This window comes from Macaca mulatta, chromosome 1 (assembly GCF_049350105.2).
Source record: "Macaca mulatta isolate MMU2019108-1 chromosome 1, T2T-MMU8v2.0, whole genome shotgun sequence".
NCBI classification, from domain to species: domain Eukaryota; kingdom Metazoa; phylum Chordata; class Mammalia; order Primates; family Cercopithecidae; genus Macaca; species Macaca mulatta.
This window is the reverse complement of record NC_133406.1, coordinates 83,451,476-83,734,060: the sequence shown is the minus strand read 5'-3', so window position 1 is coordinate 83,734,060 and position 282,585 is coordinate 83,451,476. Positions and strand designations below refer to the sequence as shown.

Below are 282,585 nucleotides of genomic sequence, written 5' to 3'. Positions count from 1 at the left end.
AGCTACTTGGGAGACTAAGGCAGGAGGATTGCTTGAGGCTAGGAGTTTGAGGCTGAGTGAACCTTTGAGTGGGCCACTGCCCACTCCAGCCTGGGTGGCATAGTGAGACCCTCTTTTCCTTTTCCTTTTTTCCTTCCTTCCTTCCTTCCTTCCTTCCTTCCTTCCTTCCTTACTTCCCTCCGTCTTTCTTTCCCTCTTTCCCCACTCCCCTCCCCTTCCCTCCCCTCCCCTCTCCTCTCCTCTCCTTTCCTTTCATTCTTTGACAGAGTCTGCCTCCATCACCCACACTGGAATGCGGTAGTGTGATCGCAGCTTACTGCAACCTCAGCCTTAGACTCTCCTGCCTCAGGTTCCCAAGTAACTGGGACTACAGATGTGCACCACCATGCCCGGCTATTTTTTGTATTTTTATTAGAGATGGGGCTTAGCTATGTTGTCCAGGCTGGTTGTGAACTCCTGACCTCAAGTGATCCACTCACCTTGGTCTCCCAATGTGCTGGGATTACAGACATGAGTGACCATGCCTGGCCAAAACCCTGTTTCAAAAAAACAAAAATGTATTCCAGATAGGTGAGTTAACCAGAATGCTGGGTTATTCAAATAAATTTGGTAAACTTATTCAAAGCTGAATCCTAATTCAATTGCCCAATGACCCCTGACCTTTTATATTATCTTATTTTTAAATTTTTTTTCAGAAACAGTGTTTTGCTATTTTGCTCAGGCTAGACTTGAACTCCTGGGCTCAAGTGATCCTCCTACTTCAGCTTCAACCCCCAACTTTTTATTTTAATTTATTTTTTTCTTTTTCTTTTTCTTTCTTTCTTTCTTGCTGTGTCACCAGGCTGGAGTACAGTGGCGCGATCTTGGCTCAATGCAACCTCCCCCTGCTGGGTTCAAGTGAGTCTCCTGCCTCAGCCTCCCGAGTAGCTGGGACCACAGGTGCGTGCCACTACGCCCAGCTAATTTTTGTATTTTCAGTAAAGGCGGGGTTTCACCATGTTGGCCAGGATGGTCTCAATCTCTTGACCTCCTGATCCGCCTGCCTCGACCTCCCAAAGTGCTGGGATTACAGGCGCGAGCCACCGTGCCTGGCATTTTTGTTCCTTTGAGATGGAGTTTTGCTCTTATTGCCCAGGCTGGAGTGCAATGGTGTGATCTTGGCTCACTGCAACCTCCACCTCCCGGGTTCAAGCGATTCTCCTGCCACAGCCTCCCAAGTAACTGGGATTACAGGCGTGCACCACCATACCCGGCTAATTTTGTATTTTTAGTAGAGATAGGGTTTCACCATGTTGGCCAGGCTGGTCTCGAACTACTGACCTCAAGTGATCCGCCTGCCTCGGCCTCCCAAAGTGCTGGGATTACAGGCGTGAGCCACGGTGCCCGGCCAGCCCCTGACTTTTTAATTGATAGAGCACAACACCTTCTATCTTAGAAATCTCAAAGAAGGCTGAGCACGGTGGCTCACGCCTGTAATCCCAGCACTTTGGGAGGCCGAGGCAGGTGGATTGTCTGAGGTCGGGAGTTCGAGACCAGCCTGGCCAACATGGTAAACCCCATCTTTACTGAAAATACAAAAATTAGCCAGGTGTGGTGGCACACGTCTGTAATCCCAGCTATTTGGGAGACTAAGGCAGGAGAATCACTTGACCTCGGAAGGCTGAGCTTGTGGTAAGTCGTGATAGCACCACTGCACTCCAGCCTGGGTGACAGAGCTAGACTCTATCTCAAAAAGAAAAGAAAAGAAAAGAAATCTCAAAGGATTCACAGTTTGGAAGTCTGGCCACATCCTGTGGTAGATAGGTAAATTCTACCAATAGTCATAGTCATAACTCTTCTTCAACCATTCAGAAACAAATGTGTAAAATAGTCAGATGAGCTTCCTGAGTTCACACAGCAAAACATCTGGGGAATAAGAGGCATTTGATTTTTAGTCAGTCCCTCTCTATTTTCAAAATAACATTTCCTCTTTGGTTGCACAGCTAAATTTAAATAAAATAATGAAAGGTATTTATTTATTTGAGACACAGTCTCGTTCTGTTGCCCAGGCTAGAGTGCAGTGGTGCAATCTCGGCTCACTGCAACCTCTGCCTCCCGGGTTCAAGCGATTCTTGTGCCTCAACCTCCTGAGTAGCTGGGACTACAGGCATGCACCTCCATGCCTGGCTAATTTTTGTACTTTTAGTAGAGGGGGTTTCGCCATGTTGGCCAGGCTCGAACTCTTGACCTCAAGTGATCTGCCCACCTCAGCCTCCCAAAGTGCTGGGATTACAGATGTGAGCCACCGTGCCCAGCCAAAAGTTATTTATTTATCAAATATACTCAGTTAGTGGATATGATGATTAATTTTACGTCAACTTGCTTGGGCCATCAGGTGCCCAGATGTTTGGTCTAACATGATTCTGGGTGTTCCTGTGGGGTGTTTTTGGATGAGGTTAACATTTGAATCAGTAGACTGAGTAAGGCAGGTTGCTTCCCCTAATGTAGGTGGACCTCATCCAATCAGTCGAAGGCCTGAATAGAACAAAATGGTTGACACTTCCCCCAGTAAAGAACTCCTCCTACCTGACTCCTTTTGAACTGAGACATCAGCTTTTTCCTGCCTTTGGACTTGAGGACTTGAACTAAAACATAGACTCTTTCTTAGTTTTCCAGTCTGCTGGCCTTCTTGTGGGAACTACACCATTAGCTCTCCTGGGTCTCCAACTTGCCAACTCACCCCGCAGATCTCGGGACTTGTCAGCCTCCATAATCATGTGAGCCAATTCCTTATTATCTATCTATGTATTTATTGATCTATCTGTCTGTTCATCCATCCATTCATCCTATTGGTTCTGTTTCTCTGGAAAACCCTAATAGACTGACATTACACTAATGTCAACTAATTAAACTACCCCCAAAGGCTTCTCCAGCAAGAAAATCCCCTTTTGAAATGCTTGGCTATACAGAATTCAAACAGGATCATGGATTTTGTTGACCAGAGAGAAATCAAGTTCAATGTTGAAAAAAATTCTAGTACTGAAATACTAAATTTCTGGAAGATAGGCACTACGCTAGTTTTGCTTTATAGTTTTAGTACAGTGAATAATATAGAAATTTTTTTTTAATGAAACAACATTGTTTGATGGTGATGATAAGAGTAATGATAACCAGTAGGACTTCATAAGCTAGTGTTGTCATGATGATGCAAGCAAGGTAATATCTAGAGCAACTGGGAGTGATAGAATTTATTGGTGGAAGTCCACTCTGAAGGACGGTCCTTTTGTCTTGCTGATACTACAAAGAGGTGGGCTTCTATACTCAGCACTGACTGTGAGGCCAGCTTTTTATCTCTGCTCTGCACCTCTACCCTAGTGTTCTTTTCTGCCCTCTCATGCTCCTTTCCAGTGTCAGTGCTGAACACAACCCTTCTCTGCCTCTCAACTCCACCTCACCATTGTCCTGTTTTCTTCCAGCCAATAAGGAAGGAGGGCGGAGCTGTGCCTTCCCTGGCAGCCAGCATCTTGGGGCTTGCTTCAGGCTCCACCTCCCACACTATCCACCACCTGCTGTGGACTACACAGCTCTCATCCAGATGCTGTTTTTCCATCCTAGGAGCTGACCTCATTGTCCCTGGGGCTGGAGCCATCTATAAGACGACACTTGCCAATTTGGGAGTTTATGGCAGTTTTGTGTTTCTGGCACAGGAGTCAGCCTGTCCCATTATCTTTTGTCATAAATAAGGTATTAGCAACCACCTTTCCTCTGCACACAAACATGGCTGAAAACACAGAAGTGTGACTTGTATGTCACACATGGATATAGATTCACTAGTTTAGGAGTGTGGCTGCTGTTTATGGAAATTGCCAGCATACAGTTCTGCTTCCTGTTCTTGCAGACCAGCACGACATTTGGCTCAACTGAGCCCCTGTCATGGGTTGCCACACAAACATTGTCTGTCTGATGCCGTCATTTCCTGGCAGTGAACAATTATTCCACATTGCCTCAAGATGCCCTCACAGTGTCCCTCTCACAGCAGCAGAACCAGTCCTCAAAAGGCAAATGTGTGGCCAGAGCATTCTTCTGGAGAACATAGGCAGGAACAAAGCCAGTGTGGTTTACTGGAAAGCACACCAAATATAGTCCTAGGAGCATGGCCACACTATGTAGACAATAGAGGAACTGGCCCCTCCGCCACTCACCATTTAGTTGTTACAACCATACACGTGCCTTCCTGTGCCTTCCCTACCTGACATCACAAGGTGGGAAAGGTAGCAGCAGTTGGCTCTTTTCCATAATCACTGACCAGCCCCGCCACATAGCACTGTCAACTGGACGCTACCACACACCCTTAGCAACCCAGCTAATAGCTGTCTTTCCAGATTTTGTTTCTTCACTGATGTGCACTGTGTTCTTGGCCACAGTCCTAACTTTACATGCTTCAATTTCCCCATTCTTTAAAGGAATTTAATAGCAATCCAAGTTAAATTCTGCATCCTTAGAACAGATTGTGCCACATTAGTGCAAAATATACTTCATCATATGTACATTGAGGATAATTAACTTACTACCTTAGTAATCCATCAAGTATCCAACTAATATTTACTTAATGTCTACTCTGTACATGTCATGGTACTACAGGCCCATTTTGAAGTTTTAAGAACAAATTATATATTGCTTGGAAATTTGTGTCTTTAAAAGGCTAATATCAATAGTTATTTCATATTTTAAATGACAAATACCTATTCAATACTTGGGACTCTTTAACATACATTTAAATGCAACAGAGGGATAAAAAGTGAAAAATTCCATTCAGACATCAGGTTTTATGAGGACTATATATAATGTTAGTAATAAATGATGTGGAGTTTCCTTACTGGAAAGTACTACTTATGCCAGGCGCAGCAGGCCACGCCTGTAATCCCAGCACTTTGGGAGGGTGAGGCGGGAGGATCTCTTGAGCCCAAGAGTTCGAGACCAGCCTGGGCAACTTAGTGAAAAACCCATCTCTACAAAAAATTTAAAAATTAGTCAGGTGTGGTGTCATGCACCTATAGTTCCAACTACTCTGGAGGCTGTGGCGGATCACTTGAGCCCAGGAGTTCAAGGCTGTGTGTGCTATGATTGCGCCACTATACTCCAGCCCAGGTGGCAGAGCAAGGGTCTCAAAAGAGAAAGAAAGAGAAAAAAGACTAATCATAATCATTCCTTACAAGATACAAAGCATTATCCTGATACAGAAATGTTATGGAAACCCAAACTGATCTTTACACAGTTACTTGTAGGATCTCAGACCTTTGAAATAGTCATTTAAAAAATTATTTATTTATTTGAAATAGTCATTTTTGATCCCCAGAAGGAAGAAATCACAAATAAAAAAAAAAAAGAAGCAGCTTAAGGCTCAGATCTGTAGATTGCTTTTTCAGGAACCCGGAGGACAGACAGCTGGGGAGGAAACTGCAGAGGAACTTGAGGTTTCTGGAGTGTGGATGGCTTACAAGTACCTGGCAACACCTTCACGCCCCAGGGTTGCCATGGCACCACCTTTCCAAAATACTGCTTCCTAGGTACAATATATATATTTTTTGTGTGTGTGAAACAAGTCTTGCTCTGTCGCCCAGGCTGGAGTGCAGTGGCGCGATCTCAGCTCACTGCAACCTCTGCCTCCCGGGTTCAAGCGATTCCCCTGCCTCAGCCTCCTGAACAGCTGGGATTACAGGCACGCGCCACCACACCCGGTTAATTATTGTATTTTTAGTAGAGATGGGGTGTCAACATATTGGTCAGGCTGGTCTCGAACTCCTGACCAAGAGATCTGCCCGCCTCAGGCTCCCAAAGTGCTGGATTACAGGCATGAGCCACCACGCCTGGCCGGTACAATCTATCTTTATTTTTATTTTTTTTGTAATTTTTCTTTATCTACTGGCATCCCCATGGAGGCCCTTTCTCTCCCCAACTTTCCCTCGTGTGTGAAATAAAGACCACTGAATCTATTAACTTCCCAGGCCTTGAAATTCCATTTTCGCACATACTGCCACCTCTAAACGATTTCTGAATTTTTTCTTGTTACCCACTCAGCTAGGAGTTTCATTTGCCAAGCATTTTAACAGCAGAGAAGGCAATTCTGTGGGCCGATGCATTTGCGTTTAGGAGGCACAGATATCTCCTAATAACCTTCCTATCTTCACACTGGTGGCTTTTGAATTGTTCAGGGTTTTAGAAATACCATAATCTCAGCCTATTAAATATTAAGGGACTCCTTCAGATTCCCTGAGCCTTAAAGTTACGTTATGCAAATCTGTCCGAGTGTGTTTCCATGGTGCAGAATAAAAGTTATGGTAGGGTTTTTTGAAGCAGCATGACTATAAACGTCACTCCTGTCACTGCCTTTCACAAGAGCCCACTTGCTGTGAAATATTTTGAAAACAGAGCTTAAGTGGAGATAACGCAGAGCACAAACAGGCGGAAATAAGAATAAACCGTGCGTGGCAGGCAGAAACCCGGAGGTTGGCTGTTTCTGGAGGGGAAGAGAACGCTCTGTAAACCTGGAGGAGAAACCACGCGGGCCACTGTTTGGGGGCCTCCTGGGGGTCGTTTCCCTGGTCCCCTCGGGTTGGGGGGCTCCTCCAGGCCAAGGAAGCGGCCCCCTAAAACCGCTTCCGGGACTGCAGCTTCTCTCCCCACACTCCCAAGGAGCAGAGCTTTCTTGGGCCACAATTCTCCGCGACCCAAAAATAACTACACAGATGTGAGGAAAAGGGCCAAAGCCTACGGCACAGGGCGGTGCTTAGTTACAGCCTTATCGCTTATGGCCAGGAAGCTCGAAATCTAACCCAGCACGAACCTTTTATAGCCGGTCCCTCGAGCCCCGCCCTAGCAACTTCTCCTGGCAACACCTCGCCCAGTGCTCTGCTGCCTTATCGGCCTCCGCCAGGCCTTTCCTGTTCCCCTCCCCCAGCCCGCGCCGCCCGGCCGCCCGGCTCACTTGACCAGCCCCAGGGGAGGGGAGGAGCGAATGGAAGCGTGAGGGGCGGGGCGCTGGGAGACGCTCGCGTCATCAAGATGCGCCGGGCGAGTTGCGGCGCCTGGTGTCTCAGGGAGGCTAGAGGTTCGGGGAGTTGGTGATATGGCGGAAGGCGCTGGGCTGGTGTGGATTCGCGGCCCCGGCTTCGGGTGCAAGGCGGTGCGGTGTGCCTCGGCTCGGTGCACCGTCCGTGATTTTATCCACCGGCACTGCCAAGATCAGGTGAGGATTTCGGTTCCTGTTAGGAAGGAGAAAGAGGCAGACAGGTGGCAGCGCTGGGTGCGAAGTAGGTCTGTCCGGAGGAGGAGGGGCGGGTACCTCTATTCTCTGGGGTTTTCCCTTGTTGAGGCTGAGAGTTCCTCAGTGTTAAGGTGCTTCGAACTGTTACTGAGAGCTTCCTTTTCTTTTGTGATGGTGGTTTGCCTCCCCACCAAGAGGGAGAAAAAAGCTGTTAGAGGCACTTAGTCCGGCTCACAGTTACAAATACTTTGTTTCTCTTTCTTTATCCGTAAATATAACGGTCTTCTGGCAGTTGGGCAGGCTGATGTTTAAGGCTACAGTCTTCACCTTCTTACTGTGGTTATGTGACGTGTATTTTTTTCAGTTATCACACAGCCTTGTTAAGCCCCAGCCTGGAGAAGTATGTCATATCCGAACCCAGGCCAAAGGATGATTGGGGAGGAAAATTGATTCTTCTGGTCACTCGTTGTGACCAAGCATTCACACGTGTGTCCTGTTGAGAGCCTGGGTTCTTAGGGCCTGTTATGTAGAAGTGTTCACTAATCATTTGATGGTCTTATTTGTCCATGCACATTTGCGGAAACCTACCAGGGACTTCCCAAGTTACACGTGAGCTTTTACTTAACTCTCAATTAAGTAAGCTTTTACCAGCAATAAGATATTAAACCTATTCAGTTGTCAAAAGAATTTAGTGGTTTCCCTGAATCTAATTTTAATGTTGGCACTTGATCTAGAACTCTGTTCTTCTTTCCGCACCTCATCCGTGCTTTCCTCGGCTATTTCCTCTGCTTACTATTTATAAGCTTAACAAATGTTAACGCTGCAGTCTAAACCAGATTTTTAAGAGACTTGGATCGATTCCGTGAAGAAGCTATGTGTTTGCAAATAATACGGTATTTCACTTTCCATGTTTTCCTTCCTGCTCTGTAATCCAGTCTAAAAACTGTAAGCACAACTGTTTTTGACCATGAAAATAATTGCATTCTAATTCTTTTGAAAATAATTCTTTTCTCATGAGTACAGTTTTCTTTTCTCCTCTCTCTGCCCCCCGCCCACTGGCGGATTTTCACTCCTGTTGCCCAAGCTGGAGTGCAATGGCGCCATCTCGGCCACTGCAACCTCCGCCTCCTGAGTTCAAGCGATTCTCCTGCCTTGGCCTCCCAAGTAGCTGGGATTACAGGCGCCCGCCACCATGCCTGGCTAATTTTTGTATTTTTAGTAGGAACGGAGTTTCACCACGTTGGCCAGGTCTTGAACTCCTGACCTCGGGTGATCCTCCCACCTTAGCCTCCCAAAGTGCTGGGAGTACAGGCTTGAGCCACTCTTTCGGGCCTATGAGTACAGTTTTCAAACTTGCTGACAATTGATCCAAAGTGAAACCAGAAAAAATAGGATCTTAATCATGAGGTATGTTGGAAATAATTATTTTTAAATCGGAAGCAAGAAATCATAGGCCAGGTGCGGTGGCTCACGCCTGTAATCCCAACACTTAGGGAGGTCGAGGCGGGCAGATCACCTGAGGTCAGAAGTTCGAGACCAGCTTGGCCAACATGGTGAAACCCCATCTCTCCTAAAAATACACAAAAATTGGCTAGGCGTGGCGGCAGGCGCCTGTAATCCCAGCTACTGGGGAGGCTGAAGCAGGAGAATCATTTGAACCTGAGAGGTGGAGGTTGCAGTGAGCCGAGATTGAGCCATTGCACTCCAAACTGGGTGACAAAGATAGACTCAGTCTCAAAAAAAAAAAGAAATATAAATGAGTGGATTCAGTCAGAAACTTAAGAAACATGACCATAGCAAATATGAATAGAAACACAAAAGAGTATTTGATGAGATACTGGAACAAATAAGAATAGCTCAAGTTCACACCTATGTTTTTAAAAACAAAACTGTTCTGACACATGATGAAGTTAGTGTTAACTCCCACTGAGAAAATAAAAATCTGCCCTGCTTTTCATCAGGCTGGGATAACAGACACAAATAAAGCCAGCTGCAAAATTTATGTTTGTTTTTGTGACCCCCACACTACACCGATGTACAGCTACAGAGTTAACAGGAAATGGTGATATGTCATAATGTCATAATGACCCCCATGAAGGTCTGCTACTTTCTTATTCACTGAGAAGCCTCGGTCTCAAAAACCAAATAATATCTAAGGAATTTTGCTGTTTGAAGTTCTCTCGATAAGAGTGAACCCTCCCACTCTTGCCCTGTAGAGAAGCATTCTTGATTTCCAACCCAGGACAGAGCTTCCCATTAAGGGTTTCTGGACACAACTTTCCACATTTATCTTAAATTTGTAGTTTCCAAGGAAAGAGGAGCCTTCACAATCCAGAGCTGATGTTGATGTTTTTATATACAGTCCTGTTTTATTTTGAACGTGTTTAAACACTGCTTGATGTAAATTTCACCTCAACCCCACCCTAGCCCCAAATCTTGTAATGACACTCCTTTCTTTGTGTTGGTGAGATACCCATGACTCCTGGTGTGCAGTTACCCTCGCTGCAGTGAATAAGTTTGACAGGTTTATCTCTGATAGCCGTAGGCTGATTGTGCTAAAACACACATGGTAATTTGTGTTTGAAGCACTTTACAATGCACAAATGGTTAAAAACAGTTAAATTGAGTCTAAATGTTGTATCCTTTTTTCTGCTCGTGACGTCATTGACAAGAATCTTACGTAGAAAATGCAATTTTGTTGATCAGTTGTTTTGTTTAATAAGCCATTCTGTTTGAAAATGAAGTGTACATAATTTCCTTGGTGTATACTTTCTGCCTTCATATTAATATCTTTTAAAATTATTTAGAAATACCCTACCCATTAGACATACAGAAGGCTTCTAATGTGTAAACATTAAATAGATACAAAATGTATTACATATCTCATTTAATGTTTACAACAGTTAAGGTATACAGTATTTTAAAGACAAGAATAGTAGTTCATGTTACCTCATTGCAAATAGCCTGAGCTGAGCTCCCGTGCTCTTCTCTCCAGCCGTTACATTTGCCTAGGAAAACCCCAGATAACATAAATCCAACTCTCCACCTGTTCTGCCCTGGCTGGGCAGTGACTGTAGTAGAGAACTATAATCACATAGCTCAGTCTCCATACATCCAGCAGCCTGGTACTGGTTGGTAATTCTGTATTTTCTTGGTCCAGAGTGGGCTTTTACTGGGTTACAGGACTGCTGAGAGTATTGATTCATGTAGGCTTTGGGGCAGCTCCACAGAATCTGGGGCTGCCCAGCATCTTCAACAACTTTGCACATTTTTGCTCATTTTTCATGTTTTTATGTCTCCCATGGTGTATTTATATTGGTTTATTAAAAACCATACTCTTGACTCCTTCCTTCTCTACTTCTTATTCCTACCTGTACTTTTTAGGATTGAGGACTACTTTTGATGTTCAATTTAGTTTTACCTGTTTAAGAAAGTCAGAAAATGGGACCTCCACAGTTATTTAATCTGAGTCCTGCATAGTCTTCTACCTTGACTTAGATTACCTATCAAAGAAGAAGCAGTTTTTGTTTTCACCGAAAAGACTGAAGTTTCTTCTATGTGTGATAATTAGGTAATATTGGGAAAAATTTATACCCAAAATGCATCATGTGAAATGACTTTTTTTCTCCTAGTAGTTTACATTTCCAATTCAACAAATATTAATTGAACACCCACTGTTGTAACCAGAGTAATAAAAAGACAGCTAGGTCCCGCCTTGTAACAAACTTAGATTATTATCTCATAGAAGGCATTAAAAAACCAAATTTGTCTCTAGGATGTTCCAGTGGAAAACTTCTTTGTGAAATGCAATGGCGCACTCATTAACAGCAGTGACACAGTGCAGCATGGAGCTGTTTATAGTTTGGAACCCAGACTTTGTGGTGGAAAAGGAGGTAGGATGTGAACATTGACTACTTAGTTGTAGCACATTTGTAGTCTTTATTTATTTTTATTTATTTATTTTTATATTCTGCTGCTGACATTTGCTGTCTTTAGCCATGGTATTAAATTAACAAACTTCCTAGTCTCTTTAGTATGCCAATATTGTTTTGCCTTATGAATTCTTTTATTTACTTAACCTGATTTTGGACATTTTCTCTTTTATTCTTTTGTTTTCTTTCTCTCTCTCTCTCTCTCTTTCTTTTTCTTTTTTTTTTTTTTTTTTTTTTTTTTGAGATACCATCTCATTCTGTCACCCAGGCTGGAGTACAGTGGTGTGATCATGGCTCACTGAAGCCTTGACCTCCTGAACTCAAGCAATACTCCCACCTCAGTTTCCCTGGTAGCTGCGACTACAGGCACACGCCACCATGCCTAGCTAAGTTTTGTATTTTTTATAGAGATGGGGTTTCGCCATGTTGCTCAGGCTGTCTTTTATTTTTGTTCAGGAAGAAATATTGTATGATACTATTCCCACTTTCTTCAGCTGGATAGCTCTTAGGGAACCTAGGCTCTAAAACTTGGGGGAAAATTAAATGAAGAGAGATGGCCATTATTCTGTTCAATTTGCTGAATAAATAGTTTTTGTTTTTCTAAATCTCCTTCCACGTTAATCAGAATTTTCTCTCATTATTATAGTTCTAAAGGAAGTCTAGTTACCTTAGGAAACACAATTGTTTACAAGTTGAGGCAGATTAAGGTTTTGTTTGTATTAACACAACTACTAAGAAAGAAAATGAGAAAGCAAAAACAATATAAACAGTTGTTGGTATTTCTCCTAATGTAGTGACATGTGATCCCTAAGCATTCTCAAAATCTACAGTGATTTGGTTTGGTTTTCAGAGAGCTGACATCTCAGACTATATCCAGCTGTTTAAAATCGTGTCATTAAGAATGAAGCGGCCGGGCGCGGTGGCTCAAGCCTGTAATCCCAGCACTTTGGGAGGCCGAGACGGGCGGATCACGAGGTCAGGAGATCGAGACCATCCTGGCGAACACGGTGAAACCCTGTCTCTACTAAAAAATACAAAAAACTAGCCGGGCGAGGCGGCGGGCGCCTGTAGTCCTAGCTACTCGGGAGGCTGAGGCAGGAGAATGGCGTAAACCCCGGGGGCGGAGCTTGCAGTGAGCTGAGATCCGGCCACTGCACTCTAGCCCGGGTGACAGAGCCAGACTCCGTCTCAAAAAAAAAAAAAAAAAAAGAATGAAGCATGGGCTGGGCATGGCGGCTCACGCCTGTAATCTCAGCACTTTGGGAGGCCAAGGTGGGTGGATCACCTGGGTCAGGAGTTCGAGACAGGGCTGGCCAACATGGCGAAACCCCGTCTCTACTAGAGATATAAAGATTAGCCAGGTGTGGTGTTACCCGCCTGTAATCTCAGCTACTTGGGAGGCTGAGGCACAAGAATCACTTGAACCTGGGAGGTGGAGGCTGCAGTGAGCCAAGATTATGCCACTGCACTGCAGCCTGGGTCGACACAGTGAGACTCTGTCTCAAAAAAAAAGAATGAAGCATGTGGCCAGGTGTGGTGGCTCACAACTATAATCCTAACACTTTGAGAGTCCAAGGTGGGAGGACTGTTTGAACCCAGGAGTTTGAGACTAGCCTGGGTAAGATGGTGAGACCGTGGTCTCTACAAAAAAAAAAAAAAAGCTAGCTGCGTTGGCACACGCTTGTAATCCTAGCAAGTTGGGAGGCTGTGGTAAGAAGATCCATTGAGCCCAGGAGTTCAAGGCTGCGGTGAGCTTTGATTGCATCAAGCCATTGCACCCTAGCTTGGGTGACAGAGCAAGGCCCCATCTCTTAGGGGGAAAAAAAAATGAGTGAATGAAGCATGTCGTATCAGCCAGTGAGAGCTTAAAATTGCCTTTCCTTCTAAACTCATTGAAAAATCTCACTATATACTTTTTAAGTCCTTAATCTGAGAATCTTGGTATATCTGTCATTGGGTAAAGCTTTTTAAGTATTCTAGCTGTACAGGTATTATACCTGTGTGCAAATAACTAACACGAGGATAAATAATTAGATTTGGGAAGGCTAGGTATTTTATCTCAGAACTATAAAATGAAAGGTGAAAGGCATGAGGTTCTTTTACTTTCGCTGCCTGAATTAGAACCTTGATGTTCATCTTTTCTGAAAGAAAAAAAAAAAAAAGTAGAGATCATTGTTAATCTTGTGATATAGATTGTTTTCACAAATTCTGCTTTTATTCATCCTTGAACACATTTTAACCTGCTTTCTCCAAATACATCTGTTCAGGTTTTGGATCTATGCTCCGAGCACTTGGTGCTCAAATTGAGAAGACAACCAATCGAGAAGCTTGTCGGGATCTCAGTGGAAGGAGACTACGTGATGTCAATCATGAAAAAGCGTAGGATGCCCACCTTTGTTTTTTTTGATACTTTCCTATCAGTAGTGATTATACATATGCCATGTATATTGGAAATGGAAACTTGAAATATTTACACGTGAATTTATTATCAGATTTAACCTTTTTGATAATTTAATAATTATCTTTGGGATTTAGTTAAGATCAGTATCATATGCTAGTAGTAAACATGGCGCACCTTTCTAAGACAATTATCACAGTATGAGCAAGTGCATTAATTCATCAGGGACATTTTATATATAAAAGTGTATATGTAATATATCCATTCAGTTACATCTCTTCCTCCCTCATCCCCAGAATGGCTGAATGGGTAAAACAACAAGCCGAGCGAGAGGCTGAAAAGGAGCAGAAGCGGCTGGAGCGACTGCAGCGGAAGCTTGTAGAACCCAAGCACTGCTTCACCAGCCCCGACTACCAGCAGCAGTGCCATGAGATGGCTGAGCGTCTGGAGGATTCTGTCCTCAAAGGTGAGAATGAGGATTCCTTAGTGTGTTCAGCTGGCACCCCTGAAGCCAGCTGTTCAGACTGCTCTACACTACACACAAAGAGCAGTTCTTAAGCTTTTTTTAGGTTACAGATGTCTGAGAATCTGATGAAAACCTTGGAACCTTTATCCTCAAAAATGAACACAGTATATTTTTTAAAAAAGAACACATACACAACATTTGGCATTTTTTTTCCCCCAAGATGGAGTCTTGCTCTGTCACCCAGAGCTGTAGTGCAATGGCACGATCTCGGCTCACTGCAACATCCGGCTCCCATGTTCAAGCAATTCTCCTGCATCAGCCTCCGGAGTAGCTGGGATTACAGGCGTGTGCCACCACGCCTGGTTAATTTTCATATTTTTAGTACAGACAGGGTTTCACCATGTTGGCCAGGCTGGTCTCAAACTCCTGACCTTGTGATCTGCCCGCCTTGGCCTCCCAAAGTGTTGGGATTACAGGCGTGAGCTACCATGCCCAGCAAACATTTGGCATATTTAACCCCTGAATTCCATTGGGTCATGGGCCCCAGGTAAGAACATTTTTGTTTGTATTTAGAGATGAGCTAAGTCTTCAGAAGATGTCTAGACCTCAAAGAATTTCCTGCCGGTTTTAGGTCAGTTTTTAATGTGAATGATTATCATTAACTTTTGTTTTTAGCATCCAAAACATATGGCAGGCTTAGCATGGGAACAATTGAATAAGAAATAATCTTTTTCCATCAAAAAGGTTATGACATAACAGGAAAAAGACAAGTGTATGCAAATAACTAACACAGGATTAAATAATTAGGTTTGGCGAAGGCTAAGTATGAACTTGTCAGTCTCAAAAGTTATGAATTGTGCAATGGTGCCTTAAAAATTTGCTTCTAGACTAGAATGTTTATTATTTTAAATCTGTGTAAATTTGGGATTAACTGTATAAAATGTTGATATCTTAAGAAATTTAAATCTAGAACTGTAGATTGCAGCTCTTTTTGCAATCCATGTTATTTATAATTTCTTTAAACTCAGTCCCTATAGTAGAAACTGAGTTGTTTAAATTTCTGGTTAGGTATGCAGGCTGCCTCCAGCAAGATGGTTTCAGCAGAAATCAGTGAGAATCGGAAACGACAATGGCCTGCCAAATCTAAAACAGACAGAGGAGCCAGTGCGGGAAAGAGGAGGTGCTTCTGGTAAGTGTTTCACTTTCATTCCCAACGGATCTTTGAGGACTGATAGGAGACATTTTCTCTTGTTTATCTGGCACAAACACATTTTTGTGTAACGTTTGATGGGAGCTCAGAAAATTTCCAGAGTGCTTCAGGCTTTAGGTTTCAGTGATTGTCACATTGTACATACTGCAGTAATGGTTTCTGCTGTGAATGCCATTAATTGAATGTAAAGGATGAATTTTTTCCTTACACTGAAACATAAAAATAGCTTTATATTTGAATTACTTTTTTGGTGTTGAAGGGGTTTAACTTTTAGAAATTCTAGGTGGAAATCAAGCTGTACTTCCAGTTGGTTGTTTTCTGTGGTTTTTTGCGGTCATTGAGGTCTGGTCACTTTGCCAGACTTCTCTTCACCACTTTCGCACTTGAGGGTAAAAAGCACAGTAGTACTTTTTCTTGTTCATTTTTCTGATAGTTCTCTTGTCCCTCTAGTTGGTCCTCTTTGTTGCCAGTGACTTCCCTTAGGCCAAGTTCTTAAAAATAAGTTTATCCCCTTTGGGGATAAACAGATAATTATTAATCAAAGATCATATAACACTGTGAGTTCAGCATACAATGTTTGTTCTTTTTGAAATGGGAATTAAATGTTCCTGAGAGAAAGGGTGGTGACACTACCTGTGGTTTGTATTTTTTTTGATGAGGTTTACTGAGGTATAATTTATATATAGCAAAATTCACCCTTTTTGGTTGATTGGTTCTATGACTTTTGAAAAATGTATGCTATGTGGTCATGTAACCACCACCATAATCTAGATAGTATTTTAATGACCTGAAATAGTTCCCACGTGCCCTTTTGTAGTTAAGTCCCTTTTCCCACCTCCAGACCCTGGCAACCATTGGTCACCAGTGTGATATTTGTTACTATGGTTTAGTCTTTCCTAGGATGTCATATAGCCTTTAGTGTCTGGCTTCCCTCACTTAATATAAAGCTTTTGAGATTCATCCATGGTAGTGTATGTATCAGTAGTTCATTCTTTTTTATTACTCAGTATCATTTCATGGTATGAACGTACCACAGTTTGTTTATCCAGTCTCCATTTGGTAGACATTTGGGTAATTTCTGGGTTTGAGTAATTATTAATAAAGCATTGGGTTTTTTTTTTTTTTTTTTTTTTGAGATAGGTTCTCACTCTATTGCTGAGGTTGGAGTGCAGTGGCACGATCTCGGCTCACTGAAGCCTTGACCTCCCGGGCTTAAGCTATCCTCCCATGTCAGCCTCCTGAGTAACTGGGGCTAGGGCGAATACCACCACGCCTAGCTGATGTTTTTGTATTTTTCTGTGAAGACAGGGTTTTGGCATGTTGCCCAGGCTGGTCTCAAACTCCTGACTTCAGGTGATCCTCCCACCTCAGCCTCGCAGAGTGCTGGGATTATAGGCGTGAGCCACCGCTTCCAGCCCACGCATAGGATTTATAAATGTGTGTGTGTGTGTGTGTGTGTGTGTGTGTGTGTGTGTATTTTAATATTTATTATTGGGCAACACCTCTGTAAAACAGAATAATTGTTCCTAGGATTTTCTTTATTTTTTTCACCAATCAAGTCAAGGAGCAGCACTGAATAATTTTCTTCTTTTCCTTCTTTTTTTTTTTGAGACAGAATCTTGCTCTGTCACCCAGGCTGGAGTGCAGTGGCATGATCTCGGCTTACTGCAACCTCCACCTCCCAGGTTCAAGCAATTCTCCTGCCTCAGTCTCCTGAGTAGCTGGGACTACAGCCATGCGCCACCACACCTGGCTAATTTTGTATTTTTAGTAGAGACGGTGTTTCACCATGTTGGCCAGGCTAGCCTTGAACTCCTAACCTCAAGTGATCCACCCACCTCAGCCTCCCAAAGTGCTGGGATTACAGGCGTGAGCCACCACGCCCAGCTGGATTTTCTTTATAACTATCATTATTATTATTATTATTATTATTAATTATTTTGAGACAGAGTCTCACTGTGTGGCCCAGGCTGGAGTGCAGTGGCGTAATCACGGCTCACTGCAACCTCTGCCTCCTGGGTTTAAGTGATTCTCCTGCCTCAGCCTCCCGAGTAACTAGTATTACAGGCACCGCCACCAGGCCCAGCTAATTTTTATATTTTTAGCAGAGACGAGATTTCACCATATTGGCCAGGCTGGTCTTGAACTCCTGACCTTGTGATCCACCCACCTTGGCCTCCCAAAGTGCTGGGATTACAGGCGTGAGCCACCACGCCTGGCCAACTATTATTTTATCTAATTTCCAACTGTTGAAGTTAATGTAATATGGCGAAAAAAAACTAAGCAAAATCAATTTTGCTTTTAGAGATTCAGAACTTTAGAAAGGAGATCCTCTTGGATCTTTGGGACAGTTGGTTCCAGTCTCATTGAAATTTTTTCCTTCTGTTTATAAGCTCTGGAATATCTTTTTCCTAAATGTACCTGTTCTTCATCTCAAGCTAGCATAAACAGATTCTGTTTCCTGAACAAACTGTAACTCTTTGCTTTATTTATTTATTTTTGAGACGGAGTCTCACTCTGTCACCCAGTGGGGAGTGCACTGGCGCGATCTCAGCTCACTGCAACCTGTGCCTCCCGGGTTCAGGTGATTCTCCCACCTCAGCCTCCTGAATAGCTGGGATTATAGGTGCGTGCCACCACACCCAGCTAATTTTTGTATTTTTAGTAGAGATGGGGTTTCACTATGTTGGCTAGTCTGGTCTCAAACTCCTGACCTTGTGATCTGCCTGCCTTGGTCTCCCAAAGTCCTGGAATTACAGGCCTGAGCCACCGTGCCCAGCCAACTCTTTACATAGAAGCTACAAATGCTGTTAAATATTTCTGTTGCTTCTGACAGGTTGGGCATGGAGGGACTAGAGACTGCAGAAGGGTCCAGCTCTGAGAGCTCAGATGATGACAATGAAGAAGCACCAAGCACTTCAGGAATGGGTTTCCATGCTCCAAAAATTGGCAGCGATGGTGTCGAGATGGCAGCCAAATTTCCCAGTAGTTCTCAGAGGGCGAGAGTAGTGAATACAGACCGTGGACCACCGGAACAACTGCAGATCCCGGTAACTGACTCTGGGAGGCATATTTCAGAAGACTTATGTGCTGGGCTGGGGGAGTCCAAAGAGCATATGGAAAGCAGGATAGTTACAGAAACAGAAGAGACCCAGGAGAAGAAGGCAGAGAGTAAAGAACTCATAGAAGAGGAACCCACTGGGGCTGGACTGAGTAAGGATAAAGAGACAAAAGAAAGGACTGATGGGGAAAGAGTTGCCGAGGTAGCACCTGAAGAAAGGGAAAACGTTGCCGTTGTCAAACTGCAGGAAAGCCAGCTAGGAAACACAGTAAGTATGTTTTGGGGTTGATATCTAGAGCTAAATCAATTTAATCTCCACAATAAGTCATTAAAATGAAAATATGCTTTTCCTCCTCAGCTGCTTAGTGAAAGGCTTGTTTGATTTTAAGAAGTACGGATTATGGTGAAGCTTGCCTTGTTCCCCAAAAGACTCTTTTTAAGCTCTGGCATTTATAGTATGTTGCCACTAGGTGGTGTCCTTGATTCCATATTGTATCAATTGTAAGATGCATGTTTTCTACATTTTAGCATGTCTAAGATGTGTATAACATATTATAACTTAATTGGTATTGTTTATTCTTAGTAATACATGAACAAGAGTATATTACGATCGATGGCATTTTAGATTTGATGAAATGTGCTCATTTTTCCTGTCACTAAATTGCTACTCAGCTTTTTCTAATGTGAGGATAGTTTGAACAATAGTTTCAGCTGAATGTGAAGACCTCTTCTATAGAAGAGGAACCTCTCCTTTTAAATGTATCATTAAATCTTAAGTACCCACAGTCAGCCTTTTAAAAAAGTCATCTTCAGCCAGGTGCAGTGGCTCATGTCTGTAATCCCAGCACTTTGGGAGGCCGAGGCGGGCAGATCACTTGAGGTCAGGAGCTCGAGACCTGCCTGGCCAGCATGGTGAAACCCTGCCTCTATTAAAAATACAACAACAACAAAAAGTAGCCAGGCATGGTGGTGCATGCCTGTAATCCCAGCTACTCAGGAGGCTGAGGCACGAGAATTGCTTGTGCCCTGGGAGGCAGAAGTTGCAGCGAGATAATGAGATTGTACCACTGCACTCCAGCCTGGCCGACAGAGTGAGACTCCATCTCAAAAAATAATAATAAAATAAAAAGGCATTTTTATTTCATTCTCTCAAAAAGTTGGTTTTTCACTGTCTACAATGGACTGGCTTCCAGCAAAAATCTCTGATGTTCTTTGATCTAATGGTTTGCTTTTTAGAATAGGTGAAACCTAAACTACTTAATTTCCTTCGATAAACACAAAACCTACCATTCGTTTAGCCAGCACCTTCCCCTACCCCCAGTAAATAAAAATGCATAAATTGCCCTTTCTGGTGAGAATATTGGAATTTTTTTATGCTAAGGGCTTTACAGTCTCTGGAGTTGTAAGCATGTAATTTTTATGTTACGTGTATGCATTAGATAAGAGCTTTATCCGGACTGAAGTCTTAGAAAAATAAAAAAGGAATCATAGGATAAAACCTGATATTTTTCAATGTTAGCCATGGAGTTTTGTTCTTGATGTTGTAGTAATAGCTGCTGTATTCCTAACAACCAGGTGTGATTATTTAAACACACATAAGTGGTATTTTAGAATTTGGTCACAAATAAGCCAAGGTTAACTCCCAGAAATCTAACAAAATAGCTTTTTTAAGAAAACAAAGATCAACTAGAAAGATAGAGTGTGTCTCCAGAGCTCTTTAGTATTTTAAAACTGTAAGAGAAAGTTATTCTTTGAATATAGTTTTTAAAAATCATCCAAAGATGAACATTTTCATTCTTTTCAAGGTATCATTAGCAGTATTTAATTTTGTCTTTTTTTTTTTTTTTTTTTTTTTTAACACAGAGTCTTACTCTGTTGCTCAGGCTGGAGTGCAGTGGTGTGATTTCTGCTCCACCTCCCAGGTTCAAGTGATTCTCCTGTCTCAGTCTCCGGAGTAGCTGAGACTACAGGCACGTGCCACCACACCTGGCTAATTTTTGCATTTTTAGTAGAGATGGGGTTTTACCATGTTGACCAAGCTGGTTTCGGATTCCTAACTTCAAGTGTTCCACCTGCCTCCACTTCCCAAAGGGCTGGGATTACAGGCTAATTTTGTCTTAAAGTCTATAAAGGCACTTGGTGGGTAGAACAGTTGCGAGTCTATTGAACAGCATTTGAGTTTGTTATATAAGGGGGAGCTCTGACAGTTAGTCTTAATTACTCAATTAGAATGGAAAGCATTAAGATTATGGAATTAATAGATTCAGAAGCGTGGGATTCTCATTAAGCTTTTAGGAGTGCCTACTCTTTTCTGTGGGAATAGTGTGGGGATAGGCTGGCTATATTTTACTGTTTAGATTTTTACTAGAAAAATCAGAAAAGAGAGCAATATTAAAAATCTGTTTGGGAATGCTATACTTCTGTTACTGTTCTGAATGCTTTTTTTCTAAATGTATAGATGAAAAATTAGTTTTTATGTATATTGAGAATACTTACGGAATAACATGTGGATGGATGATTAAAATTCAGTTGCAGGATATGGCAAATTAAATGAAAAATTCTCAAGAAATAAAAGGTACTCGACAGTTAAAGAGTCTTTATTCAGAGGAAGAAGCCTGTTTTAAACACTTTCTTATTTTTTTCCCCCAGGTTATTGATAAGGAAACTATAGATTTATTGGCATTCAGCTCTGTTGCAGAACTGGAGTTGCTGGGTTTGGAGAAGCTCAAATGTGAACTGATAGCCCTTGGACTGAAATGTGGGGGCACTCTGCAGGAGCGGGCAGCAAGACTCTTCTCTGTCAGAGGACTAGCAAAGGAGCAAATTGACCCGGCTTTATTTGCCAAGCCTTTGAAAGGGAAGAAAAAATGAGTGTCATCAGAGCTGATTCCTATTGCTTTATAGTGTCTACCATTTATAACCTGCATAATGTGGACTCTTGACCAGTATTCCTGTTGATATTAAAAGCTAACTTTTTAGTAACCCAATTCTAACTATCCCTTTTCCTTGTTAGGTCTGTAGAGTTAACGTCTGAAACCATCTGGGCCTTAAATTTTCTTTGTCTAGTTTTCTATAATGTACTTAATAAATATAGGGCTATTCACATTTTTTGGTTTGATCTCATGTCATTTAGGTAATGAATCTATCCAAGGAATCTATCCTTTTGACCCAGGTTATCAAATTTGTAGACAAGTTTATTTATAATGGTCCCTTCTTACCCATTTAATGTCTATAGGGGCTGTGTTGATAATTTCCTTTTCATTATGATACTGGTAATTTCCTAATCAGGTTGGGTAGGGGTTTATCAGTTTTATTAATCTGACTTGTTTTTTATGTTTTATTATTTTTTATTTTTTTGAGACAGAGTCTTGTTCTGTTGTCCAGGCTGGAGTGCCATCTTGGCTCACTGCAAGCTCCGCCTCCTGGGTTCACGCCATTCTCCTGCCTCAGCCTCCCAAGTAGCTGGGTCCACAGGTGCCCACCACCATGCTCAGCTAATTTTTTGTATTTTTAGTAGAGACGGGTTTCACTGTATTAGACAGCATGGTCTCGATTTCCTGACCTCATGATCCACACCTGCCTAACTTTTAAAGAACCAACCTTTGGTTTTATTTTTCTCAATTGTTTATATAATTGATTTCTTTTATTTTCTTTCTTCTACTTAGCTTGAGTTTCCTTTGATCTTTTTAGTTCCTTAAGATAAGCCTTAGGTCATTGATCTTAGACGTTACTTAAAATACATATTTAAAGCTATACATTTTCCTTTAAACATTACTTTAGTTGTGACTTTACAATTTTATTATGTTGTATTTTTATTATTCCGTTCTAATTTTCCTTTTTATGTTGTATTTTTATTATTCAGTTCTAATTTTCCTTTTTTTTTTTTTTGAGATGGAATTTCACTTTTGTCACCCAGGCTGGAGTGCAGTGGTGCAATCTCAGCTCACTGTAACCTCTGCCTCCCGGGTTCAAGTGATTCTCCTGCCTCAGCCTCCTGAGTAGCTGGGATTACAGGTTCCAGCCACCATGCCTAGCTAATTTTTGTATTTTTAGTAGAGATGAAGTTTCACCACAGTGGCCAGGCTGGTCTTGAACTCCTGACCTCAGGTGATCCACTCACCTCGGCCTCCCAAAGTGCTGGGATTACAGGTGTGAGCCACCACACCCAGCCTCATTATTTTCTGATTTCCTCCCTGAATTCTTCTTTGACCCATGGATTATCAAAAGTGGGTTGTCTGATTAGCAAACATTTGTTGCTGATTTCTACTTTTAATTCCATTGAGGTCAGAAAATATCCTCTTTATGATTTCAATCCTCTTAGTTTTATTGAGACTTGTTTTATGACCCAATATATTGTCTGTTATGGTGAATGTACCACATACAGTTTAAAAGAATGCATATTTTAGGCCAGGTGTGGTGGCTCATGCCTGTTAATCCCAGCACTTTGGGAGGCTGAGGTGGGAGGATCATTTTGAGACCAGCCTGGGCAACGTATAGCGAGACCATGTCTCTAAAAAAAAGAATATATAATTTGAATTGTTGGGTTAATATGTTCTGTAATATTGATTAGATTAAGTGGTTGATAATACTGTTCAGATCTTCTATGTCTTTACTGATTTTTTTGTTTATTTCTATCAGGTGCTGAGAAAGGATGTTAAAATCTTCAATTACGATTGTGGAATTGTCCATTTCTTTCTTAAATGCTACCAGTCTTTGCTTCATATTTTGAAACTCTAATAGCTTAGGTTGTGTTATGTCTTCCTAATGTATTGACTATTTTATCATTATGAAATTTCCTGGGCCGGGCGCGGTGGCTCATGCCTGTAATCCCAGCACTTTGGGAGGCCGAGACGGGCGGATCACGAGGTCAGGAGATCGAGACCCTCCTGGCTAACACGGTGAAACCCCGTCTCTACTAAAAAATACAAAAAACTAGCCGGGCGAGGTGGCGGGCGCCTATAGTCCCAGCTACTCGGGAGGCTGAGGCAGGAGAATAGCGTGAACCCGGGAGGCGGAGCTTGCAGTGAGCTGAGATCCGGCCACTGCACTCCAGCCTGGGTGACAAAGAGACTCCGTCTCAAAAAAAAAAAAAAAAAAAAAAAGAAATTTCCCTCTGTCTATGGTAATTTGGGTTAGAAATCTACTTTATCTTATGTGAATATAGCCACTACAGCCTTCTTAAGCTTAGTGTTTGTACAGTATACCTCTTTCTATTAATTTACTTTGTACTTCTGTGCCTATTTAAAGTAGTTTATTTAGGCCGGGCGCGGTGGCTCAAGCCTGTAATCCCAGCACTTTGGGAGGCCGAGACGGGTGGATCACGAGGTCAGGAGATCGAGACCATCCTGGCTAACATGGTGAAACCCCGTGTCTACTAAAAAAAAATACAAAAAACTAGCCGGGCGAGGTGGCGGGCGCCTGTAGTCCCAGCTACTCGGGAGGCTGAGGCAGGAGAATGGCGTAAACCCAGGAGGCGGAGCTTGCAGTGAGCTGAGATCTGGCCACTGTACTCCAGCCTGGGCGACAGAGCGAGACTCTGCCTCAAAAAAAAAAAAAAAAGTAGTTTATTTAAACATTTACTTGAGTCTTGCATTTTTATATATTGTATCTGTACCTTTTAATAAGTTTATTAACATTAAATGTAATTATTAATAGGTTTCTAATATTTTACATGTTTCCTGTTAAGATTATTTTATAATTGTATTTTAATTTATTGACTCTTTATACTGTTTTAATAATGTTTTTGAGTTGGGTGTTCTAGTGATTACAATATACATTCTTAATTTTTCAGTCTACCTAGAGTTGATGTGCCGCGTCACATAAAATGTAGAAATCTTTTAAGTGTGTACATCCATTTATCATACCTGTCTTTTATGCTGTAGTTGTCACACATACTAAATCTACATATATTGTAAGTCTTGTCATAAGTTACAATTTCTGCTTTAAATAATGATATGTATTTTAAAGAAATTAAGGGGAAAAAATAAAATCTTTTCTATTTATTCACATATTTACCATTTCTAATATTCTTCATTTCTTCTTGAACATCTAATAGCCTTTCCCTTAAGCCTGAAGAACTTTCTGTAGCATTTTTTGTGTCTCCTGGCAACAAATTAGTTTTCTCTCTTTTTTTTTTTTTTTTTTTTTTGAGACAGAGTTTCGCTCTTGTTGCCCAGGCTGGAGTGCAATGGCACGATCTCAGCTCACTGCATCCTCCACTTCTGGGTTCAAGCAGTTCTCCTGCCTCAGCCTCCTGAGTGACTGGGATTGGGCATGTGCCACCACACCCGGCTGATTTTGTATTTTTAGTAGAGACAAGGTTTCTCCATGTGGTCAGGCTGGTGTCAAATCCTGACCTTGTGATCCACCCACCTCGGCTTCCGAACGTGCTGAGATTACCACTGCGCCTGGCCAGTTTTCTTTTTTTTTTTTTTTGAGATGGAGTCTCGCTCTGTCGCCCAGGCTGAAGTGCAGTGGCCAGATCTCAGCTCACTGCAAGCTCCACCTCCCGGGTTTACACCATTCTCCTGCTTCAGCCTCCCGAGTAGCTGGGACTACAGGCGCCTGCCACCACGCCCAGCTAGTTTTTTTGTATTTTTTTAGTAGAGACGGGGTTTCACTGTGTTAGCCAGGATGGTCTCTATCTCCTGACCTCGTGATCCGCCTGTCTCGGCCTCCCAAAGTGCTGGGATTACAGGCTTGAGCCACTGCGCCCGGCCAGTTTTCTCTTTTTTAAAAAGAATTCCTTGGCTGAGTGCAGTGGCTCAGGCCTGTAATCCCAGCACTTTCGGAAGGCTGGGTGGGTGGATCATTTTAGGTCAGGAGTTCAAGACCCACCTGGCCAACATGATGAAACCCCGTCTCTACTAAAAATACAAAAAAGTAGCCAGGTGTGGTGGCACGTGCCTGTAATCCCAGCTACTTGAGAGGCTTAGGCATGAGAATTGCTGGAACCCAGGAGGCGGAGGTTGCAATGAGCCAAGATTGTGCCACTGCACTCCAGCTTGGGTGACAGTGAGACCCTGTCTCAAAAAAAAAAAAAATCTCTTCACAGATCTTGTTCCACTGTCTTCTGGCCACCTTTGTTTCTGATGACAAGTCAGTGGATATTCGAATAGTTGTTCCCTTTATAGAATGTGTCTTTCTCTTTGGCAGCTTTCAGGTGTGGTGTTCTATGTATTTATCCTGGAGTTTGATGAACTTCTTGGCTCTAAATTTATGCTGTTTAATCAAATATAGGAAAGTGTGAGCCATTATTTCCTCAGGTCTTTTTCCTGACCCGTGTTTCTCTCCTGGGACTTCAGTTACAAATATACTAAGCCTCAGTCTCAATCTCGAGTCTCTCTTCCCCCGCTCCCCGCCACCAAACGGTTCTCTGTGTTCTTCAGATGATTTCTGTAATACAGCTAAGTTGATGGAGAGTCTTCAAACCAAAGTTGCCTTTTGGAGGAGCTGGCATCTTGCCGGAATGGGCCTGCCTTAGTGTCTGCACTGTGCTCATTGGCTATAGAGTCCCCAGAAAGTGTGGCCTAAGTGTGAACCTGGTGGCCCCCCCACAGCAGGAGATCTGAGAGGTGTGTTTTTGTGGCTACCACAGTATGTTCTGTTGCTTAGGGAGGATTATTTTTCCAGTCTGGGTAGTTGGAAACAGTTTTCTTCAAATTATGTGGATGCCTGTTCAGATCTTTTTTTTTTTTTTTTTTTTTTTTTTGAGATGGAGTCTCGCTCTGTCGCCCAGGCTGGAGTGCAGTGGCCGGATCTCAGCTCACTGCAAGCTCTGCCTCCCGGGTTCACGCCATTCTCCTGCCTCAGCCTCCCGAGTAGCTGGGACTACAGGCGCCCGCCACCTCGCCGGGCTAGCTTTTTGTATTTTTTTAGTAGACATGGGGTTTCACCGTGTTAGCCAGGATGGTCTCGATCTCCTGACCTTGTGATCCACCCGTCTCGGCCTCCTAAAGTGCTGGGATTACAGGCTTGAGCCACCGCGCCCGGCGCCTGTTCAGATCTTAAAAAGCACACTCACTCCGTCTCAAAAAAAAAAAAAAAAAGCAGCACACTCAAAGGGAGAAGGGAAACATTTAGATTAAGTGAAGGTTAACTTTTTTTTTTTTTTTTTTTAGACGGAGTCTCTGTCGCCCCGGCTGGAGTGCAGTAGCACAGTCTCAGGTTCTTGCCATTCTCCTGCCTCAGCCTCCCAAGTAGCTGGGACTACAGGCACGTGCCACCACACCCGGCTAATTTTTTTGTATTTTTAGTAGAGACGGGGTTTCACCTTGTTAGCCGGGATGGTGTCGATCTCCTGACCTTGGGATCCACCCGCCTCGGCCTCCTAAAGTGCTGGGATTACAGGTGTGAGCCACTGCGCCCGGCCTAGTGAAGGTTTACTTTATAAGATTAGAGGTTCGTCTTTGGGAGACTCAGGCAGCCATGCCCAAATAATTTTTCTTTTGTGGCAGCATGAAGCTGGCTGGGCCGGTGCCCCTTTCCTAATTGGCCTGGTTATCCTCTTCAGGTTGCCAGAGCTCTAGCTGGGCCCTGCTTTATTTAGCATGGGAGTGTGAGCAGCTGTTGCCCTGCTCCCCGCAGGCAAATGGACCTTGACTGGCAAAATGAAAAGACGAGTTTTGTAATTGCCCCCTCTCTTGTAGCATTAAAGGCTAGAAGTAAGGAGGCCGCTGATGGGCAGAAACTGACCATCTTGTCACTCTCATAGGTGGCTGTAGTTCTTCCAGCCCTCACTGATCTGTGCATAGGAATGTTAATGGGCTTTTGCTGTGGGTCCATTTCACTCACCCACACATTTTGATTTGGAGATAGCTACCTCCCTCCTTCCTCTTCTAGTGCTCATACCGCAAGCTTCCTCATTATATTCCTTTTGTGAGTTCAAATAGGACTTTGCAAGAGGGAATTAAATATGCTCAGATTACCTTATTGAGCCAGCACCTGTTGGTGATTTTCAAGGTGAAAAGTGCCCCCCCCCACCCCTGAGAAAGTCTAAGAACACCAGGTGTTAATTCTAGGCTGGTTCTCATCAAAATCATAAAAGCATTGCCTTAAACTTTATGGCCTTATTTGTGTGCCTGAACTAGAATACAAGAAAGGATTATAGACTCCAGGCGGCCCTGTGCCAGCCACACTGTTGCTGCAAGCCACCTGCCTATTGGCCTGTTTCTGGGAGGAATCTCTAGATTCAGTCAGTGCTAGTCTCATCCTTGGTGTGTTTGGTATTACTTTTTCTTTGCATTCACCTTCATGAGATTTCCTTTGAGAAAAACTAAATTAATGATGCTCTGTAAAGTAAGCCTACACTCAAACCATTCATAGGTCATTGATTCAGGGTGGCCCCCACATAATACTGATGAGCTGAAGGAAAGAGTGTGCATGGTCATACTTTGGTTTTCCCTGGAATACAAGCCATGTGGTGTGGTGAGCCTTAGGGCAAGGGTTTTAGAGTTTCTGATCTGGGTCTAAATCTCGATTTTCTTCCTTTCTAATAGTGTTTCATCAGACAAGCTCCATAGCCTTTCTGAGCATCAGTCCCCTACTCCTGCTATTAAATGGGGTTGTAGCTACTTTTAGGGATGTTAGGATTAAATAAAGTAGTATGTAAGATTCCTAGCACAGTGCTTAGCAAATTTGTAGTTGCTCAGTAAATGGAAGCTGTTGGAATACTCTACAGCACCATTGTCCAATAGAAATGTAATATGAGCCAGATAATGTAATTTTACTTTTTTTTTTCAGTCATTAAAAAGTACAAAGAATTAGCCAGGTGTGGTGGTACATGCCTGCAGTTCTAGCTACATGGGAGGCTGAGGTGGGAGGATTGCTTGAGCCCAGGAGTTGAAGGCTGCAGTGAATTTTTTCTTTTTTTTCTTTTTTTTTTTTTGAGATGGAGTCTCACTCTGCTGCCCAGGCTGGAGTGCAGTGGCACAATCTTGGCTCATTGCAACCTCTGCCTCTTGAGTTCAAGTGATTCTCCTGCCTCAGCCTCCCGAGTAACTGGGATTACAGGCATGCGCCACAACGCCCAGCAAATTTTTGTATTTTTTGTAGAGATGGAGTTTCACCATGTTGGCCAGGCTGGTATTGAACTCCTGACCTCAAGTGATCTGCACGCCTCAGCCTCCCAAAGTGCTGGGATTATAGGCGTGAGCCACCATGCCCGGCCAATGATGCAGTGAACTTTGAAGGCGTCACTGCAACTCCAGCCTGGGCGACAGAGTGAGACCTCATCTCAAAAAAAAAAAAAAAAAAAAAAAAATTACAAAGAAGCAAGTGAAATTAATTTTAGCAATATATTTTATTTAACCCCAAAATATTCAAAATATTTCAAAGTAATAGAAAATTATTAATGATATAGTTTACATTTGTGTGCTAAGTCTGAAATCCGGTGTGTATTTTACACTTACAGCACTTGTCAATTCACAGTGGCTACATTCCAGGTGCTTAATAGCCCTGTGTGACTTTCAGCTCCTGTATTAGGCAGTGCCCCTCTAGAACACATCTAAGGCAAGGCAGTGAGCACAGCAGAACTGTCCACCTTAATCCAAACACATGTGTACAGAGCTGAATCAAAACCAAATCAGGCTGGGAAGACCTGGGGCTTTTAGCACGCTCTGCCCTTCCCTGAGCCACCCTTGTGATCAAGTGGAACATATGTAAAATAAAAGCTTTATGAGCAGTCAGGTGTCTTTCCTGTGGGGACTCCTTACATGCCAGGCTTGCAGAGGTGCAGAAACAAGTGTGAAAGCTGTGGTCTGTGAATCCTAACCTTGGCTTTGCTGGTGCAGGGCTGGGTGACCTCATCTGGCAAACTGCGGTATCTGTTTACTTTTGTGAATTGAGCTGTGAGGCATAGCTGAAATTTGCATGGGGGTGACAAACAGACTTTAAAGCATCTTGCGAAAAAGTAAGGAATTAGGAGTTGTAGACAAATGCTCAATGAAAACAGAGTGTGATGTTGGGTATTGCACCAGACCCTAGTGCTGGATCCCTCAGTTTACCGAGTAGATCATTTGGTCCAATTACAGAGTAGCATAGGAATGGCGATTACCCTGGCATGTCCCATCTCTCCTTGTTGAAGTTCTGCTTTTTTTTTTTTCTTTTTTTTGAGATGAGGTCTTGCTATGTAGCTCATGCTAGAGTGCAGTGGCACAATCACAGCTCACTGCAGCCTCCACTGCTGGGGCTGGGACCACAGGCATGTGCCACCCTGTCCAGCTAATCTTTTAAAAATTATTTGCAGAGACGAGGTCTCACTGTGTTGCCAGGTTGGTACTTAATCTTTTTTTTTTTTTTTTTTTTTGAGGCGGAGTCTTCACTTTGTCGCCCAGGCTGGAGTGCAGTGGCACCATCTCGGCTCACTGCAAGCTCCGCCTCCCGGGTTCGCGCCATTCTCCTGCCTCAGCCTCCGGAGTAGCTGGGACTACAGGCGCCCGCCACCGCGCCTGGCTAATTTTTTGTATTTTAGTAGAGACGGGGTTTCACCGTGTTAGCCAGGATGGTCTCGATCTCCTGACCTCGTGATCCGCCCGCCTCAGCCTCCCAAAGTGCAGGGATTACAGGCGTGAGCCACCGCGCCCGGCCGGTACTTAATCTTTCAAGACAGCTCACAGGCTTCCTCTTCCAACTGTGAGCCTCAGTGAGGAAACAGTGGGCTTGTGGAGTTTATTCTGCAGCCCTCCAGTCTCCAAACATTAATTGTGCATGTCTGATCAGTAAAACATTTGGGGGTGCATCCCACATGATGTCACTCATCTGTCAGAGCCCTCCATCGGCCTCGGAGTACAAGCCCACACACTTACAATGACTGGCCATCCCCTCTTAGGCTGCACGCCTCTCCCCTCTCTGACCTCATCTACTCCTCACTCCACCGCAGTCCTTGCTGTTTCCAGAAGCAACCAAACACACTATGCTCCCCCAGCATGGCACTGACTGTCCCTCCTCCAGGAACAGTCTTTCCCAGACATCCCCAGGGAAGACTCTCTCACCTCTCACTCCATTTAAAATGGCAACCCGCGAGCCCCGTCACTTTCTTTCCTGACTGGTTGGTTGGTTGGTTGGTTGGTTGGTTGGTTGGTTGGTTTTTTTTGAGACGGAGTCTCGCTCTGTCGCCCAGGCTGGAGTGCAGGGGTGCAGTCTCAGCTTACTGCAATTTCTGCCTCCCGAGTTCAAGCAATTCTCCTGCCTCAGCCTCCCAAGTAACCCAGACTACAGGCTTCCACTACCATGCCCAGCTGTTCATTCATTCATTCATTCATTCATTCATTCATTCATTCATTCATTCATTGTATTTTTAGTAGAGACGGGGTTTTGCTGTGTTGGCCAGGCTGGTCTCAATCTCCTGACCTCAGTGATCCGCCCATCTTGGCCTCCCACCACGCCCAGCTGACAGTTTTATTTTTTTTGAGACGGAGTCTTGCTCTGTCGCCCAGGCTGGAGTGCAGTGGCGCGATCTTGGCTCACTGCAAGCTCCGCTTCCTGGCTTCAAGCAATTCTCCTGCCTCAGCCTCCTGAATAGCTGGGATTACAGGTGCGTGCCACCACGCCTGGCTAATTTTTGTATTTTTGGCAGAGACAGGGTTTCACCATGTTGGTCAGGTTGGTCTTGAACTCCTGACCTCGTGAACTGCCCACTGTGGCCTCCTAAAGTGCTGGGATTACAAGCGTGAGCCACCGCGCCGGGTCCTGACAGTTTTTTGTTTTTGTTTTTGTTTTTTTAATATTACCCCTTATCATACTTTTTTTTTTTTTAAATTAAATGTCCCTCTCTCCTCAGAAAATAAGCTCTGCCAGGGCAGAGAGTTGACCTGTTTTATCAGTGCCGGATACCTAAAATGTGCTCCATGAATATCTGTTGAATGAATCCAGTGTACTAATATGGTATTTGTAAAACAACAAATGGAATTCCAAGTAAATTCACCATCTCTCAACAGACCACGTGACATGTTCGCTGGGGTGTATGTACCTGCTTTGAAACATTTGCTTGTAGAAACGGGTGTCTTTGAAAGTGTTTGAGGAAAATGAGTGGGACTATTTTACCAAAATCTGAGAGCAACTGAAGTGAGCACATGATTGGCAATTCTATAGAAAGGGGTTCTGTTGAGTCACTCACCACCAGCCAACCATTAAAAAGGTTACCCGTTTCTGAGGAAGACTCTTCCTACAACCACTAGAGAGCGCTGTGCACTAGCAAATGCCAGCCAAAGCCGTCAGGGAGAGACTGCTGGGGAAGATGGGGAGGTGGTGGCTATGGCAGTGTTGCCTGGCAGTGGGGTAGCGGGTAGCAGTGGGGTAGCGGGTAGCTGAATGGCCAAATCCTGTGAGACCCACCTTTCCCCATCCTTATACTCCCCCACACACCATAAGTGGCAGACTGATGATTAGGTGCAGCTGGCCAGGGTTGGACTAGGCTCTGTTCTTTCTGATTCTTGAATTCTCAGATTTAGCTTTAGTTTTCACTGTACAGGTGGCGAATAAATCATTTACTGTCTTGCTGAATATCCCATAACGTTATTACTTCTGTCCTCAACAAACAACGTTATCTTAATCATTTGTTGTTTTCCACTAGAGGAATTTGAGTATCTGTGTATGCAACCATGTCTTTATTTTTGTGTTATCAAAAATAAACCTGGGGCCGGGTGCCGTGGCTCACACCTGTAATCCCAGCACTTTGGGAGGCCGGGGTGGGCGGATCACCTGAGGTCAGGAGTTTGAGACCAGCCTGGCCAACACGGTGAAACTCCATCTCTACTAAAAATACAAAAATTAGCCAGGCATGCTTGTGGGTGCCTGTAATCCCAGCTACTTGGGAGGCTGAGGCATGAGAATTGCTTGAACCCAGGAGACAGAGGTTGCAGTGAACCAAGATCACACCACTGCACTCCAGCCTGGGTGACGGGGCCAGACTCCACCTCAAAAATAAAAATAAAAATAAAAAAATAAATCTGGGGGCATATATAGCTGTGCTGTGTGTAGCTCTGACATATTTATTTGTGACTGGCTCCTGCATTTCTCCTTGGTGGGAAATGTACGTGTTGACATTAGGATTCAACTCGGTTATTACGCCCAACCTGAGCTGCTCTTAGACCAGGCAGGCAAAAGAGACCTCTGCCCAGAGTCTGCATCTAGAAAACACAGAAACACAAGGCTAGGGGAAGAGGAGGACAAAATCCCAGCCCTCACCCTGGAAATTCAGAGGAAAAGTGGCTGCTTTTGTTCTAGGTTCATCTCCCCAGATCATCCTTAGTGTTTAGGCAGATGGGGTCCAGGAGGCGTCCTTCCTCCCCAGCTCCATTCACGTAGGTGTAGTTAGCGGGGCTCCTAGAACTGCCTGGAAGTCCTGAGTGGGCACAGCAAGGTATGGGGAGGAGACTCATCCACCCAGCTTCCGAGGAGTTGACAGATCCTTCAGGCCAGCCCCTGTGCTGTGGCAGCACGATTTCGGGGGCCGTGTTTCTGTGGTTGCGCAGGAGGATGAGGCTATAAGGTGGGCCTCCGCGGCTCCATGCTCCAGTTTTGTCTTCGTGCGAAGAGACTCAGGGCACATACTGACCAACATGATCAAAGTGAGCATCAAACCTTAGACTCCCAAAGTATATTTATTTGAATAAAATATAACTGTTAGGCACTTTGGGAGGCTGAGGCAGGAGGATCTTTTGAGTCTCAAAGTTCGAGACCAGTCTGGGCAACATAGTGAGACCTCATCTCTATTAAAAATATGGATAGATAAATAGACAGATAATCACTGTTATATTTTTCTATATTGGAGTTCTGTGTAAGATTGTATTGACAAAAGCATTCACTGATGAAAGTTTGCAGGCATTAATTTTTATATCACTATATAGAAATAGGAATTTTGGAAAAATGGATAGCTCTTAACTGAGTCAAGTGGGAAAAAAGATGGAAATGATTCTGAGATACAAGAATGAAATATTGTACCTGTTGTCAGAAGAGGAAGGACATAAAATTTTTGTAGAGATTGTAAAATCATTAATGCAAAAACAAAGATTATGCCTAGGAAAAAATGACAAGAAGGAAAATACAGGTTAGTGTTTCCCAAAATTTTCCTCGGCAGTATGAAAGTGGATTGTTTTGCCCTCTTCCCAATCTTATATGTTATTCTAAGCTTTCTATGATCGCTCTGTCACCCAGGCTGGAGTGCAGTGGTGTGATCTCAGTCTCAGCTCACTGCAACCTCTGCTTCCTAGGTTCAAGCAATTCTCCTGCCTCAGCCTCCCAAGTAGCAGGAATTACAAGCATGCACCACCACGCCCAGCTAATTTTTGTATTTTTAGTAGAGATGGGGTTTCACCATGTTGGCCAGGCTGGTCTTGAACTCCTGACCTCAGGTGATCCACCTGCCTCGGCCTCCCAAAGTGCTGGGATTACAGGTGTGAGCCACCACCACACCTGGCCCGGATACACTTTTAGAATAGTAAAAAAAAGTTAGGGCTTTTTTGTTGGAATATGTATATCATGATGATTTACTTCAATTTTATTCAACAAGTGCCTGCGGAGCACCTGCTCTGTGCTCTGCTCTATACCAGCCCGGGATGCCTCCCTCACTGAGAGAATCTCCTAGCAAGAGCAGGTGGCGATGATGTGACTGCAGTTGTTGTACACACACAACGTGCAGTAATGAAGTGCAGTCATCAGGAGAGTGGATGGAGGTGTGGCATTCCATCTGGTGGAGGGAAGCGAGGTCACTGGGGAGGTGAATTGAGCCCTGGGTTTTAAAAGCTATCTCCCAACCCAGGCAAAACATGGAGGCCAAATGACAAGGTTCTTAAGAAGAAATAGCATTTCCATGCCACACAGCGATGTATAAATAAATCCTCTCCTACTTAGAGCCAGTGCCCAGGGCTGGCTGAGGTGGCGAAGTTTTGCTGCTGGGTTCCCCCCATAATCTCCCTCAGACTCTCCCAAGCCTCCTCCAACACACAATCTGAATAAAACACTGCTCAAATGCCTTATCTCATTTGCTTTGCATTGCAACCCTTCAACATAGATACTGTTATCATCCCCATTTTACAGGTGAGGAAACCAAAGCTGACAAATATTAAGTAAGCAGCCCAAGGGCACGCAGGTCAGAGAGGGCAGAGCCGGGGCGAGGCCGAGGCCTTCCAACTCTGAGTCCACAAGCTTCCGTTCTGCCTGCGGCCTCCTTGCCGCTGACCCTGCTCTGGTCCAAGCTGGCGTCAGTGGGGCTCCCCCTCTGAAGGGTGGTCCTAGAGTCCTACCGAGGCCAGCTTCCCTTTCCTGAGCTTCCTCCCACCCCTTGGGAACCAAGAGCTTCTCCCTACTGTGGACTGGTGGCTTTGTGTTCAGCCCACCTGCAATCAGAGTCCACCTTGTGCCTACCCCAGGGCACAGCAGCATGGGCTGACCACTGGGACCTAGCTACAGAGAGCAGAGGCTCACAGCCCATTCAACCTCTCCAAGTCTCAGCTCCCTTGTTTGCAATTTATAGGACACAGGTCCTGCCTCATATGATGGTTTCTGAAACTCTGCAGATGATTTCCCTAAAGCACACATCACGGTGCCTGGCGCCTTCCTGTGCTCAGGGACTGGAATGTCGCCCTCTACCATTAGACAACGCCCCCCGGGAGTCAGGAGGAAATGCAGCTCACTGAGCCAGGCTCCACTGGAAAGAGAGCTGAAGGGTCATGGGGTCTGAGGCCAGGCACCCTCAGACCCCATGACTGGACTTGGGGACTTGCAGTGGCCTTGCCTGTCGGTTTTTTTTTTTTTCGAGACAGAGTCTTGCTCTGTCATCCAGGCTGGAATGCAAAGGTGCCGTCATAGTTCCCTGCAACCTCAAACTCCTAGATTCAGGTGATCCTTTCACTTCAGCCTCCTGAGTAGCTGGGACTACAGATGTGCACCACCATACCTGGCTAATATTTATTTAGTTATTTATTTTTTGTAGAGACGGAGTCTTGATATGTTTCCTAGGACGGTCTTGAACTCCTGGCCTCAAATGATCCACCCACCTTGGCCTCCCAAAGCGCTGGGATTATAGGCATGAGCCACTGCACCCTGCCTTGTTGTCCTGTGGATTTTAAAATCTTGTTGTTGAAAAAAATGATGTATCTTTTGTTTTCTTTGAGACAGGTCTCACTCTGTTGCCCAGGCTGGAGCTCAGTGGCAGGATCTCAGCTCACTGCAAACTCTGCATCCCAGGTTCAAGTGATTCTCCTGCCTCAGCCTCCCGAGTAGCTGGTACTACAGGAGCACTACCACGCCCAGCTAATTTTTATATTTTTAGTAGAGATGGGGTTTCACCATCTTGGCCAGGCTGGTCTTGAACTCCTGACCTCATGATCCACCCACCTGGACCTCCCAAAGTGCTGGTATTACAGGCGTGAGCCACTGTGCCTGGCCTAATTTCTGTATTTTTAGTAGAGACGGGGTTTCACTATGTTGGCCAGGCTGGTCTCGAACTCCTGATCTTGTGATCCGCCTGCCTTGGCCTCCCAAAGTGCTGGGATTACAGGCGTGAGCCACCGCACCTGGCCAGGATTTCCTTTCTTTTTAAGGCTGAATAATATTCCATTGTATGAATAGACTACATTTTGTTTATCCATTTGATTTGTTTGTTTTGAGATGGATTCTCACTGTTGCCCAGGCTGGAGTGCAGTGGCCTGATCCCAGCTCACTGCAACCTCTGCCTCCAAGGTTCAAGCGATTTTCCTGCCTCAGACTCCCAAGTAGCTGAGATTACAGGTGCACACAACTATGCCTGGATAATTTTTGTATTTTTAGTAGAGGTGGGATTTCACCATGTTGACCAGGCTGGTCTCGAACCCCTGACCTCAAGTGATCCACCGGCCCTGGCCTCACAAAATGTTGAGATTACAGGTGTGAGCCACTGCGCCTGGTTTGATTGTTATTTTTAATGCAAATCAGACCTTGTCACTCTTTTGCTTGAAGCTCCTCAGTGGTTGCCTATGGCTGTCAAGGTCAGAGCCTCACCACGGCCTGGGTTTCCTCCTGTGGTCCCTGGCCCTCGCCTCCTGCTCTATCCTTATTGTGAACCACGCCAAGCCCTTTCTCAACCCCGCCCCTTGCTCCCTCTGTCTGGAACTACCTTCCCAGTCCTTTTTTGCACTGTTCATTCTCAAGTCACCTCCTCAGTGAGCCCTCCCTAGTTGCTCCCTTTCATCACCCTGTTTTCTTCCTCCCCATTATCTGGTTTCCCTGGAGGCTTTTGGAATGTGGGCTTCATGGCAAAGGCCTATTAGGGTCACTGCTGTGTTCAAGGCTCAGTAAGGATGCCTCGGTGCGCCTGACTGCGGAACGGGCCGGCTGGCTGGGGGTGTCACCTGGCGAGATTTGTTGTCACTTGCTCACTTGTCCTAGATGCTGTTTATAAAAATACTAACAGAACCAGGCACGGTGGCTTATGCCTGTAATCCTAGCATTTTGGAAGCCCGAGGCAGGCAAATCCCTTGAGCCCAGGTGTTTGAAACCAGCTTGGGCAACAGGGCAAAACCCTGTCTCTACTAAAAGAAACCAAAAAACAAAATTAGCCAGGCATGGTGGTGCGCATATAGTCCCAGCTACTTAGGAGGTTGAGTGGGAGGATCACCTGAGCCTGGGGAGGTTGAGGCCGCAGTGAGCTATAATTGCGTCACTGCGCTCCAGCCTGGGTAACAGAGTGAGACCCTGTCTCAAAAATAAATAAATAAATAATAAAGTAATAGTAGAAGGTGGTGTATGGCCTTGGAAAAGGCTGAGTTCGACGGCTAGGAAGGCTAGTTTTCCCCTCTCTTCCTCTTCCTCACATTCATACCCTCCAGATCATGGTGCTGAACTGAAGGTCTCAGTTTCTCCTTACGTCACATCAAGGAGGGTGATGCTGACAGCAGGCATCCTCTCCTGACTTCCCAGCAGTTTTGTGAAGATGTGGGGGAGAGGCCAGGCATGGTGACTCACACCTGTAATCCCAGCACTTTGGGAGACCGAGGTGGGTGGATCACCTGAGGTCAGGAGTTCAAGACCATCCTGGCCAACATGGTGAAACTCCATCTCTACCAAAAATACAAAAATTAGCTGGGTGTGGTGGCAAGTGCCTGTAACCCCAGCTACCGGGAGACTGAGACAGGAGAATCACTGAACCCAGGAGGCGGAGGTTACAGTGAGCTCAGATCACACCATTGCACTCCAGCCTGGGCGACAAAGCAAGACTCTCTGTCTCCAAAAAAAAAAAAAAAAAAAAAAAGGAAAGAAAGAGAGAGATGTAGGGGAGAGAGAAATGAAGAATATCGGGGGGAAATGAAGAGCTTAAAAAATATAACTACAAAATCTTTTAGCCACAGGGGGAAAAAAAGCAAGGGCAACATAAATAATTTGAGATTTTTCTCCAGAGAAATAGCAAAAGTTCCACTCATCTCCATTTAGAAGTTTGTAATGGGGAGAAACATATTCCATAAATCAAAGAGTAATTTATTTTCAAATTACATATGTCTGTAGAAACACATAAAATTTATACAGAAAGATGAAGAGATTATAAGAAAAAAAAAAAGTCCTTAATTTCTTTTTCTTTCTTTTTTTTTTTTTTTTTTGAGACGGAGTTTCTCTTTGTTGCCCAGGCTGGAGTGCAGTGGCGTGATTTTGGCTCACTGTAACCTCTGCCTCCAGGGTTCAAGTGATTCTCATGCCTCAGCCTCCCAAGAAACTGCGACTACAGGCACGCCCCACCACTCCTGGCTAATTTTTCTTTGTATTTTTAGTAGAGACAGGGTTTCACTCTGTTGGCCAGGCTTGTCTTGAACTCCTGGCCTCAGGTGATCTGCCCATCTTGGCCTCTCAAAGTGCTGGGATTATAGACATGAGCCACGGCGCCTGGCCCCTTAATTTAGAGTAAAGGCAAGGACCTAAGTGATATTTTTTATGTGTTGCAAATATCTCCTCCTACTCTCAGCTTTCCATTTCCTTAATGATGTCTTAAAAATTGTATTAATATAAGATACATACAGTATGAAAATGAATAAATCATAATGTACAATGTGATTTTTTTTTTTTTTTTTTTTTTTTTTTTTTACAAATGAACTGTGTAACCAGCATCCAGATCAAGAAACAGAACATTATAAGAACTCTAAAGCCCTGGAGACCGCTTCTGGTCACCACCTTCCAAGGGTACCATTATCCTGACTTGTATAAATGGAATCTGAGAGAATGCAAGTTTTCTTTTGCATATATTATGTATGTGGGATTCCGCATACTGTTTCATTCATTCATGAGTAGTGGTCATTCATTCATGTTCGTTGCTTTATAGTATTCTAGTGTGCCCCAATTCATCCACTCTACTGTTGATGGACATTTGGATAATTCCCAGTTTGGGGGTATTATTAATGGTGCTGCTATGGAACATTCTCTCTCTCTCTCTCTCTCTCTCTGTCTAGCAATTTTACTGAACTGGTGTTGCTCCTTGCGGAGGAGGACTAACCCATAGGCACTGTGCCCAGAGTCAGCCTGAACATTCTAGAACTTGCTTTTGATCAACACCTTGTATTAGTCAGGGATAGAACTAGAGGGATGGAGCTAATAGGATGTATGTTTATATGAAAGGAAGTTTATTAAGGAGAACTGACTCACAAGATCACAAGGTAAAGTCCTATGATAGGCTCTCTGCAAGCTCAGGAGCAAGGAAGCCAGCAGTGGCTCAGTCTGAGTCTCAAAACCTCAAAAGTCAGGAAGCTGACAGTGCAGCCTTCAGTCTGTGGCCAAAGGCCCAAGAGCCCCTGGCAAACCACCAGTGTAAGTCCAATAGTCCAAAAACCAAAGAACTTGGAGTGTGATGTTCCAGGCAGGAAGCATCGAGCACAGGAGAAAGATGAAGGCCTGAAGACTCAGGAAGTCTGCCCTTCCATCTTCTTCTGCCTGCTATTTCTAGCTGCACTGACTGGCAGCCAATTGGATGGTGCCCACCCAGATTGGGGGTGGATCTGCCTCTCCCAGTCCACTGCCTCAAATGTTAATCTCTGGTACCACTGTAACAACAACAAAAAAACACCCAGAAACAATACTTTGCATCCTTCAATCCAATCAGGTTGACACTTTTTTTTTTAGACAGAGTTTAAGAGGCTGGGGTGCAGTGGCGTGATCTTGGCTCACTGCAACCTTCACCTCCCTGATTCAAGCAATTCTCCTGCCTCAGTCTCCTGAGTAGCTGGGACTACAGGTGCGCACCACCACACCTGGCTAATTTTTGTATTTTTAGTAGAGATGGGGTTGGCCATGTTGACCAATCTGGTCTTAAACTCCTGGTCTCAAGTGATCTGCCTGCCTTGGCCTTCTCCCAAAGTGCTGGGATTACAGGTGTGAGCCACTGCACCCGGCCACAATCAAGTTGACACTTAATATTAACTACCACACACGAACATATTTCTGTTGAGTATATACCTATGCTGGCCACAGGATATGTAAATATTCAGCTTCAGGAGATATTGGGAGAAGTAGCAACACTTGATAGACATATATACATATATTTTTGTTGTTGTTGTTTTGTTGTTGTTGTTGTTGGTTTTCACATTTTTATTGGGAGCCATGGGAGGGGCCTCTTCTGTCAGTGGAGGTGCTCACATTTTCTTCAGCCACTCCAAGCTGGGGCCCTGGGGGCCCTGGAGGTGGCTGCACGTGTCTGCATGTTCCCATCATCGCGGATGGGCACTGGATAGTTGTAGGGTGTGGCCTCACTGATCATGATGGAGTACTTGGTGTAGGGGCTGAGTGGGAGCAGAATTACAGTGAGGCTCCCAATGATGAAGGAGACCACCCACACTGGCTCCTTGGCCCAGGCATTCTTGAGGAAGGTGCCGAGTCTCACAACCATCTTGATCTCAGCCATATATATATATGTGTGTGTGTATATATATATTTTTATATATATATATAAAAAAGAGTGGGAGTGTGTGTGTTTGTGTGATTAGAGATTTCATCTCACTATGTTGTTGCCCAAGCTGATCTTGAAGGGCTCAAGCAATCCTCCTACCTCATCCTCCCAAAGCACTGAGAATAGAGGCATGAGCCACCCTGCCCGGCCACATCCTGTATTAACTTGCATTTCCCTGATGACTAATGGAGCCAAGCATTTTTTCCTGTTGATTGGCCATGTGGATATCCTCTTCTACCATGTGCCGATTCTAGTCTTTTGCCCATTTTGTGAGGTTTGTTTTTTTTTTTTTTTTTTTTTGCCATTTTTTTTCCATTGAATTGTCTGTTTGTCCTTTTCTTATTGACTTTTTTGTTTGTTTGTTTGTTTTTGAGTTGGAGTCTTGCTCTGTTGCCCACGCTGAAGTGCAGTGGTGTGATCTCAGCTCACTGCAACCTCTGCCTCCTGGGTTCAAGAGATTCTCCTACCTCAGACTCCTGAGTAGCTGGGATTACAGGGGCCCCCCCACCATGCCTGCTTAATTTTTTTTATTTTTAGTACAGACGGGGTTTCACCATATTGGTCAGGCTGGTCTCGGACTCCTGACCTCAGGTGATCCACCTGCCTCAACCTCCCAAAGTGCTGGGATTACAGGTGTGAGCCACCGCGCCCAGCCTCTTATTGACTTTTAGGAAGTTTTTCTGTATTCTGGATTCAAGTCCTTTGTCAGATATATGAATTATGAATATCTTCTCCCACACTCCGGCTTGAATTTTCATTCTTATTGGTGTCTTTTGATGAACAGGAATTCTTAAATTTAACATAGTTTAATTACCAAGTTTTTGTAAATAGAATAGCCTACATCAATACTGAGAAGTCATAGCTATTATACCAGTAACAAAACAAGAAAGCTAATTTTGAAACTTCCCTGTACTGCTGAGGATTCTGGGAAACAAATACACTCATTTCATTGCTCAAGATTTTTTTTTTATTTTTTGATTTTTTAATTATTATTATTATTATTACTACCCTTATTATTTTTGAGGGAGAGTCTCACTCTGTCGCCCAGACTGGAGTGCAATGGCGCCAGCTCGGCTCACTGCAACCTCTGCCTCCCGAGTTCAAGCGATTCTCATTCCTCAATCTCCCGATGGGACTACAGGCACCCACCACACCCAGCTAATTTTTGTATTTTTAGTAGAACGGGGTTTCTCTACTACAGAGAGAGGAGAGGCTGGCCAGGCTTGTCTGGAACTCCTGAGCTCAGGTGATTCGTCCGTCTCGGCCTCCCAAAGAGCTGGGATTACAGATGTGAGCCACGGCGCCTGGCCGAATTATTATAAAATATGTAATTTTTAAACGTTTGATAAGCTCTTGCCCTAACCCTTCCTCTCCTACAGGGCTTCTGAAAGCCGCTGTCTGAATCCTCCGGTTTGACCTAAGTTAGAAGAGCAGGAGTTTTTCCATTAACCAGTTAGGGACTCTGGGCAAGTCCTTTGACCTCTTTGTCCTGGGTTTCTTCATCTGGGAGGACCCTCTGCACCCCCTGGGTTTAGAGCAGAGATGGCCGTTCAGCAAAAGCACCTGAACACAGCGCTGCAGATGCACTGTCAGCGCCGTGATTCCCATGTCTGCAGCGACCCCTGCTGGCTGCCGGCCTGGGCTCAGGGTCCATCGAAGGCCGCCTCCAGCCCCTACTTGTGTGCTTCCCGGAGGGCACTGCCCAGAAGGCTGGGCAGCTGCAGGTGGGTGGCTCCTCTGAGTCCGTTTTCCCCACTCCTCCCCTTCCTCTTCTTTCCTCCTTTCCCCGCTACAGCCTGGGGTGGGGCAGGGACCCGGAGAGACCTCACACAATTCTTCCCGGTAACTATCCCCCATCCTTGCACATTACTTGACCACTTTCTTGTGCAAGACCTTTTTCACGAATACTCTTTCATTGGCGTGCTCAGAAGGAAATTTCTTTGAATGTGTGGGTTTATGAAGACAGCTTATACAGCCAAGAAGTACTTCCTTTAGAAACTCAAAATTCCGGCCAGGCGCGGTGGCTCACGCCTATAATCCTAGCACTTTGGGAGGCCGAGGCGAGCAGATCATAAGGTCAGGAGCTCAAGACCAGCCTGGTCAAAATGGAGAAACCCCGTCTCTACTGAAAATAGAAAAATTAGCCAGGCGTGGTGGCACATGCCTGTAATCCCAGCTACTCGGGAGTCTGAGGCAGGAGAATTGCTTGAACTCGGGAGGCTGAGGTTGCGGTGAGCCGAGATCTCGCCACTGCACTCCAACCTGGGCGACAGAGCGAGACTCCACTCAAAACAAAAAAAGAAAGAAATAAATAAACTAAAAATTCTAAGACATCCCAAGGGATGATAGGACTCTTCCCCTAGGCATCCCCTCTAGCTTAAAGTGTGTGGCGGGTGGGGTCTGGACCACAGGTGCTGGAGCCTTACTTCATTCTCCATGCCCACACTTCATGGAGTTAATGTTCTCACATCTCATGGTTGATCAAACGGAGTCTCTGAGTGGTTAAATAACTTGCCTAAGCTTCTAAGTAGGTAGGTTAGGTAGGTTATTGGCGGAATTTATCTGTCGAGACTTCAGAGTTTGTGCATTAAAAATAAAATAGAATAAAAATTTTTCTGATTATTTTTAAAAAGTTTTCAGAGATTCTGGAAAATACATAAAGAATATAAAGATGAAGGGGCCGGGCGCGGTGGCTCAAGCCTGTAATCCCAGCACTTTGGGAGGCCGAGACGGGCGGATCACGAGGTCAGGAGATCGAGACCATCCTGGCTAACACAATGAAACCCCGTCTCCACTAAAAATACAAAAAAAATTAGCCGGGCGTGGTGGCGGCGCCTGTAGTCCCAGCTACTCGGGAGGCTGAGGCAGGAGAATGGCGGGAACCCGGGAGGCGGAGCTTGCAGTGAGCCGAGATCGCGCCACTGCACTCCAGCCTGGGCGACAGAGCGAGACTCCGCCTCAAAAAAAAAAAAAAAAAAAAAAAAAGATGAAGCTAAAAATCACCCAGATGTCCTCAACTCAGTCATTGTTAATACTTTGGTAAATATCCTTGTTTGTTTGCTTTTCTGTGCATATTAACTGAAATCATATATTATGAGTGATGATATCTGTTCCTTTTTGATTTGAAATTGCGTAGTATGAGCTTTCTTTATGGCATGTAAAATTCTTCCACATGTGGTTTTTAATGACTATATAACAGTTTTCTTTGTGTATGCACCATCATTTGACCTTTCTTGTTTTGTGAGGCATTTGCATTTCTTAATTTTTTTGAAATTGTATAAAGTCTTTGCATATTGACCTTTGCTTGAATCTCAAATGATCTCCCCGGGACATTCACAAATAGGCCCTTACTGGTGCTAGTCTATGAATATATATACTTTTTTTTTTTTTTTTTTTGAGACGGAGTCTTGCTCTGTCACCCAGGCTGGAGTGCAGTGGCACAATCTCGGCTCACTGCAAGCTCCAACTCCCGGGTTCACACCATTCTCCTGCCTCAGCTTCCTGAGTAACTGGGACTACAGGCGCCCGCCACCACGCCCAGCTAATTTTTTTGTATTTTTAGTAGAGATGGAGTTTCACCATGTTAGCCAGGATGGTCTAGATCTCCTGACCTCATGATCCGCCCACCTCAGCCTCCCGAAGTGCTGGGATTACAGGCGTGAGCCACCGTGCCCAGCCATATACATATATTTTTTTGAGACAGAGTCTCACTTTGTCACCCAGGCTGGAGCATAGCAACACGATCTCAGCTCACTGCAACCTCTGCCTCCTGGATTCAAGGGATTCTCCTGCCTCAGCCTCCCAAGTAGCTGGGATTACAGGCGTGCGCCACCACGTCCGGCTAATTTATGTTTGTTTGTTTTTGAAATGGAGTTTCGCTCTTGTTGTTCAGGCTGGAGTGCGATGGCATGATCTCGACTCACTGCAACCTCCGCCTCCCAGGTTCAGGTGATGCTCCTGTCTCAGGCTCCTGTAACTGGGATTCCAGGTACCTGCCACCACGCCCAGCTAATTTTTTTGTATTTTTAGTAGAGACAGGATTTCACCATGTTGGCCAGGCTGGTTTTGAACACTTGACCTCAGGTGATCCGCCCACCTCGGCCTCCCAAAGTTCTGGGATTACAGGTGTGAGCCACTGCGTCTGGCCATCCCAGTCTTATTTCTTTAGGTGTCCTGCGCACTGGTTCATCAATGGTCTTTCAAAGCCAGGTCACGTTAACTGGGGCCAGTGTCCTTTAGGGTGGCAAGAATGCCACTTGCTTTGCAAGCAAGGCTGTGACTCAGCCCTCCTGCAATGAGGCAAGAGTAGAGGCAGGTCTAATTATACACAGGATCATACCTGTGCGTCCCTGTGCCAGGGCCTTCTCCAGGCCCACTGCTCAGCCGGTGGCAGGGCTGCATCTGTTCAGTCAACGTGGAAGGGCCTCCGACCCCAAAAGAAGGAAAATCTGAAATCAACTGCTCAGTGGGAAGCTAATGGAAATCCACATTAGCATGGCCTGGGCCCAGCCACACTTCTATCCTGTCCACTATCATCCTGTTAACTAAACACCCGGGCTTTGTATCCCCAGCTCTGAGGTGGCTGATGATGGATAGGTGCTCAGTAGATGTGGATTGCATGAATGAACTGTGGATGGGATTAGCCTGCTGCCCAGAAGTAGCCCATCTACTAGGATTAGGAGATTGTTTATCCATGAGATTAAGGGGCCAAAGGTGCAGCCTAGACTGGTCAGGGGGCGTGGGTTCAAATCCCAGTGGGACACCCTGACCCTGTTGACACAGCAGTCACACTGCAAGGCCTTGGATGAATTAGTTCGTGCGTTTTGGCCTCAGTTTCCCTTCCAAAGTCCTCTATTGTTTTGAGGGTAGAAATAGAACATGTGTGGCAACAAGGAGATCTAGCCCGGGTAGATGCAAACGCTGCACACTGAGCCTTAAATGGGGATCAGGGAGCCACAGGGTTCCTCATTCACTCCTATTCTTTTATTTTTTATCTTATTTTGTTTTTAGAGACAAGGTCTCACTATGTTGGCCAGGCTGATCTTGAACTCCTGGGCTCAAGGGATTCTCCCGCCCTGGCCTCCAAAAGCGCTGGGATTACAGATGTAAGCCGCTGTGCCCAGTTTACTCGCATTCTTGGTCCTTCTGAAGAGAGGTGACACCATTTGAAGCTTCAGGGTTGACTTTTTCCCCCTCCTCAAAAATGATTTTCTTACAGGGCGCTCTGCTCTATAGATAGTGCTGCAACCTCTGGGAGGCAGGAATCAAAGCCACAAAGCACCCTGGGGATCTGCCTGGAAATCTCTCTCACTGCCTGAGGCCGGACTCTAGGAAGTTCTAAATTCTCCTCCCACCTTTGATAAATTAAGAAGAAACCAGAGTAACGTGGCAAAGGTAGAGGAAGGAACGGTCCCATCTCCGCTGCAGTGTCTTCATTGACCATGCCTTCTTTCTGAAACCCTTTTCTCTCTCCACTTTGTTTTCTCACTTTCCTGCTATTCTCCCAGGCCCCAGCTGGGGCCCTCTGCTCTCCCTAGGACTGGGCCCAGGTGGGGTGAGTGGTGTACTCACCTTGGATGCAAAATCTAAGAGGGCATCAAAGAATTCAGTAATCAAGATAAACAATATTTTAATTTAACATTTTTAAGTGAAAATTAGCACCAAAAAATCACAATGAGCAAAATATCAAAAAATATATGTATTTTTTGAGACAGGATCTCACTCTGTTGCCCAGGCTGGAGTACACTGGCACAATCACGGCTCAGTGCAACTTCGACCTCCCCAGGCTCAGGTGATCCTCCCACCTCAGCCTCCCGAGTAGCTGGGACTATAGGCGTGCGCCACCATGTCTGGCTAATTGTTTTTGTATTTTTTGTAGAGGTGGGGTTTCACCATATTGCCAAGGCTGGTCTTGAACTCCTGGGCTCAAGCAATCCCCACCTCAGCCTCCCAAAGTGCTGAGATTACAGGTGTGAGCCACTGCGGCTGGCCCAAACTTCTTTTTTTTCTTTTTTTTTTTTCTGAGACAGAGTCTCGCTCTGTCTCCCAGGCTGGAATGCAGCAGCGCGATCTCGGCTCACTGCAACCTCCACCTCTTAGGTTCAAGCAATCTTCCTGCCTCAGCCCCCTAGTAGATGGGATTACAGGTACACACCACCATGCCAGGCTAATTTTTGTATTTTTAGTAGAGACGGGGTTTTGCCATGTTGGCCAGGCTGGTCTCAAACTCCTGACCTCAGGTGATCCACCTGCCTCGGCCTCCCAAAGTGCTGGGAATACAGGTGTGAGCCACCGCGCCTGGCCCCAGACTTTTAAATAAAGTCAGAATCAGTCTCTCTCTTTCTGTGACATTTGTTTTTGTGACATCAAGTGTTACTTCTATTTGGACAATTCACAGATTTCTCTTTTAAGCCCTGACTTCCTCTCTTGAGTAAAAGTTGTGGGTCTGCAGCTGCCTTCTGAAGGTCCATTCAGGGAGGATCTCATGCCTTCTGCCAAGAGCCAAAGGAGCTGAAGCCTTCAGCCAACAGCCATGTGAGTGAATCCTGCAGGTGGATCCTCGGGCCCCAGGTAAGCCTTCAGCTGACTGCAGCCCTGGCCGACATCTTCATGGCAACCTCATGGGAAACCCCGAGCCAGAACCATGCAGCTAAACTGTTTCTGGATTCTTCATCTATAGGAATGGTGAGACAATAAATGCCTGGTGTTTAAGCCACCAAGTTGAGAGAATTTGTTACACAACAATCTCTCTCTGGAGAGGTTCTGGCGGACGTCTCCAAAGGGCTTCACAAGTGTCCTTCTCCTATATCATCTGATGATGGCCTCTTCCCCCGATGGCTCCAGGTACCACCTATATGCTGTGCTGATGTTACCCAGGGCCATGGTTCCTCCGACCCAAACATCTTCCCAGAGTTTCCAGCCATAACTTCTCCCAGATTTCCCACAGGCACCCCATCACTCAGACAGAACCTGATGTCTTCTCCCTTGAAATCTGAACCCCCTCCTGTTATAGGTTGGGAGTCTCCTCTGCCACATCTACTTGGTCCTTGGTCACCATAGACTCACGTCCTGGATTGCTAGTGGCTTTATCTCATTTGCTACTGCCATGATTCAGGTCCCACAATTTTTCTTCTGTGTGACCACAGAGGCCACACCTCCTGGCCTCCTTTCCTCCATTCCCCACAAGGCTGCTGAGCGAGCTTTTCAAACCATGACTGTCCCAGAAATCCCACTCTCTTCAGAATAAAGTGGAAACTGCTGATATGGTCCCCCACCCCTGTACCTCTAATGACCACTAGGTTCAACCAAGACCTCCTTGGCTTGCTACACAGATACATATAAACCAAGCTATGATGGGTCTGTGGGGCTGGGCTCAACCAGACTGGAGGCTCCTCATGCTGGGACAACGCAAACAACTGGACCCCTGCTACCCTCCCCACGAGTGTCAGACCAGCCTCGGGCCTTTGCTCCGTGGTCCTCAACTGAGGAGAGAATGTGAGCAACCTGTTTAAGGTGACCGTATATATGTTATCTATTTCATGCCAATTTTTAGAAAAGGTGGCTCAGTGGCCAGGCGCAGTGGCTCACGCCTGTAATCCCAGCACTTTGGGAGGCCGAGGCGGATGGATCACGAGGTCAGGAGTTTGAGACCAGCCTGACTACTAAAAATACAAAAATTAGCTGGGCACAGTGGCACGTGCCTGTAATCCCAGCTACTCAGGAGGCTGAGGCTGGAGAATCACTTGAACCTGGGAGGCAGAGGTTGCAGTGAGCTGAGATTGGGCCACTGCATTCTAGCTTGGCAACAGAGTGAGATTCCATCTCAAAAAAAAAAGAAAAAGAAAAAAGAAAAGGTGGCTTGGTTCACTCCAGTGAGAGCTGACATCCTCACGGCCTCCAGACGGTCCCCAGACTGCCTTACAGAGGTCATCCCATCCATCTAGCTGGAGCCTTCCTTTTTCACGGACTCTACCGGTGTTTTGGTAAAGTTTGGGCTTCTGCATACAGTCTCCCAATCTGCATCCCTCAGAGGGTTCTCCAGGCTCTGGGTACAGGTGGGTGCTCCTTTGTTTAGGGGAGGCTTCCTCAAGACAGAGGGAAGGGGCCACCTAGCCCTGAGGTCACTACCCCCAGGATTGAGAAGGGATCTGGGTGATATCCAAGGTGGCCTCTTGTGCTTACAGCCCCCATGGACCTCCCAGTGGATAAGGCCTCACTGCATATGCTCCTGTCCATTGCAGTCAGCACAGGTGGCTGAAATTCACAATGGGAGAGCTGCCCAATGGGAGTCTTTGTCCAAGAACAAGTGTTCATCATGACGGCTCCCAGCTCTACTTTCTCTACAGTAATAGATGATGGCTTAGGTTGGTCCCCTTTGAAGAACTGACTGTAGAGCAAACAAATATTTGGGGGGAACATAAAATACTTTAAAATTATAATTCATATTCTCAGAATGATTCCATAATAAGAAAGAAGCTTTGGACATTTTAATATTATTTGTGAAAGTAAAAACCCAAATGTCACAGCCAAGAGGAGACAAGACAACTACATGTAATGTAGTGTGATGAGTGGGATCCTGGAACAAAAAGTGGACGTTAGGTAAAAACTAAGACAATCGGGTAAAGTGTGGATTTTGTGTCAATATTGCTTCAATGATTATAACAAAGGTACCATACTAATGTAAATGTTAATAATAGAGTAAACTTATGTGGGATATATGGGAACTATCTGTACCATCTTTGCAGTTTTTCTATCAATATGAAATTATTCTAAAATAAAAACTTTGTTTAAAAAACAGCAACAGAAGGGGTAAACTATAAAGATATGATATTTCAGAATGTGAGACCAAGGGCAGAGAAAAAACAAAGGAAAGGTGAAATGTAGAGATTCTATCAGTTCCAGCTCTAGAGAACAGAGATCACAGAGAGGAGATGAAGAGGGTTGGTAGGATGAGATAGTATTAAAAGAAGACAGAAAAGGCAGAGATTTCTCACAGTTAAAGAACTTCAGGCCGGGTGCGGTGGCTCATGCCTCCAATCCCAGCACTTTGGGAGGCCGAGGCGGGCAAATCACAAGGTCAGGAGTTCGAGAGCAGCCGGGCCAACATGGCGAAACCCCGTCTCTACTAAAATATAAAAATTAGCTGGGCGTGGTGGCAGGCGCCTCTAATCCCAGCTACTTGGGAGGCTGAGGCAGGAGAATTGCTTGAACCCAGAAGGCAGAGGTTGCAGTGAGCTGAGCTCACGCCACTGCACTCCAGTCTGGGTGACAGAGTGAGAATCTATCTCAAAAAAAAGGAACTACAGAGGAAAAGGGCTCATAGATCTTGTAGTAAGAGAGGCATCCTTAAATAATATGCAAAAAGAAAAAGATTAAAACATTTGACTTCAACAAAGTATTTTACTATCAATTTGAAAAGAAACCATAAAAAGGGGAACATCTCAGTCATGATCCGGAAGTACATATTCATCATGCATATAATCAAGAAAGAATCTGTATCCAGAGTATATGAAGAGTTGCTGCTAAGGAAAAGACAACCCACACAATAGAAATACAGGCAGAGGAAATATAAATGGCACATAAACATTGGAAAAGCTATTCAATTTCACTGATTATCAGGGGAATGCAAAATAAGTAAATACACAGGGCACAATGATGCCTGCCCTGTGTACCAGCTACTCAGAAGGCTAAGACAGGAGGATCATTTGAGTACAGGAGTTCAAGGCTACAGTGAACTATGATCAAGCCTGTGAATAGCCCCTGCACTTCAGCCTGGACAACATAGCAAGACCCCAACTCTAAAGCTACATAAAAAAATTTAAAAATAAAGACAATGTCATGTGATTTCCCCCCACCCTTACCCTACACTAGATTAGCAAGTCTGTAGAGCTTAATTATGATAGGGTGAGGGTTAGGCAAGGTAGCTCAAGTCTGTAATCCCAGCACTCTGGGATGCCCAGGCGGGAGAGATTACTTGAGCTCAGGAGTTCAAGACCAGTCTGGGCAACATAGCAAGACTGTACTAAAAATAAAAACAATTAGCTGGGCATGGTGGTGCACACCTATAGTCCCAGTTACTCAGGAGGCTGTGGTGGGAGGGTCACTTGAGCCCAGGAAGTTAAGGCTGCAGTGAGCCATGTTCATGCTATGGCACTCCAGCCTGGTGACAGAGTAAGATCCTGTCAAAAAAAAAAAAAAAAAAATAGGGTAAGGACATGCGGAGATAGGCTCTCTCATACAAATGAATGGGTCTATATATTGGTGGAAACTTCTTGGAGGGCAATTTGTCAGAATCTGATAACACTGTAAAATGTGTACATCCTTCTCCCTAGTTCTCATTATCTAACTTAGAGAAATACCCACCCACAGGTGCACAAAGAGGAATGCTTGAGAATTTTCATTGCAGCATTGTTTGTAACGTGGAAAAAATCTAAAAGTCCATCGAGGAAGTCTTCTAATTTTTAAAACAATTTAAGCAGAGTCTCACTGTGTTTCCCAGGCTGGTCTTGAACTCCTGGGCTCAAGCCAAAGGAATGCTTCTACACTTTGACATACTATTCAGCAGTGAAAAGAATGTAATAGAACTTGGTGGGCCATCATGGAAATATCTCTAAGACATCTGTTAAGTGAGAAAAGCAAGTTGCATGGAGTTATGTGCAGTTTGATCCCAATTATGTGAAAGAGAAAAGAATGCAAAATACATATTTTATATGTATACATAAGTATAAATTAATAGAAAAAATGTCTCAAAGGATACATACCAGAATGATGGCAATGATTAATTACCCTGCAAGAGTTTTCAGAGGCTAGGCATGATGGCTCACACCTATAATCTTAGCACTTTGGGAGGCAGAGATAGGAGGATCACTTGAGCCCAGGAGTTTGAGACCAGCCTGGGCAACATGGAGAGACTACATCTCTACAAAAATAAATTAGCAAGGTGTGGTGGCGGACACCTGTTGTCCCAGCTACTCAGGAAGCTGAGGTGGGAAGTTTGCTTGAGCTCAGGAGTTTGAGGTTGCAGTGAGCTGTGATGACACCACTGCACTCCATCCTGGGTGACAGAGCGAGACCCGATCTCTAAAAAAAAAAAAAAGGAAGAAAAAAATGTAAAAAAACCAGTTTGCAGGGAGGCAGGGAAGATGAAGGCGTATTAGAATATGGAAGTTTTTGTTTTATCAGGATTGTTTATTTTTATTTATATATTTATTTATTCAATTATGGAGACAGAGTCTCCCAGGCTGGAGTACAAGTGGCATGATCTTGGCTCACTGCAACCTCCACCTCCTTTCAGCCTCCCAAGTAGCTGGGATTACAGGCATGCGCCACCACATCCAGCTAATTCTTGTATTTTTAGTAAAAACGGGGTTTCACCACGTTGGCCAGGCTGGGCCCTAACTCCTGACCTCAGGTGATCCACCCACCTCGGCCTCCCAAAGTGCTGGGATTACAGGTATGAGCCACCGTGCCCGGCCTTATCAGGATTGTTTACATCTTCTTCAGTGAAATTTATTTGCTTAATGTAAAAATTATATAATAATGTTATCAATTGGTGTTTTCAGCATTTAAAATCAATTTGTAGGCTGGGCGTGGTGGCTCAAGCCTGTAATCCCAGCACTTTGGGAGGCCGAGACGGGCGGATCACGAGGTCGAGAGATCGAGACCATCCTGGCTAACACGGTGAAACCCCGTCTCTACTAAAAAAATACAAAAAACTAGCCGGGCGAGGTGGCGGGCGCCTGTAGTCCCAGCTACTCGGGAGGCTGAGGCAGGAGAATGGCGTGAACCCGGGAGGCGGAGCTTGCAGTGAGCTGAGATCCGGCCACTGCACTCCAGCCTGGGCGACAGAGGGAGACTCCGTCTCAAAAAAAAAAAAAAAATCAATTTGTAAACAAAGGACTGAACAGAATGTAAAGGTTGTCAGACCTGAGCATGCATAGGTAAGGATGTAGCTGGTAGAGGTGGTAGATGAGGGGTATCTCATTGTCTGGCTTTACCTGGTGAAACACTGAGATATTCCCTAAAGCTTGGGGAGCAGGAAATAGAGGCTTTAGTGTATTGTTTAAATTTGCACCATTGCACTCCAACCTGGGCAACAGAGCAAGACTCAGTCTCAAAATAATAATAATAATAATAATAATAATAATAATAATAACAAATACAAATAAAAAGTGCCACACGCAGGGGCTCACGCCTGTAATCCCAACACTTTGGGAGGCCGAGGTGGGTGGATCACCTGAGACCAGGAGTTCGAGACCATCCTGGCCAACATGGTGAAAAACCATCTCTACTAAAAATACAAAAAATTAGCCGGGCGTAGTGACACATGCGTGTAGTCCCAGCTACTCGGAAGGCTGAGGCAGGAGAATCACTTGAACCCAGGAGGGGGAGGTTGCAGTGAGCTGAGATCGTGCCACTGTACTCCAGCCTGGGCGACAGAGTGAGATTCCATCTCAAAAAAAAAAAAAAAAAGAAAAGAAAAGAAAAGAAAAAAAAGCAAAGAAAAAAAGAGGCAGAAGTACTGTGTTGATTGTTTTGGAGGTAAACCCTCAGAACTGACTGTTGGAGTGGGGAAAGGTGGAGTGGAGGTTAGTGCTTAGTGCTTTTCACTGGAGACCCTTCTGTGCTATTTGATTTTGTACCAAGACATGTCTTTAATTACATACACCACATGCACACACACACACACACGCACACACACTCACACACCCCTACCCACCCAAAAGGTTCTTTGGAAAACTCATCAGCTCCCACCAGGAACCTCTCAGGGCTCCAAAACCAAGAGGCAGGCCAAATGCTGAAGGGATAGCTTAGGGTTGCATTGCAGAGGAAGCAAAAAGTGTTTCTAGGAGGTGTCAGGGCCGCTTGGTGGCTGGAGTGTCACATTCCCTAATGAACGTGCAGGAAGGGGGTCAAACACGCCAGTAGCTTCTCACCAGTGTGGATGGCAAAAGCTCGTTTCCTCTACATGACAGCTGCAGGGCTTAGCTGTTGATAAAATGCTGAAGGTTCCAAGAAAAGGATCTGCCCCAGCGTGACAGGGCTTATCCCAGGGATTCCCAAATGACTCCATATTCATTATTCTGAATTTTGTTTACTTGACCCACCTTTCCAATTATCTGTCAGAATGTGCAAATCCTCCCTCCCTGCTTATCAGCCACACTCTGGAGATTAGGGAACAGGGTAACGACCCTCATTATCAATACCACAGCCCCCATGGCTCCTCTTCCCTGGGCTGGTGAGAACACTCCCTCTGCTTCATGGACTCACTACCCACAGCCTAGAAGACATGATACCATCTGAGTCTTTAATATTTTCCATCTAGAAGAGGGCGATCCTAAAGAAAGGCCAAGGGAATCCTGTGAGGTCAGGAGAACTGTATCTCCGAGGGAAGGGAGGTGGTTGAAGATGTGTCCCCAGATGAAATCAGGGCATAGGGGAACAATGTTACTGCATACACAGTGATATCACACACCTGGGCTTTGGCAAGCTTAGACTGTCCTGGAAGTGCATACAAGATACAGTGCTGCTTTGGGGAAGCTGACCAGGGGTTAGGTGTCAGAATAGGAGAGACACCTCTCACCATCCTCACTGTATTTTTTTTTTCTTTTTTCTTTTCTTTCTTTCTTTTTTTTTTTTTTTTTTTTGAGACAGGGTCTCACTCTGTCATCCAGCCTGGGGTGCAGTGGTACGATCTTGGCTCACTGCAATCTCTGCCTCCTGGGCTCAAAGCATCCTCCTGCCTCAGCCTCCTGAGTTGCTGGGACCACAGGTGCATGCCACTACACATGGCTAATTTTTAATTTTTTTGTAGAGATGGGGTCTCAGTATGTTGCCCAGGCTGGTCTCAAACTCCTGGACTCAAGCAATCCTCCAGACTCAGTCTCCCAAAGGTCTGGGATTACAGGCATTGAGCGATCACACCCAGTCTGTTTTTTCAACTTTTAAGTTGTGTTTGTTGGTTACCAGTTTCCTTAAAGAATACTGGCCTTAATGTGGACTAAAATCTCATGTCTCACATTTTCCATTTTAAATTTCTTAGCAAAAAAAGGTATAATCCATCTATTCTCTCTCTCTTTTTCTTTCTTTCAGCAAATAGCATTTGAGCACCAATTATTTTCTAGGCACTGTGCTCATCTTAATTACAGGATGGAGCAAGAGGGAATCCCTTTGCTGAGCCCGTGCTGTGTGGGAGCACCTGGGCACATCTCTCCACGATGCCAGGAGAAGGTGTCATCCCACTGTGTTCATGAGGGACCAAGGTGCACCCGGAGGACACAGCGATGAGCAAGGCAGCGAGAGGCAGGAGTGGTCAGAACATGACAGGAGGATTTTCATGAAGAAAATGAGTGTTATGCCGACGCTTGCCAGATGAGCCGTGATTTCAAAGGTAAAGAAGAGATGAAGGGCACGCAGGCATGGGAAAAAGAATGAGCAAAGAGATGACCATTCAGGGCCCCAGAATGCTGGGGGCGGAGGGCAGTGGCACGGGCAGGACGTGGGGGTTGGAAAGCCAGGGTGGGACCTGGAGAAGAGCTTCCAGGTAAACTAAGGAGGAGAAACTTCTGTCTGTGATGTGGGGAGTCATGGTAGTGGCTTCTGATCGGGGCAAGATAGGAACTGCTCTGCATGGGCATGGAAATGGCAGGCTAAGTGTTCCCAGGCAGGCATGGGTCAGAATCAGCACCTTGGTCTCCTGCCTCCTATGTCGGGGGTTTCGTAGGAGAAATTTTCAGAAGTATTGAAGCTGTGGGAAAGACTCAAAAGGGTTTTTCGCAGGAGAGGGAGGCGGGGGGGGGGTGGTGGAGAAGAAACAAAAATTTAGAGGAAAATGGAAATAATTACAGTTTGATAGATCTATTGACCTACATACTGTTAACTTTGGAGTATTAAACGTTATGATGCTGAGGCCAAGTGCGGTGGCTCATGCCTATAATCCCAGCATTTTGGGAGGCCAGGGTGGGTGGATCATTTGAGGTCAGGGGTTGGAGACCAGCCTGGCCAACATGATGAAACCTCACTTCTACTAAAAATACAAAAATTAGCTGGCATATTTGTGGGCTCCTGTAGTCCCAGCTACTTGGGAGGCTGAGGCAGGAGAATCACTTGAACCCAGGAGGTGGAAGTTGCAGTGAGCTGAGATCGCACCACTGCACTCCTGCCTGGGCAACAGAGTGAGACTCTGGCTCAAAGAAATAAATGAATAAATAAATGTTTTAATGTTGAATTTGCATATAACATGATTATGTTCAGGGTATTTAGAGAGAGAGAAAAGAAACCTCTCTGTTCACCTGTTCTTACTCTCAAATTTTCTGAGAAAGTCCAGAAAATACCTGAAGAAAAAATGTTTTTCTAGTTTTTTCCCATTTGTGTTCTTTTCTCTCATCACTGGCAATCAGGACGTGGAGGAATCATCCAGAAGGGCCAGGTTATAAGTTTAATGGAATGATGGGGTTCTTCTCACCTGAATTCTCCGGCAGCCTCTTTGCCTTCTATTGGCCCCAACCTATCCTCACCCTTCCCTGCTTCTCAAACCTAATGCGCATAGAATCTTAATGTGCATAGAACACTCAGATTCCTGGACACTGCCCCCAGCAAAGTCTTTAACATTTTCCATCTAGAACAGGGTGATCCTAAAGAAAGGCCGAGGGAATCCTGTGAGGTCAGGAGAACTGTGTATCCGAGGGAAGGGAGGTGGTTGAAGATGTGTCCCCAGGTGAAATCAGGGCACAGGGGAACAGCAAAGTCCATTCACGAGGCCTAAGTTGGGGTCCAGGAATCTGTATTTACACAGGTTTCTCAGGTGATTCCGGACAGAAATCACTACCCCCAGAAACTCCCCCATGAACAATCCCAGACCTGGTGGAAGGTGGGACGCGCTGGAGCAGTGGGTTGTGGAAAAGCTGTTTGGGGCTGAGAGGAGGTGAGGAAAGCTCAGGGGCAGCTTGCCTCGTGGCTCCATGATGGCCAAGCAGGGCAGGTGGGACGGCTGGGCCGGATAACACCAGATTAGGGAGACAGGAGTGGTCCAGAGAGGTCAGAGCAAGCAGAGAAGTTTGGCTTATCTGAAGGTCATCTGGGTTGGAGAAGACTTTGGTCCTAAGTGTCTCAGTCCTAACGGATATGTACACCAACAAAACAGCTGGCAGTGCAAAGCACCCACATCCTCACAATTACACTGAGAGCATCCGCAACATAACATCTCCCCCCCCAAAAAAAAGTCATCACAACATCTTAAAACCCCTAACAATACAGGTTCACAAACAGTCTGCATTTTTTCCACTGCTGTAATCTTTGATTGAGACAGCTTGGTTTAGTAGTATTCCCTGTTCTCCAAACACCTTCCCTCCCACCAGGACAGAAGAGGCTGTTTTACAATTTTTCAAGCCTGACCTGACCCCATAGCCAGACTCTCCACTCAGACCCTCAGAGTCCCAGCTCCTTCCGCTGCATGACAAAGGGTGGCTGCCCTCCCTCCTGACGACTAATCAGCCCATTGTAAAAAGTTTCCTAATCCACATTTGAGCTCTTCTTTTGGCCGCTAGCTAATTGCCCAATTATTTTATTTCCCTAACAAAACTCTTCAGGCTGCTGGGAATCCACATTTAGGACCCAGGCCTGTATCTTGGGCCTCAGGAGTCTGGGGGATTTGGCCTTTGTCTGTTTGTCTGCTTCTCACGCCTCCCTGCCCCCTACCCAGCCACGACCCTAGGTTGACTGAGTCCCCAGCTTGCCTGGGGCTGACAGATGACCCTACTGGCTTCAGGGGGTCAGGGCAGGACTGGGCACTGGGAATAGTTTGAGGGCGTGGAAAGAAGTTTGGTCTGGGAGTGGGAAGACCTGACTTTATGGGGGTATTGATCATCGATCATTGACTGTGTGTGTTTGGGGAAGTTATCATCTCTCTAAGCCTCAGTTTTCTTGTTTCTAAAACACGGGGGCAGGAGCATGACCTGGATAGCCGATTTCAGCACTAAGCTCTCTCTGATTCTATAAACTAGCAGGTGAAATAAAGAGGGTAAGTCACCTGGCTGGACAAACCCCTCCATTGGTGCTAAATGTTCCCAGGCTCCTCCACCTAAGGGAGGTCCCCAACATCAGGAAGGGATCTCAGTTTCCCAATCGTGGACCACTTGCCTAGGCTACCAGCAGCCCCCAGGGCCACCCTGAGCACTACGTCCCAAACACCCAGCCCTGCAAGCAGGATCAGTCCTTTTAGAGAGGCTGGATATCGACTGTGTAGTTTCACTTCCCGTTGAGGGTCCTGTGCTGAGAGGCCGATGCAGAAATATCAGCGAGACATCTGGAGGAGGCAGGGAATCAAGAAGGTGTGTGTGGGGGGGTCCCTCCACTTTACTATCTTCTCTGGAAATGAGGTTTCCATTTAGCTGGTCTGTTACCCCAGGTATAGAAGGAGCTCCTGAACCCCCGGGGACTTCCAGAGGTTCTCAGCCCTGTGGTGTTTCCTAGCTGGAAAAGAACCTCGCATGGGCATCTGCAGGTCAGAGAAGCAGCAGCACCAGGGGCCTGGCCTCCCTCAGCCCTGGAACAGCAGGTCCCTGCTGAACCAGAACAGGGGCCTGTGAGGTCTCATCGTGAGCATCCAGCCTCAGGGAGCTCCCAGTGGGTCTACATGTTGAGTTTTTGGGAGGGGGTAGTGGCATGCAAGGACAGCCTGGGTGTTATATCCTTGGCACTAGTGATAAGCCACAGGGCTTCCTGTCGCCCAGCGGCAAGGGTAGTGGACTATTGCATATTTATGAAACACCAGCCCAGAACAGCTTCCAGAGACTGAGGCCCACAGGTCCTGGCTTGCCTGTAAATGTGACACTTCTGCACCTTTTGGCCTGACTTAAGACCCAAATGTTTGCACCAAGTAAGTCCTTCCCCTGTTAATCACTTGCAAAGGAAGGCAACAGCTTCTCTTTTGAAGAAAGCTACGCTTGTCACAGAGAGAACAGGAGGTCCTGTTTGGACCGGAAACAGTGGTGGGAATTTATATTTCACGGGATGTTCCAACTATGGGAGATGAGTGCCAAGATGGGATTTGAATTCCACCTTGTGAATTACACAAATCCCATGGAAATACAGATGGGAGAGAAAAGGAAAGGGAAACAGAGAAGCAGCTGAGGTCATGCATGATTCTATGACCCCAAGGGTCTCCTTTTCCCACCCTGGGGTCAGCTGTTAGGATTTCTGTATTTCCTCTTACCTTGGCTTGTGGACACATGTGACCAAATCCATGTTCCTTCTCTTCAGATACCCTGAGCTCTAGCACCTACTATCTGTATGACCTTGGGCTAGTCAGACAACAGTTTTATGCTCAGTTTCTTCATCTACAAAATGGAAATAATAATGGCAACTTCCTCCTCAAGTTATGGTGAGAATAAAGAGTTAACAATAAATATAAAACATTCAGAATAGTGCATGGCCCACAAGCACTATTAGCCATTGTGGTTATTATTTATGCTTATCTGTAGAGATGGGGTCTTGCTATGTTATCCAGGCTGGTCTCGAACTCCTGGCCTCAAGTGATCCTCCTGCCTTGGCCTCCCAGAGTGCTGAGATTACAGGCGTGAGTCACACCACACTCAGCCCATCATGATTATTATCAGCGTTATTCTTATCCCTCCCCCTTCTCTGATGCTAAACACTCCCCCAACACACACACTACTAAAAGCCCCTTCTGACAGTAGAATAGTTCTGCAGTGTGCTCTCCCCAGTTAGCTGGTGGACTGGCTCATGCCACCAGCCCTCAGCTGGAGCCCAGGTCATTTCCAGACACAGAACAAGAGACAGAAACCTAGAAAGCAGAGGCCAGAGCTGCCTAGAGGCATGGCCTGTCCAAAGCCACAGGTACTGGGGGCAGATTGAGGTGGGAGCCCCCCCTCGCCGCCTCCTCAAACACACATTTTAGACTGGCTGGGTTCAAATATGAGACTTCCATATACATATACATAAGCAAATGCATATGTATATGTGTATATATATGGTGGCATGAAGTCGCTGGGCTTTCATTGAAAAGAAATTCCAGCTTCGAGCAACAGAAGATTCCCTCTTCCTCTGCCTGAAATGTTTGAGGACAGAAGCAGGGGGATGACATGGAGAGACCTATCAGTGACACAGCATTCCCACAAAGGGGCCAGAGTGCCCCCACTTAGAAGGTGAAGGGGGATGCCCCTTGCCCGCCAGCCCCCTCAGCCCAGGGTCCTTGTCCTCCTCCAGCATCCTTACTCACCTTGCATGCAACAGAACATGGGCAAGTGAGGCTGTGGAGTTTTGGGAAGAGCTTCCCCCTGCACATCCTCAAATCCCCTATGCCAGTGCCAGGAGGAGATGCCTACAGAGACAGACACTCCATTTAGCTCCCAAGCCCTTCATTGAGGTTTGGGAGCAGGTCACTTCCCCAGGCAGTACTCTGACGTTGCATCTGCAAGAGGCACCTGAAACTGACACCTGCCTCCTAAGGGCTGTGTGAATACACATTCAGAGCTTAGAACAACAACTGGCACATAGTAAGCACTCAGGAAATGTGTGCTATTATTATTGTTGATAGTTTTATAAAAAGCCACGACCTGGCCGGGCACGGTGGTTCATGCCTGTAATCCCAGCACTTTGGGAGGCCAAGGCAGGCAGGTCACCAGGTCAGGAGATTGAGACCATTCTGGCTAACACGGTGAAACCCAATCTTTACTAAAAATACAAAAAATTAGCCAGGCGTGGCATGCACCTGTAGTCCCAGCTACTTGGGAGGCTGAGGCAGGAGAATCACTTGAACCCAGGAGGCAGAGGTTGCAGTGAGCCTAGATCACGCTACTGCACTCTAGCCGGGGTGACAGAGTGAGGCTTCGTCTCAAAAAAAAAAAAGCCACGACCCTGTGATTGCAGAATTTAGGCAGATAATAATGACGGCAAACCCTTACAGAGTGTTTACCTGTCACTAGACACTGGTGTTAGTGTCTAGTGAAACATCCTGCATGTACTAATGCATTTAATCTTCACACTAACCCTATGAGGAAGACCTCATGATCATCACCCTCTTTCTGTAGATGAGGAAACTGAGGCACTGAGAAGTTAACTAACTTGCTAGCAGGTCAAACAGTTGGCAGATGGCAGGTCTCATATGTGAACGCAGCCAGTCTAAAATGTGTGTCTGAGGAGACACAGAGGGGATCCCACCTCAATCTGCCACCCGTACCTATGGCTTTGAACAGGCCATGCCTCTGGGCAGCTCTGGCCTCTGCTTTCTAGGTTCCTGTCCCTCGTCTGTGTCCATTATGATTATTATCAGTGTTCTTCTTATCCCTCCCCCTTCTCTGATGCTAAACACTCCCCCAACACACACACTACTAAAAGCCCTGGGCTCCAGCTGAGTGCTGGTGGCACGAACCGGCCAGCCAGCTCACTGGGGAGAGCACACCCCAGAATAATTCTGCTGTCTGAAGGGGGGACTCCTGTGCTGTGGTCATGTGACTGCAAAGGCACTTGCTGAAATTGCTGTTCCTGGGACTCCCAAAAACAGTAGCGCTGCCAGATTTGTGTCCTGACAGTGTCTAGCATCCTCTGTCATGCGGGGAGGGCAGGGATGGTGAGACAACCCTGAGGGACCCCTGGTGCGGGGAGAGGCAGGGGGTGTGCAAGGAGTGTGGGTTGGAGAGAGATGACCAAGGGGCTTCTGTGAACGTGATCCAAACCAGCAGGAAGGCAGAATCCTTCCCGCCCTTCCTTTATGATTTGCAAACCTGGACCCAGCCCAGCCTCCAGAAGAGACTTAAAGAGATTTAAGCAGCTGGCTAGCAGGACTTTCTTTTACACAGAATAGACTAACTTTTTCATAGAACGGGGCTGGGGTAAGGCCAGGAAAATTAAACAAGCACTAAAAATATTGTCACGCTGCTGGCAGCACAATCACAGGCCCCAGGCCTGGGTGGCATCCAGACAGCCCTGTTCTTTCGAGACAGCCCCCTCCTCCAGACTCAGGGACCTGTCTGGCTGTGAGCTCCCAGGAGGTCCCAGGGGTGTGACCTCCTTCCCTCCCTCCCTCCCTTTTCCCTTCACCCCAGGCCAGCCCAGGGCCAGCTATAAAGCTGGCCCAACCTGGCTCTCAGCATGCCCAGCTGCCTAAGACCCTCCTTCAGTCTCCTTAGAGGACAGCTCCACTCTGCCTCCTGCTCCTCCAGAGCAGCACCATGCGGCCCCTGTGGCTCTGCTGGGCACTCTGGGTGCTGCCCCTGGCCGGCCCGGGGGTGGCCATGACTGGGGAGCAGCTCCTGGGCAGCCTGCTGCAGCAGCTGCAGCTCAGCGAGGTGCCTGTACCTGACAGGGTGGACATGGAGGAGCTGGTCATCCCCGCCCACGTGAGGGCCCAGTATGTGGCCCTGCTGCGGCGCAGCCATGGGGACCGCTCCCGCGGGAAGAGGTTCAGCCACAGCTTCCGAGGTGAGGCCCTCCCTCCCTGCTGCCCCCGGTCCCATGGTCAGGGACAGGCCGGTTGTGCCCACTCTGGTGGTGTCAAAGGGCTCCTGGCCTTTTAGGACTCTGTGGGAGGCTGTGTGAGGGCCACGGTCCAAGGAGCAGTGAGGAGGGGCCAGGCCTGGGCCCAGGGTCTCCAGCTGTGCACTGAGGGCCCCCCTCTAGCCCAGGGGAGCTGCACCAGGCTAGACCTGTTGGAAAAACCAAGGCATCAGAGAAGGGGAGGGTAGAGGAGAAAAAGTAGAGCTGGGGGAGCGGGTGAGTGTGTGCCTCAAGGAACTTGGTGCAGCTGTACTCCTGGGGTCTGTTTTCACACTGCCACTCTGGTCTGAACCTAACCTTGAGTAAATGGCTTTAATATCCTCTCTCCACCATGTGCTCATCTGGAACAGGGGTATGACTATGTCTTAGCCATCTCCCAGCACTGTGAACATCAAAGTGAGTTCTTGTGGATAGAAGCATGTTTGGATAACTGAAAAATACCTAAGTAGACTACCTGGGTTATACCTGGCTGTCAGGGGTGCAGCTGGGCCTAAATCCTCCCGCAGCCTCTCGCCTCCCTAGCTCCTCAGTGCCCAGAGCTAGACCCAAGGCCGGGCACCTGGGTGAGGATTCTGCTCCTAGCATCTCAGCTGAGGCAAACTTGCTAGCCCGGGGTCCCACAGTCGCCCCTGCCTGCTGGATGTAAACTGTTACTAAACAAGACCCAGATCCAAGAGAGATTTTTAAACCGGGCTTGCCCCAGAGATAGAACAGGGGCCGGTGTCTCCTTGGCCTGGCTGCCAGCTCATTGTCCCTGCCATCCTCAGAGATCCCCTGGAGTCCGGGGAGGCCCTGCTGACCCTGCTCTTGTCCCCAGAGGTGGCCGGCAGGTTCCTGGCGTCGGAGGCCAGCACCCACCTGCTGGTGTTCGGCATGGAGCAGCGGCTGCCGCCCAACAGCGAGCTGGTGCAGGCCGTACTGCGGCTCTTCCAGGAGCCGGTCCCCAAGGCCACGCTGCACAGGCACGGGCGGCTGTCCCCGCGCGGCGCCCGGGCCCGGGTGACCGTCGAATGGCTGCGCGTCCGCGACGACGGCTCCAACCGCACTTCTCTCATCGACTCCAGGTGGGGGTCGCGCGGGCGCGCAGGGCAGGGGGAGGGGGCTGCTCGGCCTGGCTTGGGGGCGGGGACGCGGGGGGCGGGGCGGGGCCCTTGGGGCCCGTCCCAGTCCCCGCCCTCACGCAGCGCTGGGTCTCCGTGTCGTGTCTCAGGCTGGTGTCCGTCCACGAGAGCGGCTGGAAGGTCTTCGACGTGACTGAGGCCGTGAACTTCTGGCAGCAGCTAAGCCGGCCCCGGCCTCCTCTGCTGCTACAAGTGTCGGTGCAGAGGGAGCACCTGGGCCCGCTGGCGTCCGGCGCCCACAAGTTGGTCCGCTTTGCCTCGCAGGGGGCGCCGGCCGGGCTTGGGGAGCCCCAGCTGGAACTGCACACGCTGGACCTCAGGGACTATGGGTAGGTGCCGGACTGTGCAGACCAGAGACAAGCAACCACTGGGTGGTCCAGACCCCCGTCCCCAGGACTGTCTGGGGTACCGGATGGTGGCGGTGGACGAGGGGTTGGGGGGGAGCGTGGTGCAGACTGTCCCAGGATGCCAGCGATTGCCCACTGCATGTCAGGGTTTCTAATGGTAGAAATTGTTTTATTGGCCAGGCGTGGTGGCTCAGGCCTGTAATCCTAGCACTTTGGGAGGCCAAGGTGGGTGGATCACCAGGTCAGGAGTTCGAGACCAGCCTGACCAAATGGTGAAACCACGTGTCTACCAAAAATACAAAAATTACCCGGGCGTAGTGGCGTGCGCCCGTAATCCCAGCTACTCAGGAGGCTGAGGCAGGAGAATCGCTTGAACCCGGGAAGTGGAGGTTGCAGTGAGCCAAGATCACACCACTGCACTCCAGCCTGGGGGACAGAGCCAGACTCCATCTCAGAAAAAAAAAAAAAAAAGGAAAAAAAGAAAAGAGAAAGAAATTGTATTATTCAGGCCAGGCGCGTGGCTCATGCCTGTAATCCCAACACTTTGGGAGGCTGAAGTGGAGGATTGCTTAAAGCCAGGAGTTTGACACCAGCCTGGGCCACACAGTGAAATCCTATCCTTAAAAAAATTTTTTAAAAAAAGTTTTTAAAAAACGACAAAAAAAAAAAAAAATTGTAAGGCCAGGTATGGTGGCTCATGCCTGTAATCCCAGCACTTTGGGAACTGAGGCCAGCACATCACCTGAGGTCAGGAGTTCCAGACCAGCCTGGCCAACATGGTGAAACCCGTCTCTACTAAAAATACAAAAATTAGCTGGGCGTGGTGGCGGGCACCTGTAATCCCAGCTACTTGGGAGGCTGCAGCAGAAGAATCGCTTGAACCCGGGAGGCGGAGGGTGCAGTGAGCCAAGATCGCAACATTGCACTCCAGCCTGGGCAACAAGAGCGAAACCCTGTCTCAAAAAAAAACAAAAACAAAACAGAAATTGTATTATTCATTTTATTTATCTTTGATAATTTTCAATGGATTTTTATGTTGCCATTGACTCCATATACACATGATTGTAATCACCTACTTCCACTTTATCCTTCTTCGTGATTAAATTTTTCAAAAATCCTAGCTTTAGCAGTTACTAGGGGAGATGAGCTTCCCTCCTGCTTTGGTGAATTCTTTCCTTATGGACAAGTTAGCTCTCTGGAGCAGATGGGGGCTGCATAGCACAGTGGTTAAGAAGAGGCCTTGGAACCAGTCGGCCTGGCCTCCATCTAGCTCTGCCTTCCACTGGCTGCACGTCCTCTGGCACGTCACCGAACACCTCTGAGTGTCAGTGGCCTCAGGTGGAATGGGGATAATGTTGGAACCTACCTGAGGATGAAATGCAGACATCACCTGAGATAATACATGTGAAGTACCTAGTTCAGTGTCCGGCCTGCTAGGAGACCTTTAATTAATAGTAGCTGATTTAATTATTTATGTTTCAGATATGTTTATTCATTCATCTTCTCACAAATGTCCAGCTTTTAAAACAGTGAGAGCTGGATCATAAATCTCCCTCCCAGGTGTCCACTAAGCTGTGCCCCAGGCCTTCTGACCTCAGCCTTCCCAGCTGACCTCTGACCCTGCTCTCCTTGCCCACACAGAGCTCAGGGCGACTGTGACCCTGAAGCACCAGTGACCGAGGGCACCCGTTGCTGCCGCCAGGAGATGTACATTGACCTGCAGGGGATGAAGTGGGCCGATAACTGGGTGCTGGAGCCCCCGGGGTTCCTGGCTTATGAGTGTGTGGGCACCTGCCAGCAGCCCCCGGAGGCCCTGGCCGTCAAGTGGCCATTTCTGGGGCCGCGACAGTGCATCGCCTCGGAGACTGCCTCGCTGCCCATGATCGTCAGCATCAAGGAGGGAGGCAGGACCAGGCCCCAAGTGGTCAGCCTGCCTAACATGAGGGTGCAGAAGTGCAGCTGTGCCTCGGATGGGGCGCTCGTGCCAAGGAGACTCCAGCCATAGGTGCCTGGTGTATCCATTGAATCCTCTAACTGAACATGTGCATAGAAGTGGTCTTAATGTAGGTCTTAACTTTATACTTAGCAAGTTACCCCATCCCCATTTAGTGCTCCTGTATGACCTTTGCCCTGTGTCCTTCCATTTCCTATATTTCCTATCCATCACCCATCCTAAGCACTTACATGAGTAAATAATGCAGCTCAGATGCTGAGCTCTAGTAGGAAATGCTGGCATGCCGATTACAAGATACAAATTTTCAGCTGGGAGTTTCTGTTCTCTGGCAAATTCTTAACCGAGTCTGGAACAATAATACCCTATGATTAGACAGAACTGAATTGCTCTATTATATGAGGAATTAAAACCTTCAAATCTCTATTTCCCCCAAATACTGACCCATTCTGGACTTTTGTAAACATACCTAGGCCCCTGTTCCCCTGAGAGGGTGCTAAGAGGAAGGATGAAGGGCTTCAGGCTGGGGGCAGTGGACAGGGAATCAGGATGCCTGGTTTCTGGATCTGACAGGGCCACAAGCTAGGATCTCAAACAAACGCAGAAGGCTTTGGGTTGTCATTTCCTCTTAAAAAGGAGGAGCTGGGCTTCAGCTCTAAGACTTCATTGCCTTGGGGATCAGATAGCCCCTACCTACCCCTGCCCACCCTTCTGGAGACTGAGCCTTGCCTGTGCATTTTTAGGTCATTTCCCACACTGTCTTAGAGAACTTGTCACCAGAAACCACATGTACTTGAGTGTTTTTTGTTAATTTAGCCAAAGCAATTGAATGTAGATACTCAGAAGAAATAAAAAGTGATGTTTCACTCTGTGTCTGTTTGTAATTTCCAGGAGCAATAATGGGGAATGAGAGCAACATAATGATCTGAAGAAAGGACCCCCAACCTCTAAGGGGCACTGAAGACTATAATAGCTAAAGTTAGATGAGGACTTCATTTATTATATTTCTATTTTCTCACACAACTCTCATTCCAAAAATAGTAAACAATCACTCACATATGCCTCCTCTTTAGTTGATGTGCTGCCAAAGCGAGCACTGCCGCCTCTTTTTTTTTTTTTTTTTTTTGAGACAGAGTCTGGCTCTGTCACCCAGCCTGGAATGCAGTGGCACGATCCGAGTAGCTGGAATTACAGGCATGTGCCACCATGCCCAGCTAATTTTTTTTTTTTTTTTTTTTTGAGACGGAGTCTCACTCTGTTGTCCAGGCTGGAGTGCAGTGGCATAATCTTGGCTCACTGTAACCTCCTCCTCCTGGGTCAAGCAATTCTCCTGCCTCAGGCTCCCAAGTAGCTGGGACTATAGGCGTGTGCCACCATGGCTGGCTAATTTTTTGGGTTTTGTTGTTGTTGTTGTTGTTTTTGAGATGAGTCTCGCACTGTCAGCTGGGCTGGAGTGCAGTGGTGTGATCTCAGCTCACTGCAACCTCCGCCTCCCAGGTTCAAGCGATTCTCCTGCCTCAGCCTCCCAAGTAGCTGGGATTATAGGCGCCCACCACTATGCCTGGCTAATTTTTTGTATTTTTAGTAGAGACGGGGTTTCACCATGTTGGCCAGGCTGGTCTCGAACTCCTGACCTCGTTATTTGCCTGCCTTGTCTTCCCAAAGTGCTGGGATTACAGGCATGAGCCACTGCGCCCAGCCCTTGGCATTTTTTTTTAGTAGAGACAGGTTTTCACCATGTTGGCCAGGCAGGTTTCAAACTCCTGACTTCAGGTGATCCGCCCACCTTGGCCTCCCAAAGTGCTGGGATTACAGGCATAAGCCACCGTGCCCAGACTAATTTTTGCATTTTTTAGTACAGACGGGGTTTTGCTATGTTGGCCAGGCTGGTCTCGAACTCCTGACCGCAAGTGATCTGCCCCCCTCAGGTTCCCAAAGTGCTGGGATTACAGGCTGAGCCACCGTGCCCGGCCTGCCTCCTCTTTAGAAAGCACTGTAACTCCTACAATAGTGGTGATGGGCAATGGGGGTTGACAATAGTGTGGTAAGCGAGCTAACATTTCTTGAGCATTCACTATGAAACAGGGAACTGGGCTAGGCATTGTCACATGTCAATTCTTGCAGCTATCCCATGAGGTGGGTATTATTCATCCTGTTTTTTAGATGAAGAAACAGCCTGAGGTAACGTGAGTGTGTTGAATCTCTATCCCACAGAATGGGTTATAAACTCCTTCCCATGCCAGTCCCCAATAAGCTGCTCTGCTGATGACACAAGCATTAGATTAAAATGTTATCTGGGAGCTGTCTTATGCAATTCCCCGCCATTTAGCTTTCCCATTCAGCTGGGTTTCCTTATGCTTGTCTATGGAGAAAGTTATACAGTCATGTACCGTAAAATGATGGTTCGGTCAATGACAGACCATATACACAATGGTGGTCCCATAAGATTACAATGGAGCTGAAAAATCCCTATGGTCTAGTGACATCATAGTCATTATGATGTTCTAGCACAACTCATTACTCATGTGTTTCTGGTGATGCTGATATAAACACACTTACTGTGCTGTCAGTTGTATAAAAACACAGCACATGCTAGGCTGGGCATGGTGGCTTACGCCTATAATCCTAACACTTTGGGAGGCTGAGGAAGGTGGATCCAGGAGTTCGAGACCAGCCTGACCAATATGGTCAAACCCCATCTCTACTAAAAAAACAAAAATTAGTCAGGCGTGGTGGCGGGTGCCTGTAGTCCCAGCTACTCAGGAGGATGAGACAGGAGAAGAATCATTTGAACCCAGGAGGCAGAGGTTGCAGTAAGCTGATATTACACCACTGCACTCCAGCCTGGGTGACAGAGCGAGACTCCATCTCAAAAAATAAAATAAAGTAAAATAAAGCATAGCACATGCAATTATACATAGTATATAATACTTGATTAGTGACTGTTACTGTTATGTATTTACTATACTTTCTATTATTTTAGAGTACTCTTTCTACTTATTTTAAAAAAAAGGTTAACCGTAAAACAGGCTCAGGCAGGTCCTTCAGGAGGAATCCAGAAGAAGGCATTGTTATCGTAGGGGATGACAGCTCCATGTGTGTTAATACCCCCGAAGACCTTACATTGGGACAAAATGTGGAGGCGGAAGACAGTGATATTGATGATCCCGACCCCATGTAGGCCTAGGCTACTGTGTGTTTGTGTTTTTATTTTTTAACAAAAAAGCTTAAAAATTAGAAAAAAAATTAAATTTTTTAATAGAAAAAGCTTATAGAATAAGGATAAAAGGATAAAAGCTTATAGAATAAGGAAAAAAAAAAAGGACAAAAATAAGGATAAAAAGAGCGCAGTGGCTCAGGCCTGTAACCCTAGCACTTTGGGAGGCCACGGCGGCAGATTGGCTGAACTCAGGAGTTTAAGGCCAGCCAGGGCAACATGGTGAAACCCTATCTCTACTAAAATACAAAAATTACCTGGGTATGGTGGCGCATGCCTGTAGTCCCAGCTACTCGGGAGGCTGAGAAAGGAGAATCACTTGGACCCAAGAGGCAGAAGTTGCAGTGAGCCGAGATCACACCACTGGACTCCAGCCTAGGTGACAGAGCAGGACTCTGTTCCCCTCCAAAAAATAAAATAATAAGGATAAAAAGAAAAATATTTGTATACATCTGTACAATATGTTTGTTTGTTTGTTTGTTTGTTTTTGAGACGGAGTCTCGCTCTGCCGCCCAGGCTGGAGTACAGTGGCCTGATCTCAGCTCACTGCAAGCTTCCGCCTCCTGAGTTTACGCCATTCTCCTGCCTCAGCCTCCCAAGTAGCTGGGACTACAGGCGCCCGCCACCTCGCCTGGCTAGTTTTTTGTGTTTTTAGTAGAGACGGGGTTTCACCGTGTTAGCCAGGATAGTCTCGATCTCCTGACCTCGTGATCCGCCCGTCTTGGCCTCCCAAAGTGCCGGGATTACAGGCTTGAGCCACCGCGCCCGGCCTTGTGTTTTAATTGTTATTACAAAAGAGTCGACTAGGCGTGGTGGCTCACACCTGTAATCCCAGCACTTTGGGAGGCTGAGGTGGGCGGATCACCTGAGGTCGGGAGTTCAAGACTAGCCTGAGGAATATGGTGAAACCCCTTCTCTACTAAAAATACAAAATTAGCCGAGCATGGTGGTGCATGCCTGTAATCCCAGCTACTCGGGAGGCTGAGGCAGGAGAATTGCTTGAACCCGGGAGGCGGAGGTTGCAGTGAGCTGAGATCGCGCCATTGCACTCCAGCCTGGTGACAGAGTGAGACTCCGTCTCAAAAAAAAAAAAAAAAAAAAGAGTCAAAAAGTTTCTTTTTAATTTAGCATTTATAAAAAAGTTACAGTAAGCAAAGGTCAATTATTAAAGAAAAATTTAGTTTTACAAATTTAGTGTAGGCTAAGTATACAGTGTTGATAAAGTCTACAGTAGTGTACAGTAATGTCCTAGGCCTTCATATTCACTCATTACTCACTCACTGACTCACCCGAAGCAACCTCCAGTCCTCCAAGCTCCATTCATGGCAAGTGCCCTATAGATGTTGTGCCATTTTAAAATATTTTACACTATGTTTCTACTGTACCTTCTCTATGTTTAGGTATGTTTAGATACACAAATACTTACCATTGTGTTACGACTGCCTACAGTATTCAGTACAGTAATGTGCTGTACAGGTTTGTAGCCTAGGAGCAATAGGCTACACCACACAGTCTAGGTGTGTAGTAAGCTCCACCGTGTAGGTTTATGTGAGTGCACTCCACCATGTTTCCACAGTAACGAAATCGCCTAACAGTGCATTTCTTAGAACATATCCCCATTGTTAAGTGAGGCATGCCTGTACTTCAGGATAAAGGACTATTTCTAACCTACAAGCTAATTAATAGTAACTAAATAATACGAGAAAAATAGGCTGGGCGTGGTGGTGGCTCATGTCTATAATTCCAGCACTTTGGGAGTCTGAGGTGGGTGGATGGCTCTAGGCCAGGAGTCCAAGACCAGTCTGGCTAACATGGTGAAACCCAGTCTCTATTAAAAATACAAAAATTAGCTGGGCATGGTGGCACACACCTGTGATCCTACTCAGGAGGCTGAGGTAGGGAATCACTTGAATCTGGGAGGTGGAGGTGGCAGTAAGCCAAGATTGCACCACTGCACTCCAGCCTAGGTGACAGAGCAAGACTCTTGTCTCACCAAAAAAAAAAAAAAAAAAAAAAAATTAAATTAAAATTAAATAATAACAAAGAAAAATAGAGCTAAAAAATGTCTAAAGACAGCCAAGATTTGAGATTTGGCAAGAATATTGTTGAAGATAGTGGGAGAGGATTTGGCTCTAACTTATAAATGGCCAGATCACTTCCATAAGACATCAGAATGAAGCTTTCCATTTGGGGTACTGTAAATACCAGGGCATATGGTTGCTTTGCGTACTAGAAGGATATCAATACCCACCTGAAGAACTCTACCAGCTACACAGTGATATATCTGTCGCTCTAAAAGATCTGTGGATTTCCAGGCAGTCACATGCAATCAGTGGCAAAGATGGGCCTGCTCACACCAGGCTGAGTGTGAGCTAAAATTTAAAAAAAAAAAAAAAAAAATGCAGGAGATTGACTTCATTTCAAAATGTAAGGTGTACTCATTAGGGCAGGAAGACAGTGTGGTAGAGAGAACGCTCTCCCCAAAGACACCGAGGCCCTAATCCTTGCAACCTGTGACTATGTTATGTTACATAGCAAAAAAGACTCTGCAGATGTAATTAAGGTTACAAACCTTAAAATAGGGAGATTATCTTGGATTATCCGAGTGTGCCCAATCTAATCACATGAGCCTTTCAAGGCAGAGAACTTTCTCTGGCTGGAGGCAGGAAAGATGAGGTAGAAGGGGGATGTCAAAGAGATCTGAAGCAGGAGAAGGACTTGCCCTGCCATAGCTGGTTTGAAGATGAGGGAGGCCATGAGCTAGGGAAAGTGAGTGGCCTCTAAAAGGTGGACTGACTCCCGGCTGATAGCCAGCAAGGAAAGGGGACCTCAGTTCTGCACCCACCCGGAAGTGAATTCTGCCAATACTTGAATGAGTCTGAAGGTGGATCCTCCCCCAGAGCCTCCAGATAAGAGCCCAGATCATCAGGTGACGTGGGGATTTGTCTTTGTGAGACCTGGAGCAGAGAAACCAGCTGAGGCTACTCAGACTGTTTTTTTGTTTTGTTTTGCTTTGTTTTGTTTTATTTTAAAGACAGGGTCTCACTGTCACCCAGACTGGAATACAGTGGCACAATCATAGCTCACTGCAGCCTTGATCTCCCAGGCTCAAGTGATCCTCCCCGCTCACCCTCCCCAAGTAGCTGGGACTACAGACTCACACCACCATACTGGCTAATTTTTAAAATTTTTGTAAAGACAGGGGTCTCCCTATGTTGCCCAGGATAGCCTCAAACTCCTGGGCTCAAGTGGTCCTCCCACCTTGGCCTCCCAAAGTGCTGGGATTGTAGGCGTGAAGCCACTGTACCTGGCTCCTAGTCAGACTTCAAATCTACAAAATGTGAGATAAAGTTTTTTCATTTTAAGCAGCTAAATTTGTGATGAATTAATACAGCAGCAATAGAAAATTAATATAGATAATGGAATAAGCCAAACATCTAATGGGATAAGTAAGCCAAATCCCATTAGAAGTGGGATGTAATTACAATTTTTTTCACTTAAAAGGTGAAATAAAGGGCCAGGTGCAGTGGCTCAAGCCTGTAATGCCAGCACTTTGGGAGGCCAAGGCAGGCAGATTGCTTGAGCCTGGGAGTTCAAAACCAACTCGTACAACATAGTGAGACCATCCCCATCGTCCATACTTTAAAAGATACAAAAAATTAGCCAGGAGTAGTAGTTGTAGTCCCAGCTACTTGGCAGGCTGAGGCGGGAGGAGTGTTTGAGCCTGGGAGGTTGAGGCTGCAGCGAGCTGTGATGGTGCCACTACACTTTAGCCTGGGTGACAGAGCAAGAACTTGTCTCAAAAAAGAAAGAAAGAAAGAACATTAAAGATAATTTTTAATGTATTGAAAACCACCCATAATCCCACCATCCTAAAACAAAATGGTTTTTGCATATCACATGTTTCCATGCAGCATGAGTAAATACTTATTTTTAAAGATCAAGGTTTTGGCTGGGCACCATAGTTCACGCCTATAATCCCAGCACTTTGGGAGGCTGAGGCAGGTGGATCACGAGGTCAGGAGATCGAGACCATCCTGGCCAACATGGTGAAACCCCATCTCTACTAGAAAAAAAAAATACAAAAATACAAAAAATTAGCTGGGCGTGGTGGTGGGTGCCTGTAGTCCCAGCTACTTGGGAGGTTGAGGCAGGACAATGGTGTGAACCTGGGAGGCAGAGCTTGCAGTGAGCCACGATCATGCCACTGCCCTCCAGCCTGGGCGACAGGGCGAGACTCATCTCAAAAAAAAAAAAAAAATTAAGGTTTTGGCCAGGCATGGTGGCTCACCTTGTAATCCCAGCACTTTGGGAGGCCAAGACAGGTGGATCACCTGAGGTCAGGAATTTGAGACCAGCCTGGCCAACATGGTGAAACCCCGTTTCTACTAAAAATACAAAAATTAACTGGGTGTGGCGGTGCATACCTGTAGTCCCAGCTCTTCAGGAGGCTGGGGCAGGAGAATTACTTGAACCTGGGAGGTGGAGGTTGTAGTGTGCCAAGACTGCACCACTGTACTCCAGCCTGGGTGACAAAGCTAGACTCCATCTCAAAAAAAAAAGGGGGGGGGTTCTTTCTTTTCTTTTTCTTTTCTTTTTTTTTTTTGAGACAGGGTCTCACCCTGTTGATCAGGCTAGAGTGCAGTGGCAGGATCTTAGCTCACTGTAACCTCCACCTCCCAGGTTCAACTGATCCTCCACCTCAGCTTCCTGAGTAGCTGGGACTACAGGCACGTACCACCACACCTGGCTAATTTTTTATTTTTATTATTTATTTATTTATTTATGTGTTTGTTTTGGTAGAGACAGGGTTTTGCCATGTTGCCCAGGATGGTCTCGAACTCCTGAGCTCAAGCGATCCGCCTGCCTCAGCCTTCCAAAGTATTGGAATTACAGGCATGAGCCACTGCGCCCGGCCAAAATCAAGTTTTAATGTGCCTACTGCATAGGAGAAAGAAGCGAAGAGAGTTACACTCCAAAAGGGTCACATTGGTTCTAAATCTATGTGGTAGGATTGAAAACAACGTTTTTCCATTTGTTCTCTCTCTCTCTTTTTTTTTTTTTTTGCAGAGTGTCACTCTGTCACCCAGGCTGAAGTGCAGTGGCACAATCTCGGCTCACTGTAACCTCTGCTTCCTGGGTTCAAGCGATTCTTGTGTATCAGCCACCAGAATAACTGGCAGTACAAGCATAGGCCATGATGCCCGGCTAATTTTTGTATTTTTAGTAGAGACACGGTTTTGCCACGTTGGCTAGGCTTGTTTGGAACTCCTGTTTTCAAATGATCACCTGTCTTGTTCTCCCAAAGTGCTGGGATTACAGGCATGAGCCACTGTACCCGGCCTTCCATTTGATCTCATTTCTATTTTTTCTAAAATAAACACATATCATTTATGCAATAACAAAAAGAATGCAAAAATGCACTCAAAAATGTGCCTCTTTGGAGAGGCTCCTAGGACACGGAGGATTGAGGGCCAAGGCACTCGCCATCTGTTTATCTGGGAGCAGCACAGGCTTTTCTCTCATTTCCTAGGTCATCTCAGTTTTTAGGAGAGACTGGCCTGCTGTTTAGAGATAGGAGAGACTGGCCTGCTGTTTAGAGGGAGGCCCTGAGGCCCTGATAGTGAAGAAGCAGAAGAAGTAGACAGAAGTGAAGCAGCATCCATTTTGTCTGAGACAGCTGGAGGGGGCCATCAGGCAGGACAGAGGGGAGTGAAGAGGGAGGAAGGGCACGAACAGCTGAACATGACTGGTGGATGAGAGGATGGGAGTAGAGGGGTGAAGGTGGGCAGTCCTGGCAGCCTTGTGGATATGTCTGTTCAGAGACAGCAAAAGAGTAGTGGGTGCCCAAGGAGACAAGTGCCAGCAGAGACTGAGTATGTCCCATGGCAGGATGGCAGTGCAAGGCTAGGGGTGTCCTTTAGGGTGGCTGGGTGGGAATGAAGGGCTTCCCCTCTCCTCTCCTCAACTTCGGTTCAGAGGAACTCCACAGGTATCAGATGTGATTGCCTTGGAAACCAAGGCAGAGGCCACAGCACCGAGGAAATGGGTCTTTAGAGTCAGCAAGGTCATTAAAAGAGAATAAAATGGGCTTATCTACATATGAAATAGGTAACAGACTGGCTGCAGTGGCTCATGCCTGTAATCCTAACACTGGGAGGCGGAGGAGGGAGGATTGCTTGAGGTCAAGAGTTCAAGATCAACCTAGACTGACATAGTGAGACCTCATCTCTATTATATTTTATATATATATATATATATTTGTTTTTTTCTGTTTTCTTACTTTGTTTTTATTTTTTGTCATTGTTTTCTCTTTTGTTCTTTTTTATTTCCATTTTATTTTTTTTAAAAATAAAATATAATAGATAAACTTTGTATATATAAACTTTAAACTCTGGAGATGAAAAAATAATAGATCAAAACTACCACAGGAAAGAACAATTTGTGGTCAGTGACTCACTTGCTGCCCTAAGTCCAAACTGAGGGGATCAAGTGCCTTTGCTACTCTGTCTCTTATGTGGCCAGTCCTGGCTGGGGATCAAGCCAACACTGGGGGTCACCAACATGGCCTCTTTTTTTTTTTAGACAAGAGTCTCACACTGTCACTCAGGTTGGAGTGCAATGGCATGACCTTGGCTCACTGCAATCTCCACCTCCCGGGTTCAAGCAATTCTCCTGCCTCAGCCTCCTGAGTAGCTGAGATGACAGGTGCCCGCCACCATGCCCGGCTGTATTTTTAGTAGAGATAGGGTTTCACCATGTTGGCCAGGCTGGTCTCAAACTCCTGACCTCAGGTGATCCATTCGCCTCAGCCTCCCAAAGTGCTGGGATTACAGGCATAAGCCACCGCACCTGGCCATCCTTTCTTAGGCTTTTGCAGTTCTCCTATTTCACCCTGGCTCCTGGAAGTGGAAGCGAGAGATATCAAGGCAAGGCAACCAGGGATGGGTTTTTGTGAGGGGTCGGAAAGGAGTGAGACACAAGTGTCCCTCACACCCCACTCCAAAGCACGCATTCAGCTTCAGCACAACCTCCTGGATTGGAGGTCAGATCCAGAGCTCCCCACAGCCAGGAAAAGCAAAGGGCCCTGCAGTGCCCTGGTGGACTATGGGGAGGGTGAGTATCCTGCAGAGGAGCAGGCAGCATTAGGAAGCTGTGAAGGAGGGTAGACCCCGAACTTCCTCACTACCTGACAAAGACTCCTCCACAACAAAAGGGAGGCCAAATGCAGGCAAACAGAAATGAGACAAGGAGAAGAGAAGTGCTGGCAGCACAGTGTTCTAGCTCCATTCCTGAGGTCCTGCACTCTGTAGGTGCCCCTTCTGGTCTGTGAGCGCCCCTGTGCCTCTCCCAAGCACTGTACAGAAGTCCCCCTTTTCCTTCAGCCAGTTTGAACTGCTGGGTTTCTGGTTTCAGAGCTTTATGCTGGTAACCATTAGGCTATGTCGCAACATGGCAGCTATGAGAGCTCTTTTTTTTTTTTTTTTTTGAGACAGAGTCTTGCTCTGTCACCCAGGCTGGAGTGCAGTGGCCGGATCTCAGCTCACTGCAAGCTCCTCCTCTCGGGTTCACGCCATTCTCCTGCCTCAGCCTCCCGAGTAGCTGGGACTACAGGCACCCGCCACTTCGCCCGGCTAGTTTTTTGTATTTTTTAGTAGAGACGGGGTTTCACCGTGTTAGCCAGGATGGTCTCGATCTCCTGACCTCATGATCCGCCCGTCTCGGCCTCCCAAAGTGCTGGGATTACAGGTTTGAGCCACCGCACCCGGCCTATGAGAGCTCTTAAAGCCCCAAACCACTGGACTTTACAAATCTCACTTCTGGGAGTCACATTAAGAAAATAATGAGTCAGGCAAAGATTTTATCACAATAGTATGAACAAAACTTTAAAAAATTGAAGGCCGGGAGCGGTGGCTCATGTCTGTAATCCCAGCACTCTGGGAGGCCGAGGTGGGTGGATCACGAGGTCAGGAGTTCGAGACCAGCCTGGCCAACATGGTGAAACCCCATCTCTACTAAAAATACAAACTTTGGCCGGGTGTGGTGGCGCATGCCTGTAATCCCAGGTACTCGGGAGGCTGAGACAGGAGAATCCCTTGAATCCGGGAGGTGGAAGTTGCAGTGAGCTGAGATGGTGCCACTTCACTCCAGCCTGGGTAACAGAGACTCCGCCTCAAAAACAAATAAATAGGCCGGGCGCGTGGCTCACACCTGTAATCCCAGCACTTTGGGAGGCCGAGGCGGGCGGATCACCTCAGGTCGGGAGTTCAAGATCAGCCTGACCAACATGGAGAAACCCTGTCTCTACTAAAAATACAAAAAATTAGCCGGGCGTGGTGTCACATGCCTGTAATCCCAGCTACTCGGGAGGCTGAGGCAGGAGAATCGCTTGAATCCGGGAGGTGGAGGTTTCGGAGAGCTGAGATCGCGCCACTGCACTCCAGCCTGGGCGACAGAGCGAGACTCCGCCTCAAAAAAAAAAAAAAAAAAAGAAAAGAAATAGAGCATTATTTTCCTTAATAGTTAATATTATATTTGGTCCTCACTTTAAAAGGTGCACAAACTGAGGGCCTGGGGACTTGCTCAGGGAAGCTCACAGAAAGCAGCCCCTCGCCTGGAAGCGGGGGTGTGCATTACACGAAAAGGACTAGAAAAGCTAGTAAAGACCATGGGAACTAAGGGTCCCCAGCTCTTCTGAGTCCTCTAGGAACGCCACCTTCTTTCTCTCTATGTCATTTTTCCCTGCGGCCTCTTATATTTACTACTGATGGAAAAGGAAACATCACATTGGTGGAGCTTTTTAAAGCAAGAGACAGGTCGGGCGCGGTGGCTCATGCCTATAATCCCAGCACTTTGGGAGGCCGAGGCGGGCGGATAACCTGATGTCAGGAGTTGAAGACCAGCCTGACCAACACGGTGAAGCCCAGTCTCTACAGAAAATACAAAAATGATCCGGTCGTGGTGGCGGGCGCCTGTAATCTCAGCTACTCGGGAGGCTGAGGCAGAAGAATCGCTTGAACCCGGGAGACGGAGGTTGCAGTGAGCCGAGACAGTACCACTGCACTCCAGCCTGGGTAACAAGAGTGAAACTCCGTCTCAACAACAACAAAAAAGGCAAGTGACAGCAAGGGGCTGAGGGCGCGGGCTCGCGAAAGAGTCGAAGACTCGAACTTGTCCTTCTTGTCTCTAGTTTGGACAAATTCGCGGGAACCACTCAAGTTCAAGTGAATAATCGGTGGCTGACCACCCTGGTGCTGCCTCTCCGCCACCCTGTCTGAACCTACGCCAGGAGGGCCTCGTTCATCCCCGCAAATCGGCAACCTGGAGAACTCCTCTGGGCCATGAGAGGCATCTGATGGCCAGCGCCAGAAATAATATTAGCCAGGCCTGGGTCGGGCCTCAGCCCTGAGCCTGAGGTGGCTTAGGGACAACGACCTCAGCCTTGAGGTGGGGGGGGGGGTCTGGCGTCCCTTGGCCTGCGGGCGCCGGAAGCTCACGCCTAGCTGCCACAGGAGCTTCCGGGACTAGAGCCCGGAGTTCCGCCCTCCAGTTGCGAGCGGAAGAGGCGGATACGCGGCCCGTGAGCGGCCGCGGATTGGCCCGCCCCGAGATCCTGGTTGCGGATTAGTAGTCCGGCGGGGCGGGGCCACATGGCCTAAGAGGCCTGGGAGATACCTGCTGGAGGAGTCCAGTGTTGCACCATCCCAGAAACTGCTGTTAGCCCGCCCTCGCTCGGCGCGCCGCCCGTTGGCCCCTGCGCTGTCCGCCCTTCCCCTAGCGTTATTTCCGGGCCCGCGCTGAGGAGGTTCCTGCGGCTGCCAGGAGGTGTGAGCCGCGGACCATGAGCGTGGGCATCATCGGAGCCGGCCAGCTGGCCTATGCTCTGGCGCGGGGCTTCACGGCCGCAGGCAAGCTCGTGGAGGCGGGAGGCGGCTTCGCGGGCAGTCCCGAGGCCCGAGTGGGGCTCCGCCCCACCGGCATGAGAGAATGAAAGGGGTGTTTGCGTCCGGTGGGGTAGATGAGACTCTGGTTGAGCAGCAAGTGCGTCTTCTGTCCTCGTAGAGGGTTGATGGGGAGAGGCAGACTGGCACTGTTAGGGCGGCTCTGGGTTTTAGAGCCAGGGAAAGCGTGATAACGGGCTGGACCGCGACCCCTAGTTAAAAAGCTCTGTCTTCTGCAGGTATCGTGTCGGCTCACAAGATAATAGCCAGCTCTCCGGAAATGAACCTGCCCACGGTGTCGGCCCTCAGGGTAGGTGGAGCGGGGCGGAGTGGGAAGCGGGTGGAGGCCCTGGAAAAGGATGACCTGAGATGAAGTGAGTCCGTCCGTCCGTCCCTGCGCCCAAGTGCTGGTCTTTGGCCGGCGGTGACCTTCACTCCAGGAACATCACAAGCTTTCCACCTTCTCTTGGGCAGCTCAGTGTGGTGGGAACACCAAAGCAGACACACTGGGGGTCAGATCCAGACACTGGAGTGGTAGAGGATCAACTGAGGTAATTATATGATGAAAGTACCTGGCACATAGTAGGTACCCAATAAACTCTCTTTTTTTTTTTATTTTTTTTTTATTTTTGAGACGGAGTCTCGCTCTGTCGCCCAGGCTGGAGTGCAGTGGCCGGATCTCAGCTCACTGCAAGCTCCGCCGCTCGAGTTTACACCGTTCTCCTGCCTCAGCCTCCCGAGTAGCTGGGACTACAGGCGCCTGCCACCTCGCCCGGCTAGTTTTTTTTGTATTTTTTTTTAGTAGAGACGGGGTTTCACCGTGTTAGCCAGGATGGTCTTGATCTCCTGACCTCGTGATCCGCCCGTCTCGGCCTCCCAAAGTGCTGGGATTACAGGCTTGAGCCACCGTGCCCGGCCTAAACACTCATTTAAAAAGAATTTTTTTCAGACAGGGTCTTACTCTGTCGCCCAGGCTGGAGTGCAGTGGCGCGATCTCAGTTCACTGCAACCTCTGCCTCCCAAGTTCAAGCGATCCTCCCACCTCAGCCTCCCAAGTAGCTGGGATTACAGACACCTACCACGCTCGGCTAATTTTTGTATTTTTAGTAGAGAATACTGTTGGCCAGGCTGGTCTCAAACTCCTGGCCTCAAATTATCTGCCCGCCTCGGCCTCCCAAAGTGCTGGGATTACAGGGGTGAGCACACTCAGCCATTTTTCTTAATAGGCTAGTTGTATGACCTTAAAGTACTCAGCTACTTTGAGGCTATTTCCTCATTTTACAACAGTGGCCACTTTGCTGTTATTCTGAGTTGTGAATGAGCATATTGGGAAGAATCTGGTGAGTTAGTTGTTCTGCTCTCCAAAAACATATTCCAAGTCTTCACCCAAAACCTGTGCTCTGTGGGAAAGGATGGTTGATGAGGCAGGTGACAGGCAGTGTCTGTGCCTAGGGTGGGCTGATGTCCCTAGCACTGGAGGGTCCTACTTCTCAGTTTGGAGTCATAGAGGAATGGATGACTTCCAGCCTAGCCCTGGACCGCGTGGAGACTGTGTGGTCCCCACGAACAAGCGGCCAGAGTTAGGATGGGGCCTGACTCAGCTGTTCTTCTGATGACCAGGTATTAGCATTTCCCTTTGCCCTGCCACTTTTCATCATAGGGCCTTCTTACCTAGCAGAGGAGTGCCTTAGATGCCAGAAGATTGGCAGGGAAGAAGGGCAGCCACTTCGTGGTTACCATGGAGAAGCTTGTCATCCTCCAAGCCTATGCTTACTTGTCCAGTAGCAACAATAGGAAACTATATCATGTGGGATAGGGGCAGAACCCTGAGGGCATACAGCTAAGAATTCCAGACTGCATCTGGCAGAATGGGTTTGGCAGGGGTTCAGCTGCTCCCTGGGAGGCCTTGGCATAGCCAGGCTGCTCCAGCACTGTGAGCTGGGAGTTTCCTCTTGCAGAAGATGGGTGTGAACCTGACACGCAGCAACAAGGAGACAGTGAAGCACAGCGACGTCCTGTTTCTGGCCGTGAAGCCACATATCATCCCCTTCATTCTGGATGAGATTGGGGCCGATGTACAAGCCAGACACATCGTGGTCTCCTGTGCGGCTGGTGTCACCATCAGCTCTGTGGAGAAGGTGCCCATCTCAGCCCTGATGCCCCTTGTGTGAGGGGAGGGTCGACCCAGGAATGGCAGCTAATGGGTGGGTGCTGATGGGAGCTGTGCGCTGGCCACTCACTCGACTCTCTCCCTCACCCTAGAAGCTGATGGCGTTCCAGCCAGCCCCCAAAGTGATTCGCTGCATGACCAACACACCTGTGGTAGTGCGGGAAGGCGCTACAGTGTACGCCATGGGCACCCATGCTCTGGTGGAGGATGGGCAGCTCCTGGAGCAACTCATGAGCAGCGTGGGCTTCTGCACTGAGGTGGAAGAGGACCTCATCGATGCCGTCACGGGGCTCAGTGGCAGCGGGCCTGCCTATGTGAGGCCCTCATTTGCTCGCTCAGCCTTCCAGGAACCCAGGCAGCAAGTTGGGCTGGCAGGCAGGCTTGGACTGGGGGTGGCGCCCACCTCTTGGGCACAGCTGGCTGGTACAGGATGCTGACCCTTGGAGCTAGTTCCAGTCATCAGAAAGCAGACCTTAGGAAAGGTCCTTCCGTGCCTTTGGCCTGGGTCTTAGTGAGTGTCTCCACAGGCATTCATGGCTCTGGATGCATTGGCTGATGGTGGGGTGAAGATGGGTTTGCCACGGCGCCTGGCAGTCCGACTCGGGGCCCAGGCCTTGCTGGTCAGTATCTTTCCCCCGCATGTTCAGGACCAGGGTGTGGAATGGGGGTTCTTGTGCATCACTGAGCTGGGGCGGGAGTTGGTTGGGAAGCTGGGGTAGCAGTTGGGCAGGAGCAGTGGGTGTGGGGAAGCCTGTTCCAAAGTACACTAGCAGCTTTCTCCTATGTGCCCTTCCCCATAGGGAGCTGCCAAGATGCTGCTGGACTCAGAGCAGCATCCATGCCAGCTCAAGGACAATGTCTGCTCCCCTGGGGGAGCCACCATCCACGCCCTGCACTTTCTGGAGAGTGGGGGCTTCCGCTCTCTGCTCATCAATGCAGTTGAGGCCTCCTGTATCCGAACACGGTGAGTCCATCCCGCTGACCTCTGTCCCACGCCCTTCACTCCTAGTTGGTCCCTGGGCTGGGTTGAGCACCACTGGCAGAACCTGCTGTCTTGGGTCCCATTTAGCAGTGCTGGAGTCTGTGCTCTGTTAATAACCACAACTTAGTAGATTTTGTTTACCTAAGAGTTTGCAAGCCTTACTTCACTTAATTCTCACTGCATTTCAGATAGCTAGGATTAACTTTGACTTATAGATGGGAAGTTGAGGCTCAGAGACAATTTTCCCAAGGTCAAACAGCTAAAAAGTGATGGAGACAGGATTCTAATTTGAGTCTATGACTCCAAACCCTGTCACTGTCCCCATATGATCACAGATACCACTTGGGGCTCTATGTCTAGCTCAGATCAAACAAGATAAATAAGACAAACCCATACTTAGTTAACTAGTACTTCTTAGAAGTACTAGTTGGGAAGTGTTTGTCTTGGGGCTCTAATTTTTGGTGGTGTCAGATCAACAAGCTTAAGGGTTGTGTGGATAGTGGAGACTCAAAGCTCTGGCCCCAGGGCTTATTGTCTTCCTTCGGTCCTTCTGGGGTTTTGTCTACAGAGAGCTACAGTCCATGGCCGACCAAGAAAAGATCTCCCCAGCTGCCCTTAAGAAGACGCTCCTAGACAGAGTGAAGCTGGAATCCCCCACAGTCTCCACACTGACCCCCTCCAGCCCAGGGAAGCTCCTTACAAGAAGCCTGGCCCTGGGTGGCAAGAAGGACTAAGGCAGCGTCTACCCCCTCTGTGATTTAGAGCCCTCAGTTGAGAGCCCCTGCCCCACCCCCTCCATTGCTCCTCCTCACCTTTGCAAGGAGAAAGCAGGCTCAGGTAGTTTTCAGGGCTTTGTGATAAAACCTCCTTAAATCTGTTCAGACCAAGCAGTGTGAGCTTCCTCTCCTGTCCCATGTTGGAAGATGCTCTGAAGGGGTGGTAGATGCTGGAAGCCAGACACAACCCTGCATACCCCACTCAATTGGCGGAAGCTGGGGCTGGGACTGGAGTCAGCCCAGCTGGGAGGAAGGGCTGGGGAGGATCTGCAGCTGAAGCCCAAGGCAGGGCTAGTTTGATGCCAAGGCAAAGTGGTGAGAGAGAAAATAGGAAAGGGGCTTTTCTCTGAATTGGTAAATGGGAAAGAAGTGAGCAACTTAAGATTGTCACCATCACAAGTGTACAGGATTAGACTGTGTTTATATTTAACTCTTGCTTCATAGGTGTACCATTTAATGCTAAGTTTAACTGCTTTAATAAAGTTTAATAAAGTTTATTTTTAAATATCTTGCTTTTGTTAGGCTTAATCTTAAATAATCATCCTGGAGAACTCGACGCCCTTGTGAGGTCCTCGCCGCTTCTCTGCAAGAGCACTGTCCGAGGGCTAGAAGTAGGGATGAGAGGAATAAGGGGCCAGGCCCTTGGTCTGGATCAAGGTGTTGTTCTAGAATGAGCCAAAGCTAATGACAGGGAAGAGCCAAGTGGGCTGCATGAGTTGTGGGTCAGCAGCCCAGAATAAAGGAGAAAGCCATCTGCTTCGCTGTGGGGCAGGCACTGCTGAGCATTTGATCCTCACAGCTGCCCTCTGAAGGAAGAACTGTTCTTTTCTCACCTTATAGAAGATGTTGAGGCTGGCTGGGCGTGGTGGCTCATGCCCGTAATCCCAATACTTTGGGAGGCCAAGGCGGGCGTATCACGAGGTCAGATCGAGAACATCCTGGCTAACACAGTGAAACCCCGTCTGTACTAAAAATACCAAAAAAAAAAAAAATTAGCCGGGCGTGGTGGTGGGTGGCTGTAGTCACAGCTACTTGGGAGGCTGAGGCAGGAGAATGGCGTGAACCCGGGAGGCGGGGCTTGCAGTGAGCTGAGATCACACCACTGCACTCCAGCACGGGTGACAGAGCGAGAGTCCATCTCAAAAAAAAAAAAAGATGATGTCGAGGCCTAGAGGGATGAGCAACTTACCCCTAGTTGTACTACTGGTCAGTGGTGGGACTGTCTGTGTTCTTAGCTATCAATTCTGCAGCCTCCTAGAAGTAGCTGGGCATGCCATTCACACAGCCAGACATCCAGTGTTTCTCTAGGCAGGCCAGCGTGTGCCTGGTACTTGTTCCCGGGAGCTCCCTGCCTGTGCAGCAGGGCTGTTTGAAAAGGCGTGGGAGGCCGGGCACGGTGGCTCATGTGTGTAATCCCAGCGCTTTGGGAGACCAAGGTGGGCATATCATGAGGTCAAGAGATCGAGACCATCCTGGCCCACATGGTGAAATCCCGTCTCTACTACAAATACAAAAATTAGCCAGGCATAGTGGTGTGTACCTGTAATCTCAGCTACTCGGGAGGCCGAGGCAGGAGAATTGCTTAAACCTGGGAGGTAGAGGTTGCAGTGAGCCAAGATTGTGCCACCGTACTGTACTCTATCCTGGTAAAAGAGCAAGACTCAATCTCAAAAAAAAAAAGAAAAGGCATGGGCATTGGCATCAGCATCAGCTCTGGGTTCAAATCTTAGATTCCCCTGCTTTCTACTCCACAGCCCTGGAGAAGTTACCGAATTTATCTGATCTCAGGGTTTCATCCATTATAAATATGGAGCCCATGCTTCATCAAAAGGTTGTGGTGGGTGTTAAATGAGACCGTGTGGCAGTGCTCAACAGAACATCTGGAACACCATGGCCCCTTTGTGTAAATGGTGTTCTTCCTTTACCCTCCTGCTGAGAAGAGAGGAGAGCCTTGTTCCATTCCACTGAGTCAGGGCAGCCCCCGTTCTAACTCCAAAACTGAGAGCACATGGGAAGTCCTTCTTCTGGGCCAACACAGCAAATGCAATACTAAAAACTCATTTAAAGCCCCCAGTATGTGGCAGGCACCTTGCAGACACTTCACATACAATCTCATGGCCTTAGGAGCTGGATATAATTTTTTTTTCCCCAGAAAAGTGAGGCTCAAAGAGGTTAAATACAAGTTGCCCAAAAAGATTTGAACAGACATTTCACCAAAGAAGATAAACAAATGGTGAAGAAGCACATGAAAAGATGCTCAATCTTAAAATAGTTATTAGGGAAATGCAAATCAAAGTCCAATGAGATACCACTTCACACCCACAAGTATGACTGTTCTTGGTTTAAAAAAAATAATAGCAAATGTTGGCAAGCATGTGGAGAAATTGGAACCCTTGTGCATTGCTGGTGGGGATGTATAATGATGCAGCCACTTTGGGAAACAGTCTAGCACTTCCTCAAAAGATTCAATAAGCTGGGTGTGGTGGTGCACGCCTGTAATCCCAACTACTTGGGAGGCTGAGAAGGGAGGATGGCCTGAGCCCAGGAGTTCAAATCCAGCCTGGGCAACATAGCAAGAGCCTACCTCTTAAAAAAAAGAGTTACCAAATGACTCAGCAATTTCACTCCAAGTTATACACTGAAGAGAAACACTTGCTTGTGAATGTTCATGATAGTGCTATTAAGTAGCCCCAAGGTAGAAATAACCCAATTGGTCATCAGCTGGTGAATGGGTAAATGTGTTACACCCACACAATGGAATACTCAGCAGTAAAAGAGATAAGAGTAGAGACACATGAACCTGTAAGACATGTTGAGTAAAAGAAGCCTGTCACAAAAGGCCATGTATTATATGATTCCATTTATATGAAATGTCCAAAAAATGCAAATCTATAGCGACAGAAATAGAGGTTGCCAGGGACTGTGGTGGCAATGGGAAGAGCGCAGAGTTTCTGTTGGAGCCATGGCAATGATGTAAAATAAGATCACAGTGATGGTTTGCACAACTCCGTACATATGGTCATTGAATTGTACACTTAAAATGGGTGAGTTTTATGACATGTAAATCATACACAATAATGTTTTTAAAAATGAAATAAGCTGCCCAAGTTTTAATTAGCTAAGAAGTGGTGCCAGGATTCAAATCTGTATCTGATGCCAAATCCTATCCTCTCTGTGCTAGGCCTGCTGGCAAGTCATCCTAGATGACAAGAGATTGTTCCCCACATTTTCCTCTCCTCCACCCCCTGCAAGGCCACCCCTTTCCCCAGACCTAAATATACCAACATACATTTACTGATGACCTACTAAGTGCCAGGCCCTGTCTTATGTCTTGGTGCATGGGGTCACCCTGGCTAAGGTGTGTCCTCACCTGCCGAGCACTGCTGCCCTTCCCTTCTGAACTTCAGTCAGGTATGATCAGGGCCAGATGGGAATGAGGGTGGCTGAGGCCCTGGTGCTGCTTCAGAGAGAGGAGGAGAGGGCCTTTCCTTGGAGAAAATTTCCAGTCATCTCTCCCCAAGACCTCAGGCCTGTCTGGGGAGGCCAGGAAGTACCCAGGACTTCCCCCTCCCAGCTGCCCACCTTCTCACAGGGCTGATGAGCCTTGGGGCCAGAGCTGCCAGCAGTCAGTGAGGGCTGGCAACTCCCTGAGGTAGTCAAGAGAGCCCCCAATGTGTCAGGCCCCAGACAGAGGCACTAGAGCTTGCATTCTAGTCTCATCAGGTGTCCAAGCCACCAGGAAAGCATCCAGATACCCCTGCAAGAGCTGGCATTGGGGGTTAGCATAGCCTTTTCACTAAGGATTTGCTGAATGCTCCTCTCAGTGCCCTGTGAGGCCTGGGTTTGTCCTAGGCAGACCGTCTTGGCCCAGCGCGATGGCTCATGCCTGTCATCCTAGCGCTTTGGGAGGCCAAGGCAGGCAGGTCGCTTGAGACCAGGAGTTTGAGACCAGCCTGGGCAACATGGTGAAACCCTGTCTCTACTAAAAAAAAAAAAAAGAAAAAAAAGAAAAAAAAATTAGCTAGGCATTGTGGTGCATGCCTGTGGTTCCAGCTACTAGGGATAGAGGTAGGAAGATTGCTTGAGTTCTTGAGGCAGAGGTCGCAGTGAGCCGAGATGGCATCACTGCACTGCAGCCTGGCCCACACCTGTCTGAACAACAACAAAAGACTGTCCTTGTTCAGAGTTGTTCAAGGGCTAAGAACAGATGTGGACACCACAATGTGGCAAACATGGGAAGCGAGAGAAGGCAGCCTGGAGTGGACTGAGAGTAGGGGAACATGCCGTTGGGAAAGACAGCCTCAACCTTTCTGCCTGCTCTGAGAGGCCACATGAGAATGGGCCTGGAACGTTCCTCACAAAGAGCTAAAGCATTCTTAAGCCTGTGGTGGACTTGTCACTTTGCATGGGCGCATCTTTGCTGTTTAGACTTGATGTATATTCCTTTAGTCTGCTAACGTGTGCATCACATGGCACCTGGCCAAGCCCACCACTATATCTGTTCCCGCTGGGGAGGGGCAAGGTCCTGCTGCTGCAGCACAGAGAGGTGTGTGCGGGCCAATGGTCCTGGGTCACTGCTGGGAGGGACCTACTGACCATGGGGACCGACACCCACCACTGAAGCCGTGTTCACTGCTCTTCTCTAATATGGGTAAAGTGGAGTAGCCCGGGCTTGACTGTGCTGTTTCCCCTGGCAACTCCAGTAACGAGACTCAGTGAGCAGAAGTGCTAGGATTTCTGCTCCGATAATAGGCAACAGATGCTACTTGCTCACAGGAACCAGCCCCCTCTCCCTGTTCCCAGCTCCCTGCACTGCCCTCTTCTCAGGACCTGTGAGCAGCCCAGCCTTGAGTACCCCCCAATCCTGATTTCCCAGTGGGTGTCTCTTAGGACCCCAGAAGAATGCTTCCTTGCCCATTGCCTCCATGTTAATCCCCTGTAAAATGGGGCAAACTACTGCCCCAACTGTTAATGATCCTTACTTTGGGAAAGTGAGATTGAGATTGACTTTTCACTTAATTTCTTGATTTCTTTATTTTACTTTAGATTGTTGATTGCAGTAGGCAGGCATGATTTTGGTGGTTAAAAGATCTAAAGATTTTTCCCACTGCTCCCACTCATGGGGCATGCTAGAAAACAAACGCGCCCTCCCTCATCTCCTTCATCCTTCTTTCATCTCCTGTCTATGTGTGTCCCCTGCAACTGTTACTAAGCAACACTCTCCAAAGAAACACCGAGAGTCAGCCTGAGCTCAAGGGGCTGGCTGCGCTTTCCTTCACCATTCCAGGCAGGAAAGCTAGTCCTTTCTGCACATCTGAACAAAATACTTGTAAAGCCTTGACTTGTGTTCACTTTTACCAATAAACTAGTTGGAACACAGAAGTGGATATTGTGATTATATGAAGTCAGTAGCATTTTGAAAATGAAATACCCCTCTTTTCAAGGCCCAAGCCAGTGTGGGTAGTATACTACCTTTATGTAAGAAAGGGGGGAAATACAAAATTGGATAAAGAAACTCTAGAAGGATACACAAGAAACCACTAAAACAGCACCTGGTCGTGGGGGGCAGTGGGAATGTGGCAGATGGGGGCAGGGCAGGAAGGAGACCTTTCATTACACACCTCTTTGTACGGTATTGATTTAGGAATCACATGAGGGTATTGCTTAGTTACAAATGCATTTGGACAGCCTTTAGGGGGTGCCAGGCTGCCCTGGCCATGTGGTACTTAAGCAGGATGTGTGGCCCCACCTGGTCAGTCAAGGTGGGAGCACGTCCTGTGTGCCCTGCTTTGGCCTCGAGCTGTGTCTCAGAACACTCCGGCAGGAACACTTAGCACGAGAGCTGGGTTGCAGGCCATCTTCCTAGTCCTAGTGCATGGCACCCAGTAAACACAGCTGAACAAATGCTTGAATGAATGACAGCTCTTCTGCTTGAATGTCAGGTTGGGCTGTTACCTGAGTGCCCAATGAGGTCTCTGGTCTATTGGGATGAAAACTCTGTGCAACTCCCAGACTGTCCTTGGACCTGGTCATTCCTGGTTTGGTTTTTAAAATTATTAATTAATTAATTATTTTTTCACATGGAGCCCAGGCTGGAGTGCAGTGCAGATCTCGGCTCACTGCAACCTCCACCTCCCTGAATCAAGCGATTCTCTAATTTTTTTGGTATTTTTAATAGAGATGGGGCTTCCCTATGTTGGCCAGGCTGGTCTCAAACTCCTGACCTCGTGATCTGCCAGCCTGGGCCTCCCAAAGTGCTGGGATTACAGGCATGAGCCACTGTGCCTGACCCTGGATTGTTTTTGACTTTCTTTTATTCAATCAGCAGGTGTTGACTAAGCACTGAAGGGCTGTGCTTGTGCCCGACTGGCTGGGATGTGGAGAAGCCTAGTACATTTCTGTCCTGGCCACTTTGCCTCAGGGGTGCTCTATGAGTGTGCCTGCTCCTCCTGCTGTGTGTTACCCAAGAGCCTGTTCAGTATGTGGATACTTTAGAGGCATCCTCCCCATTCTTACAGCTTCAGGCTGCTTCAGGTAACAGGGAAGTACCTCAGAAATATTCAAGTAAAAGGGACTGGGGGCCGGGCGCGGTGGCTCAAGCCTGTAATCCCAGCACTTTGGGAGGCCGAGACGGGCGGATCACGAGGTCAGGAGATTGAGACCATCCTGGCTAACACGGTGAAACCCCGTCTCTACTAAAAACACAGAAAAATAGCCGGGCGAGGTGGCGGGCGCCTGTAGTCCCAGCTACTCGGGAGGCTGAGGCAGGAGAATGGCATAAACCCGGGAGGCAGAGCTTGCAGTGAGCTGAGATCCGGCCACTGCACTCCAGCCTGGGTGACAGAGGGAGACTCCGTCTCAAAAAAAAAAAAAAAAAAAAAAAAAAGGGATTGAGATGGTTATCGAATTTATAACAGTTTTCCATTTTAGGAAGGATTATGTGGATAAACGTTCTGTCCTCCTTGAAAATAAGTGACTGAAAACACATGCTGGTGGGCTGCAGCAGAGCATGTGAGGTTTGGCTGGACATCAGAGACTTGTCAATCGAGGTACTTTGATATTGAGTGATGACGAGAGGCTGAGAAACCAGTGTGGGGTCCAGGCGCAGTGGCTCATGCCTGTAATCCCAGCACTTTTGGAGCCTGAGGCAGATGGCTCACTTGAGGTCAGGAGTTTGAGATCAGCCTGGCCAACATGGTGAAACCCCGTCTCTACTAAAAATACAAAAGTTAGCCCGGTGTGGTGGTGGGTGCCTGTAATCCCAGCTACTCAGAAGGCTGAGGCAGGAGAATCACTTGAACCCAGGAGGCTGAGGTTGCAGTGAGCCGAGATGGCTCCATTGCACTCTGGCCCAGGCAACTGAGCAAGACTGCATCTCAAAAAACAAAACAAAACAAACAAAGAGAAACCAGTGGGGGTATGTACCTCTCAGTTACTGCTCCACCCTGAATTCTAAGATGTGTGAATATGAAATTGGAATTTCATGTGTAGTATATTTTCCATTAAATTACAATAAATATTGTTTTCCTTCTACCAGTGTAGTTAATGAAATTCTGGTAACAGTAAGAGCAGCCGGGCGCGGTGGCTCAAGCCTGTAATCCCAGCACTTTGGGAGGCCGAGACGGGTGGATCACGAGGTCAGGAGATCGAGACCATCCTGGCTAACACCGTGAAACCCCGTCTCTACTAAAAATACAAAAAACTAGCCGGGCGAGGTGGCGGGCGCCTGTAGTCCCAGCTACTCCGGAGGCTGAGGCAGGAGAATGGCATAAACCCGGGAGGCGGAGCTTGCAGTGAGCTGAGATCCGGCCACTGTACTCCAGCCCGGGCTACAGAGCAAGACTCCGTCTCAAAAAAAAAAAAAAAAAAAAAAAAAAAAAAAAAAAAACAGTAAGAGCAAAGGCCTGAGTTCTAATCCTCACTGCCCAGGTGACCTCAGGCAAGTCATTAGTCTGCTTTGGTTTCAACTTATTATTTCATTAAAATGGGAAATAAATAATAATTGCTCACCCTTCTCTCAGGGTGGTCAGTTGCTTTGGGCAAGCTTTTGGGTAACCTGGGTCACTGTGCAGCCGGGAGGCCCCTGGGCAGGTGACCATGTTGCTCTGACACAATGCCTCCCCCTTCTACAATCTCACACACTGCAAGCTTTCGTCTTTCCTAATATGGGAAGCCCAGCCAATGCTCCTTGTCAAGCAACTTCTCGTATATGACTTGAAGTGTAGAAACTTTAAAAACAACCATGTGTCTTCTTTTTACGCACCAGATATGGTTTTATGCATGCAAGGCCCATGATCTCATTTAATCTTTAATAATTATGATGTTGTTATTAGGAAAACTGAGGCTGGAGAAGTTGGGAGCACAGCCAGTGAGGGGAAAGGCCTGGGTGCCAATCCAGGTATGTCTAAACCAAGACCCGTTTTCCAGTGCACTGACCTGACCTGCCATGTGCAGGCATTGCTGCCCTCACTGCTCTCACCGAGGGGTCCTCTGGCTGGAAAACAAGGAATGACCCCCCAAAACTAGGCTTCGTGAAAAGGTGGAGGTGTAGGCAGAGGGTGATGCTGTGGGGGTCCCTGGACAGGAACCTGGGAAGAAGGCCCAGAAAACAGAGGGGGTGGAGACTGGCCTCCATCTATCCTGCAGTGGTGTGGGGACCTTGCCTGAGTCACTGGGAAACCCACTCAGAGAAGCAAATATTTTAATTGTTTTTTGTTTTATGGAAACAAATATAACCATCATTACTATTTGCTCTTTGAATTAAGGGAAAGGAACAAGAAATGAGCATTTATAAAGTTATGTCATTGCCCTGATCCCCGCATAATGCTCCCTTTGCCCTAAACAGTGTATCTCTCTGCTGAACCCCACGGCCTTCCCCAGTGCCCCACGCTGTTTTGCCCACGCCCCCTCTCCAGGGCTGCCTCCTCCTCTTCTCTCCCCAGCTCCTTCCCCCAGGCCCAGGGCCATTGGTCCTTGGCATCCTGAACTGTCGGTTATTTTCTCATGAACACAAGTCTGCTCTATAGTAGCGCTTCTGGGCTGACAAGGGGCTGTCACTCATCTCATCCAGCAGGAGTCCCACGGCGATCTGGAGGCAAGTAGAGAGGGGGCATCCCCATCCCTGTCCCCATCCCCATTCCCGTCCCCCACAGGAAGAACTCAAGGCACCCATCCAAGACTCAGCCTCCAGACTCGAGTCTTCTTTCCTGTTTTACCCACTCAGCTCACGGACGAGTTCCTAAGACCCTCGAGGACAGCATTGTATTTTTAGTAGAGACGGAGTTTCACCACATTGGCCAGGATGGTCTCGATGTCTTGACCTCGTGATCCGCCCGCCTCGGCCTCCCAAAGTGCTGGGATTACAGCCGTGAGCCACCGCGCTTGGCTAGTGGCTCCTAAAAAACGTCCCTTCGCGGCTAACAAGGAGGACCTCCCCGCGCCGCCAGAGGGCGCCAGGCGCCACCGCCGAACTCCCCAGGCCGCCTACCCGGGCCGGGTTAGGGAGAAACTGGATGCAAACCCTAGCCCCCGCTGGGTGCCCACCTGCTAGTTGTGGCAGGTCATTTCCTGAGTTCACATAGCAAAGCAGCTCAGAGTTGGATAGAGGGGAAAGCGCTGGAATCCACACTCCGCTTCCCCACGCAACCTCACCTGTGGCCCCGGCAGCGCCCTCTGCACACGGGAGATCGGGCAGCTTAGCGGAGCTCCCCAGTCAGGGACTCAGGTCTCTCCAGGGGCCTGCGTGTCCAGCCTGCCGTGGGCCATCTGAGTTGACACACACCCATCTTGCTAGACCAGGCCTAGCGAGTCAATCACTTTAACGACAGGTGACCTTGGGCGAGTTATTCAACCTCCAAGAACTTATCTGTCAAGTGAGGGTGAGAAGGGTCCCCACCTCGTGGGCTGAGATGAGGATTCAATGAGATAAAGGCTGGGCTTGGTGTCTGGCAGGAGGACAGCACTAATAACCAGAGGCTGCTGTTGTGTTGATTATAACTGTTAGGGAAATTGAGGCCCGGAGAGGTTAACTGGAAAGACAGGACCCAGCACTGGAAGTGGGTCAGGCTGCAATGTGGGAGGGTTCAGGGTCCCTGTTCCCCAGGGCACCGCTGGCTCCAGACCTGGTTCCCAAACCTAATTGATCATCTGTCTTTTTAAATTAAGGGAAATATAGAGGAAACTAGCATTTATTGAGTTCTGTTTCCAACCTTATTACCCTTGACTCCTCAAAATGCTTTTTCTATCTGAAAACTAGACCTGTGCTTAACTGTATGACTCACTGCTTCTAGTCACCTCATTTTATCCACCAGAAATGCCTTCTCCTTGTCTTTTCTGCCTCTCTGAATGTGACAGACCCTCATCTCCCACCCCAAAGCTTGGAATCAGAATCTCTGGGGGTTCCACTGGAGATTCTGATCCTCAGCTGGGTGTGGGGCCACTGCCTAGCACTGCCTGTGGAGCTTGATGAATGCTTGTTAAATTGAATTGAGCTGGTTGTGGCCTGCAGCCAACATTCCTAGGTGTCCAAAGAGAGATCAGAAAGAAGGTGAAGAGGAAACACTGTAATTACCAGTCAATATATATTTACTTAGATCATGGGCACATAAAATGCAAATTATTCATGGACCAGGACCCCCTATGTTAGGGTGTCAACATCCTGACACATTCAGGGCCAGCCCTGGGAAGTGGAGGTCCAGGCAAAGAGAAGCCTCAGGGCATTGTGGAGGTAAGGCTGGTGGGGAGGATAGAGAAGCTGGCCTTCCTGTAAACTTGAACTTCCTCTGCTGTGTGAAAATTCAGTGGGGTGAGGTGCAAGAAACACCTGCCTCAACCCGCCCCGCATGCATGCACACATTCATTCATTTATTTCAATCCTCACCTACTGAGTGTCCACTGTGGGCCAGACCGGATGCTACACATACAATCAGACCTGATCACTTTATTCCCCACTGGAGTTCCTGGTCTGGTGGAGGAAATCAGGATACAAAGAAGTGATTGCAAATTCCATATGACGAGGTAATAAATTGAGGCAGTGAGGAGCACTGGGAGCAGGGAGGAGGTGTTCAGGAAGATTTGGCAGAGAAGGTCATGTTGGACATGGGTTAGAAAAGATAAGGGGAGTTTTCCAGCTGGAGAAGTGTTAAAGTGCCAGGGTGCTGAGGAGTGGCACCCTGGGTGATGGGCACTGCTTGTGCCCAGGTAGGGTGGCGGGAACCAGTGCCCAGTGTTGGTAAAGTCCTTTGCATGACTTTGTGAAGAGTGAGTGTGTGCTGGGTGAGTGTGTGCTGGGTATGTGTGTAACTGGACAACAGGTGAGTCTGAACAGTGAAGATGCTGGACTTGGCACAGTGGAAGGCAGTTGAGGCCGCAAGAGGTTGTTTTATTTTGTTTTGTTTGAGAAAGTCTTGCTCTGTTGCCCAGGCTGGAGTGTAGTGGCGCGATCTCAGTTCACTGAAACCTCTGCCTCCTGGGTTCAAGCGATTCTTCTGCCTCAGCCTCCCGAGTAGCTGGGACCACAGGTGTATGCTACCACGCCTGGCTAATTTTTGTATTTTTACTAGAAACGGGGTTTCACCATGTTGGCCAGGCTGGTCTCAAACTCCTGTCCTCAGATATCTGCCTGCCTTGCCTTCCCAAAGTGCCGAGATTACAGGCATGAGCCGCTGAGCCCAGCCTAAGAGGTTTTTAAGTAAGGAGGGATCAGGCCTAATTTTTGCTTAAGAAAGAAAACTCCAGAAATGTTGGAAAACAGTGCCTTGAGTCTTAAGATGAGGGAAGCCTGTTGAAAAGGGTAATCCATAAGGCTTAAAGAGCCTTGGCTTCCCCCAATATATCCCCCTAATATCAATTGCTTGTTTAAAATTCAATTTGTTTAATGCACAGATAAGCTGAAGCCTCCGCAGTCTACAGGGTTCCTGCTGTTTGCTCGGTGCAGAGCACAATGGCTGTTGTTTAGCAGGTATTTAATAGGGATTGTTGAGCCATGAGATGAGGGCAGGTGAGAAAGAAGCAGGTGTGGAAGCCAGGCCAAGGCTTCTGCTTGGTGACACCATTCACTGACCTGGAAAATCCTGGAAGGGGATAGGTTTGAGAGAAATAATAAAAATAAAAGCTGCATTCATGGAGTGCCAGATACAGGTGAAAGCTGGAGCTGGACTTCCCCAACCTTTCCCAGTCCCCACAAACAACCCTATCCAGTGGGTGTTTCTATCTGACTCCCACTTTCACAAATGAGAAAAATGAGGCTCACTGGGTTGCCCACGGCCGAGATGAGATGAGCAGCATGGCTGGAGAGTGCGCTGAACCCCACTGCCATCAGGAGTTCCTCTTTGAGGGGAGATGGGCCCCCCATTTTCAGTCTGTAGGGACAGAGGCAGGGCCTCAGAAGAGTCTGGAGGCACAGGCGTGGGTTTGCAACCTGGCACCGTGACTGTGGACTTGGAGCTGAGTCCACATTGGTGCGGGCAGAGTGGCACATCACATTCCCGGGCTGCTACAGCAAAGCTGAAAGTGACCAAGCCTGGGTTACTTAAGCAACAGAAATGTATTTGTCAACCTGGGCACAGTGGTGGCTCATGCCTGTAATCCCAGCTATTCAGGAGGCTGAGGTAGGAGATTGTTTGAGGCCAGGAGTTCCAGACAAGCCTGGGCAACATGGTGAGCCCCTGTCTCTACCAAAGAAAGCCGGGTATGGTGGCTTGTTCCTGTAATCCCAGGGCTTTGGGAGGGAGGCCAAGGTGGGAGGATTGTTTGAGGCCAGGAGTTTGAGACCAGCCAGGGCAATGCAGCAAGACCCCATCTCTACAAAAAATAAAAGAAAAAGAAATTTATTTTCTCACAGTTCTGGAGGCTAGAAGTCCAAGACCAGGGACACCAGTCCTACTGGATTAGAATCCATTCTGTGACCTCATCTAACTTAATTTTCTCTTTAAAGGCCCTGTGTCCAAATAGACACATTCAGAGGTACTAAGGGTTAGAATTTAAGCATATGAATTTTAGGGGTCCACAATTCAGCCCATGACAAGCAGCCTGAAGATCATGAAGAGTCAAGGGATGAGGGAGGAGAAGGAGAGAGGGCCTGGGGAAGCAGGGGGAGGATTGCAGGGCAAGGGTGGAGTGGAGGCTCCAGCTGGCCTGGGTGAGAGGGGCAGAGTGAGGAGGGCCACATTCCTGAACCCAGAGCCCCGAGATAGGAGGATGCTCAGGAGAAGAATGAGGCTGCATGGCAAATGCACCTGTCAGGCAGACCTACTTCAGACAAAAGTCAGTGTGGCTATGGAGGCCCCGCTGGTCATCCCCAGCCAGGGCTGTGGTGTCTTTATCTTGGAGAGTAAGGACCACTCCCCAGAGCTGTGGCGTGTGGGGCTTAGGATGCACTGACCCCTTCCTTGCTGGGCTGAGCAGCTGGAAATCCAGGCTGCAGGGGAGCAGCTTCCTCAGGGAGCCCTCCCACTCCTCACACAGGGTCTGCTTCAGGCCCAGGCCACCCTGGGGACAAAGGCAGTCACGACAGCCCTGAACCCCTGGCCATAGGACCCAGAGCCCCAGTCAATCCCCACTGCGAGCCACTGTGAGCACTCCTCATCTTGCCTGCCTCTGAAGGGGCCAGTTTTGTCTTTTCCTTCTCCTTGCTGCCTGTCTGGAACCGGCCTTTGGCAGCTCCCATCTGGTGGTCAAAGGACCTTGGGCTGTAAGATAGGAAAAGGCTGAGCTCTGTTGTTGGACACATTCGGGGGGCCTCCAGGTACCAAGCAGGAGGATCAAACCTTCCCAGGGACCAGCATCTTTCCTTAACAAAACCATGTCGTAGGACCCTCAGGAGCCTACTCCATGGGCATGGGGCAGCCACAGAACCAGCTTTGGCCTCGGTGTGCCCTCGGTCAGCTCGTGGTCTGGGAAGGGATCATACACACTAGCACAGTCACAGCCTCACACTTACACATGGACACACCCACACATACTCCCACACGTGCACACACACACACACACACATGCAAGCACACACACACCAAAGGATGCTTCTGTTTTGACAACAGACTAGCACATCTTGGAATCTTCTTATGGAAATACCAACAGTAAACATGGAAAGTAGAAATAAAACACACACCCAGGATGATTCCTAATTATCGGAAACAGCCCTAGATCCAAAGACCCTGGAGGGACAGGAACGTGGTGCGGGTCAAATCCCCCATTGTCCAGTGAGGGTCATGGGCTGCCCAAGGCCACACAGCTCACTGCCCTGTGCCGTGTCCAATCCCCTTGCAGGCTCCCTCAGCTCATGCTCAAGTCACACAGGCTAGCCCGGGCCTGCCCTGTCAACGCCGACCCACAAAGAGGCTCACATAATGCTCCCTCCCAGGGGCACAGCAGCCTCGGCTTTGCTCTGAGGTGGGGCCTTCGTGGCCTGAAAGCCAATGTGGCCAACCTTCAACCTGTCCCCTGTATCACCATCTGCTTTTGGAGACCCAGGGCAGGAAAATAAGGGCTGTTCCCACAGCAGCCCTGGGGACCAGCTCTCCTCTTCACTTTGTGTATTATTTCATTTTTAATCACAGAATCAAGGTAGCAGAGCCTCTCAGGCTGAGCTAGAAAATAATCAACTTTTTAATTTGATTTTTTGTTCTCCCAAAGGAGAGCAAGGGACTCCAGGGGCTCCATGAGGCCGGGACCTTGGCGATGTGGTTGGATCCTCCAACCTATAGATGCTTGACTCCAGCCTGCCTGGCTTACCATCTACAGTGGGGTGACCTCCACAGGCCCCGGTTTCCCTCTCTGTGAAATGAGCGGTTGGACCAAAGCTTCCTCTCAGGTCCCTTCCAGCACCAAACCTCTCTGAGCTCTGAGCAGTCCTCACTGCAGATGCACGGCTTTGCAGGTTCTCCGGCCTCTCTCCCATTTCTGAGCTTTCATCTTTTTCTGTAATGGTATAAAAATATCCTCCTTACCTCCCTGTCCCTGATTCTAGCGCCAGTCTGTGGCTGTCCAGGGACGGGGTGGGGAGGGTCTCTTCCTGCCTCTCTCAGTTCTTTTCTGTCCCAATTGGCTTTCCCCTTCTTTCCCCAAACCTCTAGCCACTAGTTATTTCCCAGAGTTTTTCCTCTGTGGCCACCCACCAGTATCATCTCTGCTCTTGTCCCTCCGTAGCTGTGCCTGGCCATCTCCTCTCCCTGCTCTCTTACCTCCTACCAAAGACCCCACATCTGACTGTCTGCAGAGTCCTGGATGTGGCCCCTGGACTTCCCATTGGCTCCTCAGACTGTCCGTGTCCAATCTTCTTTCCACTCCCCACTCCCGCACCTGCCTGTCCTCCTCCCTTCCCTGCCTCAATGAATGGTGCCCCTCCTCCCCCACCTGGTCGATGCCATGGGTCCAGGCAAGTGCAAGGTCTGGCCCCGGGACCAGAAGGATGGGCCTTGACTCAGGATGAGGAAGGACCCTCTTCCTAGCTTCCCCCAAATAGCTTGATTCACCTCCCTTCTCAGTTACACTGTTCAGCTTTCTTGCTCCAAAAGGTTGGAGACAGTTACTTACTTTTGAAATTGTAGGATCTCTGTTCCTCAGACCCAAGGTGCAGAATGTCTTGGTTATGAGTTGGTGACAGAGCCCTGCCAAATCCAGATCTCCACACTCCACCCCAGGGGTCTCCCTGGTCTGACACTGCAAGCCGCGCTCCTCACCAACCTCCCAACATCGGGACTCACTGGGAGCTCCCTGGAGCGGGAAGCATGGGCTGGTTTCAGCAAGGACCTGCTGTCACCGGGCTGAGGAGTCCAGGCCACTGGTGCTGCCCCTCACAGGAAGGTCCGTGAACAATGCACTAGGTACCTTCCTGTCAGGAGATGCTCTGGGAATTCCCGGGTGGCCAGAGCCCTCCAACCTGGGTGTAGGGAAACCAACACTTAAACTAAAAGCTAGCCAGGCACGGTGGCTCACACCTGTAATCCTAGCACTTTACAGGGCTGAGGCGGGTGGATCACTTGAGGCCAGGAGTTCAAGACCAGCCTGGCCAACATGGTGAAACCCCATCTCTACTAAAAATACAAAATTTAGCCTGGCATGGTGGTGGGCGCTTGTAGTCCCGGCTACTCAGGAGGCTGAGGTAGGAGAATCCCTTGAACACAGGAGGTAGAGGTTCCAGTGAGCCCAGATTGCACCACTGTACTCCAACCTGGGCAACAGAGCAAGACTCCATCTCTAAATAAATAAATAAATAAATAAATAAATAAATAAATAAAAGCTTATTTCCAGAGAAGGAGATGGAGTGGAGCCCACTTATTAAGACCCACCCGGCAGATGCTGGTCAGCCCAGGAGGGGAGAACCAACTGGTATGCTGTATGGACTCTGAATCCTGTTCCTTGCCAGAACTGAGCCTTGGATGGCACAGAAACTTCCCAGTCCACACCAAGGATTGCTGATTGAGAAACAATCTGGCCTGCAGGCATGGGTCTGGGGCTCAGAGGGCTCTGGACAGCTGACTTCTGGTTGGGAAACTGATCACCCTTCTCGGTCCTGGGAGACCTTCCTTGGCAGAGGCCTGGCAGCATTTAGCACCAACGGGGGTTTATCCAGAGAGAAGTCCCAAGCACCCCTTTTCGCTCTCCTAGTGATTTAGAGCTGAAAGGAATCATCTCGTCTATCTACCTCATTTTACAAAAAAATTGAAATCCAGAGAAGTTCACCAAGCTTCCACAGTGAGAATGCACATCTTTCAATTCATTCAACAAACATTGACGAAGTATCTACCGTAATACCTCATTGTGCTGGTCATTGTTCTAGGCACAGGGACATAGCAGAAAACAGGTTAGACAAATTTTCTGAGCTTCTGGAAGCAACTCTCCAGCAGGGAGGCAGTCAACACATGGTTAAAGAGGTAGAGAAGAAAATTTTAGATAGTACTAAGTACTATGAGGAAGATAAACCAGAATGATAAAGAGAGATAGTAATTGGTAGAAGCAGGAAGGAACATGCAGATATGTATGCACGGATAAGAGAGGCCTTTCTGAGGAGGCGACATCCGATCCTGAATGATAAGAACGAGTTAACCTGCAAAGATCTGGGCACAGACCCTTGCAAGTAGAGAGAACAGCTTGTGCAAAGGCCCTGAGGTGCCACTGGCATGTCACGTTTGGGGAGAGTAAAGAGGCCTGTGTGGATTGTTCTCAGGGAGCAAGTGAGGAGAGGAAGAGAGGTAGGACCTGAGGTAGAGCAGGCGAACCTGGCCCAGGTCAGTTGGGCTTTAAGGACATGGGAAGAAATTTGAAACATGTAATAAGAAGTCATTGGAGTTGTTTTTTTTTTTCTAACAGACTTTATTTTTTAGAGCAGTTTTAGGTTCACAGCAAAATTGAGAGGAAAGCACAAAAAATTCCTATATACTCTCTCCCCCTACGTGTATAAACTCCCCGACTATCAATGTCCTCACCAGCCTGGTACAGTTGTTAAATTTGATGAAACTACACAGACACATCATTTTGTTTGTTTGTTTGTTTTTTGAGACAGAGTCTTGCTCTGTCACCAGGCTGGAGTGTGGTGGCACAACCTTGGCTCACTGCAACCTCTGTGCCCCCCGGGGTTCAAGTGATTCTCCTGCCTCAGCCTCCCAAGTAGTTGGGATTACAGGTGCCCACCACCACGCCCAGCTAATTTTTGTATTTTTAGTAGAGATGGGGTTTCACTACGTTGGCCAGGCTGGTCTCGAACTCCTGACCTCAGGTGATCCACCTGCCTTGGCCTTCCAAAGTGCTGCGATTACAGGCATGAACCACCGTGCCCGGCCACAGACACATCATTATAACCCAGAGTTCGGAGTTTGCCTTGGGGTTTGCTCTTGGTGGCGCACATTTGATGATTTGAACAAATGTATAAAGGCGTGTGTCTACCAGTACAGTAACACACAAAGTAGTTGCACTGCCCTAAAAATTCTCTGTGCTCTGCTGGTTCGTCCTTTCCTCCTCTCTAGCCTGTAGCAACCACACATTTTTTTACTGTCTCCATAGTTTTGTCTTTTCCAGAATATCATATAGTTGCTATCATATATATGGCCTTTTCAGATTGACTGGTTTCACTTAGTAGTATGCACTTAAGATTCCTTTATGTCTTTTCATGGCTTGACAGCTCATTTCTTTTTAGCATTGGATAATATTTCATTGTTTGGATGTACCACAGTTTATTTTTCCATTCACCCAATGAAGGACATCTTCCAAGTTTTGGCAATTATGAATAAAGCTACTATCAACATCTTTGTGCAGGTTCTTGTGTGGACATAAGTTTCCAGCTCATTTGGGTAATTACCAAGGAGCGTGATTGCTGGATCATTTGATAAAAGTATGGTTAGTTTTGTAAGAAACTGCCAAACTATCTTCCGAAGTGGCTGTGCCATTTTGCATTCCTACCAGCAATGAGTGAGAGTTTCTGTTGCTCTGCCTGTTGCTTCATCAATGTTTGGTGTTGTCAGTGTTTTGGATTTTGGCCATTCTAATAGTTATGTAGTGATAGTTCATTGTTGTTCCCCACTGACATATTCCTTAATGACATATGATGGTTAGCATCTTTTTTTTTTTTTTTCGATCTGTCGCCCAGGCTGGAGTACAATGGTGTGATCTCGGCTCACTGCAAGTTCCACCTCCCGGGTTCACACCATTCTCCTGCCTCAGCCTCCTGAGTAGCTGGGACTACAGGCACCCGCCACGACACCTGGCTAATTCTTTTGTATTTTTAGTAGAGACGGGGTTTCACCGTGTTAGCCAGGATGGTCTCAATCTCCTGACCTCATGATCCGCCTGCCTTGGCCTCCCAAAGTGCTGGGATTACAGGCTTGAGCCACCGCACCTGGCCAATGGTTAGCATCTTTTTTTGGTTTTGTTTTTTGGAGATGGATTTTCACTCTTGTCACCCAGGCTGGAGTGCAATGGCGTGATCTCGGCTCACTACAGCCTCTGCTTCCTGGGTTCAAGCCATTCTCCTGCCTCAGCCTCCCAAGTAGCTGGGATTATAGGCACCCACCACCGCACCTGGCTAATTTTTTGTATTTTTAGTAGAGACGGGGTTCGGGACTGTTGGCCAGGCTGCTCTCGAACTCCTGGCCTCAGGTGATTCATCCACCTCGGCCTCCCAAAGTGCTGGGATTACAGGCATGAGTCACCGCGCCTGGCCGGTTAGCATCTTTTTATATGCTTTCTTGCCATCTGTATATCTTCTTTGGTGAGGTATCTGTTCAGGTCTTTTGCCCATTTTTTAATTGGGTGGTTAGTTTTCTTATTGTTGAACTTTATGAGTTCTTCAGGCCAGGCACGGTGACTCACACCTGTAATCCCAGTACTTTGGGAGGCCAAAGCAGGAGGATAACCTGAGGCAGGAGTTCAAGATGGGCCTGAAACCCATCTACAAAAAATACAAAAATTAGCTGGGCACAATGGTGCACCCCTGTAATCCCAGCACTTTGGGGGGCTGAGGTAGGAGGATCACTTGAGCTCAGGTGGTTGAGGCTATAGTGAGCCATGATTGTGCCACTGCACTCCAGCCTGGGCAACAGAGTAAGACCCTGTAAGACTCTGCTTCAAAAATTCGAAAAAAAAAGAAAGAAAGAAAGAAAAAAGAGTTATTTGTATATTTTGAATAACAGTTCTTTATCAGCTATGTCTTTTCCAAATATTTTCTCCCTGTCTGTGGCTTTTCTCATTCTCTTGACAGTGTCTTTTTCTTTTTCTTCTTGAAAGGTATGACTGAGGGAATGACAGTGTCTTTTGCAGAGCAGAGGTTAATTTTGATGAAGTCTAACTTTATATCAATTATTCCTTTCATGGGTCAAAAAATGTCATTGCCAAACTCAAGATGATCTATGTTTTCTACTATGTTCTCTTTTTGGAGTTTTATAGTTTTGTGTTTTATGCATAGGTGTATGATCCATTTTGAGTTAATTTTTGGAGAGTTTTGATTAACGGAATATGTTTTCTGATTAAAGTTTGTCACAGACCACTGTTGAATCTGAGGATGGAGAATGGGAGCAGGAGGAGGCAGTTGCAGTTGCCCTGGCAGGTGATGGAGAGTCACAAATGGATATAAAATGTGTTTTGGAAGTGAGACCAAGACACCTGCTGGGGACTGACTCTGAGGGATGTGGGATAGGAAGGAATTAAGAATGTGCCCTGGCCGGGCACAGTGGCTCATGCCTATAGTCCCAGCACTCTGGGAGGCCGAGGTGGGCAGATCACCTGAGGTCAGGAGTCCGAGACCAGCCTGGCCAACATGGTGAAACCCCGTCTCTACTAAAAATACAAAAATTAGCCGGGTGTTGTGGCATGTGCCTGTAATCCCAGCTACTCAGGAGGCGGAGGCAGGAGAATCGCTTGAACCTGGAAGGTGGAGGTTGCAGTGAGCCGATATCTCACCATTGCACTCCAGCCTGGGCAACAGAGCAAAACTCCGTCTCAAATAATAATAATAATAATAATAATAATAATAATAATAATAGCAACAACAATAAGCCCCAGGGCCGGGTGCGGTGGCTCATGCCTGTAATCTCAACAGTTTGGGAGGCCGAGGTGGATAGATCACCTGAAGTCAGGAGTTTGAGACCAGCCAGACCAACATGGTGAAACCCTACCTCCACTAAAAATATAAAATTAGCCAGGTGTGGTGGCACATGCTTGTAATCCCAGTTGCTTGAGAGGCTAAGGCAGGAGAATTGCTTGAACTTGGGAGATGGCGGTTGCAGTGAGCTGAGATCACGCCATTGCACTCTAGCCTGGGCAACAAGAGCAAAACTCTGTCTCAAAAACAAAACAAAAACAGAAACAAAAAACAACAGAATGAGCCCCAGGTCTGGAGGCCTGGCTGGGTGTACTGAGATGAGAACAGGTGGCAGTGGAAGGGCATTCGGGTAGATGGTTCTGGTGCTCAATGGAGAGGCCAGGCTTGCGGTGGGAGCCTGGGAAACAGCTGTGAATGGCTGGCATGTAAAATGGCACTTGGTATAAAGGAGAAGAGAGAAGCAGGCTCTTTCTATGACCTCTGGCTGTTTGCAACACGCAGTTCACACCCTGGGAACCTTCTGGCCAGGGGTTGGAGAGAGAGTGAGACACTATTAATTAATTCAAGGTACTGACTGGGTGTGGGCCAGGGCAAGGGGGATCAGTAGGGGTGGACTGAGGGCAAAGCCCTCAGACCTATTATCCCTCTGCAAACTCAGACCTCTTTCCTGAATGTAGATTTCCAATGGGTTCAAGAATTTTGCTGGGGAAATAAAATAATTGGGCAATCAGCCAGAAAAAGGCGAATGTGGATTGGGAGACTGTTTACAATGGACTGTTGCCTCTTCAGGAGGGAGGGCAGCCCCATCCTTTGTCATGCAGAGGAAGGAGCCTGGCCTCCTAGGCCTGTGGGTCGGTGGGGGTGGGGGATCTGGCTGGTCTGCAGGGTGTGATAGGGCCCAAAAGGCCAGGAATTGTGAAGTCATCCTGAAGCCAGATCTGCTGTCCTGGAGGGCAGGAGGGGGCGGGGAATGGGAGAGCGAAAGGAAGCTCACCATCCTGATGGAGGGCCCAGCCCTGGGACTGAACTTGAGGACATGATACAGGGAGGAGGCAGATGAGGAGTGGGACCTTGTGCCCTCGGGCACCATCCTGCCCCTGATAGGCCAGGATGTGACCCCAACCAGAGGCCAGGTTGCCAGGTGAGGGCCATGGGAAAACACGGGGGTCAGAGGTCATCCTGGGGCCTCCATGGGTGGGGCGAGCTGGACTCAGGCCTGGGCTCTGAGGTCAGCAAAGCTATGAGTCCAGGAGTGGAGTGGCTTCTAAGTCAGAGCCTAGTATCTGGGGTCTCCAGGGTGGCTTTTGTCCCCTCCCTGGGCAGGGGCAGACACTACTGAGAGTGCTCAGGAAATGCCAAAGGCCAGTCCAGGTGTCTTGGGCTGCTCCAACCCACACCATCAACCTCCCTGACCCCAGGCCTGGGGGCCCATGTGGTTTCCAGACATGCCCTGTGTGGGCCCTCACTGTTGTCCTTGAGTAGCTGAGACTCCCATGGAGGACAGTGGGGAACGAGGCAGGAATAAAGACCCATGTTTCAGGTCATCCAGCCCCTTCCTGGCAAGAGTGAGTTCTGAGTTCAGTCTCCAGTGTGCCACTCACCAGCTGTGTGGCCCTGGACAAGTCGCTGACCCTCCCTCTGATAGGCCGTCCACAAGTCAGTTGGTGAAGCCGGAGAGGCTGGATTCCGAAAGAGGGCGAGGGAGGATGCTTCGCAGCCAGGTCCCAACAGCTGATGGTGGCTGGACCTTGTTGCCCAAGATGGCTCCGTGTGGTTGGCTGGCACGCAGGTAATCCTCACTACGTGCTCGGGGCATAGATAGAATTGATGCCCCCATCTCATAGACAAGGAAGCTGAGGCACTGGCAGATGATGAATTCGTCCAAGGTCACCCAGCTAGGATTGCTCCTCCCCTGCCCCCCATAGTGCTCTCGTTAACAATCTGCAACCTTGGGCAAGGATCTTAGATGCTCTGGGCCTCCTTTATGAAATGTCAACAATGCCTTCCTCCCAGGGCATGGCGGACAGTGAAGGAGAAAAGGAGAGAGAAGTGACGCGAGGGGAGAAACCAGGCTTCCTGAAGGTGACTGCGGAACCACTGCAAGGGCAGCTCGGGCACCTGCGGGTTCCGGAGCTCGCCTTTGAGGAGTGCCTGCCTGTCCTAGGTCCCTGCAATGCACCTGTACTTCCTGTTGTTGAGGTTGCCCCTGTCTCCTCAGGTTCATTCAGGATACTGAAAAGGGGTAAAATCATCAACAAATATTTGCTTAAGTAATTGAAGAGAAAAGGAAGCCGGAAGAGGAGTTTATGGAGATGAAAGGCTTCTAGAAGTTCCTTCTTCAAGGCAAGATTTGAGGACAGGGACTGGTTTATGTGAGTGTTTTCCTTTTTGAACTTTTTTTTTTTTTTTTTTTGAGACAAGGTCTCCCTCTATTGCCCAAGTTGGAGTGTAGTGATGCGATCTTGGCTCATTGCAATCTCTGCCTCCCGGGTTCAAGCAATTCTCGTGCCTCAGCCTCCCAAGTAAGCTGGAATTACAGGCACCTGCCATCACACCTGGCTGATTTTTTGTATTTTTAGTAGAGACAGGGTTTTACCATGTTGCCCATGCTGGTCTCGAACTCCTGACCTCAGGTGATCTGCTCACTTTGGCCTTCCAAAGTGCTGGGATTACAGGTGTGAGCCACTGCACCTGGCCTTCTTTGTCATTTATCAATCCTGGAAAGTCTTTTCTTTGAAAAGGGAAAGGAGATGTTTTTGGACGGAGCCACTGGGAAGCAGCAGCTTTCAGGAGGTGTGGAAGGAGGGAAAGTCGAGGCCAAAGTGTCCAGCTGTGGAGAGAGTGGCAGGAGCAGCCGTCAATCATGAAATCACTTTTACTCTGGCACAAGGTAGTGTGCACGTTGATGCTGCCACAGAGATGTGGTGGAATCAAAACACCGTCTAGGTGTTTTCCCCAGCAGGAAGTGGTTCACTGATAGGCAGAGCTGAGGTATTACTTAAGCCACAAAGAGAAAAACAAACCAAGCCCCACTGCATGAGCCTGAGCAGATGGGGGCAGCTCCCCACACACAGGCAGGCCTGGATCTAGGGAGATCAGAAAGCCAGTGGCACCCACTTCATCTGCCAGGGGACAACTTGCTTCTGTTGCTGCTGGGTGGTGTTGAAACGCTGGGCTGGACTGTGGTTGCTCAGGCAGGAGACAGACGTCCCATTGAGGCCCTGGGGCTAGGAGGGCAGAGTGTTGGTGGGATAGGTCCCTAAATAAAGGGGACATAGGTCCTCTTATAATTTCCACCTCCAGCTCTCTGCATGCCTGAGGGTATTTCCTGAAAAGTTTGTATACAATGACTGCAAATAATCAAAATGAGTAACCGTAGAAGAAAATCAGAGGTGTAAATATTAGAAACGAGGAGTAGAATTATCACTATTAATTAGCAAATGACTTTTTTTCCTTCCCACGAAAGCAAACAAATCCATCTCTACACAATCTACTTCTGCATGGTTTTGAATTTTAAATAAATGGAATCATATTCATCTTTCATGTCTGGCTTCTGTTCAATGTTCTGTTTGTGACATTTGCCAATGTTGTAGACAGTTTTGGTTCATTTTCTTTGCCACAAATTATTCCATAAGACTACACTACATTTTATTTGTGCTTTACAGTGTTGATGGATATTTTTGGTGAGTTGCTTCAGTTTGGACTCTTATAAACAATGCTGCTGTATCATCAATCTTATGCATGCATTTCCAACTGAATGAAATGACTGTGCCTTTCTTCTTTCTTTCTTTCTTTTCTGAAATGGAGTCTCACTCTCTTGCTCAGGCTGGAAGTGCAGTGGCATGATCTCGGCTCACTGCAACCTCTGTGCCGCCCCCCCGGGGTTCAAGCGATTCTTTTGCCTCAGCCTCCTGAGTAGCTGGGATTATAGGCGCCTGCTGCCAGGCCAGCTAATTTTTGTAATTTTAATAGAGATGGGCTTTCACCATGTTGGCCATGCTGGTCATGAACTCCTGACCTCAGGTGATTCGCCTGCCTCGGCCTCCCAAAGTGCTGGGATTAGAGGTGTGAGCCACTGTGCCTGGCCCCTTTTTGTTTTTTTTTTTTTTGTTTTTTTTTTTTTTTTTGAGACGGAGTCTCGCTGTGTCGCCCAGGCTGGAGTGCAGTGGCCGGATCTCAGCTCACTGCAAGCTCTGCCTCCCGGGTTTTTACGCCATTCTCCGGCCTCAGCCTCCCGAGTAGCCGGGACTACAGGCGCCCGCCACCTCACCTGGCTAGTTTTTTTTTTGTATTTTTTAGTAGATACGGGGTTTCACCGTGTTAGCCAGGATGGTCTCGAACTCCTGACCTCGTGATCCGCCCGTCTCAGCCTCCCAAAGTGCTGGGATTACAGGCTTGAGCCACCGCGCCTGGCTCCCTTTTTGTTTTTAAGAGACAGGGTCTTGCTCTGTTGCCCAGGCTGCTATATTGCAGTGGTGCAATCATGGCTCACTGTAGCCTAGAACTCCTGGGCTCAAGCAATCCTCCCACCTCAGCCTCCCGAGTAGCTGGGAGTACTACAGGTATGTTCTACCACACCTGGCTGATTTTTTTTTTTTTTTTTTTTTTTTGAGACGGAGTCTGGCTCTGTGGCCCAGGCTGGAGTGCAGTGGCCGGATCTCAGCTCACTGCAAGCTCCGCCTCCCGGGTTTACGCCATTCTCCTGCCTCAGCCTCCCGAGTAGCTGGGACTACAGGCGCCCGCCACCTCGCCCAGCTAGTTTTTTGTATTTTTTTAGTAGAGACGGGGTTTCACCGGGTTAGCCGGGATGGTCTCGATCTCCTGACCTCGTGATCCGCCTGTCTCGGCCTCCCAAAGTGCTGGGATTACAGGCTTGAGCCACCGCGCCCGGCCGGCTGATTTTTTTTATAGTAGACATGAGGTCTTGCTATGTTGCTGAGGCTGGTCTTGAACTCCTGGCCTCAAACCATCCTTACACCTCAGCATCCCAAAGTGTTGGGATTATAGGCATGAACCGTGGTGCCTGGCCACTGGGTCTTAAGTTTACGTGGTATCTTGAACTGTAGTAAATATTGCCGAGTTCTCTATGTGGTGTAGCACTTTACGCTCTCACCAGTGATATTTGAGAGTTCTCACTGCTCCAGATATTCATCAAATTGGTTTTACTCAACATCCATTATTATTATTATTATTATTATTATTATTTAGAAACAGGGTCTCACTCTGTCACCCAGGCTGGAGTGCCGTGGCACAATCATAGCTAACTGCAGCCTTAAACTCCTGAGTTCAAGTGATCCTCCTGTCTTAGCCTCCTGAGTAGCCAGGTGCATACCACCACACCTGACTAATTAAAAAAATTTTTTGTAGAGATGGGGGTCTTGCTATGTTGCCCAGGCTGGTCTTGAACTCTTGGCTTCAAGCAATCCTTCTGCCTTGGACCCTCAAAGTGCTGGAATTTAAGGCGTGAGCCACCATGCCTGGCCTGTTCTCAATTTTTTTTTTTTTTTGTCACCCAGGCCGGAATGCAGTGGTGTGATCTTGGCTCACTGCAACCTCTGCCTCCTGGGTTCAAGCGATTCTCCTGCCCCAGCCTCCCAAATAGCTGGGAGTACAGGAGCATGCCACTATGCCCAGCTAATTTTTGTATTTTTAGTAGAGACGGGGTTTCACTATGTTGGTCAGGCTGGTCTCGAATTCTTGACCTCGTGATCTGCCTGCCTCAGCCTCCCAAAGTGCTGGGATTACAGGCGTGAGCCACCGCACCCAGCCCGTTCTCGATTTTTAAAAACTTCTATTATGGAGTCTTCCTTACCATGATAAAATGTATTTAGCTCAACCATAAAGCTCATACTCAATGGGTAAATAGTAAAGGAGTCCTATTAAAACCAGGAATAAAACAATGCTATCCACTATCATCACTTTTATTGAATATTGTTCTAGAAAAGCTACTAACTAATGGAGTTAGACATAGAAAAAAAAAAAAAAACCCAGAGGAATAAACTTTGAAAAAGAGGAATTAAATTATTAGTAGCAAATATTAAGATTTTGTATCTAGAAAATGCAAGAAATCAACTAAGAACTATTACAAACAATAAGTTCCAGTAAAGTCTTCTGTGTACCAATTTTGAACTCAGTTTACTGGAATGTCTTATTGTTTGTAAGAAATTTGAAGAAGATTTCTATGTACCAATTGGTACCATAGCTTCAAATCTTCAGGCTGGGCACAGTGACTCATGCCTGTAATCCCAGCACTTTGGGAGGCCTAGGCTGGTGGATCACTTGAGGTCAGGAGTTCAAGACCATGAAACCCTGTCTCTACTAAGAATAAAAAACAGCCAGGTGTGGTGGTGTGTGCCTGTAATCCCAGCTACTCAGAGGCTGAGGCAGGAGAATCACTTGAACCTAGGAGGTGGAGGTGGCAGTGAGCAGAGATCGTGCCACTACACTCCAGCCTGGGTGACAGAGTGACTCTGTCTCAAAAAAAAAAAAAAAAAGAAAAAGAAATCAAGTCTTTAATGACACAAACAACACTTAAGCAGTGTGATGGTATAAAAAAAAAATCCCATCTTCAATACAAATTAAAAGCAAACTACCCAGGAGATGATTTAACAAATTATATATAAGATGTTTTAACAAGTTATATACAAGACATAAGACAAACAATGAGGAAAGGCAAACTGTGTTCTTAGATGAGAAAATGCCAATGCTTCCTAATCTGTGAATTTAAAATAATTCAATAAAAACATTAGAGTATGACTAAAGAACAGCATAAACAAAGTATAAAACACAAATTATACATGGGAGAAATATTTGCAATGCATACAACAGAGAAAAGGCTAATGTCCCTGATACATAAAGAGTGTCTACAAATCAGTAAGAAAAAACAACTCAATAGAAAATTGACACAAGATATGAACAAACAGTTCTCAAAAGCAGAAATATAAGCTGAGCATGATGGCACACACGTATGTTCCCAGTTTCTCCAGAGGTTGAGACAGGAGAATTACTTGTGCCCAGGAGTTCGAGGCCAGTCTGGGCAACACAGCAAGACTTCCTCTCTATGAAGTATAAAAAATTTTGTCTGGGCACGGTGGTTCATGTCTGTAATCCCAGCACTTTGCGGGGCTGAGATGGGCAGATCACCTGAGGTTAGGAGTTCGAGACCAGCCTGGCCAACATGGTGAAACCCCATTTCTACTAAAAATACAAAAATTAGCCAGGCGTGGTGGTGGGTGCCTGTAATCCCAGCTACTTGGGAGGCTAAGACAGCAGAATCTCTTGAACCCCAGAGGAGGAGAATCTCTTAAACCCAGGAGGTGGAGGTTGCAGTGAGCTGAGATCCTGCCACTGTACTTCAGCCTAGGCAACACAGTGAGACTCTATCTCAAAATAACAACAACAACAACAACAACAACAACAACAATAATAATAATAATAATTCAGCTGGGTGTGGTGGTACACATCTGTGGTTCCAGTTACTCAGGAGACTGAGGCGGGAGGATCCCTTGAGCCCAGAAGGTTGAGGCTGCAGTGAGCTGAGATGGCACCACTGCACTCCAGGCTGGACAACAAAGTGAGACCCTGTCTCAAAAAATAAATAAATAAAGATAAAATAGAAATGTGCAGATGAGGAACAAAAAGAGACTGACATTCTTCCATATTCCCTTTCCTATCTTTTGAAAGTTGTGCTATTTGTATTAATTACAAACAAAAACAAAACAATTCAGTTTCAACACCAGAGGACAAAAAAGAAAAAGGAAACAAAAAAAAAAAAAAGAGAAAAAGGAAAAAAAGAAACAATGCTAACACACAATTTAAAAAATTTAAACATTTAAAAAATTAAGAGAGACTCCTACTATTTACTGAGCACCTAGTGTGTACCAGGAGGCTGTGCTAGGCACTCTGTAGACATCTCGATTAACACAAACACTGCAAGAAAAATACATTACTCCCATTTTATAGGTGGAAACGTATTGAAGAATGTGGAAAACCTGCCAGTGGCTGGGTGTGGTAGCTCACACTTGTAATCCTAGCACTTTGGGAAGCCAAGGCAGGAGAATGGCTTGAGGCCAAGAGTTCAAGACCAACCTGGCCAACATAGCGAGACCCCCGTCTCAGAAAAAAAATTTAAAAATATGGCCAGGCGCGGTGGCTCATGCTTGCAATCCCAGAACTTTGGGAGGCCGAGGGGGGCAGATCACTTGAGGCCAGGAGTTTGGGACCAGACTGGCCAACACGGTGAAACCCCAGTCTCTACTAAAAATACAAAAAAATTAGTCAGGCATGGTGGCAGGCGCCTGTAATCCCAGCTACTCAGGAGGCTGAGGCAGGAGAATCGCTTGAACCCAGGTGGCGGAGGTTGCAGTGAGCCAGGATCACACCATTGCACTCCAGCCTGGGCAACAAGAGTGAAACTCCCTCTCAAAAAAAAAAAATAAATAAAAAAGAATAATTTAAAAAATTAATTTGAAAAAGTAAAAGAAAACCTGCCAGAGGCCACAGAGCTAGTAAATGTGAGTGACATAGCAAGGTTTGAACTCGCTCTTGCCAAGAAGGGTGTCATGCTGGACCCCCAAGCAGGCAAGCTGGGAGGGTACCACCTTGGAGAGACCAAAGAAAAGACCCAGAGACAGCAGGCGAGACACGAGCTTTATTCAAGGGACTTACGCACAGGGGGAAGTCCAGGAGAGGCAGTTGGACAGGAGCAACCGCTGCTATTTGTGAAAAGCATGCAAGTTATGTAGAAATCTTTACATTGCAACTTTTGTTTGTTTGGTTGGTTGGGTTTTTTTGAGACAGAGTCTCACTCTGTTACCCAGGCTGGAGTGCAGTGGTGCAATCTCAGCTCACTGCAACTTCTGCCTCCCAGGTTCAAGCACATCTCCTGTCTCAGCCTCCCGAGTAGCTGGGACTACAGGTGTCCTCCACCAAGCCCAGGTAATTTTTGTACTTTTAGTAGAGTCAAGGTTTTGCTATGTTGGCCAGGCTGGGCTCGAATTCTTGACCTCAAGTAATCTGCCCACCTTGGCCTCCCAAAGTGCTGGGATTATAGGCGTGAGCCACCACGCCCAGCCCAAAACCTTCACATTGCAACTTCCATCTAGCAACCTCTACTTAGCAGCCTCCACCTACCTCAAAACAATGGACCTGTGTTCCTTGTACAGACTGTGTTCCAAGTAACGGGCCAGGGGCCTGATGTTCTTCATAGTTAAACGGAATTAAACATCCAGGTTGGCCGTTCCCAGGGTCCATAGCTTGGAACACTGAACAAACATCACCAAGAGACAGAAGGTCCTTGCCAGGCCATGCTTGAGTTGTTGGTGTCTGGCAAGATGTGCCCACCATACAAAGGCACTGGATGAACTAAAACGGGTCCCTATTCCTGGTTGGTTTCCCACCCTCCTCAGCCCAGACGGAGCCCCAGGGAAGGCCCCCCATGAGGCCAGAGTCTGAGCTACTCTGGGAGAACAGGAAGGCCCACACAGGGAGTGCCTGGAACCACCAAGGAGCCACATGGGCCCTCAGGCCTGGGGTCAGGGAGGTTGATGGTGTGGGTTGGGGCAGCCCAGGACACCTGGACTGGCCTTGGGGCATTTCCTGAGCACTCTCAGAAGTATCTGCCCCTTCCCAGGAAAGGGGCAAAAGCCACCCTGGAGACCCCAGATGCTGGGCTCTGACTTAGAAGCCACTCCACTCCTGGACTGTTAGCTTTGCTGACCTCAGAGCCCAGGCCTGAGTCCAGCTCTTCCCCATCCATGGAGGCCCCAGGATGACCTCTGACCCCTACGTTTTCCCACGGCCCTTACTTGGCAACCTGGCCTCTGGTTGGGGTCACATCCTGGACCACCAGGGGCAGGAGCGTGGTCAAGGGCACAGGGCCCCACTCCTCATCTACCTTCCTACCTGGGCCCCCTCCCCCTCTCCCCAGCATGGCCAGCCCACTGCCCTCCAGTGCCCTTAGTTCTGGGCCCAGGGCCAGGTCCAAATGTGCTCTGAGTCAGGGTAGGGATCACTCATTCCCTTGCCCCGCTCTCCTCCCATAGAAGATCTGGTTCTGGGGCCAGTTTACCATCTCAAGCCCAATCTGGGCAGACCCAGGTGGGGATGGTTGGGGAAGCCAGGCTCCTTCTTCTGCATGACAAAGGGTGGGGCTGCCCTCCCTCCTGGCAACACTTCAGACCATTGTAAACAGTCTCCCAATCCACATTCGCTTTCTTTTTCTGACCTCTGGCTAGCGTTGCCAGATGTGACAAAGAAGGGTGAGGTGGCTCAAACCTATAATCCGAGCACTTTGGGAGGCCGAGACGGGCGGATCACGAGGTCATCAGATTGAGACCATCCTGGCTAACATGGTGAAATCCCGGCTCTACTTAAAAAAAAAAAAAAAAACTAGCCGGGCGAGGTGGCGGGCACCTGTAGTCCCAGCTACTCGGGAGGCTGAGGCAGGAGAATGGCGTAAATCCGGGAGGCGGAGCTTGCAGTGAGCGGAGATCCGGCCACTGCACTCCAGCCTGGGCGACAGAGCGAGACTGTGTCTCAAAAAAAAAAAAAAAGAAAAAAGAAAAAATAAATTAAAATATAGGACTCTGGTGAAATTTGAATGTCAGGTAGACAATGAATAATTTTTTAGTATAATTATGTCCCAAATAGTGTCTTGTATTTTATCTGGTAGCCCTACCCCTGGCTGATCACCCAATTGTTTTATTTCCCCAGCAAAACTCTTTAACCAGATCACAAATCCACATTCAGGATAGAGGTCCTCTGTCTTGGGGGATTGTCCCCCTGCCCCAGCCTAGACCTGATCACCTGGATTGAGACCACCTGACTCCCTTTAGGGCATAGGTCAAAACTAGGCTGTAAATAATTTGAGTGTGCCAAGAACTTTGTGAATTGCAAGACCTGACTTTAGATGGACATTGATCATTAACTTTGTGAGCTTCAGGAAGTTGACACATCTCTGAGCCTCAGTTTTTTTTCAGCTCAAAAATTGGGAGAGGTTGCCATGAGCTGAGACTTGGCCATTGCACTCCAGCCTGGGCAACAAGAATGAAACTCTGCCTCAAAAGGAAAAAAAAAACTGGGGGAGAAGGTAGCCTGGATATTCCTTTCAACTCTAAACTTTAATTCTGTGAACAGCAGGGATGAGGGAGAGGATGAGCTCCTTCCTTATTGGACAAAACCCCATTGGTACTAAATGCTCCCAGGCTCCCTTGCCTAGGAAGGTCTCCCCAGAACAGTGGGAAGTCTGGTTTCACAACTGGGGACCACCAGCTCAGGATCTCATGAGGCCCCAGGACCCTCTGAGCAGGGGCCCAGATGCTCATCCCTGCAGGCCGTATTGGCCCTTACATTGCCCAAGTCATTCTCGTTCCTGTTGATTGGTTGGTTGCAGCAAGGAACAAGCCTCTAGGTCCACTTACCAGCAACTGGGGGAACTGAGCCTCTTGCAGAGAATGAGAGCCCCATGTCTACTCTAGGAAATGAGCTTTTTAATTTAACTGGTCAGGCCTCAACCCACATTAGGGGTTCACGACCATTGTACAGACAGCCGTAGCCAGCTGTTCACAGCCCAGACAGACTTGTCCTATCTAGACAGCCCCTCCTCCCAGCTCTGGGACCTGTCTGGCTGTGAGCTCCCAGGAGGTCCCAGGGGTGTGACCTCCCTCCCTCCTTCCCTCTCCACTCCTTACCTCCTCCCTCCACCCCAGGCTATAAAGCTGCCCAGGCTTGGCTCTCAGCACATCCAGCTGCCTAAGACCCTCCTTCAGCCATCTCGTGGGACATTCCCATTCTGCCCACCGCTCCTTCCAGGCAGTGCCATGCGACCCTTGTGGCTCTGCTGGGCACTCTGGGTGCTGCCCCTGGCCGGCCCCGGGTCGGCCCTGACTGGGGAGCAGCTCCTGGGCAGCCTGCTGCAGCAGCTGCAGCTCAGCGAGGCGCCGGTACTGGACAGGGCCGACATGGAGGAGCTGGTCATCCCCGCCCACGTGAGGGCCCAATACGTGACCCTGCTGCAGCGCAGCCACGGGGACCGCTCCCGCGGCAAGAGGTTCAGCCAGAGCTTCCAAGGTGAGGCCCTCCCTCCCTGCTGCCCCTGGTCCCATGGGGCAGGTCAGATGTGTCCACTCCGGTGGCGTCAAAGGCTCCTGGCCTTGCAGAGGTCTGTGGGAGGCTGGGTGAGGGCCACAGTCTAAAGGGCAGTGAGGTGGGGCCGGGCCTGTGAGGATGGCGGGGCCTCAGCATGCAGTGGTGGAGGCAGTCAGGACTCCCGGGGTCTGTTTTCATACTGCCACTCTGGTCTGAGCTCTACTTGGAGCATATTGCTTTAAAATCATCTCACAACCATTCGCTTATGTGGAACTGGGGTATAACTATGTCTTGCCCGTCTTCCAGCATTGTGAACATCAAAATGAGTCATTGTAAATAGAAGCGCGTTTGGGTAACTGGAAAATACTGCACTTAAGTAGACTACCTGGGTTATACCTGGCTGTCAGGGGTGCAGCCTCTCACCTCCCTAACTCCTCAGTGCGCAGAGCTAGACCCAAGGCCAGGCACCTGGGTGAGGATTCTGCTCCCAGCATCTCAGTTGAGGCAAACTTGCTAGCCCAGGGTCCCACAGGCGCCCCTGCATGCTGGATTGAGATGATTACTAAACAAAGCCCAAATCCAAGGGATATTTTTAAACTGGGTTTGCCCCAGAGATAGAACAGGGGCCGGTGTCTCCTTGGCCTGGCTGCCAGCTCAGTGGCCCTGCCATCCTCGGAGTTTCCCCGGAGTCCAGGGAGGCCCTGCTGACCCTGCTCTTGTCCCCAGAGGTGGCCGGCAGGTTCCTGGCGTCGGAGGCCAGCACCCACCTGCTGGTGTTCGGCATGGAGCAGCGGCTGCCGCCCAACAGCGAGCTGGTGCAGGCCATACTGCGGCTCTTCCAGGAGCCGGTCCCCAAGGCCACGCTGCACAGGCACGGGCGGCTGTCCCCGCGCAGCGCCCGGGCCCGGGTGACCGTCGAGTGGCTTCGCGTCCGCGACGACGGCTCCAACCGCACTTCTCTCATCGACTCCAGGTGGGGGTCGCTTGCGGGCGCGCAGGGCAGGGGGAGGGGGCTGCTGGGCCTGGCTTGGGGGCGGGGACGCGGGGGGCGGGGCGGGGCCCTTGGGGCCCGTCCCAGTCCCCGCCCTCACGCGGCGCTGGGTCTCCGTGTCGTGTCTCAGGCTGGTGTCCGTCCACGAGAGCGGCTGGAAGGTCTTCGACGTGACCGAGGCCGTGAACTTCTGGCAGCAGCTGAGCCGGCCCCGGCAGCCGCTGCTGCTACAGGTGTCGGTGCAGAGGGAGCATCCGGGCCCACTGGCGTCCGGCGCCCACGAGCTGGTCCGCTTTGCCTCGCAGGGGGCGCCGGCCGGGCTTGGGGAGCCCCAGCTGGAGCTGCACACCCTGGACCTCGGAGACTACGGGTAGGTGCTGAGGGTTAAACTGGTGAGCCGAATAAAGAGACAGAGAGGCAATTAAATTTGTTTTGAAATGGACAACTTTTCAGAGTGCTCTGGGAATGAATGAGACAACGTATACAATTCTTCCTCTGACTCTCAGGAGGTCCTCAGTAAATATCAGTTATTAATTTTCAAGTTATTTGTAGCTGTCTATCCTATATCACAAAAATCCAGCTTTTTGAAGTTGAGAGATGGATCATAAATCTCCATCCCAGATGCCCTCTGACCTCAGCCTTCCCAGCTGACTGCTGACCCTGCTCTCTTTGCCCACACAGAGCTCAGGGCGACTGTGACCCTGAAGCACCAGTGACCGAGGGCACCCGTTGCTGCCGCCAGGAGATGTACATTGACCTGCAGGGGATGAAGTGGGCCGATAACTGGGTGCTGGAGCCCCCGGGCTTCCTGGCTTATGAGTGTGTGGGCACTTGCCAGCAGCCCCCAGAGGCCCTGGCCTTCAAGTGGCCGTTTCTGGGGCCACGACAGTGCATCGCCTCGGAGACTGCCTCGCTGCCCATGATCGTCAGCATCAAGGAGGGAGGCAGGACCAGGCCCCAGGTGGTCAGCCTGCCCAACATGAGGGTGCAGAAGTGCAGCTGTGCCTCAGATGGGGCACTCGTGCCAAGGGGACTCCAGCCGTAGGCGCCTGGTGTAGCCACCAAGGGACTTGACTTGTGTGTGTTTCTGAAGTGTTCTAGGGTACCAGGAGAGCTGGTGATGACTGAATTGCTGATGGACAAATGCTCTGTGCTCTCTAGTGAGCCCTGAATTTGCTTCCCTTGACAAGTTACCTCACCTAGTTTGTGCTTCTCAGGAATGAGAGTCCTTGGCCACTGGGGAGCCCTTGCTCAGTTTTCTCTATTCTTATTATTCGCTGCACTATATTCTAAGCACTTACATGTGGAGATACTGTAACCTGAGGGCAGAAACCCCAATGTGTCATTGTTTACTTGTCCTGTCACTGGATCTGGGCTAAACTCCTCCACCACTATGGACCTAAGACCTGGGGTTAAGTGTGGGTTGTGCAACCCCAACTCAGATAATAAAGACTTTGTAAAACATGAATAAAACACATTTTATTCTGTATTTTTGTAATTTTCTATTTTATTTTAATTAATTATTTTTGAGACGGAGTCTTGCTCTGTCACCCAGGCTGGAGTGCAGTGGCCAAATCTCAACTCACTGCAGCCTCCGCCTTCCAGGTTCAAGCGATTCTCATTCCTCAGCATCTTGAATAACTGGGATTACAGGCATGTGCCAAGGCTAATTTTTTGTATTTTTAGTAGAGATGGGGTTTTGCCATGTTGCCCACACTTGTCTGGAACTCCTGACCTCAAGTCATTCGGTAGCCTCAGCCTCCCAAAGTGCTGGGATTACAGGCATGAGCTACTGCGCTCGGCTGTAATTTTCCATTTTAATCAAAGCTCTGCAAATTGAGGAAGGAGCAGAAAGTTCTACAGAGATTAGGTCAACCTAATTGTAAACTAAGGAAAGAGCTTGAGTTGGCCAAGACTTGGTAAAGATCTTGGTTAAGTAATACAGGAAACTAGGATTAAAATGCTTTCAGGGCCAGCACCATGGCTCACTCCTGTAATCGAAGCACTTTGGAGGCTGAGGTGGGCGGATCACTTGAGGCCAGGAGTTCAAGACCAGCCTGGCCAACATGGCCAGACTGCGTTTCTATTAAAAATACAAAAATTAGCTGGGCATGGTGGTGTGCGCTTGTAATTCCAGCTGCTCGGGAAGTTGAGGCATGAGAATCACTTAAACCCAGGAGGCGGAAGTTGCAGTGAGCTGAGATCACACCACTGTACTCCAGCCTGGGCAACAGAGCAAGATTCTGTCTCAAAAATAAAATAAAATAAAATAAAAGTAAAATGCATTCTGATTCTAGTATCTGTGGTGCCTGTCCTCTCAGAATTGATACAGAAATCTTTCTGTTCTTGACACTTTGACTTTCCTGGGCATAGTGATTGGGCTTTATTTCAATCCTACTTGCATCATAATAAAACCTGTGATCAAAATAATCATCTATATTTAGAGAAGAAAATAAAGCTCCAGAGGATCTGGAATTTATAGCTATAAGAGCTGTGCAACTGGGCGTGGTGGCTCACGTTTGTAATCCTGAGGATCACCTGAGGTTGAGAGTTTGAGACCAGCCTGACCAACATGGAGAAACCCCGTCTCTACTAAAAGTACAAAATTAGCCGGGTGTGGTGGCACATGCCTGTAATCCCAGCTACTCAGGAGGCTGAGGCAGGAGAATCACTTGAAGCCAGGAAGTAGAGGTTGCAGTGAGCCGAGATCACACCACTGCACTACAGCCTGAGCGACAGAGCGAGACTCTGTCTCAATAAGTTAATTAATTAATTAATTAAAAATTAAAAAATAAAACAGAGATTTTACAAACACTTCACACAACTGACATAACAAAGGTTGTGGCTATCTCAACTCACATTCCGATCCATCAAGGCCTTCTCTTGATTTTGAAATAACCTTAACCTACTCAAGAACAAATTTAGAAATCCTTTCTTTCTCTGAAATCTTTGTCAGTGGCTCCAGCATTCTAATTACCAAGACCGGAACCTTGCACTTGCCTGGACCCTGCCCCAATGAATGGTGCCCCCACAGACCAGACATGTGGGGGCACCATTCATTGAGGCAGGGAAGGGAGGAGGACAGGCAGGTGCGGGAGTGGGGAGTGGAAAGAAGATTGGACAGGGACAGTCTCAGGAGCCAACGAGGAGTCCAGGGGCCACACCCAGGACTCTGCAGATGGTCAGATGTGGAGGTAAGAGAGCGGGGAGGGGGGATGGCCAGGCCCAGCTTTGGAGGGACAAGGGCAGAGATGATACTGGGTGGGGGTGGGCACAGAGGAAAAACCCTGGGAAATAACTAGTGGATAGAGGTTTGGGGAGAGAAGGGGAAGCCAGATGGGACAGAAAAGAACTGAGACAGGCAGGAAGAGACCCTCCCCACCCGACCCCTGGACAGCCACAGACTGGCGCTAGAATCAGGGACAAGGAGGTAATGAGGGATTTTTTTTTTGGAGACGGAGTTTCACTCTTGTTGCCCAGGCTGGAGTTCAACGGCGCGATCTCGGGTCACTGTACCTCCGCCTCCCAGGTTCAAGCGATTCTCCTGCCTCAGCCTCCCTAGTAGCTGGGATTACAGGCATGTGCCACCACGCCTGGCTAATTTTGTATTTTTAGTAGAGACGCGGTTTCTCCACGCTGGTCAGGCTGGTCTCAAACTCCCGACCTCAGGTGATCGGCCCGCCTCGGCCTCCCAAAGTGCTGGTATTACAGTCATGAGCCACGGCGCCTGGCCATAAGAAGGATATTTTTATACCGTTACAGAAAAAGATGAAAGCTCAGAAATGGAAGAGGTCGGAGAACCAGCAAAGCCGTGCATGTGGGGTGAGGACTGCTCAGAACTCAGAGAGGTTTGGTGCTAGAAAGGACCTGAGAGGAAGCTTTGGTCCAACCACTCGTTTCACAGATAGGGAAACAGGGGCCTGCGGATGGGGTGGTTTGCTCCTTGATTCCCAGGGCGTGCGGTCCTCCCCGAACCCAGCCTCGCTTCCTGCGCAGCGCCCAGCAGTCCCAGGCGCGGCGGGCCGGCCCTGCTCTTGCGAGCTTGCGGTCCAGTTGTAGAGGCCACCGGCTTCCTGGAAACATCTGGCTCCGGACCGGGAGGCATGCCGCGCTCTCGGAGCTGGGCTGGAGTAGGTGCCCTTGGCGGCCCTGGCTCTGGCAGTAATGGACTTGGCCCTAGGGAGCGTTGGAAATGCTGCGACCCGCCCCCACATTTTTGCCCGAACGAAGACCCTCCGGGCTTTCACGGTCCGGCCTTCTACAGCGGCGGGGGAGCCGCGGCCTCTCGCAGGGCGCTCCGCGCGGTCCCCGACTGCCCGGAGCCGAGGTGCAGGCTGAATCCTGTTGAGCTCCCCATGCTACCACCCCGCCACCTCCACCCTCCCGGGGCGGGTCTAAGAGCTCTTCGGGGAAATTCAAAGCACCACAGGGACCAACGTTTGCAGATGTTCTCCCTGCGCTGCGACCACCCTGTGCTTGGCCCAGGTCTCCCGGAGGCGTCCAGGCGTGCAGGGGGACGGAACAGGGTGCGCCCCAACGGATCCCTTCTCGGCCTCTGGACTTGAGATGGCCGGTCCGGGGCTTGCAGATCTCCGGGAGGACCTGCGGGGCTAAACGACGATCAGGAGGCCAGGCCAGGGCAGAGGACCGCCGAGGGCCACCGCGGAAGGCGCAGTCGGCTGCGTCCAGGCTGGCGCCGGCGCGGGCGAAGGCTCCAAACTGGGCAAGCTGTGGACGCAGCTCTGCGCATGTGCAGGAGGCGCCGGAGTTTCACTTTGTAACTTTTAAGTGGTCGGAACACGCCCCGCCTGGCTAGGTCCCGCCAGACACGCCGCCGCCGCAGGTACAGGGGACAGGGGACGTGAAGGGGGGGAATGCACCCTCCGTCTTTCTCAGGACGTGCGGGGCCGGGTCCACGTCGGGGTGCTCCGCAAGTGTCCGGTTCCGGAACGGCTCCCAGCCTCCGCAGACACCAAAGCCCCCGACCCCAAGCAGGGGTTGACGACGCCGGATTGGGTGGGAGGAGAGGGTCAGGGCAGGGGTCGCCGCGCCCCCATTCCAGCCCTGCGTTCCTCGGGACTTCCTGGCGGCTTTTCAGGACTTCCCTCTCCGACGCTCCGGCTTTTCGCTTTCAGGGCTGGTACCTCCTTCCCCATCCCTCTCTTTGGGATTTGTCGGCGGAATCCGACCTCTCACCTAACTAGGAGCGCAGCTCTGGGCTCCTCCGACCCTAGACGAGGCCGGGCTGGGAAAGGGCCAGGCGTCCGAGTCTCCTGACGCCAGGAAGGCAGAGGCCACCCTCGAGCTGTCCCTGGGTGACCACTTCCTGCAGCCTTGGCGGAGTCCTGAGGACGGAGGCTGGGGACTCGAGAACTTGGGGAGAAGGGCGGGGGCAGGACAGGTGAGGCGAGCTCTGCTAAGAAACCAAATCCGCAAAGGTTCCAGCACCTGATAAGAATAGCTGCCTGAGGCCCTGGAGGGGCCTTGGTCATTCAGCCCCAGGCAGGTGGTGTCCTCTTCAAGGGCAGGGGTGGACAGCGTGGTGGACCCCCTGACCCCTCCCCGCTCCCCCCCCCCCCCCGACACCTGTCAGGTCATCCTCATGTCTGCTGTGCCTTCAGGGGGATATGAACGGAAGCCGAGGCTCCTTTTCCCTTCACACACCCCCTTCCTTTGTTTAGTATGGGGGCAAAGGTCTCTCCTAGCTGTTCATTGGGCTCTAACAGAGAAGACATCAGGTGGGGTCCTGCCCTTGTGTTTCCCATTAGCTGGAGGGGTGACTTAAAATAAAGGCAAACAGCTTCTAATTGCTTGCTAGGGCCGGTCCTGGGCTAAGTGCTTTACAGGTGTTGTTTGGGATCTGTGCCTCCCAACAGCCCCGTGAGAGAAAGTGATCACTCGCATTTCCGGGCCATGGAAGCCAAGGCACGGAGTGGTTAGGCTGCTTGTCTGAACTGCGTGGTGCTGAGACCCTAACTCCAGAGTCTGCTCACATAATCCCTGAGCCACACTGCCTCTCGTTTCAGCCAGGGGCTGTGTCATTTCGTTTGTGCTCCAGGGTAGAGGTAAACAGTTGTCCGGGTTACTGGGTCCTGTTTGGTGTTGCCATAAGGAGACGTTTGTACTTTACTCTGCAACCTTATTCTGCATCTGAAAGACCAGAGTTAGCTCCTGAGGCAGAAGGCTGGAGCAGCTTGTAGTTTTGCTGTGGTCATCACAGGATTGAAAGATTTGGTGATGATAAAATTATCCTGAATTTGTACGGGCCTTCTTGCAAGAACCAACAATATCCATATACTTCCTGCAACATTGTGCTGGCATTTCTAGAGCTTGTCAAGTTGGTCACCAGGCCAGTCTTTGCTGCCAGTGGAGACTGGGCAGTGGGTTAGCATAGGTGGTTTACTTTGGCAAGTTCAGACAGCTGTTGGATTTAGCCATCTCCCACTGGCCACAATCAGATGCTTGCATGCACATGGGTTGAACTTTGGGTTGGGAGCGTGAAGTCACCTGCTGCCCACTCTGGCTCTTGGGCCTCAGCAGTAATTCTTGGCTTTCCTACCCTCAGCATATTGAGTGGGAATAAGGGGATGAATGGAGAATTTCTGGAAGGCACAGATAAGTGCTAGGCATTCACATACATCTAGGATGACTGAATATTCCCTGGGGTTCTCAGCCAGGCGGTGCCACTGCAACCACAGTGCCTAGCTGCTGGTTTGGCCTCCTCCATATAGCTGCCAGCTGGGTGCTCCCCTCCCCCTGCCTTCTCCTCAGTCTGGCAGCGCTGCTTCATGGTGTCTGTGTTCTCAGCTGCCCGTGCACAACGTGCCTGTTTGTGAAGATGCAGAGGAGCTGTCCTGTTGAGAGCCAGAGGGATGGAGCTGTTTCAGTGGGATCTGGACTTTACCTGTCTAATGGGCAGGCACAGGCTGGGACTGAGCTGAAGGGTCTGAGAGAGACTGTGGATCCCCAGAGCTGTGCCCTAACCTGGGTGCTCATCGGAGAGGGCAGACATGACTGGCCACCTGAACTTACCTCCATCTCAGGCTCATAGTATTTGCTAGCCACCTCCCTGAGTTCTTATCAGACTTTGTCAAACCACCCTGGGAAGCCTATTTGGCAAGAGACAAGTGACTTAGAGGCATAACTGGGGCTGGAGGGGGAAGAGAAGCCACAGGTATTTCCCTTCGTGGAGGCCTCTCTCCTTCTCTGCAGTCCTGGCGAGGGTTTGCCACTCCCAGCACCACCACAGCACCCTCCCCTTTCCAGGGACAATGCTCCCTCTGTGAGCATTTTATGGGATGTTTTTTCTTTCCACTTCACTTCTCAAGCCTTCCTTGTTCATGCTGCTGTGTTCCTTTTTCCTAATTCTAGCTCTTGGGGAACCTTGGGGAGCTTTCCCAGTAGCACTAGCCCTTGGGGCCCAGGTGAAGTCCTTTGCTTGGGGTCCTACCATGAGCCCACAGCTTCCAGGGCTTCTGTGGGAGAGGGCTGCTCCCCTAGCCCCAGCAGGTCCTTGAGTTATTGGTGAAGAGGAGAGAGGCTGGGTCCGCAGGTGGTGCTGGCTGAGGAAGGAGGAGTAGAGTCGCACAGAGGAGCACTGACGGATGGAGAACCAGTTCTGGGAGTTTGGGGAGAGATCCAGGCAGGAGGGAGCCCACTGGGCAGAACGTAAAGCTCCGTATGGGCAGCATGCATACACGGGTGTGTGCTGGAGGGTTTCCATCCAGACCCCTATGCTGGAAAAGGGTGGCTCCCATGTGATGCTGGGTGTCTGTGATCCTTCAGGAAAGTCTACAGGCTGGTACCCCAGGACTTGCTGGTCAGGAAAGCCCTGCAGGAAATGAGTGTTAGTTCTGAGGCCTGGCCCTTCACAGCTTGGGAGGTACCGGGGCTGCTTTTGCCTTTGCCAGAGACAGCTCCAACTGAGGACCTCCCCAACGGGTCCATCCACAGTCCTTCCTTCCCCTAGCGTCTGGTAAGTGTGGGGACAGGAAGAAGGAGGGGTAGGTGGTGGCCTCAAAGTGTTGGGCTGGGGTGTTCCATTGGGTGGTACCATTGGGTGGGGTTTAAAGGGAAGCCAAGAACATCTGTGTTCCAGAGGTCACTCTTGTGACTGTGTTCAGAGCCAGCAGCCCCATGACTCTGGCATCACAACCCCCACTACCTCCAGCCATTGCCAAGTCTCTTAGAAGGTTGAGAAAGTGACTTGGCTCTCTGGGGGATGCTCCCATGCTCTTGGACTTTCCACTTATTCACCCTTCCTGTACTTCCTGTCGTGTGTGTGTGTGTGTGTAGGTGTCCATGTGTGATTGTCCCCAGCACTGCAGGCCTAGGGGTTACCCAACATACCCCACCAGCACTACTGGTATCCAAACATCTGTTTGGATTCCCTATATCTTTTCTTCTTGTTCTCAAGATCTTTGTCCCTATAACAGCTAGAAGCACCAGACTTAGCAGAAATCCCCTGGGAATTCTAGATTTACCAGATTTGGGCAGATGGGATCTTAAGCAAGTCCAGGTTGAACATGTGTTCTGGCCCTTCAGCCACAGTGTGAGAACTTGGACACTAACTCCCGGGCCTCAGGTGTCAGGGGACAGACACTGGAGATTTCTATTAGCTTCACCAGGGGCACCAGGAGCCTCAGGAAGGAAAGGTCAACAACCCAGCCTGGAGCAGTGTTTGCTTTGGAAATGCTGGGCCTTGCAGTTAGACTGATGGTACCCAGGAGGGGTATGTATGTGTGAAAGAGCGGAGCTGGAGGACCCAGAGGTACCTGAGAAGGCCTTGGAACTCCTGACTCCCTCCCCCTCCCTACCCTAGACCACCCCCTTTGCTTTCTCCTCTGTGGCAAAGTAAAAAGAGAACTGGCATCTGAGAGTCAAGACACTGGGTTTGGGATTCAGTTCTGCCCTGACCAGCTCCTTAACCTTAACCTTGGGGCAAGTTATTAAACCTCTGAGGCTTGGTTTCCAAGTATAACAGATGGACCCATCTCTGAGGTCCCAGCTCTGACATTCTGTGAGCAGTGGGAGTGAGGTGTTGTCTGTGGTTCATGGATGGACCATCATGAATACTTGGATGTTCCCTTCTTCCCTGTTTATCTCTGTGTTTTCCTCTTCTTGCCTTTGTGTGCCTTTCTCCCTCTCCCCTGCCTGTACTGCAGATCTGCCAGTGGCTTCTGCAGGAGTGACTTTCCCAACATGAGTCCTGGAGGCTAGAGGAGCTTTAGGACTTCTTAAGCCAGCAGCTGCACCAACTCTGTCCCTCCCTTACTCCATGTCACCCCCTCTGGGGATCTGTCCACTGTGTCCTGGATGAGCCATCCACTCTGACCATCTGATCCCCCGAGATTGTCCCATAATGGAGCCATTCTCTGTGGACACCGCCAGGCACTCAGAGGTCCAATGTCTGGCTCTCCTGGACTCCTTGCTGCTGGCTCCCTGTGCCCGACCAGTCCCTGGGGAAATGCCCACCTTTGGTTCTGCCAGCACTGGTGGGAACCTGCAAGAAATTTGAGCACTGAACATCTGTCTGCCTCGTTCTGTTGTCCTGTGCTCCAGGGAAGACAGGCATGATGGCGGACTCCCCATTCCTGGAGCTGTGGCAGTCCAAGGCCGTGTCCATCAGGGAGCAGCTGGGCCTCGGGGACCAGCCCAATGACTCCTATTGCTACAACTCGGCCAAAAACAGCACCGTGCTCCAGGGAGTCACCTTTGGTGGCATCCCCACTGTCCTGCTCATAGACGTCAGCTGCTTCCTGGTGAGAGCCCTCACGAGTCGTGTCCTACTGCCTCAGTTATTTGTTTAAATCCCCCGCCCAGGGCCTTCTGGGAAACTTAGATGAGAAGTCAGATGTAGCTGGGTTTAAATCCCTACTCTGCTGCTTACGAGCTCTGTGACTTGGGCATGTTACATAGCTTCTGTGCACCTCGTCTTTCTGCTCCGGAAATGGAGATCATAATTCCTGCCTCAGAGGATTTTGGAGATTGGATAAGGCCAAAATACTCACATAGCTACGCCTGTGATTATTACCATGATTGCAGAGCTCTCTGCCTGTCATGTCTTTAAGGCCCTTGGGAAGGGTCATCTCAAGGGGTTGAGAAATGTGAATGGAGAGTACGGACTAGAATAGAGCAGCTGCAATTCCCAAGTGTCACCTCCTGTTCCCCTCTGGCATCCCTGGGGTTTTTAAAGAATCAGAAGCTGGGCTGGGTATGGTGGCTAATGCCTGTAATCCCAGCACTTTGGGAGGCTAAGGCGAGTAGGTCGCCTGAGGTCAGGAGTTCGAGACCAACCTGGCTAACATGGTGAAACCCTGTCTCTACTAAAAATACAAAAAATTACCTGAGTGTGGTGGCGCATGCCTGTAATCCCAGCTACTCTGGAGGCTGAGGCAGGAGAATTTCTTGAACCTGGGAGGCGGAGTTGCAATGAGCCAAGATCGTGCCACTGCACTCCAGCCTGGGCAACAACAGTGAGACACTGTCTCAAAAAAAAAAAAAAAAATCAAAAGCTGATTCTCAGAGCGTGCCTTCAGCAGGTGGCCTTTCTTTAACGTAGATCTCCTTGTTTACAAGGATGCCTCCAATTTGAAACATGTCATTGTTCTTCCTTATGCCGACTCAACATTAGCTGGCTGAGATTTATTGGGGTTAAAGTGCCTCTTCTTTTCACAAATGCCATGGGCTGGCCAGTGCCTCTTGATGCTGTCTCCTAACATGTAGCAGAGACCATCTGAATGAAGGGGGCAGATGGCTCTGATGGAGTAAACACCCTTGGACTGCTTGGAGCTGGAGACTAGGCTTGGGTGGGGAATGTGGGGAGGGTGGCTTAGGGTAGCAGGAAGGAGTGGACAGTGGTGTTGGGGTGGATTTCAGAGTTGGTGGGATTAGAGGAGGGTGGCCCTGGGTCTTCAGGGTGGGGAGAGTTTGGCCAAGGTGAGGAGTAAAGAGAGGGGGGTCTGGGCAGGGACCCTAGGTGGGCTGGGTGGGTATTGTTACAACAGTGTTGGTTGAGAAGAGAGTCACCCTCTACTGGAGTGTGCTGCTGAAGGTGAATTTTTTTTTTTTTTTTTTGAGACAAAGTCTCACTCTGTCACCCAGGCTGAAGTACAGTGGCATAATCACAGTTCACTGCGACTTCCTCCTCCTGGGCTCAAGCAATCCTCCCACCTCAGCCTCCTGCATAGCTCGGACTACAAGCACATGCCACCACGTCTGGCTAATTTTTGCATTTTTGGTAGAGATGGGGTTTCACACCATGTTGCCTAGGCTGGTCTCAAACTCCTGAGCTCAAGTGATTCACCAGCCTTGGCCTCCCAAAGTGCTGGGATTACAGGAGTGAGCCACAGTGCCTGGCCAGGGGTGGGTTTTTATTGCAGTAAGTTTTGGGGGTGGGGGAGCAGGGACACATAAGAGCCAGAGGGCCCTGGAGAGCATGGGTTTGTGGGAAACATCTGCACTGCACAGGCCAGGGCGGCAGCTGCTGTGGACAGGGAGGGCAGGCACCTGCTGAGCAGGTTTCGTGGTTTTCCTACAACACGACTCACCTGCCTTTGAAAATATGTCACCAACTTCCTGATTCACCTGAAGAAAATTCCACGAGAACTCAGTGCCTCTGGGGTTCAGGTCTTCTGGATTTCCTTTAGGAAAACAAAGCCCCCCTTCAAAACCCCTGTTTCTGATCAGAGCAGGCAGGGATGTGCTTGCTAAGATTTATTTCTCTACCTCCCTGAACCTCAAAGAGAGAGACCCTGTCTAGGGAGGGAAGAGAGGCAGGAACATGGCAGGGAGCCTGCCAAGGTGGACTGTGGGGAGGGAGGACAGTCTAGAGTGTACAGATGTCTAGAGCTAACTGGCTTAGTCCAGCCCTGAGGTTGCCGTTGGACACAAGCTTGCTGAGGTGTCCCAGCTTACGGAGGCCGAGCCAGCCCGAGCACAGGTTCTCGTGGGGCCTTGCTGCCTGCATGCATGCTCTGTGCCTGTGGGGCCTGCCTTCAGGGGAACCAAACTCAGAGGAAAAATCTGACCATTTCTGGCTCAGCCTGAGGAGGCTGTGCTACCTTGGTTCTGTAATTTAAAATGAAATTTCTGGCCAGCGTGGTGGCTCACGCCTGTAATCCCAGCCCTTTGGGAGGTGAGCCAGGTGGATCACCTGAGGTCAGGAGTTCGAGACCAGCCTGACCAATATGGTGAAACCCTGTCTCTACTAAAATACAAAAATTAGCCGGGCATGGTGGCAGGCATCTGTAGTCCCAGCTACTCTGGAGGCTAAGGCATGAGAATTGCTTGAACCAGGGAGGCGGAGGTTGCAGTGAGCCGAGATCATGCCATTGCACTCTAGCCTGGGTGACAGAGCGAGACTCCATCTCAAAAAAAGAAAAAAGAAATTTTCTGTAAAGTGAAGAAGGACACTGGTTCCTGGGACTGCTGTGAGGCCAGACCTTACCCTTCTGCTTAGGGGCCACTGAAGGCAGATCAGGGCCTGAGACTGGGTCCTTGTGGTGTCACTGCTGCCTTGAGAGCAAGAGACAGGGCTGACGTGCATAACTAGGCAGGCTCCAGGCAAGCTTGGCATCAGCGCTGGCAGCCTTGGTGGCGTGGGCACAGGTGACAGGAGCTGGTGAAAGGGGTGAGCAAAGCATCCAGGCTACTGAGCTGTGTGGCCTTGGGCAGCTCAGTGCCCTCTCTGGGCCTGTGTGTTTTCCTTCTAGCCCTGCTGAGTGCAGGCAGGTGGGTTTTACCCCTGAGACCGCTGTGTCTTCTAATGAGAAGCCATCCAATATGCTTTTACTTGGTTTATTTTCTATTTTTAGTTCTTAATCTTGGTGTTTTCCATTATAAGAAGAAGATTCTGGGACTATGGCCGCATTGCTCTGGTGTCAGAAGCAGACAGGTAAAGACATATCACCTAGGCCATGAGCATGCATGTGTGTACGTGTATATGAGTGTGTGTGTACATATATGTGTGTATAGTGTGAGTGTGTCCCTGGAATGGGCTGGGGGCTTATGAAGCCCTCCGTGTGGGCAGGACCCACACATGACACTGCTATTAGATTGTGTTCACTGAGTGTATCTACTTGGCCTGTACCAATAGCTATTCTCTTTGCTCTTCACCACAGACCCATGAGATCAGCCTCACTACCCTCATTGTGCTCACAAAACCAAAACCAAAACAAAAACCAAAACCCAGGCTTAGATGCTCAGCTCCCTCAGGGCTTCTGTTGGTCCAAGGCTGTGAACCTTGTTGGCCTCGAACAGATTGCTTTAGATACTGAGGGCTTTCATCATCCTCTGAAGAGGATGCCCATTTTCTTTCTCCCCTTGAGTGTTTTAAGTGATTATCTTTGAAATTAATTAGCTTGGGGCCAGGGTTGGGTGAGGATCAAGAAGGGCAGCAGAGCCGTCAGGGAACTGTCCCACCCTCCTGCCAGGTCAGTGCCGGCTTTGGATAAGTCTGTTACAAAGCACAGGCTCCCTCGGCTGGGCCTCAGGTCCTTCTAGTTCTGCGTGAGGCTCTAGGATTCTCTGTTCATGTCGCCTAAAGGGTGACAGTGAATTCTGGATCTGCACAACCTGACGTTCCAGCTCCAGCTGGCTGTTTGCACCCAGGATCTTATGTCAGATGTGGCAATAGGAAGTGAGTGATGAAAACTCAGGCACTGGCCCCAGCTGCCACCCAGAGCCTCCCCTGGGGCTCTTCAGGCAGACCCTCCACTCTCGGGCCCCTCCTGACATGTGGCCTGAGTGACAGGGTCCTTTGAACTGGGAAAAGGAGAGGTGTACCTGAAAATGCACCATCCTTTCCCATGATCTCTGCTCTGGGATTTGCTAAAGCCTGAGGTGATGACCTTGGACTGTTGGGGAGAAACTTTTGGGACATCTGATGCCTTTACAGCACATTCAGCTAGAAGTGGGGGCTGTGCACTCTGGTTGAAAAGACCACTTGGGGATCAGAGGGCCCTGCTGCATCCCTGGCTGTGCAACCTCGGTCAAGGCCCCAAACTTATTAGGGTCGGTCTCCTTCTGTCGTCTCTTCTCCATGAGGTCACCGTGAAGGTCAAAAGGGAAGGTCTCTGCAAAGGCTTTTAAAGTTAAGTTTCATCATGTGTTTTGTCTTTAGCAGGGGGACAGTAGAACCAGGAATAGGAGACTAGAGAAAAGGAGTCACGGCCAGGCATGTTGGCTCACAGCTATAATCCTAGCACTTTGGGAGGCTGAAGTGGGTGGATCATGAGGTCAGGAGTTCAAGACCGGCCTGGCCAAGATGATGAAACCCTGTCTCTATTAAAAATACAAAAATTAGCTGGGCATGGTGGCGGGTGCCTGTAAGCCCAATCACTCAGGAGGCTGAGGCAGAGAATTGCTTGAACCCGGGAGGCAGAGGTTGCAATGAGCCAAGATTGTACCACTGCACTTCCAGCCTGGGTGACAGAGCCAGACTCCATCTCAAAAAAAAAAAAAGAAAAGCAGTCACATATTGCAAACACCTCAGATTTATAGCACATGGGGTATTTTTATGGGAGTACTTGCAAGAAAGGATTTGATTACAATGCCACAATATAAAGTGCCATCATTTGTCCACTCTAAAAGATATGTTTTGACATTTCTCATCTCTGAAATTGGGAGGCATCTTGTGATTGGTGGGTGGTCATAGGTTATTTGGCAGCATTTTTTCTTTAACAGTTCATAAAATAATTATGCAAATTACAACCAGTGGTATCTTAGATTTGATAAAATGTAGTATTTATTCCAAATTTTATTTGATAATATTGGGAAATATGCTATAAATTGGCAACCCTTTGAAGTCACTTTAGCTAGACCAGTCACAATGATATGGTTTCTGGGTGTTGACTCCTTGCTGTTCATCCTGTATAACGTAGTTTTATACCATGCCTGGGAATGGTCATTGTCCTTGTCTCTGTCTTTCACAGAGTGAGTTATATTTTGTCTCAGCCATTGAGGGCTGGTAGCTTTGGTTCTGAGCTCCAAGAGGCAGCAAAATACTGGACATGATCTTTTTGACTCTTTGATTTCTTTTTTTTTAAGGAATTATCTGTCATTGTTTTTCTTTTTTGTGTCTCTAGCGAGTCCAGATTTCAGAGATTGTCATCGACTTCCTCCTCAGGGCAACAAGACTTTGAAAATGAGCTGGTTGGTATCTAAGGAACAGTTGTGGTCATGGCCAGGCGTTGGGGACTGGCAGTCATGGTTTTGGGGAGGGAGCAGGGTGGATCTTGAGTGCCAAGTGCTGGAGAAAGTGCTTTTCTGCATTGACGAAGGCACCTGAACTTGGGAAGTACCGCAGGAGAGATGGCAGCTGGATGACCGGGGATCTTGAGACTGGATGAACTTGCAGGCGGAAAGGGCTACGGAATCCCTTGGGCTTCCCCAGCACTTCTCTCTCTTACATGTATGGCTTTGTGTGACAGTTAATTATGGACTTGCCAGCTGGATTATGAGCCAGATGTGGGCAAGAGCCCTGCCTTCTCCAGCTCTGTTCCCCAGCGCCTGATGCCTAGTAGGTGCTTAGTCATTGTTGAATGAATTATTGAACAAATATTTGTCTTTCCTAGCTGGATAACAGCCCAGCTTTAGGGGTATTAAGTTTAAGAGATGTGAAGGACAATAAAACCTACAGACACCCTTTCCCCTTAACACCCATTCCAGCAGACCATCCAATCCATTAGGCTTGTTTCCTCTCTTTTGCCTCACCTCTTGGTCAGTGATTGTAAACAATCAAACAGCAGCCCACATCACTTTCCCCAGAGCTGCCCTGAGCTTTCATCAGATTTGATCTAAGTTTTGTGATTTGACCACGAGGTTGTCAAGAGATTTTAGCAGGAATTCCAGGCATGTGGTGTATATTGTGAAGTACTGGGCGCATGCTTGCTGAATATGGGATAAAAGCACTGTTTTTTGTACAACAGGAGGTTAAATGGTTATTTAATGTCAAAGACAATAGTTACATCTGCCTCCCAAAGACACAGATGTTGGAAGCTAATCCCTGTTCTCTCCATTTCCAGGGATGCTGTCCCTGGCTGACTGCCATCTTTCGTCTGCAGTAAGTACACTATGGGGCAGCTGCTGGGGGGCCTTTGGGCTGGTTTTTTTGGGTATTTGGCCAATCAAGAGGCAAGAGCCAAGATGCTTGATCTTAAGATGGGGTCTCTTAGATACTTTTCAGTTAATGTCCAAAGCAGTATGTGAGGGCTGAGAATCAAGGTGGCCAGGCAGCCCCTGGGGTCAGGGGCAGAGGAAGGAGGCCTGTAGGATTGGAGCCTCCATGCTGGAGGGCAGACAGTCCCTGCTGGAGCCTGGAGCTTCCCAAATTGAGGTGGATCCGAAGAGTTCTTGAAGGTAGAGATGAACTTTATTTATTTCAACATATTCAGTGGAAATCATATGTTCATCTCTCATAATACTGCACAAACTAAAGCTATTTTTTTGCTTTAATTATTCAACTTAATATTTAACACCAATTAGATGTCAATGGAAGCTCTCCTAGGCAGGTTTGCATGTCTTTGAATTAGTGAAAAGTGAAGAAATATAATACATTCAATTCATTTGGTTACAAGTTTTCTTTTTTCAAATGGGGCCCATGGAGAGAAATCTAAAAGATTATTAAAGGTGATTAAGAGCCAGTTAGTTACCTCTCATGTGGTGGAGGGAGCCAGGAGGCGGGGACTGATGTGAGTCTTGGTTCTCACCTGCTGCCATATTCCATCGATTCTAAGAAGTCATTGTTGTAAGATGCATGTTATTTTATATAGCACTAAGAACAAGAAAACGTTGCCAGCTAAGCTACCATCAACTATCACGATAGGATACACCTTATTTTAGAGGAGTTGAAATATGCCCGGCTGCAGTGGCTCACGCCTGTAATCCCAGCCCTTTGGGAGGCTGAGGCAGGCAGATCACGAGGTCAGGAGTTTGAGACTAGCCTGGCCAACATGGTGAAACCCCATCTCTACTAAAAATACAAAAATTAGCCAGGCTTGGTGATGGGTGCCTGTAATCCCAACTACTCGGGAGGCTGAGGCAGGAGAATCACTTGAAACCGGAAGGCAGAGGTTGCAGTGAGCCAAGATCACCCCCACTGCACTCCAGCCTGCACGAAAGAGCAAAACTCCGTCTCAAAAAAAAAAAAAAGAAAAAAAAAGAAATATGAAAATGACATCTTAGAATTGATGAAATGTGGTGGTTATAGGATGTTGAGTAAGTCCCTCTTTCTGGACCTCAGTTTCCCCAACTGTAGAAGGAGGCTGAGGATAACATGTGCTCAGGCTAATTCAAAGGAATGAATACATGCGAGAGCATGTTGTAAATAGTCAGTTTGGTAGGAGTTGTTCCCAGGGGAACTGGTAGGAGACAGAGCCCTGTGGCAGACAGTCAGCTCTGGTCTGGAACAGGAGGAAGCAGGAGGTGAGTTAATTTATTTAGAAATGAGAACAATGTAGTTAATTGCAAAGCTTTGTCCTCTAGATAAATAGTAATCATGACTCATATGAACAGGCATATTTCTCAGCATCTGCTGATACCACGTACAGCACTAGGTGTTTGATGCTTATTATCTCTTATGAGCCCCTGTTAAGCCAATGAGGTAGGCAGTGGGCAGTTTCCTTGCTTGAGGTCAGAGGCAGGTAAGCTGCGTGACCTGCTTACCTCTCAGGTGGAGGCTGGATTGCATTGTGGTCTGACTGTAAAGCCCACGCTGACATCTTTCAGATCTGCCTTTCTACGATGCAGCCCTTGCCTCCCTGAGCTCTTCCCAAAGCACTGCTTTCCCAGCCTAGAAGCAGTGCCTTCAGGGAGTGGGAAAGAGCAGAGTGCCCTGCCCCTTCTCCCTCTGTAGCACAGAAGTCTAGCTTGTGTGAACCTGGAATTTTCTGAGTCCCCAGTGGACCCAGAGCCTCCAAGTGTAGCACTCCAGGGGTGGGAAAGGATGGAGCAAGTCACCTCCCCATCTCTGGGGACACAGGGAGGAGGCCAGGGTGGTAGGATAGACTGGGACTCTTGGCTCTACCTCAGGTCTCCACTTGAGGGGGAGACAGGAAACAGGTGGGGGCCTGGGCATATTCCCAACTTTATTCTTTTTTTTTTTTTTTTTCTTTTTTGAGATGGAATCTCACTCTGTCACCCAGGCTGGAGTGCAGTAGCGGGATCTCAGCTCACTGCAACCTCCACCTCCCAGGTTCAAGCAATTCTCCTGCCTCAGCCTCCTGAGTTGCTGGGATTATAGGTGTGCACCACCACACTTGGCTAATTATTATTATTATTATTATTATTTTGTATTTTTAGTAGAGACAGAGTTTCACCATGTTGGCCAGGCTGGTCTTGAACTCCTAACCTCAGGTGATCCACCTGCCTCAGCAAAGTGCTGGGATTACAGGCGTGAGCCACTGCACCCAGCCCTAACTTTATTCTGAATGTGATTCCTTAGAAGCAGGACAGGGCTGAGAGATGACTGTATTTATGTACCTTTCCCACACACGTAACTTGGGCACAAATGTTTCTAGCAACATCAGATGGAGTGCTGGTGTTCCTTTACCTCAAGTATGGTACAGGGGCTAAGATGGTGGGCTCTGGAATTTATATCATGTGAGATCCTGAAAGTTATGCAAATTTCCTGTGCCTTTATTTCCTTATATGTGAACAAAAATGTGGGGATAACAATCAAACCATCTCATAAGATTGTGGTGAGGATGATATGAGACGCTTCATGCAGAGCCGTGAGGCCTGTTCCCGCTGCTCATTAAGATTCCACATGTGTCTTGGCCAGTGATGACCAGATCCTGGAATGGTGTGGGGAGGACGCCATCCACTACCTGTCCTTCCAGAGGCACATCATCTTCCTGCTGGTGGTGGTCAGCTTTTTGTCCCTATGTGTCATCCTGCCCGTCAACCTCTCAGGCGACTTGCTGGGTAATGACCGTCCTCACCCTTGTCTATGTTGTAATGGGGCAGAGTGGCAGTCCTAGGGAAAGGGCTCACTGTGGTAGACCAGAACCCCAGGAATCCTGCTCCAGTTCAGATGTAAGGTGGTCTCCGGGTGACTCTCTGAACATTTCCCTCTGATTAAAGATCTGGAGAATAATCTACCACAAACCTAGGCTAAAACTGGGGCCCCAATATCAATGTCTGGTTCTATTTAAATAGGGGAAAAAGCCTCCCAAGATTTACAGAATCAGGGGCTGTTAGAGAGTCTTTTATACTTTCCTGCCCTCACCCAAATTAGGAGGTCACAATTAATGGACCCAGAAGATATCCATGATACTTAATTAAACTCAGGGTGTGGCATTATATCTAAGGGCAACTGCAAGAATCTACCTTACAAAATGCTACCATGAATCCACTTAGGATACCCAGTGGTTCCCAAGGTTGGTTTTGTAACAACGTAGGATGTTTGTAGTTTTCTCAAAACAAAATGAATTCACATTTTGCCTTTACCTGCAATGGAAGGTTGAGAAGTTATCAGGGAACATGTTGGTGTCAAGCAGAGGCCTTGATGGTGTAGCTCTGGAAAGACCAGTCAGGCGTTCTCTGCCTGCTGGTCCAGACATGCTCCTCCTCCCCAGAGCTCCACAAACCCAGGCTGATTGGTTGCACCCCCTTCTGCTTCCCCACATGACTCTGGAACTAAGTATCTGTGCTTCTCTGCAGACAAAGACCCATACAGTTTTGGGAGGACGACAATAGCAAACCTGCAGACTGAGTGAGTATGGAGCCTGTGGGGATAGGTGTCGATGGGTGAGACCAAGGAGAAGGCAGGTCAGGAGCCCGGGGCAGGCCAAAGGTACTCCAAAGGGAGCCGGCTGGTTCTGAAGGCCCCTTGCAGCTAGTGTGTTGTTGAGCTGTGGGCATGAACACGCTACAGGCAGGCACTGTTTTGCCAGGGTTTTAAGAAACATGGAGGGTCCTGTGGATCTGGAGTTCATTTGTCAGAACAGGAACAGGGACCCCTCTGAAGCGTTCACTGTGGGCTGAGGGGCATTGGCCACACAGCCTCTGTGGGAGGCATCTCTTGCAATGAAGCTGTTGGTCCTCAGTTCAGTGCCCACTGAGGGTAACCAGGCCCCAGCTCTGCATCCCCAGCTCCCTGCCTGGGATCCCAGCTCTGATGGCAGGCGGTTTCCCCCTCAGCAATGACCTCATTTGGCTGCATACCATCTTTGCCGTCATTTACCTCTTCCTCACCGTGGGCTTCATGCGGCACCACACTCAGTCCATTAAGTACAAAGAGGAGAACCTGGTGAGTGAGATGGGGCTTGGGGACATGTGCTGGGAGGAACTCAGGTGGGAGCTGGAGTGGAGGGGCCTCCTAGGCTCTGCTGCAGGCCCTGACCACAATGAGCTCTGGGAAGGCCTCAGGAGCCCGGCTTGCTTATTCTTGCTCACACTTGGCATCATCTTTAAAAAAACAATTTCCTGGTGGATTGTTTCAAGATTTGGACAGTTACTGGTGCTAAGTAAAGAAGTTTGGGTTGAGAGCAGCCCTTTCTCTTTACCACCCACAGCTTCACAGGGGAGGGGCGCTTCTGTGGCTTGGTTCCAGGCCTGGGTCCTTCTCTGATCTGCTGTGTGACCGCATGTGAGTCACTTCGCCTCTTTCTCAGTCTCCTGCTATGTAAAGAAGGCTCATAGAGTTGCTTTGGAAGTGGATTCTTTGTAAAGCCTGGAAGAAGATGATGTGTAATGACATGCTTTGGGGCTCCCCTGGCCACAGAAGGAGAAAACTGGAGCCTTCTAATTTCCTGTTGTTTACTTTCCAGAGGCTGGAGTGGGGTAGGAAACCTGAGCATACCTGCACACTGGCTTGTGAGTGACTTCTATCCCTACTGTGTTTCCTGGACAGGTGAGGCGGACCCTGTTCATCACAGGACTCCCCAGAGATGCCAGGAAGGAGACTGTGGAGAGCCACTTCCGGTAAGCAGGCGGGGTGGGAGGAGAGCTGAGCCCCCTCCACGTAGGACCAGCACAGCCCCACCCACAGGGCAAGCGCCTTAGGTGAGCGCCTGCTGTCTCTCGCTTGGGTATCCAGATGAGATCTGAGAAGGACCTGGCCCTGCTACAGTGTATGGAGTGGCTCCAGTGTGCCAGCCCTGCTGGTGCTGTGCAATGAATGGCGCCGTGGTGGCCTATCCTCTTCAAGCAGCCTGTGCACAGTGTCCAGAGCACAGACCAGGATGTAGGTGCAAATAAACGTCTTGAGAGCATACGGGGGAACAAAAAGTATTCACCCCGGGGTTCTTAGCATCACCTTTGCAGAATAAGAGATGTGAGTTGAGCATTTGTACAGACCCACAGGGCTAGGGTCTCACAGGTGGAAGGACCTCAGGGCCATCTCTGCGTTTGCTGGTTTGTCCGCCCACGCAGTGGGTGTCTGTTGAGTGAGCACTGTGTCTGAGTCCAGGCTCTCCCTGGTAGAACCACCTTTCCAGCGGCTCCCTTTGAGGATCTGCAGCACCAATTCCTGCAGATGGAGGCTGGAGGAAAGGCTTTCCTGTGAGGAGATTACGTGTGCAGCCAGGGATGCGGGGGAAGGCCCAGAGCATCAGGAAAGGTGGAGGTGGGGTGCGGGGGCAGGGTAAGCAGGCCGGGAAGGCTCCCAGGACCCCAGGCTGGAGGACCTGAAGGCTGGGCTTAGGAGCTGACATTTTATTCTTTCTTCATTCCTTTTTTTATTATCTTATTTTTTTAGAGACAGGGTTGTGCTCTGTTGCCCAGGCTAGAGTGCAGTAGTGCAGTCATAGCTCATTGCAGCCTCAAATCCTGGACTCAAGGGATCTTCCTGCCTCAGCCTCCCAAGTAGCTGGGACTGCAGACACATGCCACCACACGCAGCTAAGTTTTAAATTTTTAGTGGAGATAGAGTCTTGCTATGTTGCCCAGGCTGGTCTCGAATTGCAGGGCTCAAGTGATCCTCCTGCCTTGCCCTCCCAAAGTGCTGGGATTACAGGCGTGAGCCACCATGTCCGGCCTCTCTTCATTCCTTATCAATTCAGCAGCCACTAATTTGTTGCATGGACTAGGAGCTGGCTACACTTTAACTTTGCGCTATTTATGAAGAAAGCACTTGCTAAGGAAATTACTAGACAGAATTGTAAATTGAATGTGTAAAATTAGAACAACTTCTTTAGAAACTAAGTATTTTAGAAATATTTACTAATATGTAAATACTCCATACCAGAATCATTTTTCTCCATTTCTTTGAAGCAACTCCTCAAAGTTGCCTGCTAGGCAACACCTGGAAACAGTAATTCCACTTAATGTATAACTTTGAAGAGAAAAAAAAAGTCTCCTCATTCTCATACAAACATTGCATGACTCATGCTTTCCTCTATTTTAGGAGGCCTTTTTAGTGAATGCTGTTGCAATCCGTGGGGATTGATGTGTGAATTTGCCTTTCAAGCAGGGATGCTTAAATTGCAGTTTTCTTCCTCACAGCTGTTATTGAGACCAGAAATTGTCCTACTGTTTAATTTCATGATTGACATACCTATGGGCGCTCTCTGTCACTAAAATGTAAGCACATCCAGGCCCTGTTACCAGCACCTAGAACAGTGCCTGGCAGGTGGTAGGTGCGGATTTACATGGTTCTGGAATCCCCTGGAATTGTATGTATAATTTTGCGTGTACGGTGAGGGGGTATTGCATGGTGGCCACGAGCATTGATCTTGGAGCCAGGTTGCCTATATTCACCTCCTGGCTCAGACACTTACTAGCTGTGTGATCTTGGGTGCAAGCCACTTACCTCTGTGGGCCTCAGTTTACTCATCTGTAAAATGGGGACAAAACCTCACAGGTTATAATGAGGATTATATAAATCAATATATGTAACAATACGTGGTCAATAGTGAGTATGTATTTTGCTGGTTCTTTTTTTTTTGAGACAGAGTCTCACTCTGTTGCCCAGGCTGGAGTGGGGCAGTCTTGCTCACTGCAACCTCCGCCTCCCAGGTTCAAGCAATTCTCGTGCCCCAGCCTCCCGAGTAGCTGGATTACAGGTGTGCACCACCACACCTGGCTAATTTTTGTATTTTTAGTAGAGGTGGGGTTTCACCACATTGGCCAGACTGGTCTCAAACTCCTGACCTCAAGTGATCCACCCGTCTCAGCCTCCCAAAGTGCTGGGATTACAGGCATTAGCCACTGCACCCGGCCTTGCTGGTTGTTAATATGTGTGTAGACATTTTACTGAAGGTCCTTTGCTTTCATTAGACTTTCTGAAAGGTCTGTGACCTTAAAAAAGCCTACCTGAATAGGATTTCAGTGAGGGCTCAAGGTAGATACTGACCTAGCACAAACAATAAATCTATTCCTTTGGGTCTTCAGAGGGGATAGTGATATGTTCATTTTTCCCTGGGAGAAGTGCCAGCTGATTGCAAGCCAAGTGGGTATAAACTTGTCAGTTCCAGGCAGTTAGCTTAAACTACTAAAAAAGGCTAGTGGGGTGCGGTGACTCATGCTTATAATCCCAGCACTTTGGGAGGGTGAGACAGGAGGAGTGCTTGAGGCCAGGAGTTCAAAATCAGCCTGGGCAACACAGCGAGACCCCGTCTCTACAAAAAAAAAAAAAAAAATCAGCCTGGTGGCATGTGCCTGTAGTCCCAGCTACTCGGGAGGCTGAGGTGGGGCGGCTGATTGAGCCCAGAAGGTTGAGGCTTCAGTGAGCCTTGATTGTGCCACTGTACTGCAGCCTGGGTGACAGAGTGAGACCCTGTCTCTAAACAAAACAAAACAAAAGCCCTCTTTGTATTAAATTTCAAAATTTCCCCCTTTTGGAGGATAAAAGACAGAAGAGAGGTCTCTGCTGGCACAGAAACCAGCAGCGAGATCACTCTGCCTTCCTTTCCCTTGGATTCGTGGGCATGTCTCCTGCTTAGGGTGTTTTCTTATCCAATGGCATCTTTTGCCTCCTTCTCTCCCTGGCCACAGGGATGCGTACCCCACGTGTGAGGTGGTTGATGTCCAGCTGTGCTACAACGTGGCCAAACTGATCTACCTGTGCAAGGAGAGGTGAGTGGCGGGCGGGCTTTGCGAGATGCCCACTCCCTCCTTGCTGGCCTTGCATCCCCCAGCTAAGAGGGGAGGAGGGAAGCCCTGGACTCCTCCTTCTCCCCTAGCAACCGATGGTTGAACTGTGGGTGTGGGGGTCTCTGCCACAGGATTCTGAATCTAAAGTTTGTGCCCCTGCTCCCACCCCTACAGAAAGAAGACTGAGAAGAGCCTGACCTATTACACGAACCTGCAGGTGAAGACAGGCCAGCGGACCCTCATCAACCCCAAGCCCTGTGGCCAGTTTTGCTGCTGCGAAGTGCTGGGCTGTGAGTGGGTAAGGGCCCCACTCCCCGGCTGGAAGCGCAGGCATTGGCTTGGGGGGGCCCCAGACAGCTGCTTGGGGCCACATCCTCCCAATGGGATGTGTCTTCTGGCAGGAAGACGCCATCTCTTACTATACGCGGATGAAGGACAGGCTGCTGGAGAGGATCACCGAGGAAGAATGCCACGTCCAGGACCAGCCCCTGGGAATGGCCTTTGTCACCTTCCAGGAGAAGTCCATGGCCACCTAGTGAGTGTGGGCACATCCCAGACCCCTTCTTGGATGACTCCCTGTTCCCCTCCAGATAACTGACTGTCCCTCTTGGGCAGAGATGGTACTGCTGACCCACCATCCCTGGGATTTATCTGTGGTGTTTCCTTCTCCTCCCTCAGCCACCCACACTCACTTTCGGCCAGCCCAGCCCATGTTTGTGTGACAGGTGGTGGGGGTGTGGGCAGCAGCCATGGAGTGGGTGATTCTGGCCAACCCCCTCAAGCTGATGTGGCTTGGCCCCACTGCCAGGCTCTTCCCTGCTGCCCTGGACCCATCCTGTTGGCTTCATGTGCCAGCCTTCCCCGACGGGAGATGGAGGCACCCTCCTTTCAGACATCTGCTCTGGACCACAGATCCTTCTGTCTGTGGCTCCCCACCTTCCCACAAACGCAAAGCTGTGGGAAAGACCCCTGAGGCACGCTGGGGCGCTCACTGCTGTCGGAAGCTCGACCCTGGGGAGTGGCTTTTCACAGTGGCCCTTTGCATGGGACTCTAGGCTCTCATGCCTGTGGTCTCAGTGTCATCTCGCCTTAGGAGCAGCAGGGAGTGGGTTGGAAGAGGGGTGCCAAAAGGAGGTGTCCAGCCACTGCCCCTCCCCCTGCCTTCTCTGCCCCGGGCATTGTGACACTGGGAATGGACTCACACAGGACTTCCTGCCTCCCTGCAGACACTGGGGCAGGAGGAAAGGGGAAGGCATCTGAGGCAGGAGTAGAGGGGCTGCTGGGCTCCTTATGGGAAGTTAAAGGAGGAAAAGCTGTGACCTGTTGAGATGGTGAGGGTTGAGGTGGGAGCCTTGAGGAGGGAAGCTTGGGAATAGGCAGTGTATAACGCGGTCTATTGCTACCCTTGGGCCTGGGGAAAAAGTGACAGAATGAAAAGGTGAGCCACTGGCTTGGCAGTAGCATTGATCAGAGCTCCAGCTTAACAGGCAGGGTGGAGGGGGATGGCCCTATGGAAGAGCAATGTGTTGGGATGTGTTGCCCTCAGTTTCCTTATCTGTAAAATGGGAATAGTACTCCCTTTCTTGCTGGTGGTTGCGAGGATTAAACAAAATTCTCCACACAGTGTGCTAGCATGGCGCCTCTTACATAGCATTACTCATAATACACTAATCACAACAAAGCAAAGGTCCTGTGTCACTGCTTGCCACTCCTACTCAGTCCTCACTTGCCACGGTAACCTGAGTAGCCTGGGCCTGGCTGTTTCTACATTTCCTTGCAGCATCCTGAAAGATTTCAATGCCTGCAAGTGTCAGAGCCTTCAGTGCAAAGGTGAGCCCCAGCCGTCCTCCCATAGCAGAGAGCTCTGTACCTCCAAGTGGACAGTCACCTTTGCCGCTGACCCTGAGGACATCTGCTGGTGAGCTCCTAGACCAGGGAGAGGTGGGAAAGAGGCCTGGGTTCCTGGTGGGAGCTGCCCATCACCTGGAGCACAGGTGTGACCTGGCAGTCAATGGAGATCTCCACACATCTGCAACTCTCTGGGCCATGATGCTGTGATGTGCTCAGTGTGGCCCAACTGGGGTATCTGCCCAGCCCTTCCCTCCAGTGTTCCTCCCTAGCATTCAAGTGCTACCCAGCAGAAATATAATGCCAACTCTGAATGTAATTTTAAATTTCCTAATAGCCATGCTAAAAAGGTAAAAAGAAACAGTGGAAATTAATTTTAATAATTTATCTCACCCAATATATTCAAACTGTTATTTCAACATGCAATCAATTTTTGAAAAATGTGAGATGTTTTACATTCTCTTTTTCACACTTAGTCTTCAAAATCTGGTGTGTATTTTACACTTCTAGCACCTCTCAATTCATACCAGCCACATTTCAAATGCTCAGTAGCCACATGCAGCTTGTGCAGTCTTACTTAGGTCCAGTGTCAGCCTGGAGCTGTGCTGGTGAGCTGAGCTGTGTCCATGGGGGCCATGGTGAGCCTCCAGCGCTGTGCTGAGGGTAAGGGAACCCAGTGCAAGACCCAGCGCAGCTGCCTGTCCAGCTCTGCCTCAGCTCCTTGCACAGAATGAGCTTGAGTTGCTCCTCTCTGCTCGGTTCTAGTTCTGCCTTCAACAGTTTTGCTCTTTGGTTCACAGGGCTTCCTAAACTCAGGATTGCTTTGTGGGTCTGTTCTTTGGGATGAGAGGCCAGGGCAGGTGCAAGCTATGCCTTTGCTCCTTTGTCCCTGCCTCCCTCATCCCTGCACCCCAGCCATAGCCCCCTTGGGAAGAATGTGTCATTAGTCACAAAGCATTGCAGATGTGTCTAAGAAATGCTATGCTGGGGCTGGGCATGGTGGCTCACACCTGTAATCCTAGCACTTTGAGAGGCTGAGGTGGGCGGACTGCCTGAGCTCAGGAGTTCAAGACCACTCTGGGTCACATGGTGAAACCCTGTCTTTACTAAAAATACAAAAAAATTAGCTGGGTGTGGTGGTACATGCCTGTAGTCCCAGCTACATGGGAGACTGAGCAGGAGAATTGCTTGAACCTGGGAGGCAGAGGTTGCAGTGAGCCGAGATCACACCACTGCACTCTAGCCTGGATGACTGAGCGAGACTCTGTCTCCAGAAAAAAAAAAAAAAAAAAAAGGCCTTGTTTGGCCTGCTTGGGTGCTCATGCCATCTCTTTGGGTAGGTTCTGGCCCCCACACTCTAGCTGGGGAGCCACATCTGAGAGAATAACCTTTGTTCCCTCTGAGCTCTCGGGGACCTAAGACTTGGCCTTTCTGTAGTTCAAGGTCAGTGCGGAGAACTTGCCCCCAGGCTAGTCTCTTGGTCTGCTTAAATCTGACCTTCTGACCCACCTAAGCCACGAGCACTGGGAGACAAGCCTGGAGACCTGTGTCCCCTCTCCCCCCTGCAGGAAGAACCTCTCTATCCAGGGCCTCCGCTGGTGGCTACAGTGGCTGGGCATCAACTTCACCCTCTTCCTGGGGCTGTTTTTCCTGACCACACCCTCCATCATCCTGTCCACCATGGACAAGTTTAATGTCACCAAACCCATCCATGCGCTGAATGTGAGTAACTGTTCTGCAAGGCCCCTCCCAGGAGAGCTGGTGAGAAGAGGGCTTAGTGGGTGGGGAAGGAATGGGGACAAGAGTGGGGTGTATGCGGGAAACTAAACCAGGGGGTCATGTCGCTCAGCTCACATCCTTGCTTTTAAGCCCTGAGCAGGCATGGCCATGTTTATTTCAATGTCTTTATAGTAATGCCATACACACACACACACACACACACACACACACACACATTATATGTATATATATACACACACACATGCATACATATATATTTTAATAGACTGTATCTAAATACTCAATGGTGGGGACCATTTGAGTTGAATGAGGTCTATTCAGTTTGGTAGAAATTAAGCATCCATTAAAAATTGTGTAGATTTTGTGGCACCCATGCAGGGCTCCTGACAGAAGCAGGGATGTACTATTGAGGCATGTCTATCATGGACACTACGGGGAGTGGCCAGGAAGGAAGGAAAAGAGCTTCGTTGATTGGAGGTGGCAGGATCACAAATTATTTATTTTACATTTTAGTTGCTAATGACCTTGTTATAAAACTATTCTGGGGCCAGGCACGGTAGCTCACGCCTGTAATCCCAGCACTTTGGGAAGCCAAGGCAGGCGGATCACCTGAGGTCAGGAGTTCAAGACTAGCCTGGCCAACATGGCAAAACCCCGTCTCTACTAAAAAATACAAAAATTAGCCAGGTGTGTTGGTGGGCGCCTGTAATCCCAGATACTCAGGAGGCTGAGTATCTCCCAGATACTCAGGAGAATTGCTTGAACCGGGAGGTGGAGGTTGCAGTGAGCCGAGATTACACCACTGCACCCCAGCCTGGGCAACAAGAGCGAAATGCCATCTAAAGAAAACAACAACAACAACAACAACAAAAAACAACAAAAACTATTTATTCTGTATAGGTAATGAATGATTTTCAAAAATCTTACATGAGTCAATGAGATAACAGCCAAACACTCAACTGGCATTTACTCAAAAAGCTATTGGTTTCTCATGATTAACTTTGCCAAGCCATCTCCCTAAATTGTTTTTCTTTTTAAATTTCACTTTGCATTTGGTTACTTATTCTCTGGGAAAGCATACTGGGCAGGAGGGCCTCCTTGTCCTCACTTTGCCATTCTCCCCATCTGATGAATTCTGAACCTCAGTTTTTCATCCAAGGACTGGAGTTAAAACACCTGCCCTATTATACAGGACACGAGGCTGTTGTCATGATAATCAGTGAGCTGATGTGTGGTTGAAGCTCTTATCTGACTCCATAAATAGTTTAAAACTACCTAAGTATAAATTCAGCAGTTTTGTTTAAGATTTGAAGCAGGTATTATAAACATGCATTCCTTTGCCAATCTTTTAATAGAGGGACAGGCTTATTCTTTTGAGGATGGATCTGCTGTTAAGAGCTCCCCTTTGTCTATTTTACATCAACCACTCCTTATTTCATTGTTTTGTGATTCCAGTGTTGCCTTCTTTAAAGTAAATGAAGAATTTAGATATTTGCAGAGCCATTCTGAATATAGAAACTTCCTAGATCGCATATCCCTTGATCTTTTATCGTTAATTTACTCTCATCTAATTAACAGCGTTTTTTTTTTTTTTTTTTTTAGAAATTGACTTTTATCAAGTCTTTCCAAAGTATCCAACTTAGTTTTCAAAGAAAATTTCTCTCTATTTTTATGTTCATCTAATAAGTGACAGTAATAAGTCAATCAGCTCATGTAATCACAGTAACAAACAGCAGGATTGTGGACACACACAGTAGAGTCCTGATATGCTGCAGCTGGACCAGTGGGAGCTGAGCAGGCAGGGCATCCCCTGCCCACCCCACGCCCCCAGCCAGGACTCCAGGCCTTCAGTGTTCAGTCTTCCCATGGCATCAGTCATTTGTTTTGTATAGGGAGCAGAGAAGGTTATTTAATCTGTTTAGTCAGGTAAGTGGCGTTTACTTGTATGTGAAATTGCTTTCTTTGCTGTGCTGTGAGGAGGTATACAAATATAAGGTGCTGTTACTGATTATTCAGCCAACATTTATGGACTACCAGCTCTGTACCTGGCACAGTGTTGGTTCTGGGGGTCAGAGATGACAAACTCCTACCCCAGGAGTCCACTGAGCGACCGTGCCAATAGGTCATGGCCTCAGAGCCGTGTGGCCCACGGCCCCTGTGACTCTCTCTCTGCTGTGGACCTTTCTCCTAGAACCCGATCATCAGCCAGTTCTTCCCCACCCTCCTGCTCTGGTCCTTCTCGGCTCTGCTCCCCTCCATCGTCTACTACTCTACACTGCTGGAGTCTCACTGGACCAAGTGAGTACCTGGGAGTCCTGAGGCCCTGCCCCTAAGACGTATTTGTCTGACCGCTCCCTTGTCCACACCCTGTCCCCCAACTGCTCAGCCAATGGGCACATGGCAGGGGCCTCACTGGGGGCACCTGGAGCATCTGGGGGACTGTGAGTACTCACCTTTGACTTCCTGCAGGTCAGGGGAAAACCAGATCGTGATGACCAAAGTCTACATATTCTTGATCTTCATGGTGCTGATCCTGCCCTCCCTGGGTCTCACCAGGTATATGCCACCACCTCCTGCTGTAAATTCAGAATAAGAGTCACATCAGGAGAGCACTGTCCCCAGGAGAATGCAAATGGTTTGGTAGCAGAAGCAAACCTCTAACAATATCTAAGTGTGTCACAACCTCTTGGCGTGCAGTAGGGCTGGGTCATTGATTCTTCTGGCAATATGATTGTTCTTCTTTAAAAAAGAAAATAACACCATATTGGTCAGGCTGGTCTCGAGCTCCTGACTCAGGTGATCCACCCGCGTTGGCCTCCCAAAGTGCTGGGCTTACAGGCGTGAGACTGTGTCTAAAAAAAACCAAAAAACAAAAAAGAAAGAAAAGAAAAGAAAAAACAGCTTGAAAATTTTGTGGCCAGGCACGGTGGCTTATGCCTGTAATCCTAGCATTTTAGGAGGCCGAGGTGGGCAGATCGCTTGAGTCCAGGAGTTCCAGCCTGGGCAATATGGCGAAACCCCGTCTCTACAAAAGAAAAAAGAAAATGAAACTTACCAAGGACCTTCCACTTAGGGAGGGCCTCATTATGGCTTTGTTTATCTCAAGGAAGGAAGTTTCTGGTTTTTTTGTTGTTGTTGTTGTTGAGACGGAGTCTCGCTCTGTCGCCCGGGCTGGAGTGCAGTGGCCGGATCTCAGCTCACTGCAAGCTCCGCCTCCCGGGTTTACGCCATTCTCCTGCCTCAGCCTCCCGTGTAGCTGGGACTACAGGCGCCCGCCACCTCGCCCGGCTAATTTTTTGTATTTTTAGTAGAGACGGGGTTTCACCGTGTTAGCCAGGATGGTCTCGATCTCCTGACCTCGTGATCCGCCCGTCTCGGCCTCCCAAAGTGCTAGGATTACAGGCTTGAGCCACCGCGCCCGGCCAGGAAGTTTCTGTTAAAGCAGACTGTGACAGGTCATGCTGCAGTAATGCATCGTTGAGAACAAAAGTCGATCTCGGGCTTTGGCCTGTTTTTAGAGCAAAAGAAAATGAAAGCATATGTAGTGACAATATGGAATGCTGGAAATAAACTCTTAGGGGGTTCCTTTGTTTTTCAGTCTAGACTTTTTCTTCCGGTGGCTCTTTGACAAAACTTCCTCGAAGGCTTCCATCAGGTTGGAGTGAGTATTGCCAAGTTGAGTTTTGGAGCCATGGCTCTGGGTGAGAGTCCCACAGGGGCTAGGGCTGCAGTGGGGTGGGTAGGGGTGCTCGTAGCCTATGCTTCCGAACAGGCATCTTTCTCCCCAGACAGCAGGGCTTGGGGCCTCACCTCCACCCTGCCAGGTTCCTGGTAGACACCGTGGGAGCTGACCCACTTTGTGCTGTGCTTGCAGAAATGTGGTTAATTTTTTAGGCCAGAACTCAATTAGCAGCTGTCTCATTCATTCTTTGAAACTTACTGAGCACAGAGCCACATGGGGAGAAGGAATTGCTGGGTCTCAGTGGTGCCAGGGAGTGGGGAAAGGAGAATAATAATTAAACATGGCAACCGGGATGCCTCTGGGCTCTGGGGATTATTTTTGCCAGTATAGAATTAAACTTACTGCCGATGTATCCTTGTTAGTATTTTAAACTTACACCATGCCACTTAACAGTAATAGCTATTGTTTAAGAAGGCACTACGCTAAATGCTTTATGCATCTTTTTCTCACTGAATCTTTACAATGAGCTATGAGGAAGATACTATTATTCTCTCCATTTTACAGATGAGGAGACTGAGGTTCGGGGATGTTGAATAACTTGCCCAAGTCTACCCAGCCAGTTAAGGAACAGAGCTGGGATTCAACCCCAGCCCCTACAGACTATACGTTAGGTCTTAATATAGGCCCAGAGGCTTGGCATTGACTTTCCTAAAAGAATGTGCTTACCTGTAAGGATGGGGTGAGTTATTTTAAATGAGTTCTTGCTGAGTAAGCTGATGAGTTGGGAGCTGGCAGCTATGACAGACACACATACATACAACCAGCAATAGTCTAAGTTGACAGTGACTTTCAGATTGACAAATCCAGTGACTAACTCAATTCTCATCTTATGATCTATCAGCGACATCTGACACATTTATCCAAGCCTTCCTTCTCGAAGCTCTGCCTTGGCTGTCTCATCCGGCGGCATCCTCTTGTCACCCTCCTTGGTGGGTTCTTTCCCATCTCCCCAACTCTAGATTTTGGCTGCCTGAAGGCTCAGCCCCCAGTTCTGGGTCCACACTGCCTCTCTAGGTGACTTCAGCTGAACCCATGGCTTCCATGCCATGAGACTGCTCCTGAATTAACTTATGCGGACAACATCCACATTTATGCCTCTAGCCTGCACCTCCAGGCTGATAACCCAACTGCCCACCTCAAATTCCAGCTGGAGTTTTACTGGGTACCACGGATGTTACCTGCCCAAAACCAGACTCCTGACTTTTACCCTCAAATCTGCTACTCTATAACTTTCCCCATTCCATATTGTTTTTCTAACTGTTTTGGCAAAAAACCTCAAAGTTCACCTTGTTTCCTTTCTATCCCTCCCATGCCATACCCAGCCTATCAGCAAATCCTGACAGCTCTCTCTCTAGAGTAGATCCAGAATCCCTCCATATCTCACCACCTCCATCACAACTGCCCTCGCCCCACATGGGGATCACACAGCGGCCATCTGCGTAGTCTTCCTGACCCCATCGGAACAGATCCCTTGCCCTGGGTCTGCCCCCAGTCCCTTTCAGCCTTGTCTTCTGCCTTGCCCCAGCCCACTGCTGTCCAGCCCCACCTGCCCTTTTGTTCTTCCTGGATGTGCAGCAGACGAGGGCATCCTCAGGCGTCTTATATGTTGTTCCCTTTCCCTGGAATCCTGTCTTCCCAGGTTTTGGGATGACTTGCTCCTTCACTTCTTCACATCTCTGCACGAGTATCACCTTGTTAGAAAGGCTCCTCTAACCCTTGTATAACATAGGAACCCTCCCTGCTTTATTTTCCTCTAGGACTCACCACCCCCGGCATATGGAATATTTGTTTGTTTGCTTCTTTGTGCCCCCAGCTAGAATGTGAATTTCAAGAGAGTGGGGGCAGGGGCTTTGTTCTGTTCTCAATGTCTGGAAAGGTACTTGGCACACAGATGTGTTCTCCAAATATGTGCTGAATGAACGGAAGACTATACAGCCCTCCCAGGGGCTTTCTGCTCCTGCCCAGCCTAGGAGCCCCTCCTCTCCCTCCAAGAGTGGCTCTCAGCTCACAGACCTGGGCCCCGGTTTCCCCAGGTGTGTCTTCCTGCCTGACCAGGGCGCCTTCTTTGTGAACTACATCATCGCCTCGGCCTTCATCGGCAATGGCATGGAGCTGCTGCGGCTGCCAGGCCTCATCCTCTACACCTTCCGCATGATCATGGCCAAGACGGCTGCCGACCGCAGGAATGTCAAGCAGGTGCCATCCCCTGGGCCCAGGGCTGTGCCTCCGACTCCCTCCCATGTCCCCCCTTCACTGACCCGAGGGCCTCTCACCCCCACTACCCCCGCTAATGGGTAGCATTTACCCGACTACCCACTAATGCAGGCACTGGGCTAAGTGCTTCTCAAACCCGGGCCCAGGCAGGCGTGGTCTCCTCCAGCCTCCTCTCTAGCTCACAGGCTGGAGGAGAGAGTTTGGGACTCTGGCATTTGAAACAGTTTGATCACACACATACATACATACAACTCAAACCAACAGACTCTTTTTCCATGGGTGCCCATTTGCATAAATTCTTAGCCAAACCCCATATGTCAAAGGCATTTTTGGCTTATGGCATTTATTCCAGGATTCCCTGAACCGGAGGGTGTGGGATTCTCTTTTCTTCTCCTCTGCCATGGTGGACACTGCGCGAGGAAAGTGGGAGAAGTGCTGCATTCCTTCATTTCATTCTCAGCCCCTTATGAGCCGGGCACTGCTAGTATCCCGATTTCACAAAGGCACGAACTAAGCTGGCCCAGGATCCCCTGCTAGAAGGGCTGGAGTCACGAGGAGTCACTCTACACCTCTTCCCCGACCACCTCTTCTCTCCAGGGGCTCACACGCCTGTTGGGTGGACAGGATTGGAACGAAGGGAGCACTAGCAAACACGCATCACCGTGCCTCAGGAGGGCTGGGTGCGCTCAGTGAAGCAGGGCAGGCTGGGAGGGATGGGAAGGACCTTGGGAGGCGGGGAGCCACGCATCTCCTATTTCCAAAGTCCTCTACCCCGCTCTCCCCTCACCACTTGGAGAGCACAAAAGGGTGTTTGAAGTGGAACAAGTCCATGAGCTCCTCACCACCTCCTTCTCCCAGAACCAGGCCTTCCAGTACGAGTTTGGAGCCATGTATGCATGGATGCTGTGTGTCTTCACTGTCATCATGGCCTACAGCATCACCTGTCCCATCGTTGCGCCATTTGGTGAGTGGCCCTGGAGCCTCTCCCAGGGTACGTGGACGGCTGATTGCACCAAGCCTCTCGGGGACAGCTAACAATTGTGCCCAGGTTGGAGTTCCCAAAACCACAGCCACAAGAGCCACAAGCTGTCAAAGACCCACGTGACACCAAATTTCACTCATTTCTTTCTTTTTTTGTTTTGAGACAGGGTCTCATGCTGATGCCCAGGCTGGAGTGGCATGATCTTGGCTCACTGCAACCCCCACCTCCTGGGCTCAAGCCATCCTCCCACCTCAGCCTCCTGAGTAGCTGGGATTACAGGTGCCCACCACCATGCCTGCCTAATTTTTTGTATTTTTAGCAGACACGGGGTTTCACCATGTTGGCCAGGCTGATCTTGAACTCCTGACCTCAGGTGATCCACCCACCTCAGCCTCCCAAAGTGCCGGGATTACAGATATGAGCCACTGTGCCTGGCCTCATTCATTTTTAAATGAATTCCTCCCACTGGCCCTCAGCTAGGACCTCTCTCAGTACTTCTGGTCTGAGGTTCTCTGCCCAGTGACCACGTCGTTCATGGTTGATTTCTTTAGCAGCAAGTAAAACAGTCACAATCAAAGCTCTTGTGCTGCTTTCACTCCGGCAGATGCCTGCCTCCAGAATCGTCTTGGAAAGAGGCTGTTTCACACTTGGATGTCTGGCCTCAATTCCTCCCCAGCCCTTCCCATGCAGAGCCCCGTATGGCATGCTCCCACACCCTATCCTACAAGGCAGGTCTTGTTTCTATTCCCCCTTCACAGATACAGAACTTCATATGTTGTTAGTAAGCAGGAGAACCAGGATTTGAACTCAGGACTGTTTAAAGACCAAGGTCCTGGCCACTGAAATAAAAAAAAAAAAATCCTCTTGAGCTGGCAGATGAATGAAAGGCTCTAGAAGGAAACAGAAGACCCAAGAGACTGCTGGCAGCGATAGCTGAGGTTTAGGGGGAGAAGTTGTTTAGTTTTCACTGTATACTCTCTTGTGTAGTTTTAAAAATTTACAGTATTTACACTTTCAAAACAAAATTTATTTTTTAAAAAAGAACCTGGGACCAGGCACGATGGCTCACTCCTGTAATCCCGGCACTTTGGGAGGCCTAAGCAGTGGATCATCTGAGGTCAAGAGTTCGAGAACAACCTGGCCAACATGGTGAAACCCTGTCTCTACTAAAAATACAAAAATCAACTGGGCATGGTGGCAGGCGCCTATAATCCCAGCTACTCGGGAGGCTGAGGCAGGAGAATCACTTGAACCTAGGAGGCAGAGGTTGCAGTGAGCCAAGATTGCACCACTGCACTCCAGCCTGAGCAACAAGAGTGAGACTCCGTCTCAAAAAGAACCTGGCATAATAGAAAAGGCAGCACCCACTTTCTGTTGGTCCCCCATGTGCGATCCTGTGCCAACCCTGGGGTAAGATCCTTGGGCCTCATTCTCTGTTGACTGATGAGGGCAGGGATCAGCTGGGTGGGAGAAGGCCAGGGGTGTGGGAGCACTGACATACGGGGGCTCAGCATGGGAAGGGCTGGGGAGGAATTGAGGCCAGACATCCAAGTGTGAAACAGCCTCTTTCCAAGATGATTCTGGAATGTTAGTGTTCTGTGGGGACAGGATCACAGACACTGTGACTCCCTTGGTGTGGGGTCCGTCCCACAGACCCTGATCCAGCGACAAATGAAAGACATACACTGACAGATATTTTGCCTGTCAGTGCGGCTAAGGGGCTCTGCTGCCTGAGTCTGCACCTGTGGATGATCAAAGGTTGGTCTCAGGACCACATGAGTAAACAAGCTATTTGGGTAAACTCCCCCACATTCCTATGTATCCACGCCCTAAGCTTTTGAGAGAATTCAGCTGCCTTCAGCCAAACCCTTTACTGAAGTTATGCAAACCTCTCAGCCTTCCAAGGTTTGTGTCTATTTTCTATAACTTTATCTTAAATTTTCTCCCACCACCCTGACCGATCCCCTACACCTTGGGGTCACAGAGAAGTGAGGAAGCGGGTAGGAGAGAGAAAGAGAAACAAAACTAGAAGCCAGAGGTGCAGGATGCCTCCTATTGTGTTCAAGCAGTAGAGCAGCAGCCCCAGTCCTGGCTCCTTGCCAAAACAGCCGCCCCTGAGAGGAAGAGGGCAGAGGTGTCTGTGTGGCCCTGCAAGGTCTCCAGCTCACAGCCCCATCCCCTGCAGGCCTCATCTACATCCTGCTCAAGCACATGGTGGACCGGCACAACCTCTACTTCGTCTACCTCCCAGCCAAGCTGGAGAAGGGGATACACTTTGCTGCTGTGAACCAGGCCTTGGCAGCCCCCATCCTATGCCTCTTCTGGCTCTACTTCTTTTCCTTCCTGCGCCTGGGTGAGTGGCCCTTCCAACCTGGGGCCAGCCCTTGGCCTCCCATCCCTGCATCCCCGCCAGCCAGTCAGATCCCCCATTGCTTTCACAGCATCAGCTTGGCATCCAGTCAGAATGTGGTGCCCAGAGTGAGGGCTGGTTAGGTGTCCAATCAGAATGTGATACCCAGAATGAGAGTTGGTTACATGTCCAATCAGAATGTGTGCCCAGAGTGAGGACTGGTTAGGTGTCCAATCAAAACAGGATACCCAGAGTGAGGGCTGGTTGGGTGTGGTGGTGACAGCTGAGCTCCTAAGCTAGCCCGAGTGCAGGTGTAACCCTTGTGAAGGCCTGGTCAATTGTCCCATACGTCCCTGGAGAGAAGACAGTGCCATTATCAGCTGTGCAGGGACTGAACCAGAGGAAATGGGGAAGCTGATCCAGATTGCCCTTTGAGGGTGGTGGTTGGACCCGGCTCCTTGTATCTCCTGGCATGGAAGAGGTGGGGACATGGAGAAGAGAAAACTGACACTCCTGGGGGAAAGTTATGTCTGCCCTGGTCAGACTGGGGGTGTGGGACAGTCCATCCTACCTAGCCCAGGGCACTGGAGACTGGAGGGAACGGACCCAGCAAGGAGGCTGGTGAATTGCCATTGACTTGGCATCCCAGTGCCTGAAATGCAACCAGGGATGATGCCAGCCGTTCAATGGGTCCCTCTGTGTGCTCCTGGTTGTGAAGACACCATCCTTGCTGCTGGAGTTGAGGGCTAGGGGTGGGGGTTAGGCCTTACCTTTGTTTTCTGCCTGAGGGATAAGTCACGGGCAGTTTCCACACCAGGTGTGGCCCCTTCCTCAGCAGGGTGAGGGTAGGTGGTGGCCCCTCCCTGCCCACCCCAAGGCTAGCCACCCTCTGTCCCCAGGTATGAAGGCCCCTGCCACTCTGTTCACCTTCCTGGTGCTGCTGCTCACCATCCTGGTCTGCCTGGCTCACACCTGCTTTGGATGCTTCAAGCACCTCAGCCCTCTGAACTACAAAGTAAAGGTCCCCGACCCCACTGCCCCGTCAAGCCCTGGGAGGAACAGATGGTGGGACGGGCTCGCTCTCAACGCCTCCCACCCTTGTCCGTATCAACACAGCAGCAGCCTTCTCCAGACTCTGCTTCTCCATGGGAAAGGCGTGGGTGGTTGGGTGCCACGTGTAGCTTCCCTTGCTCCCCTCATCACTGCACTCCCCCACCCCATCCTCTCTCAGGCTGCCAGGGAGCTTGGTGCCAGCTGGTACTATTATTCCGGGTGTTAATAGTCTCTGTGTTTGGAGGGTGTTCGTTCACAGAGATCAGTTTTGTTTATCATTGCAAGTTTTTGCTGTTATCTGCAGACAGAAGAGCCTGCAAGTGACAAAGGAAGTGAGGCAGAGGCCCACATGCCTCCACCGTTCACAGTAAGCTGTCTGTGCCCCTCAGCCTCCGAGCTTGTCGCCCTTTTTTGCTTTGGTTGTAACAGTCCCAACCAGATGGGCCCCAGCAAATGTGCTTTGATGATCTCTTGCTAAGATCACATGGCAGTCAGGTTTGGGAATTAATGGCAGAGAAGGAATCCCGGTCCCCCTGGGTGTTTTAACCTGCATATTTGAAACTGTTGAGGAGATAATGAGTCTTGTCTCGGTTCATGGCCATCCCCCTTGGTTTCAGTTCCCTGCTCTGACACCTGGGAGGTGTCCTTCTCTGCATATTTAATAGCTGGTGAGTTTGGGGCTTTAGTGAAGGCACATGGTAAGGTGCTACGGTTTGACAGTTTGTCATCAGCAGTGCACCTGCCTCTGCGAGGTCCTCCACTAGGTTCCAAGAGGGTGTCAGACAGACTTCCCTTTGAATTCAAGAAATGAACATTGCACCTGCTTCAGAGGAAGACGCCACGGTCTTCCTCTGAAGGCTCCTTGTCTTCCTGGTTCTCCCTGCCTCCAGGGTCCTGCTCCTAGGGTGGGGCTGGTAAGGGAAAACAGAGCCCCAGGGTTCCAGAGCTGTGGCCACTGGCCGTCCTGACAGCCAGGCCAGGACAGAGCCGACCTCATCTGCAGAGTTCTTTCTGGTGACTGCCTCCCAGGTGTCAGGCTCTCTTATCGGTGTCTGTCCTTGGACAAGTTCCAAAAGAGGGAGGGCCTCAGAAGGACTCATTACCCAGAGACACACCTGTGGCTTTGCTGGCCAGGCAGGGAACACGCAGGACAGGTGGATGATGTCAAGCCCTCACTCACAGTCAGGGTCTCGGGAGGAGTGGGGCAGGGCTCTGCGCCCGGGGTCAGTGGCTGGAGCCTGGGATTGGGAGGAAATGAGACTCACACAGATATGTTGAGCATCCCAGGGGTCCCAGGGCAGCATTCTAAGCCCCCCTACATAGGTAGACTTGTTTCTTCTACAAAGTGAGAAATCCTCCTAGGATCCAGGGCTAGGAAGTTTAGTTTCCTCGGAGAAACTGCTCTCCTGTACTTCCTTCTGTCATCATGAGAACTGTATAACTGGGCTTTCTCTTTTGCCCTGGCTGCTACGAAGTTCCACAGGTGGCATATTTTAGGTCCTAATATCCTAAATTGATGTTGCTATTTCTTCATATGTCCTTTATGGCCACTGTCTGTGTCCTTCTGTTGGGAGGAGAAGGGCAGGAGGGTAGGGATGCAGTGTGGAATCTCATGCCTGCCCCAAGCCAAGCACGAATCCATTTGCTGACAGCCCTATGTGCCTCGGATTCTGAACGGCTTGGCCTCGGAGAGGACAGCACTGTCTCCGCAGCAGCAGCAGACCTATGGTGCCATCCACAACATCAGCGGGACTATCCCTGGACAGTGCTTGGCACAGAGCTCCATGGGCAGTGTGGCTGCTGCCCCACAGGAGGCCTGAGGCCGGGTGAGCTACTGGCTGGGTCAGGCTCAGGGGAGCCTGTGGGGTGAGAAAGGTGAAGCAGGGTGAGAAGACAGGCGAAGCAGCCTGACTCCCAAGTTCATGACTTCTTCCCATCTGTTTTAGGTCTCACTGCTCTGAAATGACACAACCAGAATGGCCTGGGGCTCAGGCCCTTGGCTGAGCGGGAATGTGTTGGGACTGCCCAGCTGAGCCATCAGATGCCCATCTTTTCTGGTCCCAGCAGTGGTGAGGGGAGCACATGCAGGCCTCGCCCCTACCTTGCTCACCCAGTTCCCCCTCTGGCACAAGCTTGCGGCTCTGCAGCTGGGGTGACATCCCCAGTGGTTTGTCGCCAAGACCATGTGGTGGACTTTTCGCCCCCCAAACTGATGAGTCTGGGAGAATATATGGAGAGAGAGATGTAACAAGGGGAAGGCCTCCTCCCTTCTGATCACACACACAACCGATAACCAAAGAGATGCTGCAGTCCAGGTCTGAGATGGGCTGGCGTCCAGCTCCCTGCTCCATGGCCAGTCCCTCCCCAACCCGGCAGCCCCTCCAGGCTACACCCAGGAGTGAGCTATGGGGAGCAGGCTGGGAGGCGGCCAGTGCTCCAGCCAGCTGTGCACACACCTCTGTATCCCACTACAGTTCTGTGTTTTTGTATCATGTTGTCAGGGACACCCCATAACAGGCAGGGACAAGGACCACTCATAATGTGCCCGCTGGCCCACAGTTAAGATCCAGCCTGTCCCACCTCTTCAGGGCTGAGTGCATGAGTCTGCACCTCCAGGCAGGCTCTGTGCAGTACTCACCCTCTGTCTGCTCCCTCCAAGGTGTGGGGGTGGGCAGTGCTCAGGGCCTCCTCGGAACCAAAGGACAGCGTGGTTGGCACAGAGGGGGTGCCTGGGCTGGGTGCAGGGCCATCCCATTGCCCTAGAGCTGTGGCTCTGGCAGGAAGGAGGGGCTGTCCCTCTTCTCCCTCCTGGAGATTCCAGGGGATGGGATGCAACTTAAGACTTCTGCCTGAGAAGCCTCCTCCCTGCTACCTCCAGGGGGCACCAAGGCACAAGCCTGTGCCGTGGGGGTGGGAGGGGGTGCGGAAGAGCAGGTCCAGGCTCCTTCCAGCCCAATTGGGCCAGGGCCTTGGCACCTCTGCAGGCCCTGCCTGTGCCTGTCTGCTGACCTGGTGGGCCTGGGCTTTCTGACTCAGGGACCCTGTTGACGCTGACTTGCGCCTGCAGTGGCGGCTAATGCCGCCTCTCCTCCAAGCTGCCCCTGTGCTGGGAGGGGTGGGGGCGGTGCCATTGGTCTGGTGCAGCACAGCCCTGGCCAGTGGCCTCATCCCCAACGGGCCTCCTGTGCCTCTGCCAGCAAGGAGGGGCCTGCCAGCTCTGCTTGGACAGGGGGCCCCATGTGGGGTCAGGGCATGCTTATGTCACTGGGTTCCAGCCGCTGTTAGAAGTAAAGTCATTTATCATCAAGGCCATATTGCTTATCGCACAGAGTTGGGGATTGGGGAGTGAGCTTGGAGGGGTGAGGGGGTAAGTGTGGGCTCCCAGCATGGGCAGGGGACGGAGGCAAACTCATTCCTCAGAAAAGGGGTATCTTCCCAAAGAAAAGCCTGGAGGGCACTTGTGGAGGGAGGCAGGGGGCGGTGTGGGGTGGTCACTGCTGCTCCAGCACTGACAGGAACTTGCGGATGTCCCGGGCGAGCAGCTCTGGTTCCTCAAAGGCTGCAAAGTGGCCCCCACGAGCCATGTAGGAATAGGAGATGAGCTTCGGGTACTTGAACCTCACCCACTTTTCAGGCGTGTGTATTAGCTCAGAAGGGAAGGCAGAGAAGCCAGTGGGCACGTAGACCTTCATCCTGAAAGCGAAAGAGCCGATGGGGTGCGGGAGGCTGTGGCCCTGCGCCTCTCCATCCTGCACAGCAGGGGGTTCAAGAGCCTGGGGGATGAGATCAGCTGGCCCCCCCACAAGGAGCCATAAAGACAAGGACAAATCCAGGTCTCAACCGCTCCCCTCACTATCCTCTTTTTGTGGGAGGGCCACCCAGGCAGAGGCATGGGACAGCCTCTAAATCCCCACCTTTGAGGGTCTCCATGTGAGACTTGGAAATCCCAGAACCATCAGTGCCACTCAGACCAGCATCCTGACTCGGGAGCAGTACTGAGGGCTGCCCGGGAGCCAGGCACGTGGTCCCTCCATGAGGGCTTTCTCCAAACCCCTTGACCTTTAGTGTTCCCATCCAAGGGCCCTGGGGCACCCCTGCAGGCAAGGCTATACTTATCCCACCACCGAGGGCCCTTACTGGAGCTCCAGACTGGCCATCCCCCTGCCTCCAGCCTCAGAGGCCCCTGTTCTCAGTCAGCCAGGCTCACCGCTCATGCTTCTGGGTCATCCAGCCCTGTCCCAGGTTCTCCTTGTAGAAGCGCTGGGAGGAGACAATGGTTGCTGTTGTCCAGTAGAGCATGACGTTGGTCAGCAGGTCATCCAGGGAGAACTTCCTGGGAACACAGAACACAAAGCCCCACTCTTAGTGCCAGATGCAGTTGTGTGACAAAGGGCAGCTGGAAAGTCCTACAAATGCCAGGCCCTGACCATGCGGCTTCCCTCCTCAGACCTCATGCAAGGTGTGTGGTATCCTCATGTCACAGGCAGGCTTTGCCCAGGGCACCAGACTGGAGTGCATGGATTTAATCAAAGTGTCTCTTATCACCCCAAGGTCCTCCCCCACACCTACCTTGACTCTACACATCCATCCCCTCTCTCCTGCCACTGACATCTCCTCCCTCCCCTCCACCCCTGCACCATGAAACTGCTCAGGACATCAGCTACTATGGTGACCACGTACCAGGCAGCATGTTCTAAGCTCCTTACCTTCATTTAATTCATGTTTTCCTCTCAATAGCCTACAGGACATAGGTACTATTATCTCCATTTTACTTACTAAGTGGAGAATTCAAACCTGGGCAACTTGGGTCTAGGATGCACACTCCACAGCCCCCACCCCACCTTCCACTGTCCCCAGAGCAGGCGCTCCCAACCCCACCTTCCTGTCTCAAACCCTGGATCTCTAGCAACAGCAGCACGGAGCAGGGGCAGAGATAAAGGGAACAGCCTTTTCCATGTGATTTTGGTGGCAAAATGAAAACATCAATGAAAACTAGTTCCAGTACACACGCCAACTCTGTGAGCTGGATTTCTGCAAGTCGGCCAAGTGCTTCCATCTCCCTTTCGGCTCTGCCTGCAGCTTGAAAACTACCACCACCACCATTTCCACTCTTGTGTGTTCCGGTTCTTTCTGGAACACAGATCTGATCCTGTCTGCCTCCTGCTCAGGGCTTTGGTGCTCCCTGTAACCTGGGGCCAGAGCTGCAGGAGTGGCCTAGTGGGACAGTCTGGTGGGGCCTCGCATCTGGTTCCAGGTATCCGTGTACAAGGAACAGGCCAGACCCCTTGCCAATGTGGTCCTGCAGGAGCTCCATCGACCCCTGGGTCCTGCTGAATGTAGGGCAGGGGAAGCAGATCCCAGAGGAAGGCCCTGCTGAGGCTCTTGGAGGAGGCGAGGACCTGCCTGCAAGAATGAGTTTGCTTGCAATCTGGCCCCAGTGTACCTGCTTCAGCCTCTGGACAAGCCACCCTTTCCAAGCACCCTTTCCTTGCATTTTTTATGGCTTTTCTCTTTGCCTAAATTTCTCTCCTCCATCCAGCAAACTCCTATTCATCCTCCAAGGCCCAAATCAGATACATTCTCCTGGTCATTTCCCCTCTCTGCTGCTTAGACAAAGAGAATCCTCCTTACACTGAACTCTCACAGTCCTTTGTGCATTCATTCAACATCTAGGTACTGGGCTCCCACTGTTCACCCGGCACTGTTCTAGGTGATGGGGCTAGAGCATGGCCAAGACAGAGTCCCTACCCCTAAGGCGGGATTCAGTCTCATTTTACTCTCTTTCTCATCCCCAGCACTATCTGGTCCTCTGTGTGTCACTGAAGGAATAAAGGGATGGGCCCTGGAAAGGGTGGGTCAGAGCTGACCTTGGTGAAGCCTGAGTCAGGCCACAGAGCTGGGAGTCAGGCATGTAGAGGATACAGCCTTGAAGGCTCTGAGAGATGTAACAGCCTCCTGTCTTTCTGCGACCACCCTCCTGGAACACGCAGTCATGTGACCCTGATGCCAGGTTCTCCAGGGAAGCAGGAGGAAGAGCCCAGATGCTCTCGGCAATAACGTGGTGCTTGCTGCCCTCTGGGCTCCCTAATCCCAGAGGGGCCTGTTCAGCAAAAGGAGCACAAGCAGGTGAGCCTGCATCCTAGTCCTGACCATGCACTGTGAGGCTGGGAGCAACTCACCAGGCCGCCTCACCCGAAAAATGCAGCTATGTTGGTCGTGGGGTGAGGATTTGTAAGAAAGTCAACAATAGAATTTGGTGAGCGCCCCATGCAGAGCAACCAGACAAGGGGATGAAGAGGGTGAGGAGGTTGGCTGCTGGGACCAGGGTCACAACTGCCGGGGCAAACCAGGGTCTCACCTTTCCAGGCCTCCATCCTCCAGGTATCGGAATTCCGTATTGGTCCAGGTGGAAAACTTCTCTAGAATATAGGCAGCCAGACCCACAGGAGAGTCATTCAGAGCAGAGCCTGGCGTGGAGGGGAGCAAGGGAGAGACTCAGGCCTGGGGACCAGGGAGCTGGAGCTTCATGTGTGACATGTGGCACTGGCCACAGAGGGCAGGAAGCCACGTTCGAGCACAGGTCTGCCCTAACTCCTGGGTGCTCACACACTTCACTTCCTTAACTCTCTGCCTCGGCATCCTCATCTGATAAACAGTGACGATACCTTCCCACTGTCTCCCGGGGCCTCGCACACTGCCTGCTTAGCTTCCTTCAAATGGAAGGGCCCATGCCTCTGCATTTGGTGGGGTCCCAGTGAGAAGTGCTGTTTTTAAAAAGGTGGGGTTTTTTAGTCTATGTGTTGTGATTCATGAAAAATGAGAAGCCACCTAAAAAAGTCTAAAATAAGGGATCAGTTACAAATAAATATTGATATACTCATAAGCCAAAATACTGTACAGTCATTAAAAATGGCTGGGACAGGCTGGGGGGCGTTGGCTCATGCCTGTAATCCCAGCACTTTGGGAGGCCAAGGAGGGTGGATCACTTGAGGTAAGGAGTTCAAGACTATCCTGGCTAACATGGTGAAATTCCGTCTCTACTAAAAATACAAAAACATTAGCCAGGCATGGTGGCGATGCCTGTGATCCCAGTTACTTGGGAGGCTGAGGCAGGAGAATTGCTTGAACCCAGGAGGCGGAGGTTGCAGTGAGCTGAGATCATGCCACTGCACTCCAGTCTGGGCGACAGAGCGAGACTCCATCTCAAAAAAAAAGAAAAAAAAAGTAGGCTGGGACAAGCTGGGTGTGGTGGCTCACACCTGTAATCCCAGCACTTAGGGAGGCCAAGGTGGGTGGATCACCTGAGGTCAGGAGTTCGAGACCAGCCTGGCCAACGTGGTAAAACCCCATCTCTACTAAAAATACAAAAAATTAGCCAGGCATGATGGTGGGTGCCTGTAATCCCAGCTACTTGGGAGGCTGAGGCAGGAGAATTGCTTGAACCTGGGAGGCAGAGGTTGCAGTGAGCCGAGATTGTGCCATTGCACTCTAGCCTGGGCAACAGAGCAAGACTTGGTCTTAAAAAAAAAAAAAAAAAAAAAAAAAATGGCTGTGACAACAGCATAGATGAATCTCACAAACATAATATTGAGCAAAAGAAGCCAGACTCAAGGGTACATACTCTGTGATTCTATTCACAGAAGGAGTTAAACAGGCACAACCAAAACCATCTCAGTCAGAAGTCAGAGCATGGTGCCTGGGAGAGAACCCTGAGGGGCATCTGGAGTGTTGGGGCCGTGTTGGTGATATGGATATACTTGACTTGTAAAAATTAATCACCAAAATGTTCACAAGTTCTTTTGAAGGAGAGGGGATGTGGGGAGGGAGGAGAGGTTATACGAGATTGCCTTTAATGTTTTGTACTTTTTGCATTTTTAATCTTTTTGACAATCAACATGTATTTTATAATCAGAGAAAAATACTGATTTTATAAAGTGCCATTATGATTATGAGCTGCCTCATGTGTGTGGGCATGGGACTGCCACGAAAACTATAAAGAACCTAAAAATGGGCAAGATAATTCCTGGGTGTCTTCTGAACAAGATCTAGGGAGTTACCTAGCAGACCTTCCGGACTTACGTGATTCTATAGAATTCCCATCTTTCCTTGTCATTGAGATGTTTTACAGTTCTGTGAATTGTAGAGAACTGAGGGTAATGCGAATGACTCGTTCATAGAGGCAAATGAATTTTGTCCCATGGCGATTTAATTGATATTACTCTGTGGATGTTGACAAGTTTTGTGTCTGTCAGCAAATTAATTTCAGTGTTATTTGTCTTTGAATTGTTTCTTTTTAAAATTTTACTGGTTCCTTTATAAATATATCTTTTTGAAAAAGTTTTGTCCTTTAACAGGACCCTGGTGGCAGATGTGGTTGCTGGGCCCTCCCTCACTGCCTGGGAACCTCTTCCCCAAGGCCCCAGGGCACCCTCTCCCCTCTCCCCTGCAGCCCAGAGCTGCCCACCCCCAGGATTCCTCCTACCCCAACCCCTCCATCCCTCTGCTTCTCAGTGTAGGATATAGACTCAGGGGTGGGAGATCAGGGGTGAAAGCCACTATGAATGCTGAGTCGGCTAAACAGAGTTGCTAAATTGGCCTGGGAATCTGCTGAGAGTCCATCCTCTTGATTTTATGGGAAAATGCAGTTTAAAGACCTAAACGGCTGGGAGGTCCTTATAAGAGGCTTTCTCCTGTGGGCAGCATTGGGGTGGGGTGGTGAGGTTCCCCCGCGGGGTCTCGCCACTCCAGTGGAGCCAGCAGTGGGCGAGGCCCCCTGAGCATGCTCACCCACGGTGTCGGGCTTGGTGCACTGGATGTGCATGTAGCCGCTCTCCCTCATCAGGCTGTAGAAGACCTTCTCCTTGACAGGGTACAGCAGCTCCACATCTCTCTCAGTGTAGCCAAGAAACCTCCCGAAACGCCGTCCCAGGAGAAGGGTCAGGGTAGAGAAGTTGCTTAAAACCAAAGCCATGTTCAAGTGCAGGCCTTTCACGTGGCTGAGGGCAGAGAGAGGGGCCCAGGTGAGGCTGGGGTGGTGTCAAGGAGAGCGGGAGAGGAGAGATGGCGGAGGAGGAACAGGCCTCAGGGTTGAGGAGTGAGCACAGGGCCAGCCTCTTTCAGCACCAGCCCCACTGGGGAGGCCATGGGAGTTGGAGGAGGGAGATTGGGGGAAAAATAGTTTCTGGGGAGTTCTGCTCAGGGCTGTCCCAGAGCTTGGTCCAGCAGAGGTCTAAAGCCTGACATTCCCCTCGTATCACAGGCCTTCTCTGCCTGGGAACCTGGCCCGGAGCCGCAACCCTGGGTTACAGACAGGAAAATCCAAGTCAACATGCCTCAGGCACTGCTGAGTGACAGTCACACTCCCTCCTCTCCCCTGGGGGGACCTTGGCCCTCCCTGCACAGAGGTCCATCTCTTAAGAGGACACACACACACAAACACACACACACCACCCCGACAGTGACCTCACCTGGGCACCAGCTGGGCCATATTGGTGCAGATCAGGGCCCCCCAGTCCCCTCCTTGAATGTAGAATTCCTGGAAGCCCAGCCGCAGCATCAGCTTGTAGAAGATCCTGGCGGTGGCCACCGAGTTGAACCCTGGCGGTGATGGGGAAAGGCATGGAGTCACAGGCAGATTGCTCCATGGGCCCTCTGGGGGTTCTGTGAAATTTCTCAGGCCCGCCTCCTCCCAGGTGGAGGTGAGAAAAGCTCACAGAGGCAAGAAGGAATCCTGGAGCCCAAACGTAGGGGTGGCATCTCCAGCCCTGGAGGGTAGTGTGTCTGGGGCCAGCCTCTCTGGTCCCTCTTTTCCCAGCTTCCTAGGGCCAACTCCCTGCTCACCCTCTCGGAAGGAGAGCCTGGTGGGAACATCTGGCCCACCCTTGGCAAGGACGGGGCAGTTATGGAGGCTCTAGCAGCCCCATACCCTTCTTGGAGGATGCCTCTGAAAAGCCATAGCCAGGGATGGAAGGGCAGATGACTTCAAAAACGTGCTCATCACTCAGGCCATGGTTCTTGGGGTCAGTCAGGAGTGGGATGATCTTATAAAACTCGTAGAAAGAGCCAGGCCAGCCATGCACCATCAGCAAGGGCTTCGGGGTACGGCCTGCGGGCAGCTGGGGGGGCTTCACATGGATGAAGTGGATGTCCAGCCCTGGGGGAGAGAGCACAGTCAGGGTGGAGGGAGAGAAGGCCCTGTGTGGTCAGGCTCTGGCACCCCCCAGAACCTGGATATTGAGTACTGCCAGCCTTAGTGCCCCCGCCCCCGCCACCCCTCATGGTATTGATGACAGTAATGGCTGACACTGGTTTCATATTCACACTGTGCTCCAGGTGCACAGACGTCCTCACTCAGCCTTTACAACCTCCCTGCAAGGGAGCTACGATTATTGCCTCCCGGTTTCCTTAGAGGTGCCCCCTGATGGCAGGGCCAGGTCTGTACAGGCACTGCTGGGTTTCCAGGGCTCAGGACAGCTCCTGGCTCACAGCAGGCCTCCATAAATACTTGGTCTATAATTTAAAATCTGGAGGGTAGGGAGAAAGTCCCACATATCCAGCAATACAGGATTAATCAAGTATAGTTTGACAGTATACTGGAGTCCAATTCAGTCATCTAAATGGACAGGGTAGATGTATATTTATTTAACATAGAAAACAGATCAGTAGATATTACTGGGAGGTAAAAGCAAATGATCAAGTCATATCCATTGTGTGACCCAGTTTTTGTAAAGTCATCTATGCGTATACTGTGGTTATACCATATATTGGTGAGTTTTTAAAATTTGGGAATGTAAAAAGCAGTTCTCTCCGAGCAGTAGATTCCAGTGCTTTTAATTTCTCTTTGAGTTTTATGTACTTTCCATTTTTTCTACAATGAACAGGTATTAAATGAATAACTTTTTTCATACACGGTGACAAAATGTTACCTTTTTCTAATTACCAAATGATATTTTCTTTAAAGTGGAAGATTTTTGGGCCTGGTGTGATGGCTCACGCCTGTAATCCCAGCACTTTGGGAGGCTAAGATGGGCAGATCACCTAAGGTCAGGAGTTCGACACCAGCCTGGCCAACATGGTGAAACCCCGTCTCTACTAAAAATACAAAAAAATTACCCGAGCGTGGTGGCAGGCGCCTGCAATTCCAGCTACTCGGGAGGCTGAGGCAAGAGAATCACTTGAACCTGGGAAGCAGAGGTTGCACTGAGCCAAGATCACACCACGACACTCTAGCCTGGGCAACAGAGCAAGACTCCATCTCAAACAATTAAAATAAAGTGGAAGTTTTTTTTTTTTTTTTTAAGTTCAATGCTGGAAACATCATCATAGCCAAGGGCAGGTGAATGGATTCCGGTCTCCTCTGGACTGACTTGGGGCCTCTGTATATCAAAAGAAGGCAGCCCCTTCCCAGGCCAGTGCCCTGGACAGCAACTGGGCCCTTAAGGCACTCACAGTGAGGGTGGCTGCCATGCCTGGAACCCTCTGCCACCAGGGCTGGTGCAGTCAGCGTGGTGTAGCTAATGTTCTGTTCTGTCGTTAATATATTATATAAATAATACATGTTTACTGTAGAAAACTCAGAAGACAAGCCAAAGGGGGAAGACTCACATGTAATCCCACTCTCAAGAGACAACATGGTGTTGTCTGTCTAAACTTTATTTTGGAACAGTTTTAGATTGCTGAAAAACTGCCAAGAGTCCAGAAAACTCCCATATACCTCAAACCCACCAGGTTTCCCCCATTATTAATATTTTATGTTAGCATGGAACATTTATTACAATTGACAAACCAGACTGAGATATTATTAACTATAAAGTCCATAGTCTGATTTCCTTAGTGTTTACACTTATTATATGGCGAGAACACTTAATATGGGTCCTACCCTTTGAACAGATTTGTAAATGGCCAACACTGACGGCGCTCTGCTGTACAGCACATCTCTAGGATGTCTTCGGCTGGCAGGACTCAAACTTTACACAGCGACTATCAGCAACACCGTTTCCCCTATTCCCCAACCCCTGACAACCACCCTTCTACTCTCTGCTTCTGTTGAGTTTGACTATTTCAGATTCCTCCTATAGGTGGAATCATGCGGTACTTGTCCTTCTATCCCTGGTTTATTTCACTTAGCATTATTTCCTCCGAGTTTATTCATGTTGTCACACATTGCAGGATTTTCTTTTTTTCTTCTTCTTCTTCTTTTAGAGATGAGGTCTCACTGTGTTGCCCAGGCTGAAGTGCAGTGGCACCATCATGGCTCACTGCAGCCTCAACCTCCCGGGCTCAAGCGATCCTCCCACCTCAGCCTCCCAAATAGCTGGGACTACAGGTAGGCAACACCATGTCTAGCTCCTTTTTGTTATTTTATTTTATTTTTTTGTAGAGATGGGGTCTCTCTATATTGCCCAGGCTGGTCTCAAACTCCTGGGCTCAAGCCATCCTCCCACCTTGGCCTCTCAAAGTGTTGGGATTACTGGTGTGAACCACCACACCCGGCCAGGATTTTCTCCTTTTTAAAACCTGGATAATACTGGTAGCTACACACAACAAAATTTTAGCCAGATTTCCTTAGTTTTTCCCCTAATGTCCATTTTCTGTTCCAGGATCCCAACCAGGACCTACACTCCACTGAGCTGTCATGTCTCTTTAGACCCTTCTTGGCTGTGACAGTTCAAACTTTTTAAAAAGACTTACAGAACATAACTTTTAACAAAAATAGAACCATACATACACTCTATTTTAGAACCTCTTTTTTCTTTTTTTTTTTTACTTAACAATGTATCCTGGGTGTCCTTCTATGTTGCTAAATTTACTCCTATTCTAAAGTTTATTTTAGTAGGTGATCTTATCTCCTTTGGAACACACTGCATGATGTGAGATTCTTTTTAATTCAAATTCTACCACATTGTCATTTGAGTTTTAAATTAGAGAAAAAATACACATCCACTCTTGTGGACGCGCAGGCTCTCCCAGGACGCACGAGTAAAACATAGCTGCCTCTGGCCGGCACAGGGGCAAGAGGGAGCTGCTTTTCACTATATTTCCTTCTGTGCTTTTCCATTTTAAATATTTTTTTTTTTTTTTTTTGAGGCAGAGTGTCACTCTGTCACCCAGGCTGGAGTGCAGTGGTATGATCTTGGCTCACTGCAACCTCTGCCTCCCAGGTTCATGCCATTCTCCTGCCTCAGCCTCTGGAGTAGCTGGGACTACAGGCACCCACCACCATGCCCAGCTAATTTTTTGTATTTTTAGTAGAAACGGGGTTTCACCATGTTAGCCAGGATGGTCTTGATCTCCTGACCTTGTGATCTGCCCGCCTCTGCCTCCCAAAGTGCTGCGATTACAGGCGTGAGCCACAGCGCCTGGCCTTTTTTTTGTATTTTTTAGTAGAGACAGGGTTTCACCATGTTAACCAGGATCGTCTGGATCTCCTGACCTCGTGATCCGCCTGCCCCTTGGCCTCCCAAAGTTCTGGGATGACAGGTGTGAGCCACCATGCCTGGCCTAAATACTTGAATTTTAAAAATTAAGACTTTTTAAAAATAGAGACAGAGTCTCGCTAAGTTGCCCAGGCTGGCCTCAAATTCCTGGCTTCCTCCCGCCTCAGCCTCCCAAAGTGTTGGGATTACAGGCATGAGCCACCAAGCCTCGTCAAGACTTTTTTTTTTTTTTTTTGAGATGGAGTTTCGCTCTTCTTGCCCAGGCTGGGATGTGATGGCACGATCTCAGCTCAGTGCAACCTCTGTCTCCCTGGTTCAAGTGATTTTCCTGCCTCAGCATCCCGAGTAGCTGGGACTACAGACATGTGCCACCACGCCTGGCTAATTTTCATATTTTTAGTAGAGACAGGGTTTCACCATGTTGGCCAGGTTGGTCTTGAACTCCAGCCATCACATGATCTGCCCGTCTTGGCCTCCCAAAGTGCTGAGATTACAGGCGTGAGCCACCACACCCGGCAAGACATTTTTTAAAAGCCCATAGCTCATAGTTTGCCTCATGGGTCCGTTTCCCTTTCTGGGAGGAAATACTCTTTCTGACTTTCCCTATAGGTCTGTAGCACCCATAGGATGCTCCATGACAGGGCTGCTGGGCTAGCATCCTGGAGCTGAGGAGGGCTCAGGATGGCAGTGCTGGGCTTGGAGGGGAAGAGGCAAGGGGGTGGGGTATTGGGTGTCAGGGCCAAGGGTAAAGGAAAAAGGGGCAGGCAGGGAGTCTGGAGACCTGGTGCCTCAGGCAGTTCCCTTCTTCCTGGACGTGATGGGGTTGGGCTTATCCAGAGGTCTCTGACACCTTTGTCAGCTCTCAGACTCTGAGGACAGCATCTGGTCTCCTGCAGTGGGAGGCCCAGGATGTGGGACAGATCTGGAAGCTCAGCATAGAATGAGCAGGGAAGTGGTAGGGGCAGGGAGGCTGAACAGTGAGGCCAGTGTGGATGAGGACAGAACACTGGGGTGGGGGTTGGAGGCTGGGCTATGAGCATCCAGGAGTGCAGGGGTAGTGCAGTGACAGAGAGGACCCTGAAGAAGTCCGCTGTGAGAGAGAAGAGGGAGGAGGACTTGGACCAACCCCAGCCTGGGGGCCCAGGACAAGATTCAGGGAGATATTGAAGGTTTGCTGGGCCCACAGACCAGAGGCTGCCCACTCAGCACTGTGGGGGGATGGGCAGAGAACGCAGGAATCCAGGCCCAGAGGAGGGACTCCAAACCACAAGGACCAAGGCCAAGAACAGGCCTCCAGCCCTGGGCAGGGTGCCAGAACCATACATGGGTAAGTCCACAATGAATTCAATGCTAGAAACTGGCTCTTTTGGAGCAGTTGTACCTGAGGGAGGTTTTGCACTGTAAACACTCAATGTCAGCTGGGTGTGGTGGCTCTTGCCTGTAATCCCAATACTTTGGGAGGGCAAGGTGGGAGAACTGCTTGAGCCCAGGAGTTTGCGATCAGCCTGGATGACATGGTGAGACCTCGTCTCTATTAACAATGCAAAAAATAATAATAATAATAAAATAAAATAAATAGCCTAGCTGGGACACTTGGGAAGCTGAGGTGGGAGGATCATTTGAACTTGGGAGGTTGAGGCTGCAGTGAACTGTGATCACACCACTGCACTCCAGCCTGGGTGACAGAGTGAGACCCTGTCTCTAAAAAAACCCCAGTGTCATGAGGAACTCTGAAAGGGTCCAGTGGGGTAAGGCTGGCAGCCGCCAGGAGGGAAAGAGCCCTTTAATGCCTCCTGCCTCTGGGCCTTTGAACATGCTGTTCCCCTTTCTTGGACCACCTTCCCCACACACCTGGCAAAGTCCCACTCATTTCAGCTTAGATGCCATCTCCTCCAGGAAGCCTTCCCTCACTTTCAAAGGAAGATTGTGGGGCTCATGAAACTCCCAGAACCTCCTCCCTCATAATGCTGCCACCATATGCTATAATTGCCCCGGAAGAACCTATGAGCTGTGAAGGAGGGACCCTGTCCTCCCTATGTGTCCCCAGCCCCAGCAGAATGCCTGGGTATAGCAGGCGCCCTGTTAATTTCTGCTGGATGGACATTGAAGAGCTGGGAAAACACAGGGATCCAAGTCAAACTCAAGGAAGCCAGGCAATTTTGTGCCAGGGATCCAAACAGGAACCTCTGGTAATTGCATACAGCAGTTTGGCTGGGATTAAGTGACTTGAACCCTCTTGTTAGGCTAATAACAGAAGATATCAAAATCCTGTAAAGAATACAGCAACACTCAAGAGGAGTCCAAATTTGATCCAAAAAATCATTCCAGATTTTTTTTTTTTTTTTTTTTTTAGTGTTCTTGGCTGAGCTCCAGGAAGGGCTCTAGTTCCAGGACACACATCACTGGGACTTAGCTTTTCTCTGACTCCGTCTCCCTCAGGCCTGGCCCGCTTGCATCAGGAGAACAAGGATGTTTGCTGCCAAGTCAAGGTTTCCATCCATCCTTCCTTTCTCCCTTTCTTTCTGAGATAGGGTCTTGCTCTGTCACCAGGCTGGAGTGCAGTGGCACGATCTCAGCTCACTGCAACCTCCGCCTCCCTGGTTCAAGCAATTCTCTTGCCTCAGCCTCCCGAGTAGCTGGGACTACAGGCACATGCCACCACACCCAGCTAACTTTTGTATTTTTAGTAGAGACGGGGTTTCACCATGTTGGCCAGGATGGTCTCCATCTCTTGACCTTGTGATCCACCCGCCTCGGCCTCCCAAAGTGCTGGGATTACAGGCGTGAGCCACCGCGCCTGGCTCTCTCTCTCTCTTTTTTTTTTAGATGGAGTCTCGATCTGTCACCCAGGCTGGAGTACAGTGGCGTGATCTTGGCTCACTGCAACCTTCGCCTCCTGGGTTCACGCCATTCTCCTGCCTCAGCCTCACGAGTAGCTGGGACTACAGGCGCCCACCACCATGCCTGGCTAATTTGTTTTTATTTTTAGTAGAGACGGGGTTTCACCATGTGAGTCAGGATGGTCTCGATCTCCTGACCTCGTGATCTGCCTGCCTTGGCCTCCCAAAGTGCTGGGATTACAGGCATGCACCACCACGCCTGGCCGCTCTCTCTTTTTTTAAGAGATGGGGTCTTGATCTGTCACCTAGTGCAGTGATGTCCTCATAGCTCACTGCAGCCTTGAATTCCTGGGCTCAAGCGATCCTCCTGCCTCAGCCTCCTGAGTAGCTGGGACTACAGGTGCATGCCACCACACCCAGTTAACACTGTATAATTTCAATTTCCTTTTTTTAGGAACTTTAGTTTATCTGACTGACCAACATGTCTTTCATATATTTTAAGTAATTCCCAGAATTTTAACAAATTAAAATTTTAGCCATTCCTTGAAAAGGCCAAATCATCTTAAACATTAAAAATAAGATTCCTAACATGTACAATTTCCTCAATATAAAAAATTAACAAGCTGGGCATAGTGGTGCTCGCCTATAGTACCAGCTTTCAGGAGGCCTGAGGCAAAAGGACTGCTTGAGCCCTGGAGTTTGAGGCTGTGGTGAGCCATGATCACACCTGTGAATAGCCACTGTACTCCAGCCTGAGCAACACAGCAAGACCTTGTCTCTTAAAAAGATTAATTGTGGCCAGGAGTGGTGGCTCACGCCTGTATTCCCAGCACTTTGGGAGGCCAAGGTGGGGAGATCACGAGGTCAGGAGATTGAGACCATCCTGGCTAACACGGCAAAACTCCATCTCTACTAAAAAAAAAAAAATACAAAAAATTAGCCAGGCGTGGTGGTGGGCGCCTGTAGTCCCAGCTACTTGGGAGGCTGAGGCAGGAGAATGGCGTGAACCCAGGAGGTGGAGCTTGCAGTGAGCTGAGATCACGCCACTGCACTCTAGCCTGGGCGACAGAGTGAGATTCTGTCTCAAAAAAAAAAAAAAAAAAAAAAAAAAGATTCATTGTATGGCAACCCACAGAGTGGGAGAAAACATTTGCAAATATCATATAAGATATTTTATTCAGAATATATAGAGAACTCCTAAACCCTAACAAAAAGCCCAAAAATGGACAGAAGACATGTACAGACATTTCTTCAGAGAAATTACAAAGAATTCAATAAGTACCGCATAAAAAAATGCTCAACATCGGTAATCATTAGGAGAATGCAACTCAAAACCACAATGTGATACCATTTCATACCCATTAGGATGACCATTACCGAAAAAAAGAAAGGAAAAAAACCATATTGGCAAGGATTTGGAGAAATCGGGATTCTGAGGCATTGTTGGGCGGGAAAGTAAAATGGTGCAGCTGCTGCAGAACACAGTATGGCGGTTCCTCAGAATATTAAACACAGAATTACCTGATCCAGCAAGTCCACTTCTGGGTATAGATACAAAAGACCTGAGAGCAGAGTCTTTTTTTTTTGAGATGGAGCCCAGGCTGGAGTGCAGTGGCGCCATCTGAGCTCACTGCAACCTCTCCTCCCAGGTTCAAGATTCTCGTGCCTCAGCCTCCCGAGTAGCTGGGATTACAGGCGTGAGCCATCACGCCCAGCTGATTTTTGTATTTTTAGTAGAGACAGGGTTTTACCATGTTGGCCAGGCTGGCCTTGAGCTCCTGACCTCAGGTGATCCACCTGCCTCGGCCTCCCAAAGTGCTAGGATTACAGGCATGAGCCACCGCACCCAGCCCGTATTTAATTCTAAATCTTTTTGGGGTTAAAAAAATGCTTTTTCACTAAGGAAACTGTTACTTCATCCCAATGATCCTGGGGTTACCTTCCCAAGAAAATTCTGAAAGATACCTTCCCTTCCTGGTGACATTGTGTGACAACCTGTGATACAGTTAGGACATGAGGCCTAGAGATGCAGACAGATAGGATAGTGTTTCATAGGATCTTGACTGACAGGCTGAGCATCTTTGAACAGTCATGGTATCATGGACTCCAAAACTTCAAGAATGGGTTGAGCTGACCAAGGCCCTGCCCAGGTCTAAATTTTTTTTTTTTTTTTTTTTTTTTGAGACAGAGTCTTTCTCTGTTGCCCAGGCTGGGGTGCAGTGGCACAATCTCGGCTCACTGCAACCTCCACCTCCTGGCTTCAAGCAATTCTCCTTCAGCCTCCAGAGTAGCTGGGATTACAGGTGCCTGCCACCACACCTGGCTAATTTTTGTATTTCTAGTAGAGACGGGGTTTCACCATCTTGGCCAGGCTGGTCTTGAACTCTTGACCTCGAGATACACCTGCCTTGTCCTCCCAAAGTGCTGGGATTACAGGTGTGAGCCACCCCACCTGGCCTGGGTCTAAATCTCATCTCCATCCTTCCTCTCAAAGACTGCCACATCATTGGACTGGATGGTGCATTTCTTTGGTTTTTAAATTGCATGTATGTGTTCCTGCCTAGCTCTAAAGATGGACAGATTTGCTGTGACTGCAATATTTTTGCATTTAGTAAGGTTACAACTTATAAGTACATCTCAGTGACCTAAAATTGGGTTCTGAATCTCTCCAACTTTATCTGACTCTAAGTTACATTGTGCAAGAAGGCGTTCTTATGACACACATCCCTCTCTGGCTGGCGTTTTGCAAACATACCTTCAATCTTAGTCTTGAAGTGAGGGTATCTATTGAGAATCTCCACCTGCTTCTTCCAGTTGAATTCATTCCGCCAGTAAGAGATGACTTTCTTCAGGTAGTTGGAGTTGAAGCCATAGTGGAAGCAGCTGTCCTCCAAAGGTGGGGTGAAACGGAACTTATCGATCCTCTGGTGTAAGTCCTAGAGCAAAATGCAGGACCCCAAGTTGAGAGGGATGGGTAGGGCAGGGCACAAGAGCAAAGTTTGTTTCCAGAAAACACAGCAAACCCTGCAGCCACAAGACACTGCACTCTGGTAGTGGCAAAGCAGTTTCCCACCTCACTGTCTGCTCCCAAAGTGGATGTGTCCTTCCCTTCTTCCTTCTTCACTGTAGACTTCGCATTTCTTTTTCTTTTTTTTTTTTTTTTTGACAGGGTCTCACTCTGTTGCCCAGGCTGGATCAGTGGTGTGATCTCGGCCCACTGCAACCCCCACCTCCCAGGTTCAAGCGAGTCGTGCCTCAGCTCCCAGAGTAGCTGGGATTACAGGTGTGAGCCACCATGTCCAGCTAATTTTTGCATTTTTAGTAGAGATGGGGTTTTGCCATGTTGGCCAGGCTGGTCTTGAACTCCTGGCTTCAAGTGATCTGTCTGCCTTGGCCTCCGAAAACAGTGGGATTACAGGTGTAAGCCACTGCGCCCAGCCCATCTTTTACTCTTTAAGTGTATAAACAACACACATCTTTAATTTACCCAGGTTTCCCTATAGCGGGAGTCGGCAAACTTTTTCTGTAGAGGGCCAGATAGTAATATTCTAGGCTTTGCAGGCTGCAGTGACTCCACTCTGTCTTCCTAGTGTGAAGGCAGCCACAGCCAATGCACAGATGAATGGGGGTGGCTGTGTTCCAATAAAACTTTATTTATGGACAGCCATAGCCAATGCACAGATGAATGGGGGTGGCTGTGTTCCAATAAAACTTTATTTATGGACACTGAAATCTGACTGCTATATAATTTTCACATGTCACAAACTATTATTCTCTTTTGATTTTTTTCCCCCTAACTATTTAAAGAGGTAAACACTATTCTTGGCATAGGGGTCATGCTAAAACAGGTAGCAGGCTACATTTGGTCTATGGGCCATGGTTTCCTGACCCCTGATATACAACACTGAATGATACATTATAACTCAGCTGGGATAAAAATTACAGGCCAGGCCCAGCACAGTGGTTCACGCCTGTAATCTCAGTGCTTTGGGAGGCTGAGGTGGGTGGATCACCTGAGGTCAGGAGTTCAAGACCAGCCTGGCCAACATGGCGAAACCCCATCTCTACTAAAAACACAAAAATTAGCTGGGCATGGTGGAAGGCTCCTGTAACCCCAGCTACTCGGGAGGCTGAGGCAGGAGAATCGCTTGAACCCGGGAGGTAGAGGTTGCAGTGAGCCAAGATCACACCACTGCACTCCAGCCTGGTGACAGAGCCAGACCCTGTCTCCAAAAAATAAAAAATTTACAGACCAGGAGAGAGGGTGCAAGCCTCATGGGCATGTATTAGGCTAAAAGGCCAGCCCCAGTGGGAGGAAGTTCATGTCAGCTTAGGGAGCCTCTCAAGTGTCACTATTCTCAGGCTTCTTCTCAAGTGTTTCAGTCACCCCCGAACAGATTTTGGAAATCTCAGACTCCCTTAGGAGTCTAATTCCGTAAAGGAGTTTTCCTCAGGACTCAGCTTTGGCCCTAAATAGCAAGGCTGCAGCAAGCAAGTCCTATCCAGGGAGCCTCAGCCTGATTGTTCTTGGGTTTAGCCCAGCTTCTGCTTTTAAATCCCTTCTTCCTTGGAACTCTCATGACTTTTTATCCATGCTTTTTGTGACATTTATCCTTATCCATCTTTTTTTTTTTGAGACGGCGTTTCACTCTTGTTGCCCAGGCTGAAGTGCAGTGGTGCGATCTTGGCTCACTGCAGCCTCTGCCTTCTGGGTTCAAGGGATTCTCCTGCCTCAGCTTCCCGAGTAGCTGGGATTATTATAGGTGCCCGCCACCATGCCCGGCTAATTTTTTGTATTTTTAGTAGAGACGGAGTTTCACCATGTTGGCCAGGCTGGTCTTGAACTCCTGACCTCAGGTGATCCACCCACCTCGGCCTTCTAAAGTGTTGGGATTACGGGTGTGAGCCACCGCACCCAGCCGATCCTTATTTATCTTTTAGTCTATTTTTCTTTGTGCACATTCCTTTTCTCATTCACTGGACTGTATGCTGTTGGACGGAAGGGGCTCTCTCTTCTCCCAGGCACTCACTGGGCCTGCACACAGTAGGTGCTCAAAACCCACAGAATGAAAGAAAGGATAGGCAGGGCCATGCCAGGCCTGCCTACCGTCCTGTCCCCAACTTGAGCCTTGCTCCTCCCTGAGGTTGCATTCTCAGGTCACCCCACTTGCCCAGTAACCTCCTTCCTGACTCTATCCCTGTGCAGAGGAGGGGCAGCGGCTTCAGGGTTAGACCTGACTTCAAATCTTTCCGCTTGTTAGCTAGGCCGCCTTGAACAAGTTGCTTTATGACCCTGAGCTTCAGCTTCTGCATCTGCAGGATGGGAACAACAGTCCTCACCCCGCGGGATCACCACAGGGATTGAATGTGACCAGGAATGGCTGATACACAGCGGTTGCCTAAGCAGCAGCATTCCTGCCTTCTCAGTGCTTCCTGGGTCTCTGATGGTGGAAACCTGCTCACTTTCTCCCACAACCTCACTCCCAAGGCTTCAGGCAGGGCATAGAGGAGGTGATGACAGCTGCTTTCTGTGACCTTTGATGCAGGCAACTGAGTCTGCTGGCACCTCATCTCCTGCCTGAGCACTGCTGGGCCTCGGATAGGGAAAGGAGAAGAGACAAAGTGGGAGGGCTTGGTATCCCTCTCCAAAGCAACCTGCACCTGCCCAGCAGGGGAAAAGCAGACTGAAACACACTCCCAAGTAGGACGGACCATTCCCAAGCCCCCATCCCCTCCCGCATCTGGCCTAAGACTCAACCCGTCTCCGAGACACCACCCTCTCCACTGCCCAGTCCGGCCTGGCCCAAGGTGCCTTACGTGGATCTCCTCATCTGACGTTTCCACCTTGAAAGGGTGGATGCTCTCGTCTTCCCTGCCTGTGGGCCTCGTGCCTGGGCCCCACCACCCATCTTCAAGTGGCAAAGTTTCCTCTTTGTCCCGGGAGATGAACCAGTAGATGGCAAAGCCCAGCACTGAAGTCAGGAGGATTTCTAGCCACATGGCTCCTGCAAAATGGGGGGATGTCATCAGTAACGGAGCCCGCCCAGCCCAGCCCTGACAGCTCAGAGACTCTGATTCGCAGCAGGCTCTTTCCTGCTGCACTCCAACCCCGTCCCTGATTTTATTTACATTTGACCGTATATATATTATGTGTATAATAATATATTATATATTATATGTATAACATATAATACATATAATATATGTGATATAATATATAATATATATGTGATATAACATATACATGTTTTATTATATATTATATGTTATATTATTATATGTTATATTATAATATATATGTTATATTATATATTATAAATTGTTATATATAATATATATTATATATTATAATATATACACACTATATACCTACTATATATAGTATATGTAACATATATATGAGATATAGAAAAATGGAAAAACAACAGACAATGAGACAAAATCACCCACAATCCTACTAAGCTTTGAAAATTGTTCATCATCCTGGGAAAAGAGGAACCTAGATTGGCTTCTGCACAGTCCTGGGTAGGGGGTTTTGGGAGCTGCATTTCTGAGGCCTCATTTTTTTTTTTTTTTTTTTTTGAGATAGAGTCTCACTCTGTTGCCCAGGATGGAGTGCAGTTGCACAATCTCGGCTCACTGCAACCTCTGCGTCCCGGGTTCAAGCAATTCTCCTGCCTCAGCCTCCCGAGTAGCTGGGACTAGAGGCATGTGCCACCATGCCCAGCTAATTTTTGTATTTTTAGTAGAGATGGGGTTTCACTGGCCAGGATGGTCTCGATCTCTTGACCTTGTAATTCGCCCACCTTGGCCTCCCAAAGTGCTGGGATTACAGGCATGAGCCACTGTGCCTGGCGGCCTCATGTCTGAGAAGGCTTCTGTCCACGCCCTCTGGGCTCCCTCCCCCAGGGGAGAGGAGCACCTTTCCTGAGTGGTGGCCCACAGCCCCTGCTCTGTCCCTCTTGTAGAGGGGCTCATCCTCAGGGCAGACGGGGGTAATGGGGAGGCCCAAGTGCTGGGAGAGTAAGTTCAATTTAGGGTTGGGGGACACTGCTAGGAAGCCCAGCCATGGCCACACATCTTAGCTGTGTGTGTAAGAGCTTTACTGAAACATAATTCATATACCATACAATTTGCCCATTTAAAGTGAACACTCCAATGGTTTTGAGGATATTCAGGCATGTGCAACCATACCCACAGTCAACTGTAGAACATTTTCATCAGCACAGAGAAATTCCATACCCTTCAGCTGTCGCTCCTCTACTGCCCCCCCACATTAGGTCCTAAGCAGACTCTAATCTACTTTCTGTGTCCATAGAGTTGCCTATTACATTTCACATCAACTCAGTTGTGTTTTAATCCCCATTTGTCTGACTCCTGTGTCTTTTTTGCTCAGAAAGGGAAGAAACCTTAGTCTCAGCAAAGCACGATCAGGCAGATACCAGCCCAGCATTGTTACCTAGCTCCTCATCTTCCTCATTCCTAGGCAAGTAACCCACAGACTGTTCTTGTTCAGAGTAACCTGCATGAATATGCAGGCCGTCCTTATGCCTGAGTCAGAGGAGGTTCTCTGGACGCAGTGCAGTTAGGACCCAGGCGGAGGAGAAAGCATTGAGTTTTGACAAGGTCCCTGCAGACCACCCCCCGGCAGCGCCCCTGACTCTGTCTTGGAAACCCAAGGCAGGAGGTGGTCCCTGCTGGGAACCCCACCACTTGTATGCTCCATTGGCTGCTACATGTCAGATGTCTGGGACTCTGCTGGGGGGTTGCAGAGGCCCTGGAGTTTGCTCCAGTCAAGAGCTGCCCCATTAAACCTAGAATTGGGCCACTGGGGGTCATTCTAAGAAATACTTGTCCACAGTGGTCCAGAGACAGAGCTCCAAACAAATCCACCCAGGGCGATGGCTCTCATCTTATTCCTGCAGTTCTGTAGGAAATCTAATCAGGAAAATCAGCTTGGCACCCCCCACCTCCCTATTTCTACTAGTGATCCCAGTGAACTCCCAGCTTCCCTCCCTCAGGCCCTAGAGTCATCCGATTCTTCCCCCACAGCCCATCACCAAGTCCTGATGCCATCAGATTCAGCCCCCTGCGTGCCTTGCCCCATCCCCTGGACCAGAGCCCTTATCACCCCACATGTGATTATCGAGACACCTTTCAAGAGAGGAAACCCACAACCCCATCTCTCATAGTCACCAGCACACTTCTTAGAACCCACTGCAGCCTTCTTCCTGGGAACCATGCCCAGGTGTCCACCCTTGAACTTTCAATACATCTCCCTCTCTGGATTGTGAAACTCTGAAGTGCCTCAAGGCCTCACTGATCAATGTTTACTCAGTCTACCATGTGCCAGGGTGCAGGCCTTCACTATCCCTGCCAGAGACATGTGGGACACTTTGATGCATGTTCCATCTCCAGCCACGCCAGGCCATTGCTTTGTTTAAATTATTATTTTATTTTTATTTTATTTTATTTTTGAGACAGAGTCTCAAAGAGTGCAGTGATGCAATCTCGGCTCACTGCAACTTCTGCCCCTGGGTTCAAGAGATTCTCGTGCTTCAGACTCCTGAGTAGCTGTGATTACAGGTGCATACACCACCTCCTGCTAATTTTTGTATTTTTAGTAGAGACAGAGTTTCACCATGTTGGCCAGGCTGGTCTCAAACTCCTGACCTCAAGTGATCTGCCCACCTCGGCTTCCCAAAGTGTTGGGATTACAGGCACGAGCTGCCATGCCTGGTCCTATGGCTTTCATCTTTCAATTCCAAGCAGCAGTAGTGCCTGGGCCCCAAAGACCCTATGTCAGCTGATCAGATGGGCAGCTGGGAGCACACTTCCACAATAAAAACAAGGCAGGGAACAGCTGGAAATGAGTTCCTCTTATTTTAAGGAATTCAGAAAAGAAAAGACATGCAGAAAGACGTTATGCCTTTACTTCCAGAAAGACGTTATGTCTCTGCCAGGAAATCCTGCCCTTTAAGAAGATGGAGAGGCCGGGCGCGGTGGCTCACGCCTGTAATCCCAGCACTTTGGGAGGCCGAGGCGGGCGGATCACAAGGTCAGGAGATCGAGACCACGGTGAAACCCCGTTTCTACTAAAAATACAAAAAATTAGCCGGGCGCGGTGGCGGGCGCCTGTAGTCCCAGCTACTCAGGAGGCTGAGGCAGGAGAATGGCGTGAACCCGGGAGGCGGAGCTTGCAGTGAGCCGAGATTGCGCCACTGCACTCCAGCCTGGGCGACAGAGCGAGACTCTGTCTCAAAAAAAAAAAAAAAAAAAAAAAAAAGAAGATGGAGAGGCCGGGCGCGGTGGCTCAAGCCTGTAATCCCAGCACTTTGGGAGGCCGAGACAGGCGGATCACGAGGTCAGGAGATCGAGACCATCCTGGCTAACACGGTGAAACCCTGTCTCTACTAAAAAATACAAAAAAAAACTAGCCGGGCGAGGTGGCAGGCGCCTGTAGTCCCAGCTACTCGGGAGGCTGAGGCAGGAGAATGGCGTAAACCCGGGAGGCGGAGCTTGCAGTGAGCTGAGATCCGGCCACTGTACTCCAGCCTGGGCGCACAGAGCGAGACTCCGTCTCAAAAAAAAAAAAAAAAGAAGATGGAGAAATGTCAGCTACAAGCTCCTGTGGTATTGAAAGCAGGACTAGGTGTTAGGGACTGGGAGACACATGGGAGCGTGTGGGAGGCAGCCAAAGGCAGAGAGCAGAGCTTCCCCCAGCAACAGGAGCAGCTGAAGACACTTCACCGGGCAGGCAGATCCCACCACAATAAACCATAGCTTGGGAAGGCAGAGTTGTGCCCGTCCTGGGTATTGCCTTGACCCCCAGTGTCCAGCACTGGTCATTGGCCCAGCACAGCAAGGCGCTCCACTAATATTTGTGCCAACTGCATATGCACTAGAAGCCAGTAAGACACATTTTGCATGATGTTGTCAAGGAGGCTGTGAGCAGAATGAACAGTAAAGAGGGATCACCCTCCCCAGTGAACCCTCCTTACCTGTACTTCAGCACAGGGAGGAGCACCGCTGTCGCTTCCCTCTAGGATATAAATGTGCAACTTTCCCCTTTCTGGGCAGAAAGATCCCAGTGCCTTCACCTGTCCACCAGGCTCCACGTTCTCACCCTCGATCACTCCTTGGGAAAGAGAGCTGTGGAGCTCTGCACCTGGCGCTGCTCTAGGCGCCTGTGAGAGAGGCAGGGCAGGCTGCAGGCACTGGCCCCCACTCCCCACGGCCTTTTGACAACTGCACAGTCCTGCCAACTCAGCCAGTCTCATGTGTGCACGGCGTGGTTATCTCCCCTGGACTTTGCACAGCAAACTGAACCACGTTGACCTGAGAGATACAGTGCTGAAATGATAAATGCTCGAGTCCCATCTAAAAGAAGGGAATCTGGGACAAGGGGCATTATGATGGCCCCCACCAGCACTACCAGGGGTATCACCCAGGAAAAGGAGAGCAAAGTGACAGATTCAAAGAGAAATTTAAAAACACACTCTCTTGCATTCTAATTAAGATAACAAGAATATTAGTACTTGGCTCAAGGATGGTGCCTTACAGCCACTGATCTCAGATTACAAATAGGCTCTACTGCAGTGTGTTACTTTGCCACCTAGTAACAGCCCTTTATTTAATAGCAGGTATTTAATGAACGAAAGAAAGGTGTTCTTGATTAGCCTGGTGTGACAGCAGGTGTTGACTGTGTGCGGATGGGTCTTCAACCCCACTGCCGCCTTGCGTTCCCCCACGAACAGTCCTTCTCCTTGTTGCAGGCAGTGTTCACTTTCACCAGCCCAACCCCAAGAAGCCCACCCTGGGAAGGACGAAGGGGGTCCCCATGACTCCACACCCCCCATCTGCTTTGTCGGAGAGCTAGCCAGGCCGAGTGGCGCCCTCTTGACTGAGCCTCAAACCTTTGCTTTCCTCTTCAAATAAAGCCGCAGCCCTGGCGAAGGAGCTCGGAGGCCTGATGGCAGCCTGCTGGGCGCTTGGCACTTCCTAGACCCTGGTACATGTAATCCATGGTACATGCAAATCCACCCACTAAAGAGCCACAATTCATCAAACTTGACTTTCCTTTTCACTTATTTAAGGCAAGAATCAGAGTAGGCAAGGGCCTTACCGTAAATCACACTGCAGTTGTGAGGATTAGAATCTGTGACCACAGAACTCACTCCCGGTCTGTTACTGGGCGTGTTGCACCCCACCTCCCCTTCTTGTTCCCTCTCAGCACCTGTTTGCAGCCTCGAGTCTTCAGGCCAGAAGGGACTCCTAGAGCACAGACCAGCCACTACTGCCCGGGAGCCACGGACGTCTCCCAGGCCTCATAGCTTTTCTCAAAAAAATGTAATAATAAGAAACAACACTCTCCCTGTACTGGTGGGTCAGCCAGTCCTGGGAAGAGCTGCAGGGGCTCTTAGAGTCTGACCAATCAGAGTCCAGGCACCCACTCTCTATCTGCCTGACCCTGCCCACACACTCTGCAGCTCGAGGCAGGGAGAAGTGCAGATGCACACCGCCCAGGCAGGGAGGGTTTAGGGAGTGCCAGGCACCCAGCAGGCTGCCCTCAGGCCTCTGGGCTCCCTCGCCAGGACTTCGGCTTTATTTGGAGTAAGGGGAAAGCAAAGGTTTGAGGCTCAGTCAAGAGGGCACCACTCGGCTTGGCCAGATCTCTGACAAAGCAGACAGGGCTGTGGAGCCGTGGAGACTCCCTCCGTCCTCCGCAGGGTGGGCTTCCTGGGGTTGGGCTGCTGAAAGCGAACATCCCCCACAGTGAGAAGGACTGTTCACATGGGAACCCGCGGTGGCAGAGGACCTGGGGTGGGCTGGGGAGGGGGTGGCACTAGGTAGATGACAGAGCCCTCCCCTCCCTCTCATGGCCTCCCTCTCTCACTCAGCAGACGAGCACTCAGAGGATGAGCAGGGCTGCATCACCCCTACATCCACCAGGTGGGCCAGTTGGTAAGTCACTGCCACTGGGCATGGAAGCTGGAGAGGAACTCAGCAGCCTCCAGTCCAAACCCCTGCTCCACAGCCAGGGAAAGAGGGGGCCGAGGAGTGACTGAGTCTGGGGAGGCTTGGTGGCCAACTTGGGCGATGCCATTTAAGGACCCAGCCTGCGTTTCCTGGAGACTCCCCATCCCATGGCTCCCCCCAACACAGCAACTCTGACGACCTTTGACTTTAGAAATGAAAATATCTTGGAGGTTACAATGAGAGGGCTTTGGCCCAGTGTGGTAGCTCATGACTGTAATCCCAGCACTTTGCGGAGCCAAGGTGGTGAATCACATGTGGTCAGGAATTCAATATCAGCCTGGGCAACATAACAAGACCCTCATCTTAAAAAAAAAAAAAAAAAAAAAGTAATAAAGGGGTTTCTCGCTTGCTTTCCTCTTTGGGTAGTTCAAATCTCGGCTCCACTATTTATTAGTACTAGTTGAGGGGCTCTGGGCAAGTTATGAAACCTCTCTGAGCTCAGTAGCTGCATCATAAAATGGGGATAATCATGTTGAACTACTTATTATCAACGTGTGTGTTCCTTCCTCTTCCCCTAAATCCCTAATTACTGTGGAGAATCTCTGCCTTAAAACAGACCCCAGAGGAGCCCCTGTTCCTGTTATTTAGCCCACACCCCAAGGTCCCGCTGCAGCTGTGTGCACATAAACAGGCTGAATGTGAGGGAGTGCATGGCAACAGGCACTGTGGTCTGGGAGCATCTGCTCTCCTCTCTGTGTGCCTTGGACGTGATTTGGGAGGATGACCAAAAGCACAAGGCTATGTACATCTTCGGGTATCAGCGTTTTGCAAGATACATTCCTGGGGTAATCTCCACCCCTCTTTTCCATCTGTTCGGAGAAGGTGCATTCTCAGCATCAAGGGGCAGAATTCTGGTGGCTAAGCCTTCACCTTTCCAAGGAGAGCTATATTTATCTCTTCCCTGTGGTCAGCTCCTGCTGATGTAGCAAACATTAGAACTTCTTCAAAACATCAAAGTTTAGGAGACGCCATGAAACACTGAGAAGTAAAACAATACAAAATGAGAGTGCCTGCTTTATTTTGCTAGCACCGGAAATCAAAGCTTCATTGATTGGTCTCAAAAGTTCCAGAGATATATTTTATCTGATTAGAGTTTTTGTTTTGTAATGCATTTTTCCAGAATACTGACAAGTTACTGGGCTGAGAGAGTTTGCACGGCAGAGGGTTGGAGGGGAAGCCTTTCAGAATGAAATCATTTTCTTTCTCGAAGCCAAGGTACTCTTCCCAACAAAATGGTTCGCTTGCCTAGTAAAGAAAATACAATTTTTGTTGCAAACCAGCCTGATTTTTTTTTTTTTAAAAAAGGAAGACTGGAAGATAGAGGTCATTTAGCTACAAGATACTGAGCTCAGAGGGGAACGTGATGAACAACTGGCTCCTACTGTAAGAAATGGGATTGCATATATTTTCATTCCAATTCTACACTGAAGTCAAATGTTGGGCACGCATTTGTGAAACTTGGAAGAAAATCCCAATAAGTTCAAGGTGAAGAAGTTAGATGAGCAATCAGTGGTCTTTACCCTTCAAAGATGGACTAAATGAAACTGTTAGAAAGCAACAAATGATACAAGTAGAGTAACTTGTTAGTTTACTTGTGTTTATCTTTCTGGGTCTGACGCATAAAGGACAATTTTAAATACAGGAGAGCAAATAAAGTAGGTGCTTTGTTTTGCGGCAGAGTTAAAATGTAAATCACCTGTAATCCCAGCACTTTGGGAGGCCAACACAGGCAGATCACTTGAGCCCAGGAGTTTGAGAACAGCCTGGGCAACATGGCAAAACCCTGTCTCTACAAATAATAAAAAAAAATTAGCCGGGCATGGTGGTGCATGCCTGTGGTACCAGCTACTTGGGAGGCTGAAGTGGGAGGACTGCTTGAGCCCAGGTGGCTGAGGTGCAGTGAGCTATGATCACTGCACTCCAGCCTGGGAGACAGAGCAAGAACCTGTCTCAAAAAAAAAAAAAAAAAAGAAAGAACCAAAAAACGAAAAACAGGCTGGGGGTGGTGGCTCACGCCTGTAATCCCAGCATTTTGGAAGGCCAAGGCGGGTGGATCCCTTGAGGTCTGGAGTTCGTGACCAGCCTGGCCAACATGGTGAAACCCCATCTCTAACAAAAACACACACATTAGCTGGGTGTGGTGGTGTGCGCTTGTAGTCCCAGCTAGCCGGGAGGCTGAGGCAGGAGAATTGCTTGAACCTGGGTAGCGGAGGTTGCAGTGAGCCGAGATTGCACCACTGCACTCCAGCCTAGGCAACAGAGCAAGACTCTGTCTCCAAAAAAAAAAAGGTAGATCAGTTTAATAATTTAATGGAACTTAATATTTCTGTTACACTGGGGTAAAAATAAAAGTTTGCTTTTTAAAAATTCTCTTAAGTGATGTCACTAAGTCAAGTTTTAAAACATACAATTCATTTTAAGATTGATACTTAAAGTTCAAATGAACTTTTTCTGTTATTTGAATGTGATTTTTAAAGTGCCAAGAAGTTATTTGTTTTTTAAAGTAAATAAGAGATTTGGATTGGTGCCTTGGAAAAGCAAGTAGAAACATGCTTTTGGAGCAGAGGTTGGTTCAGCAACACTGAGTAGAACTACGGGCTGGGTACTGTGTAGGCACCGGGACTAACACACAACCCTGTAACTGTAGGAGCTCACACTTTAGCAGGGCAGACAAACGGATAACAGATAAACACCCTTCCAGTTATAGACACATACTATATGCACACAGATGGAAGAGAAGTGTGCACAAGCAGAAGTGGTTAAGTTTTGCCACAAAGGTTTCACAGAGAAGGGGTCATTGAGCAGAGTTTTTAAGTATGAATAGGAGTTTACCAGGTGAAAAATAATGGTGGAATGGGGATAATCCAGGCAGAAAGAAGAGCATGTGGGATGGAATGGGATGGAAGTGAGGAAGCACATGGCGTGAATGAAATAACACGAGTCTCGTGGCCGGGCGCGGTGGCTCAAGCCTGTAATCCCAGCACTTTGGGAGGCCAAGACGGGCGGATCACGAGGTCAGGAGATCGAGACCATCCTGGCTAACACGGTGAAATCCCGTCTCTACTAAAAAATACAAAAAACTAGCCGAGCGAGGTGGTGGGCGCCTGTAATCCCAGCTGCTCGGGAGGCTGATACAGGAGAATGGCGTAAACCCGGGAGGCGGAGCTTGCAGTGAGCTGAGATCCGGCCACTGCACTCCAGCCTGGGCGACAGAGCGAGACTCCGTCTCAAAAAAAATAAAATAAAATAACACGAGTCTCATAGGGTGTTTTCTGGTAAGAGTTGATGATTCTATACTTCAGAGTGTAGTTGTCTCATTTATTACTATACTATCTCTTTTATAAATTGCTACTTCATCATGAGCTGACCAGGAGTTTTAACTTAGAAATTGTGTTTACAATTCAGATTACCCTTCTGTAAATTACATGCTGAAAAGAGTGAGCTAAGAAAACATACTTGGGGATGGGCACGGGGGCTCACGCCTATAATTCCAGCACTCTGGAGGCCAAGGTGGGCAAATCACCTGAGATCAGGAGTTCAAGACCAGCCTGGCCAACATGGTGAAACTCCGTCTCTACTGAATATACAAAAATTAGCCGGGCGTGGTGGTACATACCTGTAATCCCAGCTACTCAGGAGGCCGAGGCAGGGAGAATTGCTTGAACCCAGGAGGCGGAGGTTGCGGTGATCCAAGACCATGCCACTGCACTCCAGCCTGAGGAACAGAGCAAGACTCCATCTCGAAAAAAGAAATAATATACTTGGGAATGTCAGGATTATGTGGTTGAGTGAAGAAAGGTGGCCCGGACAGGAGATTACTCAGAACTCAACGGTTCACCGCAGCTGTCCTTGATGAGCTGGTGGCTATGGCAAACATGCCATCAGATTGGGATGTTGTGGCAGACTGCCAGCAATGTTCTCTTCTTCTTCCTTAGCAAAGGAATTTTAATTTTAGTTGGAGAGACCAGCCAAACACTTTACATTTCTTGGCCCCCTTGCAGCTAAGTATGACAGAGTGATTAAGTACAGACAAAGAGCTATCAATGTATTTGAGCAGAACCACCTGTGGCCCAGATAGTACCTTGTGTCAAAATTTTCTCCAGTGCATCTGAAATTGCACTGTGATCCTATTCCCCTAAACTTTGTCTTCTCTTGGTGTTCCTTCCTGCAGTAACTGACACTACCCTCCTTGCTACTGCCAAGCCAAAACCCTAGGCGATGTCCTTGAAACCCCTCTCCTTCACTCCGCCACAGATATCAGCAAGTTCTGGCAGCTCAACTTCCAAAGTACATCTCAAATCCATCTCTAACCCAGCCCAGGTTCCTGTGGCTCTCCCCTGGACTGCTGCCCCTGCCCAGTCCACTCACATCTGCTCTACCCCTTCCAACACAATGGCCACTCTGCAGCCACAGCAATCTTTTTAAAACCTTTTTTTTTTTTTTTTTTTTTGAGACGGAGTCTCTCCCTGTGGCCAGGCTAGAGTGCAGTGGCGCGATCTCGGCTCACTGCAATCTCCGCCCTGGTTCAAGCGATTCTCCTGCCTCAGCCTCCTGAGTAGCTGGGACTACAGGCGTGTGCCACACTGCCCAGATAATTTTTGTATTTTTAGTAGAGATGGGGTTTCACCATGTTGGCCAGGATGGTCTCAATCTCCTGACCTTGTGATCCACCTGCCTCGGCCTCCCGAAGTGCTGGGATTATAGGCATAAGCCACCGCACAAACCCTGTTTTTTTTTTTTTAAACGAAGACAGGTTCTTACTATATTGCCCGAGTTGGTCTCGAACTTCTCCTGCTTTAGCCTCCCAAATAGCTGGATTACAGGCATGAGCCAGGTCAGAGTGATCTTTTGGAAATGCAAATCTGATCATGTATATCCCATCCCCTGCCAAGACCCTAAAGAGCTTCCCCTTGTCCCTGGGTTATTGTGGCCTTCAAGGCCTGGGTGATCTGACCACTGACCTCTCCCCTAGCCCCTCAGAGTACTACTGGTATCAATAGTATGGAGAAATAGTTTACTTGAAAGCTAAGTGAGAGTTTTAGGGCTGGGCTCTCACACTGCCCCCCTGATCTTTCAGTTTTATGCTCACCATGCTCTGTCCTACTGTGGGGCTTTATGAAGGCAAATCCCTCTGTCTAAAAGTTATTCCCTCCCCTTCCCACCTCCCTAACTTCTACCCACCTTTCAGATTTCAGACTGACTGTCCCTCTTCTGGGTAGCTTCTCCTGACCTATCCCAGCAAGGCACATCTCTCAGTCCTAGCCTTCGTCATGCTCACATTTGTCAGGGTGATTATGTGACTGACAGCTGGACAGAAGCTCCTGTAGGCCACGGACCATGTCTACTTTGGCTCCCATCTGGACTCCCAGTGACTGGCATTCTAGTAGATGCTTAATTATTTGTTGAATGAATGAATGAACTTAAAAATTCTTTGAATGAGAACACAGAAAATTAATCAGAACTTCTGAACAAGAAGAGCTGGATTCACCTTGAGGAATAATAAATATAACCTGCTTAGCCTAGTTGGTAGAGACAGACCATAAAATGCAGGAAGAGGGCTGAATAGGTGGCATGAGGCACTATGGAGAAAGCCCCCTGACCCCAAAGAAGACTGGAGAACCAGTATCCTAGGCGCACTACAAATATCAGGGTTTTGGGTCTAAAAAGATGGGTTCAGACTCAGATCCGGCCGCACAAAGTAAAGGGGCAGGTCTACTGCCTGTCCAAAGGCTCCCCTCCCCCAACCCAGGCAAGCAGTCATAACCTCACTGTCAGAAAGTGCTCCTAGAATCACAGTAAAGTGCTAACTGGCCATGACTCAGCACTCGCCATGTTCCCAGCCTTGGCTAAGTGCACTGCAGGTCAGAATGCCCAAGTGTTTTTCCAGAACAAAGGCCATGAGGTGGACCCAGGCCTGCGACAGTTGGGCAAGCCTGGCTCTGACTGCGCGTTTCCTTAATAGCGACTGAGACTCGCAGCAGCGTGAAAACCCGGTGCTTCTCCTGGGGGAAGTCTGCCACTTTGGGGAGGAAAGTGTGGGGGCAGAGAGGATAAAGGAAAAACTATGGCATGACCTGCCCCTCAGATACCAGGCCAGAGAGGTAGGTGGGCTTGGAGGGTCTGCTGCTTCTGCAGGCCTGGTCCCAAACCAGCCCCCATCCTGCCCTCCCCAGCACCCCAGCCTCACCATTCCTCCCTGGGGCAAGACGAAGGGAACATCCAGTGGACAGGGAAAAACAGATGGCTTCCCTCCCATTTCTGGCCTGCCTGCCAAGCGAACACAGGATGGGAGCCTGGGAGCGTTCCTGCTGTGAACTCCCTGTCAGCAGCTGCCCAAGCCTCAGGGCTCCCAGGGGCTTCCCAAAAGTCATCCTGAAGCTCCCAGCCTCACTCCCTTGGCTGGCCCAAGAGTGATGGAGGCAAACACTGGGGGCAACTCCCAGCTTCTCCACCCTCAGCCATTGTCCCTGAACCCCAGGGACCCCCAGAGACTCAGGATGGAAGAGGCCAGATTCAGGCAAGTTGGGCTTGTGCACCAGGCCAATGGCCGCGTTTATCTCTGTGCAAGAGCTGGAGCCAAGCCCTGGGAAAACAGCTTAGAGCCAGAAACCAAGGGAAAGGAAAAATGTAGTTTACAGGCAGGGGGGAAAAAAAAGTGGGGGGAGAGTAAAAGAGCAGTAAAAAGTGTCGGGAGACAGCCTTCTTGGGGGCAGGAGTGCCGTTTTGGGGCCTGAGGGACGGGCACATCACCCTCTGTGTGGAAGGGAATTCCCTCCACCTCCATGCTATCTACACATCTGGAGAGATAGAAAGAAAACAATTTGGGATTGGCACTGGGATGCCACTGTGATTGAGGGAGCCCCAAGCCAGCCCGCGGGCAGTTAGGCCCTCAGGGCCTGCTTTGCTGCCTGGCCCTGCTGCCTGCCAGCCATGTAGCCTCAGGTCAGTGACTCCACTTCTCCAGGCCTCCGTGGCCCCATCTGACGTGGAGGGTCTGGAGAGGGGAAGGGGAAGGCCACGCAGGTGGGCTGGCCAGATCCTGTGCACCTTCAGAGAGGGGACGGCTACTTCCACACTCTTTAAAGGCCACACAAACTTTAAGTTACAGAACTCAAGAAGACCGAGAGATACCGCACATGCTGCAGGGCTTGTGAGCTCTTGGCCTAGAGCTTCATTTGAGGTCCCATTCCATCTCACATTCTGCCAATTAAAATTAGAGCTGTTGAGTTTTTCCACTGGTTCTAAATTAGCAGAGAAAAAGTCCAAGCAGAATCCAGTTCACCACCTAAAAGGAAAAAGCATTGCCCTCCATGGAATTTCAGTCCTTGACATTCTCTTTTTTTATCTTTTAAAATTAAAAAAAAAAAAAATTGGAATAACTTTTTTTTTTTTTTTTTTAAATTTTAAAGACAGAGCCTTGCTTTATTGCCCAGGCTGGAGTACAATGGCTCAATCTCAGCTCACTGCAGCCTCCACCTCCCAGGTTCAAGTAATTCTCATGCCTCAGCCTCCTGAGTAGCTGGGATTATAGGCACCCGCCACCACCATGCCTGGCTGATTTTTGTATTTTTAGTAGAGAAGGGGTTTCACCATGTTGGCCAGGCTGGTCTTGAACTCCTGTTCTCAAGCGCTCCGCCTGCCTTGGCCTCCCAAGGTGCCCGATTACAGGCATGAGCCACCATGCCAGGCCAGTCCTTGGCATTCTCTATTTGAGTGGAGAGAGGCTCCTATTCCAGGGGATAATAGGAGTAGATCATATAACACACTTACCGGATTTCTCTCCCACCATTAACCACACTCTGCACCTCCCCCTTCTCCCCAGCGTGGCTTTTCCTGAACAATGTGCTCCACGATCTGGAAGCTTCCTCACAGTGTGTAACAGGAGAGCACTGAAAGCCGGGCCTCATGGAGGAACCTGAGCCTGCCGTCTCATCTAGCAGAGCAGCAAGAGAACTAGGGGTGCTTCCTGTAGGGCAGCCCAAGGACCAGGGTCCGAGTTCTGGGTTGTTTGGTCATGGTGGGGGTTAGTTCGCTTGTGGCAATGCTTAGGTTGCAAAAAGGAGTTTGAAAGTCCCAAAAGGCTAAAAATATTTATGGTGTTCAATCATAAGTGCTGAAGGCAACTCTGAAATTAAGATGTTCCATCTTAACCGGGTGCCGTGGCTCACGCCTGTAATCCCAATACTTTGGGAGGCTGAGGCAGGTGGATCGCTTGAGTCCAGGAGTTCAAGACCAGCCTGGGCAACATAGTGAAACCTTGTCTCTACAAAAAAAAAAAAATATGAAAATTAGCCGGGCATGATGGTTGCACGCCTGTAATCCCAGCTACTTGGGAGGCTGAGGATGGCTTGAGTCTGGTGGGACAGAGTTTGCAGACAGCTGAGATGGCGCCACTGCACTCCAGCCTGGATGACAGAGCCAGACACTGTCTCAAAAAAAAAAAAAAAAAAAAAAGGACGTCCTGACAGGGTATCACTGTGACCCTGATAGCAGCCTTCCTGGTAGGGTCTAGAAGTCCTGCCTCAGTGAGGCACACATGGAACCGGAAGAGGGCAGGGCTGCTTTCTTCCACCTGTTGGCTGTGCCCTGACCTGGTGGCTATGTTTTTGTTTTTGTTTTTGTTGAGACGGAGTCTCGCTCTGTCGCCCAGGCTGGAGTGCAGTGGCACGATCTCAGCTCACTGCAAGCTCCGTCTCCCGGGGTCACACCATTCTCCTGCCTTAGCCTCCTGAGTAGCTGGGACTACAGGCGCCTGCCACCACGCTCGGCTAATGTTTTTTGTATTTTAGTAGAGACGGGGTTTCACCGTTAGCCAGGATGGTCTCGATCTCCTGACCTCGTGATCCGCCCGTCTCGGCCTCCCAAAGTGCTGGGATTACAGCCGTGAGCCACCACGTCCGGCCGACCTGGTGGCTATGTTTGCTGGGCCCACTGCTATTTCCCCACAGGGACAACTTAGCAGCAAGGAGGTCTTGCCACAGCCAGAAAAACTGGAACGTGAGACAGTATATTCATTTGCCTCAAAGAGCTGGTAAGAGAGGCTCCTCATATCTTATCACTGCAGGATATACTCATACCTGGAAAGATGGCCTCGGGGCTTGGCACTGGGACCAACGTATTTCTCTTACTTTCCCAAAGTCTCTCCAAAATTAGCCAAGTCTCTCCAGTTCTAGCAGAAAGAGGGATACAAATTTGTAGGACCGGAAAGTCACCCCTCAATGCAGCCAGTGTCTCTCATTCCACGGGGAAAGCAAATTCCCAGGCTGAGTTGCCAGAGGACAAGCTGAGGTGGTGGCCTTTGGTGAGGGCTGGAGGGCCAATGGCTGCCTGCTCCTGGCCTCTCACAGCACGGCTCTCTGACCCTTCATGGAGGCACTGGGACCTCTTGCTTGCGGTCACCAGCCTCCCACAGCCTTCAAGAGTCACAGTCCAGGCTGCTCTTGGACTAAAGCCAGCCAGGCAGGCCCATGACAGAGAAGCTCAGAAGCTCAGAACATGACCTAGACTTCAGGATGTGTCTGGGCACCCACAGCCGCTCTGAGGAAGGCTAGAGAAGCCCTGAGCTGTGACACTGGGGTGGAAAGACTCTTTAAACAGACCATCTCCCATACTACAACCATCCTAAGAAGAGGTAGTTTTTCTTTTTAAAAATTGAGACAGGGTCTCACTATGTTGCCCAGGGTGGTCTTGAACTCCTAGAGAGATCCTCCTGCCTCAGCTTCCCAAAGTGCTGGGATTACAGGTGTGCTCCACCACTCCCAGCTAATTTATTCTTTATAGAGACGAGGTCTCACTTTGTTGCCCAGGCTGGTCTCAAAACTCCTGGGCTCAATTGACCCACCCCCTCAGCTTCCCAAAATGCTGGGATTATAGCTGTGTGCCATCTTGCCCAGCCAGTTTTTCTATTTTAAAGATAATTAAAAATGAAGCTCAGATATGTGTAGTTAATCCAGCTCTGAAGTACCAACAAGGCATTCAAATTCAGTCAGTCTATTCATCAAACTTCCCAAATGCTAAAGGAAGCAAAAACTCCTGCTTCTGACCTAGGAACGAGACCTGTGATCCTAGTTTGTGGAGTAGCTGGAGAATTTTCCAGAAGTCTCTTTAACTCCTCAGAGAAAAGAACACTTTCCCCTCTTACGCAAGCTTGCTCAGTTAGGCCTTGGAGAGCCTAATGGGTGTGGCTGTGCGGGGGCTGGACCATGCACTAAACCACACCCACCCACCAGGCAACAGACAGAGACACAGCAGGGCCAGCGGGCATGAGGACTCCACGCCAGGTCTCTGAACCCATCTCCTGGAATGCCGTAGGTCAGGCTGTGACAGTCAAATGGCTGCTTTCTGCTGAGAAAGGATGAACTATGACTTCCCCTGGGAAAGTAAATAAACCTTGACAGTAGGGGAGGCTGCTCAGTGCGAGCTTGGTTTGCACAATCCCAGTTATATAATAGAGGATTGGATTGCGCAGTTTTTTCCTTGGAAAGGAGAGGAAGCTCTTCCTGGAGTGCCCACCAGCTCCTCCCTCCTCAGGAAAGGGGTGTGGCTGGATCCTTGGCAACACTTTGGTCCCCTAACGGAGGAACTGCTGAGGTGCCTTCTCCCTCCTGCAACCCCCATCTTATCCCACAGCCCCTTGGAGACTCTGCTCCTAAGCCACTAGGTCTGGGTCAAGAACCAGTCACAGGCAGCTCAGGGGCCAGGCGGGCTGGGCAGTGACCCTCCTGCCTTGACTCAGGGCCCTTGAACTCTTAAGATTTTGCCTCCCCTACCCTGTGGCCTTCACTCTACTTGAAGTGTCTTCACTGGACCCAGCAGAGGCTACAGGGCCCACTGAGTCCCATCAAAACTTACTGTTTCCCTCCTACACATTCCTTTCCTGAAATCCCTTTGGACTTAGCCACAGAATCATCACATAGCAGAGCTGCAAGAAGCCTTGCAGATCGCTGAGCCTAACCTCATTTTACAGATGAGGTCCAGAGAGGGGACACATTAATGGCAGAGCTGGGACATGAGAAAAGTCTCTTTTCCAGCCCAATCCTTTTCCCACATCACTGTATTGCCTCTCAAAGGAATGAATTGCTATTGATGGGATTTATGGCCCTAGCAGAGGTGTGTTTTGAGTATGAGATCCTAGAGGCCCCTCAAATCACTACCTGTCTACTCCATCTGTGCCCACTCTGGCCCTGAGTGGGTGGGCTTCAAGCTACTTCTTCAGCAAGGGTGACCAGCTCATACTTGGCCCTCCCTTATTTGGTATACCCAGCTGTGATCCATGTGGTTGAATCTCTTGGCCTAAGAACTGAGAAATGGATCTCAGTAGCCCCTGCCTTCACATGTCTGGGCCTGGTCCAAGATACCAGAAGGAGAATCAAGGTGCCAGGTGAGCAATCACCAAGCCTGGGTATGCTGGCTCTCAGGTCGACAGGAGGGGCACTGTGCATTGGTGACCCTGGGCTCCCTGAAAATGCCAGTTATGTTTAAGACATCAGGCAGGAACCAGGGCACCCCAGGAGGAGCCTGAACAGAGTCACTCCACCTCCTGCAGTGGTCAAGATGCCCTTTCTGCAAAGGTCCCTCTGCCCACAGAGCCCTCATTCAGGGCTTCCTGAAGATGTTTCCAGCTGCGTAAGTCCGTGCCAGCTAGTGTGCTTCAGGCACAGCTGAGAGGCAGGAGGCATCACGCAGAGAGCGTGTGGCTTGTCACAGATGGTGCTGAGGTTCACCCTGGCTGCCTTGCTAAGCAGTTGTTTTCTGTGGAAGGTTCTTCCTTTCCTGGAATTGGGAAGAAGGCCACATAAAGCTCAGGAGTCCCCTTGCCTACAGACTGAGCTAGTTCAGTTCATCCAGTAGGTCACTCACCAGCTTGACCCACACTCTGCAAACACAAACATAAGGCCATCCAAGCTGGCCACACTCCTGCCCCCAGCCTTTGTACCCGCACCCCAGGAAGCAGCCTGGCTGCTCCCTAACTCTTCAGGTCTATGCCAGTGCCACCCTTCAGTGAGGCCTTTCCTTTCCACCTGGCACTCCTCTCCCCTCTTTAAGGTTTTATTTCTCTCCATAGCACACTTCATCTTCTAACATACTTGTTAGTTTACAAATGTATTTTATTATCCCTCTGCCCCTAGAACTGCAAATCGCAAGAGGGCATGCTCTCCGCTGTGCCCCAGTTCCACAGTGAGCAGTTCCTAAGTACAGCCCACGCTTCCTCAGGGAATACACGGGCCTCCTAGGTGTGGAAATTTGGGAAAGAAAAACTGCATGCAGAACACTCCCAGAGTTTTTGCTGCTAAGTCAGACCAAGTGGGGCCAGTGAAAGGCCCCCTAATATCCCCCAGACCCAGCTCCCTGAAGGAGGCAACCATTACACCACAAAACAATGTTACTTTCTGGAGAATTGTGGCTTCCTGAAAATGTTTATTTTAAATTATGCTGGATGCAGAGGAGGCTGCACAACGGTACTGAAACAGGCACCAACCCCAAGGTCCTCAACAATTTTCCACCAACAGCTCATCAATCCCAGCAAAGGGCTGTCCTGGAAGCTGGCCTGCCAAGTGTATGGGTCCCCCTCACCTCCCACCTCCAGCCACAAGCTGAGCCCTTACAGAGCTTCCAGGACAGCGAGTGTTGCCTGTGGGGGCGGATCCAGGCTTTGTGGAACTTGAAGTTTAAACAATAGGAGGTGGGGAATGGAGGGGGCATTCAACTTTAGGAGAGAAAGGTCGAAATTAGGATTACAACATTGCTAGGCACCCCTCCTCCAAGGTCTCGGGAACCGCCAGGGCAAGGAAGGAGCCAGACGCTCAGAGAAAAACGACACCTGCCAGGGAGGGAGGCAGGCGGCGACTCGGTCTCCGCGGCGCTTTTGCTCAGGTTGACCACATTCCCTGGCTTCGACTACAGGGTGAACCCCAGGGCAAGTTTCCTGTTCTGCAAGCGGAGAGGGCTGGCCTTCAATCCCGAGACCAGAGCGAGGGGGTGCGGGGCGGCGGCTGCAGGGGCAGACGGAGATGAAAGCGCGTTTCAACTAAAAGGTGTAATCAGTGTTTGGACTTGGGTGACAAATAAGTGCATTTCACCGCGGAGCGAGCCACGACCTTGGAAGCAGAGCTCGCCCAGGCCAGGGGACGCGGTGCGCTCCCGGAGTCGCGAGCCTCCAGCCCTGCGGCGTCTGCCCGCCATCTGGGACGTGGAATTCCCTGCGAGAGGTCCGCGGTCGCCTGCAGGCTCCTTCCCCCGGGAGGCGGCACGCGCGGTCTCTTGGCCGGGGCAGGAGCTGGGGGCGGACCGCCTACAAGTCCCTCTGCACCCCTGCGAACCGACCGCAGCCCCGACCCCTCGGCGCCCCGGCCCGCAGCCCACCCCGTCAGCCCAGCCCGCGCGGAGCCCGAACCGCATTTGCGTTCGGGAAGTGCGGGCCCGGCCGGCCCCTGGCGCTTACGGTCTCGGCTCGCAGGCTCCGGCGGCTGCAGGCGCGCGGTCTCTCCGACTCCCCGGCTCCCCTCGGCTAGTCTCCAGCCGCCCCGGCGCAGTCTCCGCCCAAGCCCGGCCTCCGAGCGGGGCGTTCCCCGGCCCGGAGGACCTGGGTTCCGCACTTCCCCGCCCGTTACCTGAGCGATCCGGGAAAGTCTCTACACCTCCTCAGGGCTCCACCTCCGCAGGGGATAAAACAGGCTACTCAAAGGGCGGTCCGCGGCCCCGATGACAGAAATGGAGAGAAGCGTTTAGCAGCTTGTACAGCAGTTTGATCCCGTAACTTTGTCAGTGAATCTAAAAACAAAAATCCAAACTTGCATGATGTACGTCTTTTTATTTTTTTTATTTTTTTATTTAAAAAATTTTTTTGGAGACAGCGTCTCACTCTATCACTCAGGCTGGAGTGCAGTGGTGAGATCTCCGCTCACTGCAGCCTCAAGCGATCCTCCCACTTCAGCCTCCAGAATACTGGGACTACAGGCTGCACCACCACACCTGGCTAATTTTTTAATTTTTGTAGATACAGATGTCTCACTTTGTTGCCCAGGCTGATCTTGAACTTCTGGGCTCAAGCCATGCACCTGCCTCCGCCTCCCAAAGTGTTGAGATTATGGGCGTGAGCCACTGCACCTGTCTGTGTATGTCTTTTTAATTTCATCTAGCAGTTCATTTTTAGTATATTTAACAAACATATTGGTCCGTGACATACTGGGAAATTTAAAAACAAATTAATGTCTTTGAACAGAGAATGTGAGAAGCAATGGTCTGAAGCACTCTTGGGGGTCTTCATGGTGAGGACCAGTATACGACGCTGAGTTCAATGCCAGGGGAGCAACCTCTTAGTGAATCCCCTCCTGCTTTGGAGGAAGCTCAGGGCCCAGGCAGGTGGTTGCTGGGGCTCTTTTGACTTCTGTGAGAGCGTTGATCTCCAGTCCCTCATCGTTAGAAAGCCTGCCCCATAGCCTCTGCCATCACCCCTCCTTAGCTCCTCCCTTCACCTGCTCAGAGGTGCAGTTCTTTCAACCACCAGCATCCTCAGGATCTGGGCTGACAGACTACAGCTAGGAGGCCACGTGCAGGGCCTGTGGCTGGAGTTTTAAGCTTCTGACTGTCACCCTGCACACTTCAGGATAAGGTTCACCAGCAGCCACCTTCTTTTGTTCTCCAACCTTTCTGCTCATCCTGGCCCAAGAATTCTCTACTTTAATTAAGACTGGCTGTTTCTGGCCAGCAGACACACTCACCTCATGGGCAGCAAGGCAGTCTCCCAGGCGATGCACTGTCCAGGCCCCAGAAACGGCCACTTGAAGGCCAGGGCCTCCGGGGGCTGCTGGCAGGTGCCCACACACTCATAAGCCAGGAACCCCGGGGGCTCCAGTACCCAGTTTTCAGCCCACTTTATCCCCTGCAGGTCAATGTACATCTCCTGGCGGCAGCAGCAGGTGCCCTCGGTCACTGGTGCTTCAGGGTCACAGTCGCCCTGAACTCTGTGTGGGCAAGGAGAGCAGGGTCAGAGGTCAGCTGGGAAGGCTGAGGTCAGAAGGCCTGGGGCACAGCTTAGTGGACACCTGGGAGGGAGATTTATGATCCAGCTCTCACTGTTTTAAAAGCTGGATATTTGTGAGAAGATTAATGAATAAACATATCTGAAACATAAAGGATTAAATCAGCTACTATTAATTAAAGGTCTCCTAGCAGGCCGGACACTGAACTAGGTACTTCACATGTATTATCTCAGGTGATGTCTGCATTTCATCCTCAGGTAGGTTCCAACATTATCCCCATTCCACCTGAGGCCACTGACACTCAGAGGTGTTCGGTGACGTGCCAGAGGACGTGCAGCCAGTGGAAGGCAGAGCTAGATGGAGGCCAGGCCGACTGGTTCCAAGGCCTCTTCTTAACCACTGTGCTATGCAGCCCCCATCTGCTCCAGAGAGCTAACTTGTCCATAAGGAAAGAATTCACCAAAGCAGGAGGGAAGCTCATCTCCCCTAGTAACCGCTAAAGCTAAGATTTTTCAAAAATTTAATCACGAAGAAGGATAAAGTAGAAGTAGATGATTACAATCAAGTGTATATGAGTCAATGGCAACATAAAAATCCATTGAAAATTATCAAAGATATTTTTAAATAAAATGAATAATACGATTTCTTCCTTTTTTTTTTTTTTGAGATTAGGTTTCGCTCTTCTTGGCCAGGCGAGAATGCAATGTCTCGATCTTGGCTCACTGCAACCTCCATCTCCCATGTTCAAGTGATTCTCCTGCGTGAGCCTCCCTAGTAGCTGGGATTACAGGCATGCACCACCATGCCCAGCTAACTTTTGTATTTTTAGTAGAGACTGGGTCTCACCATGTACGCCAGGGTGGTCTCAAACTCCTGACCTCAAGTGATCCACCTGCCTCGGCCTCCCAAAGCGCTGGGATTACAGCTGTGAGCCACCACGCTGGGTCTCTTTTTTTTTTTTAGAGACAAGGCCTGGCTATATTGACTAAACTGGCCTCCAACCTCAGCCTGCCAAGGAGCTGGGACTACAGGTGTGTGTCACTGTGCCCAGCTGCAAATAATTTTTTTCTAACATGTGTCTTGTCTTTTCATTCTCTTAATAGTGTCTTTAGAATAGCAGAATATTTTAATTTTAAAGAAGTCCAGTTTATCATTTTTTTCTTTTACAGATTTTTTTGGTATTGTTTCTAAATCTTTGCTTAACCAAGGTCACAAAGGTCTCTTCCTATGTTTTCTTCTTATAAGTTTTATGGTTTTACATTTAGAACTATGATCTATCTTTTTAATTTTTGTATATAGTACAAGGTAGAGCTCAAAGTTCACTTTTTAAAACCATCTGGATATCTAGTTGTTCCAGCACTATTTGTTGAATGGACTGTCTTATTTCCATTAACCTGCCTTCACACTTTTTTTTGAGACGGATTTCCCTCTTTCACCCAGGCTGATTTCAGCTCACTGCAACCTCCGCCTCCCAGGTTCAAACGATTCTCCTGCCTCAGCCTCCCGAGTAGCTGGGATTACAGGCGCGTGCCACCACAACCGGCTAATTTTTTTGTATTTTTCGTAGAGACGGGGTTTCACCATGTTGGCCAGATTGGTCCCAAACTCTTGACCTCAGGTGATCCACCTGCCTCTGCCTCCCAAAGTGCTAGGATTATAAACATGAGCCACCATGCCTGGCCACCTTTGATATATTTATTTATTTTTAATTTATTTTTAATTTTTATTTTTTGAGATGGAGTCTTGCTTTGTCACCCAGGTTGGAGTGCAGTGGCATGATCTTGGCTCACTGCAACCTCCATCTCCTGGGTTCATGCAATTCTCCTGCCTCAGCCTCTTGAGTAGCTGGGATTATAGGCATGTGCCACCACGCCTGGCTAATTTTTGTATTTTTAGTAGAGACAGGGTTTCACCATATTGGTCAGGCTGGTCTTGAACTCCTGACCTCAAGTGAGCCACCCACCTCAGCCTCCCAAAGTGCTGGGATTACAGGTGTGAGCCCCCATGCCTGGCCCTTTTGATATATTTAATAAATCAGTTATCCATATATATGTGGGTCTGTTTTTGGGTTCTGTTCTTTTCCATTGATCTACTTTATTTCCTTGATGCTATCTTGAATAACTGTAGCTATGTAATAAGACCTGAAGGAAGGTAGTGTTAGTCCTTCAACTTTTTGCAAAAGTGTTCCTTTGCAAAGTTGTTTTAGCTATTCGTGGTCCTTTACTTTCCCATATGAATTTAGAATTGGCATGTCAATTTCTACAAAAAATAAATAAATAAATAAAAGCCTGCTAGGCCGGGCACGGTGGCTTATGCCTGTAATCCCAGCACTTTGGGAGGCCAAGGCAGGTGTATCACTTGAGGCCAGGAGTTCGAGACCAGCCTGGTCAACATGGCAAAATCCTGTCTCTACTAAAATACAAAGATTAGCTGGGTGTGGTAGCGTGCCTGTAGTCCCAGCTATTTGGGAGGCTGAGGTACGAGAATTCCTTGAACCCAGGAGGTAGAGGTTGCAGTGAGCCAAGATCACACGAGTGCACTGCAGCCTGAGTGACAGAGTGAGACTCCATCTCAAAAAGAAAAAAAAGTATAATTTATTGATCTTTACTATATTCTAGGCACTGTGCTAAAAGCTTAAAATGGATAATGATTTTTTTTTTTTTTAAGACAGTGTCTCGCTCTGTCACCTAGGCTGGAGTGCAGTGGCGTGATCTTGGCTCATTACGATCTCCGCCTCCCTGGTTCAAACGATTCTCGTGCCTCAGCCTCCCAAGTAGTTGGGATCGACAGGCGTGTGCTGTTGGTAGAAGAGCTGAGGCGGGACTGGCTTATCTGTTATAATGTAAAAGAGTCTAGGAAGATGTCCGGGGTCCAGGGTCTAAAACCCCTCGTGGCCTTTGGAACACCAAGCTCTGTGCCAAAGAGTGGAAGCCTGCCCTGCCACACCACAATCTAAGCCCATGGCATAAAACCCCTTGTGGCTTGGACGGAACCCCGGGCTCGGGGCATAAAACCCCTTGTAGCCTCTGGAATGTGCACAGACTTGTTGGTTCCTTGCGTCTTACTTGTAAACATGTCCTCCGTTATCTCAAGCAGCAGAGCATATTCTATATGCGTCAAAGGAAATGCTAAACCATCACAGCTATGCTTAATGCACCACTACCTTTCTACCCCCACATCCTCACGCCCTCACCTGTTTACCCTCATGTCCTTACCACCTGCTTCTTTGTTTGATCACCAATAAATAGCGTGGGCTCAGGGCCTTCCGCAGCCTCCAATCTAGCGCTGGCCCCCACACCCACTTTGTGCACTCTTAACTTGTCTTTTCTCATTCCTTTGACCCTGACGGACTTTGTAGCCCCCACGGCCTGGTGTTGGGCCTGATAACCCCAACATTTCTGGTGCCCAGCATGGGGCTATGAAGACCCCAGTGAAGGAACGCTAGAGCATGTGGAAGTGGAGGACGCATCATCAAAGGAAACCTAAGGACGACTGAAAGGAGCTCGGTGGTTAAGCTAGGGCTCGGAAGAACCAGGGTAACAATGGGACAAAATGAAAGTAAACATTCTGCTTATCTCAACTTTCTAAGGCATTTATTACGGAGAGGGGGAGTGAATGTTAGTACTCAACATTTATTAATACTCTTTAGTACAGTAGATCAGTTTTGCCCACGGTTCCCAGAACAAGGGACAATGGAGTTGGATGAATGGGAAAGAATTGGCAGAGATTTAAAAAAGGCACATAAAGGAGCCAAAATTCCGTTTCTGTTTGGTCAGTGTGGGCGTTGATAAACGCAGCTCTTGAGCCATTTCACACAGATGGTGAGGCAGATTCAGATGAGGAACAGGCAGATGAGTGTAAAAAATTAACTTCAGATTCTGAATGTGAGGAACAGGAACCAGAGGAAATTAAAGAAAGGGAAGCTGAAAAAGTGTATTTTACTAGCCCGTCGGTTCCACCTGCTGAATTAAGTGAATGGCCACCTCCTCCCTCTCCCCATAATGGGTGAGATGAATTAGTTGTAAAACTTACCACTCTGGTAGTTACAACATTAAAACCTGCCGCAATTGGTGGTGCCATACAAAATTTTATTCAGAAGGCTAGAGCTGAAGGAGACCTAGAAGCACGGCAATTTCCCATTACTATAACCCAACAAGGAGGACAACATATAGCTAATTGGGCCACTTTTAAGTCATTAAAGGAATTTAAACAAGCCATTAGTCAATATGGGCCAATTTCTCCTTTTGTATAAACTTTACTAAAAAATGTGGCTCCTGATAATAGATTAATACCATATGACTGGGATACTTTAATAAAATCTGTTCTCACTCCGTCCTAGTACTTACAGTTTAAAACTTGGTGGGCTGATGAAGCTCAAACTCAGGCAAGAGAAAACACAAACAGAGCCGCCTGTACCTGTTTCCTTTGAACAGTTAATGGGTTTGGGCCCTAATTGAGGCCAATTAGATAATCAAGCAGTAATGAAAAATGTTGCCATTGTTCAGTTATGCACTGTGTGCTTAAGGGCATGGAAAAAAATAAATGTTACAGGGAAAAAAAATCCTTCTTTCATTAGACCTATGAGAGGGAAGGCTCATTTGGCTGAATATATTAAGGCTTGTGATGGCATTGGGGGTAATTTACATAAGGCTACCCTTTTAGCTCAAGCTATGGCTGAATTAAAGGTGGGAAAAAATATGCCCCGTTTCTCAGGATCTTGTTTTAATTGTAGGCAATTTGGACACACAAAAAAGGAATGTAGAAATGGAAATCAAAAGGCAAAAACTATTACCATCAATGAACAGAAAAGTCCCAGTGTATGCCCCCAGTGTAAGAAAGGCAATCACTGGGCAAATCAGTATCATTCTAAATTTAGCAAAGATGGGCAACCTCTTTGGGGAAACGGAAAGAGGGGCCTGCCTCAGGCCCCTCAACAAACCGAGGCATATCTGGCACAGTCAGCACCCTTACAAACGTACAATTGTCCCCTGCCACAGCAGGCAGTGCTGCAGTAGATCTTTGCAGCACAGTTCCTGTTTCCTTCCCTCCTGGGGAGCCACCAAAGAAGATCCCCACAGGAGTTAGGGGCCCTTTAACCTCAGGAAGAGTTGGTCTATTGCTTGGAAGGTCTAGCTTAAATTTAAGAGGTGTCACTGTACATACAGGAATAATTGATGCTGATTATACTGGAGAGATTCAATAAGTTATTAGTTCCTCAATTCCATGGTCTGCTTCCCCAGGAGAAAGAATTGCTCAGTTGTTACTGTTACCTTATGCAAACCTGGGAAGCAGTATAGTAAAAAGAATAAGAGGCTTTGGTAGTATGAATCCAGCAGGAAAAGCTGTATATTGGGTTAATCAAGTGTCTGACAAAAGACCTATTTGTACAGTAAGTATTCAAGAAAAGGACTTTGAAGGGTTAGTAGATACTGGAGCTGATGTTTCTATTATTGGTTTAAATCAATAGCCCCAGCATTGGTCAAAACAAAAGGCATCCATTGGTATTATTGGAGTAGGAGCTGCCTCAGAAGCTTTTCAAGTTCCTTAATTTTGCCAGGCCAAGGGCCGGATGGCCAAGAAGGGACAACTCAACCTATTATTATACCTATTCCTGTCAATCTATGGGGTAGAGACTTATTACAACAATGGGGTGCTGAAATATCTATTCCTATGGGTCAGTATAGTGATAACAGTAAACAAATGATGAGAAAAATGGGATATCTCTTGGGGAAGGGACTGGGAAAAAATGAAAATGGCCAACCAGAACCTTTAGAACTAAAAGGACAAACAGATTGAACTGGATTAGGATATCATTTTTAGGAGCAGCCGTTGCTGAGCCTGTGGCTCCCATTCCTCTTGTTTGGTTAACTGCCAAATTGGTTTGGGTGGAGCAATGGCCGCTGAAAAAGGAAAACTGGAGGCTTTAAAAGAATTGGTACAGAAAGAATTGCAAAAGGGACACATAGAGCCTACTTTCTCTCCTTGGAATTCTCCTGTGTTTGTTATTAAGAAAAAATCAAGGAAATGGAGAATATTAACAGATTTGAGGGCTGTTAATGCTGTAATTTAACCCATTGGTGCACTGTAACTAGGGCTGCCTTCTCCAACAATGATCTCAAAGTACTGGCCTCTCATAGTGATAGATTTAAAAGATTGCTTCTTTACTATTCCTTTATCTACCCAAGATTATGAAAAATTTCCTTTTGCTGTTCCTGCTATAAATAACAAAGAACCAGCAGACAGATACCATTGGAAAGTACTGCCACAAGGCATGTTAAATAGCCGACTATTTGTCAAACTTATGTCAGAAAAGTTAAGCCAGTTAAAGAACAATTAAAAAAATATTATCCATTATATGGATAATATTTTATGTGCAGCTGAAACTAGAGAGGAATTAATGCTATGCTACAAACAAATGGAAAAGGCTGTGACTGCAGCAGGATTAATCATAGCCCCTGACAAAATCCAAACTTCTACTCCCTTTCAGTATTTAGGAATGAACTTTCAGTATTTAGGAATGAAAGTAGAATGAAGTACTATTAAGCCTCAAAAGGTTCAAATTAGAAGAGATGATTTAAAAACTCTAAATGATTTTCGAAAATTGTTAGGAGACATTAATTGGATTCATTCCACTTTAGGCGTTCCTACTTATGCTATGTCTCACCTCTTTTCTACCTTACGAGGTAATTCTAACTTAAATAGTAAATGTTTCCCCTCCTAAGAGGCATTAGAGGAACTTCAATTAATTGGAGAAAAAATTCAACAGCCACAAGTGACTTGAATTGACCCTATGCAGCCATTACAGTTTTTTGTTTTTCCTACTAAACATTCACCTACAGGAGTTATTGTTCAACAGAATTATCTGGTTGCGTGGCTTTTTCTACCTCACAATACAACTAAACGCTCACTCTATACTTAGATCAAATTGCTATACTAGTAGGACAAGCAAGGCTGTGCACAATGGCACAATGAAGTTAATGGGATATGATCCAAATTAAATTATAGTTCCATTAAACAAACAACACATTCAACAAGCTTATATTAATTCCCAGGAATGGCAAGTTAATTTGGCAGGTTTTATTGGCATTCTTGATTATCATTATCCTAAATCCAAAATATTCCAACTTCTTAAATTAACATCAAGGATATTGCCTTCCAATACTCAAAAAGCTCCTATTGAAGGGGCCATCACTGTTTTCACTGATGGATCTAATAATGGAAAAATCTCATTTGCAGGACCTCAACAGCAAGTTTTTCAAACTGACTTTGCTTCTGCTCAAAGGGCTGAACTTATGGCTGTAATTATAGTACTAAAAACTTTTAAACAGCCAGCAAATATTGTTTCTGATTCAGCCTATGTAGTGCAAGCCACATAAAATATTGAATGTGCCTTAATTCAAAATGTGACTAATGACCAACTTAATCTTTATTTCATTCTTTACAGCAAGTAGTACAACGAAGGCATTCCCCTTTTTATATTACTCATGTAAAAGCACATACTAACCTCCCTGGCCCTTTAACTAAACTTAATCAAAAGGCGGATAATTATATGGGGAAGAGGATTTGCTGTGTCTCTCCAGGTGACAATCGGGTGCCTGTATGGGTGCCCACCAAACATCTGAAGATCTATCATGAGCTACAGCAGGAAGACAGGGCTCTGGGGAGAGCCAAAACTCCTGATACGAGTGATGGCACAAATAAATATCTCAGAGATGAAGGAGAAAACTGAGAATAGTCATCAGGCAAATTCTTCAACATAGGGACAAACCAAGAAGTTGGCACAGATGGCAAAGGACAACTTGAAAACACAGAACAAACTAAAAACAACTAGTAACCTGATGGTGGCCATGCTGGTGGCACTCACCATAGCGGTAAGCCTCCCTACTACAGGAGCAACTCAGAATTTCACTTATTGGGCATATGTCCCATTTCCTCCTTTAATTAGGTCTGTGAGTTGGACGGACCCTGTTATTGAGGTGTGCACCAATGACAGTACCTGGATGCTTGAGCCCATAGATAACTGAGGGCCAATGCATCCTAATAAGGAAGGGGTAAAAATAAATATATCCATAGAATATAAATAGCCCCCAATATGCCTGGGACCTGCTGTTGGAGGTTTACAGATTGACACACAGGCCTGGTTGGCAGTATTCCCCGAAAAAATAAATCATGGGCTGCTTTGCATATGATTTTGGGGCATGGTTTAAAATATAATCATTCCCATCCTAAAACCCTGCAGTTCCATCTGAATAAGTTCAAATATAAACAAAATAGAGTTTTGTTTAAAGGTGTGGATGCTTGAACTTGGGAAAATTGTATAGCAAGTAAGGCTGAGGTGCTAAAAAATAATTCCTGCAGAATTGTCATTAATTAGTCCCCTAAGGGGATCTTTAAAGAAAATTGCACCAGGCCTTCTTGTAAAACAAATGTAATAAACCAATGGAACCACTGGCAATTAAATCATACACAATATATTCAGACAAAAGCTGAGGTCTTCAGCTAGAGGAACTTCAATTAATTGGAGAAAAAATTCAACAGCCACAAGTGACTTGAATTGACCCTATGCAGCCATTACAGTTTTTTGTTTTTCCTACTAAACATTCACCTACAGGAGTTATTGTTCAACAGAATTATCTGGTTGCGTGGCTACTGGCATTGTTGCCCCTAATCCAAAAATGGTATCTCCTGCCATAGGACAGGAACATTCTGAATTATGGAAATTAGCTATGGCTCAATGTCCAATCAAAATTTGGGAGGGTAAATATAACAAGTATAAAGGGGAGGGAGATAAAACTAAATATGCTTTCTTTTCTTTCCAACAAGACTTTTTGGATTCAAAGTTGTGTCCTGCCACCTTTTGTGCTAGCAATAGGAAATGTTACTCTTAATATAATTACACACTTTATTTCATGCCCCAAATGTCATTTGTCTACCTGTATTAGTTCAACTTTTAATAAAAATCAGACTATCCTAATAATTAAAGCCAGGGAAGGAGTCTGGATGCCTATGTCTTTAAATAGACTGTGGGAGGCATCTCCATCCATTCATATAGTAACTGAAATCCTTAAAAAACTTTTATCCCATTCAAAAAGATTTACAGTTACTCTCATAGTTGCTATAATTTGCCTCATCACTATTACTACTACTACTGCAATAGCTGGTGTGGCTCTACATTCATCTGTACAAACTGTTAAATTTGTCAATAAGTGGCAAAATAATTCCACAAAATTATGGAACTCTCAAACTCAAATAAATAAATAGTTAACCAAATTAATGATCTCCTTCAGACAGTGATTTGAATGGGAGATCGTATTGTAAGTTTAAAAAGTAAAATTCAGCCGGGTGCGGTGGCTCAAGCCTGTAATCCCAGCACTTTGGGAGGCCAAGACAGGCGGATCACGAGGTCAGGAGATCGAGACCATCCTGGCTAACAAGGTGAAACCCCGTCTCTACTAAAAAATACAAAAAAAAGGCCGGGCGCGGTGGCTCAAGCCTGTAATCCCAGCACTTTGGGAGGCCGAGACGGGCGGATCACGAGGTCGGGAGATCGAGACCATCCTGGTTAACACGGTGAAACCCCGTCTCTACTAAAAAATACAAAAAACTAGCCGGGCGAGGTGGCGGGCGCCTGTAGTCCCAGCTACTCGGGAGGCTGAGGCAGGAGAATGGCGTGAACCCGGGAGGCGGAGCTTGCAGTGAGCTGAGATCCGGCCACTGCACTCCAGCCTGGGTGACAGAGCGAGACTCCGTCTCAAAAAAAAAAAAAAAAAAAAAAAAAAAAAAACTAGCCAGGCGAGGTGGTAGGCGCCTGTAGTCCCAGCTACTCGGGAGGCTGAGGCAGGAGAATGGCGTAAACCCGGGAGGAGGAGCTTGCAGTGAGCTGAGATCCAGCCACTGCACTCCAGCCTGGGTGACAGAGCGAGACTCTATCTCAAAAAAAAAAAAAAAAAAAAAGTAAAATTCAAATGCAATGTGATTGAAATACCTCTGATTTTTACATTACTCCTCATCTGTATAATGAAACAGAGCATGAGTGGGGAAATAGTTAAGAGACATTTAAAAGGTCATACTGGAAATTTATCTTTGGATATTGCAAAACTGAAGGAACAAGTACTTCAAGCCTCTCAGGCACATCTGACACTAATGCTAGGAACTGAAGTGCTTGAAGGAGCTGCAGATGGATTAGCAGCTATTAACCTGCTAAAATGGATCAAGACACTTGGAGACTCTGTGATTTCAATAATGATTGTGCTTTTAATCTGTGTTGTCTTTATATAGTCTGCAGACGTGGAAGCCACATCTGGAGAGAAAGCCCCCACTGAGAACAAGCAATGATAGCTGTGGTGGTTTTGCAAAAAAGGGAAACATGTTGGTAGAAGAGCTGAGGCAGGACTGGCTTGTCTGTCATGATGTAAGAGTCTTGAAAGATGTCCAGGGTCTAAAACCCCTCGTGGCCTTTAACACCAAGCTCTGTGCCAAAGGGTGGAAGGCTGCCCTGCCACACCACAATCTCAGCCCAGGGAATAAAACCCCTCGTGGCTTGGACGGAACCCAGGGCACAGGGCATAAAACCCCTTGTAGCCTCTGGAATGTGCACAGACTTGTTGGTTCCTTGCGTCTTACTTGTAAACATGTCCTCCATTATCTCAAGCAGCAGAGCATATTCTGTATGCATCAAAGGAAATGCTAAACAGTCACAGCTATGCTTAATGCACCACTACCTTTCTACCCCCACATCCTCACGCCCTCACCTGTTTACCCTTACGTCCCCACCACCTGCTTCTTTGTTTGATCACCAATAAATAGTGTGGGCTCCCAGAGCGTGGGGTCTTCACAGCCTCCAATCTAGCACTGGATCCCTCGATCCACTTTATGCACTTTTTTTGTTTTTGAGACCAAGTCTCAGTCTGTCACCCAGGCTAGAGTGCAGTGGTGCGATCTCCGCTCACTGTAAGCTCTACCTCCCAGGTTCACGCCATTTTCCTGCCTCAGCCTCCCGAGTAGCTGGGGCTACAGGTGCTTGCCACCACGCCTGGCTAATTTTTTTTGTATTTTTAGTAGAGATGGGGTTTCACCATCTTAGCCAGGATGGTCTCGATCTCCTGACCTCATTATCTGCCTGCCTTGGCCTCCCAAAGTGCTGGAATTACAGGAGTGAGTGAGCCACCATGCCCTGGCTCACTTTATGTACTCTTGTCTTTTCTTGTTTCTTTGACCCTACTGGACTTTGTAGCGCCCATGGCCTGGTGTCAGGCCTGATCACCCCAACAGTGCGCCACTGTGTCCAGCTCATTTTTGTATTTGTAGTAGAGATGGGGTTTCACCTTGTTGGCCAGGCTGGTTTCAAACTCCTGGCCTCAAATGATCCGCCCACCTCAGCCTTCCAAAGTGCTGGGATTACAGGCGTGAGCCACTGTGCCCAGCCTTGGATCATGATGTTTAATCTTAACAGTCTTACAAGGGAAGTACTATCGTTGGCCCCATTTCCAGAGATGAAAATGAAGGCTTAGAAAAGTATCTAGTCTAAGACCACAGAGTTAGGAAATAGTGGAACCAGGATTGAAAGCCAGGCAGTCTTGACTTGGAATGTCTGTTCTTAACCATTCTGTTACAAGCTACCAGGACTCAAATAACCCAAATGCCGGTCTCTCCTTTTCAGGTCATCTCTGTAGGGAAAAAGGTCAAACCTCTCCCCTTCCCTGACGGTGATCCTATTAATTCTGGGGGAAAAAAACAAAAAGCCAAAATAATCCTATACTATTTGATGTTACTTTTCTAATTCAAGAAAACAAACTTGCCATTAACATATAGTGCAGAGAAAGTCATGTAATATAAAGTACTGAGAAACAAAAAATTTGCTTTCAGCATTACTAGGCTCATTTTGGACTAAATGAATATAGTATATCCCAGCTCAGAAATCAACAATTTCTGGAAAGTTAAAAACTTCAACACAAACAATGTATTTTATGTAATATTTTATTTACTGATCTCTCTGAAACATGCCAAAATTCATATAGCTAAGGGAACTTACCATGCTAAAATGTTGTTCAACATGACAAATTTATACAAAACATATTTCAATGTAGTGCCTTCATTTCATTCTTGGGAATCAACATTACATTTAGGTGGTGAAAATTAGGGTACAAATATAATTACCAAATAATATTATACTTCTAGTTTACCGGAAAACATTAACAGTTGTGACAGTCACACCTAACACCTTGGTTAGAGAAAACGGGCAAGGGTGTCACAGAAGTATGCAAGATTTGACAGTTCAACTAATCCATAGCCTTTCTGAGAAACTACAGATGGAAAATATGTAGTAAATATTTCTGTAATATGGTGGTTTCACTACATTATAGTTATCATTCCATTCATGCACTCAAGTAACTGCTGCTTCTGATCACTGAAAACTCGATTCAAAGTCATTGCTCAACAAGCTGATACTACAAATCCCTTACGTTAAAAGGTAGTTTAAATGTGGAAATAAGGCAAAGCATACTTGTTAGTCACAACTACTTTTAGATATAATTGAGACTACACTGGTATACATAATTAGGTGCACCGTATGCATAACAATGCATACTATGGTATGGAGTTAATTCCAATTTCCATATTTTATATTTATTGGTCACAACAGCATACATTTTATGCTCCAAAAGAAACACATCGATCCAACAAAATGGTTATATTTAATGTTCTTTTAAAGATGAACTAAATTTAAGAATTGTTTTTTTCTAATATCTCATTTTCAAATTACTGATATAAATTTGCCAGAGAAACAATTACATGTTTTATCTAACATCAAATAATCTGCAAAGTTTCCAAGACAGATGCATTTCTTGTTCAATTTCCAAAAGTAAATAAAGGCTTTCTAACTGAAAACATTTGCATCCCTAGCTCTCTAATGTAAACATTAAAAAGAAAATTACAAAAAATGACCTCTAAGCTTCTGAATAGTCCACTTAGTTACATAAAGTACTTTCTGTCCCAACACTTTCTCTATTTCAAGATATTTACTTCCTAAGTACATGACAAAGTCTTCATTTCAAACCAGTCACTCAGTTTCCATGGTAACATTGCGGGATTCCTTGGCTACCATAAGTCGCATTAGTTGACTGTGGAATTTCTCAATCTTCTTTACATCTTGAGCTTGCTCTGTTTTATACACCAAACACTGTCAGAAATTTTAGAAGTACACATTAACTATATAAAACTAGATATTGACAATGTAGAAAACATACAATTGGATAAAATTTTGAGTTTTTCCTACCACTGTTTTGCTCTATTCTCCTTGGAGGGTCGTACTAGGAAAATTGCACTCAAGTTTCCAAGCCTCCAGCAATTCCATGTCTTAAAGTATAGTAATTTAAATGCCACTGCTGTGGACAAAAAACTAAATGAAGTCTATTAGAAGCTTCTGAAAAATGTTAAATGTTAAATCCTACTATAGTCTGATGAGAAGAACTCAAGGCTTAGAATTAGGTATTAGATTATCTCCCTAGGTATTTTCTCCCAGCCGTAAGTAACTGAGTTATGCTGGAAAAAAACCCAGAAATCTTAAAATACCTTTTTCTACTGGTGAAATTGGGGGTTTGATAATTTTTAGAAAAAAATCTAGAATTCTCTGTATAGCTGGTCAACACATAAACCAGATAAATCTTGATTTTCTTGGCCAGGAGTGGTAGCTTACACCTGTAATCCCAGCACTTTGGGAGGCCGAGGCGGGCTGATCACCAGGTCAGGACTTCAAGACCAGCCTGGCCAATATGGTGAAACCTCGTCTCTACTAAAAATACAAAAATTAGCTGGGCGTGGTGGCGTACACTTGTACTCCCAGCTACTGGGGAGGCTGAGGCAGAAGAATTGCTTGAACCCAGGAGTCGGGGCTGCAGTGAGCTGAGATCATGCCACTGCACTCCGGCCTGGGCGACCGGGTGAGACTCTGTCTCAAAAAAAAAAAAAAATCTTGATTTTCTGAAGATATGTATTTTTGAGACAGTGTCTCACTCCGTGACCCAGGCTGGGGGTATAGTGGCACAATCTCAGCTCACTGCAACCTGTGTCCTGGGCTCAAGTGATCTTCAGCTTCCTGAGTAGCTGGGACTACAGGCACACACAACCATACCCAGCTAATTTTTCTATTTTAGTAGAGATGGGGTTTCTCCATGTTGCCCAGGCTTGAAGATACTACTTTTAAAGCAAACCAAATTCTTCCTTGTTAGCGTTAAATTCTTCACTAGATACTTAAGATCTGCTTATGGTTGGTCATAAAGCCATCTGTTGTAGAATCTTCAGAAATAGCAATTTTAAGCTGGTAGCCCTTCCCTCATTTTGTAATATAGGTCCACTTTTCTTCAGCCCATCTTAAAGGTTCACATGAGTTTTAAACAGCAGGAACTAATGATCCTCTAATAAAAGTCAATCATTAACTTGAAGTTCAACCTCATCATGCCCAATTGATCTGAATTCATCCAGCCTTTTAAACAACTCACTTAAAAAAAAATTTTATCCATGCATTGTACAAATTTGTGCAGCAATCTTGTGAAAAGGCCGTATTAACTTCATCATTAAATTTTCAGTATATGTGCTACAAGAGAATATACATACCTTCTCACTGAAGTTTCTGACAGAAAAAGATTTTAGGTCCGTAGAAGACAGTATTATAAATCAATTATGGGATTAGAAAAATTATGCATACATGGGATTATAAAAAAGTCAAAGTTAACACGGATCCTTAATTATATTTAATTATTAACAAGGCAAAAAGAGCCATCAATTGAAGATAAGGCCTTTTGTATTAAAATTTGTTCTGCAGTTATTCCCCTATTTTTTTTTTTTTTTTTGAGATGGAATCTAGCTCTGTTGCCCAGGCTGGAGTGCAGTGGCACAACTTTGGCTCACTGCAACCTCTGCTGCCCAGGTTCAAGCGATTCTCCTGCCTCAGCCTCCCGAGTAGCTGAGATTACAGGTGCCCACCACCACGCCCAGCTAATTTTTGTATTTTCAGTAGAGACGGGGTTTCACTGTCTTGGCCAGGCTTGATCTTGAACACCTGACCTCATGATCCACCCACCTCCCAAAGTGCTGGGATTACAAGCGTGAGCCACTGCTCCCGGCCTATTCCCCTATTTTTAAGACAGGACATAGGGGTTTTTCTTCAGCAGGTATACCTAACCACTCTGTGACAATCACAATTAAAATTTTTCTCAGTGTGGAATGTCAAGATTTAAGAAGTACTTAGTGGTTCACGCCCATAATCCCAGTGGTTTGGGAGGCTAAGGCAGAAAGATGGCTTGAGTCCAGGAGTTCCAGATCAGCCTGGGCAAAATATAATGAGACCCTGTCTAGACAAAAAAATTTAAAAATTAGCTGAGTGTGGTGGTGCACACCTGTAGTCCCTGCTATTCGGGAGGCTGAAGCGAGAGGACCGCTTGAGCCCAGGAGGTTGAGGATGCAGTGAGCCACTGCACTCCAGCCTGAGCAACAGAGCAAGACACTGTCTCTAAAAAAAAAAAAAAAAAAAAAAAAAAGCAATCAACAAAACAACCAACAAACAAAAGAAAACATTTACTCAGTCTACCAAGGGTAACCACTAATGTTAGATACTTTCATATATTTTTTTACTATCACTATGATACTTTACAGATGAGGAAATTGAGACCAGAAGGCTAAACTTTTGGCTTAAACTTTTCCATGGCCAAAATGCTAGTAAATGACTAAGCTAGGATTCACATCTCTTAAATCTATGTCTAGCATATTACATCTCAATTCACTCTTCCTTTTTCACATGTTCAGCTACTCACTAAATTCAACTGGCTCTTAGAAGACACGGTAATCACTAAAAGGTCTAACTTCATGCAATTTCATAATGGAACCCTGAACACAAATACAATATATGACCAAAGACAAAAGTGATTTTAAAAATCACTCTATACAATTTTTAAAAGAACTAATGTATTTTAAAAATGTTTACTGAGTGCTCTCTGGGTCAAGATATCGTAGTAGGCAATGGAAATAAAACACGTAAGAATATTACTAATCTATCTCTATTGTCTTGAAGCGCAGTCTATTAAAAAGACAAATGTGATAAAAGAATCGTGATACAGCACAAAAAGCCAAAATGAAAAGCAAGAGATGAAGCAATCCTCGAGTTGGGTTTTGAAAGATAAGCAGCAGTCTGGCCACATTAGGGGCAGAGGTGGGATTCAATATTGCAAAGGAGGAAACAGAATGTTCAAAAGCACTGAGGCCTAACACATCACAGCACATTAAAGGAGTTCTTATGTAATACAGAAATTACAGAGATTAGAGGGGATGCAAGGGTGGAGTTTAAAGGCTTCTAAGCAAGGGAGAACAATCAAATTTGCCTTTTAGAAATCACTTTGGGGCTGGGCATGGTGGACCACATCTGTAATCCCAGCACTTTGGGAGGCCGAGGTAGGTGGATTGCTCGAGGTCAGGAGTTCAACATCAGCCTGGGCAACATGGTGAAATCTCATCTCTACTAAAAATACAAAAATTAGCCGGGTGTGGTGGTGCCCACCTGTAATCCTACCTACTTGGGAGGCTGAGGCAGGAGAATCGCTTGAACCCGGAAGGCAGAGGTTGCAGTGAGCCAAGAATGAACCATTGCACTCCAGCCTGGGTAATAGAGCCAGACTCCCTCTTTATTAAAAAAAAAAAAAAAAAGGCTGGGCGCAGTGGCTCACGCCTGTAATCCCAACACTTTGGGAGGCTGAGGTGGGTGGATCATGAGGTCAGGAGACCAAGACCATCCTGGCTAACACAGTGAAACCTCGTCTCTACTAAAAATACAAAAAATTAGCCGGGCATGGTGGTGGGCGCCTGTAGTCCCAGCTACTCAGGAGGCTGAGGCAGGAGAATGGCGTGAACCCAGGAGGCAGAGCTTGCAGTGAGCTAAGACTATGCCACTGCACTCCAGCCTGGGAAACACAGTGAGACTCCGTCAAACAAACAAACAAATTAAAAGAAAAGGCCAGGTGCGGTGGCTCACGCCTGTAATCCCAGCACTTTGGGAGGCCAAGATGGGTGGATCACGAGGTCAAGAGATGGAGACCATCCTGGTCAACATGGTGAAACCCTGTCTCTACTAAAAATAAAAAATAAAAAAAATTAGTTGGGCGTGGTGGTGCACAGCTGTAGTTTCAGCTACTTGGGAGGCTGAGGCAGGAGAATCACTCGAACCTGGGAGGCGGCGGCTGCAGTGAGCAGAGATTGAGCCACCGCACTCCAGCCTGGCAACAGAGCGAGACTCCATCTCAAAAAAAAAGAAAAATAGAAATCACTCTGGGCTGGGCACTGTGGCCCATGTGTGTAATCCCAGCAACTTGGGAGGCTGAGGGGGAGGACTGCTTGAAGCCACAAGTTCAAGACCAGCCTGGGCAACATAGTGATATCCTGTCTCTAAAAACTTTTTAAATTAAAAAAAATCCCCAGATTTCTGACCAGGTGGAAAATAATGCAACTAAAAGTAGGAAGGTAGGAACAGAAGAAGGAGGTAGTTTTTTTTGTTTGTTTGCTTTTTTGAGACGGAGTCTCGCTTTGTCACCCAGGCTGGAGTGCAATGGCACCACTTCTGCTCACTGCAAGCTCCGCCTCCCAGGTTCACGCCATTCTCCTGCCTCAGCCTCCCGAGTAGCTGGGACTACAGGCACCTGCTACCATGCCCGGCTAATTTTTTTGTATTTTTAGTAGAGATGGGGTTTCACCGTGTTAGCCAGGATGGTCTTGATCTCCTGACTTTGTGATCCACCCGCCTTGGCCTTCCAAAGTGCTGGGATTACAGGCATGAGGAGCTAGTTTAAGAACAGATGATAAACTCCAGTGTAGACAAACGAATTTTGAGGGTATGTGAGGTACAGATGCTAGTCAGAAGAATATGAGCTAAACACACATTTGCAAGTAGACATAGATAGGTGCAGTATTAGACTTAACTAAATGAACTGCTCCAGAAGCTGTATGAAAAGACAATCAAGGACAGAATCCTAGAGAAGCACATATATATATGATGCACATTTAAAAAAAAAAAAAAAGCAAAGAAGAAACAATAGAAACACAGAATAAATAGTAAGACCAAGATAAAACAGAGCCACAAGTGCCAACATAATTATTTCTATGAAAGAGTGGGGTTCTCTATCAAAAGCAGCAAGGAGGCCAAGTAAGATATGAATAATAAGACCATTGGCTTTGAAAATAAAGGAGCTGCTGATGTGCTCTCATAAAGAGCAGTTTCAGTGGAATACCATATGCAGAAAACGGATGGCAGAGGGTTAAGGAATGAATGGGATATGAGGGGGTTAAGGAATGAATGGGATATGAGGAAGTAACAAGAGTGAGCATATCAAGGGCAGGAAATACAAGAATAAAGCCTGTAACTTGTGTTCAAACACTGTCATTTAAAGGAAACTTTTACTCCCTTACATCCAGTTTGGTCTCTACATTCCTGTTGCTTAAGGTCTGAAGACAGCACTTAGTAAATGACACTTGACATAATGCATTAAGAAAGCAAGTTAAATTATTTCCTGAGGGTCTATAAAAGTAGCTGCTAGAATGAGGTTCTTCATTTTTGAATGAAATGCAAAATAAGCATCCTAATGGGTAATCTCCATAAACTCCAAGTAAATAATTTCAAACAAATGACAAACAAATCTGAAAGTATGTAACAAATAAACATGTATACTTACAACTAAATCATCTGTTACTTTAACACACAAGTTCCCATCAGAATGCCTATATTTGAGAACCACACGTGCCTGAAACAAAAATACATATTTAGAAACAATGAAGACAGATGACATTTCTCATAAATAATTTAGTCTTCAGGTAGGCTGAAAAGGATCCTTTTAGAATAAATACCCCCAAACATCTAAAGGCATTTTTACTATAAACTGAAATGAGGTTAAAAAAAAAAAATCAGCTATTTTAGTTCATTCCTTTGCTACAATTTATTTATTTAAGACTTTAAAAAGGTTGGATATTTTATTTGCAGACAGTTTGAAAAGAGATGTACTGAACATTCTCAAAACACATCCACATTCAGGGAATGTCTGTGAGACTTACAAGGTGGCATTTCTTGCCAATAAGAATATACACCAACACACCTAGCCACAGAGGATGACAGGAAAAGGAGGAAAAACATTTAGCAGAAATGGCTGGTTAAAAAGACCAAATCCATTCCTTAGCAAACAGTGCTGCAGGTCAGTGCAATTCACACTTTCCATTATTCCATGGATCTTAGCAAGTGGATTCAGACTAAAATATTCAGCAAAATCAGGTCTTTATCATGAAGGCAGAACATAATGCATTATTACATAAAAGCAGAATTCTGCCTTGAAAAGAAGTCTCCACCAACAACTTTTCCAAAAACCAGAATAACTCCTATACTGAAGTGCCATGTTACACAATACTTTATGTTCAATATTCTACAGATTGCCAAGGCATTTAGTTATTAGCATATTCCTATAAGACATCTCTCAAGAACACTTCCACGAACATTTTTTTTTCTTTCAGTGATGGATTCAAGCACAGGTATCGCAGTTTTTCCCTAACCAGTATCAGTAACTCTTGTTTAGCTAGCTGTTTTAAAAACTGCCAAGTATCGGCCAGGCGCGGTGGCTCACGCTGTAATCTCAGCACTTTGAGAGGCCGAGGCGGGTGGATCATGAAGTCAGGAGTCGAGACCATCCTGGCTAACACGGTGAAACCCCGTCTCTACTAAAAAATACAAAAAATTAGCTGGGCGTGGTGGCGAGCGCCTGCAGTCCCAACTAATCGGGAGGCTGAGGCAGGAGAATGGCGTGAACCCGGGAGGCGGAACTTGCAGTGAGCCGAGATCGTGCCACTGGACTCCATTCCAGCCTGGGGACAGAGCGAGACTCCGTCTCAAAATAAACAAAACAAAATAAAAACTGCTAAGTATCTACAAGCCAAAACAAAAACGTAATTTTTTTTTTTTTTTTTTGAGACGGAGTCTTTGCTCTGTCACCCAGGCTGGAATGCAGTGGCACCATCTCGGTCTACTGCAAGCTCCGCCTCCTGGGCTCACGCCATTCTCCTGCCTCAGCCTCCCGAGTAGCTGGGACTACAGGCGCCCGCTACCACACCTGGCTGATTTTTTGTATTTTTAGTAGAGACGGGGTTTCACCATGTTAGCCAGGATGGTCTCGATCTCCTGACCTCGTGATCCGCCCGCCTCGGTCTCCCAAAGTGCTGGGATTACAGGCTTGAGCCACCGCGCCCGGCCAATTTTTTTTTTTTTTCAAGACAAGTCTCGCTCAGTCGCCCAGGCTGGAGTGCAGTGGCGCGATCTCGGCTCATTGCAAGCTCCGCCTCCCGGGTTCACGCCATTCTCCTGCCTCAGCCTCCCAAGTAGCTGGGACTACAGGCACCCGCCGCCACACCCATCAAATTTTTTGCATTTTTAGTAGAGACGGGGTTTCACCGTGTTAGCCAGGATGGTCTGGATCTCCTGACCTCGTGATCCGCCCGCCTCAGCCTCCCAAAGTGCTGGGATTACAGGCATAAGCCACCGCGCCCAGCCTCAGAAACATAATTTTAAAATGGTTACGATCTAGCACCAGAGGCCTCAAGACAATTATGGAAACTAAATAAAAAGGGCTAATGGAACTGCAACCTACAGCTTTCCCCATTATGGTCTTTGCATTCCTGAGATTGAAAAAAAAAAGTTATATCACTATATGTGATTTGTCTGAGTGAAGGAGGAAAGGGAACTCATCAAGCATTTAAGCAGATATAAATAGTAGTAACGGCCGGGCGCAGTGGCTCAGGCCTGTAATCCCAGCACTTTGGGAGGCCGAGACGGGCGGATCACAAGGTCAGGAGATCGAGACCATCCTGGCTAACATGGTGAAACCCCGTCTCTACTAAAAATACAAAAAATCAGCCAGGTGTGGTAGCGGGCGCCTGTAGTCCCAGCTACTCGGGAGGCTGAGGCAGGAGAATGGCGTGAGCCCAGGAGGCGGAGCTTGCAGTAGACCGAGATGGTGCCACTGCACTCCGGCCTGGGTGACAGAGCAAAGACTCCGTCTCAAAAAAAAAAAAAAAAAAAAAAAGTAGTAACTAGGTTAATTATCTTTAGAATACCTGATTCTATTTATTGATCTAGTAAGTTCAGTTTTACATATTTTAAAAATTCAGTTCTCTAGAAACAAAACACTTAAAAATATACTAAGCCTGACAACTATGTGAAGTTTTAACTCTCAGTTAAAGGAACTCACTGGTTTCATTTAGGAGAAATGAGTTAAAAGGCCACTGGGCGCAGTGGCTCACGCCTGTAATCCCAGCACTTTGAGAGGGCAAGAGTTCACTCATGAGGTCAGGAGTTTGAGACCAGTCTGGCCAACATGGTAAAACCCCTTCTCTACTAAAAATACAAAAATTAGCTGAGCATGGTGGCAGGTGCCTGTAATCCTAGCCACTCGGGAGGCTGAGGCAGGAGAATCACTTGAACCTGGGAGGTGGAGGTTGCAGTCAGCTAAGATCACACCACTGCACTCCAGCTTGGACAACAAAAGCAAAACTCTGTCTCAAAAAAAAAAAAAAAAAGAGAAAAAAAGAAAAGAAAAAAGGCCAAACTTACTTATAAAGGGGTCCATTTGGTAATTTAGAGGGTGCTGAGTCACCACGTCAGATGCCATAAAGAAAGAAAAAGAAATCAAGGTTCTTTACCAAAAATAACCAAAACACAAGGACAAATGAATTAAGCCCTATAAAAGGATATACATATAAAATGCTAAAGAGAAAAAACAAGTAATTTAGACTGGGAAAAAGGAAGGTCTAAAAAATAAGGTAGCTTTGAAAATGCTTTTTTTTTTTTTTTTTTAAACCTTATAGAAGGCAGAAGGCTGAAAAACCATTCTGAACAAGGATACAATGAATTCTGTAGCTTCATGAGACTACAGCTGAAGATCATGAAAATGGTGAGACAAAGCCAGAAAGACTGGAGATGGGTCAGACTAAGAGTTGGGACTATATCCAGTTATCAAAGAATAACCAGTTTTTAAGCAGGAGATGAAGAATTCAACTTTTGTTTTTTAGACAATTGTGGCAGAAGTGTTAAGGAACTAAAAAGGCTGACAGACCAACAGAGAGGTTATTACATAATCCAGTGGTAATGCCATCTTCAATTATAGCAATGCAAGAAAGAGTGGTAAAAAGATACTCGGTATAATCAACAGGTTAAATGTGTTGGGGAGAGAAGACAGAGAATTTTGGAAAACAGATTCCAGAGACCTGACAAAATTTGTTCTTTAGCCCTAGCAGAAACAGAATGGACTTGGGGTTCAAAGATCTGGGTCCAAATTTCATCTTAATCTCTTAAGAAACTAGGCAAATCATTTAACATATCTAAAATCATTCATTTATGTACTTTGATGCGTTGCTGTAATTGTTCATGTATTATGTATAAATATATGTAAATACACATAAATATATATGAAATGCCTGTAACATATAAACATGTAAAATGTCTGTCACCTATAAGGCACTCAAAAAAAAAACCTGTTAAGTCGGCTGGGCGCGGTGGCTTACTCCTGTAATCCCAGCACTTTGGGAGGTCGAGGTGGGTGGATCACCTGAGGTGGTAAGGAGTTTGAGACCAGCCTGGCCAACATGATGAAACTCCGTCTCTACTAAAAATACAAAAAATTAGCTGGGCATGGTGCCAGGAGCCTGTAATCCCATATGCTTGGGAGGCTGAGGCAGGAGAATCGATTGAACCCAGGAGGTGGAGGTTGCAGTGAGCCAAGATTGTGCCACTGCACTCCAGCCTGGGCAACAAGAACAAAACTCCATCTCGGAAAACAAATAAATAAAAAAACTGTTAAGCTCTTCATCTACATTCATCCTCTCCCCTCTCAACATATCAGTCAAGCCAGGCGCCATGGCTTGCGTCTGTAATCCCAGGTACTTGGGAAGCTGAGGCAGGAGAATCATCCGAGGCAAGGATTTAAGACCAACCTGGGCAACAAAGCAAGACCCCCGTCTTCAAAAAAAAAAAAAAAATTAGGCAGGCATGGTGGCATGTCTGTAGTCTCAACTACTCAGGAGGCTGAGGTGGGAGGATCACTCGAGCCCAGTTCAATGCTGGAGTGAACTGTGATTTGTGCCACTGCACTCCAGCCTGTGCCAACTGCAATTTTCTGACTGGGTAAGAGATGAAATATTCTCTCTCTTGTCTATTCTAGACATACTTTGCTCACAGTGATGCTCTAAGTATTTTCATTTTCTCTACCACTGCCATCACATTATTACAGTACAGTCACTCTTGATGTGAATTTACATATTCTTTACTGTTTCTCAAGTATTTTTAGTTTATACTGTGGGTACTTCTGGATAAAAGTCCTGTATGGTCTCAGAGTACCATTGTCTGAATGAAGAAACAAATGATCCTGCAAACAAGGGAAGCCAACCAAATGAAGCAATCAGAAGTCACCAGTGTTATAAACAAATTACTCAATTTAAAAAATACAGTATTTCCATTATTTATTATTGTATCATTTTATTGTAAAAAAATAGAACTAAGAATGTTTTACAGCTTGTTACTTACCTAGGCCTTTCTGTGGGTCTAATACTATTTTTAATCATAATTATCAACATTTCTTGATGCACACTTTAAACTTATATGCACTATAAACAACATGTGGCATTGGAGTTACAGGTCACCAGCTCACTGCATAAACTTAAAACATAATTCATATTACTTAATGATCATCAATAGTTTCACACAGTAAATCCTGAGCCCCGGGCTGGGCACAGTGGCTCACACCTGTAATTCCAACACTTTGGGAGGCCAAGGCGGGCGGATCACAGGTCAGGAGTTCCAGACCAGCCTGGCCAACATGGTGAAACCCTGCCTCTATTAAAAATACAAAAAATTAGCCAGGTGTGGTGGCGGGCGCCTGTAAACCCAGCTACTCGGGAAGCTGAGGCAGGAGAATTGTTTGAACTCAGGAAGCCGAGGTTGCAGTGAGCTGAGATTGAGCCATTACACTCCAGCCCGGGCGACAGTGCGAGATGCCGTCTCAAAAGAAAAAAAAAAAAAAAAAATTCCTGAGCCCCAGTTTTCTGAGATTATCCATCCCCTTTTCATTTTCTTTCTTCTCTGAGGGATATAGTCACAATACACTGTATCTTTAATACCCTCCAATAACACCAGCTCCTTAAGGGTTCAACGGCATCTCATTCACCTTTGTGTCTCCCACAGAACCTAATTTAACTTGGGGTTCAGTAACACGAGAGTGGGGAATGAATGAAGCACAAAAGAGATGATTGAGTTACAACAGACAGAAAACAAAAGCAGCATCATACATAACCAGGTCTGAGATTTCCAGTATAAAATCCCTTCAATATGCTGAGTTCTAAAAAGGAGAACTTTTAATTAACACGAATATACTTCATATAATTCTTCAGACATGACAATAAAATAAGCAAAACCTCAAGAGACGAAAGGAAAGATGCGAATGCTAAACTCCCATCACTTGGACTCCTTTGCTTTTTAATAACGAGCTAACTTCCGACATCCACCTCCATTATAATTTTTGCAGGGGCTAAGAATGTATTTCAGAGGTCCATGAATCCCCTAAAATTGTTTGCAAACATTTACGTATACGTACATTTTTCTGAGGAAAGGTGCTAATATTATTCTTATGTTCTCAAAGCCTGTGACTCCCAAAATACTAAGAACCAATATTCTGAAGGGGTACAGATGCTTTCAAATTGGAATCAAGAATGATGCTTTCAAGACTGTCTGAGCGGCAGTAGAAAAACATCATCAGTTTCATATACATAAGGTACCCTTACCGCCTAGGCGGTACAGGAAAAGTGAACCAAGACAAAGGACAGGAAACTGCAGGGGGAGGAGCCCTGGCTTCAGGGACTCATAAAACAACCGAAGCCTTAAGGGAAGTTGAGGGACTGGGGCGGGGGAAGATCGACTGTAGAGATGTTTAGGGCTGAGATGAACCTGGCTGTTGCCCGTTTCAGGGCCTCACTGGGCCGCTTTAATCAGGGACGAAGGGGACGAGACAGCGGAACATTAACTTGGCAGAGTCCATTTGTGTTCATTCCCAGCACCTCCTGGGAGCGCTGGGGAAGCTCCAGCGGCCGAGTGGATGGCGGGAAGATATCCTGGGCTGGGGCCCAAAGCAGCGGCCCCGCCAGCGATTTACCTTCATAGGATCAGCGAGGTAAAGTTTTTCGGCAGCGCGGCTGAACTCCTCCCAGGTCTGGTACTGCGGCATCGTGGCCTGAAGTGGAAAAGTAAAGAGAACCAACGCCTCAGAACCCGGCCCAACAAACTACCTACGTCCGGGAGTCGCCAACCGACGCGAGTCCCAGCAGCCCCAAGATGGCGGCGGCTCCTCGCACCAACGCCTCGCTCCATTGGACAGCCCCGTCCATGTTCGCCCAATGGGCAGAAGGGATGTTGTCAGGGAGTGGGCGGAGCCCAGGGCGTGTGGCTCGGGAGCTGAGCGAGAGAAGTGGAGGGCAGGGCAACCAATGCCGGCTGCCACAGCACCCCCTGTAGGGCCGAATGAGCGGCGTCCGTCCCGCGGCACTCGGGTGAACCGCAGCTTCCTTCAACAAAGATTAAGCGACTGCGATAGGCGCTGCAGATACGAGGAAGGAGGCGACAGGGCCTAGCTGTCACACAGCTTGGTGAAGAAGCCAGGAGACATAAACACAAGAGTGCAACGGAAAACTTTATATGATAAACATTTATGTCGGGTTAGTGAAGCGCAAAGGAAGAACGATCACTTGTGGGTGGGCGGAGGCTCACAGAAGCGGCGCAAGCTCAACAGGTGGGCAAGGAAGAGCAGAACGCGTAGACCCATTTTAGATCTGCAGTGTATGTCAGATGACTGGTGTTTAGGAGATGAGGAAGAAGCCATATAATCACTTATGCAAGGATAAGAAATCTGATCCTCCAAGCAGGAGGATCGCTTGAGCCCAGGAGTTCGAGGCTGCAGTGAGCCATGATCGCGCTACGCACCCAGCTTGGGCATCAGAGCAAGACACTGTCGCAAAAGTGAAAACAAAATAAAGAAGATGGCCTGAAGGGGACACCAGGTAAAGAGTATTATATTTTGAGATGGAAAGATTTTGTGCATGTTTATAACTTTTAGAGAAGGACACAGATAGAAAAATCAGGCTGGGCGCGGTTGCTCACGCCTGTAATCCCAGCACTTTGGGAGACCGAGGCGGGTGGATCACAAGGTCAGGATATCGAGACCATCCTGGCTAACACGGTGAAACCCCGTCTCTACTAAAAATGCAAAAAATTAGCCGGGCGTGGTGGCGGGCGCCTGTGGTCCCAGCTACTCAGGAGGCTGAGGAAGGAGAATGGGGTGAACCTGGGAGGCGGAGCTTGCAGTGAGCCGAGATTGGGCCACTGCACTCCAGCCTGGGCAACAGAGCGAGACTCCATCTAAAAAAAAAAGAAAGAAAGAAACTCAAAAGCAGTATGTGAAGTAGAGTAGAAAGCTGAAACTGGAGATCATATCATAAGCTGAAACTGGGAATAGCCCCAACTGGGGTCTGTCTCCAGCAACACCCAGAAGCTTGGGTTTTGGACTGGAAAAGACGGATATTAGGGATTTATAGGGTACATGAGGAAGAAGAACAAAGGACTAAGAATGTTAAAGGTATTGGTAAGAGAGTGACTGAACTCATAAATTATGGGATCCATGCTAGATAGATGGTAATTAATTGGGTCAAAAGAGAGAAACTAAGAAACCAGAATTAAAGGAAATCTGAATTCAATATAACAGGAAATAAGAAATTTTAGTCAGATTGGATATTGGGGTTTAACATTTTACAGTAGCAATAGTCACTGGTGAGGCTGGGTTGTCCACACAAAATTAAAGTCTTGTATGAGTAAGAAAGGGAATAAGATGAAGGAGAAGGCTATGAGCCAGGGACCCAAATCCTCAGTTAATGAGAAGTGTGTGTGCGTGTGTGTGTGTGTGTGCGTGTGTGTGTGTGTGTGTGTGTTTTGAGGGAAGCTATAAAGAGCAATGAGCAGAGGCAGAGAGAGCAGAGTTGGGCAGAATGACCCCAGGTGTAGGGGTTTTTCCCTAAAGATGAAAACAATGGAAGTTAAGACAATGCCAACTTTGCCTTCTGTCACAAGGAACATAAGAGATCAGTTTCAATTCAATTGTCACAAGGAACATAAGAGATCAGTTTCAATTCAATTCAGCAAAAAATAAAACAAATGTCCACCCTGGACAAACACCAGGAGCTGGGCTAGGCATTAGAGACCCAGCAGTGAACAAGACAGGCCCAGTCCCTGCCTCATAGTATGGAGAGAATGACAGTAAAGAACAGATTTCCATTGTGAGGGTCCCCATCACTGTGAGTTCCAGCATCTCCAAGCGTAGCCCAGCCTTAGCCTCTACAGAGGCAGAGAAATCAAGATGAGGAAGAAGTTATGGGAATTGCCCTTGATTATGTGAATGTCCCCAGTCACACTACAATGCATTCTTTTTTGAAAAATTTAATTTTAGGTTCAGGGGGTACATGTACATGTTTGTTACATGGGTATATTGCATACTGGTGGGGATTAGGCTTCTAGTGTACCCATCACCCAAATAGTAAACATTGTACCCAATCAGTACTTTTTTAACCCTTTCCATCTTCCCACCCTCCCCTTTTGGAGTCCCCAGTGTCCATTATTTCTCTCTTTATGTTGATGTGTATCCGTATTCATCCATTCTCATACTGTTATAAAGAACTACCTGAGACTGGGTAATTTATGAAGAAAAGAGGTTTAACTGAACTCACAGTTCTGCAGGCTGTACAGAAGGCATGACTGCAGAGGCCTCAGGAAACTTAACAATCATGGCAGAAGGGCCAAATCAAGGGCTTAGAAGCAAGCACTTCTTCACATGGCAGCAGGAGAGAGAGAGAGAGAGAGAGAAGGGGGAAGTGCTACACAATTTTAAACAACTAGATCTTGTGAGAACTCACTATCACAAGAACAGCAAGGGGGAAATCCACCCCCATGATCCAATCACCTCCCACCAGGTCCCTCCCCCAACACTGGGAATTAGAGTTCAACATGAGATTTGGGTGAGGACACAGAGCCAAACCATATGAGTGCCCATTGTTTAGCTCCCACTTATCAGTGAGAACATGCTGTATCTGGTTTTCTGTTTCTACAGTAGTTCACTTAGGATAATGGCCTCCAGCTCTATCTGTGTTGCTACAAAGGACATGATTTCATTCTTTTTTTTTTTTTAATGGCTGCCGAATGCATCCTTTAAACTAGGTTATTCCTTTCCTGCTGTGGCTTCTGAAAGGCTATCAGAGAGTGTCCTTTATAAATTGCTCACACATGCACAATGTCAGAAAAGAAAAAATTTCTTTCATTCCCAGTCAAGGAGATCAGGGCCTCTGTACCCTTTGTGGTTATTCTTTCTGCTTCATTTTCACACACATATCTTCTTTGAGCTTTCAAACAACTCTGCCAGGGTGGTCCGTGAGCCTCATTACAATTGCAAAAATCTGAAAAGCTCTGGAAAACAAAAGTATCATGGTAACTCCATTAGTAGAAAACGACCTGACCTCAAGTAAGGTTGCTTAGTCTTTATTTGTTTCACTTGGTGTGTTTGGTTCCAGGGTGGGGCCCAGAATCTGCTGGTGGTATTATGTAATATACCTTATGTGCACTGTTTCACCTTTCTAGAACCCAAAAGGCTGCGAATTCTGAAATACGGGTGGCCTCAAGGATTTCGGACAAGGGATTATAGTCCTGTACCACTCTCCTTTACAGGTGATGAAGAAACCAAACCTGAAAAATAAGTGACACTAAACAAATTGGCCCCAGACTTTGCTCCGGATTGTCCAGCAAATGGCAGAAGCCAGTGGATGTTAATCATAACCGGAAGTGACAGGATTAATTTTGATTTTTAGAAAATGTAACTAGTAGGCCGGGCGCAGTGGCTCACGCCTGTAATCCCAGCACTTTGGGAGGCCGAGGTGGGCGGATCATGAGGTCAGGAGATCGAGACCATCCTGGCTAACATGGTGAAACCCCGTCTCTACTAAAAATACAAAAAAAATTAGCCGGGCGTGTTGGCAGGCGCCTGTAGTCCCAGCTACTCAGGAGGCTGAGGCAGGAGAATGGCGTGAACCCGGGAGGCAGAGCTTGCAGTGAGCCGAGATCGTGCCACTGCACTCCAGCCTGGGTGACAAAGCAAGACTCCGTCTCAAACAAACAAAAAAAAAAAAAAAAAAAGAAAAAAAAGAAAATGTAACTAGTAGCAATGCAGAAGCTAGATGGGTAGAGCAGAGCCTGGGTTCAGGGTCAAAACCAAAACCCTTGCACTTTTCCTTATGTTCACTGCCTCCCACGATTGTGTTCATGTCTTTGCCTCCCATTCCTGATCCCATTTCCACTGTATCTACCCTTTCACCCCAAAGTTGCTTTCATGAGTTCACCAACTGACTATTATATTACCCACTCCAGCAGACATCTCTCAACCCTTTGTGACTAGATTATTCAGCTGTATTTGAGGCCACTGGCCACACTCTAATCCCGAAAACTTCCCAGACCCGTGACTTTTTGGGCCCCATTCTTTCTTGCTCCTCTCTGACTTCTGCTTTGGCTCTGTCCTGGCCTCCTCTGCCGCCTCAGCCCAATCCCTGGTTCTTCAGGATTGGGATCCCAAGACACCAGCCTCTGGTTTTCACCCTCTCTAGTTCTTCCTGGACAATAAATACCCTTTGAGTTTTAACCCCAACCTGCATGCTATGAGGCTCCTGGATTCCTCTTCGTCCAGGCTTCCTCCCTGAGCTTCAGATTCATATATCCCACTGCCTGCCTGGTCCAGAACTAACCCCAGAGTTGAATTGTGGAAGGTGAAAACAATTTCTCACCAAATCAAAATTTCTAAGCTGTAAGTGCGATGTCTCTTAAAAAAACAAAACAAAAACAAACAAAAAACTTATTTTATTATTACCGTTGGCAAATTATTAGTAACTCATGCATATTCGACTACCAGAATTCAGTTAACTGTGTATGGCAGACGTTTTATAGGCCAGTCATTGTGCTAGGCAACGCAATTTACAAGCTAGTGAGGTCGGGGCAGAGATAATAAGGCAAGTTCACAAATACCAATAGCTGAAGCTGGAGAGCGTGTCACAGCCAGGGAGGGAAGTCTAATCCCTGTGTTCACTTCCCCTCCCTTTACATCCTGTTCTGTATCTTCCCAAAGGTCTACGGAGGCATGCAAGAGGAGGAAGGTTTCGTGGTTGTTAAAGAGGAATGACTGTTTTTGAACTCTTTCTTTTGCTTAAGTTTTGGTGCCTCTTTGTTTTCCTCAGTTGTCTTCTAAAAACAATTAACACTGTAGCTGCTTTAGACTAAGAACAAATATAGGTTCTTAAATGGATTCTTATATTAATAATCATAATACTAGTCCAAAGTGCTGCTGGCTTGCCAGGAAAGTGTGTCATGTTTATTTTCACTTATTAAATATGTATTGACCCCACTATATGCCAAGAGTAAAAGAAGACATTGTTCCTCTTGTACTTCCCAGGTTTCATGGATTCAATGCAAGGCAGTCAGGGTAAAACGAACCTGGTAAGAGAAGCCAACCAAGAAACCGGTTTGCCCAGGAGGTTGTGTCCCAGATAGGGAGAGAAGAAAACCTGAGGGAGTCCTGACACCAACGTGGGTCTGGGGCAGCTTTGACTCAGTGTCCAGTGGAGGGCAGTGGTGTGCAGACAGTCACACAGAGACAGCCAACCTGGAGGGCCGACTCCAGCCTTTCGGAAGGAAATGGTCCCCCATTCAGTACATCAGTACATACACCCAGCTTAGCTGAAAACATGTTGGTGGATTTGTTTACTTTTTGCTAAATCTCAACACTTCCTTTCACAAGGGCTCTCATTTGATTGCCAGGAATCTCCAATCCAGTTTAATTTATTAATTCCTTATTGAGCACCTAATCCGGGCCTGTCACCCTACCAGGGTTGCTACAGTGACTACAAAGATGTACACAAGAAGCTTACAAGTAAGCAGAGGAGGGTGCAGGGATTAGGCAAGTTTACAAATAATCAAAACTGAAGGCAGAAATAAGCACAGATGAAGCATGTACCATAACAGGGCACAGTACACTTGGGTTTCAGAGAGGCCTAACCATTTCCTACCCTCATAGCTGTTTGGGGAAATCAGGAAGTAAACCAATTACAAGATAGAACAATATAAAATGTCACTGTATGAAATGCCGAAAAATGTTCTTCCTTGTGTATCTGTGGGAGCAGCCCAGAGCTGACCCCTAGGGATCCACATTCAGCACTCCCTAGGGGATTCTGATCAGAAGCCCTGGAGCAAGGATTGCAGCTGGGGTGGTGGCTGGGGCTGAGAAAGGTGGGGAGGGAAGGGCAAAGAGGGCAGAGATAGAAGTCTACCTAAGAAGGTTGGGCATTGTGGCTTACGCCTATAATCCCAGCACTTTGGGAGGCCTAGGTGGGTGGATCACTTGAGGCCAGGAGTTCAAGACCAGCCTGACAAACATGGTGAAACCCTGTCTCTACCAAAAATACAAAACTTAGCCAGGTGTTGTGGCGTGCACCTGTAATCCCAGCTACTCTTGGGAGGCTCAGGCATGACAATCACTTGAACCTGGGGGGCAGAGGTTGCAGTGAGCTGAGATCATACCACTGTATTCCAGCCTGGGTGATACAGCAAGACTCCATCTCAAAAAAAAAAAAAAAAAAAAAAAAAGTCAACCTAAGAAATATAGTCCCTGTATTTCTACTAGAGGCTCAAGAGACCTCTAGACCAAAGACTGTACTAGCACCCTCATGCCACCCCTACCTACTAAGGCGTCCCCCAGGGACATCTCAGAGTTCCTGGAGGCTTCTGTCACTGCCCCGGTTGCAACCCACTCCAAGAATGTGAACATTTCTATACTTTGGGTAGGTAATGATCCCTTTTAGGTGAAACAGATTTCAAGCAGAAAAAACACTTCAAAAAAACAACAGAGGGAAAAAATCTTGTTTTTTTTCCCAAGGATGTTGAGAGAGAACAGGCCCAGATTGAACCTTGGGTATCGCAAAGGCCACCCTCAATGCTGCCTCCTCTGGGGGAAGCTGGGTCAGGCCAGGTCACACACTGTCCAACCTCAGCGGCTGGCTGTTCTAGAGAACAGAGGCCAAAGGTGGGGGCACTGAGATTCCTGAGGTTTCTGGCTTGTCAGTTTCATCTGAAACTGATTAAAACGAAATGCAAACCCATATGGCTGGGAAGAAAAGGTCAAGATTTTGCTCCCACCCCCCACCTCCTTCTTTGCCCTCCCCCTCCTCCCCTCCCTCCCTAGTCCTCAGCATGCAGCTCTCTGGCTGAATCCCATCACAGCTCCGATTTCCCCTTCACCCGGGCAGCCCTGCACTGAACAGAAACTCCGCAGAATGGCCCCATTGTAGACCAGACAAGCCAAAATAGCAGTATCTTCTGTTCTCCGCCTTAGGGAGATTCACTTAAAATCCCAAAGTCCCAGATGTGGATGACAATGGAAGCTGTTGTTGCAAATTAGTGATCCTGGAACAGCTGAGAGGCAGGTAGTCAGAAAGCAGCCAGTATGGGGAGTTGGGCTGTGAAGAGAGAGAGAACAATTATGCAGTCACTCCATTAACCCAATTAGCAAATACTGGCAGGAATTCTGTTAATCGACAAAGAAGCACGGTAGGGAAGGTGAGAAAGGGGGACAGCGACCTGGGTGGGGGTGCTGCAGGGGGAAGAGGGGTACAATGGGGCTGGGGAGGAAGAATTGCTGCTAGGATGAAAGGGCCAGGAATAAAACTTCAGCTAGGCTGGTGTGGTGGCTCACGCCTGTAATCCCAGCACTTTGGGAGGCCGAAGCAGGTGGATCCCCTGAGGTCAGGGGTTTGAGACCGGCCTGACCAACATGAAGCAACCCCATCTCTACTAAAAATACAAAAAATTAGCCGGGCGTGGTGGCACATGCCTGTAATCCCAGCTACTCGAGAGGCTGAGGCAGGAGAATTGCTTGAACGTGGGAGGCGGAGGTTGCAGTGAGCCGAGATTGTGCCATTGCACTCCAACCTGGGCAACAAGAGCAAAACTCTGTCTCAAAACAAAAAAACACAAAAACAAACAAAAAGCTTCAGCTATTTCTATGCTGGCAAAGGTTATTTTTATCATTTTTTAAATGTTGTTTTTTTTTTTTTTAAACCATGCCCTGGAGCATTTGGATGAACAGTGTTTGCATTAATTAATAAATCAGATGACATCTCCACTCAGCAGAGGGCTTTGGTGTAGAAAAGCTCCTGGTGGCCTGCAGAATGGTGATTGTGGAATCTTGATTGATCACAGCTGTCACGTCATCAGTCTTGCAGTCCAGCATGGCGCAAGGACTAACTTAGGTTTTGTAGAGGTTGTGGGGAGGACACGGCATGAATAAGGTAATGTCTGCATATACCACTCACTATAATAAGTGGTGTTGATGATCAAGTCCCAAAATTCTGCTGAGCCTCTGCTCAGATTCATTGGGACTGGTTGTTTGGGGGGTGGCAATTAGGGAAAGCTGCAGAGAGGAGCTGGATTTGGGAAACAAAGGTCAGATGATGACTAATGGAATGGTCAGGCTTTTAGATACAATGTGGGCATGAGAAAAGGCCAAGAAGACAAGCTTTTAGGAAGCAGATGCAGCCCTTCTCCAGGGGGAAGTTGGGGGTGGGATTATGGCAGAGATGTCTAAGATGACTGTTTGAGAAAGAAGGCACTGGAGTCGGCAGTGAGGACTGGAACATGGTGTGGAAGGTCCTCCCACCTCCCTGTCTCGACTTAATTTTTTTGTTTAGAGGCCACAGGGTTAGGGACTGGCCTGGGAGCTTAGTGTGGCACCTGGGGCTGCAAGAGCCAGCATGCTGATAACTACAGCTTTCTTGCAGTAAGTAAAGGGAGAAAGGGTTTGAGACCTACCAGATCTCAGCGCCCTCAGCTGGAAACTGTGGGAGGACAGATGGAGAATATAAGCCCAGAGAGGAGAGTGAAACCATAACCAATTAGGTGCCTGTCCTGGATCCTTCCCGACTCAGACCTGAGAGCCATTGTTCCCAGCTCCCCTGGCTTATCACTCCATTATCACTTTCTCTACCCAATTTCTCTGCTTTGCTCTTATTCTCTTCTCACCTTATCCAGCTTTCCAGTCACTGTGAGAGAGAAAAATTGTAAAACTTGTAAAGGTTTTGTTTTTAGTACACAGATGAGGTGCACTGCATTTCTTGTTTGACCAGTTGCAAGCCTGGTGTGTCTGCTTGCTCAATCTCCAGCTATTTTGCTGCCCCTTATGGTTGGTGCCTGTCATCAGGGTGCAGGGCCGGGGAGGGCAGGCACTGGCCTTTGTGACCTAATACCTCTGACAGGACCATGCAGATGGTCCTGCTCAGTGGATATTTGCTGATGACCAAGATGACAACGATGGAGAAGATGCCCTCCAAAGATTTAAGAAAATATTCTTTAATTGCTGACGGATAGAATTTCTGTATCCCCAGAGATGTTGTCTCAGGGCATATGTGTTGAGATCTGTGGAACTGTCTGTGCGTAGGGGTGAGGGCTGGCTTGGCTTCTGCACCTTCTTCTGGGTATGGGTCAACAACAGCCTCATAGGCACTACCTTTCTCCTCACATTCCAGTTTGAAACCACTCAGGCCCCTGGAAGCCCCTTTCTCCGCACAAGGCTGGGATCATGTTTGTGCATGAACTGTTGGGTATTCTATACCCCCTCTGCGTCTCATCACACAATACCTCCCTGTTCTCAAAGCACCAGCCCAAAGTCACTCCAGCTTCTCAAGTTTCATAACTGCCCAGCAAACTGCACCTGGTCCTTCTTCCCCTGGGGCTGCAAGGTTGGAGGCCGAGTGGATGGCCACCTGGTTTTCCCCACTTCTGCTCACAAAAGTCCAGGCCCCCTAGGTGACTGGGGTTTTGAAGACTCATTCTTGTGCAAGTCAGAGAGAGCCTCTGTGGCTCAGGACATCTTTCAGGAGGAAGCTACCTCTTGCTCCATGCAGGAAGAGGTGAATCAGGTCTCAGGCTCACCTGTGGGCAGAAGTAGGAAAGCTACTTTGGAGTGCAAGGAAGTAGGGATCAGCAGCAGCGTGGTGCCCTGAGAGCCCCCAGCCCCGACCTAGAGTATCCCTGACCTACCTCCCAGCTACACTCAGCTGTGAAGCACACGCTGAGCTGTAGGCCAGCCCTGACCTTGGAGCTTCCACCACAAGCACAAACAGGCCTTTAAAAAGCTTCCTAACTTCCTGGGGTGGGGGTGGTTGGGGCCAGTGTGTTGATTGCCGTTGTGTCATTTTCTGGTGTGGTTCCAGGTGGCTGGCGCCACCACTTCTCCTCCATCCAGATGCTGAGGCCAAGGGGGCGAGTTGCTTTGAAGCTCCCGGCGCTGACCTCTTGTGCCCCGTCTTGGTGTTGGGAAGCCTCACAGCTGTTCTGGGCCCACAGAGCCTTCTCCTCGTTGACTTGGGGCTTTTTGGATCAGGGTGTTGGTGAAGCAGAGTTTTGGCAAGAGCCTTGGCAGCTGCTGCCAGAAAAGAGGCTGAGGGAAGATAATTAGACCTGGTAATTGGTTGCTTTTTAGCGACTGTGGCTGGGAGAAGACACTGGAAAGCTGTCCTCCAGGACCAAGGCTAAACTGTCCCCATGCTAGGGGGAAATGCTGGACCCCAGCTAGTCCTGCATGTCCCATCACATCTTACCTGACACATCTATCTGGCTGTGAAATGATTCTTGAATCCCATCCCACCCGCACAAAGCAATGCAGGTTTACCTCGCCTGTGTTCATGCTCTGTTATACCCAAGCCTGGGACCAGGCATCTAAAAACTTTGAATCCAGAGGTAACCTTTAGATGGAGTTACTCAACTCTGGCTGCTCCAGAAAGATACTATGGGGCTTACTGCGAAGGACTTCATTAAAGGCTTTTTGTTTTTGGACAGAGCTGACTCATCATTTCCCCAAGATAAGTTTGCTTCTGGGCAGTTTCCAGGCTCCCATCCCTCCAGTTGGCCATTTTGCCAGACCAGATGGCTCATATTAGATCTCAATTTACAACTTGCCACCCCTTGTGGGTATGTGTTCTGGATTTGTCCCAGCCTGAGCAGCTGATTCACTCGGACGTTCTGGGAAGCCCTTACTGTTTGATTCCACCTCACCATAGATGCTGTCCGTGGGTCTGATTTCCAGTTTCTGTGGGAATCCTGTTGACCTAAACCCCGACATGAAAGTGTAGCCCTGGGAGCCTAAAGATGGACCTCAGGCGGGGTCCCCAGCAGCTCTGCATTGGGTACTTGAGAGCTGGCACTGCCTTTGGGAGAGCTGATCACTCAAAGTCTATCAAAGGATGGAATAGATTGGAATCAAGAATCTGCTTTTGTGGCTATGTAATATCTTGGAGAAAAGCAGAAGAAAGAATGGAGGAACAGTTTGAGTTCTGCGATTTTAGGTTTAAACAGGGTGGCCTTTCTGCTGGCGTCCCTCCTGACCAGTTATTCATGCATTTGTTCAGATGCATGAATAGATGGTTATTGAGCATATACTCTGTGCCAAATGTAATGCCTACGGCTCAGGAATAAGGATCAAAGGACAGTTTTTGTCTTCAAAGGACTTACTGACTGATCTCTGAGATAGGCAGGTGCTCACAACAAAGTGAAAGTCAGTATAGTACAGCGATCAAGAATCCAGACCCGGAACCAGACTGGCTGGATTCGTATTCCTGCTCTGCCACTTATGAGTGGTGTACCTTTGGGCATATTTGCTAACCACTACATGCATCAGTTTCCTCGTCTATAGAATGGGAATAATATTGATACCTACCTCAGTGTTTTATGAGGATTAAACTAGTTCATAGACTTCAATTACTTAGAACTGTTCCTGGGAATAGTGAGGATGGTATACATTAGGGAAATTTTTAAAGCTATAGGCCAGGCACAGTGGCTCGTGTCTGTAATCCCAGCACTTTAGGAGGCTGAAGCAGGAGGATTGCTTGAGCCCAGGAGTTTGAGACCAGCCTGGGCAACATAGCAAGACCTCATCTTTACAAAAAATAAAAATTAACCAGACATGGTGGCATTTGCCTGTAGTCCTACCTATTTGGGAGGTCGAGGTGGGAGGATCATTTGAGCCCAGGAGATAGAGGCTGCAATGACTTGTGATTGTGCCACTGGACTCCAGCATGGTCAATAGCGAGAACTGTCTCAATAAAGTAAAATTGCCCTGGCGTGGTGGATCACACCTGTAATCTTAACACTTTGAGAGGCTAATGGGGGAGGATTGCTTGAGCCCAGGAGTTCGAGACCAGCCTGGGTAACATAATGAGATCCTGTCTCTACAAAAAATAAAATAATAGGCCAGGCACGGTGGCTCACGCCTGTAATCCCAGCATTTAGGGAGGCCGAGGTGGGTGGATCACGAGGTCAGGAAATCAAGACCATCCTGGCTAACATGGTGAAACCCCATCTCTACTAAAAATACAAAAAATTAGCTGGGCGTGGTGGCGGGCATCTGTAGTCCCAGCTACTAGGGAAGCTGAGACGGGAGAATGGCGTGAACCCGGGAGGTGGAGCTTGCAGTGAGCTGAGATCATGCCACTGCACTCCAGCCTGGGCAACAGAGCGAGACTTCATCTCAAAAATAAAAATAAAAATAAAATAAAATAAAACAATTAGCCAGACATGGTGGCACACACCTGTAGTCTCAGCTGTTCAGGAGGCTGAGGTGGGAGAATTACTTGAGCCTGGCAGGTAGAGGCTGCAGTGAGCCAGGATCGTGCTGTGCACTGGTCTCACAGAGTGAGACTCTGTCTCTAAAATAAAATAAAATAAAATAAAACAAAACAAAGCTACAGCTCCACAGGGAGCAAAGGACTTAAGAGGAAGGGGTCATATAGAAAACCCAGGAATCTGGGATTCTGGCATTTATTGCCAGGAAAGCTGAATTTGAGTTTAGAGTCCACTACAATATATTTATTTGATTTTGAATAATTACAACCTTGATTTGCTTCTTAGTAAGGTAGAAAGAGTAGTATCTTCGTTTCCAACCTCATTGGGAAAAAAGAAGCGAAACCAAAATTTGTATCTATTATGTACTATATGGCTTTATTCTGAGAATTGAGAGAAATAACATATTTTAAGTGTATGTAATTTTTTTTTTTTTTTTTTGAGATGGAGTCTCGTTCTGTTGCCCAGGCTGGAGTGCAGTGGCGTGATCTTGGCTCACTGCGAGCTCTACCTCCTGGGTTCATGCCATTCTCCTGCTTCAGCCTTCCGAGTAGCTGGGACTACAGGTACCCACCACCACGCCCAGCTAATTTCTTTGTATTTTTAGTAGAGATGGGGTTTCACCATGTTAGCCAGGATGGTCTCTATCTCCTGACCTAGTGATCCGCCCGCCTCCCAAAATGTTGGGATTACAGGCGTGAGCCACTGTGCCTGGCCAAGTGTATGTAAATTTTCAAAATGCATTGTAAACTGTAAGGTGAACCACAAGATAATCATGATTTTCTCCCTGCTCTCTCCTGTCCCCCAGGTCGAGCATGTGGATAACTGAGAGATGATGAAAAAGGCAGGCACTCTGGGCTGACTTTCATTATAAATAGTAGGTACAGCTGTGGTACTGTTTTGCCTCCATGCAATTCTCCATGTTTTCCATGTTATTTAGTTCCTGATTACTAAAGCTTTGAGGCCCCAGAGGAGGCTGGTGATTTCCTTTAGAAAGAGGAACTGGGAGCAGCAAGAATCACAGTGAGATGTGCTAAGCTTTTCAGAGGAAAAGTTCATGGATGATGCATTCGACATGATGAGCACAAACATTTCCCAGCGCAGACTCAGGTCCTTCCAGGTCTGAAGGAGCTGAGTTCCCAGCTCCTGTGAGCCTGACTGTGTGTCAGGGCTTCTGTAAGGCAGGTCCTGCATATAGTGTAAGCTTATAAATGGAAGTGAGTGAGGGGATGGCAGGTGCGATGGGGAATGCCAACCTTGCTGTTTGCTCACAATCACAAGGAGTTTACACTTGTTTGGGAGACTTCTTGGCAAGGTTGCAGAGCTCACCACTAAGATTAAGGGCCGGCTGGCCAGGCAACAGTAGAGGGGAGGAGGAAGTTTGCAACAGGGCGAGCAGGCAGCATTTGGGCCTGTTTGGGAGACTGGCCAACACTAACGGGATTACCATCCGCTGCCCTGATATCTGCCAGGAAATTGTGAAATGAAATTTCAAGGACCCTACCACAGAGTCAGAGAGTGTGTGGGATGACTTGACTGAAAGCAAGAATCCTTGGGGAAAAAGGTCCAGTTTTCTGGTGTTCCATTTGCCTCTTTGCAGGACAGAAGCTCTGCCAATTCCCTGGCTCTCTTCTCAGCCTCTCCCAGGCCTCTGACAACCCTAGACTCTAAGGTCGAGAAGGGAACTACCTCGGAGACTTTTATCCAACTCTCTCAATAAATGGAGGAAAACAGCTATGACTCTGCCTGATGACTTAACCAATCTGAGCCTCAGTATTCTCAGCTCATCTTACAAGGCTCTTATGAGGAGCAGTTGAAACAATGCATGTGGAAATTCTTTGTAAACTGTAAAGTGATTTAAATGGGGCTGGGGGTGGTGGTTCACGCCTGTAATCCCAGCACTTTGGGAGGCCAAGGCAGGCAGATCACCTGAGGTCAGCAGTTAGAAACCAGCCTGGCCAACATGGTGAAACCCCATCTCTACTAAAATTACAAAAATTAGCTGGCCTGTGGTGGCACATGCCTGTAATCCCAGCTACTCAGGGGGCTGAGGCAGGAGAATCGCTTGAACCTGGGAGGTGGAGATTGCAGTGAGCCAAGATTGTGCCACCGCACTCCAGCCTGGGCCACAGAGGGAGACCATGTCTCAAAAAATAATTAAAAAAAAAAAAAAAAAAAAAAAAAGCCAGGCATGGTGGCCTCATGCCTGTAATCCCAGCACTTTGGGAGGCCGAGGTGGGCGGATCACCTGAGGTCAGGAGTTCGAGACCAGCCTGGGCAACATGGTGAAACCCCATCTCTACTAAAAATATAAAAATTAGCGGGGCGTAGTGGGGCAGGCCTGTAATCCCAGCTACTCAGGAGGCTGAGGCAGGGGAATCACTTGAACTTGGTAGTCGAAGATTGCAGTGAGCTGAGATTACGCCAGTGTACTCCAGCCTGGGCTTTGTGAGACTTTGTCTCTAAAAAAAAAAGAAAAAAAAAGTGCTTTAAATGGAAGGAATTGCTCCAGGTATAGAATCAAAAGCCCCGAGGGTAAGAGGAGCCAGTGGAGCCTTCGGGCCTGGCTATCCACTTCTGCCAAGCTAGCTCTTCTACTGAAGACAGAGAGAAGGGATCTTTCCCACAGACCTTCTTTCTGGCTCTGTCTAATACGAGCCTCCCAGGGTCTCATTGGTGTTCTGGGTTCCTTAACAAAAAGGAGTCTGCAAAGATCACAGAGCTGACTGGTTTTCTTCTCTGGACAATGTCTACCATGACTGCCCCCCTCTCCTGCCCCCACCACTGGTCTTCTGAACAGCATGGCAGCTCCCCAGTCCGGGGACCCATGGGGGCCCTGTTTGCAGCAGGATTTGTGTTAATAGCACCACAGTGTCTTTACCTTTTATCTAGCAAGAGTGAGTAATCTATTTGGGATATTTAACAAAAACCAGACATTACCTCACTGGTGTCTTATCCAGAGCTGCTCTAGTCTTCCCATTAATTCCAGCAATTCGGGGTCTTTTGCCACGTTAAGCAGTATAGGGAGAAATCCATGGACTCTTTTTCTCTGGATAAAGGAAGCCACAGAAGGCACACATTTGAAAAGCCCTATTCTAGTATTTGTATTCAGACCTGTTCTTTTTCCCAGTAAATGTCTGTTTTCTTCATTCTGAGAACACGGTAGAGGGATTAACCTTAGCCCATCCCCCAAACCATCCTGACTGGAATCGAGTTTCTCTGGCTGCCTCTTCCCTAAAGGTTATGAAGACTTTTATGTGTGAATTTCCAGACCTCAGAGGGAAGCATCGGTGTGGTTGCTGGGATCTATCGGCAGCAGACAGACCACCTCCTCTGAGGTAGATGGCTATTTTCCAACAGAGGTGTCAGAGATAATGACTTAAGTGGTCATATGCTTTGTAAGCAGCTGCCACGGGTACAGACTGAAGCAGTCGTCACCTGTCTCTCCCAGGCGCGGAAAAGCCTTCCTGCTTCCTGAAGAAGGACCTGCTGATCAGTCAGTAGTGGAATCACGCATGGGTCATCATCACATAGGAAGGACAGCAATTGTAATCCCAGGCCAGGCAATGCGATATCTGTGTTTTGCAGCAGAAAAATTGCAGCCTCATTAAAAACTTCCAAGTATCCCAAATCACCATCTATTAGGTGATATGAAAGAATAGTTGTTAATTTTGATAGAAATCATCATGATTGGCACATGGTGACTACATAAGAAAATGTCCTTAGTTGTATAGATGCTTAATGAAGTATGTAGGAGTGAAATGACATGCAATCTGGGATTACTTTAAAATATGTTGGCAGAAATGTAAGAAAAAAAAAGAGAGAGATAAGGCAAATATAGCAAAATCTTGTTACTTGTTGGGTCTGGGTAACAGACAATGTAGTTTCAATATATTGTTTTCTCAACTTTTGTGAGCAATTGAACATTTTCATAATTAAAAAAACTTGGCCCGGCATGGTGGCTCACGCCTGTAATCCTAGCACTTTGGGAGGCTAAGACGGGCAGATCACAAGGTCAGGAGTTCGAGACCAGCCTGGCCAACAGGGTGAAACACTGTCTCTAATAAAAATACAAAAATTAGCTGGGCATGGTGACGGGTGCCTGTAGTCCCAGCTACTCAGGAGGCTGAGGCAGGAGAATCGCTTGAACCCATGAAGCACTGCAGTGAGCTGAGATCGTGCCACTGCACTCCAGCCTGGGCAACAGAGCGAGACTGTATCAAAAAAGCAAAAACAAACAAAAAAAACTTAAAGGCACAGTAAATAGTGTTAGAAGACAAAGCATAGACTGGGAAAAGACGTTTAGAATACATGCAACTGACAAAGAATTCCTATCCAAAATACATAAAGAACCCCTGTAACTCAGTAAAAGAAAAAAAAAGAAAGAAAACAAAAAAGACCCTCAACCTCATAGAAACTAAGGACAAAGATTACAGTAAGCAATTTCATTCCCAGAAGGAGGGACCTGAATAAAAATGTCCAAACTCAGTGGTGATCAGATAAATGCAAATTAGAGGACAAGACAATAATTTATGCCTGTTGGATAAGGAAAAATTAGAAATCTGGCAAGATAAGTATTCGTGGAGATGTAGGGTAGAATTCATGCACTTAGAAAGCAATTTGGTATTATCTGTTAGAAATGTATATATCCAGGCCAGGTGGGATAGCTCACACCTGTAATCCTAGCACTTTGGGAGGCCAAGGCAGGCAGATCACTTGAGCTCAGGAGTTCGAGACCAGCCTGGGCAACAAGGCGAAATGCGGTGGCACATGCCTGTAGTCCCAGTTGCTAGGGAGTCTGAGGCTTGAGCTTGAGCTGGGGGGCTGAGGCTGTAGTGAGCCATGATGGCACCACTGCACTCCAGCCTGGGTGACAGGGTGAGACCCCAGCTCAAAAAAAAGAGAAGAAATGTGGACTCTATACCCCTCAGAAACTCTTGGGCAAGTGTGCACATATGCTTGGAATATACACTTGGCTATCCATTACAACATTGTTTATAAAAGCTAAAAGTAGAAAAAAATGGAGAAATATTTCATGACATATTCATGTAATGGCATACGATATAGAAGTTAAAATGAATGTACTTCACATATTCCTGTATATATACACATATATAATTGTGGATTTCTAAAATATATGAATATTGAATAAAAGAAAAGCAAATTTTAAAAGAATATGTACGTATATCATGTACATACTTTTTTTTTTTTTTTGAGACAGTGTCTTACTCTGTTGCCCAGGCTGGAGTGTAGTGGTGTGAACACAGCTCACTGCAGCCTTGACCTCCTGGGCTCAAGCCATCCTCCCACCGCAGGCTCCAGAGTAGTTGGGACCACAGGTGGATACCACCACATCCGGCTAATTTTTAAATTTTTAATAGAGACAGGGTCTCGCCATGTTGCCCAGTCTTGTCTCGAACTCCTGGGCTCAAACAGCCTTCCTGCCTTGGTCTCCCAAAGTGCTAAGTGTGAGCCACTGCACCAAGCCCATACCTAATTTACACCTAGCATAATATTTTTGGCTCTGTCTATGTCATAAGAGTACAAAACTAATTAGAAGGGTCACAGAACAATAGGAGGATAGTACATATCTGTAGTGAAGGAGAAAAGGGAATGGAGATAGCCTCAATTGTATCTGTAATGTTTGTTATTCCTTTAGGAAAAAAAAATGTAAAAAAGAATCAGAAGCAAATATATCAAAAGAATGACATTTGAATATCTGGATGGTAGGTATGGAGTGTTACATATTATTGTTCTCTGTATATTCTGCGTATGTGAAATATTTTGTACTTAAAAATTGTGAGGTCCTAAAGTTTCTTCTTGCTAAATCTCATCTTTTTTTTTTTTCTTTTTGCGACGAGAGTCTTGCTCTGTGGTCCAGGCTGGAGAAATCTCGGCTCACTGCAACCTCTGCCTTCTAGGTTCAAGTAATTCTTCTGCCTCAGCCTCCTGAGTAGCTGGGATTATAGGCTTATGCCACCACACAAGGCTAATTTTTGAATTTTTAGTAGACACGGGGGTTTCACCACATTAGTCAGGCTGGTTCTGAACTCCTGACCTCAGGTATCTGCCTGCCTCAGCCTCCCAAAGTGCAAGGATTACAGGCATGAGCCACTGCACCTAGCTTGTTCTTTTTTTGTTTTAGAGGTGGGGTTTTGCTATGTCGCTGGGACTGGAGTGCAGTGACTATTCATGAGCATGATCATTATGCAGTACAACCTCAAACTTCTGGGCTCACATGATCTTCTCACTTCAGCCACCCCAGTAGCTGGGAACAGCAGGTGTGCACCACCATGCCAGGCTAAATCTCATCCTTTTTCATGACTTTAGAACCCCTCGACTCAAGTTCACCTCTGTGAAAATGATTCCTAAATCTGATTTTCTATCCTTTTTTTTCCCAGCATCATTTCTGTATCTCTACCCACTTAATGGCTATTTCTTCTATTTTGTCAAATTTATCATCTAAGTTGATTATCTCTAGCACTGTTATCTCAAAACAGCTCTTTCTTTTAATTTTCTGTTTCTTGGCCAGGACCCATGGCAACATGTCTGTATTCCCAGCACTTTGGGAGGCGAAGGAGGGCAGGCAACTTGAGGCCAGGAGTTTGAGACCAGCCTGGCCAACATGATGAAACCCCATATCTACTAAAAATATATAAATTAGCCAGGTGTGGTGGCACATGCCTGTACCCCCAGCTACTTGGGAGGCTGAGACTGGAGAAGCTGAGGCTCACTTGAGCCCAGGAGGTGGAGGCTGCAGTGAGCTGAGATCACGCCACTGCACTCCAGCCTGGGTGGTGGACCCAGACTCTGTCTCAAGAAAAAAAAAAAAAAATTATATTTCTGTCAATAGCACACTCAATAAATGGTGATTTTTATTTTTATTAGTCCTTTCAACTTTTACCTCTTCTCACTGAGTTCACTATATACAGAACTGCCAATTTATCTTCTGGAAATTATGGTTTTCATTTTTTTTTCTGAAATGCTGTTGTGTTTTTTTTCCCCTGAAATACTGTTTTGCATCAATTATTCCCACACTTGAAAAACTTGGCCGGGCGCGGTGGCTCAAGCCTGTAATCCCAGCACTTTGGGAGGCCGAGGCGGGTGGATCACGAGGTCAGGAGACCGAGACTATCTATCCTGGCTAACATGGTGAAACCCCGTCTCTACTAAAAAAAAAAAAAAAATACAAAAAACTAGCCGGGCGTGGTGGCGGGTGCCTGTAGTCTCAGCTACTTGGGAGGCTGAGGCGGGAGAATGGCGTGAACCCGGGAGGCGGAGCTTGCAGTGAGCCGAGATCACGCCACTGCACTCCAGCCTGGGAGACACAGCGAGACTCCGTCTCAAAAAAAAAAAAAAAAAAAAAAAAAGAAAAACTTATGGTGGCCCACTGCCAGTATAAGATGGTCCAAAATCCTTAACCATTTATGTACAACCTCAAAGTCTGGCCCAGCTTTGTTGCCCACTGCCCGCTGTCTGTCACTAAAGAGGCAGTCACCGCCGCCCCCTCAGGCTGCTTGTTTTCCTGTCTTCCTTCATTTGTTCCATCCCGAGATGCTTTTGCCTTCTCACCCTTCACACTCAGGTCAAATCTCTTCTGCGTGAAACCTTTGCCCAGACCACTGCTGGAACCATTTCCATGGCACCGTCCATGTGCTGCTGCAGGTGTGGACTACGGCACCTCTCCCTGTAACCCCTCCCTAATTCCTCTCCATTAATAATGAGCTGAATGATTCAGCAGATCCAGGAAGCAGAGGTGGGATGAATAGACACGGTTATCCATAAAGTATCTCATACATCTACAGACTAAACCCATCTCACCCCCTTGCTTTGCTTTTCTCTTTTCTTTTTCCTCATCTCCTCTCCAGTGCCCTCCCCTCCCCTCCCCTCTCCTCCTCTCTCTTCTCCTCTCCTATCTCCTTTCCTTTTTTTTGAGACAGTCTTGCTTTGTCACCCAGGCTGGAGTGCAGTGGCACAAACATGGCTTACTACAGCCTTAACTTCCTGGGCTCAAGTGATCCTCCTGCCTCAGCCTCCTGTGTAGCTGGGACTACAGGCACATGCCACCACACCTGGCTAATTTTTTTATTTTTTGTAGAGACTGGGTCTCCCTTTGTTGCCCAGGCTGGTTTCAAACTCCTGGGCTCAATGATCCTCCTGCCTTGGCCTTCCAAAGTGCTGGGAGTACAGGCATGAGCCACCGCATCTGGCCCCTTGCTTTTCTTTCTCCTAATTTTTCTTCTGTGATATCAACTATAAAGGAGGCTGCCTTACATCCGACTTGGAGAGACACAGGGTGTTATTCTCTGATTTATGGCAAGAACTTGAGGAAAATGAGATTCCTTTCAGCATAATTTTGATAAATTCTAGGTGTGCATTTTTCCCACTTTTAATATCTCTGAAATCGGGGTGTATCTTACAACCAATGGAAGTTTGTTTTTCTTGATGCAATACAAAAGTAAAAAGCACCACTTATATTGGCGCTATCTTAAATTTGATAAAATAAGGTATATAGGAAGGTATTTAAAATGTATATAAATGCAAATAAACAGCTTTTATTATTTGATGTGAATATTAAATATCAGTGTTGAACATTAGATTTTGAAACATTGTTCTAGGGTGGCATAAGAACATAGTTCCAGGACAATATTCTAGCACATTCCCTTAGAAAATCAGCACTGTGTATATCTCTTCTGTATTCTGCCGTGTTTTGTAAGACGTTAGAAGGCAGAGACCCAGGGAAAGATACCTCTTGATATTCTCTACAAAAAGAGCAATGAAGAGCAGTCGGAAAGCCCTGCAAGTGAAATACTGAGCAAAAAGTTTGTATGAAAAAAGGAACTGGGCCAGGTGCAGTGGCTCACGCCTGTAATTCCAGCACTTTGGGAGGCCAAGTTGGGCGGATCACCTGAGGTCAGGAATTAAAGACCAGTCTGACCAACATGGCAAAACCCCGTCTCTAGTAAAAATACAAAAATTCGCCAGGCATAATGGCGGGTGCCTGTAATCCTAGCTAGTTGGGAGGCTGAGGTGGGAGAATCTCTTGAACCCAGAAGGCAGAGGTTGCAGTGAGCCGAAATTGCCACACTGCACTCCAGCCTGGGTGACAGAGCAAGACTCCATCTCAAAAAAAAAAAAAGGAAGAAGAAGAAGGAAGTGGCCAGTGATGCTGGAGGTAATAAGTGAGTAATGAAGGATAGAACCCCTGTGCTTGGGGTCTCAGCCTTGGATAGACTGCTAGCCTTGACCTACCTATGCGTGCTTCTCACCATGAGCAGAGATCTGAACGTTTTGGTTCCCCAGTAGTCAGTCCAGGCCTGTGTTTTGACAACAGAGGTTATCTGACAGCTTGGTCAGGAATTCATTGTTTCTTTTATATTTTCCTTATATTCTTCCCACCTGCTTCCATATCGCTACCACCAGGGATTTAGGAAGACCAGACTCTCCCATTGTCATCTGTCACCTCCTCATACCACTTCTCCCAACCAGTCACAGAGCCAGGGAACCCCAATTTCTGTCACTGTCCCTTACTTGTCACCTTATGCCTCATTTGCCCATTCTCTCCGAATGACTTAGGCAGTAAATTCCCCAGGGCGGTCACAATCTGCATGATCATGGGAGACCCTGAGTGCAGTATGTTACTCCATAAATAATTCACTGTTCTCATGATGAAAGCAAGGAGATCCGAGTAACTGGAGAGGGAAGGCAGAGGGGTGATTGAAAACACACATGTGTGCACACACCAGGATGGGTCTTCTCAGTGGCTTTGTTACATGGTTTTCTGTACTTGACTGCTCTGGAAGCTGTAAATAGGACTGTGACCAACATGGTCCCTGGATGTTGGGGCAGGGGCCCGGCTGCAGAGAACTTGTTCCTTCAAGGGAACTGTGGGTTCTGTCCAAGGCAGAGCCTAGGAGCTGCTATGACTGCAGCAGTAGGAACGTAAGGATGAGAAGGATGTGAGGATGCAAACACGTCCAAGGGCAAGGAGTCTGTGTGTGAGAACCTTTCTTTGGCATCTCAGATGCAACTGCTTTCCCCTCCTTGGCATCTCCTGGATGAAGGGAGGTCAAGGAATACTATTTTGAGGTACTTAGAGAGGGACAGGAGGCTGCTGGATATACAAGCCTGCTTGTGGGAAGATGAAAGGAAAAAAGGCCTCATCAAGGCTGTGCTAAACCCAGATGCTGTTCTTTGACCTTCACTCCAGTTGCTGCATCACTCTCGGGTGTTTTGTCTTTGCCAAAACCACATAGGGAGGAAGTTATTAAGACAAAGGGGGTGACTGCAGAGTCAATTTCTATTCCTAGCCAGTGGTTGACCCTGGCAAGTAACCTTGAGTAGGTCATTAACCCCTCCCTAGGGTGATTATAATGGATTCCAACCTATGTCAGGAAAGTCCTGTGAAAATTGATAAGTTGAGACTTTTAAGTGCCTTGAGATCTTAGAAGAGATAAACAAACAATATCCCTGTGTTTTGTGAGCGTGTTATGGGCTGCCCTTGAAATCTGATTCTCCATACACTGGCCATGCTCTGTTCTTTGCTTGGTGACCAGTTGTAGCAAAAAAAAATTTATTGATAGGAGTAGCAATAAAAACAGCTAACATCTATTCAACTGTTACTGTGTGCTGGGCACTGTAGTTTAGTGCTCACAGCAACATTCTAAGGTACAAATGATGAAACAGAGAGGTTAAGTAACTTCCCAAAGTTGCAGTTAATAAGCCAGAGCCAGTATCTGCACTCTGGCCTCCAGAGTGCAGGCTCTGCTCTTACCCATGATAAGAAGCAGATAAGAACCACATTTAGGCCCCATGTGGTGGCTCATGCCTGTAATCCCAGCACTTTGGGAGGCTGAGGAGGGCAGATCACCTGAGGTCAGGAGTTCAAGACCAGCCTGACCAACATGGTGAAACCTTGTCTCTACTAAAAATACAAAATTAGCTGAGCGTGGTGGTGCATGCCTGTAATCTCAGCTACTCGAGAGGCTGAGGCAGGAGAATCACTTGAACCTGGGAGGTGGAGGTTGCAGTGAGCCAAAATTGTGCCACTGCACTCCAGCCTGGGTGACAGAGCTCGACTCTGTCTCAAAATAAATAAATAAACAAATATTTTAAAAAGCATATTTAATAATCATGTAATTTGTCATTAGTGAGCACTTGTTGTATGATCTGCCTCAAGTTGGCGTAGTATGAGTGACATGGAACTATATAAACTAACAGAAGACAGACGGGAGTTGAGTGCTAAATTGGTGATACCAAAGTTCTTTTGAAAACCTAAGAAAAAGAGATCCACTATGGGCTGGACTTTTGGGGAAAATGTTGGAGAAAGTGAGGTGTGAGCACCCTTGTGTTTTTGCCTTCTAAGCAGAATATTTAGACTCTCTGGGACTACAATTGTAGAAAGATGCTAATTTGTATTGCTTATGAGAAAAAGGGCATGGAGGAGGGGCTATTTCATTGTTAATCTGGAATCTGCTGCACACATTCGTAGTCCTGTGCAGATTCACAATGCACTTTGGCTCTTGGAGGCTCAGCAACATTGTGTGATAAAGAAATCTGCTTTTTTTTGGCTGGGTGTGGTGGCTCACGCCTGTAATCCCAGCACTTCGGGAGGCCAAGGCAGGTGCATCACGAGGTCAGGAGATCGAAACCATCCTGGCTAAAGTGGTGAAACACCGTCTCTACTAAAAATACAAAAAATTAGCCAGGCATGGTGGCGGGTGCCTGTACTCCCAGCTACTTGGGAGGCTGAGGCAGGAGAATGGCGTGAACCAGAATGCGGAGCTTGCAGTGAGCCGAGATCGCACCACTGCAATCCAGCCTGGGCGACAGAGAGAGACTCTGTCTCAAAAAACAAAAAGAAATCTGCTTTTTTTTTCACTCTGACTGGAGTATAGTGGAGTGCAGTGGCACAAACATGGCTCACTGCAAACCTCGAATTCCTGGGCTCAAGTGATCATCTCATCTCAGTCTCCCAAGTAGCTGGGACCACATGTGTGCACCACCATACCTGGCTAGTTTTTTACATTTTTGTAGAGGGAGTCTTACTGTGTTGCCTAGGCTAATCTCCTGGATTCAACTCCTGTGCTCCAGCCACTCTCCTGCTTTGGCCTCCCAAAGTGCTGGAAATACAGATATGAGCCATCTCACCTGGCCAGAACATTTTTTTCATAGAACTCGTATCAACATTTTATAGATGAGTGCAGTGTCTCATGTCTGTAATCCCAGCACTTTGAAAGGCTGAGGCAGGAGGATCACTTGAACCCAGGAGGTCAAGGCCAGCCTGGGCAACATGGTGAAACCCTGTCTCTACAAAAAATACAAAAATCAGCTGGGCATGGTGGCGTGCGCCTATATTGCCAGCTACTCAAGAGGCTGTGGTTGGAGGATCACTTGAACCCAGGAAGTGGAAGTTGCAGTGAGCCAAGATCATGCCACTGCATTTCAACCTGAGCAACAGAGCAAGACCCTGTCTCCAAAAATAAAAAAAATTAAAAAAAATAAAAGCCAGGTGCAGTGGCTCACGCCTGTAATCCCAGCACTTTGGGAGGCCGAGGCAGGCAGATCACAAGGTCAGGAGTTCAAGACCAGCCTGGCCAATATGGTGAAACCCTGTCTCCACTAAAAATACAAAAAAATTAGCTGGGTATGGTGGCAGGCGCCTGTAATCCCAGCTACTTCGGGAGGCTGAGGCAGGAGAATCACTTGAATCTAGGAGGCAGAGGTTGCAGCGAGCTGAGATCATGCCATTGCACTCCAGCCTGGGCTACAAGAGTGAAACTCTGTCTCAAAAAAAAAAAAAAAAAAATCATTTTATAGACTTTTTTGTTTGGGAAGCACTGGTAGAGGAAAACACCTTACTGGAAATTGAAGTAGTTTACAACCCACAGACAACTTAAAATCAAGCTCCCTGAACATTCTATGTAACTTTCACTTTTACAGAGTCGACATTCATCACCTATCAGTCTTTTGACGTTTGGTTATTTTCCCCATGTGTACCATGTTACTACCCTAGCCAGACTATGAATACATCACATGCAAATACTTGGCAGGTGCATCTTTTTATCTCTCATGGTTCCTAGCTCACACCTTGTCTAAAAGAAGGTCAATAAATATTTGTTGGTTTAAAAACAGAGACAGGGCTGGGTGCAGTGGCTCATGCCTATAATCCCAGCACTTTGGGAGGCCGAGGCGGGTGGATCACGAGGTCAGGAGATCAAGACCACGGTGAAACCCGATCTCTACTAAAAATATAAAAAATTAGCCGGGCGTGGTGGTGGGCGCCTGTAGTCCCAGCTACTCAGGAGGCTGAGGCAGGAGAATGACATGAACCTGGGAGGTGGAGCTTGCAGTGAGTCTAGATCATGCCACTGCACTCCAGCCTGGGTGACAAAGCGAGACTCTGTCTCAAAAAAACAAAAAACAAAACAACAACAAAATAACAGAGACAGAACAAGGGGAAGAAAATGAGGAGGGAAAAAACCCACACTTGAAGTGATAGCAATTATTGGTAACTTGCAACTGATTACTTCATTGTAAATTGCTATTCACCAATCGGTACCCTTTGAAAGACTACTAAGTTGTTTAAAATGCAAAAATAATGTTAATTTTCAGCTTCGCTTTAGTTGGAGCTGGATCTGCAGTCAGAAATAGCTGGCTTTGGGGCATGACCTCTAAATTATATCTTCCTTTATTAGCTCAGGGTGTTTTCTGCTGAGCTGGAAGTGCCTGGGGTAGGTCCTTCTGTCAGCGGATTGATGCTTAGACTGAGAATCTGATGAAGACCAAGTGCCCCTGGGTCAGCATGACTGCAAAGGCCAACTGAATGGCACCACTGCTTGGGGAACAACTCACTCAGGGTGGTGGGAGCTTGCAGTTAAAAATACAAGGGACACATTTGGTTTGGTATCAGGGGCTGGTCTCAGATGCAAGCCCCTGTCCAAACATGCCTCCATCCCCTGCTCATCGGACCCAGTGCCCAGGGTTGGAGAGGGCACCATTTGAGAGATTTGTGGCTGTGAGGCTCTAAAAGCCTGACATTCTTAAAGGTTCTTCCCGTGCTGATGCCCTAACCCATTCCCAGTTTTGAAGCTAACCCAGCCTGGGAGAAGTAATTCATAAAGAATTTGAAGCTGACACTTCAGAGGTTTTGATGGGAGTGGGACTTCATCTCTTTTTTCAGGAGGAGTTGAGACAGGAGAGGAGGTAGAGTCCCTGCAAGAGATAAAGATGTCTCTGAACATTCGTAGCTTTGGCTTAGGAAAATTCTGGCTCCTGTGGGGAAGAAATTGATCTTGTTTGTTCTTTTCTTTCTTCTTGGTTGAGTTCCCAGTGTGGATCTTGCAGGCGTTTTGTTCTTGGTGTCAGAACCACCCAGGCTTGGTCGTCGCTGGGTCTGGAACCTCCTACAGATTCCACTGCCTCCCTGCCACAGAGGAAAGTCATGATTGCCCCTTGCACAGACAGCAGGAGCTGGGTGTGGGGCTCAGGGAGATTCCTGCAGAGCCCTGCTGGGTGTCTGCTTCCCACCTCCCTTCTTAGGGGTCCCAGTTAATGCCGCTATTGAGAAAAGACTGGAAGGAGGGGTTGGTGAGACTCAAAGCCTTGAAATCGGATCTGTGGTTGTTTTTCTCTAAAACCAAATGTATACCCACCCACTACCCAGCCAGCTGGTGCCCTTTCAGTCAGGGCCTAGTGACCCTGTAAGGAGTTGCTGCCAGTGGTGGAGCTGACTGAGGACATTCAGGCTCCATCCTGTTCACCTGGCAAGTGTTCAGGAACCAGTCTCATGTTTAGACTCCACACGAGCCCTCCATGGGCATGTGGAGCCTGGTCCTCAATTTCCCATTTAACTCCCTCCTGATCGTACAGGCTTTGCACACAGTGGGCCTTCCATAAATGCTGCTGACAGACCGGGGAGGACTTGGGGGCTGGGAGGCTTCCTTTCATTTCCAGTGTTGAGGGGAGAGTATCAGAATCCTCATCTCTATCCTGAATTTCTCCAATGACTGCCAAGGAGCCAGGGGGGGCATAGCTGTCAGTCTGTTTCTAGCCATGTTGCCAACTGTCACACCCATCGGGGCAAAGAAGAACTTCCCTCAGGAGTATGTGTGTGGACAGCAGGTGACTGTCCTGCTCTGGGGCTGGCTTGATCAACCCCCCGCCATCTAACCACAGGCTCTCTTTCTTGTGGCTTCCCTTGTCATCTGCCCCTCCTGACCATCTGGCCACCCCAACTTCTCCTGCCTGGTGGGAACGCTATCTGGTGGGTGGCAGCCTCTCCCTGCATGGAAGAGGTAGGGGGAGCAGTGGGCTGAATTGTCAGAGTTCAAACAGTTGAGCTAACACCAGTTTGCTCAGGGGTTTCTGCTGCCCACCTGGGAGCCCCAGGGCAAGGGGACCAGGCAATGTGCAATCTGATCTTACAGCCCCCATGCTTTCAGAGGCTTTCCAGGCTGAGAAAACACATTTGAATGTTGCCTCATCTTGGAGTTCCAGCAGCTTCAACCTTGATGGTGTCTTCCTCGGTGTCATTCCTGGTACGTGTAGAGGCTAACATTCACTGTGATCTTCCCGTGTGCCTGACACCATACCAAGAGCTTTCTGTGCATTATCTCACTCAATCTTCATAATAACTCTATAAGGGAGCTTCAGTTATCAATCCAGTTTCACTGACAAGCTAACTGAGGGCTGGAGAGGTTAAGTAACTTGTCTAGGATTGTATAGCCAGTCTGTGGCAGAGCTAGGAGTATAATGGAGGCATTATACTACTGTCTGATGTGCATGAGGACTGCTTTGTCCTGGATTAAAGTGTTTACATTTTACCAAATCTGGATCTTGTATCTATTCATCTAGAAGATGGGTCAGCTAACTATGCTCACAGGCCAAATCTAGCCATGGTATGGTCTCGTGTTTTGTTTTTTTTTTGAGACAGAGTCTTGCTCTGTCGCCAGGCTGGAGTGCAGTTGGTGCAATCTCGGCTCACTGAAACCTCCACCTCTTGGTTCAAGTGATTCTCCTGCCTCAGCCTCCCAAGTAGCTGGGACTACAGGCATGTGACCCCACGCCCAGCTAATTTTTGTATTTTTAGTAGAGACAGGGTTTCACTGTGTCGGCCAGGATGGTCTCGATTTCTTGGCCTTGTGATCTGCCCACCTCAGCCTCCCAAAGTGCTGGGATTACAGGTGTGAGCCACTGCATCCAGTCCAGCTTTTTTTGGTTTTTGTTTTTTTTAGAATCAGGGTCTCACTTTGTTGACCAGGCTAGAGTACAGTGGTGTGATCACTGCTCACTGCAGCCTAAAATTCCTGTGCTCAAACAACCCTCCCATCTTAGCCTCCCAAGTAGATGGGACTACAGGCACGAGCCACCATGCCCAGCTATACCATAGTTAAAAAACAAACAAACAAAAAATGCGGGGTGCGGTGGCTCACGCCTGTAATCCCAGCACTTTGGGAGGCTGAGGCGGGTGGATCGCAAGGTCAGGAGATTGAGACCATCCTGGCTAACAAAGTGAAACACCATCTCTACTAAAAATACAAAAAATTAGCTGCGCATGGTGGCGCATGCCTATAGTCCCAGCTATTAGGGAGGCTGAGGCAGGACAATGGCGTGAACATGGGAGGTGGAGGTTGCAGTGAGCTGAGATTGCGCCACTGCACTCCAGCTTGGGCGACAGAGTGAGACTCTATCTCAAAAACAGACAAATAAACAAACAAAACAAAAAACAAAGAAGAAAATGTGACAGAGACAGTATTTGGCCCATAAAGCCTAAAATACTGACTATTTACTATCTGGGCCCTTACAGAAAGAGTTTGCTGACCGCTGAGTTAGCATGCCACAGTATCCTGTCCCACCAATACCATCCAGAGTAAGCCCCAGCACTGTATCTGCCAGCCTCCAATTCTCTTTGGACTTGGCTGCTTCCAAGAGTGCTCTGAACCATTAAAAACTCAGTGAATACGTTCAGTGCATAAAGATGGATGTGCCGGGGAGGATTTTCAAATCTTCAGTTGCACCTTTGAGTGTGTGTAAACCTCAGGCCAGTTGCCTGGCAGGCCAGCCTGTGGCATGGGTCTTGACTTTCCCGATTGTGAAATAAGGATGAGAAATCTTGGCCTTGGAATGGAGGGAAATGAAAGAGGGGCATTTGACAGACTCTCAGAAAGGCACAGGCAGGGAGCTCTGGAGGCTTCTTAGAAGGAAGAACCAGCTGGGCGCGGTGGCTAATGCCTGTAATCCCAGCACTATGGGAGGCTGAGGCAGGCTGATCACCTGAGGTCAGGAGTTCGAGACCAGCCTGACCAACATGGAGAAACCCCGTCTCTACTAAAAATATAAAATTAGCTGGGGTGGTGGCAGGTGCCTTTAATCCCAGCTATTCAGGAGTCTGAGACAGGAGAATCGCTTGAACTGGGGAGGCAGAGGTTGCAGTGAGCCGAGATCGCACCATTGTACTCCAGCCTGGGCAACAAGAGCGAAACTCCATCTCAAAAAAAAAGAAAGAAGAACCAATATGAATCACAAGCAACATTATTACCTTAGCAAGTGAATCACAAGCAACATTATTACCTTAGCAAGTCTCTGAGCCCCCAGTTTAAATGTGTAAAGTAATCTGCTTAGGCTCAAGAAAATCTCTTTTCTCCTTTCACACTGGATGTATGAACACATGACCAGCAGAGGCTATGTAACTGAATGGGTTTCCATGTCTCCCCTCTCTGCTCAGGTGGTGAGTTCCCTGAGGCCTGGTCTGGATCTTATGTTTTACTTGTGTCTTCTCTGAGCTCTTGGTACCACACTGAGCACCACACAGTGAGCAACTCCGCATAGTGATCTGCGTGAGTTACATGTTACAGAAAGGTCCTGACTGGAAACAGGCCTCCAGGAAGAGGGTCTAGAAAAGTAAGGGTCAGGCAGGGTGCGGTGGCTCATGCCTGTAATCCCAGCACTTTGGGACGCTGAGGTGAATGGATCACTTGAACCCAGGAGTGCAGACCAGTCTGGGCAACATAGCAAGAACTTGTCTCTACAGAAAAAAGAAAAAAAAAACTAGCTGGGTGTGGCAGCTCATGACTGTAATCACAGCACTTTGGGAGGCTGAGGCAAGAGGATAGCTTGAGCCTGGGAGATGAGGCTGTTGGTGAGCTGTGTTCATGCTACTGCACTCCAGTCTGGGCAACATAAGAGACACTGTCTTAAAAAAATAAATAAAAAATAAAAGGCTAGGCATGGTGGCTCACACCTATAATCCCAGCACTTTTGGAGGCTGAGGCAGGCAGATCACTTGAGACCAAGAGTTCGAGACCAGCCTGGGCAATATGGCGAGACCCTGTCTCTACAAAAAGTACAAAAATTAGCTGACGTGGTGTGTGTGTCTGTAGTCCCAGCTACTTGGGAAGCTGAGATGGGAAGATCACTTGAGCCCAGGAGGCCAAGGCTGCAGCGAGCCGTGATTGCACCACTACGCTCTAGCTTGGGTGACGGCAAGACCCTGTCTCAAAAAAAAAAAAAAGAGAAAAGAAAAGTAAAAGTCTTTTCTCTGCCCTCCCCCAGAACAATGTTGAGGCCCAGAGAGCAGGTGAGAGCTAGCTGAGGGGTCCTGGCACTCAGGTGAGGGTGCTGGAGGCCCAGGCCCGACGGCCCAGGCACTCCCTCCCCCTCAGAGACCCAGCTCTTCAGGCCCTGCCAGTATCCTCCACACCCAACCCTCTTCAGTCCTCCAGGAAACATCATGAGGGTTAATTATTTCTCAGAGCTGACTCAGACAGCGGTTTTCTGCCAAAACATTCTGTCAGCCAAGCACAGTCCTGCTGTTACTCCCGTGAGGGAGCCTTTGTAAGCTGTGTCAGGAGGAAACTCCGCAGCAGGGAAGCCCAAAGCCCCATAGCCTGGGGTGGGGTCCTGCCTGATCCCGTCGGGTGGGGCTGGTTGCTGGGAGGGCGCCCTCCCCAGTGTGAGAAGCCGGCTCCAGAAAGCTCTCACCGGCAGGCTGCCTTTCCGCCAGTCCCTGTGGGGCAATGCTCGCCTTTCGTTTTGTTGATTGGAGATTGTGTCTCTGAATGGAGCTTAATGTCCTTTTGAAATTATCTGTTCTTTTTTTTTCTTTTCTTTCCATTTTTTTTTTTTTTTTTGAGATGGAGTCTTGCTCTGTCGCCCAGGCTGGAGTGCAGTGGCTCTATCCCAGGGCTCACTGCAACCTCCGCCTCCTGGGTTCAAGCGATTCTCCTGCCTCAGCCTCTGCAGTAGCTGGGATTACAGGTACCTGCCACCATGCCTGGCTAATTTTTGTATTTTAGTAGAGATGGGTTTTGCCATATTGGCCAGGCTGGTCTCAAATGCCTGACCTCAAGCGATCCACCCGCTTCGGCATCCCAAAGTGCCGAGATTACAGGTGTGAGCCACTGCACCTCCCCTTTTTCTTTCTTTCTTTTAAAAATTTCTCCTGCTTTCTCCATTTGGTTTAGATTGCTGCTGTGTTCCTAAATGCTGAAGGTGAATGACGAGGCATCTGGAGGAGAGGGATGACCCTCAAACACAAACCGTCTGCCTAGGAGGTCAAACTGGGGGAGAGTGGGGGGGACATAGGGGGTCTCTTGGAGGAAGGAGGCCTAGGAGACCTTCTCTCTCATATCAGAGTGTAGGATGGGAGGGGTAAGCTCCAGGGACAGTGGGGAGCAGGGAAAGGACACCCACAATGAACCTGAGGGACTGGGATGGCCCTGAGTGGAGATTCAAAGAGGCTGAACTGTGCTTGAGACACCTGGGACCAGAAGCCAGGAGGGAGGAGGTGGAGAGAAGTAGAACAGGGTAGCCCTGTGAATTCACTGCATGGCCGCCATTAGCTTCACTTGCCCTCTGACCAGGCCGACACCAGCACCCCGGGCACCCCATGTGGGTAGGAAGGTGTGTGTGGTGCTGTGCAAACCCGATTATCCCCCGAGTAACCCATGCCGCATCTACAGCTTCCTGCTGCTGCGCCAGAAGCTGTGTCCTCTTATGGAAAGAAGAGCACTTCTTCATATATAAGCAGCCAGGTGAAGGCAGGGCTATTCTTGCGTGAGAAATGATGATTATACAGATCAATTCCATCTCCTGGAGGAACCCCAGACAGTGGTAAATTACACAGTTACAATTTTACCCTAAGCCCCATCTCCCCACCCCCCACAAAACAACAGACCCAACAACCATGTTTTGCAGCAAAAATATTTACAGGACAGTTACTATGTACAAGGAAGTATTTTATATATTATGTCATTTAATCTTCTCAAGGACCCTGTGATCTACCAATGAATGAACAGAGAGACAGAGAGGCTAAAAGCTAGCCAGAAATCACAAGGCCAGAAGGGTATGAAAGCTAGGCCTTACGAGGCTGAGAATCCAGCAGGACTTGGCATCTGTTAAGTGTTCCATAAATCCTTGTTGAAGGAATAAATGGGTCTGCCAAGCTCCATGATCAGGGCTTGCCTACTGCTCCCTAAGCCATAATTCCTGTCCCTAGGATCTGGGTAAGTCAGGGCCTACAAATATGCCCCAGGGATGTTTTCTAAGATCCTGTTCTCATCTTTCTTCTGCGCTCTCCTCTCCCCAGCTGCCATCCTGTATCCCTTCCAAGAAGACATAGAATGGAGGAGTTAATTTGTTATTTGATGTACCAAGTATAGTATTTGAGTGCCTACCAATGGTGCCAAGCATTTTTCTAGATGCTGGGGTCATAGGAGTGAACAAAGCAGGATCACATTCTGAAGATCACATTCTAGCCAGGGTACAGACTTGGCTGAGAGATCAGTTCTGGCTGAACTGATGAGGGAGGATTGAGGTAAGAGCTCTGTGACTCCTCAGCTATGGGCTGCTGTGTGCACATGGGGGCAGGCACCAGCCCTCCCTCACCAATGATGTGCACTCTCGTCCTTGTGGTTGCAGAAGTGGTCTCAGCAGCTCTGCCTCTCTGCTGTGGCCCCTTCCCTGGCCATGGTTTTCATCCCAGGATGGGCTCCTCAAAGTGTCTTTGCCACAGGACCTAGAATTGAGACTAAGAGAATCAGTCTGAGCTGAGCTCATGTTAAAAACTAGGAGGCCGGGTGCGGTGGCTCATGCCTATAAATAATCCCAGCACTTTAGAGGCTGAGGCAGGCAGATCACGAGGTCAAGATGTTGAGACCATCCTGGCCAATGTGGTGAAACCCCATCTCTACCAAAAATACAAAAATTAACTGGGCGTGGTGGCAGGCACCTGTAGTCCCAGCTACTCGGGAGGCTGAGGCAGGAGAATCGCTTGAACCCAGGAGGCGGAGGTTGAAGTGAGCCAAGATTGCGCCAGCTGCACTCTAGCCTGGTGACAGAGTGAGACTCCATCTCAAAAAACAAACAAACAAACAAAACCAGGAGCTAAGGCATGGCCCTTATGTTTTACTTTTATTTATTTAAGTTCCTGAGTACATGTACAGGATGTGCGGGTTTGTTACACAGGTATATGTGTGCCATGGTGGTTTGCTGCACCTATCCACCCATCACCCAGGTGTTAAGCGCAGCATGCATTAGCTCTTCTCCCTAATGCTCTCTGTTCCCCTGCCTGCCCCCAACAGGCCCCTGTGAGTGTTGTTCCCCTCCGTGTGTCCATGTGTTCTCACTGTTCAGCTCCCACTTACTAGTGAGAACATACAGTGTTTGGTTTTCTGTTCCTGCATTAGTTTGCTGAGGATAATGGCTTCCAGCTTCATCCATGTCCCTGCAAAGGACATGATCTTGTTCCTTTTTATGGCTGCATAGTATTCCATGGTGTATATGTGCCACATTTTCTTTCTTTCATTTTTCTTTTTTTTTTTTTTTTTGAGATGGAGTCTTGCTCTGTCGCCCAGGCTGGAATGAATGCAGTGGTGCGATCTCAGCTCACTGCAACCTCCACCTCCCAGGTTTAAGCAATTCCCCTGCCTGTCAGCCTCCGGAGTAGCTGGGATTATAGGCACGCACCACCACACTCCGCTAATTTTTGTATTTTTAGTAGAGATGGGTTTCACCATGTTGGCCAGGCTGGTCTTGAACTCCTGACCTCAGGTGATCTGCCTGTCTCAGCCTCCCAAAGTGCTGGGATTAAAGGCATGAGCCACCATGCCCAGCTGCCACATTTTCTTTATCCAGTCTATCATTGATGGGCATTTGGGTTGATTCCATGTCTTTGCTATTGTGAATAGTGCTGCAATGGACATACATGTGTTTGTATCTTTATAATAGAATGATTTATATTCCTTTGGGTGTATACCCAGTAATGGGATTGCTGGGTCAAATGGTATTTCTGGTTCTAAATCTTTGAGGAATTGCCACACTGTCTTCTACAATGGTTGAACTAATTTACATTCCCACCAACAGTGTAATAGCTTTCTTATTTCTTCACAACCTCGCCAGCAGCTGTTGTTTCTTTTTTTAAATTTCATTTTATTGAAACAGAGTCTCACTCTGTCACCTAGGCTGGAGTGCAGTGGCGTGATCTTGGTTCACTGCAAACTCTGCCTCCCAGGTTTAAGCAATTTACCTGCCCCAGCCTCCTGAGTAGCTGGGGTTACAGGTGTGCGCCATGATTCCCAGCTAATTTTTGTATTTTTAGTGGAGACAGGGTTTCACCATGTTGGCCAGGCTGGCCTCGAACTCCTGACCTCAAGTGATCTGCCCACCTTGGCCTCCCAAAGTGCTGGGATTACAGGTGTGAGCCACCATGCCCGGCCTATCTGTTATCTCTTGACTTTTTAATAATCGGCATTCTGACTGACGTGAGATGGTATCTCATTGTGGTTTTCATTTGCATTTCTCTTTTTTTTTTTTTTTTGAGATGGAGTTTCGCTTTTGTTGCCCAGGCTGGAGTGCAATGGCATGATCTCGGCTCACCACAACCTCTGCCTCCCAGGTTCTAGCGATTCTCCTGTCTTAGCCTCCCAAACAGCTGGGATTACAGGCGCCTGGCACCATGCCCAGCTAATTTTGTATTTTTAGTAGAGACAGGGTTTCTCCATGTTGGTCAGGCTGGTCTCGAACTCCTGACCTCAGATGATCTGCCCGCCTCAGCCTCACAAAGTGCTAGGGTTACAAGCGTGAGCCACCGCACCCGGCCTTTCATTTGCATTCTCTAATGATCAGCGATGTTGAGCTTTTTTTCCCACATTTGTTGGTCACATGTATATCTTTTTTTGAGAAGTTATTTTTATTTATTTTTTAGGGACACGGTCTCCCTCTGTTTTCCAGGCTGGAGTGCAGTGGCACCATCATGGCTTGCTACAGCCTCAAGCTTCAGGACTCAAGCGATTCTCCCATCTTTGTCTCGTGAGTAGCTAGGACTACAGGCACGTGGCACCACGAGCGGGTAACTTTTCTATTTTTGGTAGAGATAGGATCTTATGTTACCCAGGCTGGCCTCAAGTGATCCTCCTACCTCAGTCTCTGAAAGTGCTGGGATAACAGATGAGCCACTGTGCCTGGCCTTTTACATATTATTTATTTATCTTTTTTTAATTAAAAAATTTTTTATTGGTCAGGCATGGTGGCTGACACCTGTAATCCTAGCACTCTGGGAGGCCGAGGTGGGTAGATCATGAGGTCGAGAGATCAAGACCATCCTGGCCAACATGATGAAACCCATCTCTATTAAAAATACAAAAATTAGCTGGGCTTGGTGGCAGGCGCCTGTAGTCCCAGCTACTTGGGAGGCTGAGGCAGGAGAATCACTTGAACCCAGGAGGCGGAGGTTCCAGTGAGCTGAGATCGCACCACTACACTCCAGCCTGGCGACAAAGCAAGACTCTGTTTCAAACAAAACAAAACAAAAAACACAAAAAAACCTTTTTTATGCAGGGGCCATGCTAATCTTCTCTGTATTGTTCCAATTTTAGTATATATGCTGCCAAAGCAAGCACTATTTATTTATTGATGTATTTATTTATGGAGCTAGAGTCTCATTCTGTTGCCCAGGCTGGAGTGCAATGGCATAATCTCAGCTCACTGCAACCTCCACCTCCCAGGTTCAAGCAATTCTCCTGCCTCAGCCTCCCGAGTAGCTGGGATTACAGGCACCCGCCACCACGCCTAGCTAATTTTGTATTTTTAGTAGAGAAAGAGTTTCACAATGTTGACCAGGCTAGTCTCGAACTCCCGACCTCAGGTGATCCACCTGCCTCAGCCTCCCATAGTGCTGAGATTACAGGCGTGAGCCACTGCACCTGGCCGCGAGCACTATTTATTCATTATCATGTGGACTGGGGACTCCTGATACCTTCTAGTTTATGACTTTGATACCTTCCTTCGACATTGCTGCTTTCCTGCCACTGGATGCAAAAAGAAAATCCTTACCTGTCCTCTGACTTTTCCTTTTTTGCTTGAGCTGGCTTTAGTTGGTTTCTGTTACTTATAATCAAATACAGTCTCATCTGGTTTTTTTTTTTTTGGCGGGGGGACGGAGTCTCATTCTGTTGCCCAGGCTGGAGTGCAGTGGCGTGATCTCGGCTCACTGCAACTTCCACCTCCCAAGTTCAAGCGATTCTCCTGCCTCAGCCTCCCGAGTAGCATGTGCCACCACGCCCTGCTAATTTTTAGTAATTTTAGTAGATACAGGGTTTCACTGTGTTAACCAGGCTGGTCTTGATCTCCTGACCTTGTGATCCACCCATCTCAGCCTCCCAAAGTGTTGGGATTACAGGCGTGAGCCACCACGCCTGGCCAGTCTTATCTTGAATGTAAACAAAAACTTAGTACTTGGGTTGGGGCAGAAGCAGCAGACCTAGAGCTGCCTGGATCTGATAAGGTCCTTGAGTGACAAAGTCAAACAGGTTCCCTAGAGACCACTGATCACTGGGGAAATTCCCTTGCCCTGCACCGCCTCTCTGCCAAGACCAAGGCCTAGGACCACATACTGACTGTGCAAACCCATCTGGATACAACCAGTCTGAATTTTCCCCAAATCTCTCTTGGTACATAATCAGACTTCCTGATCTACACGCATTTTTTTTTTCCTTATTCCAGACCCTAGGAGGGAGTAAAGTTTGTGGTAAAAGAAAAGAAGGAAAAATACAAACTACCTTCTAAACCGTGGGTACGGTAATGGAGTGGCTACCAGTATTGATCATGGCAAGATCATTGCAAGTTTAGCAAGAATCAGCTGCTGGGTCATAGCCTGTTTGGAAAGACAACTGTAGTCCATTAAAAAAGATTGTATATCATCCACAGAAAGCTCTTCATTTGGCTACTTTACGTCTGACTGGCTCCTACTTGCCCTACAGGCCCCAGTTTTTTCTTGCAAGCCTTCTACAAGACTAGGTTAGGGAACTCCTCTGTTAGAGCACTTCCTCACAGTGCACAGCTCACTGTGTTTATTTGTTTTAGAGATGGGGGCCTCACTCCGTTGCCCAAGCTGGAGTACAGTGATGTGATCATACTTCACTGCAGCGCTGAACTTCTGGGCTCCAGTAATCCTCTTGCCTCAGCCTCCCAAGTGGCTGGGACCCCAGGCACATGCCACTGCACCTGGCTAACTTTTTTTTTTTTTTTTAAATTCTTGGGGCCAGGCGCGGTGGCTCAAGCCTGTAATCCCAGCACTTTGGGAGGCCGAGGCGGGTGGATCACGAGGTCAGGAGATCGAGACCATCCTGGCTAACACGGTGAAACCCCGTCCCTACTAAAAAATACAAAAAATCTAGCCAGGCGATGTAGCGGGCATCTGTAGTCCCAGCTACTCGGGAGGCTGAGGCAGGAGAATGACGTAAACCCAGGAGGCAGAGCTTGCAGTGAGCCGAGATCCGGCCACTGCACTCCAGCCTGGGCAACAGAGTGAGACTCCGTCTCAAAAAAAAAAAAAAATTCTTGGAGAGACGGGATCTCACTGTGTTGCCCAGGATGGTCTCAAACTCCTGGCCTCAAGCAATCTGACTGCCTTGGCCTTCCAAAATGTTGGGATTACAGGTGTGAGCCACTGCACCTAGCCATCTCACTCAATTTAAATTGCCATCTCACTCTATTCAAATACTCTATTTAAGTGTCCTGAGTGTAGACCCGAGTGTGTATAGCGTGGTACCTGGTGTGTGGTAGGTGTTCAATATACACACGTTCCACAAAAAATAGAATTCAGGAATTAATTTAGTATTACCTAAAAAGTCTCCACACCTACCCTTCTACAGGTGATCATGTAACTTGTGCACAGACTATCCGGAAGACTTAGGTATGTGCCTTTAGGAGGTAGATAGAGCAGACAGGGCTCAGGTGACCTTGACTAGCTAGAAATTCCAGCTGCCTCTATCAAACAGAATCTGTCACTTAGGATTAAGTTAGATTTTATACAACAGAAAGCAGGGTTTATCCTCTTATGTAAAAGAATTCCAGGGGACTTCAGTCCTGGGCAGGAATGGTGGCTCCATGAAGTTAGCAGGAACCCAAGCTGCTTCTAGCTTTCTGCAGCACCATCCTTAGTGCTGACTTCCATCCCCAAGGCTACCTCATGGTTTAAAAGGGCAGTGGCATGCCAGCCATCACATCTGCATTCCAGGCAGCAGAACAAAGGGAGAGGGACAAGCGAAGCAACAAAAGTTTGGCCCTCTGAGTCAGCTTGCTCTCAGTAGACTTCTTGAAATTTTTACATATAATATTCCCTTATATCTCAGTGGCCAGGAACGCTTGGAAATGTAGATGTTAGCTGGACACTTTGCTCCATATAAACTTGGAGTTTTATAATTAAGAGGGAAACAGATATTATGCAACAAGCTGCAGTCTCTCCCCCAATCCCCAAGCAAAACTGTCAGGAAGGACCCTCCCTTATTTTGGTAAAAAATCAGTCAATCTATAAGCAGCTCCGCTTTGCTCTACATCTCAGTTCTCATTGATACAAGCTAGTCATCAGTACTTTTTTCTCTATATAAAGAACTACAATGGCTGGGCGCAGTGGCTCACGCCTATAATCCTGGCACTTTGGGAGGCCAAGGCGGATGGATCACTTGAGGTCAGCAGTTTGAGACCAGCTTGGCCAACATGGTGAAACCCCGTCTCTACTAAACATACAAAAATTAGCCAGGCGTGGTGGCGCATGCCTGTAGTCACAGCTACTCGAGAGGCTGAATCCCTTGAATTCAGGAGGCAGAGGTTGCAGTGAGACGAGATTGCACCACTGCACTGCACTCCAACCTGGGTGACACAGCAAGATGCCATCTCAAAAAAAAAAAAAAAAAAAAAAAAAAAAACTACACGAGAAGGGTCCTCTCCCTTGCTCTGTTTCTTGAACTTACCACTCGCACTCATTACTAGATGAGACCACATGAAGAGTTCAATGCAGAACTGCAGAAAGGCTCTTCAGCATGTGGGCATCTCTCACAGGGCCGGATGATTGAGCTGAAATGAGCTGACAGTCATGTTGACTATAAGGCAGTGCATTAGGGGCCCTGCTGTAGCAGTGATAGCCTGGATGCCCTGCATCCAGGGCAGGAAATGCTCTGAGAACACATAGGCCTGGGCACTGGTCTTCAGGACCATGTGAAAGAGGAAGGACCCCATTCCCTTCACCCTCATCCTCCAAGGCAGGTAGTACCCAATAGCTATGCCTACAGCATCTTCCCCACAGGTGTGGGCAGAAGACCCCACTCCCTTGAACTCTCTAGTTAGTGCTTTTTCAAACTGCAGCTTGATTTTCTCTTAAATGGGAAGTGTCTGAATGTAGGACAACTGTGGGAAAGGAAGCATGGGAGAGTAATGATGAGCTTGGGTTGCAATCCTGGCCTTGCCCATTGTCTTCTGTGTTACGTTGCTAACTTGTTTCACTCCCCCCAAGTGTCTATTTCGTGAGGTAAAATAGGAATGGTAATGACACCCCCCTTGCCGAGCCGCTCAGAGGATTAAACAAGATAATGTAGGTGAATGCAGTTAGCATAGTGCCTGGGGTACAATAGGTACTCGATAAAAGAGAAAATAAAATGGAGATAGATGGCAAAAGCCATTGTGAAGACTCAACCCCTAAACAAAGCTTCCTCTGAAATTAGAGAAATTTGCAACCCTGGCATCTTGGCTGGAATCCCAGGATAAGATGGGCATTTACAGCCATAAAGCCAGCCACAGCCCAGGACGCCAAGCCCCAGAGGCCAGGGGCTCCTCCCCATCCGAGGGCTGCCGAGTTCAGGAAACTGGTTCACATTTTGTCCTGGGGACACTGCACTTGGAAAAACATTATTGATTCCATGGTTCAGGTTGCAAAGGGAGGAAGAAAGATTGAATTTCATCACATAAAGCACTTATGCCTACTGTACTTTCTCTTTAGAGAGGCACTTGGCAATCATTTTCATTAGTGTCTCTTCTTAAAACAATCTCAAAGATAACTTATCCCCATTTTATAAAGGCAGAACATAGGAGAAATAACTGGCTGAAGAGCATGTAGCAGGGTGGCAAAAGTCAGAGTTTATGATCTCCAAATTTCTGGCATATTGCTTAACTAACTAAGCTTCAGCAATCCACTCCACAAATGCCTGGCGGGGGCCTCTCAGTCATATACTTATTGCTCAAATCAGTCACTCATGATCACCAGAAAAATGCAGACATGTAAATCTAGGCTACATGATTCGTTTTTCTTAGCAGCTTAGGACAGGAGGTGAAAAGTGACTTTTCCAACCATATCACAAGTGGGTCTGCATCTAGCAAGTCCTGGAACAGGGATGTTGGAACTATTCCAGGATATATGTCACACCATAGAGCTCTGGATGCCTACAAGCAATGAAGATGGGGTGGGGGCAGTGAAATAGCCAGCTCCTACGCTAAGTGCAGCCCTCCCCACCAGGACTGTAGACGGGCTGCCCCCTCACCTGAGGAACTCATGTCTTTGATCACAGCAGCATCACAACCTGTCCCTGATACCAAAAGGAGAAACACTCTTGGCCTGTGCCCTCTTGGATGGATCGTTTTTCAGAGAACAGGACGTTTAGTGAGTTTGTCTCAAACTGCACAGAGAACATGGTGAACCTACTAGGGCTGATTGCTGTGGGAAATTAAGAAGACAGGGATAATGGCTTTTCCTCAGTTGCTAAAGCCAGCACGTACCTGAAATGAGCCCCAAAGCTCAGGTCTGACTTAATGCCTTTCTTGTCTTGGGAAGAGGGTTTATCAGATTCCAAAGAATGCATTTCAGTTATCTTTGTTTCCAATACGGAAGCAGCTCCCTCTGCTCACCAAGGCAGAGCCCTTTCTATCTCTTTTTCAGAAAAATCCCAAGGAACAATTGTTTTGGATTACTTAGTGGACTCAGCGTGGAAACTGCTTGTGTGGCCCAGCTAGGTAGGGGCGTTCAGACAAGGAGACCTGACCTGGAGCTTCTGGGATGATTCCAAGGTATTGCATGAATGCGTCTGCTGTGTGTTCGTTAACTGCTGGGGAGAAAACTCTGGTAGTCACGGCCATCTACTCTCAGTTTTCAAGACAGGCTTCAGCAGGCAAGCAGCTTGTTGGGAGGCGTCCTTAGTCAGCTGGGAAAGTAAGGCTGACGCGCTGTTCGACCTCAGCGAGGCATGTGTCACACTCTTTCCGTTCTCTGGCACTCTCTGGCTCTTCCTAAGGCCTTTTCTCAACCAGGCACATTATGTGATGTAGACAGCAAGCAGGATGGGAGGCTGGCAGTCCCCACAGCGGAGCTGGCAGTGGCCACTTAGACTCCCTCATATCACACCGTTGGCTTCCAAGCCCAGATGTAGGTGCTTGTCCCTCCCGTTGGGATCTTGCCAAATCTTTTGTAACATTTTAAAACAGCCATTGAAGTGCCAGATGACAAAATTTCCCTTGGAGATTGAGAAATTCTGATTGGGATGATGGCAGCATTCTGGAATTTATGTCAGATTTGCTTCCCAGGGGCGGGAAGCAAGGAGGTCAAGACTCCAGGTCCCCATCCCAGTTTAACCAAAGAACCACTACTTTTTTTCTTTTCTTTTTTTTTTTTTCTCAGACAGAGTCTTGCTCTGTCACCCATCCTGAAGTGCAGTGGTGCGATCTTGGCTCCTGCAGCCTCCACCTCCCAGGTTCAAGCGATTCTTTTGCCTCAGCCTCCGGAGTGGCTGGGATTACAGGTGTGTGCCACAATGCCTGGCTAATTTTTGTAATTTTAGTAGAGATGGGGTTTTACCATGTGGCGAGGCTGGTCTTGAACTCCTGGCCTCAAGTGAACTGCCCAGTTTGGCCTCCTAAAGTGCTGGAACTACAGGCGTGAGCCACTGCACGCAGGCCCCTACTTTTTTTTTTTTTTTTTTTTTGAGATGAGGTCTTGCTCTGTTGCTCAGGCTGGAATGCAGTGGCATGATCATAGCTCACTGCAGCCTCAAACTCCTGGGCTTAAGAGATCCTCCAGGGCCGGGCGCGGTGGCTCATGCCTGTAATCCCAGCACTTTGGGAGGCCGAGGTGGGCGGATCACGAGGTCAGGAGATCGAGACAATCCTGGCTAACATGGTAAAACCCTGTCTCTACTAAAATACAAAAAAATTAGCTCGGCATGGTGGTGGGTGCCCGTAGTCCTGGGTGCTCTGGAGGCTGAGCAGGAGAATGGCGTGAACCTGGGAGGTGGAGCTTGCAGTGAGCCGAGATTGCACCACTGCACTCCAGCCTGGGCGACAGAGCAAGACTCCGTCTCAGAAAAAAAAAAAAAAAAAAAGAGATCCTCTGTAATCCCAGCACTTTGGGAGGCCAAGGTGGGCAGATCATTTGAAGTCAGGAGTTCGAGACCAGCCTGGCAACATGGTGAAACCCCATCTCTACTAAAAATAGAAAAATTGGCTGAGCGTGGTAGCGCATGTCTGTAATCCCAGCTACTTGAGAGGCTGAGGCAGGAGAATTGCTTGAACCTGGGAGGCGGAGGTTACAGTGAGCCGAGATCGCGTCTCTGCATTCCAGCCTGGGCAAAAGAGTGAGATTCCATCTCAAAAAAACAAGAGATCCTCCTGGCTCAGCTTCCTGAGTAGCTGGGACTACAGGTGTGTGCACCACGACACCCAGCTAATTTTTGTATTTTTTGTAGAGACAGAGTCTTGCTATATTGTCCAGGTTGGTCTTGAACTCCTAGCCTTAAGAAATCATCCCACCTCCGCGTCCCAAAGTGCTAGGATTACAGGCATGAGCTACTACACCTGGCCTTTCTTTTTGGTTTTACATACTGAAGTTAGGCACAGATTTCAATTGAAAGAGGGTTTCATTGCTTTAAAAGTGTTTTAAAAGCCCTGCCTTGCATTATCCTTATCCCCTCCATTAGTAGCTATACAGAATTTTAAAAGAGGAAAAATCAGAGAGGGAAAGGTAAGTTTTTCCTTGGGTATGCAGAAAAGCCACAGCTGTCGTTTGGGCCTCAACAGGGCATCTGTGCAGGTGTCTGCATATTAGCAGCACCATCTGCTTGGTTGTCTCTCAAAGGAAGAAGAATCCTGGCCTGATGAACTCCTCAAGCTCTCTTCTTTGGGAAATAGGAAGATCACAATTTGAAATCTTAATCCAAGGTAATAATTGAATATATAAGCACCCTACATAATCCAGAGCTTAAAAATGTGAAATTAAGTCATGAATTGCTTTCAAATATAGCAGGAATCTTCTAGCCTCTTCCAGTCCTGAAAGGCGCCACCAAATAAATACATGCTAATAAGGCTGATTTTCCCTTTTCACTCTTCTCCTGGGCAGTATGAACCTTTGACTAGAGAGAGCCAGAAAGGAGCATCTCAACCCACTTAGGTAGTGGCCTCTTTTAAAGTGAAACGTGAAGCCAGGGCTCCAAACCGTCATTGTCCTGAGAGTTCCCAGGAAGGCTTTTGTGTGGTAACCTGGATGCCCGTCCAGATGGCCTTGGCTGGTCCCATCCCTCACTCTAGCTCCCCAAGGGTCCTGCTGCTATCAATTGACTGTGAACATTTCCTTTCACTGCCTTTTGCAGTGCTGGGTGAGTGCCAAGTAGTAGCTTTGCAGGGTTCATTCACCCCAGGGCTGGGAGCTTTTCAGCAGTGTAGGCAGGTTATGTGTTTCAAATCAGCGTAGTAGGGCAGAGTGATTTGGAAGCCATTTCATTTTTCAGTTCATCAAACTCCTACTCACTGGGAATCTCTAAACCAGCGATACGAAACCTTTCTGGAGTTGTGACACCCTGTTGTCACTCATTTTATTTCATCAAACACCCACCCCTCTTAAAAATACCATGAGGCATGTATTTATTTTTAAGATGAAAATGAATTAAAATTGGAAAATTACCTAAGAATTTTCTGGCACTCTAGCAAAAAAGGAGATCTACCAGAGGTGTTTGGAAGTCAGGATCTTCACTAAGAATCATCACTCTACACAGGGAAGACATTTGACCGAATTGGGAAGTGGGAAGAATTTGTCCTTGCTCCTCCCCTCTCCCACGATGTAATTCCCTCCCTGCCCGCACATCCCCTCGCCAGGCATCCAGGCACTCACACTACCCCATATCTCCCTCCATGGTACCTCACGCAGAACTGGCCCTTACCACCCACATCCCCCAGCCCTGCTCTGCAACTGTTTCCTCTCAGTGCTCCTGTTAACATACCTGATGCCCACTCCTTCTGCAGGTAGCCCCTGTAGGTTAGTTGTTTCTTTAGAAACAACTGTTTTCTTTTTTTTGACATGGAGTCTCTCTCTGTTGCCCAGGCTGGAGTGCAATGGCACGATCTTGGCTCACTGCAACCTCTGCCTCCTGGGTTTAAGTGATTCTCCTGCCCCAGCCTCCCAAGTAGCTGGGATTATGGGCGTGGGCCACCATGCTTAGCAATTTTTTTTGTATTTTTAGTAGAGACGGGGTTTCACCATGCTGGCCAGGCTGGTCTCGAACTCCTGACCTCAAGTGATCCGCCCGCCTCAGCCTCCCAAAGTGCTGGGATTACAGGTGTGAGCCACCCCGCCCAGCCTAGGAGTAACAACTTCTAAGTTCATTTTCAGCACAAAAATTTTAGTAGAGTTAACCTTGATGATAATGCCTTAAAGTCTTAATCCCTCCAAGGGATATTTGTATTTTTTTTAATCCCTAGAATGCTCAGCAGAAGGGATATTTGTAATGTAACTAGAGACAATATCATACACAAAAGAATTAATTTCCATGGGTAACAGAAAGGAAGTGTGGGAGGTTGGTCCATTCTGCCTTCTGGTAATGGCCCCCTCGCTGTGCAAGTATTCACTTTGGGATAATATAAAAGACACTGGGACTGGGCGTAGTGGCTCACGCCTGTAATCCCAGCATTTTGGGAGGTTGAAGCGGGCAGATCACCCGAAGTCAGGGTTCAAGACCAGCCTGGCCAACGTGGTGAAACCACGTCTCTACTAAAAATACAAAAATTAGCCAGGTGTGGTGGTGTGCACCTGTAATCCCAGTGACCCAGGAGACTGAGGCATGAGAATAGCTTGAACCTGGGAGGCAGGGGCTACAGTGAGCTGAGAATGCGCCACTGCTCTCCAGCCTAGGCAACAAAGCAAGGCTCTGTCAAAAAAAAAAAAAAAAAAAAAAAAGACATTGCATAAGAGTCAGTGACCTGGATCTATTTCTGACTTAATCCAATTCAACCAATATTTACTAAGCCCCTCCTATATGCCTGGAATTCGGCTACGCCCTCGGTATCCAAGATGAATAAGACACATTCCATGTCCTCAGTGAAATCCCAGTCTATCAGGAGGCATCTGATACCTACTGAATGCTTCTCTAGCAGTTAGGCAAAATGCTATGGGAACACAGTAGAGAGGATGATTGATTCTGTCTGGAGAAAGCTGCAGAGAATTAAATATTTGCATTGGCCTTTGAGGATGAGAAGGAGTTCAGCAGGCTGGGAAAGAGAGGAGAAAGAGAGGTCAGTGGGGAAAAAAACCACCAGAACAAAAGCACAGGGAGGCGACCACTGGGGAAGTCCAAGTATCTGGAGGACAAGAAGGGAAGTAGCGGGGATGAAGCTGAAAAGCAAGGCTAGGGTCAGATTTTGGAAAAGCTTTCACTGCCTTACTAAGGAATGGAAGCATCAGCTGCAGATGATGGAGCCATCAGAAGGTTTTGAAACCTCCATAGACATTCTGGAGATCGCCACCTTCTCTCAGGCAAAAGACAATGGAGGCTCCATCCAGGGTTATAAGGAGAATGGAAAGGAAAGACATTGAGGATAGGATACACGCAAATAATTGGCTCCTTCGATGTTGGAGTTAAAGGAGAAGGAGAAGTCATAAGTTTCTTGCTTAGGCTTGCTAAGTAACGGCGATGCCACTAATTGAAGATAGGGATGATAGGAACAAGGGTCCATGGGAAAGAACAGTGAGCTCGATTTTAGGCCTGTTGGCTTAAGAGACCAAGGGCTAGTGTGAAGATGGTTGTTGATGTTGCTACAGAGGATTCTTCTCTTGTTTATGTTTTCGGTCTTCTTAACAAGACACTAAGTGCTTGTCTGAGCCGGGCACACATCCATCTCTACGATGTCTCTTCTTCCAGTTCTGTCATTTCTTCCATCAGACAGGATGGTGAGAGTGTAGACAGAGTTTAAACAAGAGTCCTAGGATTGCTGCTGCTATTAAGCAGAGGCCAAGTCACATGGAAGCTTCTGGAAGCTCAGGTTCTCACTTGCATACAGATCTGCTTCTTTGCGTTCTAGATTGCGTTCTAGGTTAAACTCCTCACCTTCCATTCATCTTTTGTTTTCAATTTATCTTTCTCAAATAATATTCTTGCTTGCAGAACTAATCATTTTCCCAAAGAGAATCTGTGACTTCTTCCTTGCTCATTTCAGCAAGAACATCGTTGAGTGAAAACCTATAACTAGAACTCTGTTGTGGAGATAAAGTAGTTCAGGAAATGTTTGGATCATTAGGAGTTCATCTCAGAAACTCTAAAAATGTGCACGCTCTTTGAGCTAGTAACCCTACTTTTTAGGATTTATCCTAGAGGAATACTGGACAAGTGGACAAATATGTATGTACAATATTGGCACTCTTTTTTTTTTTGAGGCAGGGTCTTACTGTGTCATCAGGGTGGAATCCAATGGCATGATCATGGCTCACTGCAGACTTGACCTCCTGGGCTCAAGCGATCCTCCCACCTCAGCCTCCTGAGTAGCTGAGACTACAGGTGTACACCACCACACAAGGCTAATTTTAAAAATTTTTGTAAATACGGGGTCTCAGTACTTTGCCCAGGCTGGGCTCAAACTCCTGAGCTCAAGCAATCCTCCTGCCTTGGCCTCCCAAAGTGTTGGGATTATAAGCATGAACTACTGAACCTAGCCTCAATATTATCACTCTTGCTTATTGTAGTAAAAAACTAAGAAATAGAAGTCCACAAATTAGAGATTCACTAAATTACTTAAAATGATCCATATAATGAAATTCAATAAATTTAACTCATTAAAAATGACAGTGTAAGCTGGGCGGAGTGGCTCATGCCTGTAATCCCAGCACTTTGGGAGGCCAAGGAGGGAGGATCACCTGAGGCTGGAGTTCAAGACCAGCCTGGGCAGCATAGCAAGACCCTGTCTCTACAAAAGTTGTTTTTAAAAAAATGACAATGTAGATTAACATTTATTGACAACTGGAAAGTTAGAAAGACATTCAAGATTTATTACTGGAAAAGAATAGATTATGTAAATTTATTATACAAAACATTTAATGAAAAGATCTGAAAACCAAAATTGGCAAAATGTAAGTAACAATTATCTGAGAGGACAGTGGAAGGAATTTCTGTTGGTTTAATTATTGTTCTTTCTGCTGTCATTACCTCCTATTTTTTTTTTCTTTTTTTTGAGATGGAGGTTCACTCTTGTTGCCTAGGCTAGAGTGCAATGGTGTGATCTCAGCTCACTGCAACCTCTGCCTCCCAGGATCAAGTGATTCTTCTGCCTCAGCCTCCCGAGTAGCTGGGATTACAGACATGTGCCACCATGCCTGGCTAATTTTCTATATTTAGTAGAGACGGGGTTTCTCCATGTTGGTCGGGCTGGTCTCAAACTCCCGACCTCAGGTGATCCGCCTGCCTCAGTCTCCCAAAGTGCTGGGATTACAGGTGTGAGCCACCGCACCCAGCCTCCTAATCTTTTTTTTTTTTTTCGCAATGGAGATGGGGGAGTGGAGAGGGGTTATCTCTATGTTGCCCATGCTGGCCTTGAACTCCTGGGCTCAAGCAATCCTCCTGCATAACTGGGACTACAGACATGCCCCACTGTACTGGCCTATTTCCTAATCTTTTTACAACAACTGTGTATTACTGGTATAAAGAAATATCTGGCTAGGCGCAGTGGCTCACGCCTGTAATCACAACACTTCGGGAGGCCGAGGCGGGCAGATTACCTGAGGTTGGGAGTTCAAGACCAGTCTGACCAACATGGAGAAACCCCGTCTCTACTAAAAATACAAAAATTAGTCAGATGTGGTAGTGGGTGCCCATAATCCCAGCTACTTGGAAGGCTGAGGCAGGAGAATCGGTTGAACCTGCGAGGCGGAGACTGCGGTGAGCTGAGATCACACCATTGCACTCCAGCCTGGGCAATAGGAGTGAAACTCCATCTCAAACAAAAAAAAAAAGAAAGGAAGAAAAGAAAAGAAATATCTGGCTGGGCGCAGTGGTTCATGCCTATAATGCCAGCACTTTAGGAGGCCAAGGCGGGTGGATTGCTTGAGGTCAGGAGTTCGAGACCAGCCTGGCTAACATGGTGAAACCCCATCTCTACTAAAAATACAAAAAGTAGCCGGTGTGGTGGCACATGCCTGTAGTCCCAGCTACAGGGATGAGTCCCAGCCTCAGTCCCAGGCTGAGGCACGAGAATCACTTGAACCCAGGAGGCAGAGGTTGCAGTGAGCCGGGATCTCACTACTGCACTCCAGCCTGGGCAACAGAGTGAGGCTCCATCTCAAAAAAAAAAAAAAAAAGAAAAGAAAAATATCTATGCTTCTTTTAGATGTACTGGGGTCAGTTTATCAGCTGTGCTCCCAGACAGGGCTAGGTTGAGGAGCAAAGGAAGAACAGGAAAGCCCTCCAACAGTCGCTAAATTGAAAATTATGGCCCTGGAAGTATATTTTATGAAGGGACCTCCCTCCCCTTTCAATGCACACTCTGAGGGATTCTTCGGAACGAGACACTCTTAGGTCATAGCTACATGGAGAGTCACACAGAAGGTCTAATGATCACACCTTCCTATATTGCCCCTAGCTTTTCTAAAATCTTAGCTCTTCCACAGTCTCTCAGATAGAAAAATCACCCAAGATCTAATTTCTTACCCTAAAATTACTGTTATTTTAAAATTCAACCTAGCTCTGTGCAGTTTACCTTCTAAACTGGGTCTATTGCAGCAAGAGATGAATATTCCTGATGAGAGGGGTCAGGTGAAGGCGATCAAGTCTGAGAGTGATAAACACCAGCAGAAGCCAAAGGGGTGGCTGGGAGATAGACCTGTACAACATGGTCAAATCTAACTGGTAATCATACATATGGAAAATAAAATGGTATCATTCTCACTATGCAGTGGGAGGCAGTTGGGAGAGAAAGATAAGACCCAGTGTTGGTAATGATGCAGGAAATGGACCTTCTCCTGTGTTGCTGACAAAAGTTGGAACGACTACAACCTTTCCGTAGAGCGTTGGCAAGAGGCATCCAAAGCTGTACACATGTGCATACCGTTTGACCCAGGTTGTCTACGCCCAGAAATTCATCTTAAGGAAATAATCAGAAATGTGATTATAGGCTTACCTGTAAGAATATTCATCTGGGCCAAGAGAAGTGGCTCAAACACTTTGTGAGACCGAGGTGGGCAGATTACCTGAGGTCAGGAGTTTGAGACTAGCCTAGCCAACATAAAAAAAAAAAAAAAAAAGAATATTCATCTACTTTATAACTGACATTTTAAACAATAGAAGTAAAATCAATATAATATAAAAATTTGAGAAAAACTTAGTTCCATCAATAGGGAATTGGTTAAAAAAAAAAAAAGTAAGAGCTCAGGTTCTAGATTCTGAGCTCAAATCACAACTTGCTATCTGAATGAACCTAAGCAAATTCCCTGACTTTTTTTTTTTTCAAGACAAGGTCTTGTTCTGTCACCCAGGCTGGAGTGCAGCGGTGCGATCACAGCTCACTGCAGCCTTGACCTCCCGAGTCAAGCAATCCTCCCACCTCAGTTTCCCTAGTAGCTAGGACTACAGGCATGCACCACCATGCCTGGATATTTTTTGTAGAGACAGGGTTTCGCCATGTTTCTCGGGCTGGTCTGGAATTCCTGGGCTCAAGCAATTCTGCCTTGCCCTCCCAAAGTGCTGCAGAAAATTAGGCTTTTTTTAAGCCTAATTTTCCTCATCTGTAAAATGGATCACAATAATAATACCTTCTCCTAACCACTTCCTCTGCCACTACCTACCATTTCTCTGCTTTTCTTTGCAATAAAACTTCTCAGAATAGGTGATATGCACTCTCTTTGAAAGCCACTCCAGCCAGGCTCTTGTCCTTGCTACTCTAGTAAAACTGATGTTGTCAAGGTTGCCAGCATTGACTAAGTTCAAGGAACAGTCCTTAGCTGTCATCATACTTGGTCTTTGGGCATAATTCGAGCCAGTTGGGCCCCCTTTCTTCTCTGACACAATTGGTTCTCTTGGCTTCTAGGACCCTATTTTCTCTTAATTTCCCTCCTACCCCACACTGGTCACTTCTCTATCTCCCTTGCTGGCTCTTCCCTCCTCCCTGCCTTCTTAAGGATACAGCACCTGGGACTTGGTTCTTGGTTTTCTCTTCTTCATCTATACCCCTTACCTTGGTGGTCTCATCCAGTCTCAAGACTTTCAACCATGTCCGTGTGCAGATGATTCCAATTTATATCTCCAGTCCAGACCTCTCCCCTGAAATCCAGACTGGTACATCCCACTGACTACTTGACATCTTTATTTGGATGTCTAATAGGCATCTTAAAATTCACATCCAAAATGAAATTAAGCTCCTTATCTTCTATTCCCCCATTCGCTCCATCCATAGCATTCCCCATCTCAATTCCATTCTTCAGGTGCTTCAGAACAAAAAACCCTGGAGTCATCCTCGACTTCTTTCTTTCTGTCAGACTATACCCAATTGCTCAGGAAATCTGTTGGCTCTACCTTCGGCCTATATCCAGAATCAGATCAGTTTTTGCCGTCTTCTCCACTGCCACCATGGTCTGGGCCACTGTCCCATCTCAATGGATGACTGAAATAGAGTCCCTGCTAGTCTCCCTGTGACCATCCTTCCCCTTCATACTCTTTTCTCAAGACAGCAGTCAGAATGATTCTTTCCATTTCAAGTTAGAGTGTGTCAATTTTCTTTCTTTTTTTCTTTTTTTTTTTTTTCAGATGGAGTCTCCCTCTGTCACCCAGGCTGGAGCACAGTGGTGCAATCTCAGCTCACTGCAACCTCCACCTCCTTGGTTCAAGCAATTCTCCTGCCTCAGCCTCACTGAGTAGCTGGGACTACAGGTGCGCGCCACCACGCCCAGCTAATTTTTTTTTTTTTTGTATTTTTAGTAGAGACAAGGTTTCACCATGTTGGCCAGGCTGGTCTCGAACTCTCGACCTCAGGTGATCTGCCTGCCTTGGCTACCCAGAGTGGTGGGATTACAGGCGTGAGTCACTGCGCCTGGCCGTGTCACTTGTCTTATCAAAACCCTGCAATGGGACCCACTAATAGTAAAAAGCCAAATCTAACAACAGTCTTTGGGGCACTCCATGATCTGGCTTCCTACTGTTGCTCTGATCTCATCTTCCTCCATGGTCTCCATTCCCTCCTTCCACTACGGCCACTCTGGCTTCTTGCGCTCTTTCTTGACCACACAGACATTGCTGCCTTAGAGATTTTGGACTAGCTGCCCTTTTACCTGGAATAATCTTCCTTCTTCCTTCAAGTCTTTGCTCAAATATTAACGTCACAGTTTGAGTTCTCCGGAGGCAGTCTCTGAGAGGGAGACCGAGTGGGAAGTTTATTGGGGAGTGCTCTTGGGGTCAACTCCTGTGGACGGGAAGAGGAGGAAGCAGGACTGGACTGTGCAGTAGTCTCAACAAAGTCATCAGCCAACCCCAAGAGGAGCTCCGAGGCTGGCAGGCCCTTCAGAGATGTCCTGAGTTAGGGTGAGGGGGCCAGGTCACTGGACGAAGGCAGCTCTAGGAAAGCGAGTAGGCTGCTCTCTGCAACAGAGGCGATTCCTAAGGAGTGCTCACAGCTGAGAGCTGTCTGCCTGCAGCACTCCCAAGCAGTTGCGGGGATAAGTAATCAGTCCTAATGGGGGTTATGGACCGCGCATCTCAGTGTCCATTATAATTCACCCCTTGTGCTGTTCAGATCTACTTCAAATAAGTTCAAGGAGCAGTTCCTCTGGAATTCCAGTGGGCTTCTTTCCTGGGAGAAACTTATAACAGGAAGGTTAAGGAGATGAACAACAGCCCCTGACATTGCAGCTTGTCTTGAGCCTACGATTAATACCCATTTTTCACTTCCACTACTATCAATTCTAGATTTCCCCTCACCCACAAATAGACTCTGCTGGTCTAGGTGGCCTACCTGGTCCGGGGACCTAGATCTTCATCCCTGAGGGATCTATCTGCTCCCTGGTCACCAGGCCCTTCTCAGGCCACAGCTGCTGTAGTTGTCCATTAGCTGTCTAAATTGGGTGAGTACCACAAAGTGGATCACCTGGGTTCCAAACATGTTTTTCCTTGCCCCCAGTGTGTAACAGTAGAGCTCCCTTCCCTTGCTGATCACAGTCAATTGCCTCTGCCAAAGTGGTGACTCTTCTTCTTGTCTGCTGGTCCTGCTTGGCACAAATAGCCTGAAGTCCCATCTCAGCCTCTCAAGTAGCTGGGACTACAGGCATGTGCCACCATGTCCAGTTAACTTTTAATTTTTTGTAGAGATGGGAATCTCAATATGTTGCCCAGACTGGTCTCAAACTCCTGAGCTCAAGCAATCCTCCTGCCTTGGCCTCCTGAAGTACTGGGATTACAGGCATAAACTACCACGCCTGGTCAGCATTTCTCCATTTTAATGCCATGACCTCTAACCCTGCAGAGCACATAGTTGCAGAGACAGGAAGCACAAATTCTCCAAGTGGGTGATTGAGTATGATGATAAATGGAGTCATTCTTGCTTCTGCCTCTTGGTTTCCAGATTGAAAGTTGGTTGCCATCTTTGCAATGCCTCCCAGCTGATGCTTCAACAGGCTACTCCACCATTCTCTCAGACTGGGTAGTATGATATTGTTACTGAAACACCAGAGGTTTGGTCTACGTCCTGCTGCTCGCTGCACAGAAAGCCAATGACGGAGACAACGAGTATTACCAAGGAATAAGCAAAAAAGAAGAAGGAAGAAGAAGGAGTCGTGCTATAGCCTTCTGTAGCTACAGATCGGGTGCTACAGCCGAGGGGATGGGAGCTTAGTCTCAAATCCATCTCCCTGCTGTACTAAAACTAGAGGTTTATATAGCAGGGAAGAAGTGTAACAATGTATAACAAAATAGGAACTAGGGAGGGGCAAGGAAGCAATCATGATGAATGAGGGGTCCAGCATCTCATTGTCCATTGTCTGGATGTGGTGATTTTTTTTTTTTTTTTTTTTTTTTTGAGACAGAGTCTTGCTCTGTCACCCAGGCTGGAGTGCAGTGGTGCCATCTCAGTTCACAGTTCACTGTAACTGCTGCCTCCTGGGTTCAAGCGGTTCTCCTGCCTCAGCCTCCCGAGTAGCAGGGATTACAGGCACAAACCACCATGCCTGTTTTTTTTTGTATTTTTATTTATTTTATTTTATTTTTTTGAGACAGAGTCTTGCTTTGTCGCCCAGGCTGGAGTGCAGTGGCGCCATCTTGGCTCTCTGCAACTTTTGCCTCCTGGGTTCAAGCAATTCTCCTTCTCAGCCTCCTGGGTAGCTGGGATTACAGGCGCCCACCACCACGCCCAGCTAATTTTTTGGTATTTTTAGTAGAGACGGGGTTTCACCATCTTGGCCAGGCTGGTCTTGAACTCTTGACCTTGTGATCTGCCCGCCTTGGCCTCCCAAAGTGCTGGTGAAAGGTGAAGCCGGCTGGGCTTCTGGGTCATTTGGGGACTTGGAGAATTTTCTGTCTAGCTAAAGGATTGTAAATGCGCCAATCAGCGCTCTGTGTCTAGCTAAAGGTTTGTAAATGCACCAATCAGTGCTCTGTGTCTGGCTAATGGGGTAGGGGACTTGGAGAACTTTTCTGTCCAGCTGAAGGATTGTAAATGCACCAATCAGCACTCTGTGTCTAGGTTTGTAAAGGCTGCACCAGTCAGTGCTCTGTGTCTAGCTAATCAGGTGGGGACTTGGAGAACTCTTGTGTCTAACTAAAGGATTGTAAATGCACCAATCAGCACTCTGTGTCTAACTAAAGGATTTTAAACGCACTCTATAAAATGGACCAATCAGCAGGATGTGGGTGGGGCCAAAAAGGGAATAAAAGCAGGCCACCGAGGGAGCAGTGGAAACCCGCAAGGGTCCCCTTCCCTATTGTGGGAGCTTTGTTCTTTTGCTGTTTGCAATAAATCTTGCTGCTGCTCACTCTTAGGGTCCATACTACCTTTATGAGCTGTAACAGTCACCAGGAAGGTCTGCAGCTTCACCTCTGAAGCCAGCGAGACCACGAACCCGCTGGGAGGAATGAACAACTCTGGACGTGCGCCACGTTTGAGAGCTGTAACACTCACCTTTGAGAGCTGTAACACTCCCTGCGAAGGTTGGCAGCTTCACTCCTGAAGTCAGGGAGACAAACCATAAACCCACTGGGAGGAAGAAACTCTGGACACTTCTGAACATCTGAAGGAACAAACTCCGGACACACCATCTTTAAGAACTGTAACACTCACCGCGAGGGTCCGCGGCTTCATTCTTGAAGTCAGCAAGACCAAGAACCCACTGGAAGGAACAGTTCCGGACATACTGGGATTACAGGCGTGAGCGGCCGAGCCTGGCCATTTTTTTGTATTTTTAGTAGAGACAGGGTTTCACCGTGTAGGCCAGGCTGGTTTCAAATTCCTGACCTCAAGTGATCCTCCTGCCTCAGCCTCCCAAAGTGCTAGGATTACAGATATGAGCTACTGCGCCTGGCTGAATTTCAGTTCTTTGATAGTTTTTTTGTTTTTTGTTTTTTGTTTTTTGAGATGGAGTCTTGCTCTATTGCTCAGGCTGGAGTGCAGTGGCGTGATCTTGGCTCACTGCAACCTCCACCTCCTGGGTTCAAGCAATTCTCCTGCCTCAACCTCCTGAATAGCTGGGATTACAGGCGCACACCACCACGCCCAGTTAATTTTTGTATTTTTAGTAGAGATGGGGTTTCACCACGTTGGTCAGGCTGGTCTCGAATTCCTGACCTCGTGATCCGCCCACCTCGGCCTCCCAAAGTGCTGGGATTACAGGCATGAGCCACCGTCCCTGGCCTGATAGTTTTTTGAGAGGCCTGATGATTGCTTCCTGAAGAAGGAATGCAGATAAAACAAATAAAAGGTTCAAGTTTTAAGACCAGAAGCATCAATTCCTATGGTTTATCAAAAAACTATGGGACTATTGGGTTGGTTTCAATATGTGATGTGATGGGCATGGACCTACTCTTGCACCTCCTTTGTTGTAAAGTGGGTCTGTTGGTCTAATGCAATGCTATGTGGGATCCCGTGCTGGTGGTTTCAACACTCTGTAAGCCTTGGGATAGTGGTGCTGGTTGAGACAGTGGATGGAGGAAAGCCAAAACCATCCCCAGAATGTCTATTTCTGTCTAAATTAATTGCTACTCCTTGCAAGGTGGCTGGTCAGTCCCCTCAAGGGATGATACCAAAGAAAGGACTCAGTGCTAGTAACTGTTGCTGGCAGATTGGACATGTAGCAGCAGGAGCTAGTGCAGCCTTGGTGAGCCTCTACTATTGGCCCATGCCTAGCCTCCATCCCTCCCACCATGGCTGCTCCACGCATGTGTTGGGAGTGCTGTCACATAGGCACTAACATGCTAATCAATGATCTTCACACTGCGCGTCAGCTCCTACATGTCATCCAAGTGCCTCTACCACATACTTCTTTGTCCCGATCTTCATATCTTTCTCTTTCAATGCCATTGACCATTATGAGTCCTAGTTTGTTCTAAACCCAAGCCATTTGTTCTTGCGTATAAACTGGATGACAGAGTCACTGCCCATTGAGAAGATTTCTGCTCACCGTTGTCTTTCAAGGTCATCTCTGAATGGCACTGTAGTGCAGCCATCACCCATTTTCAGTTTGTACCCATGTATCGAAGCAACTCATCCATGAACCACACCCAGGTTTTTTCTTCCTCTGTTAAGTAATCACAATCAGGGATCCACATGGAGCCAGAGGTGTGAGCTGAGAGAGATGCTGGTATAACGGTGATGAGTGGCTTATTTGTCTGGGCTACTAGCTCATGCAGATCACATGTGCTGTTCAGCCTGCATCTGGTTGATCCTGGATGTACCATTTCCACCTTATGATGGACTTCTGCTGGGATTGGGCCTGCCTCACCTTATGACTCCATGGCTCTGATAGAACCCAGCTCATGTTGAGCACTTATGACTGCCTGGTTACTTGGTGTCCGATGGTCAGGTGCTCTGTCTCTAACAGGGCCTAATAACATTCCAGGAGCTTTCTAGAAAGGCATTTAATTCTTTGTTACAGATGGCATAGCCTTGTTCCAGAACTTTGCAAATCTGCACTGTGATTCTCCCTTTGGGACTTGTCATAAATTTCCAACACTGATACCTCTAGTAACATAGAGTCTGCTGGATCATCTGACCCAAGCAGCAGGACTGCTTGCATTGTAGCCTGGACATGCTACAGGGCCCTTTTCTGCTCTTGGCCCCACTTAAAACTGATGGGCTTTCATGTAATCTGGAGTAGGAGTTAAAGCGATAGTCTCACTTTTAGAATATATTGCTCCTGGAACTCAAAGAGGCCTACCACATATTAGGCTTCCTTCTTTGTGATGGGAAGTACAAGATCCAATAATGTATTCTTTCCTTTGAGGAGTAGTCTCAGCATGTCCCAGGTCCCTGGACCCCTAAAAATGTCACTGATATGTTAGACCTCTGATGTCTAACATAGAGTTTTTCTCCTATGCTCTGGAATGCATGTTACAGAGGTCTCTGATGCACTAGTCAAGGTTCAATTAGCATGATGTCATCAGTATGCAGCCAGCCCATGCCTCTCAGGACTATATTATGTCAAGAGCAGGAGCATTAACACAGACCTGAGGCAAGACTGTAAATGTACATGTTGTTTTGTTTTGTTTTTGAGAAGGAGTCTTGCTGTGTCGCCCAGCCTGGAGTGCAGTGGCGCCATCTCGGTTCACTGCAACCTCCGCCTCCCGGGTTCATGCCATTCTCCTTCCTCAGCCTCCTGAGTAGCTGGGACCACAGGCGCCCGCCACCACGCCTGGCTAATTTTTTGTATTTTCGGTAGAGACGGGGTTTCACTGTGTTAGCCAGGATGGTCTCGATCTCCTGACCTCGTGATCCACCTGCCTCGGCCGCCCAAAGTGCTGGGATTACAGGCGTGAGCCACTGCGCCCAGCGAGCAGAACACTTTTGCCCAATTAGTTTAGCTATGTTCTAGTAACTATCGCCACAACTCTCTGAGGGTCAGGGTCCCCAGCTGCCACTCCAAACTTGCTGCTCATTATGAGAATTGCATCCACTTGGCTTCTGAGGGTTAACAGACACATCTAGCTTCTATTGTTTCGGGATCTGTTCATCCCCACTGTCATGCATGAGCCTAGTTCTGTCTGATCATTAGCCCTGATCATTAGCCCTGGCCTAGAGACTCTTGGTGATACTAGTGCCCTCTTACGTCTCTCCCAGCAGTGCATTTCTTATTGCTTTGGCATATCTTCCGGGTCTCCTGTGGGATATAGTCACCTTGCAGGCTTTCCTGCTGCATGCAGTATAGCAGTTCTAGCACGGCCATTTTTCTGAGCCTTTTCCCCTCTTCCATCTTCTGCTATGGCAATTCTGGCATTCCTACCTTAGTTGGTGTGGGCCATAATTTTATTCAGTCTTCTAAGAGCCATTCTAGCAGTATGTTCCCACTGTCATCCCGTGATCATGCCGGGGGATTTCCAAATTGATCATCTTTCCTTTTTTGAAATGTTTTGCCCCTGTTGATCCCATGCTGTCTGAACATAGTCTCTGGCATACTCTTCCAGTCTCAGGGCCTCCCCCTGGGACCCATGCCCAGCAGTCTGTCAACAGCTCCCGGTACATGTTGGTAGGTTCTGCAGCTCCTTCGCAGTAGAAGCCCTTCCTTCTCTTATGAGACCCAGCTTGTCTCTGGCCAAGTCATGCTGTGACTTTACCCTAGTTACTGGGTTAGTGGTCAGGAGGGCAGACGGTGGCAGATTCTACACGAGGTGCATGTTGTCCTGCAGAGGAGAGTCCTCTGCATCATCTTTTAGCAAAGTCGGAGTGCCAGCCCTTAGAGAAAGGTGGGCCACTTCTGCAGGCTCAGAGCAATCTGGGAATTCAAGATCTTTAGGTACATCCACTCAGATATTCACATCTCATGTATCAGAGTCCCATTCTTTCCCAACCAGGAACCTGTCCTTGAACCTTCTTTGGCACTGTGCTACTCTTTTGTTTTTGTTTTTGTTTTGAGATGGAGTCTCACTCTATCGCCCAGGCTGGAGTGCAATGGCGCAATCTCAGCTCACTGTAACCTCTGCTGCCTGGGTTCACATGATTCTCCTGCCTTAGCCTCCTGAGTAGCTGGGATTACAGGCACCTGCCCCTGCGCCTGGCTAATTTCTGTTTGTTTGTTTGTTTGTATTTTTGTATTTTTTATTTTATTTTTATTTTTTATTTTTATTTTTTGAGCTGAAGTCTCACTCGGTCACCCAGGCTGGAGTGCAGTGGCACAATCTTGGCTTACTGCAACCTCCGCCTCCCGGATTCAAGTAATTCTCCTGTCTCAGCCTCCCGAGTAGTTGGGACTACAGGCCTGTGCCATGACGCCCGGCTAAGTTTTTTGTATTTTTAGTAGAGACAGGGTTTCACCATATTGGTCAGGCTGGTCTCAAACTCCTGACCTCAAGTGATCTGCCTGCCTCAGCCTCCCAGAGTGCTGGGATTATAGGCATGAGCCACCATACCCAGCCATTTGTATTTTTAGTAGAGACGGTGTTTCATCGTCTTGGCCAGGCTGGTCTTGAACTCATGACCTCGTGATCTACCTGCCTCGGCCTCCCAGAGTGCTGGGATTATAGGCGTGACCCACCGTGCCCAGCCTGCACTCTGCTACTCTTAGGATTAAACCACGTACCTGGTCCTCAGCTTTCCCTTTCCTCCAGGTGCAGGGGATGAGAGTATCCCCATGAGCTCCCAAGGAGGTCTTCTGGCTTTCACACTCAGTTTTCAATTGCTGATGAATCCTTTTCAACATTTCATTATTTTTTTCAAAGTGTTAATTATCCTTAGCGAAAGCCACCTAACTGCATTGTCCTTGTGGTGATTCCCCCTATATTTCTCAACCACCTGATAGGTCACACCCTCTGGTGCATTTCCTTCCTTGGGAATACCATTCTAGTTCACTGTTGGCAAAAGTTTTAACAATTTCACTGCTACCTTGTGCTAGGGACTACATGTACTTCATCTACTGCCACTGATGGGGTCTGCACTGCCAGCTGGATGGTAGGTGATCCAATTCCAAAATCTCATGTTGGCATCGCTTTCTTGGATC

The 282,585-nt window shown here is 47.9% G+C and overlaps 7 protein-coding genes, 3 long non-coding RNA genes, 1 other non-coding gene and 1 pseudogene across 32 annotated transcripts; 7 read left to right on the top strand and 5 right to left on the bottom strand.

Annotated features, from left to right (window-relative positions):
* The first annotated feature begins 7,030 nt into the window (after positions 1-7,030).
* Positions 7,031-21,415, top strand: SDE2 (SDE2 telomere maintenance homolog). Its single transcript, XM_015115188.3, has 7 exons — positions 7,031-7,225; positions 11,019-11,136; positions 13,443-13,554; positions 13,870-14,039; positions 15,108-15,228; positions 18,086-18,578; positions 20,960-21,415. Exons 1-7 carry the CDS (start codon positions 7,106-7,108, stop codon positions 21,179-21,181), a joined length of 1,356 nt encoding a protein of 451 aa, XP_014970674.2. The 5' UTR covers positions 7,031-7,105; the 3' UTR covers positions 21,182-21,415.
* An 18,370-nt stretch (positions 21,416-39,785) lies between these two features.
* On the bottom strand, positions 39,786-40,536 carry LOC100430775 (NADH dehydrogenase [ubiquinone] 1 alpha subcomplex subunit 3 pseudogene; annotated as a pseudogene).
* Positions 40,537-51,689: 11,153 nt separating this feature from the next.
* On the top strand, positions 51,690-66,011 carry LOC699676 (left-right determination factor 2). 2 transcript variants are annotated; one of them, XM_077938744.1, is made up of 5 exons: positions 61,397-61,646; positions 62,539-62,567; positions 62,670-62,785; positions 62,932-63,171; positions 64,831-66,011. In XM_077938744.1, exons 1-5 carry the CDS (start codon positions 61,397-61,399, stop codon positions 65,192-65,194), a joined length of 999 nt encoding a protein of 332 aa, XP_077794870.1. In that variant the 3' UTR covers positions 65,195-66,011. The 2 variants fall into 2 exon arrangements, with proteins under 2 accessions (XP_077794879.1, XP_077794870.1); XM_077938753.1 differs by lacking the exon at positions 61,397-61,646 and adding an exon at positions 51,690-54,597 and having other exon boundaries at positions 62,539-62,785.
* A 12,015-nt stretch (positions 66,012-78,026) lies between these two features.
* On the top strand, positions 78,027-82,731 carry PYCR2 (pyrroline-5-carboxylate reductase 2). 2 transcript variants are annotated; one of them, XM_077951603.1, is made up of 8 exons: positions 78,027-78,265; positions 78,538-78,608; positions 78,773-78,849; positions 80,257-80,436; positions 80,561-80,782; positions 80,996-81,088; positions 81,269-81,432; positions 82,019-82,731. In XM_077951603.1, the coding sequence occupies exons 4-8, from the start codon at positions 80,260-80,262 to the stop codon at positions 82,182-82,184; spliced, it is 822 nt and encodes a 273-aa protein (XP_077807729.1). In that variant the 5' UTR covers positions 78,027-78,265; positions 78,538-78,608; positions 78,773-78,849; positions 80,257-80,259; the 3' UTR covers positions 82,185-82,731. The 2 variants fall into 2 exon arrangements, with proteins under 2 accessions (XP_077807729.1, NP_001248709.1); NM_001261780.1 differs by lacking the exon at positions 78,773-78,849 and having other exon boundaries at positions 78,041-78,265; positions 82,019-82,696.
* Positions 82,732-114,449: 31,718 nt separating this feature from the next.
* Positions 114,450-117,323, top strand: LOC699924 (left-right determination factor 1). Its single transcript, XM_015115204.3, has 4 exons — positions 114,450-114,825; positions 115,570-115,816; positions 115,965-116,204; positions 116,516-117,323. Exons 1-4 carry the CDS (start codon positions 114,576-114,578, stop codon positions 116,877-116,879), a joined length of 1,101 nt encoding a protein of 366 aa, XP_014970690.2. The 5' UTR covers positions 114,450-114,575; the 3' UTR covers positions 116,880-117,323.
* Positions 117,324-119,826: 2,503 nt separating this feature from the next.
* Positions 119,827-157,111, top strand: TMEM63A (transmembrane protein 63A). 13 transcript variants are annotated; one of them, XR_013395320.1, is made up of 26 exons: positions 119,827-120,677; positions 125,396-125,595; positions 128,650-128,729; positions 130,921-130,987; positions 131,860-131,897; positions 134,616-134,758; positions 135,497-135,548; positions 135,977-136,085; positions 136,689-136,759; positions 139,772-139,852; positions 140,045-140,168; positions 140,272-140,405; positions 141,651-141,788; positions 143,287-143,440; positions 145,650-145,756; positions 145,928-146,014; positions 147,057-147,119; positions 149,234-149,396; positions 150,012-150,094; positions 150,273-150,378; positions 151,439-151,806; positions 152,582-152,749; positions 153,646-153,761; positions 154,104-154,166; positions 155,452-155,625; positions 155,746-157,111. XR_013395320.1 is itself a non-coding variant. In XM_077938688.1 (26 exons), the coding sequence occupies exons 4-25, from the start codon at positions 125,407-125,409 to the stop codon at positions 155,617-155,619; spliced, it is 2,427 nt and encodes an 808-aa protein (XP_077794814.1). In that variant the 5' UTR covers positions 120,595-120,677; positions 120,970-121,235; positions 123,620-123,809; positions 125,396-125,406; the 3' UTR covers positions 155,620-155,625; positions 155,746-157,111. The 13 variants fall into 13 exon arrangements, 6 of the variants coding, with proteins under 6 accessions (XP_077794815.1, XP_077794806.1, XP_014970721.1 ...); XR_013395332.1 differs by lacking the exon at positions 151,439-151,806 and adding an exon at positions 123,620-123,809 and having other exon boundaries at positions 120,472-120,677; positions 149,767-150,094; XM_077938688.1 differs by lacking the exons at positions 150,012-150,094; positions 151,439-151,806 and adding exons at positions 120,970-121,235; positions 123,620-123,809 and having other exon boundaries at positions 120,595-120,677; positions 153,646-153,767.
* LOC106993396 (uncharacterized) lies at positions 145,039-146,966 on the bottom strand. 2 transcript variants are annotated; one of them, XR_013395348.1, is made up of 4 exons: positions 146,514-146,966; positions 146,142-146,197; positions 145,912-146,034; positions 145,039-145,428 (listed from the first exon to the last, which is right to left on the bottom strand). It is a non-coding gene; the product is annotated as an uncharacterized LOC106993396 (long non-coding RNA). The 2 variants fall into 2 exon arrangements; XR_001439624.3 differs by lacking the exon at positions 146,514-146,966 and having other exon boundaries at positions 146,142-146,277.
* EPHX1 (epoxide hydrolase 1) lies at positions 157,081-197,135 on the bottom strand. Of its 6 annotated transcripts, none has more exons than XM_077952253.1 (10): positions 196,835-197,135; positions 195,725-195,884; positions 175,893-176,080; positions 172,831-173,011; positions 163,725-163,952; positions 163,267-163,396; positions 162,587-162,795; positions 160,158-160,266; positions 158,007-158,132; positions 157,081-157,492 (listed from the first exon to the last, which is right to left on the bottom strand). In XM_077952253.1, exons 3-10 carry the CDS (start codon positions 176,073-176,075, stop codon positions 157,291-157,293), a joined length of 1,368 nt encoding a protein of 455 aa, XP_077808379.1. In that variant the 5' UTR covers positions 176,076-176,080; positions 195,725-195,884; positions 196,835-197,135; the 3' UTR covers positions 157,081-157,290.
* Positions 197,136-209,057: 11,922 nt separating this feature from the next.
* SRP9 (signal recognition particle 9) lies at positions 209,058-222,493 on the bottom strand. The gene is made up of 3 exons (XM_015115259.2): positions 222,307-222,493; positions 215,803-215,871; positions 209,058-210,272 (listed from the first exon to the last, which is right to left on the bottom strand). Exons 1-3 carry the CDS (start codon positions 222,376-222,378, stop codon positions 210,153-210,155), a joined length of 261 nt encoding a protein of 86 aa, XP_014970745.1. The 5' UTR covers positions 222,379-222,493; the 3' UTR covers positions 209,058-210,152.
* Positions 222,038-278,376, top strand: LOC106993394 (uncharacterized). 2 transcript variants are annotated; one of them, XR_001439623.3, is made up of 4 exons: positions 222,038-223,207; positions 264,077-264,227; positions 266,229-266,369; positions 276,012-278,376. It is a non-coding gene; the product is annotated as an uncharacterized LOC106993394 (long non-coding RNA). The 2 variants fall into 2 exon arrangements; XR_003719204.2 differs by having other exon boundaries at positions 266,287-266,369; positions 276,012-276,358.
* Positions 230,341-236,627, top strand: LOC144329730 (uncharacterized). The gene is made up of 3 exons (XR_013395354.1): positions 230,341-230,455; positions 235,705-235,773; positions 236,497-236,627. It is a non-coding gene; the product is annotated as an uncharacterized LOC144329730 (long non-coding RNA).
* Positions 258,691-258,793, bottom strand: LOC114674939 (U6 spliceosomal RNA). Its single transcript, XR_003726032.1, has one exon. It is a non-coding gene; the product is annotated as a U6 spliceosomal RNA (small nuclear RNA).
* Positions 278,377-282,585: the final 4,209 nt, after the last annotated feature.

What these genes read in the sequence shown, in the direction of transcription:
- LOC699924 (XM_015115204.3), top strand. Translation starts at nt 114,576, where the DNA reads ATGCGACCCTTGTGGCTCTGCTGGGCACTCTGGGTGCTGCCCCTGGCC. An exon ending in GTTCAGCCAGAGCTTCCAAG is followed by an intron (nt 114,826 to 115,569) that starts GTGAGGCCCTCC and finishes TCTTGTCCCCAG; the next exon opens with AGGTGGCCGGCAGGTTCCTG. An exon ending in CTGGACCTCGGAGACTACGG is followed by an intron (nt 116,205 to 116,515) that starts GTAGGTGCTGAG and finishes TTGCCCACACAG; the next exon opens with AGCTCAGGGCGACTGTGACC.
- EPHX1 (XM_077952253.1), bottom strand. Translation starts at nt 176,075, where the DNA reads ATGTGGCTAGAAATCCTCCTGACTTCAGTGCTGGGCTTTGCCATCTAC. An exon ending in AGAGGCATCCTCCAAGAAGG is followed by an intron (nt 163,397 to 163,724) that starts GTATGGGGCTGC and finishes CATCACCGCCAG; the next exon opens with GGTTCAACTCGGTGGCCACC. An exon ending in ATGGCCCAGCTGGTGCCCAG is followed by an intron (nt 162,796 to 163,266) that starts GTGAGGTCACTG and finishes CTCTGCCCTCAG; the next exon opens with CCACGTGAAAGGCCTGCACT.
- LOC699676 (XM_077938744.1), top strand. Translation starts at nt 61,397, where the DNA reads ATGCGGCCCCTGTGGCTCTGCTGGGCACTCTGGGTGCTGCCCCTGGCC. An exon ending in GCAGGTTCCTGGCGTCGGAG is followed by an intron (nt 62,568 to 62,669) that starts GCCAGCACCCAC and finishes CCGGTCCCCAAG; the next exon opens with GCCACGCTGCACAGGCACGG. An exon ending in ACTTCTCTCATCGACTCCAG is followed by an intron (nt 62,786 to 62,931) that starts GTGGGGGTCGCG and finishes GTCGTGTCTCAG; the next exon opens with GCTGGTGTCCGTCCACGAGA.
- SDE2 (XM_015115188.3), top strand. Translation starts at nt 7,106, where the DNA reads ATGGCGGAAGGCGCTGGGCTGGTGTGGATTCGCGGCCCCGGCTTCGGG. An exon ending in ACCGGCACTGCCAAGATCAG is followed by an intron (nt 7,226 to 11,018) that starts GTGAGGATTTCG and finishes ATTTGTCTCTAG; the next exon opens with GATGTTCCAGTGGAAAACTT. An exon ending in GGAGGATTCTGTCCTCAAAG is followed by an intron (nt 14,040 to 15,107) that starts GTGAGAATGAGG and finishes ATTTCTGGTTAG; the next exon opens with GTATGCAGGCTGCCTCCAGC.
- SRP9 (XM_015115259.2), bottom strand. Translation starts at nt 222,378, where the DNA reads ATGCCGCAGTACCAGACCTGGGAGGAGTTCAGCCGCGCTGCCGAAAAA. An exon ending in ACCTCGCTGATCCTATGAAG is followed by an intron (nt 215,872 to 222,306) that starts GTAAATCGCTGG and finishes TTTTTGTTTCAG; the next exon opens with GCACGTGTGGTTCTCAAATA. An exon ending in AAGTAACAGATGATTTAGTT is followed by an intron (nt 210,273 to 215,802) that starts GTAAGTATACAT and finishes AATTTCTGACAG; the next exon opens with TGTTTGGTGTATAAAACAGA.
- PYCR2 (NM_001261780.1), top strand. Translation starts at nt 78,199, where the DNA reads ATGAGCGTGGGCATCATCGGAGCCGGCCAGCTGGCCTATGCTCTGGCG. An exon ending in CCACGGTGTCGGCCCTCAGG is followed by an intron (nt 78,609 to 80,256) that starts GTAGGTGGAGCG and finishes TTCCTCTTGCAG; the next exon opens with AAGATGGGTGTGAACCTGAC. An exon ending in GTGGCAGCGGGCCTGCCTAT is followed by an intron (nt 80,783 to 80,995) that starts GTGAGGCCCTCA and finishes GTGTCTCCACAG; the next exon opens with GCATTCATGGCTCTGGATGC.
- TMEM63A (XM_077938680.1), top strand. Translation starts at nt 125,407, where the DNA reads ATGATGGCGGACTCCCCATTCCTGGAGCTGTGGCAGTCCAAGGCCGTG. An exon ending in CTGGAGTCTCACTGGACCAA is followed by an intron (nt 145,757 to 145,927) that starts GTGAGTACCTGG and finishes GACTTCCTGCAG; the next exon opens with GTCAGGGGAAAACCAGATCG. An exon ending in ACCGCAGGAATGTCAAGCAG is followed by an intron (nt 149,397 to 150,272) that starts GTGCCATCCCCT and finishes TCCTTCTCCCAG; the next exon opens with AACCAGGCCTTCCAGTACGA.